At 39.5% G+C, this 288,358-nt stretch overlaps 1 protein-coding gene and 1 long non-coding RNA gene across 9 annotated transcripts; one reads left to right on the forward strand and one right to left on the reverse strand.

The window, feature by feature from the left end:
• Positions 1-106,500: 106,500 nt before the first annotated feature.
• Positions 106,501-129,740, reverse strand: LOC112985239 (uncharacterized). Of its 3 annotated transcripts, XR_010387620.1 has the most exons (6): positions 129,582-129,740; positions 128,451-128,674; positions 126,195-126,816; positions 114,677-122,262; positions 109,790-109,887; positions 106,501-108,265 (listed from the first exon to the last, which is right to left on the reverse strand). It is a non-coding gene; the product is annotated as an uncharacterized LOC112985239 (long non-coding RNA). The 3 variants fall into 3 exon arrangements; XR_010387619.1 differs by having other exon boundaries at positions 106,501-109,887; positions 128,451-128,562; XR_010387618.1 differs by having other exon boundaries at positions 106,501-109,887.
• SATB1 (SATB homeobox 1) lies at positions 128,705-223,360 on the forward strand. Of its 6 annotated transcripts, none has more exons than XM_026103706.2 (12): positions 128,705-128,776; positions 151,495-151,730; positions 155,463-155,639; positions 156,448-156,574; positions 157,303-157,426; positions 176,000-176,111; positions 178,758-179,212; positions 187,758-187,970; positions 196,299-196,454; positions 218,197-218,400; positions 218,921-219,016; positions 221,655-223,360. In XM_026103706.2, the coding sequence occupies exons 2-12, from the start codon at positions 151,520-151,522 to the stop codon at positions 222,129-222,131; spliced, it is 2,352 nt and encodes a 783-aa protein (XP_025959491.1). In that variant the 5' UTR covers positions 128,705-128,776; positions 151,495-151,519; the 3' UTR covers positions 222,132-223,360. The 6 variants fall into 6 exon arrangements, with proteins under 6 accessions (XP_025959491.1, XP_064362294.1, XP_064362295.1 ...); XM_064506224.1 differs by lacking the exon at positions 128,705-128,776 and adding an exon at positions 129,764-129,906; XM_026103705.2 differs by lacking the exon at positions 128,705-128,776 and adding an exon at positions 146,863-148,662.
• The last annotated feature ends 64,998 nt before the right edge of the window (positions 223,361-288,358 follow it).

Raw genomic sequence — 288,358 nt, forward strand, 5'->3', positions numbered from 1 at the left:
AGAGAGAAAAAAAAGATGAGGGGACCTTAGATGAAGAAACCCATAAGCAAGATAGGAGCTGTCTATCTTTCCATTGTGTACAGGGCACAGCACAGGGGCGCACTCATCCTAACAGGTTTGCTGAACACTATCACTCAAACACAGAATAATAACAATAATTACCAATAGTAATTAAGTGTATAAGATATAGCGTGGACTAGGTTGAAAAGTGCTCATCATTAAAATCAGCAGAAATTAGTATATTTCTTGTATATATATTAAATATGCAAATAACAGATCTATAAATATTTAATGATGACTGTCATATCAAGCTAGTTTTAGGGACCTCAGAGTTCTGTTTTCATGTTTGAACGCTTAATGGAGAATATATTGCTACCCAATTCTTAATTACTTTAACATATCACTATCCATTCTTTTGAGGGGGGGGAATACATGTGAGAAGTTTTTTTTTTTTTTAATCTAATTGTACAAGTTCTCTAAATCATCTTATATTTAGGCTTTAATATTATTCTTTAAATAAAAAATCAATCAATGAAGTTCTGTTTTTGTTTATGTTTCAGTTGCTTTGGGAAGAAGTTATTCCTGGATAGTAAGCTGTTATTATAACATCCATCACAGTTTTTGATATGACAGTTCCAAAACACTGGCCAACAGAAAGCACTTCCCATTTTTTAGCCTTTAATTCTAGAAGATAACATCTAAAAGGATTTCACAGCTATGTCTCATATTTGCCTGAGGCATCAGTTCATTTTTCAGAAATTATCTTTTTAGAGAATTCAGCAATCCTACCATTCTTGTTCAGAATGTAAAAAAGAATATCCTTAATTTTCCATTCTGGGTATTTAACATTCTGTAAGATAATGCTCATAAAGTACACAAAAAACATGTATGAATATAGAAAAGATTATACATATGTATATACACATACACACATATTCTCAAACACTAAAGGTTTAGAGACAGTCTTCTCCTTAATTGTGATCTACTGTGAAAATCTTTTCTTTCTAGAGACGACTATGACTGCCTCATTTCATTGACTTACAGGCACCTCAGCTACCTCAGCTAGCTCAATAACTGCAGAGAGGCAAAGGCAACCTGGAGATTTCGCTACCCATTACTCCTTTGCAACTCAACTGTGGGTGGTAACAGGAACAAATGCATTCGCACTGAACAAAAGCCACCTGTATCTTGGTATCTTGTCTAACTGACAGTATTCAAAGGACAAAAAAATGCAATAAACAGGACTGAATTAAACTACAACGAGCACTGGAGAAACCGGGTATAGATCTTGACTGTAGCAACTGCTATCTTGAATAAATCCATGCCCACTGATGATGTAGCTAATACATACTTTAGTTGATTCACTTCAGTTTGGTAACTAGTGTCATTATCAGTCAGACTTGGAGCTTTAAGGACAGAATGTCTTCTATGATTAAAGAAGTAAGGCATTTACACAATAATTATAAAGGGTAGAAAGCTGCTACCCTTCCATCTGCTTCTGGAAAAATACTGCTTCTGCATCTTAGCGGCCCAAAGCGTATCCAGGATGTGTCTGTGAAAACTTCTACACTAATCATGATTTACCTGTCTGTTATAAAATAATACTGGTAACACTCTAGCTGCTCTGTCCATGTGTTGACCCCCACCCCTGCCCTGAGGAGGAGGAAGAATAAAACAGAAATTAAAGGGAAGAAAAAAGGAGAAGGGCATGACAGATTACTAGCAACAGCTTCCTACCTGCTTCCTTCAGAACCCCTGCTGACTCCTAGAAGCTATCTGTGCTGCAGGAGGGAGCAATTATATAATTTTTTTATACATAAAGTAACAACTATTTTCTTTTAAAGGATCTGAGACCAGCATCAGCCAGTTCAGCATGTATATTAATTAAATAGTTCACTGAGGCAATTTTCTCTTTTTTCCCAGCAGCATTGGGGTCCAGCTGGAGAAAGACTGATAGAGTTGATTATTGACTACCTTGTCAATAGTTATTTTGATTGTATTCTGCAGTTATAGTTATTTATAAGTAGACACTCTGCTTATACTTTCTTTTGCTATACTTGAGCATATTTTCTAAAAATGCTTATTTAATTCTATGTTCATCATTTGTTACCTGTCTGCCACCTTGATCACCCCAGTAGCTGAATGGCACCCACACACTTTAAAACAGAAACAGTAATTTGGGAAGCACCATCTAGGTAAGCCGGATTCTTTTAATTTCATTCTCTTAGGGAAGAATATTTGGAAGCAAAGGTCTGCCAGTGGATGTTTGGTCCCTGTTTGTAAAGGTATCAGACAGCTAACGCCTGGTCAACAGATTCTAGGAGTCTAAATACCATGAAATCTGGTACACAGAAAGGTATTTTTGAAGTTACCTTTAGCAGGCCTTCATTATTTTCTGGAATACTTATTACTGAGTTAGATAGTTTGGAACATCTACACACTTTTTTCAAGCAAAAGGAAAGTTAAAAAGCTAAATGTTCTATATTTTTGCCTTTCAACCCAGCAATTTAGACAAGACAATTAAAAATGCATATTTTTCCTCGATCAGTTGCTAACACTCCTTCTCATGGTGAGTTGTACCTGAGTTCATGTGTAGTCTCATTCAGGTCACTGCCATTCAGTATAGTATCATGCAGAGAGCTCCAAATGAGTTTGCTTTGAAAATAAAAACTATATAGTAACGTATGAGTGGCATTCAGCAACAGGTAATTAGCTCCACTTCTGGGCACTATATTACTTATCTTTGTACAATATCCTATCAACTCATACAAAGCCTGCTCAGGTACCTAACATAGGGCTGCACACTCCTCTGTAGACATACCCTTAGCTAGTCAGTTGTTCAGATTCTGCATTATTAATCAGCATAAGGGTGTCTGACTCTGGCCCTGGATGGGAGCAGTTATACAGAAATGCAGCTGCAATCAAGTCAGGTGACACACAGTACATGAACTGTACTGGCGGTGCTCATGGGAGGGGCTGCAGCTGGCTTGTCCACCCTTAGTAAATCTGTCCCTGTATAATCCTTTACTCTGTATCTGGCAAAAAGGACACTGAGCGATAACTTTTTACAGAATCCTGACAATGTGAGATACTTCTGTCTGAGGAGGATTTTTTTTGTTTTTATTATCATGGAACAATACTTGCTCTCCTGACCCCAGTGGCTTCAGAAAGGACTTTTTGTTGAGTAAGGTTCTATTCAGTATGACTAAAGGTGGCAGAATCTGATCCAAAGGGATTTAAGTAAACTTGTTATAAAAGAGATAGATTGTGGTTTTTCTTATTGTTTGATTCATGTTTTTACTGCTTTCCCTTTTAACACTAGGTTTAAATTCAAGTGTCATTTCCAAAGAAATAGCTATGATAATCTGTGGTGAGCTGATTAATAGCACTTACGCAAATTTCAATGACCACAAAGTTGTGAATGTGTCTGTGTGAGTGATCTACTTCTTATAAAGTAAATGAGTCTTCTTTCACATGTTTAATAATACTCAGAATTCTCTTCTCCTCCTCCCCTCCCCTCTGTATTCACTCTGAAGTCCTCGCCTTCTCTCATTTGTTGTTGTTGTGGCAAAGTTATTTTTTTCTTCACTATTTCCACTCACCCACAGTTAATCATTTATGGCCTTTCCACTGCAAACATGTAGAAAACACGTAAAAAGGAAGCATGTTATCACACAATCAGCAACTCCGATTACAGCTTGATCAGAACTGACATCACTGTGGTTTCATTAGTGATATTAGATAAGTGCAATCTATTTTCAATCTCTTTTCTTTTTTTTCTTTTGCAGTGTCAAAAAAGACACTCACCCTGCCTCAACTGGCTCGTTTTGACAGTGACAAGACTGCATAAAGGATTCCTTTCACTTATCAACTCAAGACCATTTTACATGCCAAACAAATCAAATCTACACATCTCTTACCATCTTTATCAACCTGCCTAGACAAAGGGTCGGAAGCATTACAACCTTTGACTTGTTAACTTATTTTTCTCTCTTTACAGCCTAAAACAACTCTTAAAATGTAGAGGATGTATGTGCAAACAAATAAGTTTTGCAATATGAATGCTGGGGCAGAGAAATGCTCCCACTGACAAGACCTGCCAATGCAGGCAGTGTTCTCCTGCTTTATTTCTTGTGACACTCTCTATCCCAGGTTTGGTAGATACCGCACTGAAGTGATCTTTTCATAAAAATAAGATAAGCCCCAGGAGATTTTTATTTATTGTTAATTTACTGACTGTACAATTCCAATAAGGGATAAGCCAAAGTCCTCTCAAATGGGGGATCAGGGATCCCTTAGGAAAATAGCATTTTGCCCAGTAAAAATAGCATTGTTTAGTTTAGTTATGTATTTTTTGTTAAATAGTCCTTTTGCAGAAAAAAAGAAATGGACCAGACCATGGCCACAAATACGATTCTTCAGGTTTGTCTTTTTTTTCTTAAGTAAGTAAATGCTTTTACTATCAACAATGGTGAGAACTAATGCCACCCTGAGTTTCCATAAGAGTCAGATGTTTTCAGCTAGACTGAAAAAGGAACACACTTTTACAGAATCACTAGAAGCAGGGCATGCTTCTTGAGAGGATTCTGAGAAAGTCCAAAGATCCTGGTGAAGTCATGGGAGATGAGACTTCATGATCCTCTTGGTGCTGGACCTAAGAAGTTTTTCAAAGCCATATGGATGCTTAAGAGTGCCCCTGCTGGAATATTTGGATAGAGAGCATAACAATTCAATATTTGATGGCTAAATAAAGCCATTGTTTGCTGCAATGTGAGAAGATAGACCAGGAGAATAATCATGCTGCACCATGACTGGTTTCTCTTCTCTCTCCCTAGGTACTTTCTGCTGGTCCCTACCAGAGACAGAATATGGAATTGGATGGAGCCAAGTACAAGCCAGTGCAGTAGCTGTTCTGGGCTTAGCCCACTTTGGACTCCAAAGTTCAACATCATGAGGAAGGATATTTGTAGCTGCTGCAAGACCTGTGCCCTGAATTTATGCCTTAGAGACCCAGACTTAAAAAGAATAATTGGATGTTCTGACATCAGACTGTCTGGGAAGTGAGTGGGATCCAAAGAGAGTTACAATTTAAATATACAAGTGGTCATGCACTAGGCATTCAGCCAGGTCTATACCACTTATACCAATAATAACTACATTGTTAAGTGGAAAGCCTTTGGATAAGAAGGCAGACAGAATGTAAAGTAACTAAGTTTTCATATGTAATATTTAGTGTGATAATCACAGTAAATTCTGTATGTTAAATCATTCGCAGCAGCTCTATTCTTTCTACAAAGAAGGGAGGGAGGAAAAGTTCCTTCTTTCCATAAAAGGAAGGAAAGGAAGCTGAAGAAGTCTCAGAGGAAACACTGATTCTGGACTAATATATAATGCAGTCACATATGCAAATCATATAGAGATAGAGGAATATTCAGTCTGGGTAGATAGCAGCATGCAGAAAAGCTGCCTTCCTCCACAGCTGCTCTAAAGCAAAACAACAAAACACAGTTCAGCTCCTGCTGACTTACAAGTAGAAAGGGTACCTGGGGATTTGTCATGGATACATCCTTTTCTTCAAATTGAGGGGTCTGAAATACCAGGAGAGACCAAGAAAAAAAGTCCAAAGATCAAGAAGCAAAGTGAATTCTAGTAATGGCAAATACTGCAGCCCCAAATAAGCACTTGTCAAAGTCAGGACAGCACCTCTGAGTACTCTTAATGGAGACAAACTAATAGTCTTTCTGTAGTCCAATTGACTTTAAAATCTCATTGAATATACCACCTGCTCAGACACTGCATCTCTCTCTTACTCATATATGTATCTTACCATAATCACCTCCTTTCATTTACCTATAACCTCTATTCTCATACAGACACACCCATTCTTTGATCTTCATTCAGGTCTCTCCCCCACTCACTCACACTTCTCATTAGCCCAGAGAAGATGCATCTGACTAGAGGAACGGTTTCTGTCTGAAATGGGAGTTCAGCTATGTGAAGGAAGAGCCTGGGTCTTTGGAGGAGGAGGAGATTAGCATTTTTAAACAATACAGTAGCTTTGGGAAGCAGATACAAGTCTGAGTGGGGGAGGAGATGGGAACAGTTAAGTGGAGAGAGGTACAAAGATATTTTCATACAGGTGAGGATAAACACAGTAAAACCATTAGAGTCTAATTTTGGAAAAACTTCTTAGAAACCATTCCCGGCTAATTATTCTCAAGTAATAAATGAATAGAATAGTAAATGTTATTAGAATAATTTACTATTCATCAAGAATAATAAATGAATAGAATAATTCATTATTCCCACATCCTTGTTCTTCGCAAGCTCTGGCAAGCTAACTAGGGCACAAGGAGGAGTGTCTCAGGAAGAACAGGGAAACAATGCACACAAAACTTGGAAAAGAGGCTTTAATTTTAGGTGAAAAGTTTACATATCCAAAAACATTTTCTGTGTTACTGACTGAACTACATGTCAGCCACGTATATCCTACCACATTCTGTAAAACCCCTTTGGCTTACTACTGCATAAAGATCCAAAATCATGAAATAGGACTGTGATTTTTTCAGGTAGGTAATATTTTTTTTGCAAAATTATTTCATTATTTTCTGATCATATTTTTGTTAGCATAAATAGGCTAAGGAAACTGGTATGGTACTGGCACAAGTAAGAGAAATCAAAACTAATATAGCCTACATTCCATTCTCTCGCTCAGTTTCCTGGCTCCGCTTATTATATATAATACATACACGCAAACACATGCACACACACACAGCCTTTCTTCCACCAAACAACATAAAAATCCCTGCCTCTCTCACATGCTCCTCAAACAGCTTTTTCTGCATCACAGGCAGTCTTCCTCATAGACACCCTGTGTGCTGTCCCAGAGCTACTCTTCATGCTCCATTTGCTAAGCATGCTACTCCCCACCAGCTCAGCCAGCAGCCAAAGGTCACAGTGTAAACATACCATGTGAACCTGTCTAGAGCATCTATAGATGTAATGAGGATTCACAACAGCAAGTATAGGTTTCTAGGTCTTTCTATTCAGACAGAGTACTAGAGTTACTGGTAAGGGCCATGAAAGTGCTCCTATTACAAATAAATCATGGCCTGCATTCTGCTTGTGACAGATACTTGGGCCTTTGTAACAGCAGATGCTTCTTCTATCAGACTCAGTTTATTAGATGAGACCTAGAGGGCATCCCCTGTGGCTCTGCTAGTGCTTTTAAAGTGGTCACAGTAAATCCATTCCAAAAAATGTAGCCTGTGAACATAGTGAGTAGATTTTTTTCAAATGTGGAAAAACATCTTGTTTCATACTAGGTCAATATTGTGTATTACAGAAGGGTAAGACAATAAATTGAGGGCTGATCAGCTTAGGGTAAGGTGCTAAGCATCTGTATAACCTTGGGCAAGTTATTTAATCTTTCTATGACTCAGCTTCTAAGATGTAAAATACAAAAACTCTTCTTTTATCTTACTGCCCATCTTCCTTTTTTGCCCTCTGTTTTAACTTCAGGTTCTTTGAGTTCAGGACATCTCTTAGTACAAATCATGTAAATGGACAATATTATGGGGGGTCCTACAATGAGCATAGCTCACCTCTCTCCTGGGAGTTGTCTGTGTTTTGCAATCTGTTTTACATAGCAGGTATACATCAGCCCTACTCGGTTGTCAGACCTCTCTAGACCATGGGGAAGAAATAATAGTCAAGACCAGGTCAGTCCATGAAAGGCTTTAAAAGAAAATGATTAATTAATGTTTGTAACATACATTTATTACTTAAAAAAAAAAAAAAAAAAAAAAAAAAAAAAAGATGGGACTCAGAGCAAGCTTCCATCACAGACCTGCTGAAGCTCTAGGTGATGGAGTGTTTCGCAAAGCACAGTGTTCTAAGGCCCTATCTCACTCTTTGCTGTGCATAAGTTCCTGGTACACTGATTAAGATTCAAACTCAGGGGAAATCTTATGCCCTTTCTGAAAAATTAATACAAAATAGTGATCCAAAGAAAATCTTTGAGATACTCTTGCATTAAACCCATATTTCCGGACTGTCCTGGCCAAACCAGGCATCTGTTTAATCTCTAACAATAGAAAGAAGAGAGACAGTAGAAAGACGTAGAGAGAGTGCTGTCATCATCAAAATGACTTTGCAGAGCCATACTTAAAAAGATTGTGAAAAAGAATTGTATTTCTCCAGTGATCATGACATGAGAGTCTACCCAGGTGCTTTAGCTGCACATCCATAAGGGCTGTTTCTTACAAATGTTACGCACAAATTCTAAAACTTAGACAGATGTTCACAAAACTTCTTAATCCATGAGCTCAGTTTGCCCTACATAGAAAAACATGGCCTTTTTAGAGTGAGGCATATGTTTTGCAGTGGGGTTTTCAAAGGAAGTGGCACTCCTAATCTATAGGATTTTTCTGATTTTGGGAAATGTTCCCATCCTAAATCAGCACAAAATAAAGTCCATTTGTTAACATTTTCATGACCTGAGACACCAAAAATATTTTATTTTAGTCAAAATGTTTTGCAGTCTGATCATTTAAAAAAAGGTTAAATTTTTACTCTAAATGGCAAAAAAGTCAAAACAAATTGTTATTTTAGCTCAGTCTCCTCAAAAATTGTGTATTTTTAAATGTTTCAAAAATTGTTCAGTATTTTATTTTTAAAAAAGTTTGAATCTGAAAAGTGTCTAAATTGTTTTGTGGTTTGTTTTCATGAATCACCACTTTTTGGTAAAAACAAAGTTGGTCAAAAATTTTCCAACCAATTGTACTGCTTGAGCAGAAAAGATAAGGGAAGTTAGCTCATCTGACCTATATTTTTATTCTTTGCTTCACAGGACTTTCTGCTTTAGAGTAAACTGATAATCTAAATGATGCTATTCCTAGTTTTGGTATTATGGGGCACTAAAATTTGGTGATGCTTCCTCTTATTTTCACTGTAGTTAAAAACTTTCAGGTGGAGGGGGAGGAGGACGGGAAGAAGTTTTTACATTATCACTCCTAGTCTTAGCATATTCAAGAACTTGTATAATAAGTTTTCTTACACTCCTAAATACTTAAGAATAGAAAGGAATGTAGAACAAGGACAAAAACTTAGGATCATGTCATGTACTTGAGATTTTCTCATCCAGATCAAGATTATCCCAGATAAAACAAGAACTGCTGATATGAACATAATAATTAACCAAACACCAGAAAGTATGAGAAAATGAAAGTTTCTCTTGCTGTCCCTGGGGGGAGGCAAACTCAGGCGAGACAGACAAAAAGAGGCAAGGCATGAAGTGTGCCATAGGTGTGGGATGCCTCCAGGTACACTGCATATAGGGGTTACACCTGCGAAGGGAATTCTCACCATTTTCTTCTTCAATTAAATCGCAACAAAATCTTGACTATAAGTACCCACACACTGTGTGGCAGAGTGGGCAGCTCCAAATTTGGCAGATGATGGTCAGTCTCTACAAACCCAGTATTTTGCACATAAGTACTTTTGCTCAATGAGTGTCCCAAATCTGAATCCAAAAACTGCATCTTGGGACTGACTCTTGTTTTTGTTAACTGAAGTTCCAATACCAAAATGACACCACTTAACATTTTATGAATTTAATTCCTAAAATTTAGAGATAGAGTCCTTTATTGTTTAGGTCTACTTTTCTATCTTTCTTCTTCCATTTTCATGGAGATATATTTTGCAGTATACAAGTCTGTGAGCAGTACAAAAATAAGCACTACACCAACTTGTTTATCACAGTTATCAGTGCACTTGTTTGTGTGAGATTTCCTGTGCTAACAGAAAGGAAACATACTAATAATAGATGGCAAATACACACTTTTTGAATTTGTGCAACTGGGCTTCTTATTTATATTTTGTACAAATTTATTTACTGTGTGTTTGGAAAGAAAACACTGAGAAATCCAGATCTAAGGTGAAACAATGTGCCTGTCCATAAAACCGTCTTTTCACTGACAACTAAATTTCATTAAAGACAGAGAAAACACATTTACCACACCTGCAACTACAAGATAAAAATCCATTAGTTTTGAGGTCAAAGATGCACTTCAATAACTTCAGAGGAAAATGTCTTAAAACAAATTTGCAGTTTAATAGCAACATCAACAAAAATCATGTAAACTAACTTTAAACATTATTTAGAACTGCAGACTGGAAATAAGTCATCAAGCAGTCTTTTTTCTTCCATATACCTTCCCTATGTACCAAGCAAAAGCTTATTTCCCAACTACATACATATTCTTCCTAATAAATGGTCCTAATACATATTTATTCTTAATTGTCATAGGTTTATTTATTTTAAGTGTTTATAAACATTTTTCAAGTAACTGTTTTGTAAAAGTGCTCTAATCTAATAATTTGTATGAGGTTACATTTTGATACTTAACATTAAATCTGGTTGTATAAAAGGATTATCAACACACCTATATTGCTTTCAGTAGATAACAGGACACTTTCCCCTTAATGGTCAACTTTATCCAAACGTTAGCCTTCTGCTCCACAACTCAGATATTATTTACCAATGCCTCCACAATCTTTTGCCACTTCATCTGCTTGCTTCCATTACCAAATTCTCTTTTGACTGCTTGTCTTCCCTTTAGGTCAAGCTGCATATGTTTGATCTTCTGCACATAGAATAGACTATTCCAATACATGCTGAAAAAGTACTGTTATCCACCTGCAGTTGGCCATCCAAGGATTTTAATACCTTCAAGGGAGAATTTGGGAGTAAGGTATTCTTCTTAACTGTTCTCTTCTAAACAAATATTTCCAAAGCTAAATCAATGACAGCTAAGACAAAAGTCATTGTAAGCTTCTATGCTAATTATCAAAGAAATAAAATAAATAAATAAAACTTTCTCAGACTGGAAAAATACCTTGAGCCAGATTTTCTATTCTAGACATGAATGTCTCATACGTTCTTGCAAATATATGATATATGCATGCAAATCAGATATTTACATCTGCCTACTTGAGGGTGTAGATATTTGTCTATATATGTGCAAATAAGCAAGTATCTATGACTAACACTGAAAAACAAGTAAATTAAAGGGACATGTCCTTAAATCTGAAATGAATTATTTTATACATGTATCTCCTGTATTCTGGGCAATATCAAAAGCTGCTGTGTGGATTTTAACATGGAACCAAGGATGGGTTGTGGGAAATACCTAAGAAGCCTGGCTTTGTTGTTAGACTCTAGACCATGTGACCAAGGTGAATCTTGACAACCTAGTGCAAGAGAGAATTCAGTTCTATGGGACCAGACTAAAAAATAAACAAACTAACAAACAAATAAATAAAAGCAGATTCCCTCTGTGCAAATTGTAACGAATTCCTTTTGGATGGAAATGATTACCTGAAGAGCCTGAGGAGACATACGTAGCCATCATAAATGTGTTCAGTAGGACTGGGCAGAAAATAGAACTCCATTTTTCATAAATATTCATGTTTTCAGAAATTTTGAGAGAACACAAATTCACAAATGCACAAAATCATAATGAAAATCCCAGGAAAACACCACCCCTAAAATAGCCAACACCTCAATAAAGGAGGCATAGCAAGAGCACCTGTACACCACAGGTGCATGCACAGACCTGCACACAAGGCTTTGGAATCAGTCTTTCGTTTTTCCCAGTAATAATTTATACCAAGTAGAGGTCACTCCCTAATGACCAGGAAAATTTTGTTTACTGGGTATTTACACAGAGGAAATCAAAGGGGACGCAGTACTCCCAGTAATTTTCTGAGAAAAGGGAAGATCTTTTTCACATTGAAAAGTGAAAGTTGGACAGCGGAAATAGCAAAGATCCTTTCTTGGGAACTCAGTAGGTTGGTCACCCTTGAATGCCAGGCTAGCCTTCTCCTGTTGCTGCCTGCTTCTGCTCTTCTCCCAGAAGTCCCTTAGCCCAGAAGAAACAACAGTGAAAAGGCAATGGAAATTAAAATCAATTCTCAAAACATTTGAATAGTAAAAATGGCTTTTGAACAGCAATACAGATAGAAAGAATGCTTCTGAGATCTATCTAATTGTAGTAAAGGCTTTTTAATGAGAAATGGTGCCTCTCTGTGCTGCTTCATAATTCACTGTGCCATTCTAGATGCCTCTATAGTTAAAGTACAATAAAATTTTAGTAGGATTTTGAACACTCTCTAAGTTAACAGGTAAGTCAATCTAAAACCATAAAAAGAGATATAACTCTAGAGATTTTAAATAATTTAATCAGGTGTAACCATTTCTTCTAAAGTTCTGTGGTATTTTCTATCAGCCTAAAAAGCACTATAGCATATCCTAATGCATGGCTACGGGCAGCAGAAGTGACTCTTCATTTCATGTGCCTGCTGCTGAGCAGTAAAATCATTTTGTACAAGCCATCACAGGCTTGGGAAACTCCACAGAAACCTCTGCACTGACCAAAAACCACTCAGAGCTAGCTTTTGTGAACCTACTGGAGCAAAACCACCTAGTTTTGATGAGAAAGAGAATAGACTTTATTTATGTAAGTTTTTGGACTTATTCTAGGCTATAGTAGTAATTGGCTTACACTCTCATGCCTACAGCTAAAAGTTTGCCATTGATTTTAACTAAAATCACAGATTTTCAATGGTCTCTTATAGGTACCCAGGGATCAGCTTGAATGTCCAGAAAAAAACATACCCCTTAATCCCTTGATTTTGGGGGGAAAAAAAACCTTGATCAGATTCACCCTACCTCCCTTTGATGGCACTACCATAAGTTCCTTAGCAGTTGGCTGCCTTTGGTGATGGACAATAAATAAATAAGGCTCCGAAACTATTTTTCCATTTCCCTGCAATATGCTCTGCAGCAGGCAACAGTTATCACCAGTGCTGCTGTAGTCCTTAGGCCATACTCATTGTTCAAGGCTCACTAAATACAGAGCAGTTTAGGGCTTTTTTCCTTCAAATGAAATGAGTTTGTGTTTATGTTTTGTACTCTACAGTGCACCCTCCTACATGCCCACCCACTATCTACCCCATGTGGTAACACAGCAGAAAAATAAGGTTTGCTGTTGTCCTGGGAGTTTATTTTATGGTATTCCTAGTTTGCATTTTATTAACTGGGCCCTAGGGAACATATGACATTGCTAATATTTGTGACTTTATTGCAAGTTTCACAATATTTAGCACTCTTACTTTGTGGGAAAAAAAAGAGCTTGGGAATGCTAAAATCTTAAATACTGGAAGGGTAACATGAAAGAATACACATGCATACAAATACACAGACAGATGTATTGCTTTTTAAAGTCATGCCATTTTTAAGCTGATCTCATTATTTAAGGGCCTGATTTGTGATTTTGAACACTTGCGGTTGGCAATATGGAATAGTTTGGCAGAAATTGCCCAGCTTTTATTTCCTTCCAGTGGGGATAAAATACAGGAGAAGGAAACATAATCTGCATAAACTGAGAACATGCAATAAACTTAATCTGAATCCTTTTAAAAATCTATTTTTTTCTTCTTTTTCTTACTATTAATTGTTTATCTCTGTTCTAATGAATTCTTGCCTCTTATTTGCAGCCTAAATGAAGACGATAAGTTCAGGTAGTCTTCCCAGAAACCTCATTCTTGAAAAAAAATATACTGTATTGTGTAAGCCCAGACAGTTGCTCCAACTTTCAGATTCTTCTTCAAGCTGGGCAAACCCTCCAGAATCTTACAAGACTACTAAGCTCTGAAAACTCATGCTGAATTAAGGTTGACCCTGTCTTTTGAAAGACTTCTATATATTGAGCAAAAGAGTGGATAGCCATATTTTACTTGTACTCTTACCATTCCAGGTTCACGGTCTGAGTTTTCTGCCTTTACCTCAACATGCTACCTTAATTACTTTTGATGAAATAATTTTCCAGCTGCAATTGTTTTGCTTCTTTAAAGAAAAGGGTTGTGATTGGCATTTGTAAAGGAAGGTGGATTTAAAACAACATTTAAAGAGAGAGAATGTCTGTTATGTAACTAAAAATCTAAAAATGGAAACAGTTTTTAGTTATTAATACGGAATTTTTAGAGCATGAAACAAATGGATCCTATCATGCATGAATCAGTATGAACTGTACATACCTTTCATGCATTGCTGCATAAATCTTCTGTGACTGATTATGATTTGTAGTGAATTAAAGAAAAAATCAATTATCTACAGAAATACGAAAGGGTGCTTGGACCCTTTTATCAGTCTTTTGTTTATTCTCATGATATACCATAATAGCAATGAGATGGGAGAAAGGGACATTGATACTAAATTGGAAGCACCATGGTTTGGTGAAAAACTATGCATTTGACAGAACACCTAGCAAAATACCATTGACATGCTCTAACAGACTTTTCCGTGTTTGTTCAGAATGCAGTTTACATATAACTCAATTTGTACATTTTGTCCCCATCGCTGAAGTCATGAGAAAATAGATCTGTAAGGACTCAGTTCCTGATGCACAGATTTAAGCACAACAGATTCACCGAGTGGATTTATGAGCCCTGTCTACGCTGCTCTGTCAGCTTGCTCCTGGGGGACATGACCACCTTCAGGCATAAGCAAAGTAAAAGTGTCGCAGGTTGAGGGACCCTGTCTGTATCTCTGCTGCATGACCTAGGCACAAGTTGCTTCAGACATGCTGATTATTCCACAAGCCATTATAGCACCCTTGAGAAATCTCAGCTAGCCCTTGAGTTGTGCCCACTTGTGATCCCTCAGGCTGTCTGCCTTAGGGAGTCTGTCTGCCTCTCACCATTATCTACCAGTTCTCTTGATTATCAGGAAACTGTGGGAAGGAGGGAGAGAACCTGAATCCAGACCTCTAGGCTATCAGCCTTCTCCAGTTTCTGCAGAGCTGTCTGTACCTGTACCTGGCAGCACAAAATAAAACAGAATAACAAGTACCTGCCTCACAAGCTTAGCCTGCGTGAATCCTTGGTGGAACATGATGGGATATCCTGCAGTCATCCTCCATCACTCCTTACCTGAACAAACATCTTTGGAGAAAGGCCAGTGGCTTGGCCAGGACTACCAGAGCTTGCAGGGGTCCTCAGAAAGGCTGGGAGAGATGGAGAACCCTTCTGGAGCTTTTCTGTAGGTGGGGAAAAAGTGTGAATTTCAGAGCTAAATTACCTGTGAGGGCACCAAATCAGAATGTAAGACATGGGTCATGGGAAATTGGGCTACCATGGCACCTGGGAGCTATACAAAAGAGAGGAATAGGGAAGAGGCTTGGATGATATGGGCAGAGGGATTGGCAGAGACTGTGCAGCTCTGTATCCTAAAGAGCAATAACTGCTCTTTTCTACCAGCATATACCTATTTGTGGATGCTAGCTGTGGGCACACCTTCCTGGTTCAGAAATGATGTACCTGAGCTTGCCTCTGCTGGGTTGCGGGGCAGGTTGGCTGCCCCGACCAGGCTGACCCCCCCACAGACCCTGGCCGGCCACTGCCAACAGACAAAATGGCACCCAGCCCACGGAGAGGCAGGGTGCCGCGCAGCGGAGATCCCCCATTGGCGGGTGGCAGCCCAGGCCCCGCTGCGGAGGTTGCTGGGCAGAACTGGGTTGCCTGGCAACACGGGGTCAGGGGGTGAGGGTGAGGAGGGTGAGGAGGCTGAAGGAAACGCCGCTGCAGCTGTGCAGCTCGCTCCACGTGGCGCTCCCCTCCTCACTCCGGCTGTGGTCCCCATCACAGTCCCTCCCCAAGGAGAGCATCTCAGCTATGTGGCCCTGAAAATGTCAAGGACCATCTGAAACCAAGATAAAGTGGATGGTCAGGCAGTTTGGCATCAACGGAGTGGCAGTGAGGTGCTTTTACAAAATCATGTAGAAGCAACCATGAAAATCGGGATACTAAGACTGGTAACCTGAAGGTGTTCATTTCTTTGTACGCACAGACATTGTGAAGAGATAGTGCTTCTTTTCCCATGGCAGGAAAAAGCAATATAATAGGTATATAGAACAGTATAAGAAGTTTCCTTATTCCTTTACCCACTGAAAACTTTACATATGTAACACAGTATGGTACATATGCTTGCAAAACATATATTTACATTATTAGTTATTCACAGAATAATGAATTAATTAAAATCAGAATATTTCTGATTTCAAGATGAAGCAGTTGTATTTGTGGGTTTTTGTTTGAAGGGAAATGCATAGGTCAGACATTATATCTGGGATTAACACTAGTCTCTTAGTTTCACACATAGATTAAAATCTTAATATTTTGTGGCTAAATCTCACTACCTCAAAGAAAGCAACAGAAATCCTCTTTATCCAGTCTCATTTGTCCTTCACTGCTTTTGGTGAATATCCTCCAGTCATCTGCGGAGCACCTAGCTTTACCAACAAAATTCAGACTGGCAACTTTCTATCATTATACTCCTGTTAGAAAATATAAAAGCATATAGCAAGAGAAAAAGATACTGAGGAGCACCAAAGGGAGCTTTCTACTAATAGCTCTACAAAACACTCCCATGAAAAGTTATTCCAGGCTAGGAAATAGGTGTTAACACTTTTCTGTCGCTATGACTGAAAGGCCCATCATTAAGACTGCCCACAGGAAGGAACATGGTGGCACATAGACCAGTCCACACTATTTCACGCAAAACCTCATATACTGTCAACCATTCCACCATACCACTTTTTTTTTCAAAGCTTCTGTAGAGAAAGCTGGTTTTCTCTACCAAAGCATATTTACATGGATACAGTAGCTATCAATTCTTCTGAGCAGGCTGCACTCTTGCAGTGAACAACTTCTGTAAAATAAAAACTCTGCCAGACAAAGATGTCTGACAACATACTCAATGAAATGCAGTAGAGCGTTTCCCCAAACTGGAGAAATACAATCACTATTTAAACTATGAGAGCAAGGCTCCTCTGGCAGTGAGCAGATCAAGTCTATAGAAGGAAAAAACTAGCTAGAAAATTAGCAGATTCAGAAATGACCATTTATTTTGTTTTGGCTGCTGATCTGGGTATTTAAAGAACTCCTCTCTTTCCTGAAAGTCAAGAAGAAGATATCCTGGAACAAAAAAATAAAGTATCTTGCCTCTTCTAGGATTTCACTGTGAAGTAATTAATTTATTGTAGCCACATCTTTTTTTGGTGAAGAAGATATAGCCCAATATTTTATGTCTAAATGGTACAAGGCTTTATATCTGTATCTATTTAGATGGACTTAATATATTAGCAATAAGTTAAGGAGGTTAGGAAAAATAAGCTGATTTCCTTTCCAAAACATATGCTTAATCACCTATTTCTGAAACTAACTTGATTTTATAAACTGATTTAAATAAAATCTAGATTTTTGAATTCTTTAGGAGCTAAGTGTTAAAGATTTTTCAAAATTGGATTACTTTAAGTGTTCATGTATTATTTGGTAAACTTTAGGAGAGATGTATTATGTTACATCTTCTTGTCTCAAAAGGCAGTTATCCAATAAAAATATGATATTCTTATCCAGCATGTAAGACCATGATCCTGTTTTCCCTTTGCTTATATGTCTTTATCTTTTCCTGCAAATTCTAATCTGAATTCATTAATACTGTTAAGAAAAGGCTTGCTTAATTCCCCAGACCAGCTTTTTCACCGTTCTTAAATAGAAGTATTACACTTGTCATCCTTTAAACTTATCATGCACTAACTTGGTAATTTTTATTGTCTTTGTTATCACACCTGCAATTGCATGGAGTTCCTTCAGAATCCAGGGATGGACATTATGTGGTTGTTTCAACCTGAGATCAGTAAACTCCTGAAGTTCCCAGTTCTAATTTGCATATCTTTATTCTACCTGTTCATCTTGCCTTTAGTCCTGATGGTTAGAGTCACCATCCTACTTTAAAACCAAGCACTCCTTGCATTACTGGAGCCAAATCTAGATGATGCACTATATCTTTAGCCTAGATTCCTGCCCTAGCAGCCCATCTCTCTTTTCCCTGCTCCCATCTGCTTTGTATAAAATGAAGAACTTTTTGCCCAAAGATTCTGCCTTTGAGGCAGATAAAGATCCAAACCACCACAGAAAGCTTTGCAATGAATGCCAACACCTTGAACTACACTCAGGAACTAATTAGCAGCTGATGTTGTAACAAGTCAAGAAGCTGTTAATTCACACTAAAAAAAAAGTTGCGTCTACCCGAGTAATTCATTTTCAACACGCTCATACAGACAGATGTTTACAACTGGCACACACATATATTACATATGCACACATACCTCTGTCATGTACTTTATATATGCATGCTTAAGTTTACAAGTGATACTATCTCACCAATGTACAGCAACGCATAATGTCTTGAATAGATCTTTCCCTGATTTAACAAAACATTAGTTATTGTACTGTCAAAGATATATAGACAATGGACCCATGCAGCTTGAGGATCCTGCAGGAATAATGGCTTGTATGTCACTGAGGAACACAAACTCCTGTTAAGTCACACAACAGGTTTACACCCTTATTTCCACCAACCAAAAGGACTCAGTCTTCAACCAAAAGGAGTCAGTCTTCCTTTATGTCTCTTTGAGAAGAGATTCTGCCCATTAGCAATGCATGCCAAATGAGATGAGGATACTACATAGTAGGATTTCCCACATTAGTACAAAAATTTGAGATTGATCATGTCTTCCCATGACACTCCCAGTAGGCTGGGCAGTTTCGCTGTGCTGTAGTGTTTCATTTATAATGCTGCAACCTCTTATAGTTTCAAACTAGAGCACAGCAATATGTATAAATATATCATGTGCATTGGAGTCAGACACCTCAAGGTACATTGTTCTGCTGCCATGCTCCCTGCTCCTCTATGGACCCTGGGAGTTTCTGTGTGCTGTACTCTGAATTTTTTTCAGAGAGTAATGGAGTCATGTGGCTTAGGATCAAGACAAATATTTCCCATGATTCTTCTTGCTTCATTTGTGTTAGCACCATTTTTAAAAAGCTGCTGAGCAGCATGGGGAGAACACCAGTGAATGTCACAGTCTCCCTGAATGAACATAAACAAATTGCCACCAGCAAATCTATAGTCAAATGATGATCTCTACCTCAGGGCACTGAGAGTTTACAAGATCACTGAAAATGTATCTTTCCTCCTCCTACATATTTTCTTCAAGCATATTGTATGGTATATTGCTTTCAGACTCAGCCAGCTAAATCTGACTAGTGCTGCAGGTAATCAGTCTCAGACTTTCAGGATGTGAAAAGCCAGTTTCCTAGAACTGTGCTGAGTTGCTCCTGGAGCTGTAGCAGCAGAAATCTGCATATGAGTTCCCCTTAGCCTGAAGAATTGCATGGGCATCCCTCAAAATTTTTTTGCTACTTATCAATAGCTAGTCTGGTGCTTAGTTTGGTGCAGGAAAATAAATTATTACAGCTTTTCTGTGGCAAAGAGCACAGCTCTGAAGAAGATACTATCCTCCTACATCATAAGACTCAGCACAGAGTCAGACATAGCTTCATACCTAGGTAGTTATGAAAGTGTTTGTATAGTTAGGTTTATATAATTATGCTGGAACCACTGATGTGACACAGACTTTTTCTTTGTAACTTCCATCAGGCCCTTGTAATTCACAGATACACGTGGGTGATTATCCATGATACTGCAAGGCCTGCTTCATCAGTGCTAGATTACTACACATGTGGACATTCTAGAAAGGTTCTACATATCAGGATCTCTAGAGGGTCCAAGTTATTTTTGAATATGAGAAATGGAAATTCTGCTGTGATGGAAGAAACAATGAGGCATTGTTCTTTCCCCCAGTCAAACTAAAGATCCAAATGATCTGTAACCTTGGTTCATGAAGCCTTTGCTGGATACGTGTACAGTTAAGAATATCTGTATCAGGGCAGACACCCTGTTTCTGACAAAGTCCAGGTACAGATGTTCAAGAAAGAGTATAAGACGAAGACAAACGTACAGTAGTACTTCCCTTTGCAGCTTAGGGATGTCTTCATGTTAGAAAAACCTCAGTGAAGTCTTATTTCATGCATTTGTCCAGTTGCCTTTTGAATCCATGCAGTTTTTTAACATCCACAATGTTCTGTGCCAAGGAGCTTCACAATTTAAATATACACGGTGTGAAAAAGTATCTCCTCTTGATTTGATTTCAATCTGTTATCTGCATGGAAGAAAGAAGGTCTTTACACCCCAAGTGGCTGAGGAATAAAAATAGATGGTGTATTTGAAAGATTTAGGAATAGAAGGAAGATACTGAAGCTAGAGTTTGAAAAGAAGTATTTTTCTCTTGTGATAAAAATTTGCTGTTCTTTGAATTACTTTGATAGGAGCAAAGGAGAAAGCTTTCTGAAGAGACTGAAGCGATAAATAAATACATGCTAAGCATTTCTCCTAGATGTCATTGTACCTGGCATACTGTAGCCCAGCTGGAATGATTCTGCCTTACTGGAGAGTGACCTAGTAGAAGATTTCTGTATGGCATCTTGTTTGAGTATAAGGCATGACTACTGAAAATAGAAGTGTGGCATGGGAAGGTGAACACTTTATACACTGACACTGAAATCACGAAAAGCAGCTCCTGGCTGAGCTCTAGCATTTGAACAAGGTGATTTGCTGGCTGGGTTAGAAAAATCTCAGAGCAGTATAGGGCACTCAGGTTAACAAAGAGCCGACCCCGATACTCAGCAAAGTCATGTGGAATAAGCTAGGAGGACTTAGACATTTATCAATTGTTCTATGATGAGTATATATCTATTTATACTTTGCAGCAGGTCAGTCTATCCCACATCTCAGTAAAATGAATTGCAAACTTGGTTTAGTACCTCGCATTAAAATGCCAAAAGATTTGCAAGAAATAAGCATTCACTGTGAGGAGAAAGCCCTTTAACAGGAAGTGACTCAGGCTAACCTGCCACAAATATCAAGTGTACAGTGGACCTTGCAAACAAGGACTTAATTATTCTGTTTTGTTCTTGTTAAGAATCTGACACACAGATTTTCTGTAAAAACAAGTAGGAAGGTCTGTGGCTTTCATCCTTGCTAGGCAGTGATTCCCTGTTCCACTATATAAAATATATATATATATGTAGAAGAGTCTGGGAGAAAAATATTTATCTACATGGCTATCTGTATTTATCCTGGGTCAATACAATATTCCCTTTGCAGGTTTTTAGCATCATTTGTTTTCTTTGCTGATACAATGATTTTGTTATTGTTGCTGTCAGTAGCAATGGTGATAATGGATTTGTTATTCATGGAATTATCTATCTATGACTGGGAAGCAGACCTGACTGTATCACCCATATTTCTATAATATATCTGTAATTATGCATTCGGGAAATCTGACAGCAAAATGTCAAAACAAAAGCAGATTTTCTCTGTTGAAGGTACTTGAAGACAAACAGCGTTACATCAGAAGCTTCTATCTGGTTCAGACAGGCTATTTACTGCAACAAAAAAAATAGCCTTTTGAATTACTTGCAGCCTTCCATACCTAATGTTAAAAGGCTATTGTGGTGCACTATCACTTATTCATCACTAGAGTAGGGGAAAGATGAACAGAAATCACCAAAAGAGTTAAAGGAAATGATCACTGCAAAAGACTGATTTCTTGTAGCTTTGAAAAGTGAGGGTTTCCTTCAGTAGCACTTAATAGTTACAGCTGAGTGTAAATTAGAGCGCTCATTTCCTACTTTACAGGCATTGCTAACACCCGTGTGAGACATTATTGATTTTCACACAGGAGAATGTCTGCTTGCTTATTAGAGCTAGAGTAGTGTTCACAGGAGGCTGCACTAAGCTCCAAAAGGAAGCAATGATAAATAATTCCCTAGTTCTATGTGAGGGACAATGTATCCCTTTCCTTCACCCTCCAGTACATAGTCTGACAGCCTTGTACCTCAGTGATTGTGAATCATCGAACAGGCAGTGGGAGTTAGCTCTATTAAAAAAAATCAGGTGATGCATCTCAAATTACAGTTGAAAGTAGAGTTTGATTGTTTACCTAAGAGGAAGTTAACACCAAAAGAGTTTTGATCACCAAAAGACTTCAGGCTTAATGCACTACACTTTGGAAAAAGATAGCATATCAATATTGTTATTCCAATAAGTATAATAAAATTGCTGTTAACACTAACATTAGGCTAAATCTTTTGCTAGAATCTTTTACATAGGTGGTAAGAAAAGACTGACAGGGAAATTAGGGTTTCTTGCTACAGGTGCAGGTGTGTCTTTTGTATCTGCATTGAATGTTTCCAATAGAAAAGAGATGTGTAAAGTGGTATTGAGCATTCAGTCTGGAAAATCTATGGTGGCTGTCACACAGCACTCTTTCTCTTCACCTTCTTAATTCTTATTTTCCTTTTGACAGTTGGTAAGTCATCTTTTTAATGGCTCACCGCAGTTTTAATGCACAACTTCAGACCAAATTGTTTGAAACCATGATTTAATTCATGGAATCTATTAAAAAATGTGTTGACAGCCTTCATTCCAGGAAGAAAATGTTAATTACTTGTATCACAGTAGCACTCAAGATTCAGGCCATATTGCCCTAGATTATAGATATGCATAGTTCTTGTATCTGACTGTTTTTTCTCAAAATGGAAGTGACTGATGTGAAGTACTGCCACAGTTATTTGCATGCTTTAGAGCTAGATGTTTTTATTGTATGGATGCAGAATAGTGCTTAAGGCATGTTAAGTGACTTATCTAAGGTCACAGAAAGGTCTGTGGCACAGCAGGCAGTCACTTGCAGTCATGTCTCCTGAGTCCTACTCTGGTGCAGTAAGAATTACCTTTCCTGAGGACATAATGTCCATGTGATAGTAGAGAGAGCACATGATGGAGAAACATGACTTCTAAAGACTGACTGTTGCTGTCTTATGCTTTGTATTCTGAGGCTCAACTTTGAGATATCCTTGGGTTTCGGTCTCAGGAAGGAAAAAAAAAAAAGTAAGTCCATTGGACCCAAAATGTTTCAAAATGGGCATTTAAAATCTGGGGCACCCAGAAGGGTGTCTGCTTGTGAACATTTGCGCTTACAACTGTGATTTGACCTATATAAGAGAGTAATTCAGAAAATGACTGGAATCCTATTTTGTTCAACAGATCTGTAATTGATATAGGCTAATGAAGTATCATTCACCATAGTTCCTAACCAAAATCACAACAACTTCTTGGTCCATCTGTTCACTGAAGACACAGCATTTTACATATCTCTTTGTACCCATATTTGCAAAGTCCATATTTAATTCCTCCACTAGTATTTATGGTCCTTCCTCAGTCAGAAATACAGAAACAAGTGGATTCAAAAAATAAAAAATAATACTGCTTGGATACAATAAGCACATATCCCTCCCCCCTCCCCAAAAAACTTGACTCTTTACTGAATAATCCTTTTGCTATTTGAAAATACATATTTATGGGACTTCACTTCAGAGTTCTTGCTGTTTTACCAATAATGAACCACAAATAGCTAAAGTAAACAGCGCATGAATAACGAATAGGCTAAATATTAATCATTCAAAATATTCACCGAGTACTTAGAATTCTTAACTACTTTCAAAGAACAGCAAATTTGTCTGTTAGTGATTTGTTAAGCAAAACAAATGCAACTTCAGTGAATGGTTATTACCAAACTTACACGTATATACTCTTCTTACAGATAATAATGGTTACCATGTTGAAAACAATAATAATATCTTTTAAATACTTTGTTCACTTATTCATCAGAATTTTTTCATGAATAAGTTGTGTTTCTCTGTTTACAAGATATAGATAAAGGTTAGGGCTCTTTTAATTATTTTTTTTAACAATAGCATTTAGTGTCAATTTAAATGAAGCCATAATATTTAAGAAAATATGCCAAGTCATAAATATTAGAAGTTTTTTATTCATTGAAAGGATCATCATGCAAGGGTTAAGTTTGTCTTCAGCACTGTGGCTGTTTTCTTTTATTGTCTTAACTGCCAGGAAGTGAAGCCAGATTATAAAAGACTGGTGGAAAAAATAAGTTAAAGAAGCCCACATTTTATTTATGAATTTTTAAACAGAGATATGCACAGTAACTGTCTTGTTTATGGCTAGTCAGTCTTTAAAGAAAGTGTGTAAGTGTGTTTACTTGCTAAATAAAAATTTCAATCCTCAAAGTTGTAGTGTCCCAGGGATTTACTTTTTTTCTTTTTTGAGTAATAGGCTGCTGGTGAAAAGGGGTTAATACAGTTTCTAAATGAAAAAGTGTTTTATTGTGTCAAGTGTCAGGAAGTGAGCAGAGGTGTAAAGGAAAGAGAGAGCGAGAGAATGAGATCGTTAGAGCTGATACCATGAAGTGTAACATAAATTCAGAGATGACAGAGCAGGTGAGGACTTTGAAATGCAGCCATCACAATAATGTCACCTACAGCTGAGATGAAGAAAAAAAAGAAAGAGAAAAAAAAAGAAAAAACAAAACCACAATGCAAATGTGATCTAAATACGCAGCAACAGACTTTACTCTATGGAACTTACTGAAGCAATTTTTTCAAAAATCCCCTTCTGGTAAGCTTGCAATAAAATAGTGGAGATATCATGCAGGCCTTCCATAGAAGCATGTCATTACTCTCCAGTGAATAACTTTCTTGCAGTGCCAGATTCTGTCTTAAAGAGTTAAATTGAAAACATGTATTGCATGAACATTTGGCCCTATGCATATTGTAATTTTGACTTTTCCTTTTATCTTGTCAGATATCAGAAACTTTGACGAGTTTATTTGTTCACTGTGATAAATTCTCTAGTAGTGTACATAAGTGTACCTATTTGCCCCGATAGAGAATTTATTATCTTGTATCAGACACACTTGTGTTTCCCTGTAAAGCTTCTTCACTACTCTGTCCTAGGAAGTGATCTCAGGAAATTTTCCTTCCATTCTTTTTTCCTAATGTTGCAGTATTTCACCTCACAGGCAATAGGCTACTATGCATCTTAACTGTGTCAGCTACATGCATCCAACTGGTTTTGCTGCTTATGGGCAAAATCCTGCAATCGGGATTACTCAGACAAAGCTCACCATAGGGAGTGTTACCCACATAAGGCCAAGGGCCCCTTTTTCTGGTTAGGCAAAGAACTGATGTGTGAGGTAAGCCAAGTTTTCAGCCAGTATAAATCAATGTAACTCCACTACAATCAATGGAACAGAATTAGTGTACATCAGCCAAGGAAGTGGTGTAACGTGTGCAACACTGTCATACTACAAAGGAGATATTTGTTACGTCAGGAAACAGCGATGATGCTGCGGCAGGCTTGTCTATTAGAACAAAAAAAAAAACCTAAACAGATAGAAAATCTACTCCGCAACCTTCACACTCCTCCAATCCAAATGTTGGTTCTAGTTATGAGGAGAGAACACATAACCCATCTCTGTAGGGTTCATACAAGGCTCACTCCTGTTTACATTACATCATATGACAGATTCCTAGCAATTTTCTTTTGCTCTAACATACTAAGAACTGTGTAGCATCTTATGAAGTCTATTTAAGTTTCAGAGTTGGGAAGAGGAGGACCACAATCCTCCTCTTGAATCCTTCCTCTTCAAGAAAAGGATTAGAAAGTAAGGCACTAGAAGCCTGAAATACAAGCACTACCTAGAATAACAGAGAGCATGTCAGTTAAAGAGGAGAAGCAAGGCATGCTGACAAAATCAAAAGAAATGAAAGAGACTTTTCAAAATCAAACATCTATATGCTACCAAGCATTCTGAAAATAAAACAATTTTAGAAGTTTGCCAAAGAAGAAGCTACTTTTCAAGGTTCAACAATTTACATGCCAATTGCTTAGATGAGAAAGTCAACACAGGATGATGCTCTAACAGTTGGCATTTAACTTGTCATGCATGAGTAATTACTTCAGTATCACCTTGCTCTATGCTGCAAGCATATGTCTTATGCTTACCTATAATGGAAAACAGGACAAAGGACTAAAGAAAAGTTTGCAAAATATAGACATTTCTAGACTTCAGAATTTCTACTAAACTGACTGATTTTTAAACTGACATGATCAAAACAAGAATCTGTTTAAATAATCTCTAAGACAAAGAGAAGCTGACCCGTACAGAAGGTACTGATATAAGTCTTCAAGAAGAGAAACACAGCAAGGTCTATTCTATTTTCTTGATGCCTACAACCAACAAAATATCCTAATTTGGGAAAATTATTTCGGGGACTGAGGGCCTTTGGCCTGGAATCCATGAACCTCAACAAACCATTGGGCAATCTAACATGTTTTCAAAGAGCTTACTGAAGTAGACACACTAACTGATGATGTTTTAGCTCTTCTCTGTGCATACTACACACCCAATATCTACTATTCATTTCCTTCTTCAATTGTTAACAGAGAAATTACATCAAGCCCAGATTTCATTTATCTTCCTATCCAGTATCTTTTTCTTTAAACATAAGGAAAAAGTTTTTTTTTTTTTTTCCTGTAAGTGTGATCAAACACTGGAACAAGTTGTGCAGAGAGGTTGTGGGGTCTCCATCCTTGGAGATATTCAAAACCTGGACAAGGTCCTGAGCAACCTGCTCTAGCTGACTCTGCTTTGAGCAGGGGCATTCAATTAAATGATCTCCACAGGTCTCTTACAACCTGAATAATTCTATGATTCTGTGATCTTTTCAAAGGAACAGCTCTGCTCATACAGAACCACAGAGCAGTTGAGGTTGGAACCTAGTCCAAGCCTCTTGCTCAAGCAGGGTCAGCTAGAGCAGGCTACCCATGTCCAGACAGCTTTTGAGCATCTCCACAACTGGTCTGGGCAACTTGTTCCAGTGTTCAACCACAGTGAAGAGTTTTTCCTTAGATTCAGACAAAACGTCCTGTGTGTCAGTTTGTGCCCTGTCCTTGTCCTGTTGGTGGGCACCACTGAAAAGAGTCTGACCTGTCTTCTTTATACCCTTCCTTTAGCTATTTATATGCATTGATAAGATCCCCTTCACTCTTCCCTTCTCCAGGCTAAACAGTTCCAGCTCTTTCAGCCTTTCCTTATATGAGAGATGCTCTGGTCCCTTGATCATCTTAGTGGTCCTTTGCTGGACTCACTCCAGTAGCTCCATACCTCTCTTATACTGAGGTGCCCAGAATTGTAGACAGTACTTCAGGTGTGGCCTCATCAGGACTGAATAGATCAGCCCTGAGGAAGGATCGCTTCCCTTGACCTGCTGGCAATGCTCTTCCTAAGGTAGCCCAGGATAGCATTGGCCTTCTTTGCCACAGGGCTACATTGCTGGCTTATGATCAACTTGTCCACCAGGACCCCCTGCTCTGCAGAGCTGCTTTCCAGCAGGTCAGCCCCCAGCCTGTAGTGGTGCATGGGGTTATTCCTCCCTAGGTGAAGGATTCTGCACTTTCCTGTATTGAACTTCATAAGTTTCCTCTCTGCTCATTTCTCCAGCTTGTCATGGTCCCTCTGAATGTCAGCACAGTCCTCTGGTGTATCAGCCACTCCTCCCGAGTTTGTATCATCTGCAAACTTGCTGAGGGTTCACTATACTGTTCCTTCTGGTATGCTCTGTTTCAGGAAAAAGTTTAACTCCAATTTAAATGGTCTAAACTCCATCTCTTTTCTTGCATCTACTGCATTTAATAGCAAGATGTTTTTGACAAAATAGAGTTACCTTCTGAGCTTTTTATTTCCATAGTACTTGCACTATTTGATTTGGCTTGGCAGAGGAAATACTGTATAATAACTATATCTTCAGACAGAGCTCTTGGAGTTAAAATCCATGTTCTGATTCTTTCATTTGTATTCTGTTTAGTTTACTCTTACTAGTATCCTATTTTTTTTTCTTAGGTGCAACTATTCCATAGTCAACAACACTAGTTCCATGCTGGATTTTCTTCTCCTTGGCCAAGAATGTGTTCAATGCATTTGCAAGCAACTTCTCAAATGCAGGTGGAACAAATGGCAAAAAGTTCCCAGTCTTTCCTCAAGAAAACAGTCCGTGGCAATGAGTAAGCCCTATGTACATTCAGTCTTGACCATCTGAGCCTCTAATGTGATCCAAGGGGTATGTCTACAAGGCTATATGCACTCCATGGGACTGAACAAGTCATGCAGACATTCATTTTTCCCCCACTAATATTAACTCTGATTCAATATTCTAGTTTGAGCTGAACTGTTAAAACTATAGCCTTTATAACCTCTGTGAAATGAGCATCTCATGCAGGACATATTTAGTATCTTCTTAGGCAGCCAGATCATTTTGGGACACCTCTTCTCTTGGAGTCCCTTCTGTCATGGAACTGTCCCAGCCACTAGACTACCATTAGCACAGTCCCAGATAGAGTAATGCTCCTCCTCCCCGTCTCATCCTCACTAACCCTCATCTTGTGCTGTCTTACCAGAGTTTACGGTATTTCTCATGCACAAGGGAAGAGCAGTTGAGAAGCTGTCATACTTGGTATACGTAATGTTAATTACATGTGTAATGATAGCCTTGCTATAGGTGAGCAGAGGAGCACTATGGGAGGGGCTGGGGAGGAAAGGACTTCCTTAATTACCCTGCTAAGTCCATGCCTAACGTATCACCAGGTTGCATCTTTTCTAGTATTCTTCTCTATGTCAGCTTTTTCTAACATACACCTTTTAGTTCTGACGTATGGCAACAATGGCCATATTGGTTTTCTAGTGGCAAGGGACTACTTAGTGATAACAGACAGCATTAGATATGTACACAGAGAAAGCAAAGGCGTGATACCAGATTAAAAAGATAACAAGACAGTTTAGTAGAGGAAGTTTTACTTTGTAAACAGGGTGCTAGGTTTACACAGGTTATAAAGTTTCTCTCACAGCAGGGAAGGACTATCCTACGTGATATGTTTATCCCCATTACTCAGGTCTCAGTACAACTGGCCTCTGTGGAGTATGTGTGAGAGGAGACTCAGCAAACAGCTCATGCTGCTTTGTCTTTTCCCATCAGAACTGGAGCAAGGATATGTAGTTCCCAATGTCCACTGAGCCTAGCCTTTGCCTGCACCTCTCCATGACCTTATTTGCACTTATCTCAGTTAAATCAGAGAGCATTCATATACAGCCCAGGGAGTGTCATAAAGCAGGATGATCCCTGCTATATGGGCAATAGCTACTCCTTGCAATCTGCAAGCACATCTTCCTCTTTACAGAGGAGCTTTACAGAGGAGTGTGCTGCAGTGCTGGGCACTACTGACAAGCTTTAGCTTGAATTACATAGCTTAAAGCAAAGAATATTCATAAAATGAGTTAAATATTTTCACTAATCACTGGGATGGATAAAATGGTGAATAAGATGGAAATAAGTATAGTACCCAAGACTGTTTTATAACTCAACTAAAGGTATCATGGATAGCAGGGACTTTACAGGCTGTCAGCATTAACATTAGCAGTTTTTAACCATGACCTGAGCTCTGACAAGCTGTTTCCACACTGTCAGTCTCTCTGCTTGAGCTGGCAAGTCATATATAGTAAAACTGTCCAGACTTTATCTGTGCAGTTACTTAAAAAGCCTATCTGGTGCATTTGCCTGTCCCACCAGCACTAAGAGAGCCTGGAAAAGTCTGAGTGACCTGTTAATCTGAGCAATCTTATTGGATATTTAAAAACAAAACATCAACATGCATTGCCATGTTGGCTTGAGAATCCTCACTGTCTTTCTACTTGAGCAGATTTTTATAAAATACCTAATTGCTGCTTAATAAATAGGCTGCATTGATTAGATTACTATTTAGTAAAAAGTTTTATAAAAGCAATTTTACCACTGAGACATTATTTAAAATAGTCTCTCTTTCCTTTTGCAGTGGAGAATTAAAATGATTTAGGGGTATATATGCTCTTGATTTGCAATATCTGGACATTTTGCCACATCTGTGAATCCAGAAGTGCTTTTCAAACCCTAGCTCTGGGAGTGCTCGACGGCTGTAGGGGCAGACAGCGAGGGACTGGACAAGATAGAGTTAAGGAGCCGAAAGCCTTGGGAGGAATAAATAGCAGTATGTAGAGAAGGTAGTAGCCGCACGGGATGAGAAGGAGCAATGATGGGAACTTGACCTTTGGGAAAGTACCGATCCGGGCTAGAGCTCATATAAAGGGCTTGCTTGCTTGAATAAAGTTGATTCTGATCCAGCACATCGGGGTCTGTGAATCAGACCGCCACAAATGGTGCCCGAACAGGGACCGAAGACTGACTTCGTCCAGGGCTGTAGAGGCAGCAGTTAGCTGAACCGGTGGCGGAGCCCAGCTGAACAAAGAGCTGCTGAAAGGAAGCAGAAGGGGAGCTGCTGAAAGGAAGCAGCGTTGCACGCAACAGGTTACCTATCACTGGACGGAGGTAAGCGGCCGGGAACGCGTGGGAGTCGTGGGAAATGGAATCTCCCCGCAAGATAGGACCGTGCTAAACGTAATGCAAAAGACTTTGAAACAGCACGGCAGAGATATACCCCCGCCAAGATCTCAAAATGTTATTGATGTGAGCACGGTCGAACTGTCCCGAGGTGAGTTCCAGTACGATTTATAGCCTCGGTATGTGGGACTCAGTCGGAGTTAAGCTCTGGGACGCGGCAACAAGAAACGATAAGACGGCGGCAGGACTTTTAGCCCCGTGGCGTACCATGCTTGAGACCCTGAAAGAGCATAGCAAGAAGAACACACAGGGACCAGAGGCACCCGCAGCCCCCACAGCACCTCCGTCAAGCGACACGGTGGTGGGGGCGGTGGGTGGACGGGACTCCCCAGGAAACGACCCAGACAATCCATTTGACCCAGGGCCAATCGATCCCGAACAGGAGCCGGACCTCTATCCGCCTCTTAATACGCCTTGCTGTGTCCATCTTACGGCCCCTTCGGAACCACCACCCCCTCAAGAGACGGGGCCGCCCGCGAGTGCGGACTGCCCACAACCCCCGCCACTGACCCAGCTTCTGGGAAGGATCCATCGCCCCAGGGCCGCTCGGCGGGGCATGACTACACCGGCCGGGGACGCCCCCCGCCTGCCTTCTTCCCCCTCAGCCTTGAACCGCAGCACGAGCTCAAATTCAAAGAGCCTTTCATAGGTGATGTCACCATAAACCTGAAGCTCGGCAATCCTACAGATAGAAATGTGTGCTTCAAAGTTAAGACCACAGCACCACGTAGATACTGTGTAAGACCTAACAGTGCGATCATCGATGCAGGAACATCAATTAATGTTTCTGTGATGCTACAGCCTTTTGACTATGATCCTAATGAGAAAAGTAAACACAAGTTTATGGTTTAAAAAAAAAAAGAAAGAAAAAAAAAGAAAAAAAAAGAAACAGTCTATGCTTGCTCCAGCTGATACTTCAGATATGGAAGCAGTATGGAAAGAGGCAAAACCAGAAGAACTCATGCATTCGGAACTTAGGTGTGTGTTTGAGCTACCAACGGAAAATGATACGCCTTATGACATAGAAATGAGATTATATCTACAACTGCAACAAAGACAGATTCTTCTGTAATGTCTAAGTCAATAAGTCCCTCTTTGGAGGCACCCAGCTCGAGCTGTAATTACTGCACGCGTGTAACTAAAATTTAATTATTTAATTTGCTTTGATTTGGCTCTGAACTTTTCTGTGGGAACCTAGGGTCAGGCCCTGTTGTGGTGGCTGACAAGCCTGATTTCCATAACAGTTTGGCGACCCAGGTGGGACCCGAAGCGACCACTGTCGGGGCCTCTCGTCTCCAAATGATCATCTGGTGCCATCAGGTGAGTTCACCCGGGATCTTTGGCAATGAGAGGCACTGAAAAGGTGAGTCCTAAGTTCCCGCCTAAATTCTAAATTCTGGTCTGGTAACAGTGCACTGAAGGGGTACACAGGCTGATCACCGTAAGGCATACCGGGGATGGGTGTGAGTCCCATCCCCAGGGCTTGAGTGGGTTTTGAGTCCCAGCTCGGTCCGGCCAGAAAGGGGAGTGCGCAGCCTGATCAGCATAAGGCGCACTGCAAGACTGTAAGACGGAAGTCTAGAGTCACTGTGACTGGTGTGAGTGTGAACAGTACTGTGTGAGTGTGTACAGCCTGGGAACCGACCGGGGCTCCCGTTGGCTGATGAAGCCGCCCACTGCAACAGAACAGCAGTCCTAGAAGTTAAAGACTCAGGTGGTGTGAGTGCGGTTCCCAGAGAGTGAGAGAAAGAGAGTGTGTGATTAAAAAAATAAATAAAAAAAAAAGAAAAAAAAAGAAAAAGAAAAAGTTGGTCCAGCTATGTCAGGAGGATTGTCCATTCCTGACAAAAGAGGGAAACCCAGCGGAACCCAGCAAGGGACTTTTGATGAGCAGGCTAAATTGTCCCATGATTTCTTTTTTTTCACCAAAATGCAAAAGCGCTACAAAAAACTTATTACAAGAGACCAGGCCCAAAACATTATTCGAAGTTGCCCCAATTGCCAAAATTTATCCCTGTTACCACCCTACTTAGGGACCAACCCTCGAGGCCTGCAACCCTGCAGTGTCTGGCAGACAGACCATTATCCCTCATTCGGAAGACTGAAATATGTCCATGTCTCTGTAGATATGTTTTCCCATTACGTTGTCACTACTGCCCATGTTGGGGAAAAAAGCCGTGATGTATGTCGTCACTGGCTTGCCTGTTTCGCCACAATGGGGGTTCCCACTCAAATTAAAACTGACAGTGGTCCTGCGTACACTGCACAACGAACGCAGGCATTTCTTCAAACCTGGGGGGTCACTCATGTGACCGGAATTCCCTATTCCCCAACTGGCCAGGCAACAGTGGAACGTACCCATTGTACTATAAAAAACATGCTTGGAAAACAAAAAAGGGGGAATAGCCCCGGTGCCTCCCCACAAGAGCAGCTATGGAAAGCCTTATATGTTCTCAACCTCTTCAACCGTTATATGGACCAAAGTGCAGTTAATAAGCATTTCTCATGCCCTACGTGGCGAGAACAGCCTCGGGTTCACTACACGAACCTGGAAACGGGTCAATGGAGTGAACCAGTAGACTTAATAACGTGGGGGAAAGGTTATGCTTGTGTCTCCACAGGTAACGGGCCTCGTTGGATGCCTGCACGACTGATTCGACCTGTTGGCGCATCCCTCGAAACACCAAACAAGGACTGAGAGCTAGTTAAGATGAGCCTATTTCGGGACATTTTCTGGCAATATCTGCCTGCCTCGTGCAGGGTCAATATCTATTCATAAAAGCTTACAGCGACTACATGACCTTACTAATAAGTTGTAGATAGAATCAGAGTGGAACCCTTTTGAGGGATAGGACTGGACGTTAGGTTTGGGGTCGTGGGTTAAGAAGGTACTGGCATGTGGATTGGTAATCTTCCTAAGATTTCTAGCCCTTGCTATCTATCTCCCCTGCTTAATAAGCCTTATGCAGAGAATGACTCGAAGGGCTTTCCATCAAGTTGTACAAATTTGTACTTGTACAAATACACACTGCACTAGCAATATTTAGTTTAGAAAATAAAAAAGGGGGACATGTAGGGGCAGACAGCGAGGGATTGGACAAGATAGAGTTAAGGAGCCGAAAGCCTTGGGAGGAATAAATAGCAGTATGTAGATAAGGTAGTAGCCGCATGGAATGAGAAGGAGCGATGATGGGAACTTGACCTTCAGCAAAGTGCCGATCCAGGCTAGAGCTTATATAAAGGGCTTGCTTGCTTGAATAAAGTTGATTCTGATCCAGCACATCGGGGTCCGTGAATGAGACTGCCACAGATGGCCACCTCCTGTCTCCATAGTGGGATGAAGTTTAGTGTGCACTTAGTATTGCATGATAAGGAATACAATCTGAGTGTGAAGGATTGGAAGAGAGTTGCAATATGGGGATATTGCCAGGTCCTCAATCTTGTCAGTAGACTAGACAACAGGGAGCTCATCTGCTCCTCGATCTAGATATAGCAAATAACATTTAAATAGTTTTGCAAATCCTGAACTCAGCCTTTTGTGCCAGGTTAAATCTGTATAAATTCCTTCCTTCCTTAACCAAAACAGGTACTGCTCATCCTAAAAGATCCCAGACCTTTCATTATGTGTAAAACGATATTTAGAATTTCTAATAGTAGAAACCTCTGAAAAATTTATAATTTCGTATGGAAAACCAAATCTGACCTGGATAGGTTAGAATTTCAGGTGAAGATTCTAAGTTACAAATAGAAGAAAGCTTGCTTAAGATAATGTCAAAAGGATCCACAGTAAGTCTTTATGTTTTGCTGTCGATGGCTGGACCTCAGAGGACTCAATGTAGAAACCTGACATTTTTATTCTAGATATATATGATCCCATTGTTCTCAAGCAGAGTTGTTACTGTTGTATATACAAACCTTTCCCTAAGCATAAAACCACCCACCCATTTATCCAGCCACTCTTTAGCCCATGGGCATGCAACCCCTCTCTTTCACTTTTGTATTCTAATGCATTAAGCCACCTACTCAATCATTACCCAGCTCTCACAGGTTAGTGAAGGGAGACACTGAGACAGGGCTGGTTCTCTTGCCTTCCTCATTTAAAGAAACAAATCCAATATATATGATTAAGTAGACAGGCTGTGCCTACATATAGAGCATGGAAGGCAATCCTGAAGCTCTTAAATCAGTAGGTAACAGTGATGGAAGACTCTCTTGAAATCTGTAAACTAAATAAATCTATGACTGTAAGTCTGATGCTAAGAACCACATATAAGAACATTGACATGATGATTACTACGTGCATATGTTGTTTGGTAGAGGGATAACTTTGGAGCACCTGATTTTAAAAGCAGAAATAAGAACTTGCGTACTAAAGTCACACGGTTCTTTGAAATGGAATTCATTAAGCAGGAGAACTTGCTTTCTAGGAGACTTTTTTAATAGAAAAACTGGTTCTCTTTCATACAATAGCTTTACTTTAATTTTTCTCTACAGATAAAACAATGAGAATTCAGAAGCTTAATCTTATACAAGGAAAAAGCTATGCAAATATGTTTTGGTTTTTCCATAAAAATATAGTCTGCCACAAAAATACAAAAATATAGTCTGCATCAAAATACCCGTATGAGAAGGAAATACCAGATAATACTCATAGTTGGTAAAACAGTGAGTATTAGGAAATTAAACAACAAATCCCATGCTCTGTGATCATAGTCTAGGAATGTGAGGTCACAGTTGCTGTAGTAGTATGTACTCTCACATTTTTTGAAGGGGCAAAAATATTTCACTTTATACATCTTCACAATACAAGTCCTGAGCCATCTCACAATGGGAGAGATGGAACTTTTGTTTTCTTTGAGCCTTGATGAAACAAAATAAACTTGGCAGTGGCATTTTCTAAGCTCTAAGGTTCTTTTCATAAAAATCCTAATCAGTCCACAGAGCCCATGGATTCATGATATTGTTTGGTAAGGTGTTTGCTTGTTTTGTGTAAGTGATGAATAAACATCATCAGATCTTGCAATGGCCCAGATCTTGAAATGGAGCTCCAAAGCTGAGACACCAGATATCAAATGTACTTGTGTTTGAAATTCCTGTGTAAAACAAGAAAGATGTGATTATTTTATTTGAACAATATTGTCCTGAAATTTGATGCTTTGAAAGCCATTTGAACTACATAAATGGAAAGTAGAATAAAAGTGCCAAATTACAGGCACTAATTATTATGCAATAGCGAGGTGGCACAATGGTCTCACTGGATCTAGAAGCACCAGTCCACTATGTTGGATCTTGGTTTTCTATTCCTAAAGAAGCTTAGAGCTTCCTATGAGAAGCTTAGACTAAGGAATTATCTTTACCTATCTGTGAATTGGAAGGCTAAATCAAATCACCCATGAAATAAAACTCCCTGAAATGCAATTTCATCTGCAAACTTTGGGGTACTCTCCTAATTTAGATATCTGGCTGGAGCAGATAATCAGACTTGTCTTGAAATATGTTCTTAGGTAGCACACCTTGCTGTTAACTCTGAGAGGTAGGCTATTAATTATTGCAAAGGTCTTTGTGTCTTCAGCTGCCCAAACACCAGAGTAAGCAATTGATAAATCAACATAAGTACATGGAGGAATACTCTCACCGGGGAATGTAAGACATACAAAGTTTGCTTTTGGTTTTAATTTTTATGTTTTACATAGTTCATGTGTAAATATATAGATACATTAAATAAGCAGTCTTTGCTGAGTTTTACTCTGCTTTCAATTAATCTTTTTTTTTGTTAGGGTTACTCTTGTATGGGTAATTTCATACTGTGCGCCCTCAAAGAAAAGTAAAGCCAGTGACCTCAAAAGGAAAGCACTGGAGGGGAAAGATTTTTTGAATCCTAGGACTCCTTCTCAGTATCAGTCCAGAGTTTGTATAAAGGTCTTGTTTCGGAGCTAGCTGTTCTGTCATCTGACTGTCATGAGACAGTTAAGCCAAAAGATCACAGACAAAACAAGAGCTGACAGTGGAACTGGTCACAGCAAACTTCATGTAGGGAAGGTCATTGTTTTGAAGAGTGTCAGCAGGCAAACACTTTGAAATCTGTATTCCTTTGCAAGGAATTTCTTCACAAAATGTCTTTTCCCAGACATTAGGGAAAAGGGATGAACAGAAACACGTCTTCGTACAAGCCAGCTCGATCAGCTTGTAAATAGAATGGCAGCAATAAGACAGCAAACCTCTGCATCCTGAACACTGATCTCCAAATAAAGGACAGTAATTAGTTTAAAAATGCAAGGTTGCTGAGCTGCTCCTTAACATTCCTGAATTTGTTTAGTGTGAATAAGAGCATGTTCTAAATCTCAGTGGTGGCTTATATTAATGAGGGTTCCTCTAATTTTTTCCATGCTGGAAGTAAAGTGTTAACAGTTCTAAAATGAAATAGTATCTAAAACACAACTCAGTCATTTTCTTCATAGTTCAAAGTTATTTGCATCAGATATATCACCCTTTACAAATATTTAATTTGCTATAGCCAAAGACACTGCAAATTATGTGATCAGTTTGAACTCCTGTCTTTCACACTTGTCTTTGAGTCTGTGTCTTTCACTCTTGCTGGGTTTCAGAACGATAAAGAGAGAAAAATAATTTCTTTTTCCAATAAGATCCAACATGGACTTCAAAGTGAAAGACCTGAATTCCACCTATAAAATTTGATTACAGCCTGATTAAAAAGATAGGGGGGGGAAAAAGAAGCTGTTTTCATGGACTTATTACAGGCACAAAAAGGGGATGCTCATACAGACCATAGAGAATTTAAAAGATTTATTTATGATGTATTACTGTAATTTTTAATTTAGACATGCAAATTTTTTAATTTGCACTGACTGCTTTGCCTTAATGGTTTTGATTAATACTTGGAGGTAGTGTTTGTGAAAGAGATTTATACTGTGATTCATCTGCAAAATAATCAAATCATTACCAGCTAATGACAAAGCTATGAAAAATGATATAGATATTGTGTAACTCCCAGCTATTGCAGTGCATGTGAAGGTACCCAATACTTCCAGCAAACGTGGACTTCTGTTAATAAGCACTGGGAAGTTTGCTTTAGGTGTCTTCTAATTTGTTAACAAAAAAACATTGATCTTAATAAAGCTGTCTGATAAAAGTAGCATTGATTAACATCCCTGAACCCTACATTCGAGTGAATTCACCAAGGTTGGAGACACCCCTTCTCTCCACCCAGAAATGAAATCCTATAGAAATTTCTACTTATCTCTGCATCTTACTTCAATCCTCACAATCCATACAGTCTTGTGATAGACAAAGGTCTGCAATGACCATAAGAGTAGATGATGTCTATGGTTTCCATTATTAAAAAAAAGATTGCCTGTAGCTTTCTAAAGCATTTTGCAATTATATCTTTCTTGCTTCCTACCATGGAATTCTCCCTTAATTTTCAGTTTTGGTAGATATTTTACTATAAGGCTAATGAAAGGATTACTGAGCTGATAATATGTGATACTTTTGCAACATAAGTGCATTTACACAAATATACATGCATAAACACTCATACACATATGTTGCTGCCTCTCTCCTTCCCCTTGCTGAAGCATACCTTATTCCTATTTCACTTGAATTCAGTGATGATTCAGTTCAGTTCACTGATCTGACAAAAAACTAACTTTCCAAAAAATGTTTACAGCTAATTTCCTGACGTGACTCACTTTTCAGCTGCACAATTACTGTAGTTGAGGCAAGGGAAGAAAAGGGAACACGTAAGTGGGGAGGATAGCAGGATTGCCCTTCAGCCAGCAACCTTGTTATTAAATCAGGTTAAGCAACAAAGTCCTCTTTCTTGTCCTATGGCATATAGTGGGTTCTCAAGCCAAATGCAACTTCAACAAAATGCATCCAGATTCTTTTAGCTCTCACTTCCTAAGCTGAGCCATGGTCAGCTTCATAATCATAAATCTATCCACTAACTTCTCTTACTTTGTAATTCATGCTTTCTATCTGTTTTTCCTTAACAGCTTCTAAAAGCTCAACAAAACTGCTTATGGATTGATAGCAACAACTTGTTTTCTGCCAAAGCCACTTATAATAATGCTTGGTTTTCTGTTACGGTGGTCCAGCTATTACCACTTGAATATCAAAACCTAGCCAACTCCCTGCTTTGGAGGAATGCTGATCCGTGGTGGATACCTGCAGCTGTTGAATCCCATGAGTCTGTATCACCTATGTACCCTTTCTTGAACACAGGCTTGAACTGTCTGAGTTCACATTGTCAACTTACTTAGCTGATAGGTAAGCAAATTCAAGCCTGACCTGCTGCCAGTTGCATACATTCTTCCTTCATGGGCAAGATTCAAACCAAAGCTAGTTGTACATGACATCTCCCATCTGGAGAAACAGTCTAAAGGGTAAGCCAAACTGTAGATGTCTGAGTAGCCAGGAACCTTAAGCTTGAATGTGAGCTTAAATCAACTAACATGAGCTAACATGACAAAGTAGAAGTGTCTAGTGAGTCCCTAAATCCCATATGTTGACACAGAGCTTAGTCTGCACTTAAGAAGATTGCTCTCTTGAGCATACTCTCAACTGCAAAGGCCAAGTCTGCCATTTTAGTGTTGAGCATAGGACTCCACAGCCCTGCTTTCCTCAACCCTTAGTCTGTCCTTCTCAGTCTCTCAGTGTTTATTTGTTCTCCCTTCGGTTCTGCGTTACTATGCTTGCTCTTACTCTGTCATTGTTCTGGGTATGAAGAATTCTACTGAAATAGAGACTTGCAGGTAAATGGGGTGAACGAAAGCAGGAGACAATCTGAGATTTAAAAAACATCCACACAAATATGTCAAGGAAAAGTTTGTTTGCTCTTCAGAAACGTTCTATGACAAAATGCGAGTTACTGTAGGAACTGCCTAGATGGTTCTGTGTGGTGGCTAGCTGGCTATATATTGCTATATACTATACTATATACTCAACTCGTATAGCTGACAAAGTCTCGGAGGCTAAAAATGTTAGCAAAATAATATGATCACCTCTCATGCTGCATTACCTATCTGTGCCACCAAAACAATTCATTAGAGGTGTAATTTTAAGTACCCACCATGTTGCTGATTTGCACTTTTGTCAAAGTCAATGTAATGTCCTGCAATTACTAAACTGTTCATTTTCTCTCCTGAAAAACGTACTAGCCTAAAATTACTGACTTCATGAAAACCACTGGTTTCAATATCTAGCAAAGATTCAGTCCAGGGGACTGTGTGCACTGATTTTTTTTGCCCAAATGATCTGCAATAAGAAGGAACACTGCCAGGCAAATTCACATAAACCTGGGGCTAGATCAGCAAAGGGGTATGACAAAAGCTAAATGGTGCAAATATTCTGATAACTAACTTTTTGACACGGTGTTGCATAGTTATGCAGCCTGGCTTGTCTTGCTTGTATGGAGAGAATTTGGCACCTGCAAACAGGATTCTCAGAAACCAGCAAGCTAAGCAAAGAGCTGCTGAAAAAAATGTTGAAAGAAAGATTTAGGTTTCACCATTCAAAGAACAGGTAATTTTATCTGGTCTGGTTTCCTGACCCTTCTGGAGATAGAGGTCTGAGCAAAGGGTGTCCATACACTCAATCATGGGATGAAATTTAGGCACAATTATAAATTCAACAGCTCAAAGTTAGGTGCCTAGTAAATCCAGGCATGTTCAGGGTTGGGAAGTAATCTCAGTGTGCCTAACTCCCTTTTGAAGTTGTTATCTATTATATCCATAAGCAAGCTTCTGCAGTCTGTCCTGATCCAAAACTTAGTGAGTACAGTGAAGTTCTTTAAATCCAACTACTAGTGTATTATTCAAGCCAAAACAGTTTTTAAGCTATGTAACATAATGTATGCATTTTAATAATTAATAATGTAATGTAATTAGTAAGGTAGTGTAATGCATTTTCTTTAGCCAGACTTTACAGCATATGGGTATGTAACCATTTCTTGGGAGATTCTCCTACTGAGAATTGTATTCCATGTATCAGTAAATCTTAAAATGATTTCAGTTTTTGTTTTTGCTACAGTGGTCTCTATCATTAAAAAAAATAATTAAAAATGAAGAGAAGAGAATTCGTCCTAGAAATATATTGCTAGGGTATACCTTAGGAATAAGATAGTTGTAGAATCTTGAAGGAGGTAGAAGACTATCAATCTATAGTGGTCAAATCTTTGAAATTTTTCTGAAAAAAATGGGTTTTTTTCCTCCAAACACAGCTGCTTTCATTATCCTCGTCTTTGCATGACAATTTGACTTGTCATTACTGATTTCTTCTTTGCAAGATTTAGATTTTAGATTTTATTTCCTAATCTCTAGTCATGTCCACACTTGTCCACACACACATATATTTATATATATACAGTGCTGTTGTCTTTGACATAGGATAACTTGACGTATTAGATACGGTTTCTAGGGTTTAAAAATATTGTATCTATCTGCATCGTGTACTTTTTATATTGTAAAAACAATTAAGAAACACAACCATTCAGTATTTAGAACCAGTAAAATACTCAAATTGCACAAGACTTAAAGAGGACTATACTGGAATACCTCACAGAAGACAACTACTTAAGCCAGTGAGAGTTAAAAGTATCCAGTGGGCTTCATTAGGCAAGACACTTATGAGACATGGATATGGCATTTACAAGACGGTGTGAGAGTGGCAAGGGACCGGAAATGTGAGTGTCTTCTTTAACCTAATCATATAGATATGAACAATTCATTGCACATTGTTGCAGTCAGATGGAGCTTAAGTTCATCTTTTTCTGTCCTAAAATCTTGATATTTGTTAACCTTCTGTCATTTTAGAATTGGAATAAGAGATTTCTAACATTTCTGCTAAATATGACCAGGCAGATCACAGTAAGTTTATGCTATTGATACTCAAAATCCACTGGTTTCAGTCTACATGAGGATGAGTGAATCTGTGTGGCAGATTTGTTTCTCATAGTTCACCAATCTCCTTTTGAGTCTGTGAGAAGCCAGAATTCAATTTGAAACTTAGAATTTTCTCAGATCCATTGTAAAACCACTAATGTACGAATGATTCACTCTGAGAATGGCCAGTTCTGAGCTGTCAGAGTCTAACTGTCTTCGGGTAAAAATTATGTTGGAAATCAGAGAGAGAGAACACAAATACCATGAAAATTTTGCATACATCTTTAGTGGTTTTTCCAGCATATGTGAAACCCCAAGCAGTTTAGTTTTGATTTTCATTAAGCACCCCCCTCCAAATAAAAAAGTTGTAAAGACATTGTACAATTTCACTTTAAGACTGTAGGAAAAAGTGTATAGTAAATTAACAGATACTTTGTAAAGCCTGTTTTTTCTTTTCTTTTCTGAAATACATGTCCTATATTACTGTAGTTGTTCTGAATCTACCCAGAGAATATTGTTGATAGGTTCATATGCAGGTACTTAAGCAAGCAGAACACAGCAGCTCAGTGCTGGTACCAGGTCAGCTGTGGCAGTGCAAAGTTAAGACATCTGTGGCCATGGATCAATGGTCTATAGAAATGCAGCCACTACCATCAGATGCAACCAAACAGCCAAGGTCTCACTGAGAAGTTTTCATATAACCTCTGTGCCACTTGCCACCAGAAAGCCATGACTGCTTCCTTGCATGTTCTAACAAACTCATAACCAAAAGCCAGGTTACAGAAGTGTAAAGTCCTGCAAGAAGGGGACAGGAGAGGTTCTCTCCAATAGCAGATTGATTAGGCTTCATAAATGACCCCAGTGATCCTAGCAAGTGAATCATACCTAAAGTTCAGAGAAAGGCAAAAGAAATCTGACTTGGAGGAAAAAAAAACAACAAAACCTCCACCTTTGCCAAATCTAGAGATAGATTAAGTTTGCAGCCAATTGATAGTGTTTCTAGGACCACCCATATGCTCTCCCTAGATCCTAGTCTCATCTGTAGCCAATCTCCGGTACTTCATAGGAATAAAGAGACCAAATTGTGCTTACGAAGGGAGGTAAGGAACTTGTTTCCTGGCTCTTTTGAGAGACCATCAGGAACTGTGAAATATGATATGGCTACAATATAAAAAGGAAGCAAGCAAATTGCAATTCACTCTTATGTCAGTCTCCTTTGGTTAAAACAACACATTGGATATCCAAAAACTTCTATAACAAACTTTATTTCCCTGTTCTGGAAATTAACCTGTTTAAGTATCCAAACTTTTCCATAAGTTACCATATTCAAGCAATTTCTATTCTTTACACTGCTATTGTATGGAAAATTTTCAGTCCAAAAGAAGTTGGAAACCTGCTAATTTCCAAAAGTTAATTTATCTAAATTTTTCTGAATTTATTCATATTCATTTTAGAATCATTGATCTTGTGCTACTATTACCTTTTCACTTAAATAGTTGGTCTCTGTCCTTAACATTTACTCCTGAATGTATTTACGAAGAATCATCCTACCTCCTTTCAACCTTTGTCTAGGCTTAACAAGCCAGCTCTTTTAACCTGTCTCATAAGATTAATTCTCCATTTCCATAAGCATACAAGTAGTCTTTCTCTGCTTCTGTTTTGGTTTAAGTTCATCTTACATGAACATAGATGACCAGAAGTTAATATAATATTTGAAATGTTTTGAACCCCACCAATGCTTTGAACAATGAAATAAGACTTTCCATACTAAAAATATCTTAGATAAGGGCCTCTTACATCAGCCTTTTCAGTGTTGCTCTATATGGCAACTGAAAGTCATCATCCAGGAAAACCAGCATGCCCATATTTCTTTTTCATTATCTTCAACTGATAAATAAATATCATATTTAAGAATAATTCCAGTTACTGGTCCTTAAATGCCTAACTTTGCAATCCATGCTCTTAAATTTCATCTCATCATTCTAATCAGTGAAATCACCTATTTCTCCTCATCTGATGATCAGGTCCTCTGTTATGGCAATGCTTCCCCTTTTAATGTTATCTGTGAATTTCACAAATACATATATACCTCTTAATATTATAACACTAATTAATAGATTAAATGTGATCATTTTCAAGACCAACTATGAAGATACTTGTGAAAGTCTCTCCTTTTGGCAATTCGTATTTCTTCTGACACTCCTACAAGAATAATTTCCATCTTCTAGAATAAAGTCCAATCCATTGCCATTGTCTAAGAAATCTATTGTCTCATTGAAAAAGATTCCGGGTTTATCTAACGTGATCAACCTTTGTTAAACTAATGGTATAATTAACCCACATTCGATTTCTCTTCACGTCCTTTCCTTTAAAACTTGTTATAAGACTGCACACTGCTGAAGTCATATTAACAGGTCTGTAGTTGCCTGGATCACCTTTTTGCTTCATTTACCTGCCTATAGATACTACATTTCCTATTCTTAATCTTTTCATAGTATTTCTAAACATGGATATTACTTTAAAATTCTTGCTACTAGGCTTGTATATTCTGTTAGTATTAAGACTGGATGTTACCTGCATTCCCTGATTTTGAGATATAGACAATGTAATTTTTGCTTATGCTTGGATACAATTTCTGTTGTTCTAGCCTCATTTTCTTTAGATACTTTTTGTTGTAGTAGACTGAAATTGTTGAATAAATCATGCTGCAGTGGAAACTCTTCAAACTTCAGCATACTTTAGGAATGTAGCATTCAGTATTTGTTATTTTCAGTAGAGTACTGGAAGAGAACTTGATCCTCAAACTGCATTTGCAGGAAAAGATTGAGCAGCTTGAAAACATTAGAACTGTCTCTTAAGAAAGCAAGATAAAAATACAATCTGCAGAACTGGTCTAGTGTGATGACACAAAGGCATATAAAAATGGGTGTGTGGAGGAGCCACAGGGAGAACAGATGATGGAACACCTCCTCATCTGCATGACCTCAGAGGAGCCATTGAATAACAAGCATCTAGTAAGGGCAACAGCTTATGCCTGTGACTGAATTTGGGAAGGACAAATTGTGCTGAATAGACATGGAGTCATTTAGTCATCACCTTTACTGAAAAGTGATGCAAAGTAATTTATTCAGTACTTGATCCAATCCTAGGTTAGCCTAACCTCCTCCCCTCACCCCACACAATCAGTGTACACATGAACCAGTTCCTCCCTCTTTTGGTTTATAAGGTTAACAAACTTCAGACTTTTGTTTTCTGTGCTAATTCAGGAAGATCTGAGACCAGTTTAGTTTGATTTCTACACAGGCTGACATTTGAGACATACTTCTCCTAAGCATTCTTTTAGGCTCTGTGTTTACTTTTAATGTTTAAGGTGTTTGTTCATCCCAAGAGTTCTATAATTATAATTAATCTATAATAACAGTTCTGCTTTTTCCTCTTGCTGTAAAACTCACCTTTGTCCTTTGGAACTAAAATAATTCCAAATCCGATCATGATCCTCAATATTCACATTCTCAAGCCCTGAATCTAAGTCCTCAATCTGCCAACTAGCCTTCTACATGTCCCAAACTTGCCTAAAATCCCAAACTTCAGTTATGGCCCTTATCGCTATAACAGTTAAACATCTCACAAACACTGAGAAATTTATTCTTGGAATTCCTCTGTAACACATGAAAATATTATCACTATTTTACAGAAAGGATAAGATAAAGTAAGTGATTTGTCTACAAGATCCACTGCTCAAGTAAGAATTGAACCCCATTATACAAAGCAACATGCATGTGATAATTCTCATTCAAAGCTGATGTGAACATGGGAGGAAGCTATGTACTGGGCACAATAGTAGTCAACTAAATATAAAATAGAAACCTTAACGTGTAAAGAGAGTAAGAGTTTCTTTTCTTGACTCTCTGAGCCTCTTTAGCAAATACTACTTTTACCTGTTTACACAATCTGGAGCAACCTGGGACTTCAGGGTGTATGATAAATGCTTCAAAAAGCACATATGCTCAAATCAGAGTGTGGTATAAATGAAAGCATGCTGATACAGTTGCTGATGTATTTTGTTTCTGTCTCTGTTTCTTGCATAACATTGCTGCTTGGGCTCCCCTCAGTGCTTTGGAAGGTATAGTCCCTTGGGGCCATGGAGATATCAACAGCAAACCCAAACCACCTGGAGACAGTATTTAGTAGGTCATTAACCCAATGGTGAATCAGAATGTTTGAAACAGAAACAAGAGAACAGCAGGAAATAACTTGCAGTGTATGGCTGGGAAACTGGAGCGAAATCCTGTCCCCATCAAAGTTAATGCTTAATGTAAAAATTCATTCTTGATATTTATGATCTTCTCTGAATAGTTCTAATGTCATTTATTTCATTTATGACAAAGTTTCAGATGAGAAAATGATATGGGACAATGTAACAGTTAACGTAATAGTCATGCACATACCTGTTTGTTTCTGTGCACTTGCATTTGTTGGAAATTTATAAAGATTCTTTTTTGTGATAATAGGAATAAGAAACCTGTAGCAACTCACCTCTTCTTCCTTTAATGCTGACTCAATTTTTTTTCTTGGAAGAGCTGCACAAAGTGAACAACTGGGGTGGGAGAATAATAAAATTACTCATTGTGGCTTTATTTATTGCAAAAGCAACAAACAAGAAACCAGTGTCAATCAAGTCTTAATATCTGTTGCTAGGAGAATAAATTAAGAGAAGCTTACAGCAGTCAAACTCAAAGGATGTTCCCCCTGGTGTGGACACAGAGCACATGCTCAGTGGAATCCACCTGGCTTTATCAGAGTTGGCTATCTTCCATATCGCCATCAGGGAGTCATACATATCTGAGCTTCTGCTATTTGAGTTGAGGAGGGAGTGGAGGTGGGGTGGAAGGTCAGAGCCTGAGTGGGCTCATGAATCATGGCTAAATATTCTCAGTGGGTGCCAGCTTTTAAGAGCTTGCAGAGCCTCCACAACCAACACCCAAGGAGCTGAAGTCTCCACTGAGCAGAGCCCTGGATAATTTTTGGTTTGTGTGTTTTCAGTATTTTTTTATCTGCGTTTGATCTTATTCAATTAAAGGAGACCTGAGATGGGGGGTGCGGAGAGGGCTTTCTTTCTTTTTTCTTTTTTTTGGAAAAGGCAAATACACAGTACTAATAGAAAGAGGTCTATATGGGGGAGGAGAGCAGGAGGAAGTAACGTAGGAACTTTCAGTATTCTCTTTTATTGTCATCCTGATGATATGGGAAACTTCAGGCTCCCTCTGAGCAGAGCCTTAAGTTGAAGCACAGTTGTGCTTCACTGTAAAATCACTGGGACTACTCATGATGATCCACACAAATTAGGCCTGTGTCTAAATGCAATGCTGGACAATGCAATGCTATGAAAATTACATTTACAAAATACCACTAGATTCTGGAGGACATTAAGAAGTGAAATGCATGTCATTTTTTTTTTATGACATAACTGAACTACCTTTGTAACACTGTAAAGCTTCAGCATTGGAGGTCTCTGACAAATCTCTGGGGGGAAAAAAATCTTTCAAGGCAATAGCATATGAGGTTATGTCAAATTAAAAATAAACAAAAAAAAAGTCCAATTAAAAAAAATAGCAAACCAAACCACATTTCTCCCCATTACAAGGAAGAGATTTTTTCTTTTTTTTTTCTCCACTGAAACTATTAAATAAATATGCTTGTATTTTACAAGTGTGCTTGCTGCAAAAAGTGCAATCTATTTGTACAGCAGAGAGAATGAAGGACTTACTGCTTAAAGGCACAAAAAGGGTGTGTAATAGGATTCTGGCATCTTCCCAGACAGCTTGCAGACAAATTCAGAGACGAACAGAGAAGTATCCTTTTTGAAGTATATTTGGCCAAGGTCTCATTCACAAACAGATAAAACCAACACATTTCTGCATGATAAGGGTCAACAGAATAGCGTATTAGTTTGAGAAGAGAACCCATCTGCAATTTTCTTATATAAAAATATACGAGGACACAACAGGAAAGCTGTCAGCATGACAGTTGGAGGATTCTGCCAAGGAGCCAGATGCTAGTGTCAGAAGAACATGTTCCACAGCTTGGCATCTGGGTTCTCTCATTGCCCTCCAAGAAGGAAGAAAAGGAGGAGTGATAAGATATGCCTAAATGAATAAAACTACAAGCAATACCACCATCACCCCCAACACACAAAAATCACTGCTTCTTTTAGAAAATCCTCAGCTACATGTTCTCCTACATCTTTTAAATTAAAATGGAGGGTGATAAATTTAACCCAGTTATGTTTTAGTATGTTCAAAAACATTCACAGATCCGAATGTCTCATATGATTTTAAGTGCTCATTTATGTAGCCGTACAGTTATTAACTCAGCAAATCTGGGAAATACATAGGAAAAATGTTAAGGGTCAGTTTAAGACTCCAAGGAGCACGACGGGGAATCACCTCGTTATGGGATATGTACAGGGAAGGAAACATTGTTCTTAAGCTAGCTTTGAGAAAGCTGTAGCTGCCACACAGCTCCCTTAATGATTCTGATCAGAGAGCAGGGAGGCTAAGGGTATGTCCTTAGTCCTTTAATCTCATCCTCTTGCCATGGGTAATTAAGTAAGCCTTAACTTTTTATCCATGTTCTTTTCTCAGGTCTTTCACCATGATACCTGAGAGTGCCAGCACTAATTCAAGTCTCATGTACTGTTGAATCTCTGCCTTTGTTCTACTGAATAAAGTTGATTAGGAAGGATGAAGTGATCACCTCTAGTAAGTTAGTCAGATCTCATGTAAAGCTTTAAAAATCCTTGATTTTTCTCAGAGATCTCCATGAAGAGAGAACAGAAGACCATGATGATGGGCTATCTCCTGCCTTGCAAAATAAACTGGCTGCTTTCCTCTGAGCTGACAGAAGTTTTTAAGGTTAGATATTTCTGAATTGCAAGTGACATTCCCCTCTTCTTCACTCCCCAGTCCTTACTACAGATAGATGTGTAATAGCCACTGCTTGCACCGGTGTTCTGGAGGGCATGGGATTGGCTTTCACCTAGGACAATTCCTAATTCAGACATAGAGGCAGCTGGTTAAATTCTCCCTGGACTTTTTTAAAAGCACTTTAACTCATCTCCAGTGCCAGTGTGTCCCCAGAATGATGGGGCAGAGGGAATGGGAGGCAGAAATACTGTAATTTACAAGCAGTTTAATTCCCTGTCTATGCAATAATATCTGGCAAAGTTACTGGACGTACTGACATAGTTACATATTTGTTTTCAGAAGCAGTGATTAAGTCCTTTCAGATATCATTACTCTTACCTCTCTTTCAACCCAGGACCTACAAAAATGATGAGTGGAAATGTTTTTTCTTTTTCAAATAACAGAGTGGAATTCAGAAAATAATATAGCAAGCTCCACCTCAAGTCATTCTCTTGTTAACAGACCTTCAGGAAAGTCTGTTAACAATGCACTGTAGAGACAGAAAAAGAAGGAAAGCAAACTGGCACTGCTACTGTATTGCCTGCTATTGGGATGCATGACAAAATATATACTTAGGACAAAAACTTATGGTGATTGAGCTCAGATTAAGACAGCTGTGTCCATACAAACATAGTCAGAAAACTGTGCAAAATCAAGGCCCAGATCTGAAAAGTGAATCTCCGTATTTGTTCTGCCTAAGTGACTTCAAGAATGGATTTGCTGAGCTCAGAAATCAAAAGGTGATTTTAGTCACTAACTGTACTGTAAAATCTATTGGGGATCTGAAAATCAAACTGCTCTTGCTGCCTCTTACATCAGCACTGGCAATAAAGCATCTGCTGTTAGCACCGATCTGACAATGGGATGTGGAACATGAGGTGAAAGAGAAGTCAGCTCAGTCTTTCATAGCTGTCACTGCCTCAGCAGAGCTGGCAACACAGTAGGAAAACTTACTTTCAATCAAGTAAATGGATATGGTGCAAAGGCACATATGGGAAACAGACAAGAAAAAGAAGCGTTTTTACAATGTCACTTTCCTATTTTAATTGCCCTTCAAATTTTCTGGGCCAAATTTGGGCTACATTGTATTCTTAATTTTCCTATGGAATAAAGAGCTGAGTTTAACTCATTTCTAAGGGCATTATGTTTCCTAATCTTCTAAATCACTCTGGAGGAACATAATTTGGGAATTCAGACCAGCTAGTGCTGACCCAAAAAATAACCTGTTCCTTCTGGAAGCATAGCTAAATCTGATCCAGAAACCAGGAAAATATTGGCTATTCCTTACTTTCATTGTCATGTATGAAAGAATGTGGTATGTTCATAACATATTATAAATTCCTTTCTTTATTTCAAGGTCCCTTCTTTTTGTGAGGTGAAAAAATGTCTAAGCTTGTCTAACTGAGGTTATTCAACTGCATTTTAGATAACTGCCAGGGCAAGAAAAATGCTGAACTTGACGCCTCTTGGAAAGACAGACATTAGGGAGAAGAAATCTAGAGCCATCAACTTTTATTATTACCCTACTGCTGCACAACCTCACGAAAAGAAGAATTTGCTCTTCTTAGAATCTGTAGTGGAAAGATCCACGCAAATGACAAAACAACCAGAGGCTAGAAATGCATCAGAATAGGTGCACCCCTGAACAAGGCTTGGGGGCAGCAGTCATCAAAATACTGAGATCCTTATAGGAATGGTCAGACAGGGAGAATGGTGCACGACCTGAAATATGAACATACCCTCAGGCAAAAACAGACCAAAGCAGGAATGGGACGGTCTAGAGGAAGTTATATCCCAGCACAGATTTTTTTCAATGGAGTGTTTCTTGCCGTGTTTCTTGATTCCCTGATATAATTTTCCAAAAACTTCCTCCCAAGTTTCCTAGAAACAAAACCTTACCTGCAGCCTAAGCAGAAGTCTTAGGGACTGTGCAAGCATCGTGGTGCTATTTTCAGACCTGAAACAGTGCTTTGGGGACTCTGACAATTGGACCGTGTGGCCCAGATACACTCAAGGGCACAGGCAAGAGGTCTGACTCCAGGGTAAAGTGCTGCAGTCCCAGACTAGAAATCGGTTCTGCCAGCCATGCAGACCTAGCAAGGAAAGAACCAAGTAAAAGGTCCTGAGATACTCTGCTGTTCCCATACAGCGTTACAGTATCCCTAAGCTAGGATACTTCATATGATGAGTTCTGATCCAGGAGTGAAAGCACTGTGAAATGGCATAAAATGATGTTATTCTCAAGATGTCATGCTGACACAGAAGTCTGGAAAGCTCATGAGACTTCCAAACTATCCAGTAGTGCAAAGGAGTTCTGCTGACATACAATAATGTTGGCAGCAGCCGACCATCCAGGCTTTTCTGGTGCTTCACCCAAAGTCCAAAATCTTTTCAAGGTCTGTTCATGACATCCGGGAATTTATTTGCACCTGCAGCATGTTGTGTATTGTACTGCAGGACCTGCTGTGTTAATGTATTTTTTTGTGATAAGTTATAGGAAGATCCATTTGAAAAAGAAAGTCTTAAATTCCAATGCAGAGTTTCTATGTTAATTTGAAACTGCCAAGAAATGAGCAGGGAGAAAGTGGGAGTGCTGTGTGTGCTTCGTGCTTTCTATGCCACTTTGATTCATAAGAGGCAAACTTCAGTATGTGTTTAAAGTCTTTAAAGATTTATATTATTAACGAAACAAGGATTTTTACAATCAGTGAACATTTGTTTAGTTTCCCCCTCGCCTCCTCCCTCCCCACCCGACCCCCCAACCAGCACACACAATTTTAGGAGAATATTTTGTTGGCTATAATTAAACTATGTGTGTTAATTAGGATTAGATTTTAAATGCACTGCTTGGAAAGTAGAAAAAATACAGGATCTGAATGAGCCCAAATTGAGATGACACTTGAATTTTCACAGATGTTTCCATAATCCTAATTTCAAATTGATTGTACTTCCTGAACAGTGAGAAGCCATTTTCAGTTATTTATTCAGATATGAACTACTTTTCCAGTGGGTAGAAAATATCCAGTCCTATAGTTAACTCCTTAAAATAAACTGATACCAAAGAAGATTTTGACTAGCAATAGGTAAGCAGTTCCACAAGACTTAAAGAGTATCAAAAGGTAGACATCTCTAAGGATGTGCAGAACCTATGGTACATAAAAATTAGTGCTTGCTGTTGCTGTTGGAGGACACAGTAGGTTGATGCATCCCACCAGTATGCGCCACCATGTATTTACACTCCTGTGCTAACAGTGGAGATCTACTGAATCTGTCATACAAAGCCAATGGAATCTGGCTCTGCACCAGGAGAACCTAAATTATTCATCATGAAACCAAGTAGAGTCTGAGGGCTGCTTTGACCTAATGGCAGCTGGCAATGGCCCCAAGGGACTAAAATAGCAGTTATCAACCCATGTGCTCAGTTGGTATTTTTCCCTTCTCTTTTATCACACTCTCTAAACCAGTGTCAGGGAGGGCTGCCACATCTTTCTCTACAGACTCAATCTCTTCTTGGCTGGCAGCAGCTTGAGTCTACCAGTGGAATCGCATGGCACAAGAATGCCATGCTACGTGACCAAATTCAACACAAAAAAGTCATTCATAACAGAACTATTGGCCTGGTAACATTGGACCCAGATTTACTAACTGGCTGCACAAAGGAATTTATCGCTGTTATTAATATATGTCTTTCTGGCCTGACCAAGCCATAGAATATAATTCAGAGCCCAGTCCAACCTTATCTGGGAATAGTCCTAAATAGTCCTAATAGCTCATAGTTTTTTCCTGGCCACATCTGTGGAATATGCCAAAAACATCAGAAACAATATGTCTGAGCAGCTTATTCATTTTCTTTCTGAAAAATTCTAGAAGAATTAATAACTTTTAGCAGTGAGTTGGGCTGAGCTTGTGCAGACAATTTTCATACAAGCTTCTCCACACTGATGTGCCTGTGATCTGCAACGTAACACTAAGAAATTGTAAATTAGTGTCATTTTTCACAAAAACAGTCTATTCCCTTTTTTTCTATTGACTTTTGTATTTTAATTTTATTCTCTTGGTTTGTCACCTATTATACAGCAGTGCTGGAACTAGCATGAGTAGCTGGGGTCAATTCTACTGACTTGTGAATAAGGAATATGACACTGGAATAGCACGGGTTTGGCTCCGGCACAACTACTCGCTCTTACATGCAGTGTATACGTGTTTCTTTACAATACAAATTATATTTTCTAGAAAATACCTAAGTCATGCCATTCTGATTTACACCCGAGGTACAGAAAGCTAGACCAGGAAGTTCTGAATAATGACAGGAGCCACAGATGAGGCATCAGAACCAAATTCCACAAATATCTTACTGCACAAAGATCCCAACTATTAGCAAGAAGAAAGGATGGAAAGAAACTCCTGGATCTGGTGGTCCTTAAAGTAGCGTAACTATTTTACTGTTGGAGCAAAATCAAGGGGACCTAATATGAGTCACAGATCCATACTGCCTTTGGGCATGTATTTGCACAGCCAAGCAGCTGGAGTCACTTACATCCATATTGCCTTTAAGGCAAACTAGCCCTATATCTGTCCCTGGATAGCCTGAGAAGCTCTTGCCTCTCTCCTGACTCAAATCAGACTAGGAGGCAAACGTGGATGCTATGAACAAGCAATGACTTCAGCATCAAGTGTGAGTGTGAACCCCAAGTTACTGAAAAAGCCTAACTGCAGCAACTGTTGTGGGGCTGCAAATCAGGACTCTGTATGATTGATAGGTATATACTTACTGATAGCAAGCAGCTGCAATGAAAAATAATATGGATATATTTTTATCAGTCTCACAGCTTCTGCTTATCATTAAGAACACAGGCAGCTTTTTCCAGTTTGCCTAGGAGCAATCATTCAACCTACAATAATGAAGACAAGAAACTCTTTAGTAAATGCCATCCGACTCTGTTCAGCACCATCAGCAAAAATGACATCTTTGACTCCCATACAGTTGATTAAAGTTTAAGTCCATAAAAGCTGCCCTCATGCCACATTTAGTGTTACTTATTTCATTAAATGTCAGATTAACTGATAATTAGTTCAATAGAATTACTTAATATTATTACTTCATATAAAATGCTCCATAACTTTTCTGCACATCAAAGCATGTGATTTACATTAAAATCGTTACATGTCAATACTTTGGGGCACCAGTATGAAATCAAGATGCCATACAGTGTATTCAGCTGCAATGAAATCCCTTCCATTGATCCCTCCTGTTCTGTTTTTCTGTGTATGCTCTTCCATATTTCTGAGAATTTCAGGCTAACTGTGTCTGTGGTCTGAACGCTGCTTAAAATAGGTATCTTCAAATGCAGTTGTAGCAAAGCAAGCAGTAATAGCAGCAAAATACCTTTCAATGTTCTTTTAATTGTAAACAGAAAGGCTCTATCCTGTCTTACACAGACAACCTACATTGACTGCAGTGGGAGTTATATGAAACTGAGGTCAGAATCTGGCCTACAAATAAGGAAGTAGTGCCAGCAAACTGTTTCCACTGAAAAGTCAAAACAAGTTTATCAACTAAACAAAATGAATTTCCTGAAAACGACAACAGGTACAGGTGTAATTTCAAGAACAACTTGAGGGTTTCACCAAGCCTCTCTTTCTCTCTCTCTCTCTCTTTTGAGAAACAACTCATTTTATCAGAAACTGCATGTGTGTGCTTGTATATGTAATCATATAGTCACTACAAAAGTAAAGTGCTAACCAATCTGAGGTTTTTCTCTTTTGCTTCCTGGCTGTGTAAGCCTTTTTTTTTTTTCCTTTTATTACTGTAATTATGGAATTATGGGAAGGAGTGGTATGTTGACCAGCATACACAGGATTGTTACCGCGCAGCCTTATCAGTAGTTTTTCACATGCATGGATATATAGAGAGATATATACTCAGCACATATAAAGGCACACCGGTTGTAGTGCTGTGGTGTAACTGTATGTGTGTACACACACACACACACACACACACACACACACACACACACGCACGCACACACACAGAGTAGTATGCATGCATACTTGTAAATATATTGTGGTAAAGCTGTGGTAACTACAAATAGCTTGGTGTAGTGGTACAGCTATTTGTGGTAGACTGTATTTAATATTATTCCATAACTGTATAGCAAAAGCAGAAAAAGATTCTATACACATACAGGTATGTTAGTGACTTTGTCAGAAAATACAGTCCAGTGTTTGATAGGCAAAGGTCGTACATAATCTAAAAAATAAAATCTAAGCATTCTTCACTCTTTTGGTGAGAGATAGTATGTACAATAAACTATTGTTATTGCTTCTAATCTCCTCATTTACTGAGCCACCTCTGAGGTTCAAAAATAGTTACTCAGCTCATCCCTTAAGTGACAAATTCATACTGTTATTGCTTAATAACACAGTAAGATGCATCCTTACATGGCAGATGAGCATAACAGACTGATATCTCAAAACAAGGTCTTTGGTTGGTCTGTCATGTCTAAGTCTGCCTGGCAAACAGTTCCAGGAAGGTTATTTGTATATAACAGACCTTACTGAGAAGTGGTTCTCGGTGCCATTAATTTCTTCATTTAGAAAAAGTAGATTTTTTTCTAAAATTAACAAAAAAACCCTCAAATCAGGAAGATGTTTTGTTTCTGGAAATTTCAGATGAAAAAAACTATTCTGCAAAAAGTTAAGATTAATTTGGCTTGCAAAAAAGTCTGGTTTCACAGAAAAGGGACTTTTGGCAGATACTGCATTTTCGAAGCGAGGGTAAAGTCACAGTCTAACACCTGACCTAAATATCTCCCTTACATATTAAACAAGTGTCTTGGAGGAACATGTCTCGTGGTACCTTGTATAATTTTATAAAGAGTGGCAAAAAGGAAGAATTCAGATTTGAATCCTTACCATGGCTTTCCTGGAGCACCAGCAAAGCTAGACTCTTCAGCACCCAACTTGTCTTCCCTCTCCTCCCTTCTACTCCAGCATCTCCCCCCACCACCCTTCCTTCCCCAGCATCCTCACTTGCCCAGCAAAGCTGAGCAGGTTCTGCTCCCTAAGGATGTTTGATATCCAAAGATACCTGAGTGAGGTGAGTGAGTCCTTATTCCTAGGACTACCTAGCAGCACCACAACAAAAACACATTGCCAAATCTACCTAGTGAAAGTATCTGGCTTTACCAAGGAAAATCAGAGAATGCCAAAACTTTGCTTTCAATTCTCCTTTTCTCACACTATGCACAAGCATTGTAGGACGCATGTTATTGTCTGCCACATGGCATCATCTCTTGTTTAGAGTCCTCTCCATCAGTTAGTCACAGTCACTGTGAGGTAATAGATAAGTTTACAGCATTCACTTTTAATTGCCTGGCTTTGGTCAGCTGAAGCCAGATTCTTAAAGTTAATCATGGCTTCCTGGAAAAATGTAGCATTAATTTTAAATGCAAATTATTGAAATGTACAACTAGTAATTCATATTTTCTAATTAATAAAAATTCTGTGTATGATACATTAGTAACACTATTAAATATTTATCTGTAGATGGAGATAGTGTGAATCATAATAAACTGTAAAAGGGTTCTATTAGCTTTTTTTAAAGATAAATAAAATTGAAATTGTGATCAATATAATGAATACATTATGTTAAAATTCCTCTTGCCTTACAAAAACATATCTGGTGATGTGTTTTATGAATACATCTCATAAAAATGTTAGAAATATTTAAAACAAAAATATGTTAAATAAAAATAAAATTTATTATGGAAAGTAAATTTAAATTTTTATGATATGATTAAGTCTTATTAATGTAATGTTCTTTATTTTTTCAGATTAAAAATTCACAAGAATTGTCATCCTCTTTCATCTTAATCCAATGGTATGTTTGTCATAATTATTTGTTATGTATTTTCATTAACATTTGATAAATAGTAACTTTGTGAAATAGAACAATCTTGTTCCTGAACAGATCAGTTGGAGCAATGTAAGGCCAAATATTCAGTGCCTCTGCTGCAGTAACCCTGAGGAGGCAGCCAACTTTCTCCTGCTCTCAGGGAGAGCAACTGCAGAATTCTCATCAGCTTTGAGGACTTTCGCATTTAGTCCATTGCCAAGGACTCATGCAAAGTTAAGTATGTTAAGTCTGGGTCCTTGTGTCTCATTTATACTTCTGGCATAGATAGATAATCTGGGTCAGATTCTCAGCTACTGCAAACTGATGTAGCTCCGTAATTACACCAGTTCAGTGAGGGTGAAACTCCACTAAATCTTAACTCACTCCTCCTTTCCTGTTGCTTTCCCTTTACATGCCTCTTCAAACTCCAGATCAGGGTCTAGCCTGTAGCTCCAACAGCTCTAACACATGCAGGACAGGTGCAGTGGAAGCTACATGCTATCTTCGAAGGGCTTCAGGCCTAATTTTTCCATGCTCTCCTTGTTTGCTAAGCATTACTCTCCTGTAAAACAATTACAGTCATTACTCCTTGAGTGACTTACTCTGCCCTTGCAATAATGTGGATGACCAGACATTGCAAAGATAGTGGAAAATAAGATCCTCTTTCCAGAGATTTCAGTGCTCTATTTACCTTCTAGGTCTTTATGTTGCGCTGCTCAAGTCGTTAGAACCAAATGTCCAGTAACACACAACTCAGCACAGGAAGGAGATGAAAATGTGGCCTGTCATGTTATTTTAACACGTTATTTTTAACATAGTTCTGAAATATTTACAGATATACACACGAGTTTGTTACTTACCTTAGAAAACCAGCTGTTATATCTCCACATAACTGTTAACAGACATCTCTACAGACAGCATAAAAATATTTTAGGTTGAATAAAGAAAGCTAAAATATTATCAGAGACTAGGAACATAGACAGCCAGTTCTACATTCCACCAATGTTGTTTACATGAAATTGTGGCATCAGATCATTTTTAAAGACTTGATTTTGTCTCCTTTTTAATTATGAAGGATAAAATAAAATTGAATGACTGAGAGGAATAAATAGATAATGAAGTATCAGGAATTTTTTATATAGAAGCTCCTTATTAAAATGAATGTTTCCTTCAACTGCTTAATTTAATTTCTCTAAAGCAGGTTTTTACTTGTTCTGCTCATACTAATGTACAGGTATCAGATGTGTTAATATGACACCACATGGGTCACACCCCAAGCCTGAAGAACCACTTTAACCTCTTCATTACCCTGTGGCCATAGCCTGCATCTCCTCCCATGGGGCTGCTTGCCTTGACCTATGGAAGTGTGACTTGCTGTAAGGAGGATGCATCAGTAATCAGGAGGCATCACAGGATGCCTCTGTGCTCTCTGCCCTCCGTACCACTCTATGGGATACCTCTTCACAGCTCTGACCACTGTGACAAGCAAGGGAGGAGCTCACTGTTCTCTGTGTCATGCCAAACGTAAAGCATGACTTCATTATCAGGTGCTATCAGTTCATCAAAACTGATGAAGAAATGTGTGTGCAGATTTGGCATTACACGAGAACTTTTTAAAGATGGAGAAAATGCTCATTTTTGCTTCTACAGTTCTTCTTTTGACAGATATAAACTATGCAAGTATTTGCAATATATTCATGCACATACTGCACACCTAAATGACCTGTACCCTACTGAGAGTGCCACTTCTCTGAGGACTAGTTTTATAGTATGATTAAAAGTTCTAGTGCTGGAAACAGGTATTTAGATGACTTGTACAAAATCACAGACAGAGGCAACAGGGAGTCAGAGACGGGGAGTGACTGGAGTCACAGAGGCAACAGCTGTTAGAAAACAGAGGTAATGGCACCAGAGGGAGAGACAAGGCAGAGAGTGGAGCAGGATAAGGCACAATGCTAGACAATCAAAAGACTATAAAAGAACCAGGGGCAGAGGAGTGAGACTGGGAGGAGCCATGATCGTGTAAACTTTCCACATTATCCACACATGCCCACAGTGTGGCTGAATCACAGGATGGACAGAAAGGGTGATTTACAGATAAACTTCAGGAGAAAACAGTAATACTCTTGTTATCTTAATAGCTGCTTTATATTTATGGTAAAAATATCTTCATCAGCCAACTTCCAGTCCACTTATGAAATTTGTGTACTATACAGACATTCATGAGTAGAGACAATAAACTGCCAATCTCTGTTTCCTTTTACATTCGTTTGGAGAGAGGTATCCACTGTGTACTGTTTAGAGCAAGCAGGTAAGAGTCAAGGGAGTAGTGTTCAACTCCAAGCCCAAGCCACTGACTGACTCTGTGATCTCAAACAAGCACAGTAATGGAGATGGCAAACTCTCCTCACTTTGCAGCACCATTTAATGGGAACAGGAGTCATTTGATGGGGTGCTTTCAGATCAAGGAGGGAAAGATGTTGAAGCTATGCAACAGCTATGAAAGGTTAACGCTGTTGTGGTTTATTATTTGTAGGTGCAATGACTTCATGAGCAAATTTGAGTATTTTTCACAATCAGGCTCAGAAACAGTCTTTTAGCTCTGTAGACCTCTGAAGATAGAAGCTGGCAATTTCTTGTGGACAGAGCACACACCTGTCAGGGATCTGATCACAGATTTCTCTCTGTAGCTGTTGAATATCAGCAATGATGACCTTTTCCATTTCACCTTCCCGTTGAAAACTTGCAGGCTTTATTAACATAGAAAAGCTGTAGGTTATTAGCACATTTTGTGGGCTGCATTATATGGAGCATTGTGACACAAGAAAAGGATCTCTTCCAGAAGTTAACACCCTGTCAGGATCTACTGAGACACATGGACAAAAGAGAGAATCTTTCTAATGACTCAATCCCTTGTCATCACTTTGACCTGAATCCAAAACAGTAAAACAAATCTGTAAGTAAGTAGGTGGTTGGGATCTTGTGGATTTTAACCCTTAGTTAAGAATTCTTTGGTTGTGAATCAAAACTGAGGTCACCATGAAATTGTGTGTATGAGAGAGGGTGATTAGGAAGAGATCTCTCCATTTCTTCCTCCCAGTGTACAGACTGTGCAAAGATTAGTCACACTTTCCTTCAGCTTTTGTCCTTAAAAGGAAGGAAAAATAATGCTGCGGGCTGTCTAGTCCTATTACCTTTTAGCAAAGCTGGCCAGCAGCAGAAGAGAAATAAACAGCAGTGTACATTTTCCCAGTGAAAGTGAGGACTTAGAGGAAATGTCTCCTGAACGTTTTTACAGGGCTGCAGTTCCAGCATACCTCCAACATGGAACAAGATATAATCTAATCTACAGTGAACAATCAGCAACATAATTAGACAAAAAGACACACTAAAAGAGAAGAACACAAGTATATTCTCAGTCTTTCGATGTCATCTTTGGTGGGTATTATTCTCCCTTTGACACCTCTTAGAACAACCATTGACATTAAAAGCAGCCATACTCATCCACCAGTTACTAAGAGAGTCCATTATATGATTATATTTCAGAGATAAACGTTATTGATTAAAGGTACAGAAGAAACAATAATTGCATTTTAGCTGAGTCATTTTGCTACCACTTCATCTGTAATTTTATTATCACTCCACCAAAAGGCAACAAAGATGCTTGAGTTAATGAAAAGCTTAAGGTGCGTCAAGAAAATTAATAAGAAAGAGAATTCCAAGGAGAACAATGCCTTTATTGAGGTGCAAAATGCCAGAGCCACAAAATTACTTAATTGCTACAGCCAGCGCAGCGTCTAGTGCCAGTAGCAGTGAAGGAGTTAATACTTGGGTGCTGATCAGACAGAGAATTTCTTTGTGACATGAAGTGCTTGTAGATAAGCAGTAATATGCCTTGTTTTACAGGTTTTCTGTAGCTGGGGCAGGGTCCCTTGCTGCACAACAAATATTGAGAAAGATGGATACACAAAACAGGGGTAATAGCTTTCCATGTCACAACAATATAAAATAGGTGGGTTTTATAAACTGAAAACATTTTTTTAATAGCAGTTCTATACAAGAAATATCTCTGTGAAAACAATAATATAGATGGGAATTTTTTTTCCTCTTCCTAACCAGAGGTAAAAAGGAAAGCCAAGCAACCCACATAAATCTATTGTCAAGCCTCACGGGAAACCCCATAGGTGAATTATGAGTCATAATGAGAATTATTTGTTGTACTACTGTATGCAGTCAATCAGCAATTCAGACGTAGAAGACTTTTACCCTCTGTCTCTATCAGATAAACCCCATAACCCTTTCAGAGGACTTTAAACCAGATGCAAATTGATGTGAAGCATGGGCAACTCCTAATACAGCCACATTCAGACTGACGCTTCCCCTTCTTCAGGGGTTCTCAACCTTCCTCCACTCAGAATATCAAAGCTAACAAAAATAAGCAAATAAAAGGATTAGCCTCCTATGCACCCAGTTTCACAATCTGATGGTTTCAGGACATGTGGAAAATAATGCAGAGGAGTGTAGCAGATGCTGGGGACTTATGAGAGGTGAACTCCTAGAAAATAGTGAATGGCAAGGCATTTCAATCAAGCACTGCTGAGGAAGAGACAAAATATCAGTAGCATCTGTCATCTCTCTTTCTCACAGTCCCCCCTCCACATGGACCTTCAAATGAAAGATGAAGTGGAGGAAATACTCCAAAGAATATGTAGTGAAGTAAGGGTGGAAATACAGGAAACATCAGGAAATAGAATCCCTCCTAATTTTCCCCACTGCACCTTTCTTGTCCCAGTATCTCCCAGATACTGAACAGTCTGACCATTGAGATATTATAGATGTTTTTATGCAATGCTCTAGAACTCCCAAAGATGACAAGCAGTGCTCTGTATCTCCTCAGCAAAGAGAGTATATTAGACAACAGCTTCTCTGCTACTACATATCAATTTATTTTTTTCTTCTAGAAACCCCATCACAATTTTTGTCACTGTCTTCTACAGCATAAAGGAAGATCTGGAAAACACTGAAAGAATAAGTGGCTCCATGATAACAAAATGCACTAAGTTCGGTCCTCTATGTGCTTGAACTTTGAGATTATCTTTAAAAAAGTGTGCCCAGTCCTAAATAGGGGGATTAATACGGCTGCTTTCTCTTTGAATGTCATAGTCTTGAGACTTCTGCATTTTGGGCAAATGTGTGTGAAATTTGTCAAAGGACTCCAAACCACAGAAAAAATGTGCTTCACATACCCCTGGGCAAGCTCAGCCGACGACAGCAGCAACCTCACAAAGAATCTTCCCCAGTTCATCCCCAAGGGTGATTTCATAGCCCACAAATTCCACAACCGTCTGATCGCATTTGCATTTTTCCAGCTTGGCAAACAGGTTATTATGGTGGAGGCATTTGAGGACAAGTTGAACATGCCAACTGTGTTGTTCCTGGGCTCCCAAAATAAATGTGGATGTCATCCAGACATGCTACTACATCCTGGTTTAACATTTCCTTCTAAATGTTGTAAATAAAATTCTGGAATGTTGCTAGAGCATTAGAAAGGCAAGGAATAGGACAGGATATACCTGTACCAACTACAGAAGGAAATCTGCATTCAGCACCCTGTCTGATGTTTTTATGCTCTCTGAAAAGGCATGTTTGTTCAAGCACTTTAAATAGCTCATTGATGAGAGGCAGAGGCTACCAGCTTCCACCTGTGGTTTGAGCAGGGTTCAATCTCCCACACAAAGCCTTTTCTTGACAAAGAAGTCATGGCCATCCACTTAAGATGTTGATGGATGGGTGAATTCCTTAGCAAATCTTTCCTCAAAGTAGTCCCATGTATCCCCAGCTTCTCTGTTGGGCAGCAAATATCTTCTAGAGCCAAAAGGATCACTGCTTCAGGCAGAGTTCAACTGATTGGGTATGGTGTCCACACTCCCCTATCGAAGGCATCACAGATATCCTATTTCTCAGCCAGTAAGTCATATCCAGTAGCTTGTGGCTCCAGTATGGGACACCAGCGATCACAAAAACTTTCCAGTTTGTTGTGGCCTGCTATGATGGAGTCCAAGTCTCTCAAATACAATGGTCAAACCAAATCCAACTCTGACAGCAATATTCTGAATCGAATCAGATTCTGTGGAAAGACCAGTGGATTAATCCAGAATTGTTTAGCCTGATGGGACAGTACCTAGAATATAACTATTTGAACTGTAGTGATTCACTATGAGTCTGAATGGTGAATCAAGAAACACAGGTCTGACCCAGAAAGCCAGAGGTGAATGGAGAGCCATCAACTGATCCTACTGTCAGACTTGAACTGAAGAGAGTATAGCATAGTTTGGACAAGTGAAAACAAAAATTCAATGTAGATTCATAAAGTTCCTGGATATGCTGAGGTTCACTGTCAACCAAGTCTAGGTGCCTGGCCACGGCACAGTTTGTTAAATGAAGACTCATCAGGATACTTTGAGTTGCAAATCAGCCTCTTCTCTCATAACAATTAGTTGCCATCATTCATCACAAATCTTGTGCAATACGACCCATTCCTACAGGGCTTTACTGTTTACCCAATGGTAAACAGTAAATCTGTGGGTGGCACTCCACAAATCTCAATCATGACAGTTTACGTAATGAGTTAGAGAGGCAATGAACCAAACAAGAATTACAGTAGTCCTTTCTCACATGTCTGACTTCAACTGTCCATGCAATTACATCAGTTTGCCTCACATATGAAAAGCAGAAAGAGGGAAAGTTTAACTGAAGAAAGGAGAATTATCCAAAAAAGGGAATATGCTGAAGACGAACAAATTAACAATCATTCAAGTGCCTTATATCCATCACTTGCCTTCCTATTCCTCGTCTTCCTTATCTCAGGCCTTGGCCCTTAATCTGAAAAAGCTACAAAGAACTCCTTTTTACTTGGAGCCCAGCATTTGAAGACTGGCAAAAAAGATAGACACAAAGTCATAATAACCATCTGAGATAAACCATTAGTTTGTATAGGAAAGCAACAGTCAGGTGAGGGGGGGGGGTTACTGTTCCCACGGATGGGTCTTCTGTTGGTTGTAGATAAGAGGGTCTCCTCCTAAGTCTGTAAATAATGAATCCCGAGGCAAAACTTCCCTTCAGTTGTTTTCCTCACCAACTCTTCATCGATTAACTCTATAAATACAGGCTCAGATGAAGGCCATTTGAGGTACTGGCAAGCACTTATAAATGCGAGGTTATCACAAGCATCCCCTGGTAAGGAGCACAAGTCCTGTGGGAAAAGCAGCTCCTCCTTGTAGCACAGACTTCTGGCACCCACTGGTTCCTCAGTGCAACCTCCTCTCCTGCCACACTGAGCTTTTGCCTTCCCTGTCTCCAAGCCATAGAAATAAGCCCAGTCCCTTTTCTCCATTTCACCTCTCCCTGTCACTCCTAGGGAAGAGCACACTTGCTGGGGAGTGCTATGGGCTCAGTCACCCCTCAGAAGAGCTGCTACAAGGTGCTAACTTGGGCCAGGGCCTGCCCCCATACGAGATCACTTCCTAAACAGCGTGATTTCTCCACTTCTACTGACATTTTGCTCTTTTCTCTCTTTCTACACCTTTAACAATGTTTTGTTTAAGGCCCAAAGTGAGAAATCAGTCTGAAGGAAAGGGCCCACTCTTGCACACAGAGCTCTCTGTGCATGAAAATGCTCACTTCAAACATTGAGCACACAGCTATATAGTTTATAATAAAACACAGAGACTGGCATTTGTTATAACTAACCCATAGCTTCAGCAGCATCTACGTTCATACACCAGAGAAGCAAATGTACCCTCAATGCTAACCCAAAGAGTCATTCCATCTCACAGCTAACATAACCTCTAATCCACAAGTCTCTAATAAAAATAAAAATACCAAAAAGGGTGTGAAGCTGAAACTCATTCCTCATGAATTTTACCACGCAGTGCCAGCTAAATAGCATCTTAAGATGGCATTTCTGTTGCCAGACTCAGCCAAATTCAGAGAGGTAAATTAGAGGTGAAATGCTTAATTTTGCCACCAAAAACCCAATTCATTCTGAAACAAAATATTTTTATTAATAAGTTTAATTTTAAATTTCCCCTTTTTGAGGGCATTCCTACTGAGCTGTTCTATGGTGCTGAATTATTCTATAAACATGTTTTAAAATATTCTGTTCCGTCTCCATTGCCACCTCTTCCTTACTCTTGGGACTAAAGGATCTTTTCTCTGACATTTTAAAGAATTAAAACAGCTTGAGGGCTAAAGAAAACACTTTTCATGTAATCTTTGAAAAGTTTAGTTGTCAAGGAGACCAAGACCTTAGCGACCAGGTATGGAGGCCTATTCAACACACTAACATGCTTGTGAACGAAGGTGCAAGGATGCCCGTATACCTGGAGGCAAACATGTTTAGTGTTTCAAGAGCATCTTGCTCCTGACATACCTTTTATTACACAATTAAGCAGCAACTCAGATTTCCTCCTCTCTGGATGGTATCATCTAGTGAGTAAAAACGTTGTTAAAGCACCTTGCTTAGATGATATATTGCCTCAATAAATCACTGGATTGAGGTATGCTCCGAAAATGTCATTCACAGACTGCCACTTTCCAAGGCAGAACAGGTCCAAGAGCAGATTTGATATAACTGCGGAATAAATGACAGTCAACAAGTAACATACTGGAAAGGCAGTCTCCTCACTCCAGGCAAAAAGGACACTATCAAATGACTCTCTCTCTGATATTACTTCTAGTGCCAGGACAGGGGGATGTCACACAATGCACAAGCTGAGTTGGAGAGAGACAAATGTTTGGTATTTTCAATTTGTACAAAAGTCAAATTTCATTTGCAAATTTTAAATCTTTCCTTAATCTGTTTGCTAGTACTGGGACCTACAGAAGAAGCGCATAGCCGTTCACAAAAGGTAATGGTGCATTTCCATGAGATTAACCATAAAGCCAAATTATCTGTAAGTATTACACAGCTAAGAGAGTAAATACCACTGCACCAAAGCAGAGGTATTTGAAGTCTGAGGGAGATATTAGATTATACCTTAAATATTATTAACATTTAAGAATACATTCTAAATAATAAATAATTATAAGTAAAAACTGTTTTGTCATAAAATGTATTCGTATAACATGTGGTATATGTGTCTATATAAATCTCAGGAACCCCTAGAGAACAGTGCTGGAATCAGTATTATTCAACACCTTTATCAATGATCTGGAGAATATAATAACAAGTCTTTTTTCAGATAGTCAGATGCCACACTGACAGTGAGGAACTCCAAAAGCCACATTCAGTGAGTGCACAAAATACTTCATAGCAGATGAGCTTCAATGTGGGCAACTGTAAAGTAATATATCTAGGCAAAAATAATCTAAACTTTGCTTATGTGATGTTGTACTCAGAACAGATAGTTACTGCTTGTGAAAGCATTATTGGAGTCACCAGTGAGAGATCTCTGAAATTATGAATTCAGTTTGCATTACTAGCCAAAAAATGTTGGGTGTCATTAAGACAGATATTCACTGCAAAACAAAAATAATCTTTCTGGCACTAGGTAAAACCTTGCTGCATCCAGTGTGGCTGTAGTTCCAGTCTGCACATCTTAAAACAGAGTAGAGTAGTAGGCATGGTAGAGTTGGAAAAAACATAGAAGGAATGATTAAGGGAATGTGCCAGTAGCTTTACAAACAAAGGGCAAAGGGTTTGGATTCGAGCTTGGAGAGATGTATTATTGAAGTTCACGAAATCAGGAAAGTGATAGTTCAAGTGAATACAGAACTGTCATTCACCAATGCCTGCACTACTAGAACTAGAGAGCACACGGTGAAAATAGCAGGAAAAGGAAGGTAAAAGGAAGTATTTCTTTATCCAGTGGGTAGTGAACTTCTGGAACCTGCTGCCACAGGAGGTTGTAGATGTAGATTCATGGATAACAGGTCCATTAGCAGACATGATAAAGGATCAGGCAAAGATGTATCCTCTAACATCCCTAATCCAACGATCACCGTCACTGGGATGGCAGCAGACTGCAGAGAGAGAGCAGGCTCGTGTGCTTTCGCTGCATAACATCTACTGCTACTGCTGGAAGCACAGTCCTGGGCTAGATGGACCACTTGTCCAATCCCACAGGGCATTTCTGTGTTCCTGCAATTTTATACAGAACAGACTGTAAGTAACTATTTGTCTGTTCTCCATTTTATCATACATGTTGAGAACTGTATAGTGATCTCTGTGCTGTGCCAAATATGGCAGTACTTCTTTAACTTTCTAATGTCCCACTGCAGCCCAGCTGCCCAAAGCAGACACATCCCACCGAGGGAGTACTACCAGTGAATGTGCCCATTAAAATCCATACTGCCCTATAGGCAGGGACAAGACAGTCGAGGCTTCTGATACAGGCTATGTCTGTGATGCCATCATATTAAACAAGCTAATTCAGATATCCCTACCCAAATAGCTGTGGCATGCTAGGTCTCAGCATGGGTTGCAAAGCTAGCCAAAGCAGCTTTAGCATGTACTCTGAGTATAGCAGTGAAAGCTGAGTATAAACTAGTTACAATTTAGTGAACCATTAAAGAGAAGTGATTCACTGAACTGGGGAAAAAAAAAAAAAAAAAAAAAAAAAAAAAAAAAAAAAGCTCTAAAGCTTTTTAGCTTGTAGGTTTTTCAGGTTTTTAGCTTTGTTCCTCCCTATTGTTCATAGCATCTTCTCTGAGGCCTGTGAGGCCTGGAAAATCCTTTTTTCTCTTGACATGGATATTTTTACTTGTGTGTTAAATGCAGTTGAAATTAACATGGCCATATTTGCTTAACTACTAGAAATTGAACTTGTGAAGTGCATTATCATGCCAAAGCATCTCTGTTTGTGTACCAGCATCGACTGATGTCATCACTACACAATGAGTGAAAACTTCAGTATTAGCTGTGCACAAGACTGCAAAAGAACACAGAGCAACATTGCTGCGGGGGTGGGGGGGAGGTTTCTAAAAGAACATTGACTAATCTTCAGAAATATTTATATTTTTTGTGTAGTTTCACACACACACAGAACAAAGAGAATAAGGAATCACTATAAAGAATACGTGGTGCAAAAAATGACAAATTATTGAACATTGATTTACCCATATGCTATTCAGAATATTGTTCAATTTTTTTCTTGTTTACTTAGTGCATTTCTTCTAAGGCAGTCCAAACGTGTTTTCCAACTCATTGGTCCACTGTTGAAGGATCTAGTTTTAGGTGCACTTTACAGATGAAAAGTTTTCACTCTGCAGCAAGTTGCTGCTCCACATGAGTGCTAATAAAATGCCTACCTAGCAACAACTACTTCTTTGAATAAGATCACTCTTCTGCACACAACATAGCATGCCTGTTACCATGCCCAACAGCAGTGGACTGGAATAAAGATTAGGAGAACTTTGATACGGTGAAGAACAGAGACACCAATACTGGTGCATGTTGCATTCAGAAATTTCCAGGTGAGAGTAAAATGAAGAGAGAAAAGCTATTTCTAATACAAGGAAAGACCGTGTCTTAGCTGAAAAGCCTTGGATTTTCAGGGTTGCTTTTGTCCCCTAAAAGTTTGTTGAGCAATCACTGAATGAATTCTCAGTCATCTAACTAGTAACATCCCACTATTCTGTATATACTTGTTTTAAGCTGGCTTTATCTGCCTTCCAATACTTCTTAGTTATTTCATATTTCTACACCAATATCTACATCTCAGCTTCACAGGAGACTGCTTTCATGCTGCTGTTTTTTAGTAACTGAAAATAATATTTGTCCACATTCTTCTGTTAAAGAATCACATCTTCAAAAACATAGAGTTAGCTTGCACTTGTTTTTTTTCCTTTTAAGTACTTTCCACTACACCCTATTCTTCAAAATCTTAGGGTATCATCTAAAGCAAGCCTAGCTCTATCAATTATTTTTCGGGAGGTCACTATTTGTCTGTATTATGGTAAGCTCTTTTTGCAAGAAAGAGGTAGCTGAATCTTGATTTTTGTTGCCAAAGTTTTTGTTTGTTTCTTGCTTGTCTGCTAATTTGGTTTCCATGTTGGCTGGTCAATCTGCGCCATATTATGTGGTTTGCATGGTTAATCCTACTAAATTTGGGTTTGATTCTGCAGTCCTCACTTTCCTCCCTGCATAATTCCAATCTTACAGAACAAAACCATGGTCCTTAAAGTTGAGGCAATGAGAGGAAAAGGGCAGGAACAAGAAGGTGAAGTGACAGTGATGAACTATCATTCATAATGATAACATTGCAGCCCAGTAGTGCTGTAGGGTCGAAGTATTTCCCAATTGAAATTTTATGACTTTTTTCCTTAAAAATTTATGCTTGTTGCATCTCCACCAGTGTATTCATTAACTGTGTTTTATTCAAAAAATGAACACACTTACTAATCTCAATAATTTCCTCAAAACATAAAAAACTTACACACAACATATTTGACAAGTGATGCACGCTTCCTTCCAGTGCCCCCTCTCTTTCACCACCTGTCCAATGAGCAGTCTAGCAGAGGTCACTTGGATTAATATCTTCTTTTTGTATTGAAATACACATGCTTTAAAAGACACTGGATGATACTTATGGCTTTTATATTAGTTCATCGTTATTTTATCATAACAGCAAAATGAGTAAAGTATTGCTTAAAATGTTAAAGCTCTGCTTTAAGGATCAAACCTAGAACACGTACAATCGTCACTTGTTTCCTTACTGAGTTGACATGACTTTCCAAAGGAGTAAGAACTGTGCATATGAGTAAAAGGGAGGAAGGACTAGGCAAGTACAGATCTTTTATAACAAAGAGTAAGTTTCTATTATAGTTGACATTCCTGATCTCATTACAAGGATAAAAAATGATACTTCAATCACATTTCTATTTAATTTTCCTCTCCATTTGGAGTGTTAAAAGTGATATTGTTTTTCTGATTTTTGTTAATTATTCTCTTTTTTTTCCCAGTCCAAAATCAATTGAAGCATCATAGCAGTTTTCAAATTAATTATTAGATTTTTTCCCCTGACTCATTTCAGACATATATTAGAAAAGTGATTGATATATTAACATCATTAATTACTTATTTGACCCATTAATTTTGTGTATCTGCAGAGACCTAATTGAAACAGCCTACACCAAATCTAGGATCTCATTTTACCAATCAAAAATTAATTTTTGGAAACTCTTCATTGCTGAGTTTGTGTGATGGTGAAAAACACTGTTCCCACCTCACACATCTGTTTAATATTCAAACTCTTCTTTTTAAGTCCCCAAAAGACCCTCAGATGCTGCCCCAAAAAGATTCCTATAAGCTTCACTTTCTTCCCTTGATAAACAAGACTATCTCAGTAGGCCTCTATAAACGACAGTTCCCGTTCATTTGACATAATTTGCCTTTCCACCATCAAGCTAAATTTCTTCAACAGACTCTTAATTATTCTAAACCCATTATCTAATGCTATTATAAATGTTTAAATAATATTTGATATAATCCTGGTCCCGCTGAAGTTAATGGGAACATTGCTATTGCCTTAATTAAGATCAAGATAAAATTTATATTGTTTAATTTGTCACATATTACTGCTGTGTAAAAACAACCTAGTTAGTATTCAGAGGTACTAAACAACTCCCAGACTAGAACTGGCAGGGCCTCAACACTTTTCAGGATAAGGCCATGAGCCTGTGTTGCAAAGTAGGCGGGTAGAGAACCGAGCAGTCACAGGGTTGTGCACTATGTTACACATTAGCAGGCCCAGAATGCTTCCAATTCTGTGAGACGTTCATAGGTTCATAGGCTTTAAATGTAGCACAGGAGTTAGGATCAAGAGAAAGAAAAAAACAGAGAAGTGAGAAAATGGAGAAAAGCCTTTCCCAACGTGAGAATAAACCTGATACGTTTTTTCAATTTATTTAATGAAAAATCTTGACAGTTTTAAACAAAACCTTTTTTTTAATCTTTGGCAAAAAGAGTTGTGTACATTGATCAGATCTAGCTTAAAAAGAAATGCATCTTTTAAAACAGAAACTAAATATTGTTAATATGAAGGGTGTGGCTGGTGACCACTTCGGTCTGATTAAAATTTAGAAAATAAATTGCAAGCGTTTCTCAAGCTACCAGTAAATGCCGTTATTCTTCCACTATGAATAAAGCCAACCATGAAAAAAAAAGAGACACCTAAACCTGTAATTAAGATTCACCTACATTTTTAACTCTTTCCTATAGGTCTAATATTGTGTTATGTTCTAGGAGCAGATTAATTGGACTGGGACATCTTTGTCATGTTCACTGCCAACATGTAATCACACCTACATTATAAAATCTCATAATGTATTACTTATAGATGTCTGTGCAGATCCCTCACCGGAGGGGATCACTTACTGAAACGACATGTTCCACGGAGACATTTGAAGCTCCTGATGAGCCTTTGGTTCTGTTTCCCCTCATCAGGGAAAGTTCCCTGGTCATTTCACCCTTTATTCATAGCTCTGCCTATAGTGAATAGCTGGAATATACTGCCTTTTAGCACTATAATCAAAAGGTTGTCCAGGGAGCTGTTTCATCTCCTGTTTTGGAAGGAGAAAGAAGCACGTAACACATTGACACTGCTTCAGAAGGCAGAGGGGAAAAATGGGCTACTGCTAACTGGTGGGGAAACTAACAGCTATTCCAATGGCTCCATGTATCGGGCATTTATTCCTACCTCTGCTTACCTTCACCCCATCCTCTTCTCTCCATGTGCCACTTATTTCTAACCTTGTTATCTCCTAATAGCCAGAAAGAAAGAAAGCTGAGCCCCATCTCTTCCCAGGAGCCAAAGGGAGAATGCATTGAAACAGCGACCTGAACACAACGTCCCTTAGCACTGCAGCACATTTGGGTATGGTAAGCGCAGCACTGCAGCCTGAGAAGCTGGAAGAGAGGTCACCAGTGATTTCATTTAAAAATTGACATGTAAACAGAAATGACCAAATTCCCCAGTGCACTCATTTGCTGTGAGTGCTGTTTTTCAACATGTATCTAGAACTTCCAGGTTGAAGCCCTGAAAATGAGACTCTGGCTAGTACAACTGGGAATCTTAAAGATACAATGCCCCAAATCCTTGGGCACTTCAGAATTTTTTTATTAAAGCTATGATCCATCCAGCCCTTTGGCTCGTAAATTTCTTTTTTAGGTTCAAAATCTACCGGTCGAAAGGAAAAGCATAGTGAGTATGATAAATCAAAATCCAACTGGCTTGCTTCATATCTTGGCCTGCTTCCTCTTTCTAGACTGTTGAAAGTCTCTCTCTAATGAGAAGCCTCTCTCCAATAAACTTCACAAGCAAGGGAGCTCCATCATAGAACTGAGATATCAGATGTCCTAGAGGTGGGTGCACTGAGAGACCTCTGCTGTCTCTTTTTCATTGATTCAAGTTATCCCATGATACAAAGAAAAGCAGCTGGAAGCCTAGCCTCATTTTGCTGAGGAAAATGCCTGTAAAACTCTCCAAGAGCTCTCAAGTGCTACTGCTGGGGCTTTTATTGCCCCTTGTTAAGCCAAAGGTGAAATGCCTTCAAGATGGTCCCTTTAAATAGACCAACAGACTTCAAGGCCAAGGACTGGATTTCTGGATTATCTGTAGGATATTCTAGTCTTAACATGACCCCAGAGATAATCATTCCGCACTTCAAGCCTCCACTTCACATTTGAGCTCCCATTTGTCTTTTAACTGAGAGGATTCTGCTGTACCGTATTATCACATGATATTTTTTCCGCTGTAACTTATACTCAGTAATTAACAGTTGCTGCTTATATCAACCTACCTATTTCAGTCCTAAACATAGTTGTAACAAACAAATCAATGATGAGTTTGTGGCCCTTTGCTAGACCACTGGTGTCTTTGCATCCTTTGACAGTAACTAATGACAATGCTACATTTTCAACATCTTTCTAATCTTGCATTTATATAACTCTCCTCGAGCCTGTTATTTATTTGTGTTGGAAGAGAACAGCAAATACATACTACAAAGTACCTACTACAAAGTAATACTTGTATATAAAAGCACTTCCAGGCATTTATAATATTTGTTGTAGGTCATCAAATATATCCCCTGCTGTGAAAGAGTGTCTTTGTTGTTCTAAGACTCTTCTTCTACTTGTTTCATCTTCCACAAAGAGAAATACCCTTATCTGTGCTTACCCACTCTAACACAAACTGTAATCTTTAGCTTTTATCTGTATTGTTCTTGGGGAAAAATACATCATTCCACATGAGCAGAGATTAATCTGAGTAAAATATTTTATAAATGCATTAATCTACAGCAGTACAGCTCTTAAACTTGTTTTGGGCAGGTTTCAAATCTCTGCATTGTTTGTCAAAGCCATAAACAGTGTATGGTGTTGCAAAAAGCTTGATGTGAATTGGGTTTTTTAATTTATTTCTTTAAAAAGAAGCGTGTATATAGTTATGTTCTTAAATTTGTCAATTTTCTGCCATGACACTTTAAAGAAAACTATGAGTAAAGCAAAAGCTGACTGGAAGATAGCATTGCTCAGATTCTCCAACTGCAAATGAGCATCCATAAAGCTCACATACCTTAAAGCGACGTAAGATTATCCTTTATCCTTCATCTCCCCGTGTTCTTTGGAAATGCTAAGCTACTGCATATTAAAACTGCATATCCTGCCTGGTGTAAAGCATCACTGAACACCTCCAAACAGTTTTCTTCTATGTTAATTTGCTTCTTGGTGCTCATTAGTTTTAAATACTATTGCATTAAACTTCCATAGCTGAGCTTATATATAGGACCAGATTCTGTACTCAGACACACAAATCAAGAGATTAAAAAATGTGCCTTTTCTATGCACATCCATCTCAACTGCCAGTCTCTCACTATTAAGCTGAGAGATAAACCAATACCCAAACGCCATTAGCTCAGGCTGCTTTAAATTCAACTGCTTGTCATCAGTCTGCATGAAGAGCTGGGTGTCCCAGGATAAATGGCCATGAGCAGAGCTGCAACAGTTCTCAGCACTGAGCAAGAACTGGTAGAATCCTTCAGCCTCAGCTTAGCTGGCTTACCACTATCAGACTACAGCCATGAAATGGGCTATATGACAAATAATTCAATAATATTTACAAAACTGGAGCATTATTTAAAAGAAACAAGGATGCAAATACAAAAGCAAGAGTATAAGGAGTTCTGGATCCTAGAGCTTCTATTGTATTTATAAAGAAATCTGAGCTTTTTTAAATTCTCAGGTTTTTGTGAGGTCTTTAAAAGGACCACTGACCTCCTTTCAGATAGATCTAAATCGTGGACTGTAAATATTTTTGCAAGTCTGGAAGTAAGGTCTCTACTTTTTTTTTTTTTTTTGCTGTTTTTGCTGTTTTTGTCTCTATAAACTAGGAACACAGCTTAAAGTACCCATTTTTAAAAGTGCAGGTCTTTGAGTGTGGGTGGTTTGGGGAAGGGAAATGTTACATACTAACTTCGTAGAAATGAATTTGGCACTGGGCGTCTACCTGTTTGTCATTTCTCTGAACTTTCAGAACTCTTTTTCCAGTCTTTTTTTTTAATCTGACCTTTTTAAAAAAAAATCATACCAGATTATAAACAAACCAATAAGTTTGTACAGTGTTTGCATTATTAATAAAAAAGCATCACCTCAGTGACTGTTTGCCTACTCAAAGCACATGTACTATAAATAATGAAAAGAAAGACATTCTCTGATCTCAAAGAAATAAAGCTGATGTCTAACTTATGGAGGACACTGAAGGAACAGGAAGCTACATGTAGTAGGTCACTGTGGATGATCAATCAATACCATGGAAAGGGAATAATCTGAGAGTGGTTCGTTGTACCATAGAAATCCATCATGTCTTCCTTTCCTGGAAGATCCAAAAGGATAGTGGAACAGGAGGAAGGGGAGACAAACCTGCCATTGGAAAGGGAGTCCAGAGCAGATAGGGGCTTACACAGCTGTAAAAGCAGAAGGTCTGAGAGAAGACAACTAAGACCAACTTCAAACATGCAGTCTACCCGTGCACATGCAGGAAGTCCAACACAGGGTATATCGGACAACACTGCGCACACCTAACTAGCACAGCACATCCCAAACATACCAGCTTACTGCATACACACAGGCTGATCCACAAACTATTCAGTGAGTCAGTTCATCAGATCTGCTGTGTGTGACGTACGCAAAGACACTAGCTAGTTTCCTGGATAGCCCACAACCTGAGTTGAACTCCAGAAATGTGAGAGATCACTACCCAAGGCAGCAGGCAGCAGATAGCCACAGAAAGACAGTAGTTCTGTTGTCAGCATTGGTAGAATGACTAGATCTGAATTCCTATTTTGCTATTTGAAGAGGCGTTTTTTTCAGTGATTACTGGAGTTAACTATTACACTACTACTATTGCTATTGTCACTATTACACTGAAATCAGAAACAGGAAGGTGTGACTATGCTTAATCCGGCAAGGTGCTGAGCGTTCCAATCTTAATTCAGATGTGACTTAAACATTTTAGCAGGCCAAGAACAGGAGTCTCTAGATCTAAAAGGACCTAATCCTTCCTTAACACCACAGCTAAGACAATTCAAAAAAAGCAAAGTTCACAGCAAGAGTTATTTTAATTAAAGAAGAAAAGAGAGGGTATTAGAAAATAAGGCAAGCTTTTAATTGCAACTTCACAAATATCTAATAACATTAAAAGAGTACTATATAGTAAAATAATAGTGCTGCCATTGTGTTATTAATCATTATGTTCAATTTTTTTTTAGAAAGAGAAACATTCCATGTCTGATTAGCGATCTTGGCATCGTGGTGCTGGTAGACCATTCAAGTCATGTCTTTGTATTTTTCGTGGCTATAGAAGCATATCAATTTTGCTGGAAAAGTGAAACATCAAATTGTCCCAGTACTTTCTTTTTCTTTTTAAGCACACAATGAACTAAATTCTGATCGTGGTTACACCCATATAACTTCAGAATTGTATGAATGAAACTAACAGCAAAATAGGACCTATTTTGCGAGCCTATTTCTGCATGTGTTAAATTGAGCTAACCAAGCAGGACAAGGTTTTGTGTATAAAGGATTTTTTTTTATTGTAAAAACACATTTTTCTCAACTCCGCCTCAGTTCTTAAAAAAAAAAGAGAGAGAGATGAAGCAAGAAGGAACAATGCTAATTACATTTTGTAAGCAGTTTAAGAATGGGCGGGAGGATGGGGAGGCATGGAAAACAGGCCCCTGCAGAAAATGTGTTCAGGGTGAAAACAAAGTTCTCCTGAGATGGATAGAAGTTTCTGTTTTACAGGCTTCCAAATGAATGGTTCAGATGTTGTGAACACAATGGATAGTAATGATGATTACTTTTGCCAATGCCTATGGTGATGCTATAAGCTAATTATATTAGTCATTTACGCAAAGGCAAGATGCCTTTGATAGCTACTATTTGGAGCAACAATTCAGCATGTTGAGTCACTGTTAAGTCACTCCTAGAGCCAGACTCTGATTCCACTTACACCCAAATGAGTTTTGAGCAGCTTCTTTGAACGTAGCAGCTTTACTCCGTACTTAAACCTCTATCCAGAAATCCAGTTCTCTATATATTTCTCTATATATTCCTATATTTCTCTATATTTCTCTACTTTCTCTATATATTACCTTTTATTTTTCACAGATCAATTTGAATTAAATCACCTAATCCACACTTCATAAGATTACATTAGTGCACAATCCCTATCTGAAGATATTTGATGTCCATAAAAATGATTGTTCTCCATTAAGTTTTATCTGTTTTGACACATTAACTACTATGATAGTTTGGAGACATTCATTTCTCCATAAATGATAGGGAATTCAGATGTATTATTCAGTCAGGAATATAGGTACCAAAATACCATTTGCATTACTGAAAAAAGTTTTTTAAATCTGTCTTGAAATATATAACTTTGATGAAAACCTGCAAGTGCCCATCTTATTAATAAACCAGAGTCATGCCCATGAACATCATCAAATTCCAAGAGGGTATGAATAACTTTTCAAAGACAGGAGAAAGGAAAATTAAAGTTAATACCCAATGATTTTAAAGGGCTGCTCTCCAGGGGCCTCTAGGTGTTCATGTCCAGAACATCTCCTGCACCATTAGAAGACAGATCTGGCAACCAGCAACCTGTTTTAATATTCCAAGTTACATTCTCTTCTGTAGCCCAAGATCTGCTTGTTACAAGTGAGAATGTGAGAACAAGTCAGTCTTCAATTTTTTGATTCATCTACATCAAACTGGGCAAGACTGAGATCCACCAACAAGCTGTTTTAGTATGGTTCTTTCCACAGGTGCTTACCAAGGCCTCTGCCAGCACAGTAGAAGCCAGACAGATCTCTGCTCTGCCATGACATCCCAATAAGCCAACCATGCCCCATGGTCCTAACACCTCCCTGCTATTCCTAGTGCAACCTTTCACTTGGGAAGTGGAGGGCAGCCAATGCAGGAGACATTCACCAGCTTTGCACCAGCTGGCAATTCTCCAGTGTGATTACTTTGTGCAGAAGTAGGTTCTTTCATGGTGGTAGTGCATAAAAGAGCACCTAAATCAAGACAGGATCCTTTCTTCTAGGTCGATTAGTCCATAGGAAGGCTCACAAGAGTCACAAATATCTTCTAAGTCTAATGTAAAGCATGGCTGCAATGGTAGAAAAGTGAGATTCCTGAACCATCCCAAACTATTGTGGCTTAAAAGTCAATGAGCTAAATTGCACTCTTTGTGCCCATTTGAAGAGCTACACGTACCACACATTGCTCCGATTTCGGCTGATTAGCCTTGCTAAGGCGAAACGTTCCAGAGCCTGTCCGACCAGGAGCTCAAAATTATCCATTCTCAAAATCTTAACAGTCTGGAAGTAAACTCTGATTTCTGCCCTTCGGCTCATCTAGGGTTGTTTATATGATCATAAATTTGATTGCTCAGTACCGTACTACAGTTATTAGTTGCAGAGAAAATAAAATTGCATCCATGATTAATTTTCTGATTTCAGAGTTTTACTTACCTCTGTTGCCATCTTAATCCATCTTAACCTAAAGCTTTCAAACGTCACATGCACAACAATCATTGTGACTGGAATAATACGAAGTTTTTGTTAATAGCCACTGAATGCTTAAATCTGATATTGTGGGGAAGACCAGAGCTGTCATCACTGTTAATGAGAAATTTAAAGTAGAAAGGCTATGGGATCTTCAGGGAACTGTGTCAGGACTTCACCAGACTCAGGTCACTTAAGGTTTGTACTGCTGTAATCAGGAAGGTGTCGAGTAAAAAGAAGCAGCAATTCATGTCAAGAATACAAGAAAAAAAATCAGAAATCATTCATGTTCTCTGTTCATTTCCAGAAGTCAGTAATTTTTACTAGTTACCTTTATTATGCATTTCAACTTCATAAATCATTGAAATTATTTTCAAGCACAAAATTGGAGGAGGCACTGTTATGGATACAATTTCTACTAACTCTTACATTAGTGAATTCCAGGCAATCTGCAAGCCTCAGCAACAAGAAAATGCTTATATTTATATATACAATAGACATTATAAGTATATTAATTTTTATAATAAAATCTATTTTAGACTTTATAATTGTCAAGATCATTGACAACACAATACTCTCTGCTTCGAGTATCACTGCCCAGTTTCCAGCATTCGGACCTGTCTTAGTGCTGCTCCTACTTTTTTACCTCGAAGGGTCAGTTCACTGTTTGATTTCTTTGAACTTTGGCTGATGCCAGGTGTTTAGAGGTGGATGAATAGTGACAGTAGTATAATACATTTTGTGAAGGAATGACTTTTTCAAGGTCAGATCCAGGAGCTTGAGTTTGAAATGCTATCTGTGTGAATACCAATTATAGGAGAAGACTTGATTCTTGACCTATGGGCTTTTTATGCTTGCTAATTTTGAAAGACACTTTAAAGTCTCTCCTGGAGGATCTTTCTTATTTGTAGTATCTTTTATCTAAAAACACATTTGATGTCACTTTTGCTTCAGAGAAATCACTTTTTGAGTTTGAAAGTGGGAAGAAGATTCCTCTGTTGGATTGCTTCATTGCTGGGTCTTTGTGAGTTCCTTAACTTTCAAACACTAACTGCTCATATTTATAAACCTTGCCCACTAGACAATACTGTTAGGTGTTTTTGAGTAGCCATTATGAGGTGAAATTCTACCTGACACTTGCCCAGATAACACTGGCCACCAGCTGTACAGCTGCAGTTAGAGATCCACCAATATTCAAAATCAAGTCTTTTCCAAATTTGTCAAGACTTTTGCTAGTTGCAAATGGTCTCCTTCACAAATACTACATCCAATTTAAACCATCTCTTGCAATACATTGATATTTCTGTTGCTTGTGTTTTGACAAACCACTAAACGTAGAAATCAAAGGCAGAAACTAAAACACAGAACAAAATCTAAAACCATACAAAATAATCTGTTTTCAACCTCTCAGTTTGATAATGGTCAAAGGTAATATGCTAATTGGCACAAAGATGGCATGATGAGAAATCACAAAGATTATCCATGACAAAAATTTAAAAATTTATATGATCTACCTCCTAATGTAAATGATCCTTAATTTATTATCTTATTCATGCTTTCTATTTCTGAGATAAATTAATCTGAAAGCAAAGTATATTAAAACTTATGTTGGACATGATCTATTTTGGACTTTGAATGGGGAACAACTGCAAGATAATTTCAGTCCTGTTCAAGAGGAGTTTAGGATATGTCTTTTTTTGTTAGGAAGGAGAGGCTACATGATTGTATTGCCTTTCCATCCATCATTCCAAGTAATTTCTGAACTCATTGTCCTACTTCAATCCAACCTGAAATACCAAAGATGACTGTGTTTCTATATTTCTCATGGGAATCAAAAGTGGAAGGAGAGCAGCAACAAAGTTGGTGTGCATGCTAAGAGAAAGGCAAGTTTGCCATTCAGTTCTCTTGGATTGCATTTGGCAGCAGTCGGCTGCCCAGGCAGCGTGCACCTTGTCTCATGACCTTCCTTCACCTGGGGGATGATGTCACGTGGGAAGGGAGAGGGATTAATTCAGTTCAGGGATTAAGAAACAAAAGCTTTAGATCTCATTAGCTCTGCTGCTCTTGGAACAACAACCACCACCTCCCCCCACTATCCCAATCTGTTTTTCTTTCAATATGTAATAATATTAATCCTTTACAGTCCTCAATCTTATCTGAGAAGTCCTAAATTCTCTAACATTGAGGACCAGTTTGTGTTTTTGGGTTTTTTTTACTCTCGCTCTGATGAAGAGTTGCTCACTTAAGCAGTCTCATTAACCCTACTACGCATGTAAGCCACCTGCTGTTTGCTTGAGTAAAGAATGCATAAAAGTGAGCAAGAGCTTTGGGAAAAGTAAAATTTCTACTTATACAGTTCACACGCTCAGTGCTGCATACACTGTTAACAATGGCACTACAAACACTTCCCATAAAAGAACATTTGGGACCAGATCCGTAGCTTTTTTTAACTCAATAGGAGTCTGCTTTCAATGGATTTTTGGATCAGGGCCATAAAAAGCAAACTCCTTACAGAATCTAGCCTTTACAAAACGAACGATTGCTAGTAGGTCTATCACCAGCCTCCAATATTTTAACACCACACCCTGACATATGTGATTATTCATTATTCTGTGGGAAAAAGACCTTTATATGTAAATCCTGGGAATACAGCAGATTAAAATCAGGTAGTGTACTTAAACACATTTGTAATAATTAATAAAAAATTACAAACAGGTGAGAGAGGATAACTGCCTCTGAAATATTTATTCTACTAGTAATTTTATTACCATTGAATTCTTGCCAGCCAGGAAACACCTAGAGGCTCATGTTTCACACCCAGTATTGCAGAGGTGAAAAGGTAGAACATTCCGCCTTAACAAGTATGCAAAGAGCAACTTCAAGCGGAAACAAGTTTAGCACCCAGCTCTCACTGGCTCAGCGGCAGAGAAACTCTCCATAATAACTCGCCTGATAGTGCAGCTTCTGAGAGAAGCTCAGACACAGACACACAGACACAGACACACAGACATACGCACACGCTGCCCCCCCTCCCCAATCCACTTGCCGTATGAAGGATTCCACCAATTGGCTACATTTTCTATCTGATTCCCTGCTAGAAAAGAAAAGCACGTCACAAGTTTATGTATGAAAAGAGCTAACTAAAGAGCTACACTATAATTGTTCAGGGTGCAAACTACTTTTTTTTTTCTAAAACAACAACAAAAAGCTATAGTGGAATAATTATTCATCTTTTAAAAAATAAATACTGCCATTGTAATATACTATACAACCCAGAGGCATATGGATCTCTGCAGACAAGAGTAAGTCTTCCTATCCTTATCAAAAATGACAGTTGTTCCTTTGAAGCAGATTGCCATGGTAAGGCAGTAGCTGAAAAGCCGGTTTTGTTGTATCGCGATAGGAACCTATCCCAGCTCTGCGTACACAAAATCTTCCTTCTGTGACAGCAAGTAGAAAAACCACTTCCATTTCTCCCTAACACTTGTACTTTTGCTCACTGCATGTGAAGTTGACAGGAAAAGCTAGATATACAGATAGAACAGAAAAGGTTGATTTAAACAAAGGGAGCAGTGAAATATTCCCTCCTGTTCAGCCAGATTCCTCGCTCACCTGCAATTACAGGGTCTGAGACATGCCTTCATTTACTATCCAGATCTGTCCCCATTTGGGAGCTCCAAATAAGTACATGTTAGGTGTATGTTCATTACTGGTGATACTCGTACATGTTACCAACATGCTCTATAATCGTGACAGAAAAAAATGTCTACCAATAAATTAAGCAAATGGCACTCAAAATATTTCTGTAATGTACCTGATGCCATCTCTGCCACAAGAAAGAATTGGGGTTTGTCTTTTCCTTTTTAAATGCAAGGCCAAAGCATAGGCATTAATTCAGATAAAAATATTGGCATCAGTATTGACATTACTGCAGCTAGTACCACATAATCCTCCTGCCCAGAGTACTGGCACAATTGCAAGTAGATACACCTTGAAAGGAACTGGTTACAGACTGAAGTCTAGCCGATTTGGCTGTAGAAGAACAAGGCTGAAAATAAGCACAAGTAAAATGGCATTTTGAGTGCCAGTCTACATCAACTAACTCCACAAACTGCTCTTGCATTTTTTAGCCCGGAAGAAATGAAAAAGTGGAAAATGAACATGCTCTTGGGTGTGAAATATTTGTTAAAGTATTCTTATAATCATCATGGTCAAAGGATACAAGCTAGACAGGGAGAGGGAAAGTCTTTTGCTAAGCCTATGGGGGGTGGAAAAAAATATGTTTTGGACACCCTTCTTAAGACAGGAATAGAAGCTTTATACATTATATTTGCAATTGTTTGCACAGAGATTGGAAGCCACACCATGCGACTGAGGTGACCACTTCCACCACAGTGAACACAGCTCTGGACTAATCCAAGGGCTCACAGTTGTGCTTCAGAAAGTTTTACTGAGCCACTTAAAATTATGAAGAAAATTAATAAATATTAATAAATAAATATATCCACAAATAGTTGATAGAACAGCAAAAAAACTAATAAAACCAGTCTCTGTAAACAATGTACAATGGTGGGAGAGAGAGAATTCATTTAGCTGCGTGTGCATATTCATTACATCACGTAGATCTAATTTGCACCAGGAAGAAAGGAGATGTGTTGTTCCCTATCATCTTGCACATTATGAAATCATTTTCATCTGTCCAAAGTGAACGTGGAGTCTTGCTCCATCAGAATTCCACATTCCAACTTCAGTATTTTACATCTACTACACACTGATCTAACTGACTGGACACATTATCACCCTAGGTGTATAGTCAATCTGCTTGTGGAGCTAGCAATGATGAGCTAAAGGAAAGAGCTGAAATTATTTTTACAAATAGGAAATACGGGGCGGGGGGGAAATAATGGTGACTTATTATAATAAAGATGGTTTAGTCATATATGTATATATATGGAGAATTTATACTTTGTTATAATTTGTTAATGCTCTGGACATATCATTTTTCATCATGTACTTTGAATGAGAGAACGATACACTTTATAAGAATCCTCCATGCTTATATTACAGCATCATTCTCTCTTAATAGCCTTCTGGCTATCCACATGCTTCATAGTAGAAATTATCTGCCAAAATCACTTAATGTTGAAGATATCATGGGACTGCAGGAAAAAGTCCACATTACAGTTTATCTTCATTTCTTCTTCAATTTCTTTATTTTTCCATCAATCACAATAGTTGATTCCTTAATAGTGCCCTTGAGAATCCCTATCAAGAAAGCAGAAAGTCCGCAGACTCTCTCTCTGTCAGATGTTTCAAGCATACTCTGAGGATCTTGTAAATCTTCTCTAATACAGAATGGATCATTCAGGTCTCAAAATGTTTAATATAATCTCTTCTCCAGTCAGCCTAAGGGACCCCAATCCTCAGGGCTGCAGCCCTTCCCCTAATTTTCTGAGGTTTTGAAAATGCCAAGACTAATCTTAGGTTCACATAGGGTTTTTTAAAATAAGTTGCTTGACCTTTGTGTTGCACAGATATTCTGACTGATGCAAACCAATTACGAGGAAAGTTTGTCACCATTTTTTTCCTTGGAATATTCATGGTCTTTCCATCTCCTGTCAGCCAAAAGTAGCTTATAAGACTTGTGAAAATCTATAGCTATTGCTGATCTGACCTCAAACCATTTTGCAGCTACTGATTAGCTGTAACTACAGCAGCTACAAGTTCCCTCCTGGCTGCATGCTTGCAGAGGAAAATAGCCTACAAGAATTGCCACAATAATAGATCAGTGGTAGGAATAATACCTGACTCCTATGAAATGCTTTTCATTAACTGCTTTCATCGAGTTTTACAAAGGTGAGGAAATATTACCGCCATTTTTAATGGGAAAACTCAAGCACTGGGCAATGCTATTTGTTCAAGGTCATCCAGTAGAACAAAAGCAGAGCTGGAAATACAGACTTGGTTTTGTGAGGCCACACATAAGATGCTAAACTTATTAACATGAGTCAGTGCTGTTCAGTGGATTAGCCAATCAATCAAACACTTTTTCCATTTTCTGTTTTAGTGCTGACTCTGACACCTAGTCCCTCTAATAGCCTTGGTTAAGCCACTGAGAGAGGAATCATTTTGAACAGGCTAATGCCAAGTCTTTTTATCCACACATACAATGTAGACTTTCATAATTTGCTTCCTGATTCTTATACTTGCACAATAATATGCATATTTAATACTTGAATTTTAAAATTATTTAAATTGTAGCTTGCACTTAAAAGTCTTTGTTGATGAAATCTAGGGATTTGTACCCAAACTGAATTTAAGGTGCAAAAACAAGTCATCCATTTTTCCAAATAAAAATGTGCATACATAGGAGAACTACTATTTAGGAAGTTGACCTAAAATGATGTCAGACAAAAAATGATCATTGATGAGAAGACTCTAAAGCACCATCTTATTTGTAAATTGCCATTTGAGAAACCTAAAATAGTAACAAACCTTCACAGACAAATTATGAAAATCATAATTCAGCCAAACTTGCCAGGAGGATGGAGGAAATTATCTTATTGACAATATCCAAACTTCTTCCTCTATTTGCTTATTCTGGCCAAACAACAGTTAGTTGTGTCCAGAAAGAATACAAATAATGTTTTCCAAAATTTCAAAATGTCATGGCCTGGTCACAGTCTTTCAACAGTTTGTGGTGTTTCTTCAGTATTCTTCTGTGACACCAACAGTATCTGTTGCGTTCTGGAAATGCATACTTACACACATGAAGCATGTTTGACTTGGCAAAAACTTTCCCTTGATTTCAGTGCAATCAGCCTTTGTTTGAGATATACCCTTGACTATGCATCCAGCAGCTGTGATATTGTCACATTACTGATCTTTGGGAAGCATGTGTGCAACATGCTATCTCATTCCAGAAAGGGTCATGCATGCTTTTTCCTTCTTCAGATGGCTTACTGCAGTGTGCAGAAGGGAGAAGGATAAGGGCCATTGGAAGAAAACCGGTAAGTCTGCCCAGCAATGACACTAAAAATATTATCTAAATGTAATGGAATAATCTAAAGATTCTTGCAATAAGAATTTCTTTCCTGCTCAGAAGTGTCAGAACACTTCTAATTTTCCTGACATTCTCCTCAACTTTTCTCATCATTGGCCATATTATACTGTCATTACTGAGCTTGACAACTAAGAGTGCCCTTCTCTCAACAGCATTTCTAATGTGACCATCCGTGTAGTATTTCGAAATACTAGGTACAGTTTGGATCTTTCCACGTCTTGATTAGACGCAATGGAACTGATGGACTGGCTGTATGAAACCTTGAAGCTGTTTTGTCTCAATTAACATACTTTGGAACACATTATTCTGAATCGATATATCCCCTTGATTCCCTATTCCTAACTTTTTCAGTGGAGATAATCCAGAAGATGCAGGTAGCCCCCCAAAAACTCAGATATAGTTTATCCCTTTTATAAGAATGGTTGTAAATATAAATACAGAAATAAACATGTATGTGAAAAGCACAGACTATGAAAGGGGAAATAATCTTTAGCAGGAATAAACTCTGAAGTGTTCCTAAACCTATTGCATTACAGCCAAAGTTACTAAGGCACTACTCTGCACAGGTGTAACACCTAGTATGAGTGTCACGGAGAACTCTGAAGTTTCCTCATTGGGTGTAGCACCATTAGAGAAACACCTGTGTTAAAAATAACTTCAAGCTTATCCACTGTGAAGTATTCCTTAACCTTTAAAATATTTCCTTTCTTACCTGATGCTTTAATACTTACATTATGTTGCAGATCACAGCAGTGATAGCAAAGCATCACCTTTTTTTCCTGTTCTTCTGACAAAGGATAGTAACTCTATTTAATGATAAGTAATTGTGTCTACATCTGGTATAAGCCCATGCAAAATTGCAGCAAGTTAGAATGAAAAAGTCCACAATGCAAAGTCAATTCTTTTTGTGCCTGTCCCCCTGTCCTCACCTAGAACATGACTGCCATGGCCCTCTACCCAAAGTGGCATCAGGCCAGCTCCAGTCAGTGCCATCATGTTGCCCCTGGCCTCTGGCCACAGGGCTCGCCCCTCACCAGGGCACCCACTACCACCCCCATGTCCTACCACACTGGTGGGCTGGAATCATAAGCTCAGTGTAAGTCCTAACATGCACAAAAATTGCTTCTAAAATGGGAAGTGAAATGTCTCCAATGTGGGGTGAGGATGAGTGTGAAAGAATTGACCTGAATAAATATAAGAATATCTGATCATCAGAGAAGTCCTTGGTGACCAGGATGGACTGTCTGCATCTGCATGGAGCGAGAAGCACAAAGGAATAAGATTCTCCCTGAAGTTGTCTTTATGAGATTTTTCCTCCACTGGGAGAGACTTGTCAACTGGTGAAAATCATACATCTAGCTTCTACATAGTCTTCTTCACCCCTCTCAGTATGGCAGACATCTGGGAGGGAAGAAAAGCGGAAAGTGTTGAAAAAGAGTGGAGTGTTAGGGGCAAATAAGGCACCAGGCTGAGGCAGCTTGAGGATCACAAAGCTTTTCACATATCAGCCTTGTCCTGAGTGACTGTTAATACAGAGGAAAGTCTATCCTACAGAACATTTTATCTGTATATTCAATAACATCTCAGACCAAAGAAAAACCATCAACAATCTCCTTCCTAGGAATAGCACATTCTTGATTCTCATTCACTACTTTATCCACCAGCTGTTTTAACTGATTAGTCAAAGGCACACTCCTTGTTGACATCAAATGTGTGGCAAAAACAAATGTATAAATGAATAATTATTTCTAACACTTGCAATGAGATTAAGCGCTTATTGGATTAGGAAAATAACAGGATTTAATGGGGTCATTTATGTTGCAACTCTGGTATAAAAACGTACAGTGCATGCATACATATCAGATTAATATCTCTGTAGTCCATCTAGCTATAACCATTTAAATATTTTATCTATCCAGAACCAACAGATTTCTGATCTTTTGTTTTTCAATATACTACAAATAAGTGTCCCTGTGCATCTTTGTAGTGACAGAGTTGTTACTGCCATTAGTGAAAAAGCATTTTTCAGTATGAGTTATTTTTGGTATCTTAAAACTTTCCTGAATTTGATGGGCTGTTTTTCAAGCTTCAAGAACACAGGATGTATGTTTTTCTCACTGTTTCTCCCTTTCTATATTGCCGAAATGACCACAAGCTCTACTGGTCGTTAGTGTGGTGTCCCTACAGCTTCCTGGAAGAGAAAGGAACAGGAAGGGATGGTTTGGAGAACCTGCAAATTCTAGACTGATTTTTCAAATTTTCTTGATGATCTACAGATGATTTCCTGGTATAGCTTGATCTCTACTTTCCATGCTAATTTGAAAAAGAATGATCCTGAGTATCTGTTCCTTACTGATATGGTCAGTACAGACATCTGAATGGTCCTGGGCCAGACAGAATGGTGGAACAATCAGCTTCTAGATTGCAGGAGATGGGATGGAGCAACGAATCAGCTGAAGCCACCTTGTTCTCGAGCTGATCAGGAGAGTCAAAAGCTAGAAAAGAGAGTCAAAGCATTGGAAATTCTGGGATGATCAGAATAAAAAGAGATGGCCAAACTGTAAAAGTGATTTTTCAAAAAAAAGAAGCTTGACATTCAGAAAGGAGTCTGACTGAATCCCAAGGAATACTCACAAGTGCAGGAGAAATCAAAAAAGGAATAGTGATAGGTATTTCTCTATTTTGCATTACTCTGGGTATAAGAAGTGCCAGAAAAAGAGCCTTTTCCAGGAAGAGAATTAAATTAAAGAAAAGAATCAGTGACTAGAACTGTTTGAATACTGATGTTTCCATTTACTGGACATTCAGACAAAATGAAAAATGTTCAGCAAATCTAACCTTGTTTAAACAACTTTTTAAACTCTACAAAATATTTAACTTAACCTGAAACAGAAGTTACATCACAATTTTGAGAGTTTATTTTTTTATAATACATTTCAAGGAAAATTGAACAAGCAAAGTAATTTCAAATCAGAAAATGATAACATTTATTTTAAAACATTTCAATAAAACAACAAAACTATTTATTTCCAGGAGTTTAGGGTTTTACTTTTTGTTTAGTGGATATAAAAAAGCAACTTGACAAAAAGCAATCAAATTCTCAAAATGGTCTGATATTGCTGAACCTGCCTTTTTCATGTATATAAAAACACATACACTGTATCAGGTGAAAAATATTGACAGACTCTTCCTGGAGCCAGACACTCTCCATCTGGAGTGTTAAAGCTCTGGAGCCTCCATGAGGGAGAAGTCTAGGGTGAGGCTAAGGTAGAGATTGGTGCTTCTGATTGATCCCAGTTAAATTACTTAGATCTCTGAATACCACACAAAACTATAAAGCACAGTATTATGAAACTAGATAAACAAAAGGACAAATATGGCCTTTGATCTCCCTTTATTTAGGTAAATCTTCCAACAAAGTCAAAAGGACTGTATCTTATCACCTTGGAAAGGAAATGTATGACTTAATACTTCTAACTATTACTTGTTTAAACTTTGTGAGCCAAACAAGAAGTTTGGCCAAGAGATGCAGAGAACATCATGTGACTAACTGATCACCCCAAATCCACATTTATTTAATATCTGAAATATGAGGACAAGATTTAATTTACCTGTTTGATGTTAAAACAAAATGTATAGTTAACCTTATACAGTAACTGTATTATCTTCCCTTTTTATTGTTATGGTGACAGAACTCTCATATTTGAACCACCACACAGCCTGAGGCTGTGTGAAGGCAATGTGAACAGACTGAACGCTGCTTTAGGTCAACCCTACATACTCACTTTAAGAAAAGGGATGATCATATTAAGTCCAGGAAAATATTCTCTTCCTGAGAGTTAAGCATGTGTATGAATACCTCACTGTGGGTTTAAACAAATTCCTGTCTCTCATGTGCCTACTAAGTATCACATGCACCTAGTTAGACCAGACTGATACCAGAGGCAGCCTGCAAGAGGTATACAAGTCTCATTTGGCACCCTGACTTTTCCACAGAGAGAATGGGAGTAGGTATTTGGGTAGAAATGCATAGCTGACTCAGATCCCTAGATGGCTTCATTATCCCACAGAAACAGGGGTGAGGGAAAAGGAAAGGAGGATGTACAACCCCTGCCCATATGCAACCCCTAAGAGCTGCTGAGGAAAGGAAGGGCAGCAATGCTCCAAACAGCTTGCAGCCAGAATGAATGGAGGAGGAAGGAGGTGGAGCTGCTTCCATGCTTTAATAAAAAAGAAAGGGAGAATAACCTGGTCACAGCCTGCTGTAGATGGGACAGGGCAGGAAGGAAGCTGGGAGAGCAGGATGCAAACCATCCACTCAGCCCAGCCCAGAAATCCAGCAGCTACCACTATATTGAACTTCAACGAGGCCCCAAATATGGGGATCCTGTCCGCATAGCTGCCAAGGCTGGACTATGCTGACCTAGGCCAATGAGCTTCTTTGCGCTAGGTCCATGGGCCTGCCTACATCTCTGCTTACCTGGTGTAGGATGGGATTTGCCTGCACTGGCTGCAGTCGGTGCGGATCCCCCCCGGCTCCCGATGCTTGAGCGTCTGTGAGCATTTACCTCAGCTGTGCTCACGGTAACCATGACTTCATCAAGTCTGACAACTTCTGAAAGTTTTCTGTCTTTCCTTATCAGAATACAAGAAATTTCAGTTTGTGAAAGCCCATTATCTTTTCCCCTCAAGATTTTGCTGATAAAATATGGGCTTAGTCACAAAACACCATGTAGCCTCATCCTCATGCACTTCTTCTGTACAAAAGGATGTGAAGTAGTCTGGCTATCAGTATATACTACCAAACTGTATCAAACTCACAGTCAGTTTTCACTTAGACACAGTTATGCCAGCAGGTCTCCTACTGGTGGAAGGCAAAATTTCTTCCAGGGCAGGATTTTCAGGACTCGATGAAACCACAATGGTGTCAAGGCTGTGGAGCAGCTCAGGATCTCCCCTGTTGGTAATGGGGAGGAGGCACTTCCCCAACCTGCCCCCATACTCTCTCACTGATCAATCCTCACCCCAGAGTGGTAGACAAAGCCAGCCTTATGTCATCTAGTGAATTGTACCAGGCTCAAATAAATACCATTGTTGCTTGTTTTTCTTTTTTACTGTTACAAAAGTGCCTTGGGGTTTTATAAGATTAGACACTCTGTATGTGAAACAGTTAACTCCCTAGTTTTGGGTACAGATATGTACAGCTACTCACACAGTGTCAGCCTTAAAAATCCCCCTACATCCACCCGATCACTGTAAAACTGACTGCATTTCCCCCATCTTTAGATCATATCACAAGGGAACTAGTTTATCTGCTATTCTGATCTGTATCATTGTAAAGGAGAGTACACAGACCCCAACCTCGTAACTTATTTTCATGGAATAAATCACTGTTATCTAGAAGGACACAATGGTGTTCTCAGTAGTATGCAAACATTGGTTCATGTACTCTAGGGTTGTGATTTAATCCAAATATATTCTTTACTGTGTATTTTCATTTTTTTTCCTGCTACTTTTTAAAATAAAAAATAAATATAAAATGCTATGATAGTGCAAAGTGTTTTAACTAAAAAATTAGTCTCATGGACAAAAGTTGGGAATTCCATAATTGTGGTTTCTATAAACTATACTACAACTAGATATGTCATAAATAAAACCTACACATTTGATGTTCAATACATAATACTGTATGCTGTTTCAGCTCACACATGCAAGTAACATTAAAGTAAAACAAGTTAAGATTTTTCTGCACTTTTAATTCTCAAACAAGATATTATATGAACTTCATGTTTTTCCTGTTACATGCTTGTCAGTGTACATATGCATTTGCTGTCCAAAGTTAGGTGATACAACTGTTGTGAAAACTTGTGGTAAATTTACTACATGCACATAAACTCACCCCTATCTGCATCAATGATCAAAGCTGAAAATAAAACTGTATGTTGTCTGTGCCTAGATCACACTGATCCTGTAAAGCTGAGATTTGAAAATACCTTCCCAGCTTGCAGCTGTCCTATATATGAGGACTCCTGAGCTAAGCATGACATTCCTACTTTTCAACTTTCTTTTGTTCCAGCAAACACACAAGAAAACCCAAACCATGCATACCTCAGAACAATTTGGTTTAACTTTTACTTCTTCCATATCTTTACTCTTTTCCTATTTGAAGATTTTTTGCTATATTTTTGTGGTTTGACTGCCTTTCAGTTTTATTCTTCTTTTCCTTCTTTCCTCTTCCTTTTTAACTGAGCTCCTCATCCCAAATGCATCCTATGTTTTCAATCACACTATCTGTGAAAAGACATAGATGTGATCACATACAATATTCCACATCAGGCTGATTAGAAGAGGAAATATTTCGAAGCTGTTGCCTTCACCCACACAACAGTATCTCCCTTTCCCAGAGCATCTCCCCTCAGATCACTAAAGTCGGGCCTAGAGTCTTGGGCTTCCTTTGAACATTTCGCTCCTTCCACTCAACCTGTCCTTGTTTTCAGAAATGCTCTCTTCCCTCAATGGCTGTGAGATCTATTACTATGTGTGATAATTCGTGTATATTTGATGGCCAGAATTCACAAATATTATTCCAAGCATCCAGACTTGAAACTGCTAATCTTAAGAAAGCTGATTTAGATCAGAGCAGCCACTCTGCTGAAAAGATGTCATACCATCACTTAATTTCCTCTGCTGGCTTCTTGTTGAAGACAAGGTCATATTCAAGTTTTTAGCCCTTATTTTCAAATCCACATATATATCTGAATTATGTGTGGGATTGCTTCATCCTCTGTGATCATGACATTTTGCATCAGCTATTCTCCAGATGTGAACAAACTGCCTGTCTTAATGCAGAAACTTAGTGAAGGAGACAGACTTGGCTCGCAGCTGGTCCACGTAGCCAGAAAGGAATTCATGTCCAGTATGTGCAGGAGGACCACGGGCTCATCACCTCAAACCAAACATATAACCCACCTTTTCTAAAGAAACATTTCACAACAAAACTATCCCAAACCAAAGCCAGCCAGAAAATGAGCAGATAGAAAGATACCTAAAAGATCTTTGAAAGTATTAATGGCAGACTAAAAACATGAGTTACCTTATTCACAAAGGATAAAGCTTTAACCACTGGCCCAAAATGTTTGTCATGCTTATAGTGTCTACACTACCTACACACGGGCAAATACATATAGCCCAGTCATAGGCCAAATATATCAGAGTCACACTGAAAGAATCCCCATCCCACTCTGCTCATTGACAGTACTTATTTATGTGTTGACTACTTCTGTGACTAAAAGTGGGTGGGATCTGGATCTAGATTTTCACAGTTTGTTTACTATTTCTCTTATGCAGGTTTTAACTTGTGTCTTAATTCCTGGTTTCATATTCATTTTTTACTAGCTTGAACATAAGAGCAAAAAAAATATGAGTCAGTCAATAAGAGGATGTTCCTTTGTAGCTAGGAGTTCAGATTTCAGACTCAGGATCTGCTTTGGTTTTGGTCTAGCTTGAACAAATTTACATTAAGTGACAAGTGATGTCATACAGCTGAAGGACATAAATGTCAATATGTGATGAATGGTTTGATATAGTCACAGACCCAAAAAAAACACTCTAGTAGGGAAACTGCTGTTCTTATTTTTTCAATACCCCTGAGAATCTGCAACCTCCATTAATTTCATCAGGAACTGCATGCGCTCTGCACTTTTCTGAATCAGACCACTATAGCCATATTACTGTAAAGGACAGAAACACAACCTGAGAGGTCTCCTCCTTCATGTATGGGAGGATTTGCCTTATATATTTGTAAACAAACCATCTCGTATACTTTTTGCCCTCAAGAAATGTACAAAGCTATCCATAAGGATGTACAAATATTATACTGTTTATCACCTGTGGAAATCTGCAGCATTGTTCAAGCATTTGGAGGTTGGAAGCTATTTGTGTTACCAATTAAGACCACCACAACCAAGTCTGCACTGAGTGAGAGCTGGAAGTTCATATATCATCAGCAAAATGGAGCTTTGTTACTCATGCTGGTCTGCATTACACCTATGGTATCATTTCCCCCAAAGTATGTGAAGTTTCCTTCTACTCTTTCTAGCTTCTTCTTTCCCACTCCCTGGCTCCAGGGTCACAGAGACCTTTGTGAGGTCCACAAGAGAAGAAAATGATGTGATATTGTCCGAGTCCCTCCACTTCCTTGGGATGGGGGAAATCTAAATGGAAAATCTGTCTTCGTTATGGATATGGTATCCCATAATTTAAAGTCCCAGACTTTAAATTATGACAGCCTTTTCTCCTGCTCCCACTCACACAGTGCATCCAGTGTCAGCCTTCCACACTTATGACTGTGCAAGAGGCTATCACTCTTTGAGACTCTCTTGGAGAAAACGCACTGACAGAAAATTGTATTCTGCCACAAACTCCATTGCAGCAATTCTCCAAACAAGGATTTTGCCAAACTCAATCTAAAAAAATGGTCTTCTATTTTAAAATGAATCCAGTACCTTCTTTAGTGCTGCATCCAAAGCAGGGTTGTGTTACACAGTGGGCTTTGAAGACCATTTTTTCACTTCTAAGTTAAATTAGCACTATTGATACAACCAAAGTAGCAATGTGGCAGTGGAAACCCTGCATTTGTGCAGGGAAGGATAAACTGTTAAGAGAAGATCCAAAAAATCCCTTAAATAGCACTAGTATGTGAAATGGTATGAAATTGTAATAAAAATAAATACAGCTGCTTGAGGGAATAGGACATTAGGCGTACTGGATGCAGAAAGAAAACTGACACATGCATATCAGTATGTCGTCTAACCTCTTGGAGATCAGTTAAATCAACAGATTGGCTGAAACTATTACGCTAAAACAAAGTGTTGTCACTTCAAATGCCCAAATAACCAGATTCTGCTAATGGAGCTGCTTCTCTGGTGCACCGCTTCTTGCCATATTCTATACTTTAGGGTTGCTTGAGCAGAGTGAACCGATACGGTGGGAATAGGAATGCTTAATCTCAAAGGCAGCTGTATTTTTAAATATATTTTTTAGCAGTTTGTGATGTATTTGCCTGTGTCAGGAGACTTAAATATTTAAACAGGGTGACAAAGTTCATTTCAACCTCAATGACAGTCAAACCCCCTGACATCGCCCTTTTGTAATGTGAGCAGAATTTTCTTCATAGAAATAGCCAACCTCAAAGGAGCAAAGGCAAAAAAAGTTCTGTTCCTACTTTCAAAGCCCAGAAAGTTTTTGCAGTTTTTCTCTCACCTTTACTTACTTAGTCACACCACCCATTTTCTACTGATAGTCTTTTTTTTTTTTTTTCCAAACTGAACCGCAGATATATTTGCCAGGGAAAATCAGCTATCCACTTGCACATTTAACATATTGGGGAGGGGAAGCTAGCAACATTGGTGTGGCCTCCAGGGAGACCAGGTATTTTGAGTCTCACCTCAGGCCTAAATCTCAGGGCAGTTTCGGCTGAGCCTTTCCCTTTCCTGCACGTGGCTCTCTCCCGGCCGCGCCGGAGGGGTGTGCCTGTCCTTCGGCAGCCCTGGGCATGAGCAAGCACCTTGAAAGTGTAACAGAACAAGAAACGCAGACCTGTTTCCTCGCCCAGCACAGCCTCTGGGGGTGCAGCGCTGGCCTGGGTCACTCCACATGGAGCCATCTCGTGGTCCGCCACAAGAACCGCACACCGGGTCCCAGTGCACCCCGGCCTCCCCTCCGCTCCCCTGCCCGGCTTTGCCCCTTGGCCGCCGGAGCCTCCTCCTGCACAAGCCGCTCGCTTCCGTCTCTGTTTTGACCTGCTGACACCCACATGCGTCCCCGTACCCACTGTCGGCCCTGTTTACTCGCTCCTTGCCAGTCCCAGGCAGAGAGTGTTGCGGGCTTGACAAGGGCCAGGGACGATACCAGCGTTGGCGCGAGTTAGTGTGAGCTTTTCTAGCTAAAATGCTGAGAGGGAGGTGGAGCAGCGTGGCAGAAAAAGCTTTTACTTGGATGGGAAAAGATAGCGGCAGTCCCCTATGTAAAGCATTTGGCCTGTATTTTGGCATTTTAACTAGGGGCCTGCGAGGAGAGGCAGGACAGGGCACTCCCAGGAGGCCCCGTCCCCGTGGTCTCACTTCATCTGAGTTGCTTCTGCCGGCATTTCAGTCCCAGCTGCAGCGGGATGAGCGCCCTAGGCTGCCCCAGTGTGCAGTGGGAGGCCCCCCGCAGCTCCCCCAGGAAGGGTTAAGCTCCCCTTCGCTTTTCTGCCAGTGGAGGGAGAGGGCGTGTTTGGTCCCAGCTTAGAAAAGCGCATTCAGAGGAAAGGAAGAGGTATTTAGGAGTGAAAAATGTGGATTTATGCTGAATAATACATGCATAGAGAAAAAGGTAGTGTATTTTGCATGAAAAGTTAGTAGCACTCACACTGACGAATATTGACTGCAAGGGGAAATAACACCTCAAGAGTGTTGAAGCTCAATCAAAGAGCGTTTAACCTGCTTAAAGCGTTCAGCTTTGTGGTTTGTGGTTTTTGCTCGTTTTTCTTTTAGCACGGACAAGAGAGAGGTATGTGGAGGCCATGTGACAGGAGGAGCTGAGAGCAGAGGTGGGAAGGGAAGCGCCTGGAGCTCCCCTCTTGCTGTTTACGTCTCCTTGCAGCGGGGCCAACGCGCAAGGCCAGCGCGCGAACCACACAGCAGTGCACGAGAAGGAAACAGAAACCAACCCACTCCCTCCAGAAGGAGCACCGAGCACACCTGAGCGCTTGGAGCCCGCTGCTTTGAGTGGCGAGCCGAAAAGCATAAGGAAATGGGCGAACTACACCACTTGCTCCTGGAGTGTCACAGCCAAATCCCCTGCGGAACCGGCTTTTTCAGCACTGAGGTGTAAAGGATGGTCCCTGCACACTGCACAGCTACTGCAGAGAGTCCCCTCGGTCCTGTGTCTCTGAGGGGAATGACTGAAGCAGCTGATGACCCACTATTTTGATATTTCCATCCACCTTGGCCTCTTCTTCCTCCTAAGCTTCTTTCTTCCCTAATCAGCCAAAATGGGCACGCTCTTTCCCACAGTGGATGAGATTTTAGTTATGTCTATTGGGAATTGAAGCAGTGGCAGCCTCCCTGCTGTAGGACCATGGCACTGGCCATGGGGGTGACGAGGAAGCAAAAGCTCCTGCCAGGAACTTCAGCTGCTCATGTATGCGAGAAGGAAAACGATGAAGAAATGAAGTTTCTGCTTCCCCCTCTATTTCCAGCCTTCCTCTCTGGAATGGTCAGCATGACTAAACTAGAACAAGAGATTCTTGTTATTCCAGCATATTATGCTATAAACAGAGTTTGACATGTTCCCATTTCTCCCCTATCTCTGATGGTTTAATGACTGCTGCGTCCTGTACCATAGTCTTTGCGCCCTCCATTGTGCTTGTGCAACTGTTTGTGGAGCTGCTCAGTAAAGCAATGACTGAAACGACCCAGCCTGAAGAAAAGCTTTAAAAACAAACAAACAAAAAAGGTGATCACCACAAAGCATTTGTATGCATTGCACTGCCACATGGAGCTGGTGGAACAAGGAGCAGAAGAAGAGAGCAAAGGAGGCAAAAGACTTCAGCTCGCATTCTGCAGATAGAATATTTCCTTGTCTTCATCCCCAACATGTCCATCTTTCTCAGAGCTACAGTAGGTAGGAAAGAAGTTCCTACAGCTCTTGTGTGTGATACAGAGATGTGGATTTCACGTGTGTGCTTGGTGACTCTGAGAGAGTCATGAAAGCCCTGCAGACCCTCAGCCGGTCACCTGCTGAAAGCAGCTTCCCTGCCTGAGAAAGCAAATAATCAAAAGTCCATGACATCCTCCAGCATAGTTGAGATGGAGCCTATAAAAGCACTAGAGCTAGAAGAAATTCCCTGCTGCTCTCAGGCAAGGGGAGGTCTGGGGAAGCTTTCTGGCTCTGAGGGCATGGCAACCACCCAGACCAGTACAGTGAGCTGGCATGGGGCAGCCGTGTCAGCATGGCACTGCCCGAACTCAGAAGCTCTTCTGAGAGATAGCTCACTGCCCTGGGTCACATCTTTTTCATGAAGGTTTTGCAGAAATGTCATAACTATACATTCTCCTGCCTGCACAGTTAAGAATTAGAGCTTTCCGAGCCCAGTATAATTACTAACATGAGAGCAACTAGATAGAAAGATCAAATAACTTGTTTTTAAAAGGCCCAATGAAGAACATAAAAATCTACCAATTGGCATTACAAATTTTGACTCCATAATACTAAAAACCATATGATATGGACCATTTAATTTATATCTCATGATTTATGTATTATGGGATATATTTTTTTAACTACACCTGTCCTGTTCTGTATGTGACCAGCCTGATTCATCATGTAAGTCTCCAGGTAAAGTGATAAGTGGCACCTAGTGTGTATAGCTTTTGCCTAATCTCGTACTGTCTTATGATTGGACCTTAGAATATTATTCTAAGTTAAGTTAAAACATTAATTAGAGCTTCTGATTTGTAGCTGATTTTTTTTCTCCATTGAACTGATAAAGTAAGCTATAATGAGAACCTTTTGGACGATAGATGTCATTCTCCTGAGCTGTACTATTATGAGTTGTCCAGTTTCAGGAATATATGAAAGAAAGATGTTCATATGGCTTGATATAGTTATGTAGCCATTCAGGCTAACAGAAGGACTGTTTAAGACAATACAGCTTCATAATGCTATGTTTATCTCCTTTTAATTTATATTATTTTTTCAAAGTCTGTCAGTTTATATAAAATTTTACTTTTTGTCAAATGGCGTCTGTAGCACTAATTTCATAGAAGGGCCAACATTCATGAACTACAATAACAAGCCAACACATGCCTGCATCTGTGAACGGAAAGAGGGACAAGAAAAAGGCCTTGTTTTCATAGCCAAACAAACTTCAGCTTGCATTTTGAAAGGGATTATGATGAGGGTTGAGCAAACTTGAACATCTTACATTTTTCTTCTGGTTCACAGATTTTGCAGAGCTTGCTTGACTTTGTAGACTTTTCTTTGATGTGATTTAAATCTTTTTTTTTTCCAAGTAAGAATTATGACTGTACTGTGATGTAGCGGGTAGGGGAAAACACACAGCTATCTAATGAGCCAGATATTTCTTTGGACCATGTCTAGAAAGTATTACTACTAACCTTTCAGACCCTCTAACCTTATTATCCAAGCCACTCTTTACATTATGTCCATGTTTGTTTTCCAGTGCCGCTTTTTTCTTTTCTACTTCCTTATTTTATCATTAGATATTATTCTCTGTGATCATCTCCTAAAAAGAACAAGAAGCCAGTAGCATACCATGATGAGGAATGGTCTTGGAAAGAGCTTGTAATTACGTAAAGTGAGTTCATCCCTCCCTAGTTGTTTTATATACGTTTTTCTTAATAGTGAGAAAAACCTTGACAGAATCACCTTAATTAAAACATTCAACAAACTGAGAGCCTGGGATAGCTGGCTTTATGAGTTTACACAGTACTGTACCTTAAACTGGGGTCGGGTCAAATTCTAAAGTAAATTGGTATGATTTACGCTTTCTTTGAGCCCAGAAGAAGCATTTTACACTCTTTGGCTTTCTTGCAGTGTACTTAAACACCTTTAGATTTAATTACCCAGGATCATTTTGATTCACCATCATTGACTAATATGTGACTTACATGCTTTCCATTTACATGCATCTTCCACCTTTAGTGCATTTTATTACAAAAAAACTTTTATAATGTTATGTTCCAATTCATGGGATGTACTGTTGTTTCACTTACATGCTCCTGGTGAATAACACAAATATTAAAGAGTTGTCACTCTATTGTAGGGATCAATCATAGTTTCTATTTTAGGGATGAGCAACATTAAAAGCACTGGTGGCTTTTGCAACTCTTTTGATAACGTTTCTTTTAAAGTCCAGACATACACAAAAAAACTGTCAGAGCTAGTCTCATTAAAAGTTACTACAGCTCACCTGTGGAGAGAGACATTTTCATTTAATAAAAAATAGTCACAGATTAAAAAGAAAGAGCTATTGTAAATGAACAAAATAAAACACTCTTTTCAATGTTATGGCCATGGCCTTTTAACAACAGACAATCTGAAATTTGGGGGAAACTTTCTTTAACTGGCATTAACAATGTAAATCAAGCCGGAAGAACAATCCTGCTGAAATATATGCCAGCGACTGTTTATAAATGTGCAAAGAAAATTAGCACATCAAGACAGGGAAAACACTTTTTTGGTGTCAACCTTTCTGCAAACTTCTGTGTGGCTTTAACAGTTGCTCTCCCTGTTTTCCAAAAGGCGTGGTGGACAACACGGAAGGTAGAGTGCCTGGACGAAATGGTGCATCCATTTGAAGTTGCAGGCAGCAGCTGGGCTGGGTTCAAATGAGTTCGTTGATGATAATTCTTGAAATGACTTATTCTTGGTGGTGTACTTTGATTAACTTTTTGAAAAAAGTTACATTTAGATTTTATGAGGCAGGAACTGACAGTCATTCTGCAATAGCATGGAAGTTTATAGTTTACTCAGCAAAAGCTTGCATGTTGATGAATTTTAGAAGTGTTGGTCACCTCTGTACTTGAGAATCCATTATTGCTGGATTCTCTTAGTTCTCTGGAATGGAAATTAATTGCATAGTTTCAAAGCTTGAATTTCACTTGTAGTTCTTTGTATTACAGTGTCATGTAGAAGCCATGATCTGAGCAAGGTCTGCACTGTGCAGTAAGGAACAGTTATGAACCTGTGATAGGCTGTCCCCAACCCAACAGGGTCACCCAGTTTACCAAGTACTGCTAATCCAAAGTAAGCACTAATAAACTGAAAGCACAGACCGGAGTCTGTGTCCTGAGGAACTGACAAAACTGATCCAAAGCCCTCCAGTGACAAAGGAGAACCCTTAGTGACTTCAGTGGACTGTGGATCAAGCTGTAGTTTCACACTTGCCTAGATAAAAGAGGGCAATGAACACGGAATGGAAAATATTTGGTTATTAGAACAGTAACTTTAATATATCATATTAAGCTTTATTACATGTGTGATGCAAAATCAGTGAAAACACATCTCTGTACATGTGTGTTCAATACCAAATTTCAGGTATGGGCACTGAAGAACTATAAGCGCTAGAAAAGATACACTGCATAATCTTAGTCTGCAAAGAACTAAAAAATTGCTTGCAACAGCATGTGTCAGAGAAGAGCTTGTTAATTTTGTGAGAAGGAGAATTCTTGGTAATAGCTCAGTCACATATTAGCTCTTATCTTGTCCAGACTACTGTTGTATTCTCATCTCTAGTTGTTTCCTGTACTACTTGGGCTGCACATGTTTTTGTCTCTTTAAACACACATTCCCAAAGACTCTATGCATTGAAGAGCCAAAATTATTCACATGTCTTTTCTGCTGTCCTTTGGGAATGGGGTCGGAGGAAATTAATAATATCCCTTCCATGACCCTATGCTTGCCCGCATCCCCATGTTGTCGGTTGGTACTAAATGCAGATGATTTAGTGCAATGCACATCACTTGCCATAGGAGAACATGGCTGAGTCACTCACACTGCACTATGTTGGAAATGTCAGCGTATATTGTGTGCGTATACTACGGCAATTGGAACTGGAACAGTTCTAGTTTGTTTTTGTTGCCATTATGATAATGTTGCCAGGTTGTGAAAGTTATTATGGGAAGAGTGTCTTTGAATGATTTTCATAATGAATCACAGCAACTATGTTTGGAAAATTAGTAAGTGATGTAGGCCAGCGTTTCTCAGCTTTGTGGTGGCCAGTAAGACAGTTGCAAAATTTAATTACCAACATTCATATCCACTGACATGAGGAAGGAATCAGACAAAATGGGAGTAATAAAAATAGTAAGAGAATGTTCATAGCTGAGTCTAATTGTTATTTGGTTTTAAATTAAAAGTATGATAGTGGTAGAGCACAAGAAAGTCCTTGATTTTTCCAGAAAAAAAAATTGTTAGGCTGTCCTTTGATTTAAAGATGCTGAGAAACTGTAGACCTGGAAATACTTGCAGAAAGTTGCAAATGTGTCAATGTTTGCATATTTGGGAGGGGCTGCTTATCTCTCAAAATTGATCTGGTGGTCTGCCTTTTAACAGTAATGAACCATATATGTATTAATACATTCTTTTTGTGGACAAACCCAAAGATAGCATCATCTTCCTGTGAATCCACATTTGCTGCAAGGAGATACCAGTGTCATCAACAGCTGATAAAATTAAAGTTTCTCCAATGTTTTGCATCTTCATTTAAAGTTGTACTGCATGTTCTTTAAAATGCCAGTAAATTTGTTATTTCTATTAGAGAAAATAAATAGAAAATAAATTTTGTGATGTTCCCTTGTGAAAGGTAATACTTTTTGTCCCGCACTTCCCATAAGCAGTGGTAGTAAAGCTTTTACACATGGAAAGATCTCAAGTTCTGTATGGATTTTAAAAGTAATAACCTACCAGAAAAAACAGATAGTGTAACAACCTGGTCTTTGAGCCCACTATGTGCAAAAGGCGGGATCCCTAAGCAGCTGTTTTCAGCTGTTTCACTGGCAGCTTGTTTTGCGATGCTCATTGCTGTTACCCCACATGTTGTTGGCTAAACCATTCTCCCCCACATGTTGTTGGCTAAACCATTCTCGTGTTTTACTGTAATATGTCTCCTCCAAATGTCTGTGAAGGGCAAATAGTGATTAAATCAGTACCTTTGAGTGGTGGAAGCCCTGAGGGCACATCAAAATTAGTCTTGGTGACCAGTACCTGACGACTCAGATTAGTCTATGCTTTTCTGAGAACCACATTGCAAAACAGCGCTACAGTGAAGTCTTTTCTTTCCTCCCAGTGCATAGAGTTAGGAGTTACAGAGACAAAATGAGTTAAAATGTGATGAGCTGGCTACTCTGTGATTTGTTCCCAGTTACCAGAGAACAAAACTTTACCTGACCTTGTGGATGTGTGGGGAGAGCTGTAAGAAAGCATGTATCACTTGTGGTAGGGCCTGCATCCTGCCTGCAAAAAGCTTAGCAAAAGTAGAGCCCCGGCTGTAGCCCGCTCTCCCTAGTTAGTCCAGCCAGCCTTCTTTTGAAAAGGTTCACTCATTTTGGAGTAAATGGTTTTTGGTGTGAAGATGGGAGGGATACATGTTGTCATTAAATGATACAAAGGAGCTGGCTGTGAAGAAATTTTCTATTTCCTCCTTCCCACTCCCCGCCTCACAGTTTGCCTCCCCCAGGTTGTGCCAATAGAACTATATTTTGGACTGTGAGATAAAGCAGATACTAGTGATGATCCAAGTAAAAATAGCCCTTCTGACTGTCCTAAGGCTTAAGTATTGTTCTTTCAGTGCTGCTGGAGACCAATTTTTATCATTATTTTATTTAAAATAAATAAGACCAAAATGATTAATCAGCTTATCAGAAAAAAAAAACCACTACTGTTAAGCATTGTAAAGCAGTGCTTCATGCCTTTTTCAGTTCATAGATTTTTTACAGTCAGATGGGACTAAACTTTACGCAGATAATTTCAAGTTCGTGGAGAATAAGTGTATCAGATTTTGAGTGTGAATAAAAATTGGCACCCTAAACTTACAACTATATTGTCAGGATATCTAAAAATGCAAGACTGCTTATTTTAAAAAGAAAGAGAGAGTGAGAGCTAACCTTAATAATGAGGAAACATGCAAGACCGAGTATAAGTTTCTGAAAGATAAATTTAACCCACTTAAATACTACTGCTGCTTGCTAAAGCTGTCTATACCTAGTCTAAACAGATTGCTCAAAAAACTGCTAAATAATAGAAATGAAGAAGTGTGCATTGTATACAATTGTATATAAGTGAAGCAGGCAACACTGGGAGTAAGCAGATTACCTACTAATAAATGTCTTTTTAAATGCTTTGCAGGGATAGCTTTCAAAGCCAGTTCTCAATGTTATGCAAAAAAAGAATAGATGGAAGGTCACGTGACAGTTACTTCAATAAAATGGCAATGGCATTTTGGTTGCCAAGTATTTGTATAACATGCACTCTACAGGGATTCTGTTACTTTTACAAAAAGCATATTATGCTGCTTATGCTAAAGTATGTTCTTAGAGAGATGTCTCTGAAAGACCAGAAGATCCGATGTTAACAAAATAAATCTTTAAGAGTTTGCCTGATGGAAATGGTAGTCTCAGAGGGATTTTTGTACTTTAACCTGAGTGTTGCAACTTCCTGCTTTCAATCTAGCATAGTTTGCTGGACTGGAGCGAGCAGTTACAAAACACCTATTCGAGGAAATTCATTTTGATACCTGGAGATAAGGAAGCTTCAGTATCATTTTCTCATCTGCTTCTCCATTTCACACACTTACTTGGACAACTTTCTTTGCTCTGCTCTAGTCGAAGCCATCTTTCAGTGGCACCATCCCAGCCATCTCTTTCTTTGGGCTGCTTCATTGTCAGATAACATGGGGTAGTACTAGACTGATTACATTTTAGAGCCTCTTCTGCCACCTGGTAGGTAGCTGGGACTCTTGGCTACATAAAATTAGTGATGGGATCTCTAGAGAGATTTTTAAAAAAGAGTTAAAGACAGTCTACATCTCTGAGATAGACAATAAGCCCAGATTTACTGAACACTTATGGATTGCAGGAAATTTAATAAGCCTACCAGAGCTTAGAGGAAAAGGGAAGGGGAGAGAAGCTTATCAATGATATAATATTGTAACTTCACTGTTTAAGAATATGACTGTTAATCTCTTCCTGGAACAGAAATATAACTTTTGAAAATGTTAGTGCCATTTGAAAAGCACTTATTGCTGAGTTCTAATAATAACTTTTTATTTAGAGTGTCACTTTACTCTTCACATATACATTAGGGTCTTGTTCTCAGTCATAACTTCTAAGACCTAATCTAATAGGAACAAAATAATATTTAAATCCAAAAAATTTTGAACTGAGATTAGAGCACTCCTATCTTCTGCAAACTCTTTGCCTCAGTGCCAAGCAGTATATTTCTCCTGCTGACATGAATATGTGCATGATTTTACTGAGCTCTGTGTGGCAGATACCTTGGCAGTATTTCTTTCGCACATCCATACTTATTAAAAATCTTTGCAAAATGCTATTGTAATCTGAACCACTGGGAAGGAAACCTCCGATAAAGGTACAATTTACCCAGCATTAATTTTCCTCTTAGGTTTCTGTTGTGTTTTATTTTTTTTTAACATTTAACTTTGCCACCTCTTAGTTTAATATGGGTTTCAATCCTTTTGGGGCCATTATTACAGTTTGGAGAAAGACAAGAGGATGATGAGAGACTTGATGAAAAAGATTTACAACACCTTTTTCTTCATTAGTTACATCCGTGTAATTATAGCAAAGCACTGAGTGGGTACCACTTTGCCATGCACCTGAAGCATTTTTTGCTTGACAGTGCACTGATAGTTTAGTAACACAGCCCCTACTGTGACTGACAGTTGGTTTTGGACTAAATTACGTACAATTAATTAGGAGACAGCGGCCATTGGCTAATTCAGCCAAAGTCTTTTCGGCAGAGTATATTAACCTTCATGAAGCTCTGCACTATTGCACAGCACCGTGAGATGCTACCATCTGCAGCATAGGTTTACCCTTAGTTTGGCTACCAAGAGTACCCAAAGGCTGTGCTATAGAAAAGCAGAGAATCAATGGAAAAGTTTTCCTTAGCTCCAGCTAAGATGACGTGTCCCAAACATGTCAATAGGGCAGATGACCTGACAGAACAGGTAGTTAAAACATTTGCTAAAATTCAGTCTTCTTAGGAAAGTTGTTCCTGAGGTAAATGCTCAGACCTCAGTTCACTTGAGAAAATTATTCTGGAGCATTACTTCTATATTTAACATTTTGGGAAGACAAAATGAGTAAATTAATATTGTTACTTCAGCCCTTTCATCTGTTTCATTTAGAATTTTCCAAAAGCCAGTCCAGTGTCATCTGTATCAGTAAATTCCTGAAATGGAAGGCAATAAGTCTGTTGATTGGAAAAGGAGCAAATACCATATTTCCACTGAAGAAGCCAAATCTGAAGGTGAGCCAAGAAATCGCGTTAATGTAAGCTTGAGCCCAGAATCACAGATGAGGCTAGTCATCAATCACCAAGGAGAGAAGAGAAAATAAAACAGGAGAGTGCGGAGAGATTGTATGGAAGCATGATGCAAGTCCTGCCATTGGACCTCCACCAGTGGAGCATAGCGCTGATATGAATTCCCATGGGCTGCATAAGCTTTGCAGACCAAGTTCATACTCCTCCCAAGGGCACCAGATTGCAAGATTATAGTTCCCAGTTGATCTGCTCAGACTCCAGGGAGGAAGGAAGAGGGAGGTTTTCATACCACCTATATAGACATACTTTATTCTAGGCATCTAGACCAGGTGTGATTCAAGGCAATTGAAGTTAGGAGCCTGAGGTTCAATTACTTTGTTCAGAGTTAAGCATCTAGGGCTTGGAATAGTTTAGGGCAGCAAAGACATCAGCCCAAGGCTGACAGGTGTGACACAGGCACTACAGGAGAGAACAGTGCCCTTCTGAAGCTCTAGCTGCAGGCCGGGCAGTCTGTGCTGAGCTATCTCAAATGGCATTAGACTCCCACCTTCAGGTATCTGACCTGAGAGCCTAATTTCTCTATATAGTCTACAGGAAGAAGGAAGTGCCCACATAGGTTAGTTCAGGACACTGAAGTTAGACGATGTGATTGCTGTCCATTCTCTGCAAGGGATTTCCAGAGGCAGGCAGCCTTGCCCATGCACCCTTGTAAATAGATGCTGTCATCTCAGGGTTAGTGACCAACTGCCTGTCAGCCCTGCCATCAAGACCAAGATGGGATTGATTGTTCTTTTAGGGAATGTCACAGTCCTTTTGCCTATGCTATCACATGTCCTTCTAGAGGAAGGGACGTTACTGAAGTGGGGTAATGACAAAATATTACCTGGTGTTGGGCCCACAGTCTCAGAATCTCTTAATCCAAGACAGTGTCTCTCACCTCTTCTTGCCTGGCCTCTTTATGACTGCCTAAATAATTCATAAGGGGTGGAGGAAAGAGATGTACAGAGAGATGAAGAAAATCCTGCTCCTAAAAAGCAAGTAGGAAGGGAACACCTGTGACATATGGCAGGTTCAAATGTCCCATTTCTATCAAACAAAACCAGGGCTTGGAGCCTGGGTCTCTGTCCAGGTGAGTGTCCTAATAACCTGTAGGTTATTGGCTTCTCTGCAATCATCTTAAAATGCTTGTTTCATCCTTATACAAAAGGGAAATTTCTGAATTTTTGGCAGGATAGTAAAACCACCCAGCTACAGTCTTAATGCATGCACCCTCTCTCCATGGGAGGTGAGCAATCACGCTCCACACTCTTCCCTCAGGTACTGGCCCAGCTCCATGGGCTGATAAGGAGGGATAATAGGTCTGTGGCCACACCTCCTTCCTTTGCCTTTTTGACATCCTGCTCCCCAAATCTGAGTGACACAAAGGCTAGTGCCGTAGTTCTTGGACTGCCTAGGACACCCACAAGGCAGCCTGTCAGGTCCTGCGTAGATGCTAGGGCTCGGCTGGGAGTCGATCCTCCACAACACAAACAGCTCTGGAGTCTCTGAAGAGCTCATTTTCATTCCCAGCCACTGGCAGCATCTCTCTGGGTTATGTGAATCACACTGGGATCCCAAGTTTCCTTCCTACCCTGCAGTTCTCCCTCTGTGTGATGTGTCCTCTACAGGCACCAGCCGAACCTCACCTGTTCTAGGGGCAGAAAGGAGGAAGACAATTAAATAGATGTTGAAAATATTCACGCAAAGCAGAAAGATAATGACTATTCCAGCCAGTTCTGGCAATCGCTGTGCAAACTTCCCCGTGCAGCATTGCCAATCTAGCTCACTCCTGACTGCGACACACCTGCTTGCTAAGAGCTGTGCTTCTGTTTGCCAGGGGCTGCCCATTGCACCAAGCGCCTGTGACTGCGCTGTTCTGTACTCTGAACTAAAATGTGCTAGGGAGTGGAATCAAACAACCTTGTTCACTTCTCTTGTAAAAATAAATAATCAAATTTAGACCTACAGCTTCAAAGACTGATGTAGTAATCCATTTTTAAAAACCCTTACTGGGTTCATACATGTCATCTACCAGCCCAGGAAGTTACACTTTCCTGTCCATAAAATCTTCTACATGATTTAGAGAACATCACTGAGCTCATTTTAGGAGAATTCATGACTGGAAAATGATTGTCAGTGAATGTTTTATTAATCAACACATGCCAAACCATATCTACAGAAAAAAAAATACTAAAAGAAACCCAAACAAAAATAATAGAACAATTATTGCTTGAAGATTCTGATTGCCAATAAATTGTAACTCTATTCAGCTCCGTAACAATTTATGTTTTCATTTATGAAACCATTCTTGTTATTAACTTTCAATCTTGTTTACTGGGGGAACTAGGAATACACCAGGCAGGCAAATCATTTCAAATCATGTCCTGAAAACCTACAGTTATGGCACACAGGACACATTTATTACCACTGTTTTAGAACACATGATAAGTTTAAAATGGGGCCGTATTTCAAAAGACAGGGGTTGGTTAGGACAAGGCTACTTACCGTGACCGCAGTTCCTAATGTAAAAGTGTCACTGTGCTTGGTATATTCATAATGTGTTTATTCTCATTACAGTTTTCAATTTGTCAGTGTTTTACTGGCATGCAACCACAGAGCATAGACTGCTATTGCTGGCTAACCTTGTTATTGCAGACAAGTTACAAGTCCTGACAAGAGTTTGATAACTATGCGTACTTATTTTAAGCCATACATGAGGAAAGGGTAGGAGGTTCAAAGTAAGTTATGCTTTCCTGTGTGAGTCCCCATATGATCATTCAAAGTTACTGTAAATATAAAAGCAGAAGTGCCTGACTGCCATTTTTTCACTATGACATTAGACAAGAAGGTAGTCAAAAAGGGCAAATCAAACATGAGGCTGCAGTTATAAATATGTAAAACCCTGGACTCTCAATTCTCTAAGGCAAATGTGTGGATTTAGTCACCTCTCCAGACGTTTGCAGTATCAAGGACTCATTCACTTGCAAATAATCTTTCCTGGAATCTATGTCCCAGAAGAAACAATGGCCAAACAGGTAAAGAGTGAAAATTACTATTTCTTGCGGAAAAAGTGTTTTCTCCTCCCTCCTCTTCTTCTTGATGTTTGTTTTATCCTGTTGTACACTCTGATTATAAACTTGCTGGGTCATAACCATCTTTTTCCTATTAATCTGATGAAAACAAAGCAACTTCCAAAAAATCCATCATTCAGCCCTGATCTTTGACTAAGGCCACAAAGCATTGTCGGAATGTAAATATAATCTTACTACTTGACCAAATACTTCACAACAATTAAAGAATATGCAGTGCTGGAAGAAAGATTTTAGAGGATTTAGGCAGTTCCTGGATGTTATTTCACTGATCATGGTAAATAGGCTAAAACTCTCATCGCTTCCCCAAAAGAAACACCTAAATAAAATTATTTTGCTCTTCAGAGATGTTGACCATGTGCTGTTCTTCACTTAGAGCAAGGATTGTGGATATGCATCGCTGCAATTAGAGAATTTATTTCTCATTCACATTTTGAAATCTAAATTTGAAAGTCACCAAAGACTGCCAAAAAATAAAAGGAATAAAAAGCACAAGAAAAGTAAAAAATATAGGAAAAAATCATCAGTCTTTCGCTAGCATCTGTCAGTGACCGTTTGCACATCAATTCTGGCTGTTATCCTGCTGTGGAGATATGCAATGCTGTGCTGTATATACTTTTGGTTTGAGCAGAACTTCTTTATCATTATAGGTCCATTAATGTTCATTAGTGTCACATGAGAAGCAGACATGGGAAAAAGGTGGAATAAACAGAGTCAGAGTTCTGTTCCCAAGTAACTTCTGAGGCGGCTGCTGTCTTGTGTGCTTGGAAATCCTGCTTCTGCAGTCCAGGAGGACATTGCCTCTGAAAAGTGTGTTACTTTGTATCAGTGGAGGTCAATATTACCAAAATTTAGGAAGAAAAAAAAAATAGCAACTAAACTCTGTGAACCTGCCCTAAAATTAAGGAAATCCTATTCTCATTCATCTTCTAATGTTCCCTCAAACTAGGTGGAGGGGAAAGATAGTCACTGGCCTCACCCTCACCCTTCTCGACCCTATCATTTAACCACAGAAAAGACTGATTTACAACAGTAATGTAACTTCTGTACTCTCAGCTATTTACAAGTTTTTCAATCACATGAATAGATATTGCAGGCTCAACACACTTCAAAAAGGTAGAACCATTTTAATGAACTACCTGTAGTGTGACTACACTTATGAGAACATGCAGTTCCTTTAAATGTGTTTCCAAGTGAAATATTATTTTGAAAAATAAGATTTATTGCAACACATAGGTTTTTTTTTTTTTCCTGAGAATACAGTAGAATGGCTTTATTGTGTTTTAATTATTCTTATGAATTTGAAAGCAGGTTGTTTTCTGCTTTGAAATCTGTTTTGACCCAAGATTGGTAAAAATAAATACATAAAATAAATGCAAAACTGAATAACACCATTTCTGCATTTGTTGTTTTCAGTCCTATGGATCTTCTGCATTAGGATATTCCACTTCAAAGTAGCAACTTTGTGTACCACAATACAACTTTAAGATGGAAAATCTATTCTTCTGATAAAATGTTTATTTAGAAAACCCTCCTCTTCTAAGCATAAGCTTAGTGCCAATTTTGCCACCTTGGTAAATACTTATAGATGAGTCACAAGCCTCTGAACAAAGGCTTTGGATTGATAGCCTGACTGAAGCACTGATAGTAATAAGAATATTCATGTTTCACTTGCTGACCTTGTATCTGCTACCTTTATGGGAAAATCAAATGCTTTTCATTATTGCATTTGATTTCTGTCCTATACTTCAAGCCATTTCTAAACTCTGTTTCTCGAGGCTCACACTCATGTGTAAACAGAATGTTTCTTTATGAATCATACAGAGATGTCAGTACCTTGGGTCTTGTGTAAAGTTCACAGACTTGATAAACCTAAACCTTAAGGGACTTTTTGTTGGGTCTCTGAGAGCAAAGTGGCACATTTAAATTGACTCTATTTATGCCTAGTGCACAAAGGAGACTTATTTTTCTCCTCTGATACACCTCAGTGTCAGGAGGTGAAGCATTAAGAGCAATAAGGAATACAGGGGGTCATGGACATTCCATCAAAGCAAGTACACTTCACTGTACACAGGATGCCACACTAGGGTTAATTCCACTTCTAGCTCCATGGCTGACAATCCATAGGGACTGTGTTGTCTCCACACAGCTATGTTACATACAAGGCCTGAGTAAGCGTCATTAGTCATTGGGCCAGTAGATTTACGTGACAACATTGTTTTGGAAAAATGTCCCATCCTATTTTTTTTTAAACAACATGACCAAGAGAACTAAAGAACTGACATGAATAGCTGTGTCTCATCATTGCATGCTTCTTGCCCACTCACTTCACTTCAGTCATTTCCCCTAAAAATGCATGTTGTCTTCTCAGTCCGGCCTGGCCCAGGATGGAAACAGGATTAGACCAAGGTTCTTGATAGTTTCTCTGAAAGAAAAAAAATATATATACAGTCTCAGTTGTAGTCCTCATATTTCTCCTCAAGGGGCCAAGATCACTCCATATACATCAACCCCCTTGATGCAGCTGGAGAGCCAGAGATGTCAGACTGCTTGGTTTGCACATCTCTGCATGTTAGGGACATGAATCCCAACAACAGTTGCATTTGAAAATGAGCCAGCTATAGAAATGCAGAGACTATACTAGAGGGAAGAGTACTTTCCCTCATTCATGCAAGGTGAAACCATAACAGGTATTATCTTGCAGGTCTGCTCACTATCCATATTTTTCAAAGGTCAGAATGCTATACCTCCCTTTACTTATAGTAGAACAAAAAGGAACAAGATTTAAACTGAACACAAACATTTATTCCAAATCTGCAGGTTCTAGATTTAGAAAGATAGGGCAGAAAAACTCTAAAGATAAGGGGGAAAAAATAAGAAAAAAACAAAAAAAAAGAACAAGACAAGGGAAAGCATGTTTAAATAATCAAGATTTTTACAATTACAGTCATAACTGTTCATGGACTGAGGGCAGGCTCCTTATGAAAAGGTATGGTACATAGCACACTACAGAGTCTGTGGACAGACTGCCCCACGTATTACACCTCTCATGGTATTTGAAAGGGTAACAAGATTACCCTTAGCAATATCACAGCTAAGAAAGTGTGCAAGAACAAGCTGATTATCCGAATCAGCACAAATACTTTATTTTCCTGACTGAAAATAGTTGAAAGCAATAGGAACAAGTATATGGTGCCAAAAAGTAGGAATAATATCACTCCAGCATGGGATTCATTAGTCAACTCTCAAATTTGAGCCCAAACATTACTGAGGGTTCTAAAAAAAAAGTTCAGTAAGATGTTCTTAAAAAATTCAAATGCTTCTGCAATTACTGTTTGTATCCAGATCGCAAAGAAGAAATATCAGAATGCAAAGGAAAGGTCTTGTAGTCCTGCTGAGCAAGATGAAAAAACAACAAGAGCTAGCAGACTCATGGAAATAAACAACGCTTCCCATACTTAGTAGGCTTTTTTTTTTCATTTCTCCAAACAAGGAATTAGGAAGAGTGTTTAAATATTGTGAGGATTATGCCTACAGAACTTGAGAGTTTTTTTTTCATTAGAATCATTACCTATTACACATTACTTATATTATTACTTATCATTAGAATATTACTTATTTGTCCTTGCTGCAGGTCTCATCTCAAACTCACTGAAATCCAAGGCATATTAAGGCAAACTCACTGAAATCCAAGGCATATCCTCTTCCATCCCCTACCATTTTCTGGTGCAGCTGTGGAGGGCTGTAAGCACCTCGGACACTAGGAGACAAGTTAGCCCCCTAGATGATGCCTACACGTGTTGTATGGCTGCAGGGCAAAAGAGAGTCCCAGGAACCTCTCAGTCAGGTTACACAGGCATCCCCAATATCCCAGTACAGTCGTCACAGAAATTAACCTCCTGACTGATCATCAGGGAACGCTCTCTGGCTACCCTAAGAGTATTAGAGAACTGAAATCCCAAAAAAGAAACCCTAGGAGCAGCTGGCCTTTATGGTCTATCGCAATGTTCCTATAGGCAGTCTGGATGACCACAACCCAAACTCTCACCTGGGATAACCCAATTTTATATTGATAATATAAAATGTTATATTTGCATATTTATATATATAACATATTTTATATATATAAAAATACATTTATTTATGTATTTATATTTATATTTTTATATATATCACACAGCCCACACAGCATAGCTCATCTCACCCCTTCCTAACACCACATCCCTGGTGTGAGGGACTCCCATTCACAGCATGTGTCTTCAAAAGTTTTGCGGGGCAAGCAGAGTGCACACCACCCAAAGAGAGACTGCAGGACAACATGTAGCTGCATGCAACCATGTTGTGAGAGGGAAGACTCACTCACTTTCACACTCAGAAAGAAGGAGGGGCAGGAAGGAACAAGAGCAAACTTCCAGTGAATGCTACAGGGAAAGACAACCGTGAACCATCCAGCACACACACACGGCTGTGGGTTTCTTCTCACCATGGATACACCATCAGCCAGGCCAAGGTAATGACATCTGGCTCCAGCACCTGGAGCCTAAGTCATGGGTTGGCACTGTCATCTGAGCAGGCCCAGAACAGCTAAATAGCATATGAAATACCAGGCTTTAGATAGCTTAAGGTCCCAATGCCTGAGCCAAAAGCCATGGCTACAGCACAATGTATGGAAAAAGTTTGGTCAGAGACAGAGGGAGGAGTGGGACTAGAATCTGCAAGGAGGGATTTTCCTTGAGGTCTGGCCCTCCAGGCTGCAATGTCTGACTCAGAGTACGGCAAGTTTGGAGAGGGTCAGGGTGAGGAGGAAAGCCAGTTCCAGCAGAAGGGTGAGGACGACACTTGCACACCTCCCCTGTGTCAGCAGGGGACAAGAAGGGGCCTGGCAGTCCAGTGTGGATTCACTGGTGTGGCCGGGCAGCTGCTCGTCACCATGGCCAAGAGCCTGTTGTCAGCGGAGAGGAAAGGAGAAGGAAATTGCCTTAATGATGGTGGGGCAGGATCTGAAAGAGGACTGGGAACTGAGACTCTGGAGGCAGGCAGAGGCACAGGTGCTCTCAGTCAGAGCGCCTGAGGGAGGGTCACCTCGCCAATGTAGGCCCAGATGGCATTGCACATGGCTCTTCACTTGCAGGAGCCATGTCCACTGAGGCAGCACCTAAGGTCACTCTAAGGCTTGGCAAAGACCTTCCAGACTTCTCTCTCCCCTTGCAGGCACTCAGCCTTTGGAGGGCATTGCTGGCCGCTCTGATGCAGGGGCCTCGCTTCACACTGCGTCGGTCCCACCACCACCAGCAGCAAGCACCCTCAGCAGGCTTCTGGCAGGCATGACGGGGGTGGAAGAGGTCCTGAGGGTGCCTAGGCTGTGAGGATAAGGCTGTGTTCAGAACCCTGGGTTGGCAAATGACAAGCTGCTCTCCCCACATCTAGTGAAGGCTACCTGGTTACCTGCCAGGGAGATGGACTGCGCCCACCGACCTCTGCCCTGGGATGAATGACCTGCCTGCTCCAGGCAAAAAACAAAACACAGTGGTGCTCCTCCACATACCCTGAAATGAGAGGCTCGTAGTCGGTCAACCCTTGCCTGGGAGGCAATCCCGTGACCATTTGGCTTTCGATATGTAGCCAGATCGGCTGAGCGACTTTGGCCCTGAGCGCAGAAGTGGAACCTCTCGACGGTCAGCCAGGCTCTGCAGACCAGGGAGAGACGTAGCGCTGGGGCTTGTCACCACACCTTGGCCTGGACGTGTGATGGCTGGTCGGCCTACTTTGCTGCTCCCCACAGAACTAATGCTTTTTACCTCATACTTGAACCCCTTAAAAGCATTATGTTCCTCCTCCCTGACTTCCCTAACAGTGTGAGTTACAGCATATTGCAAAATGTGTGCATTAGAGTGTACTGGTGGGCAGGGCCTCCAGCTTTAGGCCAGAAGTAGGACCAAGTATTAGAAGGGCTTTGCCAGAGATACCACAGTGATTTGTGGGAGAGGGGGTGAGTCCGAAGGCACCTCACACAGTACGCACTAGAGACAAGACTGGGACACGCCAGTAAGAGTCTGTCGTGAGGATGTGACAGGAGTCACAGAAGGTGATCCTGTCTGGGTCACTCATATTTAAGGATATAAAGTGACAGGATGGATATGGTCATTCTCTCTTCTAACCTATAAAATTCTTGCCCAGTCTCTCAAGCTCCAAGAGTCTTGTGATTTATACACAGACTTTTTTTTTTAATAAAAAGCAAGTTACAATAGCTTTAAAACAGGAGCCAAATATAATCAATGCAGTTGCAACTGTATGCCACTCATGCAGCCTGAAACAAGAGAGAGGGATGGTTGCACTGTGCATTAATACTCAATGGAGTATTAATATAATAGGAGGTGTACCAGGTCAGCTAATAAAACACTTCTCTTTCTTGCCCTTCAGTTTAATTTGTTTTTGAGGCACATGCCAAAAGTCTAGCATTTCAGCTCATCTTAGGTGTTATGACCCTGCACTGTGTTTAGGGCTACCATATTCCAAAAGATTGAACATAGGGGTTAATTATAGCTTCCCAGCAGATCCAGAGAGCGAGTACCATAAAATTGTCTAGTAAACAATGTACCTGCATTGAATAAAGACAAAAACTCAATTTGAAATATCTGAAAGTAACTTTTAAACCAAATGCAAAGCTGTGAATTCTTATTACACATGCTTCCACGGAAGCCTTTTTTGCTATTACCATGTACCTTCCCAGGATGAATGTGTATTGTACAGCATCTACATTACAATGTATAACTTTTAGCACTCACACTTTATGCTGAAACACATGCATAGACACCTTTTTTTTTTCCCTCCTCGATCTTCTTTTGGATATGATTTCTTAAGGCTTGTCTACATGGGGGAAGTTAAGCAGCATAGCAATTCTGGGATAACTACTCTGTGATAGCTCCCCATGGACACTTCATTGCAATAAAAAAAAAGGCTTTATTCGGGAATAATTACTCTGCATTTTGAGTGGAATAATTATTCTAGAATAAAAATCAGCCTAATTCCAAGACAAAGTGTATGGATCCAAGCAGGAGTTTTTGTCTCTTTCTTTGGTTTGTTTTTTTTCTTCCCCCACAGAATATTCATACTAACTAGAATAGCTGGAAAAAATAATTCCTGGAATAGCTATGTTAGGCTGTTTCCCCTTATATATGAAGTTACAGTATTGACTTAAATAAGATCTCTGTCACCTGGTTTCTCATTAGTTTGAAGTGCAGTTTTTCTCAGTCCAAAATACTTGTGTTGGCAGCCAATAACAGGCTCATAGCTCTTTCCATCACAAGTTTTTCTGTTCTTTGGTAACAGAAGGATTTGTCCTCCTCAGTGTATTCTTCAGATAGGAAATCTGTAGCTGGAAGCCAAAGTTTTATAGATTTTATTCTGTGGGATCATGCTGGAAAATACCTACTGTTTGTACATCCCTAGGAAAAGAAAGCATTGTCTCTGCCCATAAATCCAGAAGAGTCAAATCATAATTGGCAAATTCTTATATAATAGTGTTCTGCCTCTTCTCTTTCCCTAAATGCAACTGGCTATTTATTTTAAGCAGTTAGGTAATAGATATAGATCAGAGAAGACCATGATGGTTTCCCTATTAAGCAAAGCTGCAATAGCTCTCCACCTCTGGCCAAGATGCAGGCCAGCCACAGGCATCTCTCCTAGTCTCATGTCATTGATATTCCTCCAAGTTCACGCAAGCACCTCTTACTGCCTGTATTTATGACCTCTCCTGCCTTTGTATTTTAACTGGCTCTACTCTCAGGCTGTGGGTGGAGTGAAACATGTAAAACCACCTGCCCATGATGCTGTGTTTCCATTCAGCTTCAGGAAAAATGGTTTATTCAGTAATCAAAAACTCCTTTTGCCTTCAGATGTGTCTGAGTGTTTCTAGCAGAAACATAAGTCATGCAAACAAATCCATTCCTCATTCATGTTTTCAGTCTGCCTTTCCCTTTTAAAGAAGTGTAATAATTCTGTTTGTATATGATCTTCAGGGTCTTTACTCCTTTCAGACTGTGACCTTTCATTTCCCTCCTTACCCTTCAGCATTTTTGAGGAGATCTAGCAGCAAAGGCTTTTCAGATACAGAATATGTCCACGATGCTAATAGCGATTAATACACTGTCAAGTGGAAATATTTGTAGCCTTACATGAACCATAAAGAGTTAAATTCAACTGACTTTAATATGAATTAGGCTTAAATACAGATAAATTGCCCGGCAAAAAGCAAACTGCGAATGTTGCTCCTGATTCTGCACCAGCATTTTTGGTAATTTTTAATCATTCTGTATTATCTTTTAAACAACAGATGGTGTTAATAAAATTATAAACCCCACCCCATAAAATGCCAAACAGCAATAGCATTTACCATGGAAATAATACAAGGTATAATGTTTCCACATTTATGAGAAGCTGAGCATGAAAAAACATTCACGGTGCAAAAGATAAGACCCAAAATACTCCTTTTCATTTCTTGTTAATGCAGCTTCAGCATTTTAATTAGTATCAATTACTGTGAATACAGTTTTAGATCTGTTTTAACTTGTTCAAAAGTTTCAAAAAAGAAAGTTTTTATTTGTTTTGTATTAGTCTCTCTCATTGCAAGTTCAGATGTGTAATGGATAAAAAAAGAACTGCTTTAAGAAATGGAGTTTGCTTTGAATCAGTTAAAATGAAAGAGATGGATGGTATGTTAAGTTTCCTCTGAGCTCTGAGGTATTAAATTACTTCATAAAGAAAAGTTAAGTGTGGCAGCACTGGGATAAGTGATCAGAAAATAATGAAAACACTCTTAACTAGGTGACAAGTCAAAACTCTATCAAGGGCCAATTCTTATCTCAGGAAAATTCCCATTTACTTTGATTGAAGTGTGAGCTTTTGGTATGTCCACAGATGGAAAAGAAATACAGACTAGTTGATTTAGAGATCTTTATTCTATTGACATTTTTCAGAAGTTTATAAACTAGATAGAAGCAGACTGGTTTTCCCTTTCAGACTAATCTGGCTGTCTGAATATCACTGCATGAGAATACTGCAGTGGTTTCACAGCTACGGTATGGAGACATATGGACAAAACAAGTGTCTTCTATATACGCAGGAGAATGCAACCAAGCCTGTCATCACTTGGGTCATTCAGCACTTCCTCTGCTTATTTTGAGGCCAGCCTGCTGCCTTCTCGCACTGTGCTGCAAGGAGAATCTGTTTCTTCTCTCTTCATTCTATCTTTTCTATATTCATAAGTCAGTTCTCTCCCCCACGAGAAGCCCAACAATCATGGTAACTTATCTTAAATAAATAAAAGTGAAGTGTGTTTGTTAGAGAGTTAAAAAAAAAGTGTTGTATTGAGAATCTAAGCATAGCTAGACTACAGCACAATGAAGTGTGAACCTGGTCAGACTTTACACTTAATTATGGAAAGTAGTGTTTATGGAGGATGAAAGCCCCATCTCAGCCAACTGCTGCCAGGTCTACCTGTCTCAAGGTGTTTCAGCAAGGTGTGTGGCTAAATCTTCGTAGCTCCACCCTCCTCTCGTAGCCTCCTGTGGTATGTGTCTCTCTTCATTTTGCAGTCTTCAGGGCTAGTCCTCTAAGTGCAGTTTATGTGAGTCAGGAGACTTACACTGGCGTTGCTGAGATCAGAATCTAGCCATTTGTATGTCTGAGCACATATTCTCCTCGAAACCCGTTTGCAGTGGTATATGCAGGAATGTTTCGCACTTGAGTTCAGATCTGGTTCCAGCTGGAGTTCCCTTGTAATGTTCCAAATCTCATTAAGTTAATGAGAGTTTTTTCCAGCAATTTCAATGGGATTCCCTGTTTCTGTGCCACATTCTCAGCTCAGCCTGGCAGGGAGGAAGCCAGGGTGAGTGTCAGGAATTGGAGGTCATGCTCCATCCCAACCACTCCTCCTGCTGCAGGCCCCTGGAAGGGGCATAAATTGCAGCAATGCCAAAGATTAGAGTGGAAGTGCCAGGGACAACTTGTAGCCACTTTCGCTTGCCTCTCCCATGCCTTGCTCTGCCCTGTTCCCCAGTCTTCCCATTTTCTCACGAGCTATATCACTATACTGGTATGGCCTGAGATTTGAATTTAGGAGCTGCGAAAGTTACATGGGCAAACAAAGGAAAACTACACAGGAATCTTGTACATTCCCAAGCTTGGCCAGGGCACGCTGAACCACCTGTCATGACAGCGATGGGCAGCGGTGTAACCCCCACCTGCAGGGACCACGTCGAGTTCAGTCATTTAACAAGTGCTCATTCCCATTCCAAGTGTGCTATCAAACCTCACTGTTACATATTGGCTACCTTGCTGACCTTCTCAAAAAAAGACATTACAGACAAGAGAAACTCCCCTCAGTTGAACTCAGGGATGGTACAGAAACCTTGCACAGCCAGTGACAAAGCTTGCTTATTTTCATGGAAAGAAGACTGCAGCAATCAGGACAGTCAAACCAGTACCTTTAATGAGAACTAGATTCACCCGCATAAACAAGTTGTATGGACTCAGAGATACGTATCTCTCATACCCAAATCATATACTTCCTATTAGCACTACAATTATTTACTGACTCGCTAAGAGAAGACTATCCTCCTAAATATTTATTTAGTGTTGATAGAATTGCTTACAAAACCTCGCTCTCATTCTGAGAATCTCTTACAAGACTCCCTTGTTCCCAAGTTCATTATAGCTACTTATATTATTACTGTAAATCTTTCTAATGCCTCAAATGTTTGGCTCTGAAGAACATTTTTATAATGAGGGTGGGGCAATGCAAAACTTTTCCTCTCCTAATTCACTGCTAAATTGTATTTGCAAGTTCAAATGCCAGAGCGATGAAATCACAATATTATTCATTGGATTTTGTTTGATTATTTGGTAGTGTTGTAGAGAAGGTATCTATAAAACGACATGAAAAGCAAAGCAACAGTGCTTTAGGGGTTTTCCAGAACTTCTCTTCCGCACACGTCAATTTTACTGTATGACTGTCCTGAAAGATTTATGCTTTGTGTTTTGAGGGCCAGGTTTTAAATGGCTTCACAGAATAAAAATATTAAAATTTAAATGTAACTTTAAAAATGTGTGTTGGACCTTTGGGCCTTCTGAAGAGGTCAAGTTCAAGACACTTATAAAAAGACCATTCCCAAAGAGACTGCATGGGAAAGCCTATTAACATTACTGCTTTCCCTTTATTTCCCCTTTGATCATAAAATAAGGTTATGGGTGGCAAAAGCTGTAATGGTGGGAAGATCCCAAATAGGATAGTATGATTTAATCTACTGAATATAAAAAAACATAAACCACCAACAACAATATGGTGAGGTACCAAGAAAGAGCATGACTACAAAGTGTTTTGCAAAGGAGAAAAAAAAAAAAGGCAAACAAAAAAGCCCTATACAAGTCCATAACAGGAGCAAAATAAAAAAAAAAAAAAAGGAAGAAGAAATAGCATTTTAATTCTACTTCTCCTTCTTTAATTAAAACAGTTTTTGTCCATACTACAAAAAACATAACCACTATTTAAAGAGTTCCTAAATCCTGAATAAAAATAAACAAGCTCAGCATATGGCATAAGAAATAACAAAGGACAATTATACTAGGCACATGCCTCAAAATCTCCACCTTCCATAAGGAGAAAATCCAAGCCCTCCTTCTACTTCTGACAAAGACTGATTTCAGAGAAGAGAGGGAGAATACATAAGTCTGTAGGAGCACACTGGGGCTAATTTTTGCCCAAAGAAAATGTTTTCTGATTTATTCTGCATATTTCATTCTAAAGGCTGATTTTTTTTTCTCAATTTTACTGTGTGAGGTAAAAATTAGAAAAAATATTATATGAACTCATTTCCATTCCTGCTAAGGCCCTTTTACACTACGTGTGTATTAAAGGGTTCTTCGTGCAGAACTTAGCTCGTTGGTTTCAAATGGTCCCATATAAATGAAAGCAAAATTTGGCTCTGAACACCTCTAGCAGAAAACTCTTTTATTGTCATGAATATCTTAAGTGTAATCGTTTTTCTTTTAATTAACATTCTAAAGAGAAGAGGAAGTTGGAAATCCAGATAAATCTGTTATGAGTCAATTAAGAAGCCAGGATTAGCATATACAATCAAGATGGGAGTAGCAAGATTTCATGGAAGAGTTCATGAGGAAGCAACCAAGATGCATCATTTGCATCACAACCTCCTTGGTTTGTGTTGTTCTCAACCTCAGCATTGTTGACTTGATTCGCTGTATGAATATTGCCAAGCAGTAGCAAACCATGACTTCACTTTCCTCCTTGTGCAAATATGACTTACCTAGATATATCGGTTTAAAAAAGACCAACTGTATGAACTATTGCAAACAGTAGTGATCTTTTTATTCTTTCTGCAGATAACACTTTTTATAAAACCTCCTTCTAAGCCCCAGTTGTATATATATCATCAGTGGATACTGCAGACTGCCCTGCTCTTCCTTGACAAGAAGTGATACTAAATACCCCTGAGGGACTAGAAATGGGATACTTCACACATAGGTCACCTTTTTGTGGGGGGATGGCTGATCAGTAGAAGATAAAAAAAAGTTGCTGATCTCCCTCCAGCTACCATCGGATGAGTATTTTAAAATATTTTAAATCCAGTATCAGATTGAGAAGTGACTGTAGGGGTTTTTTTGTAGTAAAACAAAAATACATGAGCTTTACGGGTTTAAGCCCTGAAACCTTTAACATCACGGAGCTGAATACTCTAAATTCAGGTCATCATAGAGAATCATACGTGTCTACTACTTGCAAAGTACTATTCACTACAAATAAATCGAAGGCATGAATCTCCTGGGATGAAAAGCTAACATTTGCCTAACTTCACATTTCATAGAAATAAGAATTAAAGGCTTTTGAAATATGACAGGCAACAGAAATAAAAATCATTTAATGTATTTCCCTGCTCTCGATTATCCTGAAAAAGCTGTCCACAGCGCTGCAGAACAATACAAATCTAGCACAGCTTCTGAAGGACAGTCACTACTGAACTCATTTCAAAGTATGACATGATTTTGCTTAGATCTACAGATCAAGGGAGTTTAATAAAAATTAAACAATCATTTGTAAATCTCAGGCCTCAGTCATCGTGGATCACAGGAAGCCATACACCTAATGGTGCCTGACGCTACAGTTAAAACAACCATTTGTTTTGTAATGACTAGAACAAGAGTATAGAACATGAAGAAATAACAAAAAATGCATTTCAGCCACCAAAGATAAAGCTTTGTTAGCAGAAGCTCACATTTGTTTTTGCTGCACTTTATACTCAGTAGTTACAAGCAAGCTTTGTAGAACACAGTTGGAGAAATAATGATGCAGCACAGCTTCTCCTTATATTGTCCAGGCCTTATATTAGTTTAACACAAGATGTGATCCCTTTAAATTCAGCAAAGAAAATGAATATTACTTCACAAGTGTACTCTCCTGATTCAAAGTTTCCTGAAGCCAAATACTGCTTGTGTTTTTTTGTTTTTTAAAGCATGCTGTGCAATTGGAACTATTTCAATGAATATGAAAAATAGCATGGCCCTGACACTGCAGTAAAGACTCTGATCACTATAATCATGGCAAAGATAAGCCCTTATTTTAAGGCGGAAGCTTCAAAGTATTAAAAGAAACACATCTACTGGACCTTTGTTCTCTTATTGAATCTTGCTCCCTTATACCTCTCTACATCATGGTCAATATAAAAGCAAAGAAGACTAAGGAGCCCTGCGCATCAGAAATGCTCTGTATGGACTACATTTTTAGTGGGTGTAAATACATTACAGTATATCAACATGCATGAACAAATTAGGGGAGAAGTGTGTGCTTCAGAGACTTGTCAATGTGTGCACACTATTAAACTCTGTCTGGGATCTGCTTGGAGAAAGTAACAATTATATTCCTTATTCAAGAATCTGCAATTACAGCCCTCTTTGCACTTCCTGCTTCCTTCAGCAGAGAAGACCTGTCTGCCCTGAAGATTACAGAGTCCTGCACTGTTTCACTAGGTCGCCAGACTAAACAGGCCAATCCACTTTCATAGCAACTTATTCCTGATTTTCTCTTTTGGGCCAATTTCTTTTGTAATAAGACTGAGTCTAGCATTGATCCTACAGCTGAGTTAGCCCCTGTAAAATTCAAATTAATTAGAATGATGTTTAAATGTACACACCAGAAACTCTTTTGTGAGAGCCCTAACTTATTTTATTCATGTCTGTTACCTCTAAAATCTTCTTCAGACACTGAAAAAAATGAGCTTCAGACTTCGCATTTTTCCACAAAAGTTATCACAGTCATAGTTGCTGCAAACACTTTATGCGCTAAACTATTATTTTAGTTCCTTTTTGTTTACGGTATTTGTCTGTCATCAGAAAAAACAGAAAGTCTACAGTTCAGATTTCTCAGGATCATAAATGGTTTGATTAAACTACAAGTGTTAATTAAGACCCAAATCTGTATCTTCATGTATAGCCAGAATAACCAGCTCGTTAGCTAGGGAAGGCCCACGATATTTAGAATATTCCATATTGCAGGATACAGATCACAAGTGGGAGGGTTCCAGAGCAGCTTTTATAACCTCCTCTTCTGTGGTATCATGCAGGCTTGGGGAAGGAAGCATGCATCGGACAGACTGTCTGAACTGTGCCCATACATCCCATGTGTGGCAAAAGCAGTCAATGACAATGGAGCAGGGCCAATCTGAAAACTGGGCAGTGGTTATGCTGTTAACATTTTTGGAGGAATATATTGCCCCCTGTTTTTCAAAGCCTGCAAATAAACAAAATAAAATTATTTTTAAAGGAGAAATAAGCATTGCAACTTCGAATTTCACAATGCTTTCCTAAAAAAGGCAAAAATTTTAGTATGTATTTTCATTGTAATTTGATTAAATTTCATAAAAACATAACTCTAACTATGTATCGCCACAGGACTCAAACCAACGTGAGTGTCTAGCCATGCTAGCCATACAGCTTCTAATGGTAAACACTTACAGTGAGAATTTTCATTACAAATAATATGCAGTCCAACAGTTTTCTGTGCTGTCCTCTGCGATACAATATTATCTATACAAATGGACCAGAAACTCTATTGAGAGCACAGTTACTGGTGGGTACTAAGTATCAGTCTTAACAGAAAACTAACTGTTATGAATAAACAGCTACTGATTTATACAGTTTGTGGCCTGATCCAATAAATGATTCTGGCTCCAAAGCCTTTGATCCTCCAATGTCTAATTTTTAGGCCCATGACCCATCAGGAGGAATCCAGAAGTACGTTTTAAATGTTTGACTTTCTCATGCTGTGCATGGAGAGGGATTTAGGCAGTTTAGAGGAGAGCCGGCACACTGTGCCTTGTCCAGCATAAGGTCAGCTTGCCCAACATGCAGCTGACTAATTAACAGGGAAGAAACTTTGAGGTTTGTCCCAAGCCTAAAATCCTGCCTGCCTCTAAAACTAGGGCTCTGCCTGAGGGATACTTCTGGAAACAGGGCTCTACCCAGTGCTGTCTGAGATGCCTCCATCCACTCGCTATCGACACCCTGATTCTTTATATGAAAATAGGTTCCTGCGATCTTTCCTTCAAGACTTATGTTTTATTAAAATGTAGCTAGAGGAGAAGCTGGCTTCCCATCTCTCTCCATATAGCAAGACAGTGATTAAAGCACTCACAGTCATGGGATTCATCTCTCCTGCCCTGAAATGCCCCAATTCACAGCTCCTCTCACCCAGGAGAGGACTCTGACCTGATGGTCAGAGCTGACGGTTATTATAGAAAAGGCAGTCTCGACCCTTCTGCTGAAACAATGCCCTGGAGCACAAACAAATTCAAGATTCCTTAGATCATAATCTAATGTTTAGGTTATTCCCAGGGTTAGACACAGACTGAGTTTTCTCGAGATAGTTTCTTTCTTCCGTATGTTAAATAGTTGTGGAATACGCACAACCCCTCTCCACCCCACCCCACCCCCCGAAAAAAATAAAGACCTCGGAGTAAGTATCGTCGTTATCACTGTGTTTTAACATAAAGTACTAGACACTGCTGCATTTTGTCAAGAACCCAGTCCTGCCGGGGAGTCTGTGGCATGCTCCAGGAGCGGCCATGGGAATTTCGGTGGAGGAATGCCTCATTTCTGGATTCCACAGGGACATTGGCATGAACACGCCTGCGAGGGAAGCCGGGATTCTCAGGTGGAAAAGGAACTAACTCCAAGGCATGAATCATGAGACAAATGTACTGCTTTGAGGTTTAGGCAACTGCTTAACAGAGGTTTTCTGACTCACACCTGTTGATTTACATGCTTAAATTCCACCCAAGTCCCACATTTCACACCATCTCTACCCTCTTACTGACTGAAAGATATGTATTGACAGATATCTTTGTGGTCGCCAAGGTATCTTTTTATTTATGAAGAAACAACAGCAGTTGCCAAGGACACTTAACATTGAAAGCATTGAGTTGTTACTTTCACGGCATAATGCTTGCTGTAGCTCAGCTGACATTGATTATTCAAGGTATGGTGCACCTATGGCTGGGAATCATATTGCAAGGCTTAGGGCCTTACACTAAAACTGCCCTGTCAGTACATAAACCCCCAAAGGAAGAGAGGTATTAAATCCTATTTTCACTTCACAATATTCCTGAAGTGAAAATATATTTTTGCAGAAGTAATACGCCTATTTTGGCATTGTGACTAATGTCTTCCACTGCATAACAAAAACATTAGAGGAAGGCCTTGCTAACTAGATGTGGTAAACTCCATAGCAAAGACACATTGCTTTAAAACTTCCTTATTCTGGGCATGGTCTATTCAGGCCTTTATAAAATCTCTGAATTTCTAATAACCAGGTGTACTTGTGTCTCTGAACAGCTGAGTGGTGAGGCGTTTATATTACCATCTAGCGCAGGAAAAGCCCGTCTGCTGGACTTGTCAGAAATGCAAGAAAGAAGATGATTTTCTAGTATTTCTTCTTGTTTCATAAGCCTATTTTCTAAGATCTAGTGGCACACCTTGTAACTCCTAGTTAGGTATTCAGAGTAGCAACATGTGTATAAGTTAAATATAATCTGTGAAATATGTGCCATATTTGATAAAAAATGCATGTAGTCAGAATCATACGATGATTTAATTTGCATAGATGTAAAACCTGATTTTATTATACATAACCTGTATTTGTAAAAGTAGAGACAGTCACCTGGTTTCTCTTCACTGGTTTAATCTGCCAGTTCCTCACTAGAGGCAACAGAATTTTAAAAAGCAGCCAAGACAAACCAGACACCAAGGGGAAGGAGAAGGGAAGAGGAGATAGTGTACAGGAAAAGTGGTTACACAAATGTTAACACAAGTCCTTCGATCCCCTCCAAAATGAAAGTTTCAATCAGGCAAAACAGAAGCAAGTCGGATGTCGCTAATGCACGTGTAACAAGTTCATTCTCTCTTCTGTAAAGCAGAAGTTTTAAGAGGCTATCTACAGGATGCAGTTTACTTTTCTAGGTAAAAATAAGATCTTCTGTAAGGAAGATGTGGAGCATCTCTAGTAGTTATCACCTCGGAGAGAAGCTGAATGGACTGAGGTACTGGGCCTAAAAACATGAACACTCAGTGAATGAGTGGAGGAAAATCAAGCCAGTCTGGAGAAGGACAGATGAATTTGTTATTATCCATATGATATCCATTTCAGTGAATGAATTTTCAGGAAAGACAGTTGGGTAGTGAGGTAGCTTAGGCCTAAGCCCAGGAGGGCAATGCCTAACTAACATGTTCAGTAAGATAGTCAAGAGACTGCAAAGATGCAGTGAAAGCTGCAGCCATGTTCAGAAAAAGTCATTTGAGTCTCTTCCACTGAGCCGCCATGGAAATCAAAAATCAGACAAGATTGTGAAAAAGCTGATAATGGTTACGTGATTTAAAATACACACATAAGGCCACTCCAGTGTGGTTGTGTTTGTTCACTGCCATTTTCATGGTTTTAGGTAACATTAATAATATTTGGAGCATAGGTACTTAAATCAGGTCTTAACATTTCGTTAAGCTGCTGAGGCAGCTATGGGTAGACTTTGCTATAGAGAACAGGCTTTTTGCTTTGTTTCAGAAGTACTAACATAAGATTACAGAAATTAGGCAGTTGTTTTTGTATGTCAGAGGAAAAAAAGACTCAAACATGTTATTTTCAGTTTCTGGTGTGCTTAGCTTAAAGCAAATCATAAAGAAAGCAAGGAATCATAAGAAGTGGTGGATAGCACATAGTGTTTTTCACTACTGTAGCATTAGCAATATACCAGGAGCTGAAAATAAGCCATACTTGATTAGGCACATATACTTGGGAATGATATCCATATCTGAGCATTACTGAGACTTTTTGTCATTGAGAGATGTGTGGTTTGTATTAGATATATCAGAGTTACCGTTCTGTTGAATATCTGTAATTACAGGCAGAAAATAACTTTCTCTATCAACCATGGGCCAACACAACTCTCAAGCATGCACGCATTAATGAAGTATTTCTTCTTAATATTGACCATTTCATTTGAAGTCCCAGGTAACATCAGACACAAATAGACATGTATCTATTTTGTTGCAGGATCTATGTGGATGCTCTTCACCCAACTCTACTCCTTGCTCTATTCCCCTCCCCACCCCTCTCCGCTCGGGTCTAAACATATATGCATATCTGAAAGAACCAGAAAGTATCTGCGATACCTCACAGAGGATCCGATAGCTCTTCTCAAGCAAAAGTGTATCTCCAAGTTTAGGTCACAATGACACTCAAGAAAGGGTACCTTACGAAGGGCCTCTGACATAGTTAGAGCTGGCAGATTCACCACTTTCGCTATTCCGCTTGAAAGAGAAAGATTTGGACAGAAATATGACAGAAATATTTTCAGTTAATGTGGTCATTAGGTTATATCAGTAGTCCTTATCAATAAGATAAGTCATCAATAAGACGGCCTTTGGATAAATGCACTTTTACACATCTTTCAAAGTCCCTAATCATGTGGATTTCTGATGTTCCTTGGCAGGCTCTGAATCCACAAATTAATGAGTGGATTATTGTGATTCATATGCCACTTCCATTTTTGGCAGGTAACACGAGTGGTATTGGAGAATGATTACTTGAATGAGATCTGCACCCACTTCCCTCAAATCAGCACTCTGAAAAAACTCAGCGATAAAATGTAGCTGTCAGCATAAATACATACATAAATACAATGTATGAGCACATATTCTGTATAGGGTTTGGGCTGTACAGTTCCAAACTTCAGGGATGAGCACATGCGTAGGACTTTCTATAGTTCTTGCAGAAGGCTGGGCAAGCAAACATCTGTGGATGGACATTGAGGAAGAGGAAATTTCAACGTGTCAGTAATAGGAAAGTTATATTGTACACCTGCTTTTTAGGCATGCCATCTGCGCTCAGTCACACCATTATATAGCTTTGATGACACGCCACAGCTAAAGGGCAGGCAGTATACTTCTTGCTTCATCGACATGAATGACACAACTTTGCAAAACTCACTGCTTAATGATATAAATCATAACCTTCAGACACAATATATGCTTGTCCTGCATGTTTTTCAGTGTTTAGACCTATGCTAATTATTTTCATACTGAAAGCACTGAAGGAGCATTACAGTGAAAACCAGTGCATACTAGGTAAGCAATAGCACCTTATCCATACTAATACTGAACTTCCCATTATATTTTGTTGGCCTGTAATTACACCATAACATCCAGTGAATATTGTTTACAATAACCTAATAACAAGCAATTCTGTTCCCATTACTGCACACAATCTCATATTAAGTGTTTCTTCTTTCCAAGGTAAACTGTGTGACTATGCAGTTCAATGTATCACCACATTTTCTAAAAATCTGGATAAATCTTGTATGTAGAAAGGGGAATGTGACCTAAACATTTTGTGTTTTCACTAATAGATAAGATCATCAGGAAAAAAAAGAGGTTAATATTAGAATTCTTTCTTAAAAAAGCATTTTCTATGGTACACTTTGGGATCTTTAAGAGGTAGCATGGTGTAAATCCATAATTCAGTTCCAGTCCTGGATCTACTCTTAAATCCATGTGTGGCCTCAGGCAAAATGTATTAATTTTCCTGTTTCCGTTTCCCCGACTCTAAAGTGGGAATAACACAAAGAACCCAAATAGCTTAGTTGCAATTTGTAAGAATGAATAATTTGATGATTAGATTTCTGAGACATAAAACATGATTATTATTAGGGATCAGTGACCAACCAGGCAGAAGGGTGTGATACAAACACAGGAGATAGGTCTTTCACTACAGAAAACATGCCAACCAGTCAGAGTAGCTCAGTGAGGAGGCAGCTCTAAGGAATGGTTTGCTGTACCTGTAAAAGTGTGAACGTTCCCCTTGCACTTTCTTTTTGCTACCTCATACTACTTAAAGATCGTAAAAAGCTAAGTCCTCTCCAAGAAATGAATAGGTCCAAAAGACTACAGCAAATCAGATACATGCAAAGAAATTTTTATCTTCATAATAGAGCTAGGTATTCTTTTCTAGTGGAAATGTCAGAATTGATTAAAGGCTTAGCATTTCTGTTTAAAATCATTCAGCGCATGATACATTTTAAAGGGAAAAAAACAGAGGCCAGACACCATGGAGATAACAGGCTAAATTAATTTCTACTGCTGCTGTAGACACTTGGTAGCCAGCGTACTGGGGCCAAATTTATACATGGGAGTGCCTTATAATAACTACAAAAAAAGTATTCTACCTGCTGGCAAAGTCAGTATTATTCATTGTTAACCTTTGGGCTTGTGTATCGTCCATGGATTAATGATTATTCAATAACTGTGTTACAAGAGTGCACTTTCTAATACCAATTAATAGGAGAGCATATCACTGGTTTACTAGGAAATGTGTTGATGCATCAACTTCGCAGTCTCGGTCTTGTTTCTAAGACATGTAAAGGTGCTTACATGAATTGCGTTTGTCAGTTCCCAGAGCTGAAAGAGGAAATCTGCCACAAAGTCAAAATAAATAAAAAAGGAGATTGGGCTGACATCCAGGGTCCCCTCTCTTCTCAGGCTCCTAGGGAATAAGAAGCAGCCTCAGCTTTCAGGGAAACCTGCCCCCCTTGCCAGGTTCACTTTCCAGGAACTCCACTTCCAAACTGTGCATCAGCGAAGAAGGGAAGCGAGGTCTTAAAAACAAAAGAACAGAGGAAAAAGTCCCTCCCCGAGGAGAAATTACACGAAAAAAGGAGAATTGAGGAACAGCGGCACGGAGGAGCACGCCGTGCCAGGTAAAACGGCAGGCGAGGCAACCGCGGGCGGAGCGCGGCTCCCGGCAACGCGCGACGCGGAGCGGCGCGGCGCGGCGGCACCCGGCCCCGCGGCCGGCCCCGGCGGGGCGGCCCGGAGCCCCCCGCCGCCTGCGCGGCCGCGGAGCTGCGCGCCGGCAGAGCCGGTCCTGCGCCGCCGCCGCTCGCCGAAGCAGTGCCGTGCGGCCCCGGCCCGAAACGGCCCCGCCGGCGCGGCCTTCCGCGGGGGCGGCCGCGGTTGGAAATGAAGCAGCGGAGGGAGGAAGGAGGGAAGGGGGGGGCGCGGTGCTCCGCGGGGGGCTCCGACCCCTCTCGTGTGTGTGTGTGTGTGTGTGTGTGTGTCCCACCTGGCTCCCTGCGCGGCGAAGGGGGCGCGGACACACACACACACACAGTCCGCACTCCCACCGTGTCAGCCCCACCGCCACGCGGAGCCACGCGGAGCCGGGAGCGGGCAGAGGGGAGGAGACACCGCACACGCACACACACACACACACACACACACCCGCGCGCAGCCGGCGGCCCCGCTCGTCGCGCTCGGCTCCCCCCCGCCGCCGCGCAGGGCGGCGCGCAGCCCCTCCGCGGCCGCGCTGCCCCGACGGCACCGCCGCCCCCTCCCCGAGGGCACTGCGCCCCGCCCGACGGCGCCGTGCGCGGCAGCCGGGGGTGAGCGCGCGCGCGCGCACACACACACACACACACACACACACACACACATACACACACACACACATACACCCGCGCACACACCCGCGCACAGGCGCGCAGGGCTGCCCCACGCCGGTACCTGCTGCCCTGGTGTTTTCTGTCCGGGCTCCTCCTCGCTGAGGCAGCTCGGGAGCGGAGCCGAGCGGGCAGGCGCGCGTGTGCGTGCGTGTGTGCGTGTGCGTGTGTGTGTGTGTGTGTGTGTGCGCGCGAGAGGGAGAGGGAGAGGGAGGGAGAGAGGGAGAGGGAGAGCGAGCGGCTCTCCCCCTCCCTCCTCCCCCTCGCTCTCCTTCCTTTAAACGCCCACTCCCGATGGGTGAACAGACAACTTGAACTTCAGTGCAATTAACTTCGCCGGCGCCTCGGAAGCCGGAGGTGTCGCCGGCCTCGCCGCCGCGCTCCCATGCGTGAGTCGCTGCCCGCTGCTCGGCGGGGCCCGGGGAGGCGGGCGGGCGCGGGGCAGCGCGGGGGGCGCGGGCCGCGGGGCGGGCGCGCAGGGCCGGCGGCGGCAGCGCGGGGGGCGGCAGGGAGGCTCCGCGACGGGGCGCCGCTGCCCCCCCGGCCGCGCACCTGCTGCGCTGCCCGGCGGCCGCCGCCCCGCGGGAGGGGGGGCAGAAACCCCGCGAGCCGTCCGAAAAGTTTGGCAAACTTCTCCCGCGGCCCCGGGCGCGCGGCGGGAGCCGGCGGGGGGCGGGGGCGCGGGCTGCGCGGCCCCCCGCGGTGCGGCGCGGAGGCGAGGCGGCGCGCCGGGCGGTGCCGCGGCGCGGGGAGCGCGGGGGGCGGCGCGGCCCCCCGCCCGCGCCCCGGCGGCGGGCAGCAGTGGCGGTGCCTCCCGTCCGGGCTCCGCGATTTTATTCTGCTTTTTTTTTTTCCTTTTTTTTCCCCCGCTCCGCCGGCGAAGCCGCCGCGCGGGGTTTGGCCCAAATCGCCGTGCTTTTGTCGACGCCTGCGGTCGCCCGCTGCCCGCGGAGCGCTCCCGGCGGCACCTGCCCGGCTGCGAGGTTCCCTGTGCCAGGCTCCAGGCTTCGCTGCCTGCCGGAGAAACTTCGCTAAAACGCCAAGTTCGCCGAAACACTTCGCACCGGCTCCTGAGCTGAAAAGAGTTTAAAATGACGAAAGCTCGCCATCGGTTCTGTTCAGTCCAGCTCAGTGCAGTGTTTCCGTGAAAATAATTCACAAATTCGGATTCAGGGGCTCTAAGGCGTGTATGATCTAGTAGGACCCTTTCGTTCTGGTCCCTGCTACTTGGGTGTGAGTTAGCAGCCGTCCCTTATTTCTACTTTATATTATTTTGGTATAGTACATTCATATATTTGTCTGCTGTAGTCTGCTGGCAAACATTAGCATTCAAGCTTACATTTTTGACAAATGTGCAGACAGGAATAGCATGAATAGGCATCTTAAATATTAACAACCTAAGCATCTGTTGTGAAACAAATTTAATATATTTACTCTGTTTTTCTCACATTGTTAGAAAAGGTTACAATAAGTGTAAAATTTCAACTTTAGTTAGCACAAGGAGTGCTTGGATATTTCACTATCTCTCCAAGCGTTTAACACACTCACTAGATAGAAATGTGTCAAATCAGGCGCACTATTCAAAAACAACTTGCAACAGTAAGCACAGAGTGTAGAGGCATGAATGTAGGATGTTCTCTGTAATCTGTATCGTCTCATTACTCTGCAGCACTGTTTGTAGGATTTTAGAGTGCTCTTTTCAGCCCCGTATTCCTATATGCTTTTTAATACATTTACGCATACGCTCATTTTCCATTTCATTTTCCATTTCAGATTGTTGTTGGTATTACCTTGCTTTTCAAGTCAAAGCAATGGTTTATGCAGAAATGTGTAGTCACGTAAAGTAGGTAACAAAAAGAGCAAGCAGAAAAGGTGTATAGGCGTGTATCTGACCAGATAGCGCTCACACACATTATAAGGCAATAGCAGAAAAATTAAAACCATTGGTTAATATGCTATATATGCCCACTCTTGAATACAAACAGCTAGTGGAAAAGAAACAACTGACTCCAAGGAATTCCTCTTTCCCTGGAATAAGACTATTCTGAGTAGAACAAGAACATAGAAGAGTAAAGTCTCCAAAAAGCCTGTAGAGTTATTTCAGGAATCAGTGCATTCCTTCTCTTTTTCCCACAAGTTCAAATATGTAATAAATAAGTCCTTTGTATGCAAAAGAGTTTACTGGAACAAAAAATATTTAAATGGAATGCTTTTTGTGCATACACTTTTAAAAGTAGCAGTTTCCTTTTTAGACTCTTGGTTGTTGACACTCTAAATAGGAAAGTAACTATCACAGTTTCTCTTTCTGGTCTCCTGTTATTTTAGTGATACGCATAAATCCTAACCTGCTGCATACTCCTGAGAAAGAGCTGTAGAGCAGATGAAGTCGGTCTGTGGCTCACTAAGGGCACGTGGCATTTTGCGCGAGGCAGAGGCAGAGGGGATCTCTCCCAGCAGCCCAAGTTTGCATCTGAGGAGGGTCCCGTTGGGGCTGGCAGTGTAGGCCCCGGAGGGCAGCGGGCAGCACCTGCCTTTATTGCTGCAGCTCTTTTGGGACTCCCAAACGGTGCCGCCTGCTGCCCCGCGAGCGTCCGACGGGCGCCCGGACACCAGGTCCTCCGGGGAACGTGGGTACGCTCACCCCTTCGTCGCAAAAGCATCTGGAGGGTAGGAAAGTCCTGAATGTGCGCTAACTTACACTGCCTTTATGGTTTTGGGTAGAGAGGGGTTTTAAAGCATGAGGCTGCAGTTTAGAAAATGCAGCTGAAGTATTCGGGTGTTCTTGAAAAAAAAAAAGTCTTTTAACAATCCAATCTTGTATCAGCTACTCAATTTTTGGAAGCACTTCTTTTGGCACCTGTTTTTTAATCTGAGTGTCATCAGATAAATTTGAAGTCCTTCTTAAGGTTTCCAGCTGTATTTGGAGAAAAAGCCAAGCAGATTACTCTATTTATTAACAAAATAGATTGCAATATATAGAAAAATGTTATTAAAAGTAGATTTCTGAATTAAAAATGTAGGAAGTATGATTTTTGAAATGTTTTAGTCATATTTCTAAGAACTACGCTGTGTTAACATAGATTCTACTGAAGCATTTTATTGCCTTCTTGTCCGTAACTGCTATTGCTCTCTCTAGATATATTTAATATATATCCAACAAAGCCACAAACTTTCCTTCTACAACAGTTTAAACACATCTGGAACATTTTACTTTCTTATAATTTATGTTAATAGATGTAGAGTGTATATACAATCTTCTCAGAAATCATTGCTTTTTCCAAAGGGGAATTTTTTACTTTCAGTCAGGGAATATCTTTATAAGAACAGAATAACTCAAAGTATAGGCAATTCTATATATCATTTTATTTTCTGTTATATTAGGTTGATTATATAAAGCTTTCATTTAGAGCAATGGGATGATGAAATTACAGAGGAGTGATTGGCTTTTGTTTTTTTGAACGGTTCAAGTTGAGGGCTGCAAAAATGAATGTTTTTGGTAAAGTTCTTTGTGTATGTAATATTTTTCATAGAATTCTGACAAATTAATTTAATAGAAAAGCCACAAATCTCTTAGCATGGGAGGATATATTTCCAGGTAAAATGGAAGTTCTGCTTTTGCCATTATAGGCATCAGACTTCAGTAATCTGCTCCTCTTGTGGAATGAACACTTTCTACTTAAAGCTATCATGCACCTACTGTTTATTTACGCTGCATTAAACTGACAGCACAGTAATCAGAGGAAAAATATGATTTACTTTCCTGAAGTAAACACCGGTTTATAGGTTAGTGCATGTTTTTATATTCCTGTCACCACTAAATAATGGCTCTCTCCATTTTAATATCTACCTGTGGTGTTATCCTGGGCAGCTGACTCTTCCTTGTTTAAAAGAGGGGAGGGGTAAAAGAAAAAAGGGAAAAAGAAGAGAAAGTTTAGTTATCATTCCATTCTAAGAGGAACTTTAAAGAAAAATGAATCTGTATTCCTTTATGTGGCATGCAGAAGCCAGTTTTAAAGATACAGTATTCAGTTTTACTTGGTGCATTTCAATTGCACTTCAGATAGGGAAAACAGAATTCCTTAACAGTATTTGTCTATCCAAGTCACTGAAATTGTATATTCAGGCAACGGCAGATTAAGGGCAGAAGCATTTTATTAATAACTGAAAGCACATATGTGTGTGTGATGAAAAATGTTCTGCAAATCTGTCACTATGCAATCAAGTGCATTTTTTAAACTTTAGTTGTCACAAAGTTGCTACTGATTCTAAAAAAAAAAGTAAAACAGTTTGACGGTTAAAGAGTCACTTACAGTTCTTATTGCTTGTTATACTAAAATTTTGCAACTTTGTAAAATCCATGTCAGCAAACCCCATTGATGTTGTTTTTTATCTTGGACTAATGAGTCCAAGTAGCTGGCTGTTAACCTGCAGGTAACCTTAGTGTGAATAACTCAAAAGTTTGCAAAAGCATCCCTAAATTCTTTGCCAGAGGTTTCCTTTGATATTCTTTACCTGCAAGGTCCATTTTGTTCTAAGATTCTGAAATTATGATATTTAACATTAAGTTAGCTTGTATGTCAAGTCCCATGTGAGTGGTACTGGTATCATCAACTCTCTACGGAGCCTGACCACAACTTGTAACTGTTACTTCAGAAGGGATATGCTATAATGGTCCCTTCGAAAAAGTAGGTGTTTTCTGACATTTGCCATCCTGTGGCATCTCAGTTTACCACAGTAATCACCAACACCTTGTTACCTAATTGGTATCCATTTGTTGCTTTGCAAATTTGACTTTCTAATGGTTTCTGCACTGTGATGTTCTCCATAAGTACCAATCTTGATAGTGATTAATTTTAAAGGGAATTTATGGTACTGACCTTGTTCATGTGCTCTCATCTAGTCTTTATCTCCTGTGCTAGTTGTAATCTACGCTTACTCTGTGTAGTCGAGGATACTGTGATAGTAATAGCAGAGTACTGTAGTAGAGCATAGTAACATACCTCAGGCACTGTCTGAATTGTTAATATCCATTTTTAAACTTTCCTGTCATGCACACTGGTGCGGAGATTCATAGACCTTCGCTTTTATAGCTCTGGCATGGGATGGGTGTTAGGTGTTCCTATGGGACGAGTGACTCACTAATGCTCCTTACTTAGTTCTTAGGCCAAGGTTGCCTTTTTGCTGTTTATTAAGAATGCACACGTACAGCAATCTCTTCTGAGATCCATTTTCCTTCCAGACTGTGTGTATCCGTGCATGCCATGGTTAGGATGGGGTGTAAGAGGGCATCTTTTACCTCAGCGCAGAGGCCAGCTTACAGGTACATCCCTGAGTTGTTCTAGAGCATCGCAGGTAACTTCTCCACGGCTATGGCTTCATGGGAGTTAGCCCTTGGCATCTCACAGTTTCCTTTCGTGAAGGGCAGTTTAGATGGGCAGGAGACGCTGTTCGCTTGCACATGGACCCTCAGTCACCTGAACAGCACTTCTTAGCAAAACATCAGGATGGGCCACATCTATCAGCTCCGCTGGCCTTGCATAACTCCCAGCTCCTATCTGCTCTATCTCTTTCCCTTGGCACATTAGGACATGATATGACCTGAGGAGATGAGGGAGGTGCTTTAAACCTAGAGTGCATTGCATCTTCCCAGGATCCTGCTTTGACAGGATTTGTTTGGCCGGCAGCAACCATTTGTGTGTCGTTCCACTTGCTGCTCCCTAGGAGAAGTGGTGATGCACTCGACGGGGGGACGCTACCTGGCAGACCGTCACTTAATCATCCCCGGTGTCTGGAGTCCCGGCATCCGGTGTCGGCGCTGACACTGACAAAATGTGTCCTCTTGGGTAAATCGCGGAGCGTGCCGTTGCCTCAATTCCTCATTGCAGAAACCTACTTTTGCAAATGCTCGACACTCGCAATTTCCCGTGAAAGACGAGGAAGCCGCTACAGACAGTATCTCTGTAAATATGGCTTTAATATGCCTCGGGTTTATTTACCCGCCTATAAAATTGCTAAAATATAGGTTTCATGGAGCATTGTAGGATTAATTAGTTCTTTATATTTGTAAATCAGTCTTAGGATGAAAAACATTGTACAGCACAAGTGCAAAGAGTTGTTACTCTGAACTGAAACCCGCATGGGAAGGTACTACAGAGGTAATTGCTTTACAGTAACAGTACTTAGAAAGTGTCTGTTTGTAACAGGTAATTAAAAACATTTGCAATAAGCAGCATAAAAATTTGAAATAACAAACACGTCTTGTGTTCCCAATTCTAATATATTAAGTAAAAGAGAGAAAGAGTGTGAGAGAGAGAGCATATTCACGCACAAAAACTCACATACAGAAAAAACAAAGTGAGGACACAAAAATAAAGTGAGGAGAAATTTCAGAGTGAATTTTGAAGTGTTTATAATCAAAGATTAAATTAATATTTTTGTGGAGAGCTATATTAAAAAGATTTTAAATTATAAGTGTTTTTCATCATAAGTGGGCTTCCTTGATAAATATAAAAAGTCTCAAGAATAATTAAAGTCATCTTAAAGCTTAAAAAATGACAGTTTTAGCTTCTAAGGAGTCACTGTAATATAATAATACTGTATGCTTTTTAGTGTTAGTTCTGCACTAGACATGTCTAGTGCAGACATTACAGTCTTTGTGAGACGTGTTATCTGTATAGTAACCAGTGCATAAAAAGAATGATATATATACTTTTACATACAAGCTCTTGCTTGCCAGCTTTCTTTTTAAGATTAGAGATTAAGATCTCCAATCCAGAATGTTCATGTCTTCAATCAAAATAACTTAATTTTACACATTTTTCAGGAGGAATGGTGAATTTATTGTAATAATATTTCTTTTGCAGTTACTTTTCTTTTTTTCAATAATACATGAAGTCTTGTTTATCAGGGCTTTTTCTGTGGAAGGGCATGAACTCAGCATTTCTTTGCTTGTTCAAAGGATAGATTCAGAACAAAAAAATGAAAAATCATGGTTAGGTTGTATATTGAAAAGTAAGATTTTAAAAAATCTAATAGTAGTTTCATAGTTTTTTTTTCACATGTAGAGCTTGGTGTTTAGAGGAAAATTGGAGCTTGCCTTTCCCACGTCTCATGTGGAATATTGTCTGAAATACGTTATGGGTAATATACATGCATGCGATTAGTAACTTGGTCTACACATTGCTGTGGGAAAGTGAATATGTTTGCAAGGAAGATCAGGTACATGAAATTAGAGTTTTCCTTTTGATATATTTACAGATTCCAATAATCATGCAGATTCTGCAAGGTGCTCCGCTTACCGAACTTCCCATAGTTCCCCGTGCTTTGCACGGAGATCACCTGTTGGGCTGGGCAAAATGGGAACTGTAGAGCAAAGCTTTTTAATCAACCGTAGGTATGCCCTCTTTGGGGTTTGGGGGTTTGCTTTTTAAGTAGCAGTGTTGTGCAGGAATGCCACAGTATTGGTGCTTGGCCCTTAATTTCAGTATTCTTAGTAAGAAAATCTCACAGCAAAATCAATCAATCAAAATCAACCTCTGTCCCACTGACTGTATTTTACTGACTTTCTTTTTCTTTCTTTTTTTTTCACTTGACTCACTGAATGCCACAATCCTTTTGTCTATTCCTGAATAATTTTGTAATAATCTTTTTAAGATAAAGGATGTAATCATTTTATAGTAACTTTTTTTTATTTGAAACTTGAGATTCCACTACTTACTTTATTTGGATTGCGTGTCCTATGAGAAACTAGCTTCTGCATTACCACTTAAATGTGTAGTTATTAATTTCTAAGTATTCTAAAAGAATTTTCTAGATACCATGCAAGAAAATTAAACCAATAGAAGTTGTTTATTTGTGTGACGTGATGGAAGCATGATGCTGTTTGATACATTGCATTTCCAAGCAGTATTTCATATAGGTTCTGTCTCTTTAAAGATGCAGTCTCCTCTATTTGCCCTATTAATTGTTGATATGTTGCCATCCATGAGACAAAAATTAGAGCTGTAATTAAATAATCATGTGATGCTCCTTAGTGCCAGTGAGAGCAAACTCATTTTTCCAGGCCCTGATGGTCACTGATTATTGTATTACTACTGGCTTGCTTTATTTTTTTTTTTAATGGCTCTATATTGCCGGGTTACCTCACCACTGCCCTTCTTTTCAAAATTAAAGGAATTGAAGAACATTAAGTCACTTAATTGGCTAGTGGTCTGCAGGGACATAAAGTAGTCATACCTCCTCTGCTTTTTGGTCACTCAATTGGTTCTACTGGGAGAACTACATCAGTGGTGTGGTTGCGTGCCATTTAATTTACACTGGTGTTTTGGCTGGGATGGATGCATATAGAGAATGCCAGGAGAATTACAAAAGGAGCAGAGTATTAAAATTCAGAAATGATTAAAATTGAAATAAAAGGATGCTGCTTCTTTGCCAGTACTCTGGCAGTCATAATGACACATAGAGATTAGTTTCCACCTTCATCTTTTCCTTCTTTCTCATTTCCTCTTGTTTATTGTTGACACATTTTCCTTATGTCTCTGCTTCTCAGTGCTTTTTTTCACTGTTACATATTCCTACTTTTTCTCTTTCCTTAAGCATGGAGAAGCTTACTTAACCTTATTATAACAATAACAGAATAGGTTATTAATATTTAATATGCACATGATTAAAATTTCTCTCTTAAACATAGGTCAGCTCTATTATTAACTGACATGTTATTTTTCATTAAAAAATTTTTATTCTGCCCTTACGGTTTCTCAAACACCCTTTACTTTGGTGGTGATTTAACACATAATGTTTAGAAAACTGTGTTAGGCTAGTGAAAAAAAAGAACTTACCAGTCATGGATAATCAATTATGCATGAATTCAGATATAACAGATGGAAACTGGTGAGTTAAAGTTTCTCTTTAGCTTCATGATTTTTTTGTTTTGTTTTTGTGACACCTGTCTCTTATGTATAGATAAACATCTAACATAGCATACTGCTTTTCATGCATCTTTGTGTTTTTTTGTTTTTTGTGTTTTGTGGGGGGTTTTTTGGTTTTTTGTTTTTTTGTTTTTTTGTCAGTGTGGCATAAACTCATTTTCCCCTGTTCCTAACTTACTATTTTAAATTTGTTTGGCTGCTGGCATTTCTATACTACTACCTTTTTCTAGGGCTAACTTATCCTTTGAGGAAGCCAGCTTTTAAACTTCCAATAAATTACACAGCTTCTTTTAACCTTAAAATTACGTCAGTACGATATTTTAAATTGTCTGAGTTCAGTTCTGCCTTCAGCTGCTTATGGCCTATAGTGTTATGACATTAAAGCAACAGGGTAGACTATGACTGTGCATGTATATTCATATATGCATACGCACACATTCTTGTGATTGTGATACTTATATAGGCGTTCCCTCCAGAGGCATTAATTAAATTTCATTCAGCCATTTGACAATGAAGCAGATTGCTTTACTGCTTTTTATTAAAAAGTTCAGCATGGACTGGGCAAAATGTTTCTTTCAGTCATGGAAAGATTTTCACAGACCTGTATCAAGTAGACAGTAATCCTTTGCTGCATTCCCACAGCAACAACCAGTTGGTACCAAGTAAAAGAAATGCTGAATATGTTTTCTCCCTCTTTTTAAACAGAAGATTATAAAAGAGCTTTAATCATTGGCTTGGATGTGTGATGACAGTTTTTTTGCGTAGTTCATTCATGGTGGGGTATTGGGGGGCTGTTGTATTTGAAGGTGTCCTGTGTTTCAGAAACATGGGGTAAGTTGATATGTAAAATAATTTTCTATGACTGCAATAATTTGGAGCATTTCTTCACCTGGCTCCACCCACATTTGAAGCTGCACGTCTTCAGATATGGCACGGAGATATTTTTTATCTGTGTACCTATAAAAGAAAAATGATTTTAGAGAATGCACTACATATTTTTCATGAGCAGAGTATTTCAGAATTTCTCATGAGCATGTTACCTACTTTTTTGAAGAAAAAATAATAATAGAGAGAGGAGTTCGTAAAATAACCTGCCAGAAGTACAATGAGATATAAAAGAGATCCTAAGGAAATGAACATGGGAACTGTGAAAATAATTATTGTTCTGTATGTTATTTCTTCTATCATACCTGAAGGTCTATTATGAAACTTCATGTACGTGCCTTATTTTCCCCACATGCTTCTTATTCAGATATTCTTAGGTCAACATAAAATACAAACTTTTTCTCCAAAATTTTTGTATTTAATGTGGGAAATAATTTTTTACACAGTTACTGAGGCATTTCCCCCAAGTGCTTGCATCAGAGTATAAATGAACCGTCATAAATATGAACCTATTTTGCCCTAAAAAAATGCCCTGTTTTAGTAGGTTCACAACTGCTGTTATCTGTCATGATTCCTTTCCACTGTGGTCACTTAGCAGGAAATCTAGAAATGTAGCTGTTTTAGCAAATAGGTATTTTATGTATTTGAATATATTTTTGTTATATTTTCTCCTTTTTTTGCCTTTTTCAAGTATTTTCAACATTTACAGGGTACATAGTAACATTTTGAAGTGACTTGTTTTTGCCTTATGTTGTTTGCATTTGTACTAAGTATACTCTGACACTTGTATAAATGACCTTTGTCTTAATGACACTCCATACGTTAAAACTTTTTTATTTTCGCGCCTGAATATTAACAGGTACCTTGTTTCTTAAAAGAACTATGAATATTAACAGGTAATTGTTCCTTAAAAGAACTGCGAAAAACTCATTCATTTCATCTTTGTTATTGTGGAATTTTCTGAGTTTGAGATTGGAACCAGCGCTAGAAGAAAAAGCAAATTCGGCCAAAACCACCAACTTTCAATTTGTTTTACACCAAAACCACACATTTTGCATGCATTTTATGTACAATGAATATGGACTCCTGTCAAGTATGGCCGTAATTAGATACACAGTTTTACTTAAAAGGTTTTGAACCTTAGAAAAAGTGTAGCAGAACCTGGGCAGAGTTCTGAGTTAACAGTGAAACTGGAAACAGGACATTTCATGTGGTTTTGGGTTTCATAATGAAAGTTTGACATAGTTCAAGTTATCAATCAGTTCTAACCATTTCCTTAGACTTAAATTCTTCCATGTTTTCAATGCACAATTTTTATCAGTAGATCTTATTCATCCTATCAGGTCAAAGAAAAAGAGGATTGTGTGTCCTGTTGATGAAGTGTTTCTGTGTAAGAAGTCACTGATGTTTGAGTTCAACAGAGCACATGTCTGAACCCTAGCTAATAACGCCTGAATAATCCTTCTGTAGTGCTAACCGCAATGGTTCAGACTGTTTTGCAGCATAACATGCAGGTTTTCTTGGGCCATGTGAAATTCACCCTCACCCAGAAGTGATGGATTAAACTTATGTGTTCCTAAAACCCTCCCGTTTTATTAGCTCAGGGTGTACTTAAGACCAGGAAAGAAATGCAATAGTTGGAGGTCGTGGAAAAGGAGGCATGATAAGGAAAATAAGTGGAATCAGTAAAATACATTGCAAAACAGTTTGGAAACACCTTGGTGTAACTTCGCTTGTAATAGGTAGAAATAACTCAAGCTCTGCTGATTTATATGACTGCAGATTACAGTCTACATCTGGAATATTTAGGTGTTTCATACTATTTGTTATAATGTTCTTAATAAACTAAAACATTAATATAGATACTATTCAGATACATCCCTAAAAGAAATGGTTACAAACCAACTCTTCTTTCAGTTAACAGTTATGTTCCCATCTCTTGCCTAGGATTTACCTAGTGCTGTGACGATTAGGTTTTTTCATCCCCCCCACCCCGTTCCACATTAAATATCCTTGCATGATAGACCTAAAAAAAGTATACCTCTAGGGTAAAAGTGGGGAAATTAGTGACCTGCAGGAATATACGTATGACATAGGTAACTTTGGCTGATCCTATGATGACAGCTTTTCTCCTTGCTTCCAGCTGCTAAATTGCATTCAGATTATTACATAAAGTTCCATTTTATTTATTTGTTTGTTTGTTTGTTTGTTTATTTTGTGGAAGTGTTTGGCTGTCACTGCCACATGGAAGTTACAAGCTCATCAAGGATCTAGTCTACTGTTATGGATGGAAGAGGGTATGGTCCACAATTTTTTTTTTTTTAAGTTGAAGCTTGTTATTTGAAGTGGTTCTGAAATCCAGAGCTATAAAAATATTGATTGATTTTAAATTACATGCAGTTAGTGTCTGTGGAAGTTGCAATGCTAGTATGCGTAGAGAGTGAATTCAGTTTGTCCACAGAGCAGGTAGAGATTGGGCGACAACAGCATAAGATTTATCCGATTAATCTGTTAAAGATCTGTGATCTTTTTCAGAAAAGTGGACACCTGTCTGTTACAGTTTGAACCAGCTAGGATTTCTGTTGGCAACCACAGGTGAAACACTCTGTGTTCTCATTAGCAGTCATGTTCACCCTTTGCTTCCTCCATCGTGCCGAACAGTTTTGTTATTTTTTACTCCATAATTTTTTTCCAGTACTTTGGCTCTTGGTAACTTGCTTGGCAGCAAGGGGCAAACTGAAACCACTGTTGGGGGCAGACCAGCAAATGTATGTATTTACATCAGTAGTACAATCATCACAGTCGAAATAGACATCCAGCTATGAAGGGTGCTTACGCAAAATGGGGCAGTGGTTTGACTAAAAGTAATTTATTTTAGCCCAAACCATGTTTTGCATATTCCTTTTTAATTCTGTTTTTAAAAGAAGATTCCATGATTGAAATAGGCTGCAGAAAATGTTTGCAGGAGTAAACGAGCCTCGTCACGTAAGTAAGCAATCAATAGGGAGATGTCTGTTTGTATATGATTTTACATATCTGCAAGCTAGCTGAGACATCCAACTACAAAATACTGCACCATGGGACACTGTGTAGATATCTGATACTTTCCAAGGGATTTGGGGTCTGTAAACTAATGAATGCATTACATGTCGCCATATATGTAAGTTTTTCACCTCTGACAAATATGGTAAGGATAATTTACTTCACTTAATAAGCAATTAAGTGCAGTTCAATACAGCTGACTATTGTAAGTTAAATATTCATTTTATGTAACTGTTTCAGGACCTTGTATGTGAGAGAACACAAACGAGCAGAAATTGCTCATGCAAAATGTGAGAGGGGACGACAGCTTGTGTGCGATGCCTTTCAGTGCTATGAATTTCATTTCCCTAGCACTTTTGCTTTTTGATAGGCATACTCTCCAGGCTGGGGCAGGTTGCAGTCAAAAAAATCTAGGTTGGTATGTAACTTTGTGTTCGGCGTGGGGGATGCTGCCGAATGCTGCAACGCACATCGGTGCGCGGTGGCTGCTCGGGTCGTACAGAAATCGCGACTGCTGTCGTCGGCTTGGCTAAGCTGTTCAAACCGTGTTGGGCAACTGGTGCTCAGGTGCATGTTTGATGGAGAAATGGATAGGAAGGCCGGGGCTGGAGGCTGAAAAACGCCTCGAGCAGGAGGTGCAAAGCTTGTAGGGCCGCGGGACTGGGTGGGCACTGCTGCGGTGACCGTGCCGAGGCTTGCGTGGGCAGACCGGGGAGAGGCCAGCGGGAAGCGCGAGGATGCTTTTCCCCTTCACCTGACTGTGGCTGTGTCCCCGCAGAAAGCCCTGGGCCCCTGTTCTTGCCCCGGCTGCCCTTACGGGAGAAATGCCCTCCTGCTCCTCCCGCGGGAGCAGGGCGGCTTTCGCCATGCGGCCTCCGCTCCTCGCCGCCAGCGCGGGCTGCTGCTGGAGTCGCGCCGATGGCCGCAGAGCCGTCAGGAGCGCACGCGTACCAAACCCAATCAGCCTCATCTCCCCAAAGAAATCTGATAAAGGAGAATATGCAGCCGTGCTGGTTTTTGCTCTGCTGCCAGGTCATTTCTGTTTGCGTTGCACAAGAGCCAAGCTTCAAGATGTGGGCCGGTATTTCCTAATTTATTTTGCACCAGCAAGAGACCTTAGACAGCACGGAGGCAGCGCCCCGCACTAGGGAATTTTGCTTTCTGTGGCAGCTACTGAGGCTGCTGCCTGACAGCCAATTCATTGCTGAGTTGAAAAAACAGGGTCCAACTTTTTAAGTATGTCTCTTTTCAGCACAACCTAGTGCAAAATGCATTTAAATATCATAAATACAGTGCAATGACTTTATTAACAATTAATAAGCTTTATTAAACATATATTTGTCTGCTGTGTGTTGACCAGAAGCTATGAAAAATATGATGTTGCTATTGCTGCATGTTTAAATGATTGCCTGCATATGTATCCATGACAATATCTATTCATCTTCTATTCTTTATATATGTTTTTATTATAAATATCTTTATTCTAGTGGAACATTTTAATATTAAAGTTGACACAGTGGAGTGCAAATTGGAATAGGTCAAAGGAAAAGCACATATCTTTATCTTAAATGTATTCCAAATAGTTTGGTATTGATAAGAAAAATCTGATTGTTATCTATATGTCAAGACATAGAAGCTTCCATGAATTCTTGCTTTCTAGTCAAAGTGAAGATTGCATGCCAGCATTCAAAAGTCTGTAGTGACTACTTTACCAGAGTGATACACAGAAATCAAATTAATCCATGCTGTCAGGAGTTTATATGGTATAAGTACATATATGGAGTTTCAAGAACAGAGTTATTTTCCATAACCATTTATCTCAAGCATAGGAAGCATATGCATGGTGATACAATTAACAGAATATTTGTTTGTCAGTGTTTGGTTAGTGTGCATAATAATATCATTATTAGGCCTTCTGTGCTCCTGTATTATCAGATTGTTATCTCCCTGCTCCTTTAATTTACTGTGTCTGCTTTTTAGATTAATCACTTTGTTTTAATCTGAACATTTTAAGGTATTTTGACCATGAAAGGAGTGGTTTGTGACACCAAAGCAAAAGCATTTTTAGAACAGATTTTAATTTGTTTTTGGTTGTTGCTGTTGACATACCTGGTAATCATTTTTACAAGGTGGTGTTTTAGTCAGCAAATCTTGTTCCAAAACATATTTTAAAATATCTACTTGGTTCTAACCAGCTCTGTATCTCTCAGATTATCTTCACTGTCCTTATTCTCCATCATGTTGCAGGCAGCATATTGCCAGCTGAATCACTCTCCTCTTTTATGATTTTCTTTTTTAGTGGTCAGTCTTGCTCTCTACTAAAGTATATTGTATCAGGCTTTTCTGAAAAAGATAAAAAGTGACACAGTGTTGTTATTCTCCATTGTTCCCACAAAGTTTGGATCTAACTAGTTAACCCTGTTTTCCTCTGCCGGGTGTTCAAATACAATTGTTCTTTCTTTTTTTTTCTTTTTTTTTTTTTTAGGGACTGAATAATATTCAATCTATCTCATTGGAAAAAGAGTGGTTTCTAAATAAACAACCTGCTAGACAGTTATCCCTTGATCATATGTTATGGAAGATGTCATCTACATTTTCCCTTGTTTTTCTTCGTGAAGCATGTTTCTTGTTTTTTCCATTTTCAGTGCTCTCAGTAACAATCTTAGTAACCTTTTTCAGCACATGCAACATATGTACAACTTTTCATGTTTCCTATATTTTCCACCTCTACTTGCTGTCCTTTGAATAACATTATATAACATTGTACTCATTCTCAAGCATTGCATTTCTTTGCTTGAGATTATAATCTATTTTGTGCATTGCTGAATACAGTATTTCATGTGTTTCACCCTATTACCATTTTCTTCTTCCTGCATGCCCTGTATGCTGCTTGTGCTTATTTCAGTAGACGTCAGCTTGTTTCTTTACCTAGTGTTGATGAACTGCTCCTGTGTTACAGTCATGTATCTGTAGTGATAATTTTGCTCTTCATAGATTTATCAATTTGCCTTTTCTTTGTTTAGAAACCTCACTCTTGTATTTTCATTTTGTGTATCATAGAATTATTATTAGTCACTTGCTTAGTATTTCTGCTGCTTCAACTTTGTATGTTCAGTTCAGTATGCTTTTTTCTTCCTAAAAGTTTCTACTCTAAACATTTTGGCTATGTATCTGCATGTGCAATAGTTCATATTTTCTTTGCTTTATGACGTAACTTTCAAACGCTATGCATTTTATCAATAAAGAAGTTTAATTTTTCCCTTATCTCTTAGCTTGTACAAACTTGTTGCTTTCAAGTTTGTCTAGTTGGGTTACTTTTTTTTCCAAGTGCATTGTGGGAAAAAGTTATGTCTGTCTTGCGGTTATTTATTTTGTCAATACGTTACCACCTTGCGTTTTTTTTGCCTTTTTTTTTTTTTTTTTTTTTGCATTCGGCTTTACACCCCGCTCTGCAGAGACTCGCGCGCTGCTCCGCGCTGCGCGGGGCTCGTGGCGTTGCGCCGCCGGGACTGTACCGCGCTGCCTCGGCGCTACCGGGGGCGCTGGGGGTGGCGGAGGACCGCGCTGGCTGCGCCGTCCGCGGCCGCATCCTCGCGAAAACGCGCAGGAAGCCGTCACGTGGATAACTCCTTGCGTTGAAGGGGGGCTGCTTACTCCCACCTTTCCCATCTTTTAAAGCGCTCCCGGCGCTTTTCTTCCGCCTCTGTTAATATAGAGGGGGGCCGAGCAAAAAAAACCCCCAAAACAAAAAAAAAACTTTCTCCCCGGCTGCCCCGCCGGGCCCGGGGGGTCTTTCCCCTCTGCCGCAGCTGCGGGACGCCGTGGCCCCGCGCCGAGCCGGGGCGCCCCGCTGGCCCCCGCGGCCGCCCCGGCCCCGCAGAACCTCCGTGGCGGCGGAGCGCGGCGCCGCGCCGCTGCCATACGCTGCCAGCCCCCGCCGTGCACCTGCCCGCAGCGCCGCGGCCCGCGCAGCCTCCGCGCACAGGGGCAGCGGGCGCTGCCGCGCTTGGCACGCCGGCAGGATATTGTTCAGCTTTCACCCCCCCCATCCTCCTCCTCCTTTTCCCCGACTTTCTCCCTGAACAACGCTCCCGCCGGCTCGCCGCCACCTCTCCCACTCCGCCGCCGGCCCCCATCTGCTCGGCGTCCGCGGGGCGCGCGGGCGGCAGCGGTGCCACGGGCGCTGCGCGGCGCGGCGCTGCTCGCGGGCATTGTGTGCGGTGCAGCAGAGCCGCCTCACCCCAATCACGCTGATTACAAATTCTTGCGCGCCCGGGCGCCGGAAGCCGCACGCCCTCTTCCCGCGGCCCCCCCGCGCACCTACCGCCCCCCCCCCCCCAGCCCCCGCCGCAGCGCCCACCACCCGAGCTTTTATTTTAATTCCCCTTTCCACCTCTTTTCTCCCTGTCCCCCCTCCCCCGGCCTCCCCTCCCCCACTCTCTGGCTTCTTCACCACCACCACCACCTCCTCCTCCTCCGCCGCCGCCACTACTTTCTCTCTCTCTCTCTCTCTCTCTCTCAGGACGCGTCGGATGATCCGGGGCCGCCGGAGAAAGGCTCCGGGCAGCAGAAGGGAGGCTGCGTCCTCCTCCCGTCTCGGGCTGTTAAAAAAAAAAAAAAAAAAAAAAAAAAAAAGCCGGTGGCCTCGGTGTTATTTTGTATTAAAATGAGGAGGAGGAAGAAGAAGCAGCGGCGGCAGCGGCAGCGAGCGGTAGCGGAGAGGAGGATCTGAGCAGGGAACGGCGGCGGCGGCGGCAGCAGCAGGAGGAGGAGGAGTAGTGATGAGTCAACTAATAATTTAATGGGGACAGAAACAGGGAGAGAGAGGAGGGGGGAGAGAGAGAGAGCAGAGCAAGGCAGCTCCGTCCGGACACACACACACACACACACACACACCCGTGTAACATCCAGCAACAACCACCAAACCGGCCTAAATAACAACCATACTCAGCCAGATAGGGGAAGCGAGAATTAAAAAAAAAAAAAAAAAAAAAAAAAAAAAAAAAAAAAGCCTACGATTATTATTCTTTTCCAATCATTATTATTTTTTGCTGGTTTGGTTTTTGTTGTTGTTGTTGGCTTTTTGCAACCTTTCTTTCTATTTTATATTCCCCCCCCCCCCGCTTGCTAGTAACTCTTCTTGGAGTTCCCAGGCTTTCTATTTTTTTTTCTTTGCAGAAACAGAACCAATTTTTTAATATAGAGGTGTTTTTTTTTTAATTATATTTTCTCCTGGTTTTGGACACGGAGGGAGTGAAACCTCGTCACTTTTTGTAGTGGTGGTGGTGTGCCTTGTTGTGTGTGTTTCCTTCCTTCTCTCTGCTCTTTTTCCCTCTCCCGTCCTCTCTCTCTCGCTCCCTCTTTCCCCCCCCCCCCCCTCACTCGCACAACAGCCCCCGGTAAATGAGAGGAGACAGGTCCTCTCTGTTCTTTTTTTTTTTTTTTTTCCTCCTCCTCCTCCTCCTCTCCCGGGACCGCAAAGGCGAGACTGAAAGTGGCATTTTAGTGCCTTTTCCTGCAATTTTCTCTACACTTTTTTTTCTTTTTTTTCCCCTCTTTTAATCTCTAGTAGCGATCTCTGGGGCTGAGGTTTCCGCAGAAAGTTTGGGGGCTGTTACGGTGTGTATTTTTGCGGAGGGGGAGGGGAGCGGGCTCCTTCTGTGTGTGCTGCTCCTCTGGGTGCCTATTGGAGAATAATAGTGTAAATGACAACCTAGAAGTAGACTTTCTGCTCTTCACACTGGATAGAAAAGCTGCTTTTTTTTTTTTTTTTTTTTTTTTGATAACCCCCTTTCTCACTTGCTCCTGTACGCACTGATTTTATTTTTGAAAGGATAGCTAGACTTAAGTCACCCTCCATCTCAATTTAAACCTGCTACTTTTTTTTAATCATTAATTTCTTGTTTTTTGGCGTTACACTTGTCTGATCAATTTGATCTGCGGCTCCTTCTTCCATCGCTAAACCTTGAAAACCTGGCTTTCTCAAAAGATATTTAATATATATTTTTTTTTTTGTCCATTGCCATTTTTGCTCATGGCTACTCTCTTTCTCGCTATCTATTTTTGCCCCTCCCCGCCTAGAGGAAAATAGCAACAAGAAAAAAAGAAAAATAAGAGAATATTAGGGGAAGTAGTCCTCAGGTCTGCTGCCCCCTCCTCCGCCTCCCCCCACCCCCCAAAAGGGGGGGACCTAGGAAACATCAGTCTTGAACTTCTTCCTCTTCAAGAGCTCGGGCTGCAAAGGAAACCTCCTTTGTTTTTGTTATTTATATGCTGTCAAGTTTTGAAGTGGTGAGTTTCGGGTCGGTTTTGCTAATTTCACTCAGAAAACTGCAGTGTTTCTGTTTCTAGATAAGTACTTTGCTTCTTTGTCTCTTTAAAAGGTCATAGTGAAAGCTTGGCCTGGATTGTGAGAGCCATATGGAACGGATAAGTGCGGAGCCTCTCTCAAATGTGATTATGGGTTTTTATGGGGGAGGGAGGAAAGAGGAGGGGAAACGGACGGGGAGGGGGCTGATTCCGGAGGGGAGAAAGAAATAATATAATACTGGCGGTGTTGCCTCTCGACAATAGGCGCTATCGCAGCGAAGCTCATTGAGAAATTGCGCGGTGTGTCCGTAGGTGTACGCTAGCTCTTTGAAACTGTGCTTTGAAATTGTGCTCTTCTGCGAATGCTGGTGATGAAAACTTGTAGTTGTGAAAGATGTCTAAATGTGAAACCCGAGGAAACTCTTGGCCTGGAATCTGCAGAGATTATAGTTATTCCCTGCTCCTGCCTCCGTGGGCAGGCCGGGCTGAGTGTTGCTCATCACTATTCCAAACTGAGGTTTCACTGAACTTTAGCCTTGGGCATGGAGTTTAAATGAGTAAATTAGGTGTTTTATGTGCATGTAATTTTGCTTTGTAACATAAAGCTTTTTACAAGATGACTAAGTGGTTAAAGGATGCCGATGGGAGGGTATTCTAAGGCCAAGCTAAAATGACCCATTTGGTGTTTTGGTGGTGCTCAGTGTATTAACTAAATTGCAATCTATCACTCTTGTTCACTGTACATGATGTAGTGCTATTCTGACTCATGATGACTAGATACTTTTTGTAGCAAGAACCTTGGTGCATCAGAGTACTTCAGAAGTTGCCAAAAGTAACAAGAATTTTCTTGTTCAAGGTTTTCCTTTTTTTTTTTCTTTTTCTTTTTTTTAACTGTTTTTGTTGTTAATCCTCTTATTCTTGAGAGACCGGTTTCAGAAAAGCAGCCCTATGTTATACTAGCATCATCAGAAACGTCGGAAGATGTCAATGGTTCGAGTCTGTAATTCTGTGGTTAGGCTGCAGTTAACATAGTAAAATGAGAATAATCTCTTTAAAAAGTGGCTAAATAAGGCACATTTACTGTTAATGAGACACAGGACTGAAAACAGATGGGACCAAGATTAATGGTAACCCTTAGTATGTCACCTTAAAGCACAAAGATAAATAATGATTTTCTAAACTTTAGCTATTCGGTGGCATTCTTAAGCTTGTAAATGTTCAAATTAATATATTACATCTTTTTCTACCGAGTCAGGCAAAGCAGCACTGTGTTCAAACAAGAAAAAAGTAGTTTACAGAATTGTCGCTGGCATATGTACCAATGATACAGAGTATGTGAAAAATCCCAAGATGTTTAGGTTCTAATAGCTTTGCTATGAAACATGCAGAAAATATGCTGAATTACTAGGCAACTGAAAGAAAGTAGCAATTATCAGATTCACACCAGTCTTTCTAAATATGATTTCCCTAATATTAGTATTTGCACTCAGTAATGTAAATACTAGTTCATAAATTAATGTCTAGTCACCTGTCCTTACTGATTATATTATATGCATATAACATAATTGTCAGTGTAGTCACACCTTTCCCAGTCAGAGAAAGGTAGGGTGAAAGACCTAACAATCATAACAATATTGATGAATGAAATCATAACTAGATAGATGACTGTTCTCAGCAACTGATTGCCTTTATGCTTGATAAAATAGATTCTGATTAGTGACAAAAACCCTCAAAACTTATTCCGTTATGTTCTAGACTTGGGGGATTTCAGTGATTTAACTGGAATTGTTATTCGTGGACTGAGGTTTAAAAAGTTTATAAAAGGGGAAATATAAGCATGCTAACATATACCTTTTCTTAATTTGCCATTGAAATTACTTCCTTTTTTTTTTCTCTCTCTCTCTCTCTCTCTCTCGGTTTCAGATAGCTGTGCCAGTATGTAACTTTGCGTCACCAAGGGTTTCTTTATATTTAAAGGCTTCAAAAGTACTGTAGAAATTGTGGTTCTTCAGCATTATGTTTTTTCTTCTTCTTTCTTTTTTTTTATTTTTTTTAAATTTAAGAAACCATACTCCATTTAACACTTAGAGCTTAACATCTTAAAATTTTCATATGCATATCTCAAACTTTGCAAAAGTTGATAAACTCTTTGTATAAGATCGGTTACGAAATTCAAAAACAACCACCTCCCGCTACTGCATACTCAAGTTAAATGTTAAATTCTATTCCAACTTTTATTTTTAGTGGGGAAAAATTGTAAATGAACGATATTCCACATTGTTAACAAATCTGTTGCTCCCTTAACTAAAGTTTTGACAATCTCTCTATTGTGTGTTTCCATTCTTTTACCACATAGATTGAGGTCGGTTTCACTAGAATTTTTTTTTCCTGGCAATAAAAGCCTCCAGGATTAATAACAAACCTTTCTGTGAGATTTGTAACAATAGCTGTGTTGGAGCACATATCTTGAAAATCATCATCATTTATATTAGTCTTAGTCTCTCTCAGGCTTACAAGAATATCTCTGAAGTTTTTTTTTTTTTTTTTTTTTTTAAATAGGGGGTACTCAAGTTGACTTTTAAAAATAAGTCCACTAGACTATGATGCGATCTCTCTGGAAAGTGGGGTATGAGGTCATTTTGGAGAATATATTTTTTTTCCCTTTTAAAAAAGTCATCTTCTGGCTAATCAAAATAGTTATTTGTTCTTCTTTATGAGCTCGCTATACATATATATCTCTGTACATGTGCAGGCTGTGTACGTATACATATGTGCACACGTGTACAACATATATTTTTTTTTGAATCATGGCAGGTGATCTTTAGAGGCGGGACTGAGTATGGATCATTTGAACGAGGCAACTCAGGGGAAAGAACATTCAGAAATGTCTAACAATGTAAGCGATCCGAAGGGTCCACCAGCCAAAATCGCGCGCTTGGAACAGAATGGGAGCCCATTAGGAAGAGGAAGACTTGGAAGTACAGGAACTAAAATGCAAGGAGTGCCTTTAAAACACTCTGGACACCTGATGAAAACTAATATTAGAAAAGGTAACACTTTTGATAATTCTGCATTGGAGAAATATGGGTTATAATATATGGGGGGAAAGCATATTTTTGCAGACTCTACTTCATTTATATTTCAGTATTAAATCTCCATTTTAAAATATTATATATTCCCAACTCTGATATAAATCATCACATTTGGGAAATGTAAGCTTCATGCTTGGGTGGAGCATCTTGCTTTACAGGGTGGAGTCTGATTTTTGTTAAGGTAAAGGGTAGCTGTACTGATTAAAGCAAATTCTTACATTGAAATACAAGTAATATAATAAATTCATTCTTTAAGTAAGTGTTGGGCTGAGGAACGCAAAAATATGTGAGAGTAAATACCGAGCCCCCGAAACAAATTCTCGCCTTTCCTCTTAATGATGGTTCAAGCATGGAAGGGACAGCAGTATTTCCTTAGCAGTTGTAAGTTGGTGTGAAGGAGACAGTGTAAATCTTTAGATATCACATTGGAAAAGTCATTTATGATGTCAGTCTTCGCAGTTTATTTTCTTAAGTACAATTCATTATTGAACAATGAACAACTTGGGTGTCATATTTTTCAGTGGCTGGTTTGCTGTAATTAGACATTTACACAAGGAAAAGGCACATTTAGAATCAGTGATGTTTGTATATGGATGCCTTTTGTTTGCATTAAAAATACTTTTAGTGAACAATAATCCATAAATCTTGCTTATCAAAATGTATGTCTTATTGACCTCATATTGCAGACTTGTTAATTTAAATCAAAATATGCTGTATGTAATTTGGCATTCGTTTTAAAACAGCCTCTGCTCTTTTCAGTATAATTGGTATATGTTTATAATCCAGATTTTTCTTGCATTTGCTAAGCAAAGTGCAGAATGCAACCAAGACTATTAAACGCATAAAGTTAGAAGGCAGAGGAATTTCATTGTGTCTGATGCATAACATTTATCATACAATCATTTATTTTTTCCTTGGTTTGGCGAAAACAAAGAATATATTGATCCTGAAATGAACAGACACAGCAGTCCGTATTGTTAGATCTTTATCTATTAAAAATGGAAAAACAGCACTTCAGCAAATTCTTTGGCCTCTGCTCATGATTATCCTATTTATTGATTGTTTGCCAAGAATGTATGCATCTTAAGAAAGCAAGGGTAAGAACATTAAAAATATAATTTATTACGGCTTTTCAAACTGAGTGCATTAATACTGTACGCTGAAGCAGTGGGGCTATATAAAAAGGACTTTCTGACGCCTGCAAACATATAAGTTCCATAAATTCCTAAATAGGAGATTTCAGCTGTCTCTGGTATTATGTGATATTTGCACAGCAAACTTTAATGCCAGGACAGTTTTAGACAAGGATTCTACAGACTTCCCTGCTCCTTATGGCAGACGTGCTGTTTACACAGACTCGTAAACCTTCAGCAAAAGCTCTAACACTGCCTTCAGGTTTAAATCATGTTGTATTTTTAGCAGTGAGCACTGACCAATGCTCTCCTCTTTAATACTAGAAGGTTATGAAGTTGCTGCACTTGGAGGTCTTGCCAAGTGCTAGCAGGAGTGATCAGCCAGCTGAGATTGTGCTCTCCTGTATAACATTTTTCACATTAACAGAAGGACACTAGTGACAGTTTGCTAAAAGATTTAGTAGCTTGATTTGTAGTCAGATGATACCTGTGTCACACTGCCAGGATCCACCTCTGATATCTACGCTGTACATCAAAATTTGCTCCTGTGTTGTTTAAAGTACTACATTTTTCAGACTGCTGTAACTTGTGAGACAGTATACCTGGCAGAAAGCATGCTGGCACGAAACGAAGCACCTGTGCATTGTTAGTTTTGTGTCCGATAATAACCTAATTTTTGTAGGAGCTGATAAGGGAGAGAACAAATGCACCTTTGCTATTTTTGAATGTATAGGCACTATTTATTAAAATGAAGCTTTGTGTATGCTTTGTCTTCCGATATTTGACGGTGAAACTGTTTAAAAATTAAGTCCCTTCTTTCAGTCAGATAGTATTAGGTAAACCTGAATTGCGAGAGCTTGGCGGGGGGGGGGGGGGTACCTTCTTACAGATGAAGCGTGTGTGTGTGTGTTTTGGAAAGCTGTCCACAGCTTAATTAAAACCAGTGAAGAAATCACCAGTTTGCATGTACTGTTTTTGCTTTGGTCTTCTCTCCCTTCCTGACCAATCTCACTTAGATTTTAAAAAACAAGACAAAAAAAAGCTCCTTGCTGCACTACATAAATATTGGCAAGCTTTTAGTCTTGTCTTTCATGCTGAGCCTATTGGGCAAACTGGAGTGAGTTTGTGAGCTTTTCCAAGCGAGCCTGAAGGGGTTTGTTTGCCAGAGATCGACTCTCTGGTGAACAGATGTAGTTTAAATATACATGCTTAAAAGGTATCTTTTTTTTTTTATTTATTGTAATTTCTTGCTATACGTTAGAGCACAAATCAACAGATGCGTCTTAAAGCATTTATCTATTGTCAGCAGTAAATCTTTTTTTCAACTACAGTATATCTTGTGCACCTTAACAGGTGAGAAGGTTTCTGTAAGTCTAGAGGGCAGTGGTTGTAGAGGCATTAACATTGTAGGACTAATTGGAGTTCCTGGGTGCCCTGTTAAAATAACCCTTGTCATCATTTATGCTAAAGATGATACCCCTCTGGCAGGCTGCCATAAGACAGTTCTGTACATCTGCTTTTAACCCTTTTGCTTTCTGTCATTAAGATACCCTAACCTGCACTGTTGAAGGCAGCAGGACAGGATTGGGGTCTAAAACTGCGGTTCTGGGGTCGTCCCGTCATACGTGGCTGTCTGGGAGGCCAGGAGGGATTTTCACAAAGTCTAGAAATTTGATTGCTTGAAGGGACTTTCTCCCTTTAACAGCTTGGGTCACTCGCTAATTTTTTGGCTGTTGTCAGAAAGGAAAAAAAAAAAAAAGTTGTTTGCTTAATATTCTGTGCATCATAGGGAACAGTTTGTCTTAAGATATTACAAAATTAGAAATTAATAATTACTTTCAGGCATACCAAAATAGCACTGAGTACCAAAAATGCCAAATGTAAAGTATGTGTGGCAATAAAAAGGTCCTAACTACAGGTACACTTACTAACACTGCATTAAAAATCATTATTTTGTTTCTTAAAGATGTGCGTGTAAGTAGTGCTCAAGACTCTCAATGAATGAAGCGTGAATTAGTGTTAACTTTTGCCTTGTTTCCTTGTGTACTCATTTTAGAGTGAATGTATAACACACAAGGCGATTTGCTGTTGATGTTGAAGGTAATTAAATATTTTTGGCAGAACTATGAAAGTTTCAACATTAACAAACAAAACCATGTAGATGGTACTAAAATGGCTCACACTGAAGACATCTGCAGTATGTATTTAGGTTCTCATGCTGCATGCTACTCATAGCAAATCAGGCAGGACAGAGAGAATCAACTTCTCTTCATTCAACCTTGTTATTTTGATAGACAGGTAATTCTTTAATCTGTAGCTGATCAAGTAAGATAGATTTGCATTTATACTTTTCATAGATCTATATGTTTTGTAGAATGCTCTGTTCTGGGGAGGGTGAGGGGAAAGGACTCGGAATATGTTTGTCAAATATTTGTGATGATTCTTGATGCCTCATCTGCCTGTTTGTACAGGTTTTATTTGCATAACGCTTTATAGACCCACCTACAATACTATAACTCAAGCTTAATACACTAAATTCAATTTCTTTTTTTAATAGGAAGTATGCTTCCAGTTTTCTGTGTAGTGGAACATTATGAAAATGCCATTGAGTATGATTCTAAGGAGGAGCATGCAGAATTTGTGTTGGTGAGGAAGGATATGCTTTTCAACCAACTGATTGAAATGGCATTGCTATCACTTGGATATTCTCACAGCTCTGCTGCCCAAGCAAAAGGTAAATAAGATTCTGAACTTGTACCGTGAATTCTGTTTGTTTGCAGGGTCTGGGGGGAAGGGCCGAATTTCAGGAATGTGGTGCATGCTTTGCTTAAAGTTTTGCACATTTCTGTCTCTGTATTTCCCCCCCCCCCCAAAAAAAAAATATATATATATATATATATATTTGTTTAGTTAGTGCACATTTTGTTCATGGGGAATGTTGAGGTAGATCGATTTTTTTTTTTTTTTTTTTTAAAGACTTCAACTGAATCATTAGTATGCTTATTGACCTTAATAATCTGCTCCACTGAGGATCCACAAGGAAGTGTAAAGCATATTTGAGCAGATGGACTGTTGAGAGTCAACTTGCATTTATGACTGAATATCCAGCTCTTTCTTTTATTTTGTTCCTGATGGTTTTATAGACTGAAAAGTAATTTTGTTTTTTTACCCAGTCCTTGCGTTGCAAAAATCCTTTATAATTTATTAAGAAGAATGGTAATTATTATATCCTATTGAGTTCATGGGAACTTAAGAAAATATGCTTCTATACATAATTAAAAAAATCTCTACTGTAATGCATTTGTATAATTTCATAGTGTAGATGGAGAATGTCCTTGCTGGTGTGTGGGTGGAGGGTTTGGGAGGAGGGGGTGTTGGCTCTTTTGTCTTGAGAAATTTAAGAAAGAGGTTAGAAACAAAGGTGGTGATATTGTTAAAATCCGATTTTTCTCTTTGCTGCTAGGAGTTAACAGGTAAATTACTTCTTTCAATTTTTCCTGTCCCCCTTCCTCCTCACTTCCCCACCCGAAAACCCCACGCAGGGCTAATCCAGGTTGGGAAGTGGAATCCAGTTCCCCTCTCCTATGTGACGGATGCCCCTGATGCTACAGTAGCAGACATGCTGCAAGATGTGTACCATGTGGTCACACTGAAAATCCAGTTACACAGGTAAGTTGTGTACCAGTTCTGGGACATGAACTGTTACTTGTCTGGTCTTATGGTTAATATTGCTCGTATTTAATTCCCCCTGTGCTGTATGCTCAAAGTACAAAGGCTTATCTAAATTCCTTTTTAGTTACTGTAATTCTTCTTTAACTTACAGCGTGCTATTGCAGAAAACTTTTATAGCTCTGATACATAGATTTTCTTTGGATATCTCATTAAAAGTATATTGCATTTTAGTCAATTAAATGATGCATTACAAGAAGGCATTTTACATAAAGTTTACTTAAGAGAAAAATATTTTTGCATATCATGAACAGTACCATCTGTGTGCATTTTGTAAAAGAATGACTTGCTCACACTTATTGTTGCTGTCTAGGTTCTTAGGTTTCACGGCAACAAAAAAGAAAAAAAATGGTAAATATATTAATGCTTTTCATGATCAGTCGTGAGAAAGCATTACACCTTAAATTGTTTTACCAAGCGCATCAGAGCAGGAAGGTAGAAGTAACATGAAAAAATAGTCGCCACATGCAGCTGATGTATAATTCATGCATCAATACAGCAGATGTGTTGTATAAAGTAATTAACTAATCGGAACAATCAGGAGACCGAGAGCAATCTCCAGATGCATCTGCTTGATGCGCAAAATGAAATCTGTCTGTCTTAAAGGAATGTTCTGCAGCAGGATGCAATCTTGTAATAATCCCTTTTCTAATCTCTGTTTCAAATAGTTGCCCTAAACTAGAAGACTTGCCTCCTGAACAGTGGTCTCACACAACAGTAAGAAATGCTCTGAAGGACTTACTGAAAGATATGAACCAGAGTTCATTGGCCAAGGAATGTCCCCTTTCACAGGTACTTAGCATAACATGTAATAAATAATAAAGCACTACAGGCAGCACTGATGTGAGATTTGAGATTTCTACAGACTGCAGCAAGTAGTATCTGTAGAGTGAATCTGCCAAAAATGCAAATTCATTTGACCACTTCATGATCTTTATAAATATGCCTGATTCATTTTGAACATAGTCTTACAACGTTTCCCAAGGGGAGTTGTGAAAGATTGTTTATGCCACGCTAAAATTGTCTCATAGCAAACTGGATTTTAACTGGTTTTTGTCTTCAGTCTTTGAACTGCTTTGATGTAACTACTTTTTTCAAGCACATGTGTTCAAGATGTTAAAAAGCTCTTTACTTACTGCTGTCAAAAGTACTATTGAATCTGAATGCTTGTTAGATAACCTACAGTAGTTTTAAATGCTAATTCATAAAATGAGACAGTCTTTGGCATGCTATATGAGAGGGGAATAAAGAATAAAGCTCTTTGGATGATGTGTTGTTGTTGCAAACAACCAAAGAAAAATCAGCCATTTATTAGTTCTAATCAAAATTATACCTAAACAAAAATGAAATCTCAAATTATGCATTGCTAAATATTGAACGGATACTTTCCTTATGCTTTGGTGGTGTTCTTTTTGTGTTATTGATTTAAATTGCTGTGAAGGAGCAACTTATTTTTCTATGCAGTAGTGTCCAACGATGCTGGGAGGGGGGGGCTTCATATTTAAGTTTTTTAAATGCATTTTGTTGTGGTGCAGTGGAGGCAGAAATTCAGCTCACAAATAAGTGATGCTGGTTGTGGTAGAGAGGGGAAAAAGGAAGTTAAGGAAGTTGAATTATTTTTATAGGGATTTTATTTCTCTTGCTCCAAATATTGGAGTGTTTGTCTCCGAAAGACTTCAATTAATCTACACAGGATCACACTTTCTCTCTTCATCTGTCTTTTTAGCAGATATATTAGCAGGCTGTTTCACCATCACTATTTTCCCCCTATGGTTAGATTGTTTTCAGTGATGTGGCTACAATATAGGAATTTTTGAAGTGGAAGTAATCAAAATTATTTTCACTGGTTGCAAACCATTCCAGTAATAAGTCTGCAAAGTTATCTTGTATGTACCAACTATACTATACTGTAAAAGCGTGTGAACTCTTGCACTGCTGGCTGATGGAGGCTGCAGATAATTTGAGATTTTCTCCATTTTGGTCTACGAATGCGAGTTTTCACCTGATACTGATGGAAAGTAAGCAAATTCTATAGAGATGGATTATTTTATTTATATAGTGTTTCACATAGCAACTCATATATATGTAGGTGATGCAATGATAAAGCAGGAAAAAGAAAAAAAAAATTTTTTAAAGGGATACTTCATTAAAGACAATATCATGCTACTGGCCACAATTAAGCATGTACACGCTTTCTTTACCTAAAAGATGTTTTTTTTAATCAATATAAAAATTTTAATGGGCAAAATACATCATGTCTAATAATGGTCCTCTTGATAGTGCTTGGGATTACCAAAGCCCAAGATTGCAGAACTCTAATTTTGTTCTGTTTGTTTACTGTTTTGTACTTTTTACATTTGTAAAAGGAGATATTCAGAGCTGTGAGTTGCTTTCTGTTTAAAGCGTGCTTATTACTTTTGTCATCTCTTTAACTTTACCAGCACTGTGGTAGCTGGGTTGCAAAAAATTTAAACAGGGTTTGCTTTTCTTCTTGTAGTTCATTTCTTTAAAGACCAAATCATGTCAAATTTAAAATATGTATATTTAGTCTGAACTTGTGGAAAAAATAGGTTGTCATAGTAGTTGATCCAGAACCGAGCAGCCTGCTTAAATCTTCCCATTTACCTGCAGAGCTTTAGAGGAGACCTACAGACCTAAACGTGTTGATCTGGCACTGTCCTTTTCCCATGACTAAATTGATCTGAATGCTTCTTATACTTGTCTAACTAATTATATATCGCTGCTATGTAAAGCAGGCTGATTTAAGAGTGTCTGTGTTTTGTTAAACGTATTGAAGCTTGTGAAGTCCATAGTGGTATGCTCCCGTAACAGAGGTCAGAAGGCTGGAGGTGTTGTTTCCTTAGAGGATTTGCCAAAATGTTAATACTAGACTTCTTGAGAAAGGAGTAGTTTCTCCTGTTACATATTTTCATGGACATAGGTAATGCTATATAAAATGCTTCATCAGAAATGCAAACTAATGCAGCAATGCCTTACCATAACTTATTAATGATGTTATGGATATCATTTGTTAACTACAGAAAAATGATTCAAAATTGAAGTGAGAACAGTTATCATTTTCTGTCTCTGTCATTAGTAATACTCTATTTTGTATTGGTACGGAAAGATTTCTTGTAAAGTATTTGAGCTGCTTTCCTGTTTGCATGGCATCTCCGATGCAAAATTTAAGAATGGAAGGCTGAGAATCATCATCCTAACTTAAAATTTACAGCATTTTCTCAGTTAATCTTGCATTTTGCGTATTAAAAAATTGCTCTTATTTATTCAGAATACTGATATTTTGTGTACTGCAAAAAACAAGCAAACTTTTTATAGTGTAGATATATTTAATGGCTCAAAAATATGTAGGCAGATGCAAACTGTATTTGAGATCCAGTTTGTCTTAATTATAGAGCCTAGAAAACTTAACAGCATCTTCCACTTTAGGTTTATTTTCTGGATTTTTTTTTGCCATTTGTTTTCCTGTCACACTAAAACCTTGGGGTGAGTGGGTATGAGCTCTTCATACCTTCCTCTGTAGAAAACCTCTGTAACTCTTGCTCTCATTAGAGGAGGTGAATACATGGTCTCTTTTGAAGTCACTGTGATTGCCTCACTCCGAGAATACCGTGACCACCCCTGAAGGCCAGGTTTACCACTTACTGTATAAGCCTGCATCATGGGGAATCCCCGTCGACATGAATTGGAGTCCTTAGGACAGATTAGAGCAAATACATGGCTCTGAATTATTCTCAGATTTTGGGATCAAGCAGGCAAGATAAGAGGACACTACAAATTTCCCATGGCAGTGCCAAACCTTTCCTGAATTATGAGCTGCAGTGCATTTTCATACTCTTCCTTGGGTTTGCAGATTTTATGGCTAGTGACTAGCAGTGTATGCAGATGCTGGGTGAGAGGCTTCTCGTGTTTGATGTGCAAGGCCAGCTTCATTTCTCTTTCCTCTCCAGGCCTCTTTTGATGGGGAAAGAGACTTGGAATTTAATCTAGGGCTTAATTTTGGGCCATTTTGTGCATTCCATTAAATTGGTGCATCTCACGAGTGGCCTAGATCTCATTTCCCTCCTGTTTCGGCTCTTTAGTCTCCAAAGAGTTGTAAATAAATTGCTGTACCATCAGTTCTTATTTCGGACCCCTTGCACAGACGCTGTACTCTACCTCAGTGTGGTGGGAGCTGCTCTAAAGTGATCAGTTGGGCAGGCCTGTTGCATTTATTTATTTAATGTTACTCTTTTCATCTCAATCTTAGTTCTAGCATTTTCATACTTTGTTTTTCACTGTTTTGTTCTGTTTTGGTTTTTAATGTAAAAGTTTCTTGCTACTTTTGTAATTAAAAGAACTGAAACATTGCTGACCCTGTTTAGTCTGTTAATAAGCTTTTTGTTTTGTCCCTATTGACTTGTTCTCTCTCTGTCTTTAGACATACATATATACATACACATATTTAGACAAGCTTTTACAGCAAGAGAAAGCAACATGGGCTGTTTGCTTCAGAAAAGGCTTGAAATTCTCTACATGATTCTGGAACAAATTCAGTGTATGCTTTTGAATGTTTAGATGTACCCCTTATTTTGAGTTCCTGTAACCTTTTCCATGAAAGGAAGATAAGTCCTATACCAAACTAAGAGATTGCAGAGATTAATTAATATCTGGGTATTGCTTTGAAAATATGGCAGTGATCAAATGACATTGACTTTCCAGCTGGTATTTTCTTACCTGAGCTTTTTTTATAACAAGATTTTTTTAAAAAAAGATCTTGGTTGGTATTCATGAACAGGCTTGGGTTTTATCACTTTTTTTAATTTATCAAACCACTATAAAAACACTTATGAAGCAAAGTACTCTTTCTCTTTCCTCGTAGTATCCCAAAATGTGAAGTGTTTTTCGGGGTTTGGTTTTGTGTGTGGGGGGGGTTTTTTGGTTTTTGCTTATCTTTTGAAACTGCTTGTACCTGGACGAACTCTCACTGATAACGAGTGTGTTATCGTTAAGAGGTTCAAGGTCTGACATGTAGCATCTCATGGCTTTGTGTGTGTATGTGTGTGTTTGTTTTTTGTAATAGAAATGTGGTATTTCCAAGGAATATATGCAGAACCTGTGATACATACGGACTTGGTCCTTTGTATGCATCATATTATTTTAAAATTTTGAAGATATTTGTTCCCTAACCCCAGGATCTGCAATGTCTTTTACATAATTTTGCTCATGATGATCAGGGAGAAGGGCTTTTTCCAGTTAGAGGGATACTTGCATGCATTTTGTAAAATGCTTGCACACAGAGCAAGTACCGCAATGGTACTGAAATCAGAATAGTTTGGCACTTCTAATAAATACAGCTATCTTGACTGCATTTTTATCAAACTTCTGTACCGTAATGAATGATTGACTGCCTGTGACACAGGCACAGCATATATCGAATACTTTCCTTTTTGTTCAGATATCCTGTCCTGAATTTGCATGCTGTTTTATGCAGATATTGTGCAGACTTAATGCCGTCTGGCAGAGATGCCAGAAGGGAAGCTTGCTTGGAACAGAAATGTTTTTCAGTTTACCTGATCTGTACATACCTGGCCATCATAGCAAATAAGCAGCAAAATAAAAGTCCTCTTCAATCTCTTGGCTCCGGTTCTGAACACTCCTCAGAACTTTGCGCCCCCCTCCAGAATCAGAACCAAACATAAAGTTGCGGTTGCTAAAATTCAGATTTCTAAACTTGTCAATAAGCAGGGAACACACTATTAAAAGCTACTGAAATACAAACTTTTTATGAGCATATTTGAAATCCTTCTTTACAGAACTGAAAGGGGTTTTCTGCCCTCCCCTTTTAATTTTACCTGTCTAGACCTGAGGTGAGGTCCTCGGATTTCTTTGTTGCTTGCGAGTCTCTTCTCTTCTCCCTCTTTCCCTCCTCCTGCTCCTCCCCTCCCCCAATAATTAATAACCTCAGTGAGGAATGCAGCTCCTTTTTCTACTGTAGATGTTACCGTACTTTAGGTTTTGAAGATGTCGTTAATTATTTCAGGGAAGTAAGTCCTTGAGGGCCTGGACTCAGGTTTTGGCAGGCAGGGCCTTTTCAACCCACTCCCCAACCGCACAAGAGCATTCAGTCTTGTGTCTCTACAGGCCGATGTGGAATCTCGGTTTTTAAAACATTTTCAATTAACTATGAAGGTTTGTGACTGTGTGTTTTTTTTTTTTTTTTTTTTTTTTCCTTTGTGTGTGTGTCATCCAACTATGGTGGGCATTTGCAGGCCTATTGCTGGCGGGGTTTGGGAACGTTAAATATTAATATTGGTAGAGTTGTTCTTTGTTCCTGACCCCTAGAAATGGGGCAGTACTGCGGGAGCCCGCCCTGCAGCTCCTGTATGAGCCCCAGCAGAGAGGCTGCGAATGGTGCTAGAGGCCGAGGTGGCCTCGAGGTGAGCCTTAGAAGTTAGGCTGGTATGGAGGATGCTCACAGGAATTTTTTTTTTTCCCCTTAATGGTTAATCTTATAGGTGCTTTTTCTTCTGTTACCTTATATCAGTATTTATTTATTCAGTGTAAGCTCTGTATTAAGGCCTCTGAGTTAAATTTTGCTGCTGATCAACACCGATAATGTCATGTTTAAGTTGAGGACAGTGAATTGAGCTTAAAACTCAAATTTCTTCATATTTTGGGCACTGAATTATATTTCTTTATTTGTATCTAAAGATTCTCGGTGTTTATAGATGCATCATTCTAAAACTAATTTCTTAGTGGGCAACACCCTACTAACGGGGAAAATATATAGCTATTTTTTTTCCTGCCTCTTCATTAGAAGGAAATATCATGATGAGATCAGAGTCACCTCCTGAAAAAAATGTGAGGCCTGGACTTACTGTGAGGAGGAGGAGGGATGCAGCACATTTCTCAAATAAATGCCATTTCTGACTTTGGAGGACTGTAACGTGTCAATGTGTCCCCAGCAGCTGCACTGTCATGGGGTCCCATGTGTTTCTGCTTCTGAGAGAAAAGACATGAGTCCAATAGGCAGACAGTACTAATGCTTATTTCATCCTTTCTTTCCTCTTTCTTTTTTTTTTTTTTCTCTCTTTCAAGTCAGCTGTAAGGAGAGAATAGTATATAAGCAGCTGTCTTCCTCCAAGCTTTCCTGTGAACAAAGTAAAAAATCTTATGTTTTTTAAGGAATAGCGGTATTTCTGTGGCTGTCCTCTTTACCTTCTGTGTGCTAACTGCTTTGAATTATATCTCGGCAGTTTTGAGAACTGTCGTGTGAATGATTATCTGCATCATATGGTCTTCAAGTTGTAGGGAAGTGACAGGATAAAAAAAGGAACATAATACATTTTCTTCTGATACGTTTTCCTTCTAAAATGTGCATGTGTTGTAGAACTGAGCACTGCTCGGCTTCTGTTTTCCCTGTCTTGGTGGTCCTGAAGAAAGTGCATAAAATAACTAGTATTTCAAATGTTTGCTGTGATGTTCTTCATTTTATATTTTTCTATATATAAAAGCTTTTTTTTTTTTCTTTTCTTTTTTTTTTTTTTTTAAACAGTTAGTGGGTTTGGAGGCAGTCAAGTAATATAGTGTTACAAAATCCTGTATTCATTCCTATTTCTCACATACTTCTTAACGCAGTCAGGCAATTCCTGGCCTAAGGTGACCCTTGATTTTCCATAACTTTATTAGAGGGTTAACAAGCCACTCCTCCAGTGTTCCTTAAAGCAAGACTGCAAATCTTTTTTTTTTTTTTTTTCCTTCTTCTTCTTATTGGCAAATTGTTGGCTGTAGAGTACTGCGCAAGCATAAACAACATGAGAGATCCTTTAACATAACATGAGAGAGCGTTTCGTCGCTTTGCTCCCGAGCTTTGGAACTCATTGCCAATTGAAGCAAGGAAAGCTCTGACTGTTGGGACTTTTAAATCTAGACTTAAAAGTTATTTGTTCTGTTTAGCATTTTTAAAATGATTCTATTAGGAATTGTATGTGCTTCAGTTTTAATTTTAACTCATAATGATTGTAAAGCACCATGGGATGCTTGCATGAAGGGCGCTACAGAAATCCAAGATTGTATTGTACTGTGTTGTTATGTATTGTATTATTACATGGCGCTGGAGCTGGACCACGGACAATTTGTATAGAAAGCGTTTGAATACTTAGCTAAAGATAAGGAGTGTATGTATGTGTGTGTTGGGGGGGCTGTCTCTTCTTGCTTGTTTTCCCCCTTTTCACTGTCAGTTATTTTATTAAACTAAATTAACATGGCAGTTATTCCCTAAGAAATGCCAGCATAATTTACTGCTGCAAAGGGGCTCAAATTGTAAACCAGATGATAAACTAAAAATAAAAAAGTCCACATTAAGATTTAATTGCACTTCCCTTTCTATATTACGTTCTTATGTAAAATACATTACAAAACAGTACTTTCTTTATCACTTCCTTCACTTTTAACTGAATTTCATTAACAATAAAGAAATATATTGTCTCTGTTTCAGTAATGTCACTTGACAGTTAATCCCTTAACTTGATGCACGTCTTTACTTTTTTTTTTTTTTTTTTTATAATAAGGAACATGATAGCACTGACTGGAGCCAAGTATTGCACAACCATGTGATTTGCAAGTTTCCCAGCTCGCAGCTTTGCCAGTGCAGGTCAATTCACACCTGCCACACTCATGCCATTCTGGTCCTCATGTTGCTTTTCTGTGGTGGTTGTCAGAGGTAGAGAGAGTTGTGCGTGCGGCTCCTTTCTCTCCCCTCCCCCCCCACCCCCCCAAATGTGTGGTAAACCTTGCATTTTGGAAGTGTCTGCTCGGGAATTAAATGAAGTTTAATTTCTGTCCATTAGGAAACGGCTATCCACATAGCCAGTTAAGCCTTCTATTTAAAGGGCAAGTAGATATGTATGTCTACATCTTAATCACTGCTGTGACTGGTTTGCGGAGACCTTCCCTAACTGGTTCAGTTATTACTAGCAGTGGTGGGAGGCATGGAGATCAGTGTGGTTATAAAACCTACCCAAAAGCTGAGCAAATTCGAGAGGTGCTATAGCGTTATTCTTAGCAGGTTTCAAGCCGACGTATGCTTGTGTTAGGGTAGATGGTGGTGTAGACATAAAGATTTGCCTGGAGAAAATTGAGTTCATAATAATGTTTCACCTGACAGGCATGAAAGCAAAGCAGGACTAAATTCTTGAGCAGTACTACTAAGAGATACCTCTCACCTTGACAGACCAGACTCATCTCAGTTCTTGGCTCTAATCATAACTCAGAAAAAGAGATGCATTCATCCAAGACTCTGAGCAAAACTCTCAATGCTTGGTCCTGCCCTCACTTTTTTTTTTTGTTTTGTTTTAGTTAATAATTAGATTCTTCCGTTTTCTTTCTAAGGTGAGGGCAAGCTTTGTCTTACTTTCCTTGGACACTTCTTTAGGAACAACAAAAATAGCATCAGTTTCCTCTGGTGCCTTGCAGCATTTATCAGAGGACAAGTTTTTCAGGACAGCAGCAACCTCAGACCTGCCATAGAATAAACTAGTCAAAAAGAATAAGTTCTGTTCCCCAAGGGTGGGAACACATGAAAGACTCTCCTCATAGACACATATTAATTTTTTTTTTTTAAGTAGTTAAGATTTCCTGCACTAAGAGTCTCAATTCTTTCATAAACTTCTAAAGAACAATTTCCCATGGATTAGGGTGGGGGCGGGGGAAGCTGTGCTAAAGCATAACCTGTGCCTGGTCTGGCCCTCTTCTGAGCTTTTCCAAGGATTCGATACTTTTTTAGCAAACTGTCATACAGAAGGATGGACTTTGTGATGATAAGACTGAGGCATTTGCAAAGGACCTTAGTATCAGTTTCCTCCCTGGAAATGGAGAGGCTTCAGGTCTCTAAGTTTACCTAGCATGTGGGTGTACTTGGATTAATACATCCAGACTCTGAGAATTGTGCATTTTTACACACACACACACACACACACACACACACACACACACACACACACACACACACACACACACACACACACACACACACATATATATATATATTTATAAAAAACAATAAAATCCTACCAGAATGTACTAAAGTTCTCAAAAGCTCTGCTCCTTATTCTGCCTTTTTTTTTAAAAAAAAGGAAAAGTTTTATTGTGACAAACCTAATCTAACTCTATTTTTTTTTATATGCAAGACAATTAAAATATTTTGAATGAGTAGATCCTCAAACTGCATGTGTGTATTCTGCATGCAAAGCCGTCTTTGGAGATACCTTCATCCAGTTTCACACTCTTTATCAATTCTTCAGAGCATTTAGACTCTTGCCAGTGAAAGGCAGCAACACAGAGGAGAAACAAGCATTTTATCTAACCTAGAGCTGCTTAAAATCTCACCTGCATGTCATTTTACTTAGTAGTAGTTAAGAATCCATAGAAAATTTTATGTTGTAACTCCTTTTCCCTATATTCTGGTAGACTTTTACAATTTTCTCAGGAAAGAAAGAATTTTGTTCACAGCTTTTAGCAAGATGAATATCCTGACAGAATCGGGATCTATATAATTGAGAGTAATCACAAGTCTGAGTACAGGTGGCTCATAAAGAGGCACATGGCCTGAAACGATAAATGTGATGCTTAACCCTTCAAACAGAGCATAGGCAAAGGATGTTGTTTGGCACTGAAGGGGTGCAAGGAGTCAGAGGCATAAGAGATGCACTGACTAGGGGCTGAAATCAATAAAGTTGAAACGAAAAGCTAGTCATACATTAAAAAAAAAACAAAAAAAAGCCAAAATAAAACCCCAAAAAACAAATCTAGTCAAACAGATTACCATGGGAGGTGGTGAAAGATCTAGCACAAGAAGTTTTCAGATCAGTATGGGGTATTTGCTCTAACTCAGCTACTGGTAACCTGGTCAAATTCACAAATTGCTGGATGAAGATCTAGGGTCTGTTTTATGTGCAGTCCAAATAAATGTCCCTTCTGGCTTTAAAAATCTGCAAAAACTTGTGTAGGAAAAGGAAAAGAGATCAAAGAAAGGGCTTATCCTAAACACCAAAAGAAATTCAGCAAGACAACTGTTAGTGCTACTGAGTCTGATGACTTCTTGTCTGGACATTGTGCCTTAGGGCTCAACTTCATGCCAGACATCTGATGCTTTGCCTAGCAGAACAGTGGAATCCGAGAAGAGGCTTGCTGAAAAACATGTCCTATTTCCCAGCAAGGAAATCTTCCTTAACTTGGTGGATAACACTAAGTAATTTTGAAGAGCCTTTTACAAAAACTGTAGAGGGAAATAAGCATTGCAGTTGGTTGAGGATACATCAATTATTAGCATCTCTCCTAGGAAAATGTATGTACTTCATTTTTGCAGAACTTTTTTTGTGTGTCCAAACTGCATTTAATGCATTAATAGGTCTAAAATTTCACCTGTCACACAAAGCCCTTTTATTAGTTAAATGTCTAGTTATGGTATAGTTCAAAAGGTTGAGACAGGTAGGAAACAAGTCAGAAGGATTCTGACCTAGGTGGAAATAAAAGCAATCCTCCCAACAGGAAGATTGAAGGTATAAAACCATGGGTTAAGAGGAAGGAATACCTCCAAATTTTCCCCAGACCGATCTGTGAGATCTCCAAGATCTGACCCCACCTACTGCAGACTTTATTCCTGCACAAGAAACACTGGTTTGCCCTGTAGGCTCCTCCCTTGTGTGCAACCTGTGTTGTCCTCTCAGGCTCCAGCTTCCCCTGTTCTTGTCCCCAACCTGCCGAGGAGAAGAGGCGAGTGTCGACAAATGCCGGCTGTGCATATCATGCTGCTCCACTTGCTAACATTGGAATAGCAGCAGGCCGGCGAGGGGGGCAGTTGGGGTGGAGGGCCCAGTCTCTGCGACATAGGGCTGGGGAGGAGGGTTGGAGCACATCGGGGCAGCTTTGCCCTGGTCCCAGGGCCTGAGACCATTTATGGTTGGAGCTCAGCTTCTGATTTTGTACTTTAATCTCAAAGGGATTCTCCCTGGGTGCTCTCGGGCAGCTTTGTGATGGGAGCCTGAGTGGGAATGACCAACCGGGAGAGTCCCTCCGAAACACACGCTCCTAATTCAAGCTAAAACAGTAATATAAAAGGATCCCTTAATCTAGTTACTTCATAACAGCTTTTTCAAGCAGACTCCTGGCTGAATTGGATAGCGCTTTCCTTACCCGTGGACTCCTCGCTCTGGTGTCAGAGCACTTCCAGTGAAAGCACTGCAGAATCAAAATTTTAGGGTCGCCTGAAAGTAAAGGGCCATTTTCACTCAGTAAACCAAGAAATAATTTCCTACATTTTGCATTTTATATTTTATTCAGCTTGGTTTTAGGAAGGGTTTAGCCAGGAGTATTCTCACTATTAAGTACCCACCATTTATGAATAGTATGTAATAAAAGTTAGAATGCTTATAAAGAATCATGTTGGACACCTGATGATGAAGACAGAAATGTCTCATGTCTCCCTGTGATTTATGGCTTGGGGTTGTGACTCTTTTTTCTTTCCTTTTTTTAAGTTTAGGGCAACATGCCCTAAAGCTTGTAAAGCAGTTATGTTCTTCAAATCTGAATTAACATTTCCCACCTACCTAACTCTCTCTCTTAAGCTTTTAACCTTTGTAGATATGAGACTAGTATCTTGGAAAGCAGCTTTTTATTTGAGCTTTATTTATATCCATCAGTGGGAGATGCTGGGAAAACATTGGGAGAATGCTGCTCTGTCATGCAGCAACTGGAAATTTTTATTACAAAATGGTAAAAGTAGTGCAAGGATCTGTTCCTTCAGATGCTGAATCCTCATTTCTGCTTTTCAAAATTTTCTGGTGTGTGGATATATTTATACACACATAATTTACTGGAGTTCTTTTTGTTTTATATCTTCCCTCATTAAATTCAATGTAGTTTTATGTTTACATTAATATGTACATTCATAACCCTTAAAGACAACATAAGAAGGCAGAAAAGCAGGAGGCAATAATTTAGGCTAACAAGGATAGGAGGAGGGAGGAAAGAAGAGTTTGTGTCTTGAAAAAAGCTTGTGTTGTCATTTTAAATCTGCCTTTAGGCAGTTTTAACTTATATGACCACCATTTGCCATGCAGATCCTTAATTCTGCTGACCCTGGCAACAGTATAGAGGTCAGATAGCCATCCCAGTGCAATGCCAAAGGCACAAACAAAAGGTTTTTTCTTCTCTGTCCATCTGTGGGATTTTTTACTTATTCTATATGTTTATAGGGCATATGACAAAAAATTCCATTGCATTACTTGCTATAGTTCAAGGTAATAGACCAACAAATTTAATGTAATTCTTCATATGCAGTTAAGCTATCCATTTGTGATTCCTCGTCCAAAAAACAACTAATAGCTGGGTATTTGGAGCTATAGGTCTGGTTTTATTCAAAGTGGCAGATGATAATTCTCTGCCATATCAGTACACTGAGAACAACATTTTGCCTTGGTTGTGTTTATGTAGCATGTGGGCTGGCATGGGCTCAGACAGGCTAAAATCTTTGATTTGGAGGTAATAGTATGTTATCCGTTTGGAGCTTGAATGTTCCATTCTCGTTTGAAAAACATTCATGTAGAGTCTCCTAAGAAAGAAACACCCCTAAGATTTCAACTTGCATTAAAATTGATGTTTGTGATTTCTACGCTTAAATCCACATGCTACGAAACAAAAGCTACTGATAGTGGCTAGTATTAGGGAAACAAAGTTCCTCTGTCCCTCTGCTTTGTGTAAAGGTTTCTCCTCCCCCCTCAAATCTTTAAGTTCTATTCTGGTTTGCAAATTTATCACTATTCAAACTAGATCTAGGGACAAAGGCTCATAGTTCGTTCATTCTTTCTTTCTTTCTTTCTTTCTTTCTTTCTTTCTTTCTTTCTTTTTTTTTAAGGCATGTTAGGGTTGCGGCATTGGAACGTGCTATGCTGCTGGTATCTAGGGATGTAAAGTGGAGGATTTATGGAAGTGAAAATAGAATAGAGCCTTAAAAGTTTGGCTCTAAAAAATGGAGCCAGTAGTTTGACAGATTGTTCAGTAAATGTTCATTTTATTGAGAATTATAAAAAAGGTGCTTAACACCTCTGTGCCATTAATATAATACATTAAAAGGTTACTGTCAAGATTAGTGTTTCAGCTCTGAAAATTGACTGTAGGGTTTATGGGCAGCACTGTTCATATTCTGCTTGGAAGATAAGGTATCTTCTACTCCACTTGACAAAACCATTACATTGTTATAAGGCTTTATATTGAAAAACTTGGTAAATAGTAAAACATAAATAAAATCTCATTTGAAAAGAGGGAGAATTATTCCTGTCTGTCTTTTAGCCAGATTTAACAGATGCAGATTTGTATGTAAAACAGTTGTGAAAATAGCCAGTGTCAAACTAGTGCAAAATTAAACTTGTGGGGTGTTCTGTTTTCAGTGTCTGTTATTGTTGAAGTACTCCATTTCAAAAGCATGCATTCCTTCCTACAGAAAAAGGAATCAGATTCCTTAGTTGAAATTAATTAGCATTCAGAAACCAGATAGCATGTTTTTGGGTATTCATGAGATCTCTGTTTGAAAAAATGTTTTTAACTTGTAGAAATGTGTTGCAACACACAGATGGGAAGAAAAGGAGAAAAAAAATCTCTTTAGCAAGCACTGTGTGTAAAAGGAATATTACATTTTGCACGCTCCTGATTACCCTGTGTAAACAGTTTTTGACATCTGTCTTTATAGTTTTCGAGGAGAGGAAGACTTTGTTAAAAGAACCATTTTTATACAGCAGTCACCATTTCAGTCTTGCTTTACCTGTATTATGAAAGCAGATGGTCTGCATGTCTTTTGAATATTTATAACTATCAAAAACAATCTCTTGCTATTCACCCTTAGGCTTATGAGATGTCAGGACTGTTCTGGTTGAAAAAAAATCATCTTGGGTGTTTACAGAAAGAGGATTACATTAAGCTGAAATGACTATACATTTTCCAGTTTAATATTTGTCCATCAGCTGTTTAATCGTATTTAGATAATTGTGTAAATAAGTTGTTGCAGCCCTTTCCCCTTCCACTGAGCAGGCTTGAAGCTTTAAACACTGATGAATGAGTTGCAAAAAGCTTGGATTTTTTTCCCCCTAGTTAAACAACCCGAAAGGCCTAAGTAAGTTTTGGTTACAATGCTTCTTTTGAAGGGGATGTTTCATTTGCAAAGGAATCCTCAATATCTGATTCAGCTGAGTTGTTTTAGGAAGCTGTTGTGTCTGTTACTCACTGCTAAGTGTGTTAGTACGTATTTGTTCTGTGTAAACACTGCAGCCCAACTGCCCCTTCATGAGGCATGAAAACAACCTCATTCTACCCATATAAAAATAATTTTAAGGTTATTTAGGGGAAGTTTTGGGATTGTGGGGGTTAAAAGCTTTTTTGACTGGAAGCTGAGCAATCACTGATAACAGATTTTGCTGTGGTTGGTTGATTTGGCAGAAAAGCATGAACAGTTTTGGTTTAGATGATTGAATTAACCTGATTAACATTGTTTTTGTTGTTTTGCAAAAAGGACAACAGTATACTTTTAGCGATGATCGAACAATACTTCACCTGGTTGGTGAGCATTGTTAGGAGAAAGGATTCAGAAATGCCTCTCTCGTAGCACCGGCAATGGTGGCTGAAATGACCAGCCAGCATATAAAACACTCAGCTCCTCCTCTCGTCTTGCAGGATGCACCTTATGTTAGGTTCAGGCACAATGCAAAAGGTGTCTGATGCCACTGTTTTACCAGTTTTTTTTTCAGTGGGCATTCAAAACGAATCCTGGCTGAGGTTTAACATATTTCCCCAGAGAGTTCCCCAACTTCTTTGAGAAATTACGGTGTCTGGTTTTCAGATCTCTTGATATTTAATCTTCCCAAGAGAATGGGATTTGATTCAAGCTACACCGAGTGAACCTCAGCTGAACTTCAGAACAAATCTAGCCCTACCTCCACACAGTTGTTGGATGCCTAATTATAATTAACTTATTTGGCTAAAAAAAGAGCACTTGGGCTGTAGCAGATGGTATCATTCCAGAATAGTGGGATTTCTGTGAAGGTGGCACCATTTCAGAGTAGATCTTCTGATTCTCAGAAAAGGGCTGCAAGTGCACTGTTTGGGGGAAGGGCTGTAGGGAGATGAGAGATGGAAATTTGTGGTCTGGAAGTCTTGCAATGTGAGTTTCAAGGAGAAACTTGTAGGAGACATGTTAAATCTGTGGGTCTGTGACCAGTTTTTGCATTCTATCAATTTTCTTTGCAACATGTGAAAAAGAAATCAGTGTATGAGTGATAAATGTGATGCATTTGAATACGTCTGATATTTCTATGATATATTCATATTCCTTGTACGTGGAAGGTATCTGCCTCTGTGACTCACAGATAAGGTATGTCTATGTACAGTAGTACTTGAATATGATGTGTTTCAAATATGACTATTCTCATTTTAATTATTGATAAATCTAAACTGAGATGTGGAGAGCTGGGAGAGAGTAAAAGCTTCAATATTCCTCCAGTCTAGGTTGTGGATCTCTGAAGACAACTAGCTCAGAAGGTGTCGATCTTCAGATTTAGGCCCTAAATGTGGTGGGCATCCATACATGTAAACAGCCACTAAACCATACAGGAATTAGCCTTTTCTAGTAGCTCTCTTCTTATGAACCCCAAAGAAAAAATCTGCAGAGAGCAGACAGAAATCCACTGGCAAAGCAATTGATTGAGTCAAAATTTGCAGGTAATATAGGTGGGAAATAATATTATTTCCAGGCACATAAAAGGACTGCCTTTCTGGTAGCTGTTGACTACTGCTTTCCAAAAAGTTTGTTCTGCCAGTCTCTACAGGAAAGTGCATCTCTCTGCACTGATGTGACTGCAAGTTTGATGACAATATAATAAAGAATAGAAACAATGAAATTCAATGTTGTCAAGTTATTTTCCAAGTTAACAAGGTAATAATATTTTATCTGGCTTGTAAAATTTTGCCTTCAGTGAATTAGTAAATAAATCATTGATTCCTCCTGATGAGGATTCTTAGCGTAGGTAATATCACTTGAATGTTTGTGTGAAGTGTTCTCAAAGAAAAAGCAGGATAATTTTAATTTTGAAATATGTTGGTAATGTCTGTGGTTGGTTTTTCTTGCTACTCTGAACTTCTACACTAAAATCCCAATATTAGCCATCAGAGTCTCAAATTCACATCATGTCAAAGAAGCTAGAGTTCCTAACAGTGTTTAAACAGTCTAGTCCCCTGTTTGGTTGTAAAATACAGTAACTGCATTAAATTTGTTCCCAAGGAAGCAGGGCATGTCACAAACTGCCATGTCATTGTCATATCTTCTTTGTAGAATGACATGGATGAGAAGACTAGGAAATCTTAGGCAAACATCTTCATCAGTAATAGCAAATTCACTAAAATTGCTATTAATGTATGTGTTTTCATGCTTATTAAAATTAGAATGGCAGAAGACATCAGAAATGGGCAGAATCAAAATAACAAAGGTCGAGCCTGAAATCTAAACTATAACCACAAAATACGCCCAAGTTGATATGGACAAAGTGGCCCATTGCATGTGCAGCTCCCCATTTTGCATATGCAAATGCATAGGTTGCATATGCAGTTGTCCATGTACTTGTATAATTTGTCAGATCAGATTCATAGGGGTAATTTTTAATGACGCCTTATGTATCGTGTGCCCAGGTTTAAAATGGCTTAATCTTTAAAAGGCTTTAAACAATAGTTTTATAAGTAGTAGACATTAATGATACTGCTACTGTATTGCAAATTGAAGTTGGATTCAGCTGGGCTTGGTTCAGGTCTTTCAGGCTAAAGTTACAGTAACCTACCGAGATTTCATTCTACTTTTATACTACAGTACTGACAAAAGGCTTTTAGCTAATTTCAGAAATGCCAGATTAATATCAAGGAATGGTAAGAATTTGGGTGATTCAGAAAAACAAAATAATAGCTTCCTGATGAGTAGAGGGTATCCATGCGTGGCATGAATAATGCAGCCTCACTTTAACAGTACTGAGGTTCCACAAATAGCACGTTACTGAGTAACATGTTAGAAAACAAATGCTTATAATGAACTTCACTAAGATCAATAATCAAGGCACTTTTACTCAGAAGCTGGAATAGCCTTATAATAGGCAGTCTTGTAGTAATATTTATTGCATTTTTACTCTAAACCGTTTCTTCTAGTGGTTATCGCAGTTTGTATAAAAAAGGGTTCATGCTGTACATTGATTTTACGACAGCACAAATATAGCTAAATGTTACGTGCTGAATAGCAAAGAAACATAATAATCAGGGCTTTGTCTTCTTGACTGTCATTGTTTGCTCAATATGCTGGACAATTCCTGTAGTTAAGCTAAAAGTAACTACTTTCCACATAAAAATCTAAAGGGTGGCAAAGTTCAGTCTACTGAAATTACATTTACTAATTTTGTTGTATGTACTGAGTATAATTTTCAGGTTGGAGCAGCGTTTCATTTTGCAAGGCTTAGTCTTAATTGATTTCGTAAGAGAATGTACTAGAATTGAAAGTTTTATGCATTGTAAATTCTGCTGTATTAAAATTGGCTAAAATTGAACAGAAGGTAAAATTCTCACTGTTGCTGTCTGATACCTCAGGAACACTTTGAGAAAAAATCATCTCTATCATTCTGTAGTATATTTTATGGCTAATATTCAGTTATAGAATTAGACATGACAATGCGAGTTTTTCATAAGCCCATTTCTATGAATCACTTAAATATCCTGTTTAGGAAAAGCAAGTCTTTTGGTCTGTTACATATATATTTTATCCTACTATAAACCACTTTGCTGTATCCTACTATTAGCTCATACAGATTAACTTTGGTCTTACAATTTTCTGGGTTCAACTCTGTATGAAAGTGGCATGAAAGGAATGGGCATGGATATCTGGGGTTGTTGTTTGCTTTTCCGGAGTGAGTGTAGCGTTTATAGGCCTGTAAACTTATGTGGGTATGGGAGGGCTCAAATGAATTTAAAAGCAGAAATAGTACTAAAAAATGTGTTTTCAAGAAGAACATCTTCAGTTCAGAGCCCATCCCATTGCCCGATGTGTCTTTGTCAATAACTTTGTTCTTTTCTTAGTGCATCTGCTTTTTTGCTCCAGTTTATAGTACACCTTAGTTTGTTTTAATGCGTGATTAATGAGTTTTTAAAAAGGCTTTGGATAATAGGATTAAAAATGCAACATGGTTCTCAAACTCTACAAATGTAATGGTTTCAACAATTGAAATAATTTGTGATTTGACTTGTACTGCTGTGTATTACAGATTTTTTTTTTCTTTTCCCCTTTTCACACAGAGTATGATTTCTTCCATTGTGAACAGCACTTACTATGCAAATGTCTCAGCAGCAAAATGTCAGGAATTTGGAAGGTGGTATAAACATTTCAAGAAGGCAAAAGATATGATGGGTAAGCAAAAAAAAGAAAAAAAACCAACAAAAAAAGTTGCCATGATGGTGGATACATACCATTATGTGTCAAGTTGAGGTCTGTCACAGTCACATAAGAAGCCAGGTCCCTTCATGATAAGTTTAGGATGCTTTTGATGAGTAGATGTAGAAAGTACATATAGAGTGAAAGAATTCATTTAAATAAATATTTGCTATTGAAACAGCCAAACTGACTTCGATTGCCAGAGATGTAAAGCTGTCATTCTGTAAATGTAGAGATCTTCTACAGCCTAGAATAATTGTTTAAAAAAACTGTTCCTAGAAGTGTGACGGACTGATTTTCTTTTTAATGTATGAGTTTTTTCTTCCGCTAGCTAACATATATTTAAAGAAACAGTCTTCTGTAACTGTCACTGCCTTCCAACAAGAGTGCTACATTTTTATAACTTCATATCTTTCTCTAACTTCAGGACCTTGGTTTCAATTAATTTTAAATAATAGTTGGGACAACTGTTTGTCTGTTCTAGTGAGCATGTGTAAATTACTGGAGAAAAAAACTAACAGCAGAGTGCACTGATTCTTTAATGCCATTTCTCTTTCTGTATTGTCCATTTTAAAAGTATTTCTTAAACGTGTTAACATAATTTTGAACACTATATCAGAAAATTTCTACATAATTTTCAATGGAATGAAGAAATGGGACCTCACTGGGACAGAATTTTGAGCTTGTTTTAGCTTTCAGTATTTGAAGCAAAATCATTCAACTACCAAAACAGGTTCCTTGCCTTTTACAGCTTAAGGCTGTAATGAATACAATGCATCACTTTTGTGATAATTGCTTGAATTACTATTTCAAGTGAATGGCCCACTTGGGTTGATCTCTACTTCCCGCTAGTGAAAACAGGCATCTTCTTTCCTTAATCTGCCTTGCATCTTCTGCGTAACGCTGAACTGTTCTAAAAGTTTATAGTCTTCTGAGATCATCGAAGTCAGTGGTAAGACTTAACTTTGGTTGCAGGTGGTCCATGCACCAGTCAGTGTGGCCATGGATGGGGGGATGTGACCGTTCCCACTTCCTTGGCAGGGAAGCTCTTGCGGCAAGCACTATGCATGGTGCAAACCTTGCAGAGGGAACATAGGATGTGCTCATGTCTGGGGGAGGAGATGGATGGAGTTGGCTGCAATTCATGTTATGTGACCTGCCAAGACAGGTTCATAGTCCGCTCTTTTTGGGGCACTGAAACCAGTGCATGTGAAATGTGTGTGTGTGTGTGCTTGCTTCTGTGTAACCTAATGCTGGGAAGAGAGGCCAACGTGTCCCTGAAGCCATGCTGACAAGAAACAGGGACAAGGTGCTGTGCCGAGGGACTGAAACCTGCTTCTAGACACCAGACCTCTGTGCAGACAAACCTGCCTTTTTAGTTTCTGCCCATGATAGGAGAGAGGGGGAAGGCAGGGGTGCAGGTGGCAATCTAGGTGCCAGTTTCTTCTTCCAGTTCTCATCCCTCTGGAGGACAGGGTGATCTTTTACTGAATAACTGTTAATGAAGATCATAATTACTACGAAAAGCACAGATACTGGATTTTTGCTTTTTAAATAAAAGCATATTTTCCTAAAGCTATTTCCAAACCAGTATTGCTAAAAATCTAGAACTGAGATTGTTTAAAATGAAAAAGTGGTATACATTGATAAAAGTGAGACACTTTTATATTAACCTGGAGTTATTGTAGATCATCTCATTGTATACAAGAGGGGAGCTGGAAGACTCTTGTAGTTTAAAGAAGTATGTTAATTAAAAAAGAGGGTGTGTCAAGGCGGATGAGTTAATATAAGAAAAAATCAACCATGTTGCAAGTCACTGGAAAAAAAAAGATGCATACATGGTTGCAAGATAAAGCAGCCCATCTGTGTAATTTACATAAATTATACTAGTTCCTAGCAGTCCCATACAATTGATGCTGCATCTAGAAGTGAGCAGAGCATGGGGAGGTCCACACCCTGTCCTGCCTGTTACAGATTTCCAGTGGCTGGGAACTGTAGGCAGGGTAGCGAGGACTCCACAGGAGTAACAAAGCTAGTCATTGGGGGCTTCTCTCTCTTCCCTTCCCTTTCACAAAGGTCTGGGCGTGCTTTCCAGTACCAGCCCCCTTTTCCCTTTCTGTATATGCACTCATAGTTTCACACTCACTTTCTGCAGTATATGGATTGCTTTCCCATCTCTTGTCCATGCTGCTTCCCTAGTTGCTTGCCACCCTGGTCTCAAGTACTTTACATCCATCATTTGTATGTCTGCTTTCTGCAGCCATATGCTCATGTTTTCTTTGGCAATTGTTAAGCTGCACCTTTGCAAAGCACTCAGGAAAAGTTACTCCTTTGTCATATGTGGTTTCCAGCACGTCGTCTCAGTTCTGATGTTTTGCTAGTTTATCCTAGGGCTCCATGATGACGATGAGCTGTTTATTTGGTTTTTTTTTAATGTCTACTACATCTTCCTGGGAAGGCAAAAATAGTAGCAGTGGTGGACAGTACAGTGAGCTTGGACATGAATGTAATACTTTATTTATTTATTTTTATTAGCATGTCTTGTGAGGAGCATGAAGTCCATGATTTTCGGTACCTCTGTAGTCTTATGTTGGCTTTTTCAATGTTTCTTTTCCGCCATAGTTGAGATGGATAGCCTTTCTGAACTATCCCAACAAGGTGCCAACCATGTCAACTTCGGTCAGCAGCCAGTCCCAGGGAACACAGCCGAACAGCCTCCATCCCCTGTTCAGCTTTCTCATGGTAGTCAACCATCTGTTCGGACCCCGCTTCCAAACCTGCACCCTGGACTTGTATCTACTCCCATTAGCCCTCAGCTGGTAAATCAGCAGCTGGTAATGGCCCAGTTGCTGAACCAGCAGTATGCAGTGAACAGACTTCTAGCCCAGCAGTCCTTAAACCAACAGTACTTGAACCACCCTCCTCCTGTCAGTAGATCCCTGAACAAGCCTTTGGAGCAGCAGGTCTCAACAAACACAGAGGTGTCTTCCGAAATCTACCAGTGGGTCCGCGATGAACTGAAACGAGCAGGAATCTCACAGGCAGTATTTGCACGTGTGGCTTTTAACCGAACTCAGGTCAGTGTTTTTCGGTGGTGGTGGGTTTTGGGGTGGTATTTTGTTTGTTTGTCTGTTTTAATCTGAGAGTCCCTTCTTTTCTTTTTTTTTTTTTTCCTTTTTTTCCTTTTTTTTCCAGTAATTATCAGTAATTTAGTATTTATCACCTTTTAAGTCTCTCTCCTCATTTCTGCCCTGCCACTTAGCTTTGTGGAAGAACCACACTTCTTGGCAGGGTCCATGTTGATACAGTATACAGAGCTCCAGTGACCCAGTTTGTGGATATACCCACTGTTCTTAGAGGTGTATTTGTTCCTTTCCAATTGTGATGGTTTTGAATGACTGAATCTTTGCTAGAAAGGAAAATGAACAGCTCTGTGCCATTCACAGAGTCACTCAAAACATTGCCTTTTGTGTTTTAAAAATGTAGCTATACTGACCATATGCGTGCACTGAACAACCTGTTTTCTTAGATGTTCTCGAGATAGTCTTTTATTCATAATTGCATTTACTTTTATTATTTTCTAGTGAAAATCTTAATAACATAACTCATAGGTACATTCTGAAAAGACCTTAATTGAAAAAATAAAAGTTTTATTTTTAGCTTTTATATTTTTTCATGTGGTTTTGTAGTTTGTTGTTTTGAGATTGCCAATGTCCACATCAGAGCATATACTTCAGCTCATCAGTGCAGAAAAAAACTTTAGTCCTAGCAAAGCTGATAAGTAACACTAAAATGTGTTATTTTTTACACCTGTTTTAGAAGCTAACCCTGTTATAATTTATTCTGCTCTATGAATTTAACTTAATGCCATGTTGCATGGAATTTAATCAAGCAGAAGTTATTGGAGAAATGTCAGTATATCCAATGCAAATAATAAGATCTCAAAATTAAAAGAAACCTGTTTTAGCAGAAAATATAATAAGACAATAAGAAGTATTTTAAATATATGTAAGTAAATTGGTTTTGGATTCCACATTTTTAAACTTAACAAGTATTTGTCCCTTGTAGAATATAATAGAAAATTATAGTTTGGGCCCTTCTTGAAATGTTGATGTTTCTCTTTGCATAGCTTACAGAATAAAAACTGTTTCAAATGCAGTTCTACCAGGTTTGCAGCAGCATGTCATTTATAATCATTATGAATTATTATTATTGCCTTAAAATTTTTTACATCCTCCTTTAGCTAAAAGGAAGTACAGACATGGTGTGATTTCTTTGTAGAGCTGTGTGTTTGTCCATCTGTGTGTGCGTGTCTTCCCTCTTAACCATGAAGTTCTTTTATACATTATTTCGTGGGTTACATGTGTAACTCATGCAAGAATTACTTATGTAAGTTAAGTTCCAGTAGCTGATATTTATATAAATAAGTGAACATATATATTTGTTTAATACCATATTTAATATTTTGACTATTGATAATATTAAGTATTGAAATAATAATAATAGCTTCAAGTTACCATCCTCTGGGGTTGTCATCTCACTGAGGCAAAAAGCTGAGCCAATAATTCAGAAAATAAATAATGCATTAGATATTTACTTCTCAAACTTGTCTAAAAGCAGCTTGTTTTCTCCCAGCTTCCTTCCCCCTCCAAATTCATTTGTTCAGTTTTTGTCAGCTAGTTTTGCATACGGTTTTTGGTCTGTCATTTGTGCATGAACATGATTTGTTATTTGAAATACAAGGATGATTGGTTCTGACTGGACATCAAATTTATATGACACAACATATAAAGATAATAGGATGAGTGGAACTATAAGGCCAGATTTCTACTGTATATTCTGATTGCTGATTACTAGGCATTTTTCTTACTACAAATGCTATTAAAATTTGTTTAAAGTTCATTTCTTCCACAGATATTGTGGTTAACCAGCTTGATAAAATGTGTTCAAAGTGACCCAAATTGTGAGGAAACCCAAAAAGTGAATATTGAAAAACAAAATTCCAGTGAAAATATATGAAAGATATTATATATATATATATATGTATGTATGTAATATATTTTGGCAATATTCAACCAGATCTACTTTAAAGAACACAGAGTACTATCCTCATATCCTATAATTCGTGTTAGCTAATCATATTAGTATTTACATTTAGCTGCTTAAGTGTTTGCAATATTTGTTATTTATTGTAGCAAATGTAGGGAAAAATACTAAGAGGTTAGGCAATATTAGCCTTACTCTTGCAAAAAGATACCTCAGCCTGTTCATAGGCAAGCGAAGCCCCATTGATTCCAGAGGAGTTTGTTGCGGGCACATTTTTTTCTTTGACAGATTAAAACTTATCATTTATACCCACAGTAACAGCTGAAGCCTAAGTATGCATACATGTATAGATACCTGAGATTTTTATATGAAAGCATTTAGATTTTTTTTGCTTGCTGTATTTCAGAATTTATAACAGCTTATTCAAGGATTTATTCAAGGATCACATTTAAGTAAAATTAGGATAACACTTCAGTAAGTGATGCTATTTAGAAGTTATTTTCTAATATTGATATAAAATCTGTTGTCCTTTTTTTTGGATAGAGCAAATGGTAATGCTTGTTTAAATTCAGCTACTGTTTTCTGAGATAAAAAGCTAACTCAGGCTTAACAGTGACATTTTTGAAACTGTCATAAGCATATTTGAGCCGTGTCCAGGGACCATATCATGCCATCAGCTTTTGAAGGCAGGAGACCTCACTGAAATCGGTTAGGAGTTCTGTGCAAAAAACCTGATGTCTAGATACAGTCTCAGATGAGGGGAGAGATTCGCTTTCAGCATAAAAGTAGAGGAAGGAAGTGAATTTTAAACTGAGAGTTATTCAGCTTAATGTTTTGGCAATAAAAGTGGACTTTGGTTGAACTGGCTGAAGATGGTGGCATATCCTATTTTACAGACTTGCACTCTACAATGCAAATACAGAATTTGGTAGGTTTTTGGGTGAGTGAGGGGAATTCTACTAGCTCAGAGTGGTAATTCGACATTTGGCCATATTTTTCAAGGATTTTTGGGCTGGGGGAAAAATATTGGCTGGAAATGTTTCTGCTTACTCCCAGCCCAAAGGAAAGAATTCTGCTAAAATTACTTTTGACTTTTTTTTTTGTAATTATAATTTAGAAGATAGAAAAAACAATCCTCAGCCACATCTAAGAAAATTGGAAGGGCATTTTTAATCTCTTCTTTGATAATTTCTCCCTAGCCCTAGCTTCAGAATAGTAGCTTCAAAAATGTGTAGTTCTCAGGAATGTGTCTCGCAAAGATTAATCCAAGAAGAGTCCAGAAAGCTGTAACGTGAATGAAAATGAGCATCTCTGCGTGCACAATGGTGCAATTGTTGCCGGTGGCAGCAGCAGGGGCTGCGGGTGGAGCACCTCGCCCCGCGAGAAATTTCTCGCTGCCCCTCTTAGGAAGGCTTCAGTGCACAGTGGGCTCCCAAGTTTTATTTGTCCTTCAGCAGTTGCGATTCCAGCTCACTGGCTGCAAAGAAATAGAATGAATCCTGTTAGTACCTCTTTGTAGTGCACCATGAAAAAGTTTGTTGAGTCAGGATTTGTCCTAGCAGGTCCCAATTTCACCTCCAGCCTGGCTAGCAAATGTTTGCACCAGCTTCTGTGTTTGCGAGGGTAATTTCAGTAAATTGAGCTGCTTATGTTTCAGTTGCCGTTCAGCTGAATTAATAAATTTAGTGTTTTTTTCCCAGCTGATGTCAGTGCACTGAGCAGACACCTCATCCTGTTAGGATTCCTGGTCTGGGGTCAGCTTTTTCCTGCATTTTGCTGGGCGTTCATGTCCCACCGACTCTCGCTGGCCTGGGGTAGCACCAGGTGGCCTGGGGACCGAGGCGCCCACAAAGGGCAGCCCCAGGTAGACGTGCCAAAACACCATGTCCCAATGCCAACCCTTCCCACAGCCTCTGTGAGCAAATAGGGTCAGGCTGCCTCTGCCCGTTTTCTATGAAACCGAGAGGCCCTTTGCTCTTTTCAGTTCTTTCTCGAAAGAGGTGGAGCATCAGCATTTGTTCATCTCAACCACCTCGGGAATGCTATATAAACAAACAAACGCCCTCTACCATTTCTGTAGTGTTTATAAATGTAAACATGAGTCAGGAAATGGCAAGCTTCGGTTCCCGCACGCAAGTCTCACATTTGACTTCAAGGCGTAATTTAAGCCGGTGCACGGCATAGTGACATATATGTAGGGTGCGGGCAGGGAGCACTTAGTCATGGTTGTGGCTGGAGCCGTAACCCTGCATCGCCTGTGTCTGTGTTTGTGTATGCTTTGAACCACCGCGTTTGCGGCATGAACTTAGGTTTTGCTGTGGGGAGATGACCTCTCCTCTCCAGCGTTGCAGAAGGAGGGGGAATGCTTTTGCCCCTTTTGTCATGTCTGACTATTGTCATTTTTCTTCTTCCCACAAGTGACAGTTTTTCATCTCGAGGTTTTGGAATACTTCTCAGTGTTTCTGCCGGATACCTTTCTCTCCCCCTCCTCTCTGCTTCACCCCCATGCTTTCTCGTTCGACAGATTAGTAACTAGAATGCACTGCATTTCGTTCATATATAGTGCCTTTTTTCATATGTGAAAATTTGTGTGTATTTAGGAAAATGCTCATACTAAGTCTGGGCAATTGCTATTTTGAGGGAGGACACTTGGATGCTCTCTGTAATTTTAAAACAAAATCTAAGTTTACACCAACCACCTTCTCAGGCACTTTTTTTCCTTCCATTTTGTCTTTGGCACACTTTATTTTCCAGTAAAATGAAAAATGAAGATGGATTATTCAAAATTGATAACAGTAATGGACCATCATGTAATGTTTTATTGAATTTGAGTTCTGTAAATTATGTGGTAGAGAGAAATTTGCCTGCTTAAGTATAACAGAAATTGCCACTGTATTCATATAATTCTTCGTAGTGTAATTTAAGAAAAAGCACACTATCCATATCACTATTGAATAAAAGGTAAAAAGGTGCTATTACACTATCATGACAGCTCTCCTCTTGCTACTAAATGACATAGATAAATGTGTCTGCTTATAACTTACTTGGCAGGGATCCAGGCCTGTGGGTGGAGCTTGCAAATAATCTTCTACCTGGACATGTGACTTAAGCACCCTGCAGTGGAGGCAGATAGTATTCAGGGATGTTCTGCATATTTTGGGGAGGTTTTGGCAAATTGCATTTTTCTTGAGGGAGCTTTGAAGTTCTCTGAGGCTGATAAAATCTATTTGAATCAATGATTACGTTCGAAGAGAAGACAAACTGGGGACCAGACAGGCAGTGTTTTTGTTCGTATTGGCAGGCACTTTCGTTTATCTCCAGTTTTAAAGAATTCATAATTAGCTTTTGAAAGCACTGATAATATTTATTGAACATTTTTGTGCAATTAGTAATGAATTATACTTGTGATGACGTGTAATCTTTTTTTTTTTCCCCCAATGAGATTTGGTAACATCTTAAGAAAATACATTTCCAGTGTGAGAAGAGTAAAAGAGAAGAAGAGTGAGGGGGACTCTGCCTGACAGTTTTTATGATCTCCATGCAAAATGGCATTTAGCTTTTGGGCAACCTGAAGTACAGTATCAGGAGACGACACCAAGAGATGTATCTTGGCAAATCAGTTCAAGCCTGGTAAAATAAATAGTAAATCTCTGCCTGTCAGTATGAGAAAGGATGTGAAGGCTGAAGCATTCTTTCTAGGATTTTCCTGTTTTACGTTTTGTCATGTGATCTTTAGCTGAATTTTAGTGCTCAAAAAATTGAAGCACTAGCATTGAAGTAGTGTTTAGTGCAGAGAAACTGCAGTGTATGACTTCTCCCACAGCTCGCACGGCGCCTATTTTCATGTGTTATTCACACACATATTCTGACCTTTAGGTTTGAAGTTCCTAGAAGTAAACATCTCTTTCTTGCCTTCTCCCGGCGTTCCTGCCTCCCTCTTCTCTCTACATTTGCATCCTCTGCTGTGCTTCCAGCTCATGCTAAGAGTCATGGCAGTGATGGGGGAGGAGGAGGACATGATTACTTTATGGCATTTCTAATCACCAAGGATTGTCCTGCAGAAATGCTTATACTGGCAAACACAACAAAAATACAACCGTCTATTTTCCTTGTGTATTTGTTCCACTGAGGGGGAAAATTTATAGAAGAAAAACAGCCTTTTCTACTTGTTTAAGCTGCCCACTATGTGGTAAAGGCTTATACCAGTCAATATTTTTAGTATGGGCTAGACTATTTTTCAAGGATATTTTCTGCCATTGACAGTGGGTTGTTAGTAATGAGTCTCCTCTCCTGCCAGTGATCAGTCCACTTGAGGGTTTTTTTATTATTATTATTAATCCTGTTGCAGTTGTTTTCAGCAGAGTAGCGGTCAGAAATCGCATGTGTTTACACCTCAGTCAAACATCCTGTGTTCTGCAGACAGCTTTGTCTTGTCTCCAGTGTCATTAGATCATTTTCGACACTCCTGGGAGGATGGGTAGTATAATCCTACCGCTGACAAACACTAAAAGCAGTGGCCTTTTGTACTTAGAATTATAACAAACTCATACACCATAACTTCCATATTTGTTAATAAGTAAATTTATTGTTGGGACTAATCACTATGAAAATTTTTGATCCACACAAATGCCACTTTTGTCTGTAACTCATATATTTACCTTCTGAATAGTTTCAACCTGGACACCAGAAAAGAGGAGGGATGAAGAATAGTGGTAAGAAAGTATCCACCAGGATTTTATTTTTTCAGTCCTCCTCCAAATTATGTTTCAGGCTCAGTGCTGGAATGCAGGTTTGTGTTTTGCTTCCCCTTTCCCTCCTGCAAGTGCGGGAAGCTGGGGCTTTGCTGGAGGGGTGCTCACTCTCCAGCTCTCCTCCTAGGATGCTTATAAGGGGCTTTTGTCAGGTGTGAAAGGATCCTTTAGGAGAGGTGACAACTTCTTTAGGTCCTGCTCATGTCAGACGTCACTACAGAGGTGACAGGGAGTGGAGGGTTGCGCAGTAGGTTTCTGTAGCACCTTAATCAGGATTGCCTCTCGGTTTTAGCATTTTTATTGCCTTCTCCTCCTCCCCCCTCCACCTCTGATAAGGAACTTAAGTGTAACTCTTTAAGAAAAAAACATTGGGTTGAGGTATTTCTTCAGAACAGCATCCATGTTCACTTTACACTTGCCATAAAAGCCTCTCAGACCAAACCTCTCCTTGTCCCATTATGACAACAGCATTTATTTTAAAAAGAAGTTCACATTTGCTTTTGCAAAAGTTAGTTTTCTTATCCCTACCTTGTCACTTCAAGACAGGAGAGCATTTTGTATTTCTGATGTATTTAAAAGGAGAATTTGCTGGTGGCGGGGGGGGAGATTTCAAGAGTCTGTTGACATTAAAGTTCTCATTGCACTCATAGGTTCATAAATGTTTCATCTTTTAGAGTAATTAGGTGTGTCCCAGATCATCAGACCTGCTCCATTGCTGAGAGTAAAGATCAAACAATTACGTAGGAAACCTGGTGTGGTCTATATAAGCCTGCTGCCGTCTGCAGCTTCCCATTTCTGGCTTGCCGCTACATATGCCCTGTTTGCTGTTTCTCTTTCACTTCGAATACTCACTTTAATGTATCTTTGCTGGACTCCGAAAGTCATCAAAGGACAGCAGCAGTAAATGGACTGAGGAATTGGGACCTGCATCCCTTCCCAAACAGGCTCCCTGAAACCGGGGATATGTTCCCCAACTCACCCTTGTCAGCCAGCTGTTCCCTTGTAGTAAGTATTGTCAGCTGCAACAACTTGCCTCTCTTCACAATCAAAACCCCACGTAGTAATTTAAGTGCCTGTTAAAGGACATCACCACATACCTGGCATCTTTGAATCAAAAAATATTTGCTACCTACACCCTTTCCGAAAGGTCTATGGATGGGTTTGCTGGATTTTGACTTCAACATCAGTTGCCAACAGCGAATTCTGTCAGCTGCTGTTAAACTGATATGTCCATTTGGTCTTGTTAATGATCGTATTCCCCTCTCAAAACAAGGTATTGACATATCATAAATACGGACCTGAGTCAGTTTAGCAGTAGTCTAGGAACGTTATGTGTTTATCATCTCAGATTCATTCTGAAATATCACTTCTTTCCAAGGTGCTGTTTAAGTTGCTGGAAATGTGGAAAGCCATTTCTGTAAGTTTACTGTGGTTTTTGTCTAGGAAGCATGAGAACAAGCTAGTGCCTCTAAAATAAGTGAATTTCATTTACTCCTAACTTCTTCTGATTGTCTGGTGACTGTGAAAGATTTTACGGCAAGTTAAGCTAGTAAAAGAAGGGAGACCAATTAGGCAGATACAGTTTACGTTGTATGTAAAACAGATGCTTAATAAAATTAAGAGTATAATCGAGGAGCTCTTCTCTGCTACCTAAATTGTCATTAATATATTCCTATGTGGAGTGAATAGTACATTTGGCTGTTCTCGTTATAAACCTGGTGGAAAGAATAAAAAGGAACGATTAGCAGTGGCTTTGCAGAGCACATTTTTACAAAAGCTCACGTAGGCTAACTATCCAGCCTTTTTCTCCTCCCCCTCCCTACAGGGCTTGCTCTCAGAAATCCTCCGAAAGGAAGAGGATCCCAAGACTGCCTCGCAGTCCTTACTGGTAAACCTTCGGGCTATGCAGAACTTCTTGCAGCTGCCAGAAGCCGAACGAGATCGAATTTACCAGGACGAAAGGGAAAGGAGCTTGAATGCAGCCTCTGCCATGGGCCCAGCACCACTCATAAGCACACCGCCTAGCCGTCCTCCACAAGTAAACCACTCTCTCTGTCTTCTAGATGTGCTTGTTCTGCTTTCTCAGTGTCCTGCTGGGTGGTACCTCTTTTTTTTTTTTTTTTTTTTTTTTTTTAAGCTTACTAATGCTACTACATTTTTTTAATGCTAGTTGAATCATTATTTGCAGTGAATATCGCAAATTAAATTTAGGAAATGCCTTGGATGGTAGTAGCAGCTCATTACTATGTATTGTCTAGTTTTAAGATAAATTCTATACATTATGGCATGCACACAGTCTTTTCTTTTTTTTTTTTTTGCTTGCTCTGTTAAGACATGAGCTTCATTTGGTCCTGGAACATCCTGGCTTTTAGCTCCCTTTTTTCTTGTAATTCTCAGGTGTTGTTTTTATGTTACAGTTTTAAATAGGGATTTAAAGGATTTGGATAACTGAACTGAGTGGGAGTGAAAGTAGAAATATCACTTAGTACATCATATTGCCTTAAAAATTATCTTCTGGAAAACAAACAGGTAAAACTAAAGGGACAGAGGAGAGAAGATTCCCTCTCAAAATGTTGGGCTTTCCTTCGCTAAGTCAAGCCATTAACAACCTGCAACGCTTTTCTGATTTATGCCTGTATGTCCAAATGGCATCCATTCAATGACTCTGCTAGACCATAACAGTCTTGCTGTATCCATCACTCTGGAAGATTGGGATGTGTTCATTAAACCTGAATTCAGCCCTCATTCAAATGAAGCTCCTATTGATTTCTGTAAAATCTGGTGGGTCTATTTGTTTAATGCTCCAAAAATGAGAAAGTTTGACAGACTGAGATCCAGAAACTCAATGTTGCAATCCTTGTACCTGTCAGGGAAACTCTAAAATTTATGCCAGTTTAGACAGCATGAAAAATATGGATGTGAGCCACAGGAACGCATAGGATTTCCACAAAGAAGAAATGCTGTTGTGAATGAAACACTCCAAAAACTGGTATACCTTTCCTGAAATAACCTGCATTGCTGTGCCTCAAGGTTGTAGCTTTGCAAGGACGAAACAAACTGATGTACAGATATGTGGGAAACATGCTGTATGCACAATCCAGATTAACTGTGCAAAAAAGAAAAGAAAAAAGCAAGGCTTTGGGATTGTGGGAATTTTGTGATCATATGAGTACAGAGCAGTCTTTGACTAGCCAGGCTCAAGCATGGGCCTGTGACTATATTCTGTACCCATTCTGAATGCTATACATTCCCACAGATTATTTTTCCAAATTTTCTGCAGCTAATCGATGCTAAAGACCACACTAAGAGTAATAAATAACAAAAATGTAGGAAAAGGGAGGACAGAAGATCACTTCTGACCTGCTCTAGTACTTTTTATGAGAAGAGGAATTTTTTTTTGCAGAAAGAACAGACTGTGCTAATGGTCTAGTTTTGTTATCATTAACTGAGTTTAGTCTGGGAAATCCACTATAGATAGTATCCGAGATAAAGGATGAGAGTCTATTTACGTAGTACTGCTTTAGTGAAAAATAGTTAAATACAGATAACTCTATTTAAAATAACATAAGAGTTTGGTTTAATATCTCTCCCTGCTCCCACAGTCCAGGTAATTCAGAGCAAAGGCTAACCCTTCATTCTTAACTTATCTCTTCCTGCCAAGGTAATGTCTCACTCTGTCTCAAGTGGTCTTGGGCAATTTCACAGCTAAAGAACAGAGTTAATTACAGGATCTTCTAGAAGAATGTCAAGTCAGAGGTAGTCCTTGAATTGATTTCAATTCACACCTTAAACTGTATAAATCCCTTGCAGCCAGAAAGGAAGTGAAACTTAGTTTTTTACTGACAATACATACTGTAATCCATATTTGGGAAGGGGTTAGATCTCTCTGCTGCATTCTTGTATATATTTACATTTCGATTTTTTAGCGGGAATCAGGAGTACAGTTAACCTAATAACATAAAAAGAGACGGTTCAAAGCGGAAAAAGCATACCATTTTGTTTTGATTGTTTTCAACAGGAAAACAGGTTAAAACTGAAACCTTATAGACTAATACTTGGGCTCTATAAAACAAAATGATTTTTCTAGTTGTTATGTTCTCCGTCATGCTACAAAACATACGTACTTTACCTAGTGGATGGATTTGTGCAGAGCAGGATGTAGAAACCTCTGAGTTGGGATCCTGCGTGACCTTTTCATGTGTTGCCAGAATCATCCACCTATAAGCACATGTAGCACTTGCCACCTGCTACTAAGTGTTCTGAGTACTAATTTTCAAAATTAAAATATCCATGTTAGTAACATAAGTACAATACTTAATGCTGGAAATAATAATTAAATTATTCTAGTAATTGCCCTAGCAAATACAATTTTACAAATCATAGCAGAAATAATTTGTAGTGATCCTACTGCAAAATTATTAACTCTGATACTCTGCTGCTCCCCCCCCAAAAAGTCCACATTTTACTGAATATTTTATACTAAAGAAATAAAACTATCAGCATCCTTACAACTACAGAATTTATTCTAAGAAATTATTTAACGTTTGCTATACAGGAATACAGCATGTTTTTCTAGTTTAGCTGTGAACTTTTTGGATAACTATTGAAAGACAAAACAGACCATTTATCCTGACAACAGAATTTACGCAAGAGCCAACATATTTAATATTAAATCTTCAGACCAGTGTAACGTTTGAAACAATTAAACTTTGAAACCATGAAAAATAGGAGCTAATATGCCACACATGAAGGTTTATTTTGCAATTGCAAGTTATCAGTTTCGGAAGGATGTGAAAATAAACATCCTGAAAAGGATCTATTTTGCATTTTTGTGTTGCCAACTGGTGGCCAGACAGTAGAGCAGACTTAACCATTTAGTGACTGGGCTTGTTCTGTGTGAATTGTGCATACTGTTACGTGCACAAACAGAAAACATGACCTTGGAGGCCTGATGGGATAGTAGGAACTCCCCAAGCCTCAACCCTGGTGCCTGAGTTAGAAGGAATTGTGTTGAATTTATCTCATTTTTACAGCATTCTTACCAGTTGCTACTTGAGCTAATTTGTCTGGATTGTTTCCAGTTCTTTTCTGAAATCCTTTAAGAAGCTCTTTGTCCCCCATACTTCTCCCTTTCTGTCTGACTTAAACAAAAAAGCAAAATCTTTCTTTCTTTTTTTTTTTAATTGAAATCATTAGCCTCTAATGCCTGAGCTATCAGGATACGTGTATGGCCCCCAAGTGGGTCAAGCTGTAGAAATCTGCTGCTAATCTTCTACACTGGTGGTCTGACCGCGAGAGGACAGGGTGCACAAGAATTTTCCCTTAATGTTGTTCATCTTGCCACTTTCCTCTGATAGCAGCCCTGTGTTAAACTCTTTCCTGGGGTAGTGGGATTTGTGAATATTAGCATCTCCAGCAGGTAGGTACTGCATGGAGACACAGCTGAACTCCTCCAACCTAGAAGGAAGAAAAAAACCTCTTTTCTTGTTTTATTTCTCTTATTCATGGTTTGTTTTTTTTTGTTTGTTTTTTGTTTTTTTTTCCCAACACCTTTAACTTACCACAGGGGTCCTTTCTGGGTATTCGTAAGTCAAGCTCAAGGGACAAGACTAGTGTATGTCACATGGGAATGAGAGAGTGGGGAAACTTTAGGGACCATTCAGTGTTGAGCCATGTTCAGGCCCACCAGGGATGGACTCACCATCTGATCAGGGCCTGTTGAATGTTTTAGGGGGAAGAGGGGTCCTTCCTCCATAGGAGATGTGGAGGGGAGAACGGGGCAGGCAAGTAAGTTACAGATTTTCTTTTTCAGAATATTTGGGTTAAAGCTTGTTAGCTTTTCTGCAGTTAGCAGTGGTTCCTTTTCAGAAGAGCAAATAATTTCCATTTTAGCAGAGCTGGAGAACCTCGCCTCTACTCCCCAAAGAAAATTCCTGCTAACTCTTTGGGCTCATTATCATCCTGTATAAAAACAGAGTACACATAAGTCAAGGGCAGAATATAATCTTAACAAGTTTTCTTCTTAACAAGTTTTGAGAAGTATCCACAAATCTTGCATGAGTCATTGATCTGCGTACTCAGTTTAAGAAAACTTTCATTTTCACAAGTATAATCCTGGCCTGCCTCTGGCTGCAGATAAAATATAGTTCCTTCATACTAAAGCGGTTTCAGCTTGGGTCCCAGAAATATGATGTCACTCTTGAAAGACTGGTCTTGAGGAGGACACTGTCTTGCTAGATTTAAGACTTAGTGAATCTCCAATTCAGGGAACTGTGGATAACTCCAGCTCCCACTAAACTTCACTGTGGAGTCCTGGAATTCAAACATACACACAAGTCATACTTAGCCACCAGCAAAATTTGTGTTTCTAAGTCTCTGAACAATTTGAAATTTAGGTTGATAACTCTTTGTGCCAAATTACATTTTAATGAAACTCAAAATGAACAAAATATTAAATGCAACCCTCTCCCCCTGCAAAAACCACCATGGAGGAGAGTTAATGGAAACACTGACACTTAACTATAACTGCACTTCCAGGCACCACTGTAATAATGGAGTAGTAAACCTTGTCCTGATAAAAGCTGTTCTGAAAGCAACAGCATTTATTGTACCTCCTGTGCTATTTGCAGAGCAGAACTGAAAAGTAGTTTGTTTTGCCTGGAATGAACTACTTTATGAATTTTAATGTACAATGTAATATTAAAAGCTAAACCAGGATTAAAGAAGATTTTTGTTCCCAAGCTAAAACAGTACTTATGAGAATGTGTCGTAAGAGATTTTTTTTGTTTCGGTTTCAATGAGGAAAAAGTGAGCTTCCGTATTTGTGAAAACTTGTTCAGATTGGTTCAACAACAGTCTGTCCTTTGTTTAGGAAAATTGAATGAATCCAGAAGTTCTCACTACTGTGATCAGTCTTATTTGATGATAAAATATGAATCTGGACAGGCCAGGAGGGATGTGTTAGTTTTTTTCCAAGTATTTTTAAAAGACTGAATTGATTGTGATAGGAAGAGGGCCAAAGAGGTTTCTAATTCTCAGTGCGATAAGTTTGTAAAGTACTGCTCCCCTATTCAGTTAATATTAGCAAAATTTGGTTACTTTCACAAATAATTTAGCTGATCTACAGTTTCTTTTTGAAACAGAAAATATGGGTATAAGTGTGGGTAGGGTGAGAGGTTGTGTTTAAGTGTGGGTGGGATGAGAGGTTTATGTTTTGTTGTGTTTTTCTTTCCAAAATGAACCTTTTTCCACCTCCTGCCAAGTCATTAAGTTGCACTATTTTGTTTTGTTTTGTTTTGGGGGGGCTTTTTTTGAGGAGGAGGGTGTTTTTTCAACCCAGATTCAAACAGCCTCTCTCTTAAACCCAATTCTAAGTTCAGCAAAACAGAATAGATGCTTGCTATATACAGATTATGAAACAGTCTTTTGTACAGATATTCTCCAAGAGGTTAATTAGCATTATTACATGGTATTCATCAGACCAGAGCAGACCAATCCAATCTAGTCCAGCCACAGTCTATACCTGATCTTTAGAAAGAAATTGTTAAGAGTCTGTGGAAGAATTTTTATACTTGGCCTACTATGTAAATTGGAGAGGGAGAGGGTGTAGCTGTGAACAGCAACTCTTGATAGTCCCCAAGCCAATCATTTTATAACTTCAAGAATTTCACTCTCCTGAAGCTCTTTGGGCTAGTCTGGTGTTTTGATGCAGATATTGGTGTTTTCTGTTGCTCAGTTCCCTCTTCAGTATCAACAGAAAGCAATAGGAGTCTTTCTTTTAATTTAGTGACACAGTAGATGCTGCAAAGTTGAACTTTGTGTTGTACCTGTAGAAAGATAGATGAGATTTGCCTACCAGAATGGGGATTTTCAGTAGTTCCCCTGATTTAAATGCATATCCATGTTAAATCAGGCATTGACAAGTGTGGACAAAGACGCACGATTTAAATTATGTCGCCAACGTTGTCTGCGAGACTTGTGTTTTGACGACCTGGGTGTTCACTCCACAATTCAGTTACGTAGTCTGTGGAGTATCGGTACAACACAGAGCTGGTTTTTTTGAAGTAAAGTAGCAATCAAAAAGACAGTGTGCTATTGGAAGAAGAGACATTTTGATCAGGACCACAAGACCAAAGCATTTCTTTCCCAAAAGATACTGTGGAGTTTCATGTTCTAGCAGAGTACTTTCATCCTCTTTTCTGCCCCTGAGGACCCTATAACATTGCCATTGGTTGTCAGTTTTCTTCTGGTGGGTCCTTTTTCATTTAAAGGTTATAAAACTGCCACTTATTTTGTAATTTGCAAATGGTTGTGCTGTGTGATATTCAGGAGATGCACCTGATCTTGCTGCCCAAGGCTAATTTGCTCAGAACGAGGCATGTATTTTCCCACCCTGCATTTCCCTCCTGAAGAATGGAGGTTCATGGTGCTGCTTCTCATGCTGCCCACTGGCAGGCATCTCAAATGTTTCTGTTGGCCTAGGCTTCGCCATTACCTACTATAATATCGCATGTAAAATGTCACATCGTACAAAGGCCTCGCTCTTCAGGTCATTGCCACAAGCTACAAATTGCTTTTAAATGAAAACAAATCATATGATATACTGCATGCAACATCCTGGCATTTTTCTCCATTTCTTGTGTCATTTAGTACTCCTTTTTTCAGACACTAGAAAGTCCTAATGCCTACCAGTAGGAGGCAGGTGGAAGCATATACGTGTGCTTTGTTCTTGCTGAGGTTTTTCCATTTGCAGCTGATGGGCATGTATCAGCATTGCTCCTGTGACACCTGATAGACAAATCAGGCTCAGCAAAAGTGGCATGCACTCACAGATTCTGGACTAGATTATTTTATCTTAAAGGTAGCATGGAGGGTACTTAACATGAATTGAACATGACATCTCAAGGAAAAAATGGGCTGATGGTTTGCCTAAGTAAACCCAAACCCTTTGACTCTCACACATGAGATCCTGTGACATATGAAAGCTCATGCAGAGGGAGATTAAAAGATGAATTATCATGTCATCATCATTTTCTTTTGAACCCTGAGGGGTTTCAAAGCACAGGAAGGTGCTGACTTGCATTGGATTAAACTGATAGTGAAACTGTGGTTTTGGACGCATCCCCGAGAGTAGGCTGAATCACCCTCTGGAAGGGCCTAGCTCTATCCGTGAACTTTAGAGGTAGCCTGAATGACTTAGACTACACATCTAACTTTTAAATGGCTAAATTAATTCAGCTCCCAACAATTTCAGTATGAATCAGTATCATCGAAAAGCTGGATTTTCCATCATCACCTTGTGGATTCCTGGCAGAAATCCAGTCTTCCCCTTTATCCCTAGGTCCACTACTGTCAGGCAAGAATTGCCTGCATAGCTGCTAAAGAAAAATGTTGTCCTTAACCATGGAGAATATTGTGGGATATTCTGGGAAAATTCTCAGAGTACCTGCTGATTTTTTGCCCCTCTCAAATGGTGCTGCAGAAACTTCACTCTAATCCTTGGTGGGATGCTTCTTGGTGTTGAAACATCACTTCTATCATTTCCAGAAGCTTTCCAGTGAGGGAAAGGGTGATTATTTCCTGTGCATCATGTCACCACTGATCTATTTTTCTGGTTTTCCTTAACACTGCAGGTGCAGCAAAAATAATAGTGGTGGAGTAATCATTTTGTCATGTTTTCATGGTTTTTTTCTTTTTTAACTGGAACTGCAAGAAGAATAAATATTAAAAAAAATAGATTTGATGTATGCAAGCAAAATATAAGACTTAATAGTTTTAAGAAAGCTCTATCTTGGTTTTGTGAATGAGTATATTTAAATATGCATTAGTCTAAATTGTTGCTTTTTTAAGTAGCTTAAAAATTAAACTGATAACCCAATAGTTAAAGAGAAGGTTAAAGCTAAAGCGAGAGCTTTTCTACACTGTCATGCATTTGAGTGCACTGGACATAAGGCATGAATCAAGACGTATCTGTGCTTTTATTTCATTTGAGATTCTTTTATGCTGTAGTTACAATTCTTACTTAATTTGTGCAGGGCAGAGGAATCATGTAAGGATTCACAAGTCTCCACAAGGCTTTTTGACAGGTTTCCACCTAACTTGTTTTATGACATTGAAATTCACAGTGGTCAGCTAACAATGACTCATATTTCAGCTGCATTCACCTGTTACGATATGCTGAATTTTCTTGTTTCCCATTTGCCTAAACTGTGGATAACTTACAATGTTAAATTTCTGAAATGCTGAAAGAATATATGAAGATGTTTGAATAAAAGGAATAAAATGGAAAGAGTGACTACTGGGGGAGGGAAAGAGAGAAAAATAATGTTTTCATAATAATAAATGTCTCATAAAATATATTTTCTAGGTCAAAACAGCTACTATTGCTACAGAGAGAAATGGAAAAACAGAAAATAATTCCATGAACATTAATGCTTCCATTTATGATGAGATTCAGCAAGAAATGAAGAGAGCTAAAGTGTCTCAAGCACTGTTTGCAAAGGTTGCAGCAACCAAAAGCCAGGTAAAGTTTCGCAGGCACAGCAGCTTCATTGTCACACTTGCTTTCTTTCCCATCTGTTTTTGATCTATTTCTGTGTGAACTGTAATGACTGGCTGGGTTAGCACGACAGCACAGGACCACAACTTAGAGCTCGTTCTTGAGTCCAAAGATAACGTATGGTTGCCGTTCACTGAACCGAGCTGAGAAGTAGCTTCCTGAGATACGGTCTTCCCTCTTCCCCATCGGAGAGATGTGTTCGTTGTATGCTTGCAGGTCTTGCACAGCTCAGAAAGCATCAGTTTCATAAATTCATCGTTGGTGTGAATGAGGAAAAAGCTGTGTGCAAGCTATACATATTGCCACAGAATTAATCTCGAGGCTGTAGTGTTTTGCAATTGCATGCACCTTTAACCAGGAATGGTGGGGGGGTGGTTTTTGTGAAAATGGTTAGTTAGAAATAGAGCTTGGTGAAATGGACCCACTCTTGAGGATGTGTACTGGAGGTGGGGCAGATATCTGAGTTGAGAAAACAAATTACAGTCATCCAAGTTAAACCTGAGAAAACATGTATGATTTTTAGGGAGTACAATGGCTGCTTGGTTACCTGTGCATGTGCACACATCTATATTGCATATTCAATTTAAAGCCTTTGTCATGCAATACCCTACTCTGTTTTCTTCAAATGAAATATTTCTGTCAAGTTTTGTGGCATGAGAGGGAGATCAGCAAGCAAGGTATTCTCTTGTTGGGCATGATTATCCTAAGTTACATGTCTTCTAAGAAAGTTTGGCAGAGTGTGTAAAAACATGACCTAAGTGAGAATGTACTCAAGCAAGTAAAGAAAAAACATATCGGGAAAAATGGGAAAGACTAGACCCATGGTTATATCAATACTTGAAAAAAATGTTAAAGGCACCAATGACTACAATGTTAAATTTTCATGTTAGATTAAATGTTAAGTCCAGTCATTTTTTTCTTTACTTTTCTAAAACTGCTTCATAGAAAAATATAACATCTTCTAGGGAATGCTGATAATGATCAGTTAGCCTAATGTTTCATGGGCCTTCAGTATTTCTGTGCCTTTTTTCTTTTCAATATTATTTAACTTTTGACTTCTACGATATTCACATTTTGGAGTTTACTCCATGTCATTGTACAGAAAGGATGTTGTCTCTTAAGTTACATGCTGTAAGAAACATTTAAAGGGATATTTTGGAAATGTTATATCAAAATGATTAAACTCAAGCTGTGGACTGTAAAAATTATAGCTTTATAGGCCACATGCCTGCCTACCCTTCAATCACTGTCAAAGTGATAATTTCTACAATAATATGTTTCTTTTATTGTGGCATTCTAAACACCAAGTGCTGTTTAAACATTAAACTGGATTGTTTATGTTAGTGCTGTACTCAGTGTGTCATACATCAGGCCACTATAATCTCCCATGGAATGTAAAAATTCTGTCATGAATCATGGCTTGTATATCGGAAATTACTGTAATTTTGATTGGAAATTACAGGGCTCTTGAAATGTTTCTAATTATGATAGAATGTTACAGCAGCTTCCAACCTGTGTGCTCCTCAGATGTCTTTATTTACATGTCAAGACTAGGAGTTAGAGAATTGTCCATTTTCTACACCTTCCCCTTTCCTTTGCAGTTCTTAGTAGAGTTAAGATATGAATCTGATCTATCAGCCCATATGATTTTGATCTGATTTTATTTGTGTGATAATGTATTTATTGAAATATATAGTCTTAAAATTTTTAGGCAGGACAGCTCTTCCAATGCAGATTTTAAAAGGTACAGGCAATCAATGCAAGGCACGAAATCTTCTACATCATGAAGTGTCTTTTTCTTTTTTTTTGTATGAGTATTGGTATAAAATTCAGAATCTTGTATAAACTATGTTATGAGTATAGAAAACAAACAAAACAAAACACCCAGTTCTCTTCATGTTCATTGTGGAGATTAGGCCGTTATCGTCAGAGGTTACTTTTCTCCTGGATTTAAGCAATGCAATGTTAATTTATGTATTAAGCAAGTTTTCAGGACACCTTCCCAAGGATAGAGTAACAGTCTGTAGATAGCCAAAGTGCCATTTGTAGTAGAAATCTGCTTCACAGAAATAACCCCAGAGGTAAACTGAATGCATTTGGTTTTCTCTAACCATTTGACTGCTAATCAGCCAGTCAGTATTTTTTTTAAATATGAAGCAAGTCATGTATGCTACAGGCAGTAGCTGTCATGTAAAAAATTCTACATTAGAGCTTGTCTGCAGTGCAAAGGAGAACTATTTCTTAGGGAAAAGATCTTTCTCACACACACAAAAAAGGACTTGTCTTAAAGGTTCTTTAAGAGGCTCTTAAACAGTTCATGAAGAGGTTCATTGCCTTTTCTATTTGGAAATATTGGTTTCCCACTCAGAAATGGAAATTCTGGGATTGTCACCTCCAGTTAAAATGAAAATGACATGTCGGTTAAAATCTTTGTTTTTAAACTGGCAAAAATTGAACATTCTTGTCCTTTTATTTTGGATATAAAAACTTGGTTAATTGCTGAATGTAAACTATTGGAGATACAGTACAGAACAGGATGTGATCCAGAGCAGGTCCTCCAGTGCACACAGGTAGTTATTTGCTGGAGGGCTTTTTTTAAAAGAAATTGATTTCTGTCAACATTAGATTGGGCTTTTAAGTCGCCAGTGTCTGCAAGGTGGCCAGGCTTGCCTGAGCCAAGGCACTGCAGAGAACGTTCTGCTGACTAGAGTACTTTGAGCAGAATAGCTATTAAATGATGCAGTACAGAAGTTTCTATTTAGGTAATGCAGAGGTAAAAATTGAGCAACTTCCCTTGTGCTGCGTTAGTGCTTTTGATAACAGTTACCTGGTTCACAGAGGACCATATATGGGCCTGCTGCTTGACAAACCAGATGATAGAGGCTTGGATCAGCAGAGGTTTTAGTGTAAGGTAAGGCTAGGAAGAATGACGAAAGCAGGAAGAGATTTCACTGATATTAGTAAGATCGTGCCCTGGCTTAGGTGAGTGAGAATTTACATACAAGCAGTTTCTCAGTGAACTATGGTGGTGTTTTCCTCAAAAACTGCATGGTGGCTTTCCCAAAGGAGAGGGTGCATCTAGTGCATAAGCTCGAATGATTGTAGGAATTTAGCTAGACGATTCCTTCCGATAGACAGTTCTTTTGCTTTATAGGAACGTACGCATTCTATCTGTTTTAAGGATTTCTATATATTTAATGATTTGAAGGATACTTAAGGATTGTAAGGATCAATATATTATCCATAAAATGTCTGTCAAATTAAAATATGAATTTTATCAGTTACTGTGTTTATACATAGGATCTAAAGAAGATGATATAATTCAAATTGCTTGAATGCATAATTTCTTTTCTGGGTTTTAGAACTGTAATTGGCAAAAACACCTAATGTCAATATTTAAAATCTTGCATTTTTTATTGAGTTCGGTCTGCCTAATAGGCCTATTTTTCTTTTATTAGGCTATTTTGGAAAGAGAGCTTTAGAAAACAGCATACAGATGAAAGATACCATGTGATGGGTGTCTGCTCCCAGGTTTTTTAGATTTTGGTGGGAATAGGGCAGTATTTACAATATTGTTTGCTAAAATTTAATCAGCACACCTGAATAAGTCAAAACGAAAAGAACCCCCACATACATAAATTTGTGTGTTATACATTACTTTTACGATTTAATCATATTGGGATTTTATTAAACTTGTAACCTGACAGTCTGATTCAAATAATTATGGAAGCACATTCCTAATTTTGTTATTTCAAATTTAAAAAAGTTGATTTGTGTAATGATCATTCAGGCATCTTGGTTCAGTAACTGTGCATTGGTTACAATGTTTTCATGTGGGAGCCAGGGATGAATTTTTTTCTTGATGGTGACAGATGCTGAAATCTAATTTTATTCCCTAAAAACAAACAAACAAACAAAAAAACCCCAAACCTAAGAGCCCTGAGAGATAAGGCAAGTAGAGACTTGTTGTGCTCCTGTATTTTTGCTATGTTTTGAGAAGTTATGTTTATATTAATGGATTATCCTGAAAAGCTGTGGCCTGTACACACTAGTATGAAGTAGGGAAGAAAGAAAAATTTTCCTGAAAATCAGTGTATGATTCTAAACCTTTCTTAAATTTAGGAAATTACAGTTTGCAAATACTAAAGTCATATCAACTTTTGTACCTCTGTGAGCCCCATTTAAGGCTGTTGGCCTGCATACCTAAATACAATTACTTTATAGTAGAATAAGTAGGTTAAATTGATACTCTTCTGGGGTTTCAGTCCTGCAGACTGCTGTATGTGTCCAGATAGGTGTCAAATGCCCTGCCTTCTCACAGAATAAAAATACCTATATCATGAAGACAGAGGAAGCTGAAGACACTTGGCTCTCACAGACGCACGCTTTGATTTTAACTTTAGAATGAAAGTAAGCGAGTACTACCCAAACTTCCAGAAACCTCATATAACTAAAGAGAATTCTGACCCGTTATTTCTGAACTGTGGCACTAGGTTGCCTAATATCCTGTCCTTTTGTCTTTGTCATTCACTTTGGTTAGGCAGTTAATCCCCTTTGAAATTAATAGGTATGCACGCAAAGCACAGAGGTAAAATAAGTGGTTAAGAGTATACTATAAATTGTATTCTAAGCCATTACATGAGTATTTTGTGCAGTGGCCTGTTATTAGAAGTGTCCAACTTTTTGCCATCGATTGATCTAGAAACTCAGTCTGGAGTTTCCTCTTTTTAAACTCCGCATGTGAAGGAGGACTGGGTATGAGAAAGTGCATCTAACAGTTGTGAAGTAGACTGGAAGGAGTCAAATGGGAAGGGAACGCTAAACATTGGCACTAAAATTGCTTTTGGCATGCAAATACCATGCTTTTCCTGACATAAATATTTTCAGAATAGGCCATTAGAGTTCAGGTATATAAAACCCTGCTTTTACTGGAAATTTTAATGTTGTAGTAAACCCAGAGATTTATGGTGAAAAATTGATGTCTGTTATCTAACTTTTATCTTTTTAACCAGCCAGTTTTATAAAGGCTATATCTTTGATCTGGCTTTTTCCATCTAGAGACTAAGTTATATACTCTAATAGGAAAGTCATTTTTAAACAGCTTTCCCCACTGAACAAGCACGGTATTGTGGATCTGGCAAGAAGATGTAACATGCCATTACTGCAGATATATAATAATCTATTCAAGTATTTTCCAGTGGGGAGAAAGAAAGCTTTCTATCACCAAGAGTAACCCTCTAGTAACAATATGGCTTTACGAGGAGGGGCTTGACATGTATTTTTTTCCTGGCCGCATCATGCCTTGCTCTGTGCCTCGCACGCTGCCCTGGCCTGTCCACAGGCCACCGGGCTGGGGGCAAGGAGGGGGCTTGGTCTTGTGTTGGCCACCCCACGTCTGCAAGGAATATTGTCCTTCCTTTGTCTCCCTCAGAGCAGCTGAGTCACTTCCTGTTTTTAAATCTTGGCTTAAAAACCATCTTTTTTTTCTCCCCAGCTTCCAATGGATTCTCTGTGAAGTGTACAGGGATCCTGCATGGAAAGATAGTAGGTAAAAATAAAGCATACTCTTAGATCTTTCATTGTTTCGCAGCTCCTCCTAGAAGCCTCCTCACCCTCATGGGAAGCTGTATGCAGTAGTTAGAAAATCTTAGCAGCAGAAGTACACCAGAAAACAGCCTCCTTTCTTCCCTCTCTCTTCTTCTTTTTTTTTTTTTTTTTTTCTCTCCCCTCTTCACTCCCCTGCTGCGATTACTCTCTGGCAGTTGAAGACGTGCCATGAGCAGCAGGAGTCAGGACAGGATCGGATGTCAGCGGGAACGGGAGAGGAAGAGTGTGAACCGAGAAAGAAAGATGGGCTTCTGTGTGCGCTCAGGAATTGCCCTATAAAACTGTATGTTGTTCAGTGAAACTGTGAAACTTGGCAGATAAAGCTGATTTGTTTCTTTCACAAAATCTCGTGTTGCAGAGTCATAGTACTCTATCCAGCTCGGTGCTGGGGGAAGGAGGTTTGCGCTTGCCTGTTGTAGAAACAAAAGAGAGTGCTCCGGGTCCTTCCTCTACTCCAAGTCTTTCTTTTATCTGTCTTCTCAGAAATGAGGGTTAAAACCTTAGGAAATTTCCTTATGAAAACATTTTTTTTTAATTCTTTCTCGAAAAGATGATAGAAAAATTGACTTTGGTTAACTCACTTGTCATTTAATCTGGGTAGAACTGGAGAAGGGTTGGCATCGATCCCGAGTACATCCCATATTATTAGGGTGACGTTGGTTAAGTGGATTGACTTCACTGAGTCTCGGTTCCCATTCATAAAATGTGGATGGCAACTTCTTGAATCAAAAAAGATTGAATCAAAAAATCTTGAATGAAAAGAGATGCACTGAAGAGAAACCTCCTTAAAATCTCTGAGGTCATTCATAGATCAGTGTGCATTTTCCCACAAAAATTTGTAGAAAGGGGAGAAAAAATAGACCCTGATATAGTTGAAGCCAAAGAAAAAAGTACAGAATGGAAAATGCTTAACTTGTAAGAGGACGATATTGACCCTTTCAGACGGCGCCTTGGGGCCAGTCAGCCCTTTCAACAAGTAAGGCAAAGACTGCATTTGTTGACACACGGATGAAAAAGTGTGCTTCCTGAATATGCTTTACACATGGGGTCAGATCAGCTCAGACCTAAGGTTCCCATCGAGGGCAGATGACAGCACAAGTATTTTAAAAGCGCGTATACGATCCACATAGAGGCAGTTTAAAGAACGGGTAGTAGTTTCAGGAGACACTGTGTACGTGAGCCCTAAGGAGAGGTTCCCTGGAGGAATGCACCACTCACCTGCCGTATGTCATTCAGGACTTAATGTTTAACACTTTCGTGACCTCATCTGGTGATGTGTCCCCAGGAGCTGGTGCCTGGCAGGATGTAGTCCCATAGTGGGTTGCAGGTGGTCAGAAAGAGCAGACACCATTCCTGGTTGAAAGGTTTTGGCTGGTGGAAGGAGCAGGAATGTGTGGGAGAATCTACGAAAAGTACAAGTTTAAGTCCTTAAATGTATAAAGAAAAAAAGGGAGCCAAGTAGAGAAAGCTCTTTATAAAATATAAAATTATGTTAAAGAACGAAGACAGCACAACATAAGGAATGTTTGGTACATGTTACTGAAACTGAAAAATCAGAGTATGGAATGAATTATAATTTAGCACAATCCATAGTTTTACAGTTTTCATTTTGAATTATTATCTTGAGTTATTTGATTAAAGATAAAACTCGTCAACAGTATCTTAAACATCTCTACATGTCTTAATGACAAATGAAAGAAGTCCTTATTATTATAACTTCACAATTTTTAAAATTTTTATTTGCATTGTTTCCATATAATTCCCTTATATTTTACAGCATATTTCAGATTGGCATTGTGTACATGCGATTCCATAACCCATCAGGCTTCAGTGTTGCCTCAGTACCTCTGATTCAGTAAATCAGATCATAGGCAGCATGCTGTCATATAATAAGGTGTCTGATCCTTATTACCAGTTTGTTGATGCACAGACTCCTTCAAATTGACCATTGCAACACATGGTTTCCCCTGAAACTAGCTGTGATAATTAGCGTGGCTCTAATGAGACAGAATGTCACTGATCTTGTGCTGAACTGTCGAGTATCGACGCTACGGATGGGAACTGTCAAAGCTTGCCATCTGTGACAGAGCTTGGCATATTCCATTTGCAAGGTAGAGCATGCTCAATAGACTGTTTTTAAACAAATGGTCCATTTCTTGATTAGGGCTCTGTGTTCTGTTACCGTGGAAGACTTTATGTTATAGTTAAACTTTTTCCTTTTTTTTCTTTCTTTCTTTTTTTCCCCTTTTTCTGCTGGGCTAGCCTGTTAGGAAATGAAAATGTTACTAATTCTCAAACCTATGTATTTTCTTTTTAATAATGGCCTTTTAGCTTTTGGTGCGTCGGGGGGCAGTTAATCATGTATTCTTCTTCCTTCCCCCAGTTATTTAACTGTAGTAATTCTAAAGCTAACACTTTAACAAGGCTTTTATCTGATTTTTAAGCAGTGAAAGATATGAACAGGGTGGTTTTGAAGGCTGCAGGAACAAAAATACGAAAGCGTTAGATCGTCTGAAGCAGGAGCATGTGCAGCTTGGATGAGGGAACTGAAATGGCCAGGAGAGTAGGGCGTCTGGGCTCCGGAGAGCAGTCCTGCAAAATGCTGTACAAAAAGTCCAGCGCTGCTTATCATTCCAAAATATGCTTTGTTGCTTTTTATTTCCTCCTTCTCTGGCAGACCACACAGGGCTTGTTCTGAAGAACATTTTCACTAATCTGATCAGGCAGCCAAATACGCCGGGAAAACTGCTTTAATGATCCCACTAATTACCTCAAGTCAATATGAACTGTATTATTAGACTGAGGGAAAATATTCCATTAGGTCTCCCCCTTGGGAGTTTCTCCGCTTTGTGATGTCACCGAAGCCTTCGCCCTCTCGCTTGTAATTAATTTTATTTACACACGCAGGCACGCACAAGGTCACACCTGCACAACCGGAGCTGGCCAGGGAGCTAGTGGCACTCAGGCTTAATCAGATCTGTCATAATTACCATTCTGCATGTTTCTGACACACGCTGTGAAATATTTCAATTTAACTGCCGCTACCAGCACAACCAGATGTAGTGTGAGTGTGGCTGCATTGGAAATATTATTCCTCAGGATAAACTCTCTCCTCCTCCTTTTTCCTCCCACCCCCTCTCCCTTTTACAGCTAATGTGGCACAGAAGCTGATGTATCCTGTAAATCTTGAATGCAGCGCTAGATTGATAACAGCAGATTAGACAGTTTAACCACAAACAGCTTGTTCATTTTTCACAAATGAAAACCACATGTGGTGTAACTAAAATTTCAGGCTCCTTTTTTTTTTTTCCTTTGGTTGTTGTTTCCTTTTGTGTGTGTGTGTGTGTGTGTGTGTGCGTGCGCACACACGCGTGCTGGTGTGTGTGTGCTAAGGTCTGCCTTTCGCTGTAAAGGAGTGAAATACAAGTGTGAACGTATAGGGAAAAACAGACACTGCTTTCGTTGGAGATTATTTCTCCATGACCTTTAATAGAAGCCTTCCTTGCTTTGGCAAAGAAATCAGGTATCACATGGGGGGGATGTCTCTCACTCCGAGACTTTTAAATCTCTGTTTTTATGCCCACTTATTAAAGAAGTCATCTGACTGTGCTGTTTTTCAAAATAACATGCCAGCAAGCACCTTGCTTCAGGAAGTACTTCTAACCAAAAATGTAGTTTTCACTGCTACCTGAATTTAGCAGAAATAAAATTTTCCACCAGAGTATTTCATTATGAATTTTTCCTCCTTGCTAACTCTTCCCTTTACCTCCTCCTTTGGGGAAAAGATTCTTTAAAAAAAAAGCATCCCCAAAGTTTCTAGAATTTTGGCAAATGGAAAATTGATTTTTTTTAATGAAAATATTCCAGTATTTCTTCTTATCTGAAAATGGAGTGTGATTAGTTTTTAGGAAACTAAATGTTGTCTGGAAATTCCTTTTTTTTTTTTTTTTTCAGAAATCCAGTTTTTCCAGTTAAATTATTCAGCTTGCCCTAATGAAACAGCTTTCAATACTTGGTAAGGTTTTTTGAAACCATTACTGTTGGCTAATTTTCTTACACTTAAAAAAAATTAATGCAATTTTGATAGAACATTTAAATTATAAGTTTCAAAAACAATTCTTACAGCAAGGAAAAAATGTAAATGTGTAGACTGCAGCTGAGTAGACTGCTCAGAAGATCTTGCTGGTATTGTCAGATGAAGAGAGTGGTGCAACACATTTGATAGAAATTCATCAAATCTAATCTACAATAAGGCCTTGAAGGGACATTAAAGAAAAAGTGGCACTAGTAAGAGATTGGTTGTTTTATCCATTGCCAATGACGTGTGATACAGTGGTAAAACTGAAAATGCAGGAGTCATGCAACTAAGATTCAGTGTTTAAAGTCAGTCAAAAGAAGGCAAGCAGGATGATTTTTGAAAGCCGCTGGAGGCACAATTGTAGCGCAATACCTGGCTATGTAGGCAACACCCCAGCCTGGTGCAGAGGCAATTAAAAACCCCACGCTGGTGCCGCTTGGCCCACGGTTACTGGCTGCAAAATGGGCGCCTGCGTGCTGAAGTTGAGTAGCTGGTAACAATGTGGCCGTGAAGTGGGTGCAGGTTTGGCAGCACCGGCACCTCCAGCAGACCCCAGCCAGCAGGAGACACACGGACAGGGGCAACGCAAGCCTTGAAGGTGGTGCTCTGGCCGCAGATGTTTCTGCAGACGTTCTGGCTGCAGAAATAAGTCTGGAGCAAGGCAAAGAGAAGGGCAGGATGGATTCCCGTAAGAAGTGGTAATAGGAGAAATGAGCTGTCAGGATTCTTGTACAGGTCCAAAATCCATCTCCCATCTTTTTTGTAAAATTATTTAAAAAATATAATGCAGATTGGAAGCACTGGATGAGCAAAAAAAGAAAAAAAGTGTGACACTCTCTCCCACCTCTCCTTTGAATCTTTTATTTTTAATTTCTCTTTCTTCAGTAGAGGTGTCTCAGTTGCTGCACTGCAGCTGTGTGAAGGAGCCCTTCCCCAGGCAGCACCTGCTGCGTGCCTGACAAGAGGTGCTGCTGCTGGCAGCATGGCTTTCCTTCGTCTCTCCTCCTCCCCGCTGTATCCTCACCTTCTGGTTTGTTTTCCTCTGCTCACCTTCACTATTTCCTGTAGTTCTCCCTCCCTATTAGCCCTTCTTTGACTTTTTCCCCCCAGTTCCTCTCCCATCTGCATGCTCACCATCCACACGCATCCCGGCTGCTTTCTTTTCTCCTGCCGTTGGCAGCTCTAGACTGGAGCTGCGCGTTGGCCATCACGCCCTGGGTGCATCTCCAAGCAGGCAGTGGAGAAAGCAAAAGATAGCTAAATGTACAACTATGCAGGAAATGGCAGGGTAAATTTCTTCCGTAAAAACTGAGACCTATGAAATACGTTACTATAAAGAATAAAGACATTTTATGAAAGCACAAAAATACGGTAATAGTGTGAGAAGCAATCTGTTAAAGAAGTGACTGATTAAAATTCAGGTGAAGGGTCATCGGGCCAAGGAAGGAATAAGAAATAATAGGTGTGCTTTCTCCCTTACTGTTAAACTGGATAATTCAAACATGAAATGCCTGGAGAGACTGTTACAGGATTGCTAGGTGTTGGTGAGGTAGGAAACAATGTTGCCTTGCAGCTATTTTTTAATTTCACTACGCCTATTAATTTCTCTTTGTGTCCATTTTTGCTTTTCTCAAATTTAACCTTTAAGTCAGACTTCAGATTTTTGGTAACGAATTATCCCAAATTGTTGTTATATAATGAATAGACTACTGCAAGCACACAGTTAGCTAAGTGGGGAAAAAATCCAGTTTGCAAATACTTATCTAACTCCAAATCTGCCAAATTTTATCTGAATGCACATTGTTATTCAGCGGTCATCCTGCTTTTCTTCCTGTGTCATGTTCCCTTACGTTAGATTACTTCAGGATGGCATTTGAGGAGCAAATGAAGAGAGTTTTCAGGATCTTGGATGCTGGGGTTGAACGGTCCTTGGTAAAATTCCCTGGTGTTTTGGGACTCAGTTCAGCAAGATTTACATATGTATCAGTCAAATCTGTGGGATTGTTTATGTAACGAGTTAGTTGCATGTTAGGGTATTTCACTGAACTGGGGTTTTAGCATCTCTAATATTTGTAACATATAGGAAAAAGCTCTACCAGTAGAGGAACTTTCTACTGTTTATATAAAAACAGTTATTAAAAAATATATGAAGGGCTTAAGTAAGATTCTTCTTCTGTTTGCTTTGGGGTAGGCAGTTTGCTTCACCTCTAAGCAATTATTTGCTATTCTTATTTAGTATGAGGAGTGAGTCTAACTCAAGGGATGAATTTGGCAGGCTCAGGAATGGAGGGAGTGGGGCAGGAAGGACCGCGCCAGCTCCAGCCGCACCTGATATGAAGGTCAGCTGCAGAAACCTCTGTGAAATAGTGCCGGGCATAGCTTGGTTGGCAGTTTTCTTAGCCAGAGAAGAAAAGTCTAACCCTAAGCACGGCTCTCCCTTGGAGCTTTTTGTCCTTTTTGGTTTCGAGGCTGTTCTTGTCCCCAGCACAACAGCAAAGTCCCCAAAACACTGTGCACTGGTTCCCACCCTCCACCAGCCGGGAGGGAGAAACCTTGTCTCTCTCTTTTCGCTTTTGACCCAGCTTTCCTACACTTTTAATTCTACATCCCCAGCAACCATGCGACAAGTAGGGATACGATAGCTTTCTATGGGCTTCGCTGCCTTCATTTTTCCGTGGGTGGGATGTATGCGTCTGACTGCTTCCTTCTCACTTGCTGGGAGCTTTCTGTCTTTGACAGGTGTGGATTTTAAAGATACATTCTTTTTCAAGTGTTAGGGCATTATTAATTTTCTGACTGTGGCTGTGGTTAGCGAAATCTGAAGGAAAACTAGGGAAAAGTTTATTTTCAATTTCTTTAAAACTCCCCTCAGCTTTGGCATTATCATAGCATTAAGTATCCTTTATTACGAAACTGAGAACTACAGAATCTAGCTGAATTACAAGGAGAAATGTTAAAAGCAGTTTGCTTTTTATCAGAATATTTAAATGCCTAATTCAAATATGTATGAAAAAATTTAGTTAGGCCATAAAATGCAAAAGGGTATCCGAGAATGTATTTGGGCAGTGTATTTTTGTGCTGGTATTGCTTGTTGGAACATTTTCTCAAAGGAACTGAATTTACAATTAAGTCCAAATAGCCACGAGTTTGAGATTCTTCAGCGTGTGTTAGATCTTCCCATGATCCAAAATGAATTCTGAAAAGGAGAAGCATATGACAAGAAGCCGTGGTTTTAAAATACTCCCCCTGGAAAATTACAATCTTTAAAAAAGAAATAAATAAATCCAACAATATGATATACACATGAATAAGTAGTTGTGGAAGTGACACTTTGGGCCTATGGCCTTTCTACTAGAGGTCTTTCCCCCAAAGCAAATGTTAAATCTCTGTAAGTAACATAATAACGAACATTTGATGTTCACACGTAAATTGATGGTAGTAAAAAGATGTTAAAAACTGCCAGGCTCTTTCTGTTCAAGACGCTTCTCTAACTAAACTGTTAGCTATAGCTGCCATACAAACATTGATTGCACATTTAAGAATAAATAAATATGAGACTATTAAGGGTTTTGGTTGGATTTAGGGTTGTTTACTTTTAAGTGAAGCATTGATATTACAGTGAAATCACTACTTCTCTTTACTTAAAAGATAAAGGGCTATATATTTCCAGTTACCCTCTGTGAAACCCACTGACCCATTTTATATGCCTATACTATAAAAATAAATGTACCAGACTAAGACTGATATATGTAATAATTAGCAGTTGTTTTTTCTTGTTTTGGTTTTTTTATTGTTAAGTCCATTTTTGTCATGTGTATCCTGTGGTTACAATACCAATTGAAATGTGTGTGTGCAAAAGGAGGGATGTGGGGGAGAGGAAGGCAGAATAAAGCTTCACCCACTATTTTTTACATCCGTTACTTTTTCCCTTCTTTTTACATATGAATGTAGCTGCATTTTATGTAATATTTTCAAAGGAATGCATATTATGTTTTTGATTATGTCTTGCCTATCATTGCTAGGCAAGTGAAGACAATATTGTAAAAAAGATAAATTTGAACAAGGGAAAGGAAAGGTGGAGGAGGCTGAGAGCTGAGAAACTAAGTTTGGGAAAAATCCTTTATTGGATTATTCAATATACTCTGATTATTCAGTATACTCTGTATAGAACTAAAAAGTAATGATATTTTGCATTTTTATTTAGTTTTAGAATTAGGGGTTAGGAGTGTTCTACTTTTTTCTTTCCATGAGCTGAAAGTGTGTCTCAAGTGTTTGCATTCAGGGAATGTGCACCCCCATTTTCATATAGTTTCAGACGCTAATCCAGCAGGCATTTTAATAGTACTCGGTCTTAGGCGCTAAGCTGTGGCTCCAAGTAGAGAGAGGTCTAATGATAGACCAGACTGCAAGAACAGGCAAACAGGGCAACAACTGTTTAGGTCTTTTTGTTTCTGTGCTTGTTTGCTGCTCGTCATTGAATTTTACAGGTTTCCTTAGAAAGCTCACTTTTCCTATTTATTTGCTTGGATGTGTGCAAAAATAAAAATATGTATTTAATTTGTAAGTGCTGCAGCTAGGAGGGAGAAAAGGCAGAGGGAAGAAGAGACATTAGGAATCTTTCTCTTAAAATGCCACAAAAAATTTCAGTGAAATATTAGCAGTACCGCTACTAGCTCTTTGGGCATCTTTTACACAACGCAAAGAAGAGGATGAGACCAGAAAGATGTTGCAGCTGAATAATAGGTTGAATAAGAAATGTTAGGAGATGGCATGATCTGTTTCAGTATTCTTCAAAGGAAGGTTTTCCTGCTAGTGAAGTTTACCTTTCTTCTGAAAAGCCCTGTGAGGTTGTGGGGTTTTTAGTTTGTTTGTTTTACTAAATCTCATCCGTTATGATGGCAGATACAGACTTACTCAAAATTCACATCTGGGCTTCCCCTTTCAATGATCTAGTAATGAAAGCCAGTAAAATAGATAAACTAGAAATATCTGGAGATAAAGGACAGCTTCAAGTTTCAAACTTTCTCTTATTTAGTAGAATGCTCAAAGGCAAAGCCTAAATCTAAGACTGATTAGTGTAAATAAAGTAATAAAACAACTGCCTTTCTGGGGACATTTATGATCACTTTAGGCCAGATCTCAAGGAGAGGCATTCTTATTCTGGTATCTCTACTGATCTTTTGGAACAGGCTGAAAAACAGCTTTTGCTTCTTGAATTACAGTGCTCTCATTTTTGAGCAAATGGGTAAATCCTGAACTATGGAAAATTCCCAGCAGTTTTTAAAATTACTTGAAAGTATATGCCTCACAGAAGTCAGTTCTTAAAATTACTTGAAAATATAAGCCAAACTGAAAAGATTTTCACTAACAAATATGTCATTCAGTATCAAAAACTACTAAACCAGACAGATCATTTGCTTTTCTAAAATTTTAGAAAATATCCAGTGACCCTTCTTGTGATAGATTTCAGTTCCTCTGGGAAGTATTTAGGCCTGTTCAGCTTTGCATAGAAGATAACCAGGTCAATTTATGTATTATAGGAAAAATAAACCTGCAGTCAGAATAACTCCAGCAGTCAGGAAATTCCAGAAGAATATTTAAGGCTGCAAGGGACCACTCTGATCATCTGGGCTGTACTCATGTCTGAACCCACAGGTATTTCACCCAGAAAAAAAGTCAAACTTAAATAATCTCAGCCCAAAAATAAATTTTGAATTAAATGCTCTGTTCTTATCCTGCAGCGGATGTTCCCTGCTGTATTTTTGGATAATACAAATGTCATGCAAACTGCATTTCTGAGATAAATTAAAGCAGAGTCCATTGTTACTTATTTGTTGCATTTGTTTGTGCTGAAGTGACATTTGTCTATTCTGCTTCACAATCCCATATGTATGAGATTACTTATTCAGAACTCTCTGAATTTTCAATCTTGTTGAACACTGAGAAATCTCAGTTGAAGGGTTTAATGCGTTTTCCAATCAATGTGTAGGGGAAATTTGGCCTTATCAATTTAAATGCTGGAGATCCTTTCATTGCATTATGGAAGAATCTTCTCTAAGCAGAGATTATTCTTAAGAACTTCATAACATTTAAAGGTTAATATGTTAGGTAAAGAACAATATCTTAAGACAAACATTTTTATTACAGGACATGAAGGGATAGTTCTGATTAAATTACATGATTATTTGAATGGGAAAGAAGACAAAGTGCATCATTTCTTGCCCTCAACTTTAATGCCTTTAATCAAATAATGACCTTCTGGAAATAGTTAATTTTAAGCATTTGGAAAGATCAATACCACTTTGCCACCAAAAAATGGCCCAGATGATGAAATTTGATGTATTTAAAGTACCATTTCACCCTTTTAACCTAGTAAATAATTTAAAATGCTTTCAGTACTCCTTTGCTACCATTATGTATCTCAGTCAAAGTATTACGACTTTTCCAAAAGCAACCTTTCTGTACAATGAGCAGCTCACAAGTCTCATACTGAAGGCTAAGACTACATGAATACATTGTAGTAGTGATGCTGACCTTTTTTCTTCTCTTTTATACATGGATTCTGTTTTGAAAAGAAATGGAAATCTATGTGATGAACACAGCCATTTGGAACAAAAATGAGATTTGTAAAGCAAGTTGGATGGCTTTTGAAGGGGAGAAGTCAATGTTTAAAGTTTAGTTCATGAGTTTTTTTCCTTTGTTTTGTCTGTAAGCTCTTGTGTTAAAGGTGGAGGATTTGGGTTGCTCAGACAATTAAGAGCCCATTTTACCAAGTGTAATTTCATATCAGTGTTCTATAAACTGGAGTGCCTTCAGCATTGTAAATAAAAAAAATTGCCCTCTATTAGCATGTTTGTGGGCAGATTAAAAACAGCCTTCATTAGCATAAGTAACACTTACAGATTCTTTTAAAAGTAGGAAATTATTTGCTGAATGATAAATTGCTAGCTTTATAGTTAGTTGCTGAAAATGTGCTCATTCAAAATGCCTACTTTAGTTTAGTCTACAATACTCTTTTTTTTTGAGCTAGAAGTACTGTTTAATGGATTATGTACTTAGTCTTTGTTCGTAGTGGATGCTGAAATGCAATTCACACTTTCTCCTAAAATGTTTGTATCAAATACCTCCCTATTTAGGCTGATTCTTTCTAACACCGTATATTTTTATTATACTATATGCCCCAGAGACTGATACAAAACAATCTCACTTATACTATACCAAAGAAAAACTGTTCGTATCTTAGCAGTGATCCTGTAAAATGTTTTGCCTTTTTAGATTCAAATTACAGCTCTTTTTAAAAATGTTTGATTCCTTGTTAGTTATACTGTAAGAAATATTCATCATTTAACAAATTATTATCGGTATAACAAATAAACCAAACAAAAGAGTTCAGTTGCTCCACCTTGAAACCCTTTCTTTCCAGGCTAGGTATATTTGTTGCTGATTTGAGAGGCTTTGCTCAGAGAACATCTTTAATAATTGTAATGCTACCCTCTTTGGTCTAGTCAGAATTGGTATTTACAACCTAAGTGCAGATTTAAATCATCAATTTTTTGGCTTAATAAGAAAGATAACAGGAAAGCTGGAGTGGTTTGTTAGAAACTCTAAATGAAAGTAGGAGAGAGCAGAACGTTTTATTTAAACACAGCACAATTCAGACTGTCTGAATAAAATATCAGTCAGATACATAGATAAAATAGATATATGCTTTCTTTAAAATAAGCATGCTCATGGGTCTTGCAGATTCTAATGTTTGTCAGTTATCCTCTTTGCGCTTTTCCTGCAATAGTTTGGCAGTTCAGCTTTCACAGGTTTTTTTCTTCTAATGTCTTATGTTTCTTTACTAAATCCCCATCAGAAAATGAAACAGAAGACTCTTATTTATTTTAAATATCTTAGGTTTAGCATCTTTTTTTTTTCACCATTTTCTTGCTTACTGTAGCAAGACCTTTGCAGATGGTACTTGGTTACTTGAAAGTGCATAACAGTATTTTCTTTGTAGCAGATGGATTTAAGACTTTTAGTTCCCAATAAATGTAGGTTTACAATACATAACTTTACAGGATTTGTGTTGTATATAACAGGTTTGAACATATTATCTCAGAATTCATCTGCATGGCATTTTCAGCTTATCCAGGGCCCATGCCAGTATTTTAAGTAATGGGGAGTGCATAGTGATTGATAGCAGCTAAAGGCGTGATTTTGAATAGAAACAAAGGTTTTAGAACAGAAGGTGTCAAATTAAACTTTGTCAGTTTGAAAAGTAGTAACATCCTGAAAGTTCTACAAACATATTTACATGTGGCTAATGTTTATATTTTGCCTTGTACTCTCTTTATATTCAGTGTAATGTTGCCTAGCAAATTTGCTGTTTTAGAATTAAGGTTGTTCCCAATGTCATTGCAGAGTTTTGGGGGTTTGCCTTGCTGCATATTGGCCTAATTATTTTAAGGCTGCTTTTTAACAATGTACTGTACATGCTGTATAAACTGATTATGATCTAATTTGGGTTATAAACATTTCTTTATAATCTTATGGTTTTTTTACTCTTCTCGTAAGATTATAAACACATGAAAACACAGTGGTTCAAGCCTTCTTTTGATTATACTGATCTTGTTAAATCAAAAATAAATCATTTGAATTTGACAGAAATTGCTCTAGACTTAAATGAGTGTAAGAGAACAAAATTCAGCCCTGTTAGGTTCACGCGTAAATTAAACTACATTAACTACAGCATTTCAAACTTCTTTAGAGCAGATAGAAACAAAACTTACAAATTTTACAGAACTTAAAAATCACAATTAGAAAGTCTGGCTGATTATTTATCCTAGAAGTTACAAAAATATTTCATACATTCTCATTTAGCTGACTTTTATGATTGAGCTTTATGTTAGATACAGAAGTCTGAACCTGAAACTAAGTGAAGTACTCTTATTTTTTTGACCAAAAGAAATCATACTGGCATGAAGTTTTTGGTCCCTGAGAAAACTAAACCCTATAGCTGCTGTTACTGCCCATTTACCCTCTCTTCTGAGACTGTTTGTGAAATCAGCTTTTATAAATGTATTCAGAAATAATTAATGAAGACCAAAAAATTTTTTCATTCCTTGTAATTTTAGAAAAATTCAGTTGGTTTTGTCCATGTTGCCCAGCATGCATTTCATGAGAATATAGATCTGCTTCTTTAGAAATGTGAAGAATACAGTGGGAAAGAGACATTTTGTTAGCATTTCAGTCTATTCTATATACTATGTCAGAAGCATCTGATTTTGGTATCTTCAGAATCACTGTTTCCATGAAAGGCTAGCAGAGGCATGCTTCAGTTTACAATTCATCAAATTATTTTTAGATAAAGAATTAGAAGTATTATTTCAGTGCAAAGGTTAATAGCAAATTACTGGAAATGTAATGTTAGTTATCAGAAATTAATAAAAATAAAGACCACTCTAGTAAGCATAGAAACATAGAAAAGACAATGTGGGGGGAAGGAATTTCTTAGTTAATAAAAGCTGTTGTTGTGAAATACATGCTTAATCAGTATAAAATGTGATTGCTTGGGAATTATTATTATTACTGGACATTTAAAAAGAGTTTCTACTGTCTTTTTCCAAAGAACATCTGTGATGCACATGGTCACCAGACAGAATATGTGCAGTTTCTAAACGGATGGTGTAATTTCTTTTAAAGTCTATACATATACCTTAGAGAGCTGCAATGGGAGGGGACAGGTTGTCCCTCATTGTTTTTTGCTTTCACTGAACTGCTGTGATAGTCAGCTTTGCTTTCTGTTTTACCAGCCTTAGAAAGAGGACCTAATGTGAAGCAGTGCAGGCTCCAGACATCCAAAGGACAATTGTTATGCTTTGGGGTTGGGTGGGGCTTTTTTGAATTAAAGTTTTCATAACTGTATTTTAATTAAAAGATCTTGGTTTGATTCTGTTCACCTTCTTCTCCACTTCCTCCCCTATGCTTTCTGATTGCACCTCTTTTAACTTGTTGCAGAAAACTAGTACTGCCGTTCAGCATAATCCTACTTTTTTCCCGTGAAGGCACGTGGGCAGAGGACGGCGAGAGCCCCATATCAATTCTGTTAGGTGCAGGGATAGTCCGTACCTTAACCTGCTTGCAGAGCCCATGACATCTTACGATGGGGAGGGAGAGTTCACATATCCTTGCTACTGTTTCAAAAGTAGGAAGCGCAGTTCTAGCTAGGACATCCTGTGTGTCACGTGCCCTACGTGAAGGCATGTGGCCACCTTTGCTGATGAGCTTGCCAAGCCATGGTGCCCTTGCAGGACAATGCCCATCATCTGCCATTAGCACCCTGCTGACCAAAGGGTCGCCCCAGAGCCTGGTGCTGCCCCGGTCTCGCTGCTGCTCCTTTCCCTTGCTAGCACGCCTATGGAGCATCAGCTGATTTGGGCCTCTTTTACATTTTTGCTTTCTCAACTATACTATCACCGTCTCTCTAACATTTGTCATTTTGATTATTTCTGTTTCTCAGGGGCATTTTCTCCTGTGTCGTTTGCTCCGTTTTCCACTTATATGCAAGAGCATATATTTTAAATTTTTATGCACACCTCACTAAATATTTTCTTATACAATATGAATGAATTAAGATTATTTGTTTACTTTCACCTCTTCCTGTTATGGTGATATTTTTACACTGCATTTATTAACTGCTAGCTAAAGATATGAATGTCTTCAAGAAAAATACGTATTATATCTCTATTGTATCTATGTATCTATTGTATCTAGTAATAGAACTAGTCTGGATAAACCATTTTAAACTACCACTGCATATAAAAAGGATCTAAAAGCTTCTGTACATTTATATTATTTGTTGATTCAATAAAATGTCACATTATCTTTCCTACAGCATTAAGAAATAAAATTGCATGGACATAGTTTTGAAAACAGATCCTTGAAGCTAAGAAAAGAAATATGCATGTTGTATACGTGTAATATTTTACGTTTCTAAATTTTAATATACCAAAAAATTGCTGCTGATGCACACTGTTCTAGCTACTGTGTTTGCACTATTCTTTAAATTTACTGGTACAAAATTAGGAAAAAATCCTCAATTAAATTTTACAAAGACATAAGAAAACAATTGTTCAATTTCCAAGATGAATTTTTTATGTCTGTTTTAGAGGCGAATTAGCAACTGCTGCAGTTCTTGCAGAGCACGCTTTTGGCCACCTCATTGCCTGTTTCCCCAAACCCCGTCTGGATTCGAGAAGGTGCACGCTCAGGCAGCTCGCTGGGCTGTCAGCTGGAAATGATGTAAAGGGCAGCCCAGAAACCTGTGCCTAGCTTGCCACCCCCCCGAAACCCTCATAGCATAAAACTGTGAGACTGGGGTTTTTTTGTGATCTAAAAATCCTGAAAACAGATAAACATCTATCACATGAAATAAGTTCACCTGCAGAGGCACCTTTACTCACAGTGGATAGGAAGAAGATAATACTTTTCAGCATCTAGTCAAAAGATTCCTTTCTTTTAAAAGGACATTAGGCAGCTCCTCTATCATTATGATTTAGAGTAGGTCACTCTACAGTCAAGGCAGATATTTGAAGTACTTTATTATTTTGAGTAAGAAAAACTGTAGTACCAGGATTTTTAAAAATGCCCAGAAGACAACCTACCAGCTACTGAGACACAGTGTTAATGTCTCAGATGGATGTAGGCTTACATAAAAGAAAACAGGCAAAAGAAAATTGGAGCATATAAGGGATTCTGCCTTGATCAATAAGTGTGTTTCTATGCAAACTACACAGCTACTTTGTGGAACCCACAAAAAACATGCTTTCCCAAAGGCTCACGTTTTGCAGGAGTCTGTAAAATAATGTGGCAGCCTCTTGGTGTATCGGTTTGCTTTAAACCCAGCATTGAAAGAGAAAGTCATTTGTAACCAGGGGAGAGTGTGCGAGAATGCAGCGTTGCTAAAGTACACGTTTCGCCCTCCTTTGCCCCTCATGAAGTGAGGGAAACTAATATTTTGCTGGTGTTATCTTCAAGGGGTGGCTCTGTGAGCTGTTACGTTGGAAAGAAGATCCCTCACCAGAGAACAGGACCCTCTGGGAAAATCTCTCCATGATCCGAAGGTTCCTCAGTCTTCCTCAGCCTGAACGAGATGCCATTTATGAACAAGAAAGCAATGCAGTTCATCACCATGGTGACAGGCCTTCCCACATTATCCATGTTCCAGCAGAACAGATTCAGGTTAGTTTACCTTGGCCAATCCAGCAGAGCACTAAGTAAATAAAGCTTTAAACGTAGCAAAGGAAATTAGTGCTTCTTTCCTTCTGGCCAGACTAAATACAGGTCTCTTCCTAGCGAGAGATGACGGTGCGCTGCCATCCACCACCAGGACTGAAAGGAGAGGCAGGTGACCACCCACATCTTTGTTTTGGTTTAGTTTTTCTAAGCTTGCATAGATATGATGGCTTGTGTGCACCTGTTTGTTGGTGAAGGAGCAGTTGCCCGTGTTAGCTGTCCGTAGCTAGACAGACGTCAGGATCGAAAGACACGTACTTGGCGTTGTTTTTCAAATATGTTGCCAACAAAGTGCGAGGTAATTGTTGTGCTGTCATCCAAAACCTTAAGTACAGTCAAAAACCCTCAGCAGCGGTGGTTCATCTCAGGTAGCAGTGAAGGGAAGGGGACCCAGCCTGAATCCTCATCCCATTTTAACCCCAGCTGAGACCTGGGATGAGTCAATGTTTGTTTGTTTTTCCTTTAGAGCCCCTCTCCCACCACCCTTGGGAAAGGAGAGCATAGAGGCGCTTTCTTACCAGGCCTGCTGACCACTGGACCGTGGCTGGGTGCTGCTCCACAGGTGAGCTGGCACGAGTTCAACGGGTCAGGGAGAGAAACGAGGACTTGCAGGACCCGCTCCACACCACATCCCGTATCCCAGCACAGCTGTGGCAGGGCCTCGTCATTCAGGGACGTGTGACCTCTCTGCTCGCGCAGTAACCACGTGTGCGAACGAGGTGGCCCACAAACCCCCGAGCACGGCTGGCTGCTTTTTTCGGTAGCGTAGGGTGGCTCGGCAGCATGGACTGCTGTCTCTCGAAGCCCAAGACTCTTTAATCCCTTCCCATTAAAGATCTGAGGTGAGCCTTTTATCCACTCCCTCTTAAAGGGCAGAAATTACCCATGCTTTTCAGAGTTCCCAACCTCAGCTGAGACCAAGGGTGTCACTTGTATTACCTATACAGAAAAATATTTACAAAGCTAGGAAGGATAGAGTTATCTAGCAGCCGGAAACAACACGAGTGTATATTAAAGATAAAGCAAACTGAATAAGACAATCCCTTAGGATATCAAGTACTAAAATAATTGTGAAAGCCTGGAAATTTGCTGTTTGATTTAGCAAAAAGAGAGAGAAAGATCTATATTAAGTAATAAAACAGCACTTGTTTGAAAATGTACATTGTTTTTAATAAAATCACTTCTTCAGGGGATAAAAGGAGAAGCTTACATGCAGTATAAACATTCTACCACTATGTCACTTACTTAGATTTTCTTGCCTTGTTGATAAGTTGTGTGTTTGATCTTGCAAATATTATTCACATAAGCAGTTGCATTGTAATCTCTTAATATGACTTGTAAGAGTAAGGATTGGGAGATTGGACCTGAGTTTTGTCTGTGCTCTTCTACCCTGTAATTGTTGCAGACGCATAAATATGTAGTTAAGACAGAAGTTTTCAAACTGTATATACAAAGCCTCCAGTCTTGTAAGAATTTTATGTGCTGGGAGTAGAGTCTTGAGTCTCTTTGGGATTGCTTGAATGGGACTGCTCACAGACCATAAAACATGAATGCATGCGAATAAGGATGAGACAAGAGCCCTAATTCCACCAGCATTTGTGCCTGATTTTACAATAATAAGATCAGTCAGAGCAGTGGCTCCCAAAGTGCGTGTTGAGACCTATGTGAAGTCTCCGCAACTACAAGTGGCACTGCAAACCGGACAGAAATACAGTTCATCGAATATTTACACTATTCATGCAATATTTTGTGCTATTTAGGGTCTGCAAGTGGGCCGCAAGTGGAAGCTTGGGAACCACTACTGACTGACACACACAAAACTGTCAAGGGGAGGCTCACGAAGGGAAATGAAATCTAGTGATAGCAACTGCTTGTTTTGCTGCTGTTGTTTTTTAATAATAACTGGTGGTTTGTACCATATGAGGAGAAATTTGCTGATCCAAAATATCTTACTAACCCATGCTTCCTGTGCTGTAAAGCAAAAGAATTGTCAACAAAAACAGTTGCTGATAAATTTACTTTTGATTTTAAACACGATCTTATAATGTACTCAAGTGGTGGATGAGAAAAACATTTCTGTCCCTAGGGCTCAGTGCCTCACCTTTCAAGAATGTTTCTGAATCCCTGCTTGCAAAACTTCATTTTAAGCTCTTGTTAATTATTTACATCATGATTTGCTTTATTTTATTCTTCTGATGTGCATACTGGCTCATTTTTATTGCTTGAATTTTTGGAATGCAGCATGTTCCCTTCTAATAATAATAGTGCAACTTATTTAGAGCTTTTCATCTTAGTGCTTTATAAATATTAACTAAATATTCCCCAGCACAAACACTGAAGCAGGTAAATATGTTTGTTCCCTGTTTATATGTTGGGATACTTGAACACAGGCAAGACAGACACTCTTCAAGACCTCAGGCAAGATGGGTCAGAGCCAGAACTGGAAATAAAGAATTCCTACCTCCAGATCTCTTTGTCCTTTTTGAGACTGGCTTTAATAGCATGACGTTAGACACTTCCAGCTAACACATTCTGTCGTAATATTTGCAAGTTTGACAAGACTTCAGTGCATGCTAAGGTCAGATCAGTAGTGGGATATTTTAGCACTTAGCTAAAATGCTCCCCTACTCTCTGTTCCCCCCAATCCCTTAGTCTATCTATTGCTAGAGATTTGCAGCCCTTGTTTTTGGGCAGCAGCTGCTGCTGCTGGCAGAGCTCCTGTGTGTTTGCCCTCATCTGGCACTTTTCTCACTTTGCCCTTGCTACAGTTCTGGCTAAGCTGGTCAAGTTAATCCTATACTATGTCACCTACTTAGCATTTTTTCTTGTCTGCACTTGACTCGAGCATGTTCATTAAAATTTGTTAGCTAAACCACACTGATATCACGTCACCTGCGTTTTTGGTTAGACAAAGCCTGACTGTTCCACCTCTCTGTCTGTATCCCACTTTTCCTTTATCCTGAGTCTCTGTTTACACACATACAGACACTTACAGATATACAGGGTGTTACTAATTCATATTTTAATTCTGGTTCTCCTTAGTACCAGAAATAATGAGTCCTTTTTTTTTTCTTTCTTTCTTTTTTTTAAACTTACTGAGCCTTTGTTTGTAGCTTTGCAAATTTTTCTCTGGATTTGCTTGGTGACACAAACAATGAACAAGATTACATGTATGAAAAATGATGTGCTTTGTCTTGCAGCAGCAGCAACAGCAGCAACAACAGCAGCAACAGCAACAGCAACCAGGTCCCAGATTACCCCCAAGGCAACCAACGGTAGCATCACCAGCTGAATCTGAGGATGAAAATCGTCAGAAACCCCGACCACGAACGAAGATTTCTGTTGAAGCCCTCGGGATCCTACAGAGTTTCATACAAGACGTAGGCCTGTATCCAGACGAAGAAGCAATCCAGACTCTCTCCGCTCAGCTTGACCTACCCAAGTACACCATTATCAAGTTCTTTCAGAACCAGCGATATTATCTCAAGCACCATGGGAAGCTGAAGGACAATTCTGGTTTGGAGGTGGATGTGGCAGAATACAAGGAGGAAGAGTTGCTCAAGGATTTAGAAGACAGCATCCAAGACAAAAATGCAAACACGCTTTTTTCAGTTAAACTAGAAGAAGAGTTATCAGTAGAAGGGAACACAGAGATTAATGCTGAATTGAAAGACTGATCTAAAAGTATTATTTTCATTCAACAGTGCCACTGGTATTTACTAATGAAATGAAAATTCCATCTTGCATTCTGTCAGAAACCTTTATTATTCATTGTTTGGCCAATGAACCTTCCAAAACTTGCACAAAAGTTGAAAAAAGGATAATGCAGACTGCACTAGATGTTTTACTCTGTTTTACAAACTGCTTCGCAGCAACAGATGAAGCGTTGAGGATTGTTTGATATTAATTTGTGTTCACTGGATACACTGTGAGTGTACCCAATAAGCATGATACCAGTGATTTTGATTCTGGAGCCTTCAGACAAGCATTACAACTTTTGTGATTTACTGTTTTTTGTTTCTGTTTTGTTCTTGTTTTTTAATTATTACTGTAGCACTCCACACTTGATCTTTGGAAACTCACATTTATTTAAAAAAATAAAATAAAAAGAGTTTGTTACTCTTGTTCTATTGTATGTTACAAAAGAACTATAGACTGTGGAATGCAGTTTAAAGATAACATATGCCAACAAATGCCTTGTATTATATGGCACTGCCGTAATTCAGATTTGTTTTCTTTTGGAAATAAAGGTCATTGTATTTTTTTTTCATTCTCATTGTTACATGGTTTTAAAGAAAATGAAAAAGAAAATGTGAAACACAATTTAGTCCTCATTATTTATTTGTAGAACCTGCAGCATCATGTTGTAATTAATTTTTTTGGAAGTTTCCGTTAAATGTAATATTGCTTCTCTTGTTATCATACTGATTTTTTTTCTATTTATAAATGTATTTTGATGGGCAGTAAAACAAAGTGTCTTAAAAGTTTTAAATAGAGAAAATGTGCTTTACACAGTTGCCTATAAAAAGTGCTCTATGTTATCCAAGCAATTCATACTATAAGCTTCACTCTTATTGTTGTATGCAATTTTTACTATCATGCAAATAAGCTTAGGTAAATAAAACTAATAGATCACCTTAGAAACTTATGCAATTAATGTGAAAATAATTGATGTTTGCAATGTGTCTTCCTTTGGTTTACAATCAATTTTAAAGCTACAGCTGTATAAAATTTCTGTATAAAGGTGTATTTCTTTTTTATGAGTTTATTGCTATGAAAACACCAGTTATTTTGTTACAGCTGGCTGTTTTTATAAGTGTATCACAATTTTCTTTATGCAGAAATGTTCTGACTAGGAGTGGTTATTGACTGTAACTACACAATTAAAATTGTTTGTATGGTATGATATGGCAGGGTTTGTCTGCGTATGTGTATATCTGGGAGGAATAACTTGTTCTTAGCGCACGTTGTACCTTCTTGCCACCACTTTGAAGATGACATTGACATTTCGATTGTTCTCTTTTAAAATCACAAACAGATTTTTTTTAATGACCTTCTTAAAATTTGAATTTAGATAACATACTTCAAAAAGAAATGCAGTTTGGTTATGAAGATCATAACCTGTCTTTTCTTGGTTTAAAAACTTGCCTGCCCAACAGAGATAGCAGGATATTATTGAGTCAAAAGGCTATCAGGCATAAACATATTTACAGTTCCTGGCAGTAATGCACTTATAATGGATACAGCTGGTTTTATTTTACACTAGAATTATGCTAACACTATTCCTTACACTAATGTGTAAACATTAAAAAAAAGCATTAATAGTCACAAAGTAAATAGGAAAGATGGGCTTTGCATACAGCAGTCCCCTTCTGACCAAGATTATTTTTAATGATCACTAATAAGGTTGTTGATAAAGCCATAATAATTGGTGAACTCTGAATTAATGCAAAACTCACGTCTAGGCTAGAGAGAACTCTACAGTGGAAAGTTGTGAAGTATACACTTGTTCTCTTTGCTTAGGGGGGAAAATACTAAAACCCGGCGTGACTCTGCTTTTCACATTAGATTCAAATTCAGTGCCCTCAATCTAAAATGACTGAAAGTTTGCAGAGTGCCATCAGGATGAGTTTCAAAGGCACAGGTGATGCTTAGGTTCCAGAAAATGTCTCCTTTTAACTCTATTAAATTCTTTAAGAAGCTTCATATTAGGTAGCAAAACTGGTGTTTGCTCCGTGTGTTTAAAACTGCCCTGAGTTGTGGGACCCCTTGCCCCAGCGCCCGTCAGGTGCTCTCAGCAGCCCCCGCTCCTGGGCTCTGCACCCCTCGGGTGCTCGTAGGGTTGCATGGGGCTGTGCTGTCATTCAGGCCTGGGATCCAGTCCAGCTTAAAACTAGCCCAGAAAAGAGCCTTTCTGCCACCTGGGGAAGGAAACAAGCCTTGGGAGGGAGAGGCAGTGTAATCTGGCATTGCAGTGTGTGGAAAGGACAGTCAGACTGTGCTCTTGCTTAAGGGGGTTGTAATAGCTGTAAAGCAATTGATAGCCAAAATCGGCACTGGTTGCACAAGGTCGCGTTGCCTGCACCTGAAGCCTGGGCCGGGGAGTTCCCTGCATTACCACTTATCTTGGAGGGGATCATTCTTTTGCACGGCTGCTTGGTACTAGGAGGGATCCCCATTTACAGCTGTGTGTCAGGACCAGTTCTGGGCCAGGCCATGCAGGTTAACTTGATGTGAAGGGCAATATCGCTGGCTGAAGGGCCAAGCAACCATTGCAGTAGGGCTGCTAAAGAAAAAAACACACTGGTTTAACCTAATGTGTGTGCACGTGCTCTGACAAGCGGGATAGGAAAGAAAGGAAAGGGAAGAATTTCCTGAAATACACTTCTCTGCACCGTGGAAGCTAAGTCATGTGGCATTTCTAATGCCAGAAACAGGGCAACAAGTACAACACCCTATCAAAGCAGAAGACCAAGTACTACAGAAATGTTTATAAAACTGTCTTAGCTGTTTTGAAAGCAATTTCCTTTTCTTTTATCCTTTTAAGTTTTATGGAACCTGATGTAGAGGCCATGTGGTCTTGCAGATGGTTACTATAGCTGTTTCTTTTCCATTATCTTTGTTTTTCCTTCTTTTAGCCTTGCTGAGGTTTTCTTTCAAGTAGCTCAGCCTCTGCAGTCAAATACTACCTGCACAGAGGTTTGAACAAGTGCATTTTTATATCCAGTGGGCAGGCTACAAGCACAGTCTTTTACCTTGGCCTAAGTGACCAATAGTCACTTTGTTAGATCCTTAGCAGCATTTTCAAAAGTGAGATAGGTATTTAGGATCCCAACATTATGAGGATGCAAGAGACAGGAGTTAGGCTACTACAAACATATGTCACCTCAACTCATGGACCAGATAGTTTACCTGGCAAATACCTTGTCTTTTTCTCTTCCTTTTTCTCACCATCTGGTATAATCTCATGAAATTACTTTCGATTTCTGCAAAAATTAAGAAATTAGACTTTTATAACAAAGAATAAGGATCTTTCTGAATGTGACACAAACTGAGACAACAAAATGCTGTTAATTGGGGAGTTATTAGTAGAACTCACCAGCTAGCAGGACTTTACTGGGGACTTTGGAGAGTGCATGGAAAGACAATGTTTTATATATACCCAGGAAAGTATATGGAAAGAATACTGTTACTAGAAACAAAATTTAAGCTGTGAAGAAAGCCAAGTGCCTAAAAAAGAGGCAACTGAGTGCTGGGTGGGGATGGCAAGACTTAGCTCTTCCTATAAACTGGAAGTATTAACCATGTTTTACGGTGCATACCGTAAAAAGTGGAATATTTTTACTCTATGCTGGTTCCCATTAATCTATATGTAAGTGGCAAGATTTATGCCTATATGAAAAAGCATGTGTCTCCAGCATGTGTTTTCCAAGTCTGAAATACCATCAAAGAGGGCCCAGATTCCCAGAAGGCCACAGCCCTCGGATGATCTGAAGCCCCAGTCACACATACTTAGCATTATAAAGACTCCCTACCCTGCAATACAGGATTTCTAAATTTGTGTTTCATATAGCTACTTTAAACTGGTCAAGAGATGCAGAAAAAAAATCCAAGTTTTAAAGTAGATTATTCTGCTTATTTTTTTCTCTAAGTTTGGAAGGTGCAGCCAATGGGAAGGAAGGGAAGGATCTCCAAAATGATTTAAACAGCGACATTGTGAGTCAGTATTTTGGTTGTGCACTAGGAAAGCACCACATACTGCTACCAGGTCCATTTGCCAAAGCAAATGCCCCATACATTAAGAACAGTATTAGCATTTCTGCTTCATTTATTGAGCATGTCTCAACATTTCATGTCAGGTATATTGCAGAGACCAAAGGTTTTCTGATTTTACACAATGATCTATATTGTGCTTTGAGTAACAGTCCCACTGCAAAGCAGGGATATAAATACACTCCCAGGCCCTTTTTTGCACACATGTAATTTTAGTTTGTTCTTCTTAGAGTGCCTTGCATCCACACAGCCTTTTCCTACAACAAATGAGCCAATAACTCAAACTGCAATAAATGATCCTCCTTGGAGCAGGAGTAGCACTACTTGGCAGCCAGTCTGTTTGCATCAGGGTTCATGGGGAAGCTTTCCCACTGGCCCCACTCCTGGCAGGCTGCCTGTGCTCCCGGGTGGCATCGTTCTGGCGTGCCCTGCTCCGGGTCATCTGGCCCAGATGCCTTCTCAACCGCTCACATGTGAGCACTCAGGCAGATGTGCCCCAGTTTGGTATGAGGCAGCAAGGATATACCTAGTGACACTTACCTTTTATAGTCAACATTTATACCATGAGCCCTGCAGAATTGCTAGAATGGGCTCCTTTAGGAAGAAAGGACCTTTTGTCAGGAGCAAATTCACCAAAAGGCAGGTAGTTTCTAGTCTGGTGGAGAAGAGGGTCCATGGTCCCAGAGAGGAGTCAGGAGAAGAAAAGAGGAAAGGCTCCAGCTGAGGTGTTCAGACAACAGACAAGGACAGGAGCATCACTAAGGGTCCCAAAACTGACCCTCGCGTGGAGGAACATGCTCTTTTTACAAGCCATGCTGGAGTGATACCCAGGAATACTTCAAGGTACTTCAAGACCCTACAGAAAATTTTCTTGACCCTACATGTACAATGGTCTATAGTCATGGGATGTCCCTTGGCAGGCAAGATCCAGGATATCACAAAAACCTCCTCAGCTGTCCAGGGCAAAGGAGATCCCCTAGCAGTATGTGTCTGGTACCATCCCACCACACTGGCCACTCGGGGGTTTTTTTCCAGCTGTGAACCAATAGCTACCATGTGAGGTGAAATTAGGACTCTCTTTCCAGGTTACTTCCTTACCCACATGATCCACAAAGCAATGTTCAGGCTGTAAAAAAAAAAAAACAAAAAAACAAAAAAAACCTGATTTTTCTGCAGGTTCACAGCCCACCACCAGCAGCACGTTTGCAGCCTCAAATCCGTTTTTCTGAGCTGTCTCCTACAGCCCAGCTCCTCCTCAGACCAGATGTGCCACAGGAGTTAAAAATTTCAAATGTGTTTTATGGCCCAGATGTTTGTCATAGTGTAAGAGAGTAGAAAAAAACATTACATCTGTTATCTCACACAGTTATATAAACATGCTCAGTTTGGGGGCAAATAAGTTGCCCCAAGCAGGCTTCTGAGAGTTATTTCAGGCTGCTATAGCCATCTTAGAGCATTATTCACAATGATTTGAAGTTGTCGGAGTCAGAAAAATTCATGCAGAATCCTACTAACCTTGCAGTGAGTTTTCTTCCACGACAGAATTTAAAGCAAAGAGTGCTCTGCTTTGTCATTCATGTTACAAAATAAGCACGTTTTGCAAGACTAGCCTTACATCGTTGTTGCTCTTCCACATCTGCATTAAAGCAAGACATGGAGCGCTGGTAGGTAGCAGCACTGCCCCCAGCTCTGCATCCCTGCTTGTCCCATCTCCAGGGGCTCCCCTGTGCATACCACCTTCCACAATGGCTTATCTGTCCTTTACTCACCCATCCTCAACTTAAACGGAGCCCTTCGCGCCCCTACTCGCCAATGTTTTTACATGGGAAAAACAATTTGGAAAGCATCTTACCTCAGAGCAAACCATGGAGGGGAAGGGTAGATCAGAATGTCCTTTCAAAAGCGTAGGAAAAGTGATGCTTTATCATTATCAGCATGACAACTAGTACTGGAAAATAAGTACAGGTGTTGTTCTTGGCTTTCCTTAGCAGGCACAAAGTTATATCCCCAGCCTAATAGGGATTTAATGCCAGCTGAGAGACTGAAGGAGAAAGAAAAGGAGGAGGGACAGGAGAGGAAATATCTGGATACAAAATGATTAGGGGCAGTCATGCTTACAGATGACTGGAGAATTGCAAAAAATCTTCTGTCTGTACAAAGTAGGACACAAAGCAATGCGTTTAAACTGAAGGATTTGAGTTAACTGTTAGGAAAAACTAGGTGAGGTGCATTCAGTTTCAGATACTGGATATAGGTACAGAGAACAGGAGTGGCCTGCAGAAGTGTGGTAAGAATGGCCAGAGCTATGGAGTTGTTTCAGAGGAAAGAGTAAATAGAGAAGACTGGCAAAAAGGCAGTGGCACATTGCTTTTTTAACAAAAGTCATGAGTGGTGTGAGGAAAGTGAATGTAGAAATAAAACTCAGAATTTCTTGTAACACAAGAACTAGAGGTAGTGTTCAAGATTATCGGCTAGCAGGTCAAAATCCAGCAAAAAGGAGCAGTTCTCCACACATTTCCACATCAGCTTCACTAGCACACACCTCTCATGATACCAAAAATACAAAACTTTCAAAAAAGTTCAAAAGATTTATGAAAGCAAAGGGTTAGTCTGACCTGCTTGCGAAGAGATTAAGGACTGTGTTCCACCTGGCACTGCCTGACAACATGAAGATTACCCCACACTGTTTCTTTTCTGTAACCCACTTTTGGTATGATGTGGACAGTATCCAGTACCCAGCCAGGGACATGGTTGCTTTGAGTGCTCCATAGCCACAAGTGAGATGAGTTTGAGTGGTCTGAAATTTGCAGGGCACTCTTGGTCAGGTACTCTAAATGCACTTGGTGCACTTTATTGCTTGTCTTGTTCATAAGCATCTTTTAAAACAGCCAACCTGACCCTCATCGAGGAGTAGGTCACCTAATTGCTTATAAAACATTGCCTCCCACATACACCAGTATAAGAATCTACATCCAACGCAGCTGGCCATTGTCACGGTACCAGTGCATTCACTGTTCACAGCTATGCTCTAACCGAAGCGAGAGTAAGGTAAAGCTCCTTTGACCTTGTTCACCTACATAACCAAGCCATATTTCACCATCTGGTGCCACTTTTCTTTCAGTCTGCCCTGTGCACATCCCACTGTCAGTCAGGTCTAACTGACCTATTCCTTTTTTGTTGTTCAAAAGCCCAATAAAAAGGTTCACATGGGGGAAAGGCAAGTGAGGGCTTCCAGGATGACTGGAAAAAGAGAAATTATATATTTGCACCATCCCTTCATGAGACTGCTCCCAAGCTATTTAGGGGCATTATGGGATGTCCAGAAGAATCACAGAAATGTGTTAGTTTGATCCCAAGTCTCAAAAACCCATCTAATTGACACTGGGCTTTCTGCACTGTACTCAGAGGGAGCAGCACATTGGCCAGCAGGACACTGCAGCTGAGGGCACTTATGCTGAGTGCTGAGCCACAGGCGAGCATGCCAACACTTTCAACCACACTGTTGGGCAAAAAAAGCAGATCAAAGCAATATGATTGCATTTCGTGTTCGCTACAGCTCATTCCTGAAGCTAGGTGAATAGCCTAATCCAGTGTATCATTCCTGTGCAGGCAGACCCTCAGGCTGGCATCGTGTCCTGTGGAGTCCTGCTCCAAAGTGAGCAACATCTGCTACAGGCTGCCCTAGGGCTTGGCCCGGCTCCTTTCCACCTTTATTTGAGAGATGCTTTACACAAACTTTGAAGGCCAAAACTCAGCCTGTTTCAGGCCCTTTGGGCACTTACTCTCCTGCCATGGCCTGCACTGCTTGATCTTTGATCCACACTCTGGACCTTTAAAGATTAAAAGGATCAGATTTCCAGTGATTTAGCTTCAATTTTGCATGTTCTTTTTTCGCAAATATAAGTCTACCTGCTTACCCATTGTCTCCCCTGTTTAATCCGTACATCAGCTGCTGATTACAACCACTGCCAGACAGTTAGGGGATGGGACAATTATTCTCACAAAGACTTTTAAGTCCAAACTTTTAACCCATTGGGTCCAGCCTGGAGCAGCTGCAAGAGCTCTGAGTAGCAGCTGCCCTTTCCCTACTGCGGCTGCCGAGCAGCTCTCCTGATGGTATCGGACTTTGTTGCTAGGGCAGGAGGAAAAAGCTACTTTCTTATCAAGAGTTCACAGTAAAGGCTTCAACACCAGTGACTTAAGGAATCTGGGGAAACCCCAGAGCCAGTTCCCACTCAGTTTGGACAGATTTAGGGTAGCCTGGGGGCTGCTCTACCTTGCACATATGCCAGCAAATGAGTAAGAGAAGCAAAACAAGACAGGAAAGCTTTTCCTGGGTGTTGGTTCTGGCACCTCAGCTTGTTGTTAAAGAAACATAGATCCATAGGCTCTGGAGACTGCCTACCATGAGTGTACAGAATCTCTCTGGTTATCCCAGTTCACACGCTTTTGCTGAGGGGAGCTGGTCAGATGCTCCCCTTGCCATGCTCTTGATGGAGCATTTATTCAGCTAGAAGCTAAATCAAGCAGGGAGCAACCAGTCTCTAGAGCTGCAGCATCTATGGCAGGAAAGACCGTTTTCAAAACACAAGTCTTTTTATTGCATAAAAGAGGATAGAGCAATACCCAGGAATGCTTCTTTCCACACAGGGTCTGACATTGGGACAGATACTCCTACAATCAAAGGATATCTGTAGCAGTCTCGGACTTGAGATCCTACAGCTCCTGGCTTTCAACTTATTTGCTGAAGGACTGTGGCAAGATCTCTAAGAACAGCTCCTGAACTTCACTGCTGTCTTGGAGCACAGCTTCACCAAACCCCTTGGAATAACATGAAAAAGTAAAACAGAAGAGCAAATGTGCTGTGTGTTGTAAATAATTACTCTACTGAGGAGGATCAAACAATGTGAACCACCCTCCACCCTTTCCAAGACACACTTGTGGCTGCTGACCTGTACCACTTCACACCAGTTCCCAAGGATAAGGTTGTTTGAAGGCAAAAAATGTTTGTGGCCAGCACATTAGCTCAGCCTTCTGAGCCCTAGGTTTTGCTGTGGTCCCAGAGAGGTCATGGACAGCCAAGCTTAAATTGAAATAGTCTTTGTGTTGCTCTGATTTTGGCAAGAACTGGCCTCATCTTCTGCTGGCACTTCACCTGGCGCTAAACAAATGTTATTTAAGGCCATACCACCCCACGCCTCTCTGGTTTTGCTGCAAGCACTGCTCCTCAGTATCAAACAATCTGTACTGCCATAGTTTAGGGCTATGCAGTCATAGCTGTAAAGTGTTATCATTTACTAGCAAGAAGCTATTTGCAGCACACAGGATATGCAGCTTTCCTGTCTGAATGCAAGGGTCTACCCACTTCAATGCTTTCAGGGTTTGGGTACTGACATTGAGAAAATTCCCTCTTTTTGCTGTTTTCTCCTTCCTGGGCTCTGCCAGAGCCTGAATTGTGTGATTCATTAAGGGAAAGCAAGAAACAAAGTGAATTCATAATCCCCCCCCGACCCCCATCCTTTCACAGGACCTGAACATGAACAATTGCAAGCTGTAGGGGCAGGAAAATGTTTCAGGGCATTTGTGCTGACTTCTCTAAAATGTTTGCATCCAGCTGTGTAATCTGAAGTTAGATCAAGGCACCTAGCTGCACAGTGGAGTGAGTCCTTTTAGCAGGCAGATGAGAGGGTCCATCAGTGCAGCATAAGGATCCACTAGGTTTGTGTAGCAGTGCATGCATTAATGTGCCCAGTGGTGAAAATGCACGAGGAGAGTAACAACAGAGACAAGTGAGGAACAGCACAAGGGAGAAAACATGTGAATGAAAAGGGTTGCCCTGATCCAGAATAAATGATAAAGTAAGATGGGGGAAAAAGGGAAATATAAGACAAATGGATGACTCAAATATATAGTAATGGCAGTAAAGTATCCTACCCCTCATCTATACTCATTTTATTCCAGTATTTCCTCCTATGTCTCACAAAGATTTTGCCAGCTGGTAGGCACTAAACAGAAGCTATTTCCTCCCCAGTGAAGGCAATGCTTTAAACTTTGATGAACTTGGATTCTTCTAAGTTCTTTTTTATTATTTCTTTTGGACTCATAGGCATGATGTTTTATCTCATCCACACATAGGAAGAGGGGGAGGAATGGGTAGGCTTGACTTGTGCTAACTGTTGGCAACAGTTGTCTAATTTTTTGCAACATGCACCCAAGTATCATGAGATTGAGTAAAATATAAATAAATATGCTCTTTGGAAACCTTGTACATCTTTATGGCCTACGATACCTCCAAATCATGGGAAAACACATGTTTGCTTGTTTGTTTGTTTAAAAAAGATTTTGGTGGCAATGCTACCTCCCATTGCTGTAAACAAGGTCAGGAGGCCAAAATTAGTCTGTCCTATTTTGCACAAAATAGTCAACAACTTAAGATGTTTTTGCAATAATCAGAAAATTATTGACCGGTGTCAACACCCCCTTTCTGATAAACTGTTGAAATGTTAATATTCTTGGCAAAATTGTTTTTGCTCTAATTACTGTATCCATCTGCTGTATAAGATTGATTATACTGTGAGAATGTTTGTTCTCTTGTCTCCTGCAATGATGGGCCTCTCCTGGCGCAGAAATAGTCCTGCCTCATCTTTACACAGAGACGGATGTGCAACAGAAATCAAACCAACATTCAGCCCCAATAAAGCTGAATAAAAAATCCTTGAAGGAGTTAATACAGTAGACATTAACTGGCTCTTGGTTGGACCATCCCTTGGAAAACTATTGCCCTGGCCCGGGTGAAAATAGCTGGCCTCCATCCAGCACAGGATATCAGTGACCAGGAAGGCCACCAAAAACCTGGAAGCCCACAAATGCTGGCACTTCAACAGAGTTACTGATTCAGCTGTGGAGAAGTTTGGCTAGTTGGAGACGCCAAGCCCCCTCTGTGTCAGCTTCTTGGCAATGAGCATCTGAGTCATCCGAGGAGCACAACACTTCCCGTCCTGCCTTCCATGAGCACCTGCAAAGGCTAACGTTGCCTGGATTGGACTGGTTATTTTTGTAGCCAACTTATAGTATACGTGCTATCTGTGGCATGTGCCAAAAAAGACTTAGTATAAAGAGATATCTGGTATTAATCATTATTAAAGCTGACCAGAAAAAAAACCCACACATTTGCTCCTGAAAAAAGTTGAGGGGAAAAATAATTGTTTTATTAGAAAAATGTTGTTTTCACACGGAAAGTCTGGAAGAGATTCAAAACTGCATTTAATTTTTGAACTTGCCATTTTAAAATATATGCAAAAAAAGTCATGCAAACTCTAAAAAAGCTTCTTCTTCAAGCATTCTTACAGCAGATGAACTCTTTCATTGGAAAATTATGCTTTTTCTCTCTCTCACACACACACAGTCAAATTCAGCAAAAGCATTTATTTCAGAAATACACTTTTCAGTACAAAAAAAGGCCATTCTTTTCCAGATACTGAACTGTGTAGTCATGTCTCAGGCATTAAGAAGCCATCAAGACTCAGGCTGAGATTGCTTTAACGTTTTTCATTTAAAAAAAATATTTAAGGTCTTTGTAAAAATCTTCAAGTTCTTATCTCCATAGGGTGCTTTCAGGGCATATGCTTATCCTTGCAGAAAGGAACTTACAAGATAGAAACTTCCGAAAAAGAAGGCTTTCTAGATGTCGAAAAGAAGGCTTTTTCACAGTTTTAAATTTTGAACATATGAGTACACACAACTTCTTTTGAACTGCAATGTAGCCAAAGAGCCTCCGATGGATATTCATCCCCACCTTCGCATCATCCCTTTATTTGTGCCAACAAGAGCTATTAACTTGTACACAGCTAACACAGGCTGTTTCCAGTGCCACATCTAACATCCCATGCAGGCATACTTTAGGAAGACTTTAAGGGAAAGGAGGAGGAGAAGACTAGCAAAAATATTGTTAATAGATTTACTAGGTATTGCATGGGAGAACCAAGTTTTTAAGAGAAATTCCTCCACCAAAAAAGAGATCTTGTACAGTAGTTTACTTAGTATGCTTTTACACTGCTTAGTGATTTCTTTCTTCTCCTGAGAGAAGTTTCAATGGGGAGAGGGCAACTGCAGTCCAGCTTCGACACTACACCTCTCTCTTGTCTGCTGCTTAGCTTACCTTCTTCTCCCACCTCTCACAAATAGTTCCTAACTGTTAAGAATAGCCAGCATAATGCCATATCACTGCTCCCATTGCCCTCAGCAGGAGAGGTTTCTCCAGCAGAAATACAGGAGAAGTTTCTCCAGCTTTCTTTGTCCCATTAGAATTCCTCAGCCCTGGGCACCCAGGCACTTCTCTCCCTCTGCCCAGTCTGCCACCACTCCCAGCCAACGGCCCTGGTGTCCTTGTGTCCAGTGAACACCCTTCAAAGGACTTTCCACCTGAGAAGGTATCGCCAATGCCAGGGAGTGACTGACACAATCCCTTTCAAAATGGACAAAGTTGTAATCAGGACCCTGGGAGATGTAAGGCCTGGTTAACTTCTGCTGACATCAGTAGGCATATCCAATCAGCTGTTTGGCTGACAGCTACTTTTAAATGATCTTTCAGAATATTTTTCAAGTTATTTTTCATAATGCGTTTGTCTTCATCCCCTTAGCCACACCCCTTTAAAAATGCCAGGGATAGTTCTAGCAAACATCATGGGAAATTCATCGCAGAAGGAAAGTGTCAGCATAAAGATCTCTAAATCTCAGATAGAAGAATTAAAAGCTATAATCTTTACCTAATACAAATACCTAGGAAAGGACACTAGCAATGATAAAGACCCAGAGCACAATAAAGATCCATTGGGAAATCCAAATTACCAAGAGTTTCTCTAAACATTCAGCGGTTAAGGTTACTCTTTGGACAGGGACCTGAATGTTTTCGCATTGCGCCCCACACAAAACACAGGTAGGAAGGCAGTGACTGAATTAGCCTTGCTAATTTCCGCCTGTCTGCAGACTCAGACTGACATCCTGATGCTGTCCTACACTGGAGGACTATTTTAAAAGCTGACTTTACGGGCGCACTGGATGTAATGTAGTTTTATTTTTAAATGAAATCTTTGATTATGGAGAACACTCCCATGGCTAGGGATGCATGCTACTGAACCACAGAGTCTGTGGGGGACCATGCTTATCGCAGCAAAATCGCCTTCTCAACTACTCAGCATTGCTGCCGTGTCATGTTACACTAATAACTGCAGATGAAGAGCTTTTAATTCATTGATAAAAGCAGAAGGCTGGAGTAGCTGGCTAGCTGTAATGAAGCTTATTATTCTGCAGCTAATTTGCCGATTATATTAGAGTTTTATTTCTGAGCACTTGTACCAGAAGACAGCATTATCAACATAACATCTAAACATAGAAGGTCCTGGAAAGAATGTTAATGAGTTATCACCTACTGCTGCAAAGGTCCCCATTATTAAAAGTGAGTAGCCTAAGTATAGATCAAAAACTCTCCCTGAAGAGTGTGCAACCTGTGTAAAATGTGAGTACTCATTTGGACTATAACCAGAAAGTAATGGCTAAGTCATGTCTCATTTAAAACATTGTGGTTCCTTTAATGATGGCAAGTGGGCCAGGGCTCAGCTGAAGCATCCTGGTCTAGCAGTGGGACTCCTGTGCATCCCCAGCTGCCCGAGTCACGGGCTGATCCTGACCCTGGGAGAAAGGCTGTGGATTAAGGACTCTGCTTCTCCCTGTTCGCTCCCTCTCAGCTTTCCTGATTCCTTATCTCAAAATTTGGAGGCCAGGAACCCCTGAACACTACTGAGGCACAGGATCTGTTTCTTCCTAGTATCTCTACCACTGAGATCCTAAGGCATGAGAGAGAATATTGGTACATCTCTTTCTGTGCCAAGCAATAAGAGTAATGTCATGACGGATGCATGGGTAAAGAGGAGTGAAGTGCCTGACATCTGTGTACCCATCCGTCACTAAGATCCAAGTGGATCTTCAATCCGTTGAGTGCCTTGGGATCTCCCTGGAAATATTGAGACCTCCTTATGTTTTCCTAAAATTTCTTCAAAATTTCAGTGGGAAAAGGAATTCTTCACGGCCCGTTGCTTTGTTCTCACCACATCCCCTGCCATCCCCAGAAACAGCTCCAGTTCCTTCTGCGAGCTCACGAGAACATAGTATCATGTTAAAAATACAGTGCCTGCTTGGATCTCCCCCCAAGGGAAAAAAACAGAGCACCACTGAACTTCCTCGTGCCTTAGAAGTAAGGAAGAACATGCATTGTTTCAGTTTTTTGGAAATTTCATAAATATTTCACTTATTGCTAGGCTTATGAGAATGTCATATATCGAGTCAGTCTTTGGCAGGCTTAAGCTAGACCAAAGCACAGCAGAGATTGCTGTAGGATATACTTTGGTTCTGTGTGTAGCTACATTGTAGTTCAGAGAGGTTATTTATCCTAATCCTCAGAAGCCCATAATTGCTTTGCAAGCTTACTGCCTGTTTGAGGGAATTACAAACCTGAGAATTTCTCTCCTGTGTTGGGTCCAGCCACAAGAACTGATCTTCTACTGCTAAGGGGGAGAAAAACAAACAAAAGAAAACCAGAAAAATGCAACAAAACTCTTGTTTCCTCTAAAACACAATACAACCTACTCAGCAGCAGGTACAGTGTGTTTCTCTTTTCTATTCATTAAAATAGTGCTGTTGAAAAGCTTGCTTTCATTTCCTAGTGGCAGCATGCTCCAGTTGTTAAAATCAGTTTATAAGTGCCGTTCACAACTGGAAGGGGGAGAGCGGTTACCTCTGCAGGAGGTGGGAGCTAACACACAGGAGCCACAGCCTTCCTGCAAGGGATGTTTCTGAGAGACAGAAATTGCCTGCAAAACAGCTGAGGAGATGGACAGCAATGGCAAACTCCCCTCCCTGAGCAAATGTCAACGTGCCAGCACAACCTCCTCTGCACATAGGATATTTTATCTGTTAGAGACCAATCCACGTAGCTACAGGCAATCTAGACTCCTTAGGGAAACAGAAGGTTGCCTACTTAGACTTATTAGGATGGTAAATGGCTGAGCAGCTGGATGAAGAGGCAAAAATAAACTACCTGATATTCTTCCAAGTGCTATACAGAAACCATCCCCATCCCTCTTCAGTCCTCTTAGCTCTGCAAGGCCAAAGGGATTTAGATCCTTAACATTCAGGAACTAGAAGTCCAAATCATCAAAATGTAAACATGCAGCTTTGAAAAGCTGGGTCTTAGGAGTCACAGTCCTACTGACTTTACATCAGAGTTTTAGAAACTTTGGTGTCAGGCCCTGACAAGGTAAAGTAGAATTGCTAAGACATTTTGAAGAAGGTCACATTCACAATGGCCTAGTATGTCTACAGTAATGAAAAATATATGACTCACCCCCAAAATCTGGTTAGATCCAGGCAGAATATCACAAAACACTTCCTAACAATGAGATCTACCTCAGTAAAGGAAAAAGCTCCACTACTCAAATCTGGACAGAACATGGCATCTCTATATCATACCATAGCTAACTGGAGAATCGCCATTGTGTCTCATACCATTCACCCAACTGTGACAAAATTTTAAGGACTTACAGCATCCATATACAATAGGACCAAATCACATTATACTATAATTAATTTTGCAGTGTTTTTTCCATCAGAATAGTGTTTCAACAAACCACTTCTCCTGGTATTTATGGCTCTGTGTAGAGTTTTTCTCCAGAGTAGTTAAATGTTCTAGAACAGAGCATTATGTATGAATAGTAGACAGTTTCTTCTTGTAATTCTGCATTACGTTGAACTCATGTCCCATAAATTCCTTCTGTATCACGGAATCAGTCACTGTTCATTTTCTCTTCTATCATTTCAATATTTGTTGGGGTTTTTTTCCCTAAAAGAAACAAATTCTACCCAGCAGTATAGACTGTAGTTTTCTTTGCATCTTTATACTGACGCGATGTTGAAAAGGACCCTGCTGGATTTTCAGTTATCTCTGAAGTTTTTTATTCTGTGGTTCTTCAGCATGGTGGCCAACATTTTCCAATAGACCGTAATGGTAGGCATCTGAATCCATATCTATACACGTAAATAAAATTAGCCCTGCTTTTCAGAGGACTCAGATCCCATCAGTGGGAGTTTTTATGGACAGAAGACTGAATAAGCATTGCAGGATTTAATTAGTACTATTACCCAAAGGAATGCTTTAAAGATGGCTATATCAGAGGACGCTGATACAGTTCAGCAGATAACTGTTCTTTTTTCTGTGTATAAGCTTTCTGTGATGCTAAAGAGAGGAGACTATTCTTCCTTAAAAATTAAGTTCAGATATGCACTGCCTGAAGTGGTATTTATCCAATTAATATGTTCAGATGTCAGTATTCACAAAAAAATCACACAAAAATATAGTCAGATTAAGAAAAACTGTGTCTTTTCAGAGCTATGCTTAACTGCCAACTTAGTGGAAGAACAATCAAGGGCAGTTAAAAACACCTCTAGGAGTTATATGTAGCACAAACCTACACAGCTTCTCAAAAGCAAAGGCATACTGCTCTCCTCCATGGGCTACATGAGAGATCTCATCACACATATCCTTGAAAAAGGAGCAAGTCTGAAGTCAAAAAAAACACTACAAAATTTATGACTGTCTTCAGCTGGTGCCTCAGCCTGTGTAAATCAGTATAGCTCCACTGATTTAGATAGAATGACACTGATTTACACAGGCTGTTGAAAAAACAAAGTGGGGAGAAAGGAGGTTTCCAAATCTGTGGCCACACTGTGAGGTATCCATACAGCAGAAAATGAGCCAGTGAAATCTGTAATGATGTTTCCTATAGGAACAAATAGGAATCTTATTGCTTAACAGCCCCAAAATAAAAAACTGAAACTTCAGCTTAGAAAGTGCCACAATGACATTTAAAAATATTAGCGTAACAGAGTTAAATTGCTTGCATATATACTGCTGTGATGGTTTGGGTTATCTGTCTTTATACAGCTAATGAGTTCAGTTTGACATTACGAACTCTGTTTACACTCTTGATCTTGCTGCATTCCTAGATTTTACTGTATTCCTATATTTACTGGTAGTGAGGCTAGGAAGCCTGATGCCTGGATGTCTGCCTGTGAATGGGTCAGGTATTACACTGCTCATAAACTGAATAAAATAAACAAACAGACCAGCCCTAACAAATAGTAGGATGGCTCCAGCCTAGCTTTATGTAGATAAGATTCGGTACAGTGGATTTTCCTCACTCAGAAAAGAAAACAAAGACAGGAGATGTGAAACAAGCATTTTAAAAGAACTGCTGTAAGGATAAAGGGCAAAAAATGAACAAATTTAAATAATTTCATGATCAGGAAGAGAAATTTGAGCCTAGAAAGGTTATGAACTTGCAAAATGGAAACTCTTAGGGTCCCAAAAAAGACCTTAATGAAATTCTAAAGACCACTCAAGAGAAAGGCAAGAAACAACAAAAAGCAGCTGAATTCATTTCACACTGAATTCAGTATTTCTTGTCCTGCTACAGTGAAGACATCTGTATTTAGAAAAAAATCTGCAAAGTATATGGCCTATTTATTTCAACCCGTATTGCTTCCTGAAAGAAAAAAAAGACTACCAGAAGCCTTTGGAGGAGGTCAAGTTGCAGCGGGTCTTCGCAGCTAACAGGAGGCTCCCACTGCTGCCTCTTCCCCTTCTGCGGAATGGGAAGTGGGGACGGAGGGAGGGAAGGCGCAGGTCTGCTCGCCGCAGAGGCCGCTCACCATCTGGCACCGGGCAAGTGGCCAGTCACAAGACCTGCGCAGCGGCCGGCGAAGAGCAGCCATGGTCTGGCAGTCCCCAGCGCTGCCTGTCCACGGAGGCATCGTGCGTTCAGAGAGGGCTTGGGGTAGTGCAAAGGGAGCCAGTCGCATTATGCTAAATCCCATATCTTACCGATAGTTCAGCCAGGGTGATCGTTCCCCAGATCCTACAGGTTTAGTCGAACGCGCTTTGCCCACCTCTCCCATTACAGCCCTGCTTGTTTGTCGGGTCGGAATCTGCCTGGATGTACCCGTACAATGTCCCGGCACTGAGTGTGCAACAGAAGAGTGCAGCCAGGAAAACAGCCAGCAAGAGAATAAGCAAAGGCTTACCCCAAAGAATCTGATCAGTGCTACTTCCATTTTCAACCTGTTTTCTACGTTTTTTTGAGTCAGACTAGAGAGAAGTGCCTTGCACATATGAAGCATATATGCCAATGAGAGTCTGTTTGAGAATGTGGAAACCCACCCCCATATAAAGTAACCTAATGGGGAGTCATTTGAAAAACAGCTTCATGGTTTGGGCATAAACGCGGTGGTAGGGAGCACTCATGCAAAAGTGAAGCCAGTAAGTATGGCAGCCATGGCTAGTGACTGCAATACGTGTGTACGTGTGCAAGAGACAGATGAAAGATTTAGTAGGTAGACGGCAAAACAGGTGACATGACTTCCAATTCTGACTTATGGAAATTGTTACCTCTGCTGAAGTACAACCTGTTCTCCAAATCCTGACACTAAGACGAACAGCCACCAAACAGCAACCTCTAGCATTTGATATTTGCAAGAGCTCAAATATTGATTGCACTACTTATTAATGAGTTTCATTCATAATAAATACATTGTATGTTTGCACAGAGGAGGTGTTTTCTAGGGGAGGCATTACATGCTGTATTAAACAATGAATAATTTCTTAATCTTAAATGTGAGTAAACAGCAGGATGGTAAGTGTCATGGCTATAAGCAATTTCAGGAAGGTGCAAGTGTAGCAAGTTTGGCTCCAGCACACCTGATGATGCACCTCTGACTCTAATGAAGATTTTCTTGATAACAGTTACTATGTGAGATGTTATGAACTAAAAGTTATTGTCATAATAAGTAATAGGTAAAGGTGTTGCTTTTCATGTACTAAATTCCATGTTGTTTGATTGAAACTTTGCAACTGAGTTTATTTCGTAACTTTCTACATTGCCCTTTTAAACTTCTGCTACTTAGGAGTATAGTTACTTTTACAAACTCTGGTCCTGGCTAAAAACACATTTTATATTCTCCATTTAGATGTATTTCTAAGAAAATATTTCTTTCATAAGATAGTCAACACATTTGAAATTCAAAAAAAAAAAGTATTATAAAAGCTACACAGAACAGGCTTTTCAAAACTGGATGTGTAACATTAGGTTTCTTAATGACTTGATTCCCCAAATTGCTGATCAAGTTCCCATTTACTGTAATGAAACAGAAGATAAGGTCTTGTGTATGTAAACTTCAGAGCCCTCAGCACTAACTCTTTTTTTGCCCTGTGTTTTTTCACTACAGCCACTCAAATTGAGGTGTTTGATTTCTGTGATTGGCTTTTAATAAAACAGACAAAAATGGTGAGTATGGATAAGTGGGTCATCTAACTACCAGTAAAAATGACTGCTGTTTTATACTGAATATGCAAATTTTCTTGTACAAATGTTGTTTCAGAATATAGATCCTTGTGACTGGGCTACCTGAAATACTCAGTGTAAAACTACTTCATAATATTTCCTTTCCTTCACAGCTAATATCCTTGGGCCTCCGTTTGTGCGATACTCCAGGGGCCCGTTCCAAGACGCGCTGAAAGAAAAGGGAATTCAGCCAATACAGGCATATCTCTGCTGCTAGTGCTGGCTCGCTGCTCAAGCTCCAACTCTCCACTCGAGAGCAAACCCGCCACCTGCCCACACCGCCTAAATGCCCGTTCAAGACGAGGCACCTCTGTGCCCGTGGGCACCCCGAGCCCAGGAGGGGTTAGGAAATGGGGCTGAACCTCAGTCCCGGCTGCAGCAGGGCAACAGGTACAACCATGTCAGCACCGCCAGGCTGCAGCTGGGCACGGCAAATAGCACATGGCCTTACGGAGCAGATCCGCTCCCTGCTGCTGCAGAAAGAAGACATGTATGCCGAATATTTGCGTATGATGGCATAAATCTGTAAAACTCTTCCCAGGTTGGATTGCATGCATAATTCACAGAACAAACTGTGGACTGTTAAAATATCTGCAGAATAGCTGCAATAATGTTGTGAAATTTTAAGGTTACCATAGGTACCCTATTTTCTTCCCAAATTTTCCATCAAATACTTGCTAGCAAGACTGTCTTCAGAAGGAATAAACACAAACTCTCACGCTTTTGACTTGAGCACTGCTGTCTAGGTCTTGGGCACACAAACATTAGGCTGTATCTGTGAAGTGGCAGCTTCAAAGTTACATTCTTGGCTCTAGTGCAGATCCACTGAGACCCCAAACTCTTTTATTAGCTTCTTGATAGTGGTGGCAGCCTCTTGGACGGGAGCAGCATCACTTATTTTTGAGAAACAACATATGGTACTTAGAATCCAGTGGTTGCCAGCTTTTGATGTAATTAGCCATGATCTCTGAACAGCTGTACTTACCAGTTAGCCTTTAAGTTGGTGGTCTATTGTTCTGCATTGGAATTGAGATTACACTTTCTGTGGGCAACTTACTTCAAGAATGTTTTAATATCTTTAGTTAAAGTTGTTAGCTTCAAAACCCTGCGAGTACTCTGTAGGCAGAAATTCTGTTATAGATTACCACCTTGTCACACTTAAAAAGTTCTCCTGAGACTGGAAAAAGGCAACTGCTTAAAGGGCACTGTAGGACAGTCAGGGACCCCAATGCATGATGACACTGTCAAGACAGAAATACCTTCCTCAGAGTAACTGTGTTTCCTAAATCATATCTGTAGCCTGATATTGTCAGATTTAGTGTCACGCACACACATTAGGTAAAGCTAGTAGATTTATAATACGGAAAATGGACTTTAAAAACACTAGTCAGAAGAGCCAAGAAGATGAAAATATTTCAAGATTTTCCTAGAGCTTTTCATTAGAATTTTGAGCTGTCAAAAACAGTAATAGCCTTATACCATGAACAAAGAAGAACTATTTATTCAGTGATTCTTTTTCCTTTTGATTTTCAGAAATAAATTCATGAATTATTTGTGACCAATTATAACCTTAGGTTACCAGATAGATAGATTGAAAGCAACAGCAAGGCAGAGAGAGAAACTTTTAGGTAAACAAGTAATCTTATGGAAGCCATATGGACTGTTTAGGCAATTAGGATTATTCATAGAAGAAGGGACTTAAGAGTCTTTTAGAAAGTCCACTGTCTTTGGTAGCAAGGTTACACAGGGCAATGTGAACTATTTGAAAGAGAAATGGTGCTGTAAGAAAAATTGGAAAGGAAGGAGAAATCACAGGAATAACAACTAGAATGGCAAAATCAAACAATAAATGAACTGAGAAATAGTTTCCCTGGCCTTGGAAGTCCAGGAAATATTACTAATTAATCCTGGGGAAACAGGAAGAGAAAGGAAAAAGTTAATGTGATGAATACTGGGCATTCAGCAAGTAATCACTCATTTTTTCTAGCTCTATATTTCTAGTACTCCTGCACATAACTAGAGGACATCTAACACGGATCAAGGAGACTGTTAATACTTGAGATTGTCAAGCTTAGTGGAAACAATAGTCCTCACTAAATACGAGAAGGCTGTCCTGTAGCCTATATGATATTTCCTTAATGTAGGTTGAAGGCTTCCTATCTCCAATATTCTCAAGCAGCGTTAAACTGCATTTCCCTCAAGATAATAGCCATACTTTATACTTTGCACAAAGCATTAATCTCATGTTAAACATATCGCTTAAGTGTCAGCTCACAGTTACACACTGGATAATGAACCTGAAAGGTAAAAAGATGCCCTCAGAACAGCCCAAACAGAAGACCAGTACAGACTGCTCTGGACTAAGCGATACAGTCAGTCCTACTGGTTTGCCCACAAGTATGTGCTGGTATGTCTTTTTAGGAATCTCCAAGCAGGATTATCTTTCATCCACACATTATACCAGACCTAACAGGTTTAAATCCCAAGCCTGATCCATGGTGGGAGCTCATTATGAAGCACATGAATCGTGCACAGTGACTAGCATCAGGAAGATTAAAACCCTTCCATATAGGGATGAGTGGAACTTCTACCTCTCTCAGAGAAGTTTTTCAGGAGGTGGCAAGTTCCTTCAGGTGAAGAAATAGCTGGGCTGTATAATGAGGCCTGAAAAGTGGCAGTCAGCTAGAATCGGGTTAAGATAACTTCAAATGACAAGCAAGAAGAGAACGTTTATTTTCCCTAATTTGCAGTGGCTTTTCTATATTTGGCTGTGATACAAAGAATTGAGCTCTGATGAACATTGCAAGAAGAGAAGATGATTGTTTTACCAGCTTGAAAGAGAAGGGAATGTGGGGAATTCATTCTTATTTGTATTATTATGAAGATCTTTGTTTTTGGGCCTGAGAGTAAAAAGACCAAAGGACATTTAAAGCCTGCAGTTTTTCCTGCAGCATTTTCCTCAGCTGACACAAAGCCGGCCAATTTATTGCCCTGACTGACAGCAGCTGATCAAGTGTTCCCACAGCCACTATCACAGTGTGAAACATTGGGTTCAAAATGGTGATGGGTTCATTTGCTGTAATTCTAAATGGGACGGAGCCCAAAATCAGGATCCCAGCTCCCTTGAACTCGAGCTGTTCAAAATTCAAATCCATATCAAAATCTTACTGCTCAAGCCCATCGCTACTTAATTTACCAAGGCTGTTACTGGCAAAGCACTTCATTCTGGCTGTCTTCACTAGCTCTCACGTGGCAACCACAATAAATTATGCAGTAGGGAATGCAAGAGCACCTGAAGCGATTGACCTCTGCAATGATAGGGATATCACACACATAGCTGTGGTGCAGCCCCATGCCGGGACAGAGGAGCCCTGTCCTCCACCAAGGGAGCTTCCATCTCTGGCCTATGTGGCAAATGCTGCTTCCCTCCTGCTGGGCAGCAATAGCATTGACTACATCCAAATATGATTTCCCTTAAGCAGCTTTGCTTCCACTTTTCTTAAAAAAACTAGTTAGTGAGCAATGCTACAGCCACAGGAGGTTTTCTCATGTTGGGGCATAAGTCCATTTAGTGAAGCCTTAGCTTTTGTGCGTTTACATACATGCTGGAGACTGCAGATTCAACAGGCTAGTGCCATCAGTATTCCCATTTCTAAAGCAAGCAGTGTAGTGAAATAACTGTGACTACCTGAACCTAAAGCCTGGAGGATGGCTAGTTTGGCTGAGACTCAGGAGATCCATAACAAATATAACAAAATTTGGCTAGAAATGGGAGCCAGAGAGGTTAGTAGAGTATGCAACATGGCTGTTCAACAGGCAGCAGTAAAGATACGCTTCTAAGCTCCTGAACTTTTTCTTGTCCTTTCATGAGAGCAGACCCGCAACAATGATCCAGACTTTCTGCTGTGCAACACGTTGTGCAGGGAGTGCTCGCAGCATGTCTGGGACTTGAAGCTCGCACAGGATGTCCGTGTGCACTGCTGGGCTGAGCTTCCTCCCATGCATGCCCTGCATGGCTGCAGTCGCACAGTTACTGGTGCTGTTTCCATCCTGCAAAGCCCTCCACAGCTGGAGACTCCTCTCTCCCCTCCTCTCCACCGCCCTGCAGTTAAGTGCACTCAGGTTACCATTCCTACTTCCTCAAGCACAAATACTTTGTGAATGAGCAGAGAGGGATGAACGAGGAGCTCCTGGCTCTGCTCCAGGGTGTACGAAGAGCTGCTTGGTTGCAGGTAAGAAAATAACCTTCCCCCAGCAAAGGGAGTACGGGAACAGCTGTGTTATTTGTCAGATTGGGAGATCTCGCCCATCAGACAAAAGTGCTTCCCACCCTCCTCTCCAAGCAGGCTACCTTGGTACAGAGCTTCCCAAGGGACTGACACTAAATAGTGTGGCCTATGCTAATGCTCATAACTACTTTGCACCTCCTTTTCCATTTGAAGCATCAAGTATTCACCATGAGTGCTGAGCTACACATGGTACAAGGTATACATTATTCCACTGGCTGCTGTTACATGACAGTGAAAGTAAAATAAAGTAATAGGTAGATATATTTTTCTTGTTAATCACAAACCTAATTTTCTATTAAAATGTATGAGATGACAAAATCTCAACAAACTCTTTAAAGCTATTACTAGAGGATAAAGTATTCTACCAAAGTATTAATATTAACATCATTAAAAGAGTTTTATCAAGTGTGCCTTTATCTCCAGATTGCAAACAATAGCAGCCTGAAGGAGAGATATGCCCTTGAGTATTGTGGTATGAAAACCAACAGCAGTTTTAGAGCCACATAAAGTCTTCTTGTGGCTTCAAAATTAGGGGAAAAAATTCTTGGAGCCACAATTATAAGAAGTAATAGAGTAAATGAATCTATTTTTCATCACCTTGGTCTCTGAAAAGAAAACATTTGAGAATTATATTGATAAGAAAAAGAGCTGAGATATTCAAATGCATTTAATGTAGTTTTAATTGATTAAACTAGATCAGGAGCATTTGAAAATGCATAAAGGAGCTGTTTCTGCATAAATATTCAAAATACATCTGCTTCAGAAGATAGGTGCTGCTTTGTACATGTAAGTGATACAAGATACCTTATCTTCCATAGATCCAATAAAGTCTTAGAGTCAGAATATCAATAGTGTTAAGTTTTTAGGATACATTTTTTGACAAGCCATTTGTTAACATCACAGAAATGTTTCTTCCTCTTTTGCGCTTCTGGCAGTCTAGCACATTAAAAATGCGATCCGAGAGAAGGGAAGGTGAGGAAAGATTTTGGTTCTCCAGCAGCAACCCGTGTCAGGTTTGTCCCAAAGTTTGGTGGTGTCCGTGCATTACAAATCAAGGCACACGAAGCCTGGGCAAATCCCCCAACCTCTCTAAATATGCATTTCCTATCATCTGATCTTCAAAAGAGGTCAACACCCTTGTGACTCTAAGGATAAGGACCTAGTTTAAAAAAAAAACCTGATCTATTGACTCATTGATGTCAAGCGCATGTTGTTTAGTGTCCCTAACACTCAGCTCCCAACATATATGTGTGTAACAGCCCGCTATGCCCATTGCTCATTCACACAAGCGTGCCAGGACCTGGTCGTCCTGTGTTAACTGCCCAGAAGCAATTCTTTTCCCATTTGCTGTCATCTTGTCACTTGCTACTTTGCTGTGATCACATCTGTTATAAATCCTGACAGTGGCTTATCTCAACAGATTTACAGAGGGGTCTTGTAGGGAGGAGGGGATATCTGGGAGAGACAACAGAGGTAACCAAAAGCCAGTTTATTCAAGGACCGATGCTATCATCAGAATTCCCAATCTTGACAAGGTCCCTTTAAAATGTTTCTTTGTTTCATGATCATAAACTCAAAATAGTCCCCTTTGCCACATCACTGTAACACTGCTCTGAGATGAGGAAAATACAAGAATATTGTACTGTAGATGTCTGTCTCCCAGCTGCATTGAGTGATGAGGCTCTCTCTTCCCTGTATGTTCATAAGAGGTAATTTCTTTTAGAGTCTCTCCATAAAAAACTCCTTACAGGGAGCCCACCATTAATCTTGAGCACAGTAAGTATTAGCCAACATGGTAAAAGAACTTTAAAAAAAATCTTGTCCCTAAGCTGCGGAAGCCTAAATAATGACGGTAATAGCATAATCTCACTCTCACACACAAAGTTGTTAACTGACAAAAATAGAGAGTTCATGCAAAGCAGAGTATACAATCAGAGCAGAAAAGCACAACTTTCTTTACTAATTCCCAAATAAATAACACCAAATATATTGCTTTTAAGTGCTTCATTTATTTTAAAGAAATACTTCTAAAAGAAGTGTTCCAATGACAGACCATGAAGAGCACTTTATAAAAGGAGATTAATTATATCCTGAAAGTTACAAGTGTCATTGAGTAAGAGTACTGCTGTATAAAATACCAATATACCATCCTACTCAACTATTCATTTCGGCTAGGCCTGATCCTGAATTTCCAGCTGAGAACTGGAATTATTTAGCAATTATTTAGCCAAGCATAAATATTTAGAGACAGTTTCTGCTAACAAATCTTGCCTCTAGGAGCCAGGCCCATAACAATATTCTTGGCACTAGTTTTCCACATATAAATCAAACCCCTAACTTCACACCTTCCTTATTTCATTTTTACAATTTTGTAGAATACCCAGTCTGGTTTATTTATGTGGCACTGCATCTAGGATTCTCTACATGATGGCTGTTATTAGATCTAATTCTGGCTACATCGCTGCATTTAAAGGCAGCCATGCCATATTAAAATAAGGGACGAGGAAAGTAGTATTCTTAGTAGCAGCGTTAAAAAAAAACTAATGTTTTTCTAGATGAGGAAAGTACATACAAACAGAATACACTCCTTCCGCTTGAATTCTGCCACCAATCTCTGCATCGTTTCCCTCTATCCTACATAGAGATAGAAACCAGTCAGTCAACTGATTGTTTTTGGGGGACCAGCAAAGCGTAAACGGAACTAAATCTGGTAATTTTGGCGCTTATCAAGCAAGTAGACAGGGCAGGCCTGGCTCAGGCTGGAGCAGGCAGAATGCAGCTGGGGCCTGGGGACATACCTCTGCCCTTAGAGATTTGCCTTTTCGAGAAGAAAGCCCAATGAAACCAGCCCAACTTTTGTAGCTTCAAATGAAGCCTATTGTCAGGAAACTGGTAACCAAAACAGTTTCCTAAGCCAGGATAACGGTTTCCAGGCTGATGTGGTCCAGGATCGGGTCACCTGATGGAGGCAAGGGTGAAGTGTCAGCATGGTGGCAATGGGCAGGCAACCAGCCTCCCTCCTTGTGTCGCTGAGACAAATTAACTGGAGCAAAATTAGAGCAATAACACCTCAGATGGCATGTGAAAGTATTCCTCACTACTTAAATTCAGTTTAAATGCATCATTGATAGCACAATTTTGCTGTCTATTAAGCTGCATAGAATAAAAATTTAGGGCATCCTGCAAGTGTTTCACTTGCATCTGCTGCAACCTGGACATTTTCTTCCCCTGTGGAAAAGCCTCTTTCATGACAGCAAGCCGATGGCACTGCAGAGGAAATTACCAGCAGGTATTCGCCTCTTTGCTTTACACATTTTAGGCAAAAAGAGAGCACATCACAAGGTCCAGCTCCAGCTCCAGCTCCAGCTTTCTAGAGAGGGGGAACTTCAAAAGCAAGCGAATTTTGATGATGGATTTTTTAATGGCAAGTGGTGAGTATTGGACAGGCAGGGAGAACAGAGGCCCCTGACAATAACCTTTGAATGCAGCTCTCCCTTTTCCTGCTGTGGGAACAACACTACCTTCCTTACAAAACAAAGTCATGTTTAAGAACATGACTCTTCAGGCCTTCCCAAGGTTATATGGTGTATCAGGGAAAGAAGGAAACAGAAAAGCCCCAAAGCCAGCCTCTTCAACATCTGCTTCGTTGAAATTACTCTGCTTCACATTGCTATGGCTTGAACCTTGCAATTCCAGCAACTTTAATTTGATGGAAACATGCCCCAACAAAGAGCTTACAGTTTTCAACTCTAAATACAGAGGGAAAAGTAGCAATAGCAGCAGCACCACAGCTGAGTTCTCTATAGATGGTAAATAAATCATGGGAACAACAATCCCCAATTTCACATTAATTGTTTGGAAATCTCTACAACATCAAACATTTTGTTAAAAATCTAGAAAAAAATCAGCATAGCTCTTTTGTTGTTTTTGTTGTTGTTTTGCTTTAAAATGATTTGTTCTAAATACAGCTTAACATGCAGATGACTGGTTTGAGACTAGTGTATTTCTTCAAGACAGAAAAAAATGCAGTAATAGTTTGTATGGGGATGTCAGCAGAGAGGCTGTTTAATAACAGATACCTGGAAGAATACTCAGCACTTACATGTGGATGGGGAGAGCCAGGCCTTGGGGCAGTCCAGCAAATTTGCCTCTATCAGATGCAATTTGGACAGCAGCACTTTTCAAAAACAGAATGGAATATTCTCTCTCTGATCATAAGGCATTGGAGGATAAGAAACAAAATAAATCTTAAGTTCCTCACAAAAGACTCAAAGAAATTAATGATTTGCTAGTATTTTTTCCCTCACTACTGTGACACTCAAGAAGGAAGAGCAAACTCAAACACAGTTTCTACCTGTACCTCTGCTCACATTGCACTTTGACATGCACAGCCAAATTTTGGACTTGTCCTTTTTTATTTTTTTGGATGATTTTTTTGCAATTCAAACCCATATCTAATTACTGCCCGATAACTACATTTCCATTTTTTACAGTGCCATTGCTTTCATATTTTTGTTTTCCATTGAATTTCAATGTTCTGGATCACCTGCCTCTATTGTTCCATATAAGCTATTGTTTTTCCCCTCACTGAACTGCTTTATACTGTTTTTGCTGAGGATTCTGTCTCTCTATAGCCGATTGTAATTTTTCTATCTTCACACAGATTTGCAACTTCTTTTGACTTCATATCATCTGACCATGAATTATATTAGCGTGCTATTTCTTTCCTTTTCCAAAACTGATACCTAACACCAGTTCCTTTGTGTAGGAAACAAAGAAGTCGTTCACAGAAGAAAAATATAACTCATTGACAAAAGCTGTCACAGGATTTCCCTAATTCATTCCTAATGAATTAGGTAGTTACTTTGCCCATATTAATAGTTTTGCTTAAAAGGTAGGCTTTTATAGTCCAGTCTCTCTCACAATGATCTGCCAAAAAAGCCCTCCAACATAAGCAAACAAAAAACTCATGAATTTTCTTTACAAGTCTGATTCTTGCTCTAACTCTTGCAATAGTCCTTATTTTAACCTTCCTGGCTAAATTCTTAGCAGTAGAGTGGAAATAAAAAGAAAGCCAATTGAAGTGCAGTCTGTACTGCTGACTCACTATTCACCTCCCACTGCCTTCAGCTGAGCATGCTCCAGCTGAAAAAAGCAAGCTCAGGCAGCTGATAAACTGAAATAGTTATGGGAGATGTGGCAAGGGGATTAGGGGACAGGAGTGGTAGTAAAGGCTTTATTGCAGGGGGAGAGGAGGTGTCTGTAACCATTAAGGTTTCTAAAAGAAATTGTATGTTCCTTTTAAGTGAAGAATTCTAGCCACATTTTCTTCCAGTATATAGTGTTTTAGCTATCTAGAAAGATGAAAAGGGATTGTGGGTTACTTAAATCCCAAGAGAAAAATGCTGAGAACAAAGTTAGTACAGCTGGGAAACATTTTCAGAGAAATTGGGCATAAAACAAATGATTTACTGGTGATCCTTAGCTTAAGTTGTTTTTGGTGTAAGTAGCCATATTGTGTTAAGGGAGCTTTTGGTGTGACTGTAAGATGTGAGTTTACAGCTGTGCTGAAACTGAACTGCATTTTAAGTCTTCATGAGATAGCATTAAAGATTCACCAATATCAGAATATCTACCATCTTGGCTATTGTCTAGTGGATAGGGAATGGCTATTTCTTGGAGCCTTCAGGTCTACTTTTTCCTGCTATAGGATGTAACACCCGTTCCCCAGACCACGTCGTGTGCACTCATGTCCATTCCCACTCTTAGCATTGTGCAGGCAGAAACGAATGAAATGCAGACACAGTGTTCTGGAGTTTACCATGCCCTGCAAAGCTCCTCACTCCTATTCCAGCAGCAAATCCCAAAGTTAACACAGCAATACCAACATTTACTTCGGAAAGTATCCCAAAAGTAGCAAAGGCATTTAGAAAAATACCTCTGATTAATAAAAATTCTTCCTTCATTACGAGTCTGCCTGCAAGCCAGTTGGTGACATGAGCCAACTGCGTCTTGGCTGCCCGTTGCATCCAATAATGTATGGCCCCAGCGTGGGTAGGGGGCTGTAATTCACTTGCAGGACTCTGCTGATGTCAGAAAGCGCCTGAGCAGTTTATAAACAGCAGCAGAGCCTTGAGAGTGAATTACAGCCCTGCATTCACTCCTAGGACATCTGTTGTTGTTCAATATAGAGTATACTTTCTGTAAATTAAAAACAAAAAAAGAATACTTCTTCACTGAGTCTTCAGTTTCCACAAATCTTTTTTTTTCCCTTTATTTGAAACCAAGTTGATCCACAAGAAGCCTGAATTTTCAACAGTGTTATCTTGCCAAAGTGGCCATTATCATTTTAATTTTCTTTCTTCAGGGCCATCATTTAAAGAGTATGGTAGCTTTGTAACATAGGTGACAGGATGGTTTCTTTTTCATGCTTATGAATGTATAGCCATTAACTCTTGAAAGCCAAATTCTAACTAGATCAGTTTATAGCCATTTTGGTTTGAGGATAATCACTTACAATCAATTTTCTTGTATTTTGCCTAATCTGAGTGTAAAAGTCCCATGTGATGTCACTTTAATTATATTTTCATAGTAGGCACAGTTACACTGGGGCAAATCCAGAGTAAGCTGGTGTATTTAGCTCCCTTGCCAATGCGAGTGACTAAAATCCTTGGAGTCATTCCAGTTTTACAGAATTTGGTCCAGAGAAGCTAGTTATAGCATGTGACATCAAAGAGGCGTTTGTGAAAAACTTTGTTAACTGTTCTATTTACGAACATTTCTGGCCATGTGTCATATTTTCTGTAGGTTTCCCCCCTCCTCCTATTTTATTACTAGGGACATTTGCCTGAAAACAGACTATTTGTTACTTAGCAAGTTCATTTGCTCCTGCTGCTTATTCCTCACTTGAAGTCACTCCTGTGATTGTGGCATCATAATTAGTTGCTCTGGAGATGATTATGATGTCACAGAGGACTGTGTGTTATATGGCTGCAAGTGATGAATAAGCAGCAGGAGCAGATGATCTCTCAAGCAATAAAGACCATGTCTTTATGAAAATATCCCTGGAAACAGAAAGGCTGAAATTATATATTAAAGCAATGGAATAGTTTTTAGTATGTTGACACTTTCCACAAAATAGCAGTGTTCCTTTTTTGGTTTGGGCAGGGGGAGGAAAGGGGTTATACACTTTTTCACCAGCTGCATACATCACCTTAAAACTACTCTTGAAATATTTCATCTTCAGTTTGTCCTTAGCAAATTATGAAGAATATCTCAATAAATGGATGGTGTATGATACATAAAAAAGTGTGTTCACTTCTGATGATCAGTGACCCCCTTTTGCACCTCTCAGTCATCACAGGAGTAGCAACTCAATTTAGAGGGCAATGCCACACAGCCAGGGTCGCGCTGTTGTCTCTGCCCCAGAGAGGAGGGACGTTGCCGAAGGGGTGTTCTGTGAGGCGGCGGAGGCCCGAATCCACACACCAGCAACCTTGCGCCTAGGGCAGAGGTTCTCCTCCTCCTTGCCCTCCATCAAGAAAACCATCTCCCTCGAATGCACTTCTTGACGTGCCAGCCCTCTTGTGAAATCTCCCTGCTGGCACTGTGCCCTCACCTGCACAGCACTTCTCACTTCTGCTCCGGGTCTAAGAAATAGTTCATGCCTCTCCTTTCCCTTTTTAACCTGTTTTATTCTCACTTCTAGCTTCTTCCCAGCTGCCTACAGTGGAGAGGAATCGAAAATAAGGAAGATTGAGTGCAGGTCAGTTACATAACAATAACTTACATAAGGCACAAAAAAGAGAGATGTCTAAGAGACACTGCTGAACATAACATGCCACCTTGCTTTTTCTCTATTCATTTGGTTTTGACCCACCTGTGTACTGAAGTTACCCTCTAATCCTCTAAAACCCCTACGTCTAATTGCCAGATAAGACCTTATCTCCATCCCACGTCCACAGCCTTTCGATCTTTCCAAATATCAAAGCTAATGAATTAAACATTCCTAAAAAAGAAGGCTTTAATTTATTGTTTAATACATTCAGTGTTGCTCTTTTTATCTGATTGGTTAATCTAACAATCTAGTGGGACAAAAAAAAATCTGCTTGGCGCCACAAAATACAAGAGAATGCTTTTCCCATTCTGACTACAAAGCTTGCTGTTTAGTTGTACAAATATTTGTGGGTTTGGCTAAGGTGAGCACTAATTTGTTATTTTAGCAAAAAGCTTCAAATATTTTAGAATGTACTGAGAAAATATTCCCTGCCTTTTTGCAAACAGTGACATGCTAGATGTTTAAGAGAAACCACCACACTACTGAAAGGACTTTGCAAGTAGATGCTTGCAAAAAAAAAAAAAAAAAAAAAGTGAGATTTTCAGTGGTTATTTTCTGGAATGTTGAAAAATATAGCCTGCAAGAACCTGCCTTGGGGGCAAACATTCTCACTATATCCCCAGTTATTTAATTTAATTAGTGTTTGGGACTTTTTTAACCTCTGATGAGGGTTTTTGTTTCTGAGGGCTTTGCCCTCCCAGTCTTCAGGAAGAAATGAGTCTGCTGCTGCTAAAATAAATGGGCTGTGATTGAGGACCTGCATGGTCCTGCAGTCAGTCAGGTCAGTGCAGACCCAGGAATTCAGAAGAATACCTCAGCCCCCTTGACGAGGGTAATTCCAATAAAGCTCAGCTTCACATTGATTAGAGACCACGTTGTAAATGATCGTTTACTGCAACACTTTGTAAGGTCAATAGTTGCGTACAAGCAGAGTTTCTGTGGGAAAATTCCCCTTGCCAGGTGGGATCTACCCAGTAGCACAGTTGCTGCTCAGAGCAATGTTTGTGTAGAGACGACTCAGGGCTGTGACACGATGAGCAGGCACCAAGTCATGGAGATATAACCCATCTGCCAGGGTGCTTTTTGGCAGCTGTGAGGGGTCTCTAGGGAATTGTTCCTGAAATGTTTAAACACTGGCACAAACTCCCAACCCAGAAATCGAGGAAATCTGGTGGTGTGGGTGCTCAAGGAGCACCTTCCCCCCCCCCCCACCCCCCCACCCCGAGGTAATGAGGTAAGTACATGGACTTAAACAGAAGAACATCTATTGGGAAAGGGACAGGGGAACAAAAAACAGAAAGGAAATAACAGGATTTTAATAATACCCTATGGCTAACTACCAGCCTCCAGAGCACACTGGCAGTAATCCCAGCCTTCCCTCTGCAAGGATGAGTGACAACGTGAGTGACAAGTCACAGCTTTCCTCCTCCAGCCCAATGACCCTCATGAAGGGATATTTCTACAACTATGGGAGTGTTGGGCGTTAGGCTTAAACTGCCTCAGCTGAGAAATTACTGGGCTCGATCATATTGTTCACTCTCACTCTTGTTGCTCATCTTATTGCCCTCCATTCTCGTGAAAAGGTCTGCAACACACTATTATTGCTAGCTGAGCTGACTGGGAGCCCTGTGCTGCTAACAAAGCTCCACCAGTCATTCACATCAGTGACTGTAATTCAGCAATTACTGCTTTAACTAGCCACAAGCTCAGTTTCAGGGCTCCCTTTCCTCACCTCAAGGCCTCACACTTGGATCATTATCCTGTGGTGGCATCTCCTCTCAGGGACGCTGGCACAGCAAAGTTGCCCAAGCTTTTCACAGAGCAGTCCCTATCTTTACCATCTTGTGAGCTTTGGTAGAAATAACCTGTCAGTAGATTAAATCCATTGTCCCTTTCATGTCTCCAACAAATGCTGAAAGAGCATTTCCACGCCTGGAGCCTCTGGGCTTTTTCTGAAATGCTTAGCCAGAAGCTGCTGTCTTCATGCAGGCCTCAGTCCCTACCTTTCCATGGTAGATGTTCTGCCTGTTTGTTTGCTTGCTTTTGCCAAAAGCAGATAAAATACCAATAAATTTCTTTCCTGAGGAGAAAAAAAACTGAAATTATCAGAAATTGTCACAGTTCCAGAGCCATATTCAGCATTCCCCACTCTGCTATATTCAGAAGGAAGTATACAGTTAAGCCCTTAGCTGGCTGAAGAACAGGCTGGGAGGAAGCTGCTGAAAATGTGAGCATGAAGAAGTTTGCAATGTCTCTGTGGGGTACTGGGGGAAAGTAGATTCCACGCATTGCTTTCTGGACTAACAACTTTGTCTCTGCTCAGCTCAACAGCAAGATTTTAAGTTAGGTAATGGCTGGTTACCAGCTGGTTAAAACATAACTTATCTACCTAAAAAGGATATGGAGATAACTAGTTGGTGATAAAGCAGCAAAAGATCAGTTGAGAATGACAAACCTCCTCACAGGGTGGGCACAATCACAAATCAAACTGTCCCAGGTGTTTAAACATCCCCATGATTGATCCAGTTCAGCAAATGGCCATAAAATGCGTTACCTGTTACAGAAAGCTGAAAAAACAGGACCATCAGCTTCACATCTGGGGCCATAAGCTTTACCTTTGTTCAGCTTCAATTCATACCTACTTGCCTTGTGACTTGGTGACGTGTGGGTGTGCTAACAAACCCTTAATAACGATTACCGCCCCAGGGGTCACAGCATGGACTATTGCTGCCCTCTGTGCAGTTCCCTGTACAGATGTTCAGACGACTTTGAAAGATCTGTCTAGGATTCATCCCAGGGCACTGCACGATGCACAACTTTAAACAAATGCCCTCTCTGCAAGAAAAGTATATTTCTTGCACCAAGAAAAAGATAGCGAAACAAGGGGGATGAAGGTCCTGTCAACCCACACAAGTGGTATTTTACCTCCCAGAGGACTCTCTAACTGCTGAGACTGTGGGATTACTTCCTTGCTTTCAGAGAGGTCTCTAATGAGGAGTTCAGCACTGTAGCTGTGGCAAGGCCTGAGACACATGGTTGGGGTGTAAAAAAAGTGAAAAATAGGGCCCAAAGAGTTAGAATGTCTGTGATGAAGCTCCTCCTTCAACAAAATGGGAAGTGTTAAAGCTCTGAATATCAGTCAGCACTTCCCACAGGCAGTGGGATTCACTGACAGGATCCTCTAGTGTCTCTGAGACATTGAATCCTTTCTTTAAATTAAAATTGTGACCAACCAGAGGCAGAGCAAATAACTAAGGTAATCAAAAATGAGCGACATTACTCTTTTAAAACAAATCTACGAAGTGAAATTCACTGTAGGATGCATGAAAACGCCATCAGTTCTGCATTTTGTATAAATGCTCCCCCAAACACTTGCAAATCACAGAAAACTATAAAAAAGCACCACAGAGTTCAAGTTTACAATTCAATAATAATATTGTACAGTATTATAATACTGTAATAGCAATAATAATAAACATCCATTGCATTATTATAACTACAGATTGTCTCTGATTGAATGTCACTGGAAACATATGCAAAAAGCTAAAGAAAGAAAAGAAAGTAGTTTTTGCTGTAGCTCTTTATGTACAGTACTCTTAGCTGCTCTGTAGCAAATCAGCAGAGAAAGAGGAGAAACAAGAAGAGCCTAAAATAATAAACAAACCATTTTTTAAGATGTGTTGTAAAATTCTAGAGATTCAATTGTAAGGGCACTCTCTCCTAGAAAGATGACAGCAATTAGCTTCCTGCAAAGAACATGAGAAACAGGGACCCTCTCCTGCAGTTCAGACTACTAGTAGCAATTCTCAGTCTTCTCTTTTCTCCACCTGCAGGAAGCTAAGGTTAAGTAAGTGGCATGAACTACCAGGTACCAGTGGAGGAAAGGGTATACAAATAATCCATTTTTGATCAATGCTAGTGGCACAAGCCTAAGCCCCCGCGTCATTAAAAGGACATTTCAAATAATGGTTTTGCCTGTGCTTCACCTGGACAGCTGTGTTCACACTCCAGGGCAAATTGGAGCCTGCAGCCTCCCCAGGCCCTCTAAGGGAGGGGGGAACGTGCTATGGGAAGCCCTCAGAGATGTTCAGACACGTCAGTGGATTGCAAAGTTTACTGGGGGGTTGGGTTCTGCAGTTGTTGTTCTGCTTAGAGGAAAAAGAGGTGTCAATCAGTCGCACGATCTCCTATTTCTGGTATAAACAATGTACAAGTGAAAACCAGAGGACACCAATGGGTGTGGATCACGTGGAACATTGCCACTAAAATGAGAAGCATGTCTTGAAAGCAGGGACATTTGTAAGATGTGGTTCCCAATGTATAGTCCATCACTGTTTTACTTATGCATAGCAATGAACATTTCTCTTAGGCATCTATTCTACAGCTCAGTACAGACAGAAAGAATTTTTTGAAATATTCAGCCTCAGCTTTCCATTTCCTATAATTATCCCAAGATTCTAAGCTATACCCTAATTATACCCTAGGTTTATAATTAATACCCTAGGTTTTAACGTAAAATAATCCTCTCCATCCTTGCTGTCTGCACCCATCTAATTCTCCTGGGAGGAAAAGATGTTAATAAAATAGATGAACTGTTGTCACTTTTTCCTGAGATTTTGATAGAAAAAAGAGAGGACAGCTGAAGGGCAAATGGAGATCCTTACTAATTCTGGCATGTTTTTTTCTTTTAATACAAATCAGCTTTTCCTCCAAGTTTTTGTAAGCTGTAGGCCTCTTTCTTCCAATTCTCACTGTCCTCAGTATGAGTATTATCAAACTCACTCTGGTGTTATTAATACAAAAAAATGCATTGTAAGAAATAGCATTTACCCTGTGGACAATATTCTTATGGAGATGCTGCTTACTAGCTGAGAGACAGCACAAGAACCATTCATTTTTGCACTGTGGGTCTCAAGGGGGTGTGAGTGAATAATGTCTTTTTCATCCTGAATGTGCTACAGTCCAATGTGTGGAGGGACTTTTATATGAGAGAAAGTCTTTTGCCTCCGTCTCATCAGCCTGAAGTTATCTGTAGCTGTAAATAGGGAGGAGTGAGGGGTACAGGCTAAAATGGTGATCTGCAAAAGCAGACAGATGAAAATCTCTTGTTCTTCTTATTTTCACTTGATCAATCAACTCTGCAAGATATGACATATACGCATTGATCAGTTCCCAGAACAGCTTGTGAAACAATCGTTTACTTTTGACCAGTCTCAATTATATCTTATCTGCACTAGCTCACACAGTCTATCAAACATATAACTTAAAATAATGGTAATAATAATTTGAAACTGGAAAATGCAATGTTACAAAAGGTTAGATTTAAATTTCCCTGGGGTCAAAGGTATTTAAGGATAATCTAGGCACTGGCTTGAAATGCAGCATAGTTAGCTACCAGATGAAAATGATTTTTCTTGCAGCAATTACCATGGTAGTCCCAGAAGGGGGTTGTTATGTTAAAACAGCACTGAGACTCCAGAGCCGTTCACAGGCAGGTTTTCAGGCTGCTTTGGAGGGCCTGCTGTTTGCTTTTGTTGGCAAGCATGACCTGTATGTTTATTTTATTCCTTCCTTACTTCACATGGTGAATTTTGTTCTCTGCATGTAAGAGAGGATTACAAGCAAGAGATGTTAAAGTTTCTGTTTACCTACAAGGCATGTACAAACAGAGGGCCTGATCCAAACACCGTTATCATCAGTGGAAAGTTCAGTCAGCATCTCTGAAAATCTAGCTGCTTTTATCAAGGTGCCCAAGTACAACTGTGTGTTCTTCAAGGACCAAGTTTGAAAATTTGAAAAATTTTCTTTATGAAAAAGAAGAGGAAATTATCTGTCCCCTCTTTAATTTGCCACTAGAGACTGGATTTTTTTTTTCAGAAGAACTTTCTGTTTGACTGATCTTGAGTATTAAAATCATATGTCGCCAAAGGTTACGCCACAGCTCTGGCTGGAGACCAGTTTTCCCTGAAAGGATTTATGAAGCCATTCTTTCAGTGATTCTAAACAGTATGTAAGCTAATTCTCAAACCCACTAATCCTGCTGTGGTGTGTACTGCTCATAATTTGTTTATTTTGGTGAATGTAAAGAATGCAAAACAATAGCAGTATCTCATTTGCCAAGAAAAGAAGAGAGAGAAGACCACAGAACAAAGGGGCTGGACCAACAGTGAGGGTGGATAATGAAGCACGCTATGTCACATATACTGTACAGCATGGAAATAAGTCTTCACTTGGTGCACAGGAGACCTCACCACAGTCCCCTCCAGGGAGTCAGTGGGAGGTAAACAAAGAAAAAGCCTGTGTGTAACACATGAGCACATCCTGTAAAGAGCATATATAGATGGCGAATCTCTCTAAAAACTGACACTTAGCATGCTAAGCAAATAAACAAGCAGCTGAATACATGTAAATTAGATGAATGACTTGGGTATAGGAGACAGGAACCTCATAAGTCAAATGATTCTCGGCTTCCAGAAGGATTTGCATATCGTGTAAGGAGGGACCTTCTGCAGATGCAGGTTTGCTAGCTGGGTGTGTGCCTGGGGAGCTCTGCCTTTGTGGGACTGACTGATTGGAAGAACAAATGAATAGCCTAAAAAGAAAAAGAAAAAGCAAACCACTTTCAAAACTTGAAAACACAACTACCTAGATGCAATGTTTTCATTTTCTTGTCTCATCTGTTAGGAGGCTGGGCTTTTCTGAATTAAGTACCTCTCTTTCCAGCTCAGATACCTGGAGTCAAGAATCAGCTGATACTATATACGCTAGTATCCATGAGAAAGAGGATGATTCTCGTGGTTAGGACAGTGGAATGGTTGCAGTCACTTAATCATTCTCTGCCTGTGTTGCCCATTTAGAAAACCAGCAAAACAATCCTGTGTTTCTCTCAAGTTGTTCGTAAGGTCTTCAGAGCAAGAATTACCCGTAATGTTTGACAGCACAATGCTTAGCAGACTAGATAGTGTGCCTAGTCTGCTATGTGACTCTCTTCTCCAGACAGAAATAATAACCTTTAGGATGAGGGCTCTTTCACTGTGTTGTACTCTGTTGATGCAGAGTCAGAAACATGCACTTTTCTTCCATATTCATTACTGTGTTATTTGGAAGGCTCAAGGACGTGAAGCGAACTTAAAGCTGAGAAGATGTTAACAGAATGTATACATGGAAATCAGTGTTTCTGTCTCCATCTGTTTCTTTGGTCTCAAAAAACACTAGTGCCTTTGTAGCACAGTCAGTACAGTAACAACTTCTGGGCCCAGTGGGCAGACATTTTTCACAAACTTTTTTCAGTTAGACTGTCAGTATTGAAACGTTGTCACTGCCATTCATAATATGCTTTTATTTTATCTCATCAAGATAAAATTGTTTCAGCCAACTGCCCAGCACTTGCCACCATGCCTACTGATGTGAAGCAAAGCTCTCAAGCATACTGAAAACTGGGGAGAAAGCCTGCAAAATAAAACAAAAATAGAGTAGCTAATTAAAGTTCTAACAAAACCTATAGAGCTAGATACTTATGCCCCCTGGTCATTTGGTTTTTTGCACCCTTCTTTGATAATCTGGAGAGAGAATACAGCTCCAGTGTGGATGGGGGAGGAGGGAGGGAAGATGGAGAAGGTGATTTTACAGCCATTTGGGTACCACCGCATCATGTCAATCACCAGTTGCATGAAGCAGTAATTCTCAAGTCTCCCTCCTCCTATGAATCAGTGACTGTTATGAACAAAAATCCATAGCAGAAAACTAACTACTGGCAGGCTCTTCTAAGAGACATTCTTTGCAAGCCTTGAAGCAATGCTCCTGAACTGAGTGACTCCCTCCTCAGCCCTATGTATGAGCCAATTTGCATCACTGAGAAGGTCCCTTAGAGATCTGAGGACATGGTATCATGATGTTGCCCATTCAGACTATCTGCCAGCCTGCAGTGATCCTCCCGCACCACGTAGAAGGCCTGATAAAAGTGAGAAATGGAGTCTGTTTTATAGCATGCTCGGTTCTTTGCTAGATTGACTACTTGTCATCATCACAATTTAGAGCAACCTGAAGCTTGCTCTAAGTTCTCATAAAAACTTGGAAATATCAGAGACTGAAGCTGTGGAGTCAAGCTAGCAGTGGTGTCTTTGCTGTCCACATCTGTTCCACGGAGGTAGCGCTCACAAGGTAAACAAGAGCTGGGAGTGGACATGCAGTTTATTATCAGACAAGGCAGATGAAGAACAGTTTATAACTTATCAAGTGGCTTCTGCACAATCCTTTGATCTGTTACCCACTCTATTGTTAACACCTGTGCAATGCTCAATAAAACACTCCCACAAGCCCTGTTTGGTATCTCCAACGTGCAGTCTGTTATATTTCCTGTCGATGATGCAGTACATAACTCATTTAGAGGGGCATGTGAAGTGTTCATGAATGACAAATTAAGATTTAGTTCAAACATCCCTGATGGGGTCTTGGTGCATTTACCAGGTTTATAGATCTGTTTCCTGGGAATGTACCTTACAAAGTTGCATTTGTGGGTTGTTTATTCAATGAACAAAGTGATCCATTATGTTTTTGTCACTGTTTTAGACATGAATGGAGGGTAGGGAAATAATTGCGGTAAATAGCTCTTCTTCCCGATTTTTACAAGAGTGAAAGTTGAAGTACAGCAAATGGAATAATCTGTTCAGGATTGCAAGTTGAAGCAAAAAACATACTCAAGTGCGTTTAATTCTCTCCTTCTGTCTTGGGAATTTGACAAAATATAAAAATTCTAAAAATCTCTGGTTGATAAAATGTGTAATGAAGAAAAGGGACACAAAATTTTAAATATAGAAAATTTAGTACTAATTTTAGCTTTTCCAGGTGTTATGAAGAACAGTGAGGAGGAAAGGTGGAAAATCTCTTTATCTTTTCCCATTCTTTCTCTCAGAAAGTCTCTGGGCTTTCTATTTCTGTCCAGTGTGGAAAGTGTTATGACTGGTTTAGTGTTTCCAACCAAAAGGACAAGAAGAGCTCCAGGCAGTCTCATGAAAGCATCCTGTTCTTGATAAATTTCTACTACTATTGTGAAGGCCAAATAGGTTTTGTAATGTGCCCCAACTTCCGTAAGCATTGGAATCTTCTGATTTTAGACAGATTTTTGCCCATGATACCAAACACCAGACTCCCTGAACGCTAAGGTGGGAAATTAAATCATTTTGTTTGCAGTGTCACCATGAGGGTTTTTTACCAGAAGTTCAATGTTATGCACTTCTGCTAGACACAAGCTCTTATGTTCTCAGTTGCATAGCTATTAAGTAATACTTTAAACTGCTGCAAAGAAAAGATGTATTCAAAGCTCTCAGTCTTTGCCCCCAGAGATGCCAGAGGACACAAACAGGTCAAGAAATGAGTATGGCTTTAGTTCTGTGTGGACAGGTAAGACACAAAAAGATGAGCGTTTTCAGAAGTCCGTTGCACCTAAGAACCGAAGTAATTTCATCATTGACATACACTACATTCTTACAGAAAGCTTCTGTATCTGGAGCTACTTTCCACGGATGGTGTCAAGGACTTGGAAATCATTTATAAAGTCATTTCCTAGGGAAAAATAAATGAAGAAAAATTTTCATGGCTTTTTTGAGCACCGCTGAAGAGTAAGTGCTTACTCTGAATTCTGTAGGAATAAACATGCTCATGTATGCAGACAGCATAGGTTACTATAGCACTGCAATAGCTCCGAAGGCTGTATTTTGCATACTCCCCTTGCTTTAGGCTTGACGGTAAACACCAATCATTTTCCTTACTTCCGCTCCCAGTACAGACACAAAATATTCGCTGATGTGGGTAAAGACTTGTGTCAGGAGGTAATATGTTCATTCCCTCTGCCACGGGGAATTGTTCAGCAAAGTTGCTAGTCCCTAGTAGCTCTGCTGGTTCCTTTCCCTATGTATTGTAGGAGCATCCAGAAAACCTTACAGGATACTTAGGGTAAAACCCTTTCCACTTGGACAATAAACGTATCTGGCTCAGGAAAATTCAATGGATTTAATGTGGTAAAAAAGCAACTTCCTTTTCCTGAGCTCACACTCTCTCTCAAAACAGATTGATCAATAGAGCAACACAGTGAGAGTGAAGACCTGTTTCAAAGAGGAAAATATCTTGTGAATAAGGCACTGGCCTGAAACTCAAGAAAATGTCTTTGCTTATCACATGTTTGCTGACAGAGAATCCTTGCAAAATGCTGGATTTCCAAGAACAGATTGCTGAACTCCTACTTTCATCTCGGGAAAACTGCAGCCAATAAATCATAAAACCAGAATTACAGAGACTTTGTTTTGGGGTAAATTCAAAATTAGAATTAAACATTCCACTTTCAGGAGATAAACCTCTAATCCTGGACTATTGGGCCAGTAAGCAGCAGCCAATAAATAAATTTCACCACTAAAAATGAAGGGCACATGATTTGGCCCCCCCGCGCTGCCAGATTTTCTCCCTTTTGTGCACTATTCCCGTAGGCCCCCAGATCCGGAGGAGGCTGTGGTCAACTTGTTCCCACATTCAGTTTATTCTCCTCTGAGCTCCCAGCAGTTCTGAGCGTAGTCGGGATGAACGCTTAACAGCAAAATTTTATTCTGCAGCCACTGATGAAATTCAAGGAGCTAATAGCACACCTCTCATTCCAGACAATATTAAAACAAAGCATGCTAAAATACTGTATGCTTCAAGCCCTTTCTGCTTCTTGTCATAAAAAAAGGTGAAAGCCAGTAAGATTAAGACAAGGGACACACAAGTCCGTATTTACATAATTTGGAATTTGAATATCATCTGTGGTCAGGAAGGAATTTTTTTCCTGGGTGAGATCGGTAGAGAAGACTGGTTGTTGGGGAGAAATTTTGCTTTCTCCGACAGTATTTTCTTTTAAGACTTTTAACAAATGTGCTCACAACCAGCTAGTACACTGGTGATGTCCCTCTCCCTGTGGCACATCCCAGTTTTGTGGATATTGCCCTTAAATAAGTGTAGAGGATATTGGTAAAGACTTTGCTGCTCATGCTACATAAAATGGATGTGCTGTGAACCCTCAGACAAAATGTCTCCCACAGGTTCTCTGCAGCTACGAGCAAACTATGTCCAATGTTCCTGTGCAGCCTTTAAAGAGACATCTTGAAATTTAAATCTTAACTTTGTTTTCCATAATTGCAGAAAACAGCTGTCATCAACATTCAAGTAGACCACAGAAAAAGAACTTCCAGGCCTAACATTTTTTCTCACAAGTTAAAAATCCATGACAAATTTCAGATATATGCTACTCTAGTCCTCTATATTAGAATTCATGCCATGTTGTAGATTTTAAACTTACACTGTCAAAATTAGACACATTGTATTTTACAAGAGATTTAGTGCTTGTTTGTCTCATTCTTCTAGCTCAGACTCATTCATTTCTGGAGGTAGCTCTTCTAACGGAGAAGGAAAGAAGCATGAGCATTTTGTAGTAGGGGTCTCTCAGGCTTCACTTTGAAGGCCAATGCAGAAAGAAATTTAAAATTACATAGGAAAAAAAAAGGCTTTGATTGTTCTTAATAAATAAAAATGGCCTGTTCCCAAGTCTAAAAGAACATAGCTTTGAAAGGTCTGTATTTTGAAATTTCTGTGTTCCAATCCCTCTCACAAACATGGAGACCAGGGCAATGATCCATTGCAAAATACTCCCTTCTGGAGAAATTAAGAATAGGTATATCTGATGAGAGTTATACGAAACTCAAAAACCTTTCCTGCTGTGGAGCGATTGCTTAATATCCTACTAAATTATACTCCTGTCTCTGAATACAACTATAAAGGTGATTCTTAAAGATATTTGGAGACTATGGTTTATGTGTAAGGCAAGCAGATTGCATTCGTAACATTTAACACACAATAACAATAATAAAACACACTGACGTGGGTTTTCTCTGTAAACAGTCTCTTCTGAAGATAGAGCCAGTGAAATGTTTTGAGAACTTTGACATTTATAGCTGTATTTATAATCTCTTTTGGATCATTTCCTCATGGAATCACATGTTTGTGTATTTTAAATTCTCTGGAGAAATAAAAATGTTTAAACAAAATAATGATGTGATAGGCATTTTATGAGGCCTTGTTCAGCATGCACACATGTACAAGCCAGGCTGGAGTTGTTCTGAAGTCAGTGGGTGGGAGTTATGGAACTGCGTATTAGGGAAAGGGCCTCTTTACTAAAATGACTAAAAAGAGAGGCAGAAAGGAAGTATACCGAGGCCTGCATGGAAGACAGTCTGATAAGTAACATGGCAGCTGTTGCACTTGCTATACCAATATTTGAAAGAGAGGTAAAGAGAGAGGAGATACACTAAAACTCATACATATACATATGCCCAAACATGTTTAAATGGATTTTCACACGCACACACATGCATATCATATATGCACTTGTATTAGCGCCTAATTCACGGTAGATAATTTCTTTGCCAGTCTTTCTGCTAATGGCACATATGTGAGCAGACTGTTTTTCCTAAATGTGATCCTCATTTCACAGAATTTGAGTAGGTTTTTACTCAATAGTGAGAGCACAAACAGCTCAGTGTGACTATTTGACACTGAATATGCGAATTCTAACTGTGACCCTTCACTGTTACTGATCACATAGATTACACCGTGTTTTTCCTCTTTCTAGATCATCATCACCCCCATAATAAGACTGTAAAATTGTCAGTGTTGTTCCTCAACCCAGTATGAAGGCAATCAGTCATGACACTGAGAGAGGGAGAAACTGGTCTCTTGAACCCAGAAAGAAGCCCCGGGAACCTGTCGCAGTACTGCCCCCAGCATGGCCATTTCTTCACCGCCCAGACCCTCATCATCTCCAAAGAGTTGGGGCGGGGGGGAGAGGGAGGCTGAATTACACATTCCCAGAGCATTCACATATCTCAGTTCTTCCAAAGTGCTAAAAAATTGTATAAGCACAGAGAAGCAAGTCCATTTTTAAACTTAAGCAAACACTTGCCCAGAATGTTTTACAATGCTCAGTTTAGCTTTATCATCTATTTTTTCATATTCAAACAGTATCACAAGTGTGTCAGGACTGTTTCTAAAAAGAAAAGAAGACACAAAGAGCATGTGAGCCCTGGAAAATTCTTTCTATGTCAGCTTCAAAATTCTCACCAAGGCTGTGTAAGAAGCTTGCTAGAACAGCACCAGCTGCTCAAGTGTCTTCACTTGTTGGAAAATGATAGCAATTCAAGAGCGGCACTCAGCTCCCATTGAAGTCAGTAGAAAGATCTCCACTGATATAAAGAGTCACTGGATGAAACCCCAACCTCATTAAATAAGTTTCCCTGTTTACCAGCCAGAGACAAAAGTCAGGTATGGTGGAAAGTAAAGGCTGTTCCAGAGTGAGTAGTGAGTTTTTCAAGTCTGAAAGGTTCTCCTGTAATAAAGACCTTTTCTTCTGGGGATTTCACACTACTTGGAAAGACCTAGCTATTTGAAACCCTTCCTTGTAAAATAAGGAACTCAGCTGTGCTTTTTCCTAAGTGCTGATTTTGCTCTGATTCCTGGCAGCGAACATATACTTTGTTCTGTGGTAGATATTGAAACCAAGGAAAATCTCAGACAGCAGAGGAAAAGAGCACAAATTATGGGACAAAAACTGCCATTACTTAGCATATTACTGCCTGAGTATATGTTTCAAAAGCAAAGACTTTCTTTAGCCTCAGCTTGTGGATGGATAAAAATTGTCACTGAGCAGTAGTTCAAGGGATGGAGTGATTTAAGCAGAGATCTCTGGGGAATGAAAGAGAAAGCAGAGGGAGAAGTCTAGCATATGAAGCTCATGTAAATAAAGCACTGACCTTTACTTCTGACACACTGTTTCAAGTCCAGCTTTCTCTCTTAAGTGGATCTGGATAAAGGTTGGTGGGAAGGTTTACCCACCCCCCCCCCCGCCCCCGGGACCTGTGTAGGCCCATCAGACATCTCAAGGGAAACAATTTGAAAGGTCATAACATAGCTGCTATCTTTTAGCTCCGGAAGGGCCCCCCAAACTTCGTTTGTTTATAGAGTCCTTCTGATGATTGAAAACTATCATTTGGTATTGTTTTGACCTCCTAAAATGTTCTCATCTTGGTTCCAGGGAATTCAAAGACTAGGGAATTACATACCAAACCAGAAGGAACAAGGGAATAGCTTTGGGCAACTCCTCATCAACTATATCCTGCTTAGTACTTTTTTGCAATCTGTATTTAGTCACCTATGTTCCCAAATCTTCTTTGGAAAATAGACCCAGTCCACTAGAGTTTTATAACAGAGTTGAAAAACATGATGTAGATCTCAGTTAGCTGTAGGTAGTTGTGGGAATGGTGTCTAGAGAAAAATTAATGTGACTCATGAAGTGAGTGAGATATTTAATATTTTTAGAGGACACATCACATGCTTTGAAGAAGTCTCCATATACCACAATCCACTAAAAAAGTATTTTTTTCAGGGCTTAATCTTTCCCTTTCATTCCCATCATGCATCATTTATGTTTTTTTCCTTCATATGTACTTTCTTTCTTATCATTCTCTCTTCCATTGTGTTCATGTTCTCAAATCCACCTTTTCCTTCTCCTTATCTGTTCATCCCCAACCAACGATCTGTCACAATGAATTATATATTTTTGGCAGAGAACATGCAGTTAGCTGAAAGAAGATGTGTTTATTTGTGTTTGTTCTGGCCAGATCTATGTATGCTGAGTGACATGGAGATCAGAAAACCAAAATACTTTCTATAAGCCACAGAACTGTATGCCAGTTTTATTAAAGATGTAATATGTCTCAGAACTGCAAACGCGATTCTCCAATCCCATCACTGACCGGAAAGAAAATATCCCAACCTTTTTTAACTAGGATATGTCTACTCAAGAGTATCATAAATGACTGGACTAAGTGAATCAATAAGCAAGGAGAGTTTTCATTTATGGATAGAAAGAACTAATCAGTAGTAATATGATTGTTCTCTGAAGAAAATGGGTAAGGTATAGAGTGCTGCCATTGAGACGTAGGCAGCATTAGTCACTGTCAATATTCTCAGAGAGTTCTGCTCACTGTGAGGAAGCTTTATAAATCTTTGCCATGTCTTCAGTGCAATAGACACCCAAATCTACTTACATTTCAGGTAACATATTAACATAAATAGCCAAGTAGTAAATAGGTAATCTGACAATTTCCTTTAAAAAATGGGGCTTAGATTATTAGGTGATATCGTGCTGCATTATTTTCCATTTTTTCTTCAATGATCAGTGCATACAGGAAAGACAAGCAGATTTAAGTGATAGTCATATATGACATTAAAAGTGGATTGAGCAGTCAAAAAATATACATCTTTTAACTATGAAGTTCATGTCTGTCATATATTAGAGGAGTTTTTCACCTGAGTTCATGCTGAATGTCATTCAAATAATGTGTTTCTGCTTAAAGATACTTATTGTATCACAGCTGATCATGCTCTTATGAGTCTGTTCTGGGTCTGATCCTCTTTAACTGTCAGCTGACACAAACCTATTGACTTTAAATAAATTCACACTGGCATTTTGGTCCCTTCTCATCCAAAGCACTGGCACAGTTAGCTCTTTCACTTTCTGCACCTATCATGTCAGTGCCTAGAAACTGATGCCGAAGAAGTGTAGGAAAATATCTTCTCGTGTCTGGTCGAAGCTATTTTTGAGCCATGTTGCAGAATGTTCAGATTCAGTCCCAATTAGTAACAGTCATAAGTTCTGTAAAAATCCACCTACAGTGTCAGTTCAGGATTGAGACTGGTCTTTGTTGTACATTGGCGTGTTGATTCTCTAATATTATATCTTCTTCTCCCCCCCTCCAGCTCTGTCTTTTCAAGCAATGCTACCCACATTTTAAACATCATGAAATGTCATCAATGGAGTACTTCTCACTATTGAAAGAAGATGAGCTAGTGAGTCGATACATTCTTTTGTATCTTCAAGTTCATTTTAACTTTAAATAAGATTTTAACAGAAGTTCCTAGAGGCAAAAGGATTTGACCCATTGCATCAACAGGCCTGGGATATAGGGAGACACTGCAGAAGAATCTTGTGTTAAAAGGTAAATCTAGGTAGACATTGTGATCATTTTCTGAAAAGAAACATTTTCTTCATTATGACCTTTTAATTTATGAGGCCAATGTACCAAGAAAAAAACTATTTTATTCAGAACTTAAATAAGATGCACTGATAAATACCCTGTGTAACTGTGTGCACTGTACACATGTAACTGTGTGCATGCAGAGAAATAAAAAGTGTGTTTGTACAATTATACTTATGCCCAAAAGTAATTACTGCATGGCCCGCACTCTGGGCTGAAGGACAAAAATAATCATGTCTTTTTCCATAAAAATAATAAGGTAATTACTATGTAAACACTATGTTGCTACACAGTAATTATTGTGGGACAGGTTTTGCTCCCCTATTTGTGTTGACTACTGCTACCAGGTGAACAGGCCCTCACCTCCTTGATATCAAAGCGACTATTTGGAAGCCATGTATGGATTATGAGTAAAGGTGACGGTCTTGTGTAATTAAATGGTCAATGAGCAATTACTATGTAAGTACTGCATAATGGAACCTTGTAAAAGAATCTCTAAGCAGAGGAACAAACGTATTTAAATATTGCATTATTAGGGTCGATCTGTCCTGCTTCTGTTGTCATTACAAAGATTCTTTGCACATGTTTTTTCTTCCCTATCAGTGCCCCTTCTAAAGCATACTTGGACTTAAGAATAAAATCAAGACAAAGCCACAGAAGTGAAATAGAGACCCCTAACATAACCCTCTTCACCTGTCTATCCGCCAAGTATGAGTCTCCTGGCACAGTAATCTCAGAGAAGAAGCCACTCATGTCCTGGGAGCAGGAGTGACACTAGTTGGCAGAGACGGGGTGGAATTCAAAATCCTGGGTTCCATTTTGATTCCTGCTGCAGACTCCATCTGAAAGCTATTTAAAGTACTCTGTGCCTTGGTTTCCCAGTCACAAAATCAGAGTAGATTTATTTTCTTTCTGTCAGCAGTGCCATGAGAGTAAAATCCATTGCTGAATTTCAAGCCGTTAAGAACCGCAGAAACAAGGATCCCATCCATAGAAAGATTATTCCTTCACCTCAATAAGCATCATATGTATTCATCTGAGATTTTTCAACACTTGTGATAAATACATTTCCCTTGCCTTCATCCTATCGCGTCTGAGGATCTCAAAGCACTGTGAGAACAGTAATGATTTCAGTGATACTATTCCTGCTCTTATTAAAATCAATAGCAACACACCCTTTGATGTTAGTGGTACTACAGTCATGCCACAAGCGTTATAAAATGCCAGGCAGGAAGGTATTGTTTCATGCTTTTTCCAGGCAGAACCACTGAGTCAAAAAATAACATTGTTTTCCAAAGGAGCAACAGAAGAGAAGCCCAGATCCCAGCTCTAAGATCAGGTTCCAGTTGGCCTAAGAAGGCAAAGATTTGTTGAGGGGATGCTTGGAGACAGATGATGATTCCTCCAGACTGGGAGGAATTATACTCACCAACATCAGTAGCATGCGCGAGACACCATCTCCTACTACTTGCACCAGACTATGCAACAATGTTTACTTAACAGAGCAGATAAGATAAAGATGAACAATCAAGAGGCCAAAACCCTCTTAACATATAACAGAGAGATTAGTGTCTAATTACCAAACTGTCCTAAAAGGTGTTTGTGTTCTCTGAAGCATTCTGTCACAAAACCATTGTCAGGCTCATCACAAAGGGAGGCCACCAGCATTTAATTGGTATTCCAATATCTCTGAGCTGTGACCTAAAAAGAAAGAGTGGAACAGAAGAAAGTCGTACAAAGAAATTCTTGTCATGGTCCTAGAGTGGTAGGGCAAAAGCTTATTCCTGTACTGTACATACATAAACAGCTCTTTCTCAGCTGCAATTTAATGTTGCTATACCTTCAATTGCAATTACATTGAATCACATTGCAACAAATCTTTGTAATGCCAATCCCATCTTTCCACCTCATTGACAGCTCTGGAGATGCATCTGAAATTCATAGTAGCCTCATAGCCTATGGCAAGAGAAATCCATGCTGCTAAAATTTTATTTTAGAATTCAAGCTGGTTTCTCTCAGTCTAGGACGCTCTGGTTTTAATCTTTTGCTGCCTAGCACAGTGTATCAAAATAACCAGCCAATATTGTTAAACTGTCAGGGGTCTTCACTGCCGCTGAATTTTACCAGTATAAATAAATACTGTAACTTAGGGAAAAAAGAATCCCTTCAGACAGAATTTTTAAAATTAATAGAATTAAGAGAGGGAAAATGTATATAAACTTTGACTTGACAACAGCCTTCCCTTTTCCTTTTTTTCTTTTGGTACAGAAAGCAAAAGCTTGAGTGGAATATTCAGGCTGATTTACTGCTCAGGCTGATAGGGACTCCAGGCTGGATCCCAAAATTTGAACAATGTTCAAAGAGAGAGATATTTAAAAATCCCAGAAAAAGAGATATTTCCAAATTAATGGTATTGCCCAAATGCCTTGGCTCTTTGCACCCCACCAGGAAGGTTTATTATTTTCTGGTAAAATGTTGCTTGAATGGGGAGTGGTAGTCAGTGATGCGTCAGTGCTGCTCTTTGAAGACATTAAAAAGCTGAATGCACAACAAAGAACAGATGTTCCAGCATGCTTTATTTATGCACCCATCAGCAATCTTCCAATGACCACAAAACATGAGCTTTTTTTTTCTTTTTACTCCTGCAATATTATTTTCTGATCAACTCACACTCTATTTTTCCTGTAGCTGAAGTCTTGCGTGAATTGGTGTGTGTCTGTGCATGCATGCATTTGTGTGCGAGTCTGTGCCTGCGTGCGCGTGTGTGCCTGTGTGTGCGGGTGTGTGTGTGCTTGAAAGTCTGCTTCCATCAAAAGCAGGCTTCTATTGAACTGTCGAACAGGTGTGGATTCTGCAATTAGATCACATTTCAGGGAGAGACACGGAGGGTAATAATGGCGGTGAATTCTTCATAGTCAAATGCAGCACCATAGCGACCAGTAACAATGAAGAATAATAGGTATTAGTATTAGGGTGATTATTTTTAGTTTATAGAATCATTTGATTGAATACTGCCATAAGGCACTGTTAACGTGTGCACAGCGCTTGCCAGCTGTAGAGCAAACTTGTTTTACTGGCACTTATCTGAAATTCTCATCTCTCCCCCAGCCTCTCCACTCACAATTGGAATGAAAGTAGCGATTAGGAAGTGAGATGTAATGCAGATTAAATGTTATGATGGACTAAGATCCTGATAGGTTATTAAAACTCACTTGCATTTGGTATTTTAAAGGCATAGTGTTTGCATATTTTTCAATCAGTCTACATCTTTTGAAGGTAAAACAAAGGAAATATTTTAAAAATCCTTTCATAACCAAGAGGCTTTTTAATAGTAAGCTTCCCGATTTATGACCTTACTGTGTGTGTTTTACACCTGCGTGTAGTAAATATATATTAAGTATGGAACAACTGTGTTACCAGTAACTGTGGGTCTGATTTAAGCAGAGCGAAGGCCTCGGCACTGCAGTGGGCCAGATCCTCAGCTGATGTAAACTGGCATGTCTCCACCAAACTCAGAGGTGCTACATAAAGTTGTACCAACAGAGGATCTGCAGCAAGGGGAGAATGACAGCCTTTATTTGGAATTTCCCCGCATCTGCTGGTATAAATCAGAGGCCTAACATTATTGTCACATAATATTCTGGTGTAGCAGAGGTGCTGTGAATTTTTAAACATGGAGAGAACTGTTGATCTATTGCTCCTCCTCTAATCTCCTCCCTCCCTGCTTTTCAGCTGGCGTTCTAAGAAAGCAAGATTATTATAATGTCGGACAACATGGAAAATTCCTGTCTTTATTCTTAATGGATCTTCATTTAGATGTTCTGTTTTCTGCTTAGGCACAGAGCTTGGTTCTTTCAAGACCCTCACAAGAAAAATATCTTATCCTCTGATGTCACCTGATATCCTAAATACGCCATTATTTCTTCTGCAATAATAATTACTATTAGCAACAGTAATAGAAGTAGCAGTATTTGATAGTAGCAGTATTTCATAGTGGCCAAAAAGCATACTGATGGCTTCATCATAGAGGTGAATCTTGTAATCTATTCTTTGTAGGCTAAGTAAATAAAGAGTAAGTCTCACTCAAAGACTTAGCACGTGCTATGTAAATATTGCATTCCAATTTCATTTTCTTTTGTTTTGTTAATTATAATTATTTTTGAAATCATTAAAAATTATTTTTCAAAATACCATCTATGGTTGTTTTATTTTCATTTGATTCAATGAAGCAAGAACAGCACTATTACTTTTTTTTTGACATTATCACAGTATCTTTGCAGATGTTGCAATATCAACTTTTCCATATGATTCTGAATTGCAATCATACTGTGCATTGACATACTGTTCCATTTATTTATCTGATTGAATACTGCCACAAGGCACAGCTAACGTATGTTAACAGTGCACAGTATGCATAGCCGAGTGTTCTTACCTCACAAAAATGCTGGCAAATGCAGCAGTGGGTGCAAACTAAAAATCACGTGCTGAATTTTGGCAAAGGTTGGCATAAAAACACCTCTAAAAGTCACATCCTGTGATGTAAGTCTCAGTATGCTTTATACAAGTCACAAAAACAGCAACAGGAATCTGTACCATATGTATGCGCACACAGTGTGCATTGATACCATAATAAAACCACCACTGAAAATAGTATTTCACACGTGTCTTAGCTTCTTTATATGTACAAACTGTTCAGATATTTCTGCTATTATTGTTCTTAGGTTTTTGTTTTATTGTTGGGGTTGATGGTTTGCAAGGCATAGCATTAAATCCATGACATTTTTTTTCTTTAGACTCCTCAAAAATGTGCCATAGTAATTTAATATGCTTTAAAATTTCAGTACTGATGAGGAGTTGCATGCCATTTTTTAGCCCACCGAACAAAAGACTTACTGAGTCACACATAGCCTATTCAAACAGAAAACGCAGATGCCTGCTAATTTATCTTCTCACATAAAGTCCGTTTACCAATCCATACAAGAATTGCCCCCATGTCTTTGTAGTACTGCAACCAGAACGGATGCTGTCACTCAGGGGGGACATGTGACCACTAGAGCCACCTCCTTGGGGAGCTCTTTAGCATACTGTCCTCCACTGCTGTAATTAAAACTAAGAAGAGCAGTCTACAAAGGAAAATAAGAAAATGCAAGGAGAGAAAGCTGAATATTAGAGCTTGCAGCAAGCTGGAGAAAGGAAGTTGAGGAACCCTTCCTATACATGCCTGAGACAGAGGACAGTCGCATTTCTATGGAGGGTATCAGTGATATGAAAAATTAATACATAGACAAGACAGACCACTCATTAGATGAGAAGATTATTCCCAAACCTTCAGTTTAAGAATGCTTTGGTTAGAGAGAAATATTTGTTTCCTAAAAGGAAAGGAAGGGAATGCCAAATATACCCTGTTGTGCTGATAGGAATAACTTGAATCAAAATCCAAATATTCCTCTGTTTCTGTCAAAAGGTGATGCTAAAGAAGAAATTAGATCTTGTAATTAGGGTTGGGGATTCCCCCCCCCCCCCCCCCGAGAATAGTTTATTCACCAAATATGCAGCTTGAGGTTGGCCACATATACCCATATATTTAGTTTAAATTCAGTGACTAGTCTCAGCCATAAAAAGATTCAGAAATAGCTGATGAAGTCAAGGCTTTTAAGATACCCCATTTTAAAAAGCAACATTATGACATTCTGTTTTGGAACATTTTGTTCTGAAATTTACCTAATGAGTTTTCTATTTATTAAAAATACTAAAAATAAAAAGAAATTTTACCTTAAACATTTTATGTAATACCAATTTTATTTTCCAATTCATAAAGAAAAAAGGGGAAAACATTCTGCTTCTGGCCAACCTGAAATGCATTTTCATCCCTGGCTTTTTGCAGCTCAGCCACTGACCCAAAACTTGTTTACTTTGGACGTTACTTAAAGGTATGTGCTTGATATAGGACATAGCCTTTCAGAAATGCCGGACTGCTGAATCTTTTTGCACAAGTGATAATGACTTCAACTGGAAAAGTGAAGTGCAAGCGTTGAGGAACACGAGAAGAAAAGCCTCTGCTTTTGTTTGCTTGGCTTTAAAAAGCCCTGATTTCACTGGCATAGTGATAAAGTTGAAGTTTTGCACTGTCTAAGCCAAGGACAGGAAGCAGCAATGGAACAATAAGCTTCTGAAAGCTGCAGTTCTGCTTAGCTAAATCTTCAGTTTCTGCCTTATTCTGCAGAACTCCCTTTGGACCTTAGCAGGGACCTAGTAGTAATGGGATCAATAGCTGTAGCAAGGAGAACCCCCATAAAATGATGTTTTATATAGCACGTCTTACATATTCTCTAGGGACAGGACTGCTAACTCAGATATCTTCTCGTGGACCTAGTACTTACTGGTTTTTCGTCACATTCCTATACATAAAAGCAGATGGATGCATTTGTAAAGAGCTCACATGGAGGAAATGGGAGCACTTGAAGGATGACTGACTTATGAGAGGCACTTAAGATCTTGTCTAATTTAAAGCAACTTGTCATAAGCTAGATCCCTGAGAAGTGCTGGGCTCTTATAGCTGTCGTAGTGGCCAGGAGAGCGTTGGGTTTTCAGCACTCTGCTGGGCTTGCGTGCATACAATTGGGCAGCGAGATATATTTATAACACAGTGCACAAGGAAGGCAGCTGAGCACCAGCATCCCTTCAGTTCAGTTTCACATCAATGCTTTATACCAATATCCAGAGCTTAACGGCAGCATGAAAAAGCAATATACTGGTCACAGAGATGGCAGCAGAGAAGGAAGAGAGGGAAGGAGGTGGCTAAGGAAAGATTAGGAGCTCTCATGACATGGCGCCTCATGCATGTTGTTTTGGATATTGCAGCTATCCTGAACACCAGTTTAGGGGAGCTGGCAGGTAATATGGACCCAGACCTTGCCATAGATGATACCTGAGGTATATGGTGAGAAATGAGAGGCACATTGTGAGCACACCGTGATAAAATGTCAAGATGTTTGTGGCCACAATGAAGCTGGAATTTCGCTAGAATTTCACCTCTTCAGCTTTCTCTTCAAGATTTTAAAATAACCCCAGCAAAGGAATGAGCTGAAAATGTGTATGGCTCCACCATTCCAGAGGCAAATGTCTTTGTTCACTGTTCAGGTTTTCTTTTTTTCTCTAATGGAAATCTATGAATGTAGAAAATAGGGGGTACCATGGCATTTTTCCTTCATGGAAAATAGCATTGTTTGATAAGCCTCCTTGCTTTGCTAGTGTCTAGAAAATTAATTCCTTCTAACTCACAGATCAGTTAACCTTTGGCTGAACCAGTCTCCTATCATTTTGGGAGTCCATTTTTCATTTTTTTCAGGCCAGATTCTCTCATCTTTACTTCAACTACAGGGTGCCTTATGAAGGGACATGCTGTCCCTTCAAAATATACTACTTAATGCAAATAATTGGACCTTCTAATTGTTATTTTGAAGAAATTGAAGAAACACTGGTTTAGTTGCTAAGCAGTTACTTTCTTGTTCTAAAACAGATCTGGGTGCTGGTGTCTACAGACCTACTTGCACTTTAACTAATACTACCCAAAATAACTTGAGATGCCTCTAAGAACACTGCAAAAATGTGTTCTGTGCTCCCAAGAGTTTGCATTTTGAATTGAATATATGATGTCAGAGGCAAATCTGAGTGAGCAGACTGACAAAGAACTGGGCTGCAGCAGTGTAGCCACATGGCTACTTTTCTTTTTTCCACATACATCGTGATTCTGCTCATAGTCGGAAGAAAAATGTTCCTGCATGAGGCACTGAAGGGAACAGAAATGCAGGAGAGGAAGAATGGAAGTCACAGTACATGGTGAAAACAATGTCAAGATAAAATGATGGTGACATCCACCACTGCGAGAAGAATACGCTGTGAAGTCAGATGAAAGAGTATGCCTGTTTGAAGTTGGAGGTGTTGACTAAATATACTTAAGATGAGCATGAGATAGAGCAGCAGCAAAATACATGATAAACAGAAAATACCAGCCACCTGGCACTTTAAAACCTGCTATAATTACATTTATTTCACACTAATAATAAAATATGTAGAAATGATCTGTATTATTTAGGCTTGTGATGTATCATTTGTGAAAACATGCTATACTCAGAAAGCTCTGCCATCTCCATGTCATTTGAGAAGTCGCTTTTAGCATCGCCACACATTGTTTTCACAGCTCGCATTATTAATACGATCACCCTATAATAGCTGCATCATGAATCACCACAACCTGACTTTCTAGCAATAAAAGTGGTAATCCTGACCTGTCACCATTTCACCAACACCACCACACACTTGGATATCACACGCCAGGCTGTTGTTAGGAGCAGTATGGCAGGTTCTACATATACACTGTGTCTACGATAATAGAGACAATTTGAATCAATAGATCTATTATGAGGAGACTACATGAAGGGGATTGCCATGAACGCATGTATATTGACATTTAATGTTCCACTGTCACATTTATTTCCTGTACATGACCACAAAAGTCAAATAAATATGAATATAGTAGAAAAGAAGGCCTATGGGCTGCTGTGCAATAGATCCAGTCCGACATAGAAACATATATGCTTTTTACCAGCAAGAGCTAAAACCAACAGTTACTGAGGATGCAGAAATTTAGCTCCGGTTGCAACTTCCAGAATACCGTTGATCAACTTAACAGAAATCTAGATTTCACAAGTCTTTTTTGTGGAAAATGCTGAGATACTGAGATTGCAGTGAAAAAAAGTGGAAATACAGAAATACAATCGTTTTTAGAGTCACTAGAGAGGCCCTGAGGCAATAACACACTTTTTTAATCTGGATCAAGAAAACATGTAAACTTTCCTCTCCCACTGAAAGATGGTATGAGTTCTGGAAAGCCGAGAAAACAAAGAACACTTACAATTTTTGAAGGTGCTCAAGATGAAGATTTTGCTCTCTATCTTGAGGATGGAGCATCTTTTATGTCAGACGATGCTGGTTTATTCAATCCCCAGGCTCAGTCCTCTGTCACTTACAATATGAAATAGTAGGTCATCCATATCAAGTTCCAAATTTTATTTATTCAGGAGCAGTTAGGTTTTATGATTTAAGGCTCTTAATGGGTGCTGGAAATTTTTGCAGAAGAGAAATGATTGATGAGCTGTAAGGAAATGTATTGCTTTACAGGCAATTTAGGTTTTTTGTGGAGAAGGTTCCAAATTGTTAATAAAATCACCTACATGTAAAAATGGGGTTCAAAGTCAAGATATACAATACCCAGAGGTGTACAAACCTGCATACGCTGACAACTTTGTTTACCAAAAAGAAAGCAAGAAGGTTTTACTTTGTGAGCCCCCATAAGTACCCGGTTCCAAGAGCCATTTTCAGAAGGCACACAGTGTTGCTTCTTCAGTTCTGTTGTAAAAAGAAAAAGGAAAGGAAACAAGAAGACAGCAATGAAAGGAAAATTAGAAGATGGTGGGCTTTCCCTGTCTAATATTACACTCTCTCTTCCTTCCCTCCTCCCCCCACCCAGCTAAAGCAACTGGCAGGTGCAATATTACTCTGCAGATGGCCCAAGAGTGGCGCACATACAGTTATATAAGCCTGGCACTCTCCTATTTCCTGCTTTACCTCATGTGCCAGCTCACCAGGCAGTAGCCAGATTTGAGAGGACATCCCCAACAGTTGTTGTACATGGAGAGGAACCAGTCTACTGGCAGTACTCTATCAACCCTTCTCCAAAAACAGACTGTGCACTTAAGCCAGGGCAATAATTCTGATTTTCTCCCATGCTTTCACTGTTACTTTTTGTTTCTCTTCCCTTCCTTGTCATAACAAAAGTGGAGATTGTTTTGGATGGGGTAAGTGGACACAGGTGATCCCTGTTGCTCCAAACTTTGCACCAATTTCCTACCTTTATTCTTGGTCTCCTGTTCCTAAGACAGATCCTTTTGGGTTGGAGGTAGGGGAGAATGGCAGCTGGAAGGAGAGGAAAGGTGAGTAAGACTCTTGTTATTTTTCAAAATGATCACTATATTTTACATGAAAACTACCTATTCACAAAAATGAATCTATGCTTTCATGAGAAAGACCCAAATTTGCTCATAAACTAGCCCACAGACTGGATTTATACAAGTCTTGGCATCTAAGGATGCAGCGAATTATTTGGTAAGATTTACAAAACCATCTGAATGTAGATTGGGACTTAGAGTCAAAATTTGTGTGGATCAGGCAGATTTACAAAATCACCTGCCCCTAGGAACCTAAGTATTTTGTTAAATCTGGTCCAGCATCATGGCAAAAGTGCCTATTTTGCTTGAAAACCTGTCCAGCCCTCTTCCAAATTTGTCAGTCACTTCAGAGGAAAAAATTGCTGCTGTGTGAATTTGAAAATAGTGGCAAAATGGTGGGCTAGGTTCTTCTGACAAAGGGACTGTAAAGCCAGCTTAACCCTCTCCCTACTAAGTTCTCCACCAAGGGGACCTCCTGAGTGGCAGAGAAGCAGTAGACCAGCTGTCAAAGCCTCTCCACATCCCTCTGGAAGGTGTAACCAAGAACAAAGTGGGGATGCTCACAGCCATCTGAAAGCAAATTCAAGCCTCCCTCGTGTGAGATGCGGTCTTTGGAAAGATGAGCTCTCTAGAAGGGGAATATTTAAGGGAATATCCCATGAATCCAGGCTCCAGACCTTCTCAGAGTAGGAGAGATTCTTCTCAAAAAGATAACCATCACAATCCAAAAAAAAAAAAAAAAAACACAAAAAGTTTGAAGATCGCAATAAAAAGGAAGAAAACAAAAACAAAATTGGGTTCTTTTAAATCCTGACATTTATCACACCATGGGATTTACTTTTACAGCAGTATTTAAAGGATTTCCTACTCTTTGACTTGGGAATACTGCAAACAGCACAGTAAATTTAACTACTATGAGCAGTAAATGTCAAGATTTTAATGGTGCCTACGGTATGCCAGTTGATTATACAGTCACCCATATGTGTTAACATATAAGGCCTGATTCTCTCACTTATGCCTGTGTAAGCCAGGAGCAAGTGCACTGAATTCAGTGTAGTTACCATCACATAAAACCTATGTGAAACCAGAACCCAGTTCTGTATCTCAAATCTAGTTTGAAAGAAAAACTTTGGCCTAAATCCTGATCTCTTTCATCAGTTCTTTCCAGGCAGAATCCTCATTGCAATCAAAGGAGTGGGGTGGGTCATCAGGATCTGACTTCTGATTCCCATTGCAGGGGCACTAATCATGTGTCCAGTTTGGCCCGAACTGTTTCTGCATTTGTCTGTCTTGTAGACAAGAAATCAAGAGCGCAAAGCTGATGCTTCTGTCAGAGTAAGACTCCACCTCAGATATACTGTCAGTTGGAGTATCACACAAAGATTAACTGATAAATGGACTTCTGCTGTACCCAGAGGACATTTCTCCTCTTTAAGCTCTTACCCTATACAGCCCAATTAGCATTCTTGTACCTTAGCAAAGCTCCCTTACTGCCTTTCCCAGTTTCTGTCCACAATATGGCACAAAGCCAAGGAGATACCAGAACACTCGCACCCAGCCACCATGTACCACTGGGTGAGGCTGCAGTTGTGTGAAAAGGTGTACCTTTTTTCTGCTCAATTGACCAAAACCATACTGAATGGAAGGCAAAAAGACTTCTTTTAAATCAAAAGCACTTTTATCAAAAATATCCTCTGGGGCCAACTCCAAACACAAGCCCCTTGCAATCAACCCTTGCAGAGATACCATGCAAAGCCACCAGCCCTGCCTGTAATCCTCCTTGGATATCACTCATATATCCTACACCTTGCAAAGACCACAGGCAGCAGTAGTTTCTCAGACCAGCAGTCAGCAGCATGGGCTCCCTGCAAGGCTTCCTTGAGCCAATTCACTACTACATATACCCAGCCACAGGCAATAAACTGGAAAATATTTTTAAAGTATCGCAGACTCTTAAAACGTGCTGTGGCTTTCTCAGAATTGCATTTTTTTTCTCTTAGGACGTTAAGAAATAGATGTGAGATGCAATCTTGAGATTTCATTCTGAGTAAAGTATTCCAAATTTGGTATTACTAACCACATTTTCTTAGACATACCCCAATTCTATTACCCAACAGAGGTTATTTCAGATCCTTCTATTTTCAGTCTACCACACACTACATACCCATCATTTTATGACACATAGTTACATGGACTAAGATAATGGTAATTAAATCTCATACTTCAAAGCAATTACCCAGTGAGGTGAGGAAGGGCTCCTTCTTCCACATTCCACAATAGAGTATTTGCGGCATGGAGTTATTCACCTTTCTGAGATGCATTAGCTATTGGTCAGAGTCAGAAGCAAGATACCAGATTTAATGGATTAAAGGTCTGATCCATTATCACACATCTTATAATTATCCAGAAGCATAAGTCTTTACAGTAATTAATCAGTGAGAGATTAGTGAATATTCCCAGTGGGAAGATACTAAGTCTGAGAAATAAGTGTAGTTTGGTGATGTCCTTAATTAGATATTGACTCATTATCCAGAACATTTTTGATTTTGGACACGATGGTCATATATAAAAAAAAATCATATTTGCTTGTAGTCCTTGAAGAATACAGGGTAATTATTCCAGTCATTTACATATGAAATCTATAAACTAGAGGATTCTATTTTCAGCTTCTCTGGATGGATGGATGGATGTTTGTGGCTGCAGTCACAAAATGGAGGGGGTGACCGTGCGGCAGGGCAGCCACCATGACCCCCACTGTACTCCAATTCATGGAGAAGGGGGTCCCCAGCCCCGTTATGGGCCCTGGACCAATTTGCCTACACATGGGTAGTCAGAGAACCTGAGGGTCTGTCTAAGGAAATGTGAAGGAGCAGGGAAGAGATGATGAACACACACGAACAAGGAAAAACCCTTTCCTCATTTTTTGCTCCTGGCTATCAGTAGCTTGCAATGCCACATGAAAGTGCTGTGGCTTTTGTGCCCCTAATGACCCTGACAACCAGTGGTTGGCCTCTGCAAAGCAACCTGGCCCTCACATTTTAACCCAACAGGCTTGTGAACAGCAGAACTGGGATCCTAGTGAGGCTTACTGGTCATTATGCAGGGGTGGGTTTACCTCCTTACTAGCCTCCTGAATCCTATACCAGTGCACTGGGTTAGCTCAGCTTTGGCTTCCCCATACTTGAGGCATGAGCAGGCAGCCTGCCATTTTTACATGTTGTAAAAAATAGAGGTGTCCAAACTTTTCCACAAATATCCCCCTTAGTATCAGACTTTTATTCAGGATTTTTATACAAGGCAGATCAATGGGAAACAGGTTTCCAGAAGATTTCACAGCCCCTAAGGAGACAGAGAGCTAGAAGTGTGTCTCGAGCCTCCTCCACTCCTCGTCTCACTCACAAAGGAACGGGCCAACACTGTGATGAGGTCTGTTAAAGGCTCCCTCAGCTCTTTAGTCGCCTCCTCTTGTTCCTGACATTGTGTCCCCTTCCATGTGTGGCACCATCGCACATTTCCTATACTCCAAATAACTTCTCACTCCTCCTTCAGCTCCCTCTTTTGAGGAACCTTCCTTCCTTTTTCTTGTCACCAGTCATCTCATCTCTCTCTCCCTCCCCTGAGCTGTGAGCTTACTGGAACAGGGAATATTCTCTAAGTACTCTATAAACATGTTTAATAACAATGTTTTTCAACCCTTGATCTTTCCTGGATGAATCCCACTTAATCCTCACTGAGATTTTTATGAATGGTTTTTCCTTACCCTTCGAGGCAATGTCTTTCTGCTAATATTTTTATGTCAGCAACTAAGTGGGAGATAGGCTGTGGCTGCTAAAAATAAAGAATAAAAGACAAAAAAACACTAATTACTCAGATCAAAACAAAATCTGGAGAAGTGAGTCATAACTCAAAAGAAAGGGAAGAATGCCTTGCTTTTTGAGAAAGGAAAAAAACTACAGAAAATTAAATTCTGCTTCTCATACACTTAGGGGATTATCATCATCTTTAAGTTAACCAAACTAGATCTTACTGCAGCTCACACTTCTCGACTGCAAGGAAGAAATGAAAGATGTCACTAAAACCCACACAAGTTGTAAGGCAAAAAACAAAAACAAAAACAAAAACAAAAACCAAAAACAGACAGCTTGAGTTTTACAAATGAAAGAGATGAAATTGCCACAGTACTAAATAAAAGGATTTAATCAAAGCAGAGAACACAAACTACTTCTGACTATGCAAAGCCAATAAGATAGTACAACCAGTAGAAGGCTGTCTGCTTGTACATTGTGCCAGTTACCGAACTATCAAGCACCAAGACAATTTGTAAATAGATATCTCTTGCTTTGGGTTCTTATTTTAAGGAAAACTTCAATAGAATGCAAACTATAAGTACTTCTGAATCCATCCTTGATCCAACTACACTGGAACTAAGTCTTTTATGCATTATTTAGTGTTTTAACTGTGGAAAAATACTTTCATAATATAATAACTTAAATGTTTGAGATAATGCTTGTGAGTGAAGCTCACAGATGATGAAGAATGGTGTAAGATATCTTGCCGTATTTTGCTTCTTCCGTACCCTTTCTTAATACAAATAAACCCTTTGTTATTTACTGATCATTCAGATTAACAGCCCTTTAAGATGCATCTGCATGCACATGTGCATTTTTTGTTGTTAACAAAGGACTCCAGTAGGTCTTGGGTCAAAAGCTGTTAAAAGTTTATACTGGATGACTTAGAAATTGAGGTATGATTGAAACCTGTTCATCAAAATGTCACTCAAAGCAATCTATAATCAAAAATAATTTCTATCTATTAGTCATTTAGAGATTTATAGAAAAAGACAATTTCAGAGAGGTTGTCAGTTCCCTGAGATTAGCCCATCAAGTAAAATAAGCCAGCAGTTCATAGACTGCCAGAGAGGAGACTGACCACAGGCTGAAATGACTTAGCACAAAACAGCCGTACCCATCAAAGCATCACACAGACTAGATACTGTTTTGGGCCTATTTATAAGTGCCATTACTAGGGAGAGACATCTTTTTCATGCTGAATCTTTGTCTGCTGTGCACTCAGTGCTTTAACTGCCATCATTTCAAATGTTTACTCCCTCTCTAATGTATTATCAAATTGCACCAATTTTGGTAATAAAACCTTTGCCTCTGATATAAATAGTTTATTCTTGCAAATAACAAAAAAATAGGAAGAATTAAATGTTTTTTTAGAGATTACATATACCGGGAAAGATTGAGGGCATGATCAGTTTTAAAAAGAATATGCTCCTGCAGCCCAACTCAGACTTCTTTGGAGTAAGTAGAGGATGTTGATTTTGTGCCACCAGTGTGCAGTCTGTCTTAAACACAGGTTTGGGGAGTGTTTGCAAATTGGTAGCTTAAATATCAGCTACAAAAGGTTGTCCCATTGCTGTAGAAGAAGACCTCAGTCCTAATGCCCTGTCCCTGCAGCTGCATTAAGGAAGACAATTCTGTAGTGAAAAACCTCTAATGCTGCTCCACAGCATAGGGTCCACTCCTGCTTGCAGGATAGTCAAAGCCAAAGCTTGGGTTGACAGTCAAGCTCATCCAAAGAGAAGAACATAGTTTTCAGATGAAAAGGCCAACTGCACATTCTTAAAGGAAATTACTTTAAGGATGTTTTGAAAAGAGGAGAAAGAAAGAGAGTGAGCACTGGGTGGACAGATACATAGAAGACAGCCATACAAGATATATTCTCCTATGCATCAGCGGTACAATCAAACAGTTGTTTTATTAAACTATATTATGAACTCTCTGATCATAATAGCAGCTGCTATTTGCATCCCAGTAGACTGATACGCTCTATTTTCCCTGTTAAGGCACGTTTGGGACAGTTTGGCAGGGGGGAGAGAAACTGCAGTGAGAAGATTGTGCCAGGATTCCATATTTTAAATGATATGTTATCAAATACCTTAAAATCAAAATTCTGTCTTATTTTCTAGGTATATTTCATGTTACAAGCAAGTCATACAAAAGTAGCTTCCTGTGTATATATTGCAATAGATTTGCCCAGTAAGACTTGACTTTCAAAAAAGTGCATGGGAGAGGTATCCATAAGCAAGTATCCACAGCTGGGGGCCTAGCTTGCTTATTTATGCATATACAAGGATGCCAGAGATGGGAGATACTTCTAAGCAGGTACAGATTTGAGGGAAAGGAAGAACTAGCCTTGTAAAAAAAGGAGGCCACAGCTCCCATTCGCACCTGCCAAGACATATTCACATCTCATCATTTGATAGAGAAACAGTCATGTTTCAACACAGTTCTCCCACCCAAATCTCAGTTGTATTAGGTCCCTTATGTTCCACTGGCCATTTGTGTATGCCCATTTTTGTACATTTATGTGTCTAGCCACAGAAGACATGGGTTCAAGATAATTATTAGTTTTGAAAGGGTTTTTAATTTTAGAAGATGCAGTAGCACAAATATTTTCAGGCTCATATTCTAATTTAAATATTAGAATGATGTTTCATTGTCTTTCAGTATAAAAAAATTAGAAGAGATTATGATTTTTTTAAAACGATCCTACTCTGATATGATATTGCAAAGAGAATAAGGCACTTTCCTTTAAACTGATTTTCAAAGCTATATCTGAGATCTATATCTGCTGTTTATGGATCACAGCTAACTTTATAGTCATGTATAAACTGTACTTCTGAGTGCTGTAAGAGGTATCCCCTGTCTCACAATAAAAATATTATGGAACATTATATTTCCATATAGTAATGGCACTCTTATTTTACTAGTAGGAAAGGTATTGTACTAATTTAATTGACTAACATAAAAGTCTCACAAGCAAGATCAATATTTTATTTTCTCAACAGTTTTTGTCAATGAAGATTTAATTTCCCATGCAGAGAAGGTGTCGGTATAGCTGCCGGATACAAGCGGGGTGTTGTCCTGTCCATGGAGCCTGGGGGCTTCCACCTCCCACATGCTGCCATCCCAAGGGAGCTCCAATGCTAAAACACAAGCCCAGGTGTCAGGAAATAGGGGGTTTATTTGCAACCCTACGCAAAACTTAGCTTGCCACCCACAACTTACCTTGCCACCCACAACTTACCTTGCCACCCACAATCCTGTACATTCTCCATGTTTTAGTTTGCGCTGTACTATAGACTTTTGACAGCTTAGCCATCGTGGATGGGATGTGAAGATGTGAAGAAAACATAAGTAAAATGGAAAAAAAAATAGGACTTAACCTATTGCCCAGCTTTGACCTCAGGAGATGGACATGTGCTGCAGAAGGGTAAATATTATCCTAATCTCTGATGTAAATGTAGAAGTTTTTTTGATGTATTTTAACACAGAAACCCGCCCCCAAGTTAACCTAAATACAGCATTGTTTAGAAACAATAAAATCAGAATAGTGTGAATCTGCAATTATAATTCCGAACCTCGACACAATGGCCAGATTCATGAACTTTCCCTGAACCTAAACTAAGTGCTGTTTGAGAGAGATTTTCAGCTGCTCTGGGTCAACTGCCGACTTTGTGTGGAAGCCAGTGGCAGGTTGGTGGCCTGAGTCAAGTGTCACATCGAGCTCTTGCGTTTGCTCAAAAACCAAAACTCACTGAAAATTCGGAGGTTGTAAATTAGAGCTAGAACTTCACAAACCTCTAATTAGACTATAATCTGTCCAGAGAACAGATTTATTTACTGCTCTGTTAATCCCTACAGACTCTTCATCTAAAAGAAAGAAAAATACCCTTCCCACCTGTACTCACAGTCGTGACAGAGTTACACAAACCTGTAGCCTGCTGCCTGCTCCAGAGGCAGTATCAGGCACTGCTGGGTACAGGTTTGTCAGAGTACTGTTATCAGAGGCAAGGGGGAAAAAATGGAAATTCATCAAAATCTGTTCAAAAGAAAGTCAGAGATGTAAACATATCTTGCGAGAGTAGAAAGGGAGAAGTAAAGAGCAAGGTTTGAAGCAAGAAGTGTTTCCTCGATGTCTCCAGTGGTGCCAGCTCCAGCCCTGCCCTGCCCCACCAGCAGCCCCCAGCACTGGCACTGGGAGCCCCCGGCCCGCACGGTGCCCGGACAGAGTGGTTTAACTTCCATTTTGGCAGAGCGCTGCTGAGTAAATGGAGGAATAGAGTTGCTCTACCTAAGGGAATAGAGGTAATAAAATGCCCCCATAAAGCACAAACCTTTAGAATTTGGTGCCTGTTGGTGCATTCGGTGCAAATTTTCCTGAATGCAACAGTTTGATTTAAGCTACTACTAAGATGTTCAGTGACTTACAACATGAAGAGTAAGTATGGCTAACTAATACCTAACTCTATTTTGCCTTTTTATCCTTCGTTTTGTCTTTGACACAGCAGCCTTGCATTTGTTCAGGCCAGGCTATGCTGTCTTTACATTACTTGTGAGTTTAGGACTCAGCTGAGTATGAGTAA

Source organism: Dromaius novaehollandiae, chromosome 2, assembly GCF_036370855.1.
Source record: "Dromaius novaehollandiae isolate bDroNov1 chromosome 2, bDroNov1.hap1, whole genome shotgun sequence".
NCBI lineage: Eukaryota > Metazoa > Chordata > Aves > Casuariiformes > Dromaiidae > Dromaius > Dromaius novaehollandiae.

What these genes read in the sequence shown, in the direction of transcription:
- SATB1 (XM_026103706.2), top strand. Translation starts at nt 151,520, where the DNA reads ATGGATCATTTGAACGAGGCAACTCAGGGGAAAGAACATTCAGAAATG. An exon ending in CGCCTAGCCGTCCTCCACAA is followed by an intron (nt 187,971 to 196,298) that starts GTAAACCACTCT and finishes TATATTTTCTAG; the next exon opens with GTCAAAACAGCTACTATTGC. An exon ending in TTCCAGCAGAACAGATTCAG is followed by an intron (nt 218,401 to 218,920) that starts GTTAGTTTACCT and finishes TTTTTCCTTTAG; the next exon opens with AGCCCCTCTCCCACCACCCT.